Here is a 288358-nt window from a genome sequence, read left to right on the forward strand (position 1 = left end):
AAAGTCTCAAGAAAATAGAATTTCTGAATTGGAAAAAGAAAATAATTCTCAAAAAAAAAATTAGGGAAATGGAAAAAAATTCAATAGAGCAAAATAATTCATTTAAAAATGAAATTGGGCATTTACAAAAAGAACTAAAAACTGTGAAAGAAGAAAATAACTCCTTAAAAGTCAGGATGGAACAAATAGAAATGAATGATTCACAGAGAACCCAAGAATCAGTCAAACAAAACAAAAAAAATGAGAAGCTGGAGAACAACGTCAAATACTTACTGGGAAAATCTATAGACCTGGAAAATAGATCTAGGAGAGATAATCTGCGGATTATTGGACTTCCAGAAAACTATGACCAAAAAAAGAGCCTAGATTCTATTTTACAGGAAATTATCAAAGAGAACTGTCCAGAGATAATAGAAACAGAAGGGAAAGTAGATGTGGAAAGAATTCATCGAACTCCTTCTGAAATAGACCCTAAAAAAAGAACACCACGGAATATTGTGGCTAAGCTGCAGAATTACCACACAAAGGAGAAAATCCTGCAAGCAGCTAGAAAAAAACAATTTAAATACCAAGGTGCCACAATAAGGGTCACCCAAGATCTGGCTGCCTCCACATTAAAAGATAGAAGGGCCTGGAACCTGATATTCCGTAAGGCAAAAGATCAAGGACTGCAACCAAGAATGAACTACCCAGCTAAGTTTAGCATCTTTTTCCATGGAAGAAGATGGTCATTCAATGAAACAGAGGAATTCTATATGTTTCTAAGAAAAAAACCAGACTTAAACAAAAAATTTGATCTACATCCACAAGACTGAAGAGAAACAGAAAAAGGTACACAGAACCCTTGAGAACTGTAACTTTGTTGTGGGTATATAAAAAATACTCAAGGATAATTTGATTTTACTGATATAAAAGAAAAAAAGGGGGGTGTGGTAAAGGGAAGGAGGTCGGTTCAGAAAAAGGGGAAGGAGTGATAAAAAGAGGGAAACTACATCCCAGGAAGAGACATAGAAAATACACCATATCTGAGGGAACTTAGTGAGGGGGAGAATCATTGTGTGAATCTTACTCTCATCAGAAAAGGCTCAAAGAGTAAATAATTAACATATTTGTTTTTCAGAGAATTTTCTCTCACCTCATTAAAAGGGGGGAGAGGAAAAGGGGAAAGGAAAAGGAGAATAAGTGAAGGGACTTGGAGGGAGGGGGGAGGGATCCTAAAAAAAAAAAAAAAAAAAAAAAAAAGGAGGGAGGGTTGCGCGTCACAAGGGGGGTTTGTAAATTAAATATCGGGGAGGGGGATCAGGGGGGTCAAGGGAAAAAAGTATAATCTGGGGATAATACGATGGCAGGAAATACAGAATTAGTAATTTTAACTGTAAATGTAAATGGGATGAACGATCCCATCAAACGGAGACGGATAGCAGATTGGATCAAAAAGCAGAACCCTACAATATGTTGTCTACAGGAAACACACTTAAAGCAGGGAGATACATACAGAGTAAAGGTAAAAGGTTGGAACAGAGCTTATTATGCTTCAGGTAAAGCCAAAAAAGCAGGGGTAGCTATCCTTATCTCAGATCAAGCAAAAGCAGAAGTAGATCTCGTTAAAAAAGATAAGGAAGGAAACTATATCCTGCTGAAAGGTAGCATAAATAATGAAGCCATATCAATACTAAACATATATGCACCAAGTGGTATAGCATCTAACTTTCTAAAGGAAAAGTTAAGAGAACTGCAAGAAGAAATAGACAGTAAAACTATAATAGTGGGAGATCTCAACCTAGCACTCTCAGATTTAGACAAATCAAACCACAAAACAAACAAGAAAGAAATTAAAAAAGTAAATAGAACATTAGAAAAACTAGGTATGATAGACCTTTGGAGAAAACTGAATGGCAATAGGAAGGAATATACTTTCTTCTCAGCAGTTCATGGATCCTATACAAAAATTGACCATATATTAGGACATAAAGATCTCAAAATTAAATGTAGGAAGGCAGAAATAATAAATGCCTTCTTCTCAGATCACAATGCAATAAAAGCTACATTCAGTAAAAAGTTAGGGGTAAATAGACCAAAAAGTAATTGGAAACTGAATAATCTCATCTTAAAGAATGACTGGGTGAAAGAGCAAATTATAGAAACAATTAACAATTTCACCCAAGATAATGATAATGATGAGACATCATATCAAAATCTTTGGGATGCAGCTAAAGCAGTAATAAGGGGAAATTTTATATCTTTAGAGGCTTATTTGAAGAAAATTGAGAAAGAGAAGATTAACGAATTGGGCTTACAACTTAAAAGGCTAGAAAAAGACCAAATTATAAACCCCCAACCAAAAATTAAACTCGAAATACAAAAATTAAAAGGAGAAATCAATAAAATTGAAAGTAAAAAAACTATTGAATTAATAAATAAAACCAAGAGTTGGTTTTATGAAAAAGCCAATAAAATAGATAAACCTTTGGTAAATTTGATCAAAAAAAAGAAAGAGGAAAATCAAATTGATAGTCTTACAAATGAAAAGGGGGATCTTTCCACCAATGAAGAGGAAATTAGAGAAATAATAAGGAGTTACTTTGCCCAACTTTATGCCAATAAATTTGATAACTTAAGTGAAATGGATGACTTTCTCCAAAAATATAGGCTCCCTAGATTAACAGAGGAGGAGATAAATTGCTTAAATAGTCCCATTTCAGAAAAAGAAATAGAACAAGCTATTAATCAACTCCCCAGGAAAAAATCCCCAGGGCCAGATGGATTCACATGTGAATTCTACCAAACATTTAAAGAACAATTAGCCCCAATGTTATATAAATTATTTGAAAAAATAGGGGATGAAGGAGTCCTACCAAACTCCTTTTATGACACAGACATGGTACTGATACCTAAACCTGGTAGATCGAAAACTGAGAAAGAAAATTATAGACCAATCTCCTTAATGAATATTGATGCTAAAATCTTAAATAAGATATTAGCAAAAAGACTTCAGAAAATCATCTCCAAGATAATACACTATGATCAAGTAGGATTTATTCCAGGAATGCAGGGCTGGTTTAATATTAGGAAAACTATTAATATAATTGACCATATTAATAATCAAATTAATAAGAACCATATGATCATCTCAATAGATGCAGAAAAAGCATTTGACAAAATCCAACATCCATTCCTACTAAAAACTCTTGAGAGTATAGGAATAAATGGATTATTCCTTAGAATAATCAGGAGTATATATTTAAGACCGTCAGTAAGCATAATATGCAATAGAAATAAACTGCAACCTTTCCCAGTAAGATCAGGAGTGAAACAAGGTTGCCCACTATCACCATTACTATTCAGTATAGTACTAGAAACGCTAGCCTCGGCAATAAGAGCCGAGAAAGAGATTCAAGGAATTAGAGTAGGAAATGAGGAAATCAAACTATCACTTTTTGCAGATGACATGATGGTATACTTAGAGAACCCCAAAGACTCTGCTAAAAAACTACTAGAAATAATTCAAAATTTCAGCAAAGTGGCAGGATACAAAATAAATCCACATAAATCCTCGGCATTTTTATATATCACTAACAAAATGCAACAGCAAGAGATACAAAGAGAAATTCCATTCCAAACAAATGTTGAGAGTATAAAATATTTGGGAATCCATCTACCAAAGAAAAGTCAGGAATTATATGAGAAAAATTACAAAACACTTGCCACAAAAATAAAATCAGATTTAAATAATTGGAAAGACATTCAGTGCTCTTGGATAGGCCGAGCGAATATAATAAAGATGACAATACTCCCCAAACTAATCTATTTATTTAGTGCTATACCAATCAGACTCCCAAGAAACTATTTTAATGACCTAGAAAAAATAACAACAAAATTCATATGGAAGAATAAAAGGTCAAGAATTGCAAGGGAACTAATGAAAAAAAACTCAGAGGAAGGTGGTCTAAGTGTACCTGATCTAAAGCTATATTATATAGCAGCAGTCACCAAAACCATTTGGTATTGGCTACGAAATAGACCGGTAGATCAGTGGAACAGATTAGATACAAAGGACAAAAAAGGGTACATCTATAGCAATCTAATCTTTGACAAACCCAAAGATTCCAACATTAGGGATAAAAATTCATTATTCGGAAAAAACTGTTGGGAAAACTGGAAATTAGTATGGCAGAAATTAGATATGGATCCACACTTAACACCATATACCAAGATAAGATCAAAATGGGTCCATGATTTAGGCATAAAGAGGGAGATAATAAATAGATTAGAGGAACAGAGGATAATCTACCTCTCAGACTTGTGGAGGAGGAAGGAATTTATGACCAGAGGAGAACTAGAGATCATTATTGATCACAAAATAGAAGATTTTGATTACATCAAACTAAAAAGTTTCTGTACAAATAATACTAATGCAAACAAGATTAGAAGGGAAGTAACAAATTGGGAAAATATTTTTAAAAACAAAGGTTCTGACAAAGGTCTCATTTCCAAAATATATAGAGAACTGACCCAAATTTATAAGAAACCGAACCATTCTCCAATTGATAAATGGTCAAAGGATATGAACAGACAATTCTCAGAGGAAGAAATTGAAACTATATCCACTCACATGAAAGAGTGTTCCAAATCACTACTGATCAGAGAAATGCAAATTAAGACCACTCTGAGATACCACTACACACCTGTCAGATTGGCTAAGATGACAGGAACAAATAATGACAAATGTTGGAGGGGATGTGGGGAAACTGGGACACTAATACATTGCTGGTGGAGTTGTGAAAGAATCCAGCCATTCTGGAGAGCAATCTGGAATTATGCCCAAAAAGTTATCAAACTGTGCATACCCTTTGACCCAGCAGCGCTACTACTGGGATTATATCCCAAAGAAATACTAAAGAGCGGAAAGAGACATATATGTGCCAAAATGTTTGTGGCAGCTCTTTTTGTTGTAGCTAGAAACTGGAGGATGAATGGATGTCCATCAGTTGGAGAATGGTTGGGTAAATTGTGGTATATGAAGGTTATGGAATATTATTGCTCGGTAAGAAATGACCAGCAGGAGGAATATAGAGAGGCCTGGAGAGACTTAAATCAACTGATGCTGAGTGAAATGAGCAGAACCAGAAGATCACTGTACACTTCAACAACAATGCTGTATGAGGATGTATTCTGATGGAAGTGGAAATCTTCAACATAAAGAAGATCCAACTCACTTCCAGTTGATCAATGATGGACAGAGGTAGCTGCACCCAGAGAAGAAACACTGGGAGGGGAATGAAAATTGTTAGCACTAATATCTGTCTGCCCAGGTTGCATGTACCTTCGGATTCTAATGTTTATTGTGCAACAAGAAAGTGATATTCGCACACATGTATTGTACCTAGACTATATTGTAACACATGTAAAATGTATGGTATTGCCTGTCGTCGGGGGGAGGGAATAGAGGGAGGGGGGGTAAATTGGAAAAATGAATACAAGGGATAATATTATAAAATATATATATATATATATATATATATATATAATAAAAAAAAAATAAATTACATGAAATGAAAAAAAAAAAAAAAAAAAAAAAAAAAAGAGTTAAAACAGGCTGAATGTTACCATTACCTCATGGAGCCAGAGTCAGACTAAGAAACTACTTTCAATGCCTAAAAGCTCAGAAAGTAAACAAAGTTTTAATTGAATCAGATTACACTGAACATTTATTTATTTATTTATTTATTTTCCTTTTTTTTTTTTTTAATTAATTTTTATAATTATAAATTTTTGACAGTATATATGCATGAGTAATTTTTTTATAACATTATCCCTTGAATTCATTTTTCCAAATGTTCCCCTCCCTCGCTCTACTCCCTCCCCTAGATGACAGGCAATCCCATACATTTTTCATGTGTTACAGTATAACCTAGATACAATATATGTGTGTAAATCCAATTTTCTTGTTGCATGTTAAGAATTGGATTCCGAAAGTATAAGTAACCTGGGTAGATAGACAGTAGTGCTAAGTTTACATTCAATTCCCATACACTAAGCATTTATGAAAAAAAAAAAAACAACTGAAGTTTAAAGTATAAATAAATTGGTATTTAGGTGTCCTATCTCCTTAAATATTGGCCCAAATGTTATTTTTTCTTAAACATGTGAATGCAAATAATTTTTGTTTAAGTAGTATTGTTTTATTTTAATGAGTTAAAGATGTGTATAGCAAAAAAATCCTAGTCACAAACCAAAATAATTGGAGAAATGGTGGAGTGGACAAGAAGAAGAAATTTTCAACTTTCCTTCAAAACATACCCTGGAGGTTATCACCTGTTCTGCTCATATTCTAAGGCCATTCTTGCTCATATTTCTGTAAATGTGAAAAATATCACCCAAGAGATACTTTGAGCAACCTGTTCTAACATCATAATTTCTTACTATGAGGAACCAGTTATGTCCTAATTGAAGATTTCAATTCACAGTAATTAATTGAAGTCAGAATTCTTTTCATCTCTTGAAATATACAGAATTACAATAGACTCAAACAAAATTCTATAAAAGCAATCTATATTGTGGACTAAATAATCATATTCACTGGGTTTTATCTTGGCTTTACATGCCTTTCATCTGCCTTTAAAAAAAACATTAAAACTCATTTAATATACTCTAAAAATGAATAAGGCAATATAAAAGGAACACATTAATGGCTATTCAGACAACTTGCTATAATTCCAACCAGGTTTATTATTTAGTGTATTGTAAATCAACTTAAGTACAAATATTAGTACTGACAACATGTGTATAATTAGTTTTTAATCTTTACTGGCTGAATGCTATAGAGGTACAAAAAAGACTTTTAAGCCCTATCTGACTATATTAATAGCCTGTTTAGAGGTAAACTATTGTAATTCATATGCATTTTATTCATGCAGAACCCTTTGATGGCTCTCTCATGATACTTAATAATCCAACACTAACATTGCTTGCAATGATTTAGAAAAAAATATATTAGCTGCTACTAAGAGGCAAGATGGTTTTAGAGAAGTCATTTACTCAAGTTACTGGAATAAAATTAATCATTTTCAAGGGTTAAATAGACCCAAAGTCAATATTCCCTGACTCCAACATGAGTAAAAGCTGTTATCATACCATTGTGAATTCAACATAAGTCCAATATTTGTTTATCTGTTAATCTATTTATCTGTTTATTTATATCATGAATTACACTTTATATCATGGATAGCTATTTATCACATTCTTGATGCCTCTTTAAAGGCACCTAGGGAACCTTCTTTTCTAGGTAGAAGAGTTGAGAGGGTAGCACTAGATGCTAGGATCAGAAAGGGCTCCATTGCCTTTAAGGAAATTAGTAATTCTCAGGTTCTAGGAGTAATTCCCTGTGGTACAGAAGAAAAAACCCTAGATCTTGGATCAGAGAACTTGGGTTCAAATTCCTAGATCTGCTTCTTATTAACTGTGTGACCTTAACTAAATATTCTTTTTTAACTTAACTTTTTTTCCCCCCAGGGGGTTAAGTTAATTATTTAGGGTTACAGAGCTAATAAGCATTTAAGTATTTGAGGTCAGATTTGAACTCCTGTCTTCCTGATTTCCCAGCTGGTGCTTCCTGATCCTAGCATCTATGAAAATAGTATGCTTCAATCTGTATTCTTTGATGGTATGCTTCAAACTGTAACCACAGTTCTTTCTCTGTGTGTGGTCAGCATTTTCCATCACAAATCTCTTGTAATTGTCCTTGATCAGTATATTACTGAGAATAGCTAAGTCTATCATAGTTGATCCCACAATGTTATTGCTACTATGTACAATGTTTTTCTGGTTCTGTTCATTTCATTCAGCATCAATTCATGTAAGTGTTTCTAATTTTTTTTTTTCCTGAAATGTCTGTTCATCATTTCTTGAAGCATAATACTATTCTATTACATTCTTATACACAACTTGTTCAGCCAGTTCCCCAATTGATGGACATTCCTTTAATTTTCAATTCTTTGTTACCACAAAAAAGAGCTGCTATAAATATTTTTATACATATGGGTCCTTTTCTCTTTTTTATGATCTCTTTCAGATACAGACCTATAAACTAGGTTATTTCCAAAATCTGTTCCAGCACTAAATTTATGTTCTTTCAAAGTTCTATAGTTATTCCTCTTGAAGGAGGAATTCCTATTTCCTCTTGAAGAAATTGTGAAAACTATACTAATCCCTAACCAAGTATAAGGTCTCCTGTGGGATATCTATGGCTTTTCAATTAATTTATTAATTCACATCGAAACTCCAAGGATATGAAGAATGGTTATTGCCAAATAATTAAAATTGGATAGATAAATGGCCTGTGTAAAATATCTTCTCATGCAAGGGAATCAGGATATATAGGTTAATACAGATCTGATCTTACATTCTTGTATAGGCTCTAATGACCAACAACAAGCTGGGATTAGAATCAGAGAGAAAAGTGAAAATAAATTAGAGGACATTTGAGATATTATATAGAGCTGTCAAGGATTCCAAGTTGCTAACTGCTATCAAGATTTTTTCTTTTTAGCCCCAATATTGGATAGTGAACACCTGCAAGAATAGAACACTGATCAAATATGCATCCAAATCACAAATGATAAAAGGCAAAATGAAAGTCTAGCAGACTACTTTGTACTGGTAGGCATATAAGTTTGTTGAATGGGATGATGGAGCAAGAGAATATAAAAACTATGTGGTATGAGTAACCTTACATACCTTATACCCCCAAGGCATGCAAAAGAGATACTTAATAAAGGATTTGGTGAATGAATGAAGTAGTAGGAAATTCTGCTCCAACCTTCTCACCAAATGGTCACTTTCTCTCTATATGAAAGCATTGTAGAGTGACTAAGATACATCTCATCATCCTAGTAATAGTACTATTAAGCAAATGAAAGATATGGGACCTTGGCACATGTGGTCTTAGTTTCATATGTAAAATGTGGCTTTTGGCATACTATATGACAAGGCTATTATAAACTTCAAACTTATGTACATATATAGGAGTGTTATAAACTTCAAAGCTTTATTTACACACATACATATACTTTACATATGTAGATTATGTCTATGTCTATATGTTGGGGGGGATCATTATTATATTCCCATGTCCCAAAATAACTCACAGCATTTTAGCACAATTTAAGAGGGTGTGCAGTTTTTCTTTTAATTCTCTTTTAAAATTTTCTGTTTATTTTTAAAAAATAGATAAAAGATACAAAAGGAAAATACAACAAAACATAACACTGTTATGAACCCAGCAGAACATCAGAAAGGATTCAAGGACAATACATTTCCTGTTCAAGAAAGGATAGACAAGAAATTACATACATGAGTGTCTATCTTTTCTCTTGCACACTTTTAAAAACTTTATTCTTTTTCACCCTTTCATTCCTCACACCTCCCCCAAGCAGGCCATAGTTAAGCAGGTATATTTAATAGATAAATACATATACACAAACACAAATGCGCACACACACACACACATATACATTGTAGGATTTATATATATTTCTTCTTTCCTATCCTTGCTAAATCTTCTATTTACTTCTCCTTCCTAATTTGTCTTGCTATTATTTTACCTCCCCCTGCTCCATGGCTACCTCCCCTGTTTTCTTCCTTTTACTTTTTCTCTCCCTCCCCCCTTATTTCTTTATAGATTTGGGAGGGTGCCATACCCTTCACAATATATTTGGAGTGTTGCCTATTTAACTCATTCCCCATATAAGTAGGTTTTCAAAATGAAAAATCTTCCTCACCCTATAATTCTTCCTCTGCACTTCATTTGTATAAATCTTTCTTTTGAGCGACCCATTACTGATTTCAACCTTAAAAATACGATATACATATTGATATAAAAAACATAAACAATTTGTCCATGTTAATTTCCTTGGATTAATCCTGGATATTGGCTTTTATATGTTCAGATTTGGTTGAAAGTTCTGAAAACCTCCAAGTTTGTTGCATGTCTGTTTTTTTTTTTTCATTTAATATTGTGGATAATTTTGCTGTATATGATATTTTTGGCCACAGGGCCAGTTCTTTTGATTGCCAGTATATAAGATTCCAGGATGTGCTGTCTTTTATTGTGGCTGCTGCTAAGTACTGTACAATTCTAATTATAGCTCCAGCATATTTGAATGCTGGTTTTTTTGGGTTTTTTTCTTGCAAAATTTTCTCTTTGATGTGAGGTTTTGAAATTTGGCCAAAAAAAAAAAAAAAAAGTTCCTATGTGCTTTCCACAAAGGATTTGTTTGAGGTGTTGTGGTGATCAGTGGATCTTTTTTATATTTCTACTTTTACCTTATGTCCTATCACTCCATGACAATTTTCTTGGATTTCTTGAATTATTGGGTTGAGGTTTTTGTTTGTTTGTTTGTTTGTTTTTAGTCAGTGCTTTCAGGTAGTCCAATCATTTTTACATTTTCTTTTCTTGATTTGTTCTCCAGATCTATTGTTTTTCTTATAAAATCTTTCACATTCTGCTTTATATTTTCATTGTTTATATTTTGTTTTGTTATTTCTTGGTCTCTTAAAGCTTCATTGGCTTCCCCCTGCCCAATTCTATTTTTTTTTATTAAAGCTTTTTATTTACAAAACATATGCATGGATAATTTTTCAACATCAAACTTGAAAAGCCTTCTGTTCCAAATGATTCCCTCCTTCCCCCCATCTTCTCCTGTAGATGATAGGTACTCCGATATATGTTAAATATATTAAAATACATGTTAAATCCAATATATGGATTTATACAGTTATCTTGCTGCATAAGAAAAATTGGATCTAGAATGAAACAAAAAAAAACTGGGAAAGAAAACAAAATGCAAGCAAACAACAACAGAGAGAGTGAGAATGCTATGTTGTAGTCCACACTCAGCTAACACATTCCTCTCTTTGGGTGTAGATGCCTCTCTTCATCACTGAACAATTGGAATGAATTGGTTTGAATCATCTCATTGTTGAAGAAAGCCATGCTCATTAGAATTGATCATCATATAGTATTGCTGTTGCCATGTATAATGATCTCCTGGTTAAGCTCATTTCACTTAGCATCAGTTAATGTAAGTCTCTCCAGGCCTTTCTGAAATCATCCTGCTGGTCATTTCTTACAGAACAATAACATTTCATAAAATTCATATACCATAATTTATTCAGCCATTCTCCAATTGACAGGCATCCACTCAGTTTCTAGTTTCTTGCCACTACAAAGAGGGCTGCCACAAACATTTTTTGCACATGAGGGTCCCTTCCCCTCCTTTAAGATTTCTTTGGGATATAATCCCAGTAGAAACATTGCTGAGTCAAAGGGTATGCACAGTTTGATAACTTTCTGAGCATAGTTTCAAACTGTTCTCCAGAATGATTGGATCTGTTCACAATTCCACCAACAATGTATCAGTGTCCCAATTTTCCCACATCCCCTCCAAATTCTTCATTATCTTTTCCTGTCATCTTAGCCAATCTGAGAGGTATGTAGTGATATCTCAGAGTTGTCTTATTTTGAATTTCTCTGATCATTAGTGATTTGGAGCACCTTTTCATATAACTAGAAATCATTTCAATTTCTTCATCTGAAAATTGTTTGTTCATATTCTTTGACCATTTATCAACTGGAGAATGGTTTGAATTGTTATAAAGTTGAGTCAGTTCTCTATATATTTTAGAAATGAGGACTTTATAAGAATCTTTGAATGTAAAAATGTTTTCTCAGTTTCCAATTCTAATTTTCAAAAAGTTATTTTTATCTTTAAAACTCAGTATCTCCTTTTCTAATTGGATAACTAATTTTTTCAAACTCTTATTTTTCTTGGATGGTTTTTATTTTTTCCCCTCAATTTCTTTCATTTGTTTTTAAATTATCTTTTGAGTTCTTCTCCAAATTCTCTCTGGGCAAGGAGCCATTTAACATTAGTCTAGCCTAAAAGAGGCTTTATTTTTACTTCAGTGTCCTCCTCTAAAGATGAACCCTAGTCTTCCCTGTTCCCATAGTAAGTTTCTATGATTGTGTTCGTTCTTCTTTGCTAATTTATTTTTTTTAATGGAAAGTATTAATATAAGCACCTCTAATCATGGAGTGGGGGGGGATGGTGCCTCAAGTTTCTTTCAGTTCTCCACTCTGACCTGGAACCCCTACCAAGAGCTCTGCCCTCCTATAAGTTCTGGCAGCCAGCAGTGTCCCTGCCCCATTGCTTCTGTACTCCTTCTCACACAGGACTGTATCTCTGCAGCACAGCTCTGCGTGATGTTCCTAAACAGCAAAGATTCATTCCCTTTGTCTTCCTGGACCCAGACCCCTGACTCCTCATGCTGTATGGGAGGTAGAAGTTTCTCTAGTTCTTACTGAGGTTCCAGCCAAACTCAGCTAGTCTGAGGAGTCCCCACTTGGTGTTTCTGTGAAATGAGTCAGGATATGTTTGCATATCATATGGGTTAATCCCAGGCCTATGGTCTTTCTTCCAATCTTTTTGGATTGTGCCAGTAATATGGTATAGCTTCTAAGAGAAATATAGCAATAATTTTCTTTTATTTTCTTTTTCTTTCTTGCTTGCTTTTCTTTTCTTTTCTCTTCTTTTCTTTTCTTTTCTTTTCTTTTCTTTTCTTTTCTTTTCTTTTCTTTTCTTTTCTTTTCTCTTCTCTTCTTTTCTTTTCTCTTCTTTTCTTTTCTTTTCTTTTCTCTTCTCTTCTCTTCTCTTCTCTTCTCTTCTCTTCTCTTCTTTTCTCTTCTTTTCTCTTCTTTTCTCTTCTTTTCTTTTCTTTTCTTTTCTTTTCTTTTCTTTTCTTTTCTTTTCTTTTCTTTTCTTTTCTTTTCTTTTCTTTTCTTTTCTTTTCTTTTCTTTTCTTTTCTTTTTTATTTCTTTTTGCTGAGGCAATTAGGATTAAGTGACTTGCCCAGGGTCACACAGGAAGTGTTAAATGTCTGAGAGCAAATTTGAACTCAGGTCCTTCTGATTTCAGGGCTGGTGCTCTATCCACTCTGACACTTAGCTGCCCCATATAGCAATAATTTTATGGTCCCCCAACCTTAGGGGAATTCTGTTCTAACAATCTTTCAGAGATTCCTCTGGCTTTGGAATTTGTGATCCCTATGTTCCGCCTCCCCCCCCCCCCCAACCTTGGAGCACTATTGTTCAGGTAATCTGTTAATGATGGTAAAAGACTTCTGGCCTAGGAATATTTCTTCCCTTAGACTTTATGAAAGATATATTAGTGGTTCTGAGTCTCTCTAACCTTAGCATACTATTGTTCTGACAGTCTTGTCTGTCTATGATTCTAAAGTCTTCTGGTTTTAGGATAGTCCTAGGTCTGCTGGTCAGTGATAATTAAATTCCTGACACCACTCCTTAGTTCTACCTGAAGGCCATAAAATTAGCATATCGATAACATGAAGAATTAGATAAATGTGTCTCCTTGTTTCTAGTTCTTTGCTAAAAATTCCTTTAGAACTTAGCCTGCTTCAATTGGCATTACAATAAACTTTTCCCCTTGATTTGGATATGGGTTCCTGCCTGCAAATTCTTTTGAGACATCTCTTGACACCAATCTATTATCCCTAATCTTTTGGGGTCCCTTTCCAACCTCAACAGCAGGAGGATCCCTGTTCTGCCCCAAATCTTTTTGATTTTTCACCCTAAGATACAAATTTGTTCTGTTTGTGGGGGAAATTTGGAGATCTTGGCAATTTACTGACCTGTCTACCATTTTCCCAGAATCCTTTCCTTAATTCTTTATTTTCATCCTAAATTTATCTCTTAGTTAACCTTAGCAATTTGTTCTTATTATGGCAATTGAGGATAAAAAGAAAAAAATCCTCTACATGATAATCTTTCAGTTATTGCAAAACTATTTTCATTTTATCCCCAAACCTTCTCTCTTCCAGAATAGAGATCCAAAATGTTTTAATCCATTCCCCAATGGCATATCATTTAACCATCTCACCAACCTAGTAATCCTCCTCTTGATATGCTGAGGCACATCAATGCTTATGTGACCAAACTTACTCCAGAAATGATCTGATTGGGGCCAATACTGTTTATCCCCTCACTCAGCAGAAAGTTCAATGTACTCTCCCTTCTTTGAGTTCCTATTATAACTCTACTATCTCAAATTGCACTTAGGACCTGATCATTCCCTGACCACTTTTATATATGTATCTAGTATAAATATTTTTTTTTTTCCTGTACAGCAAAAGCTCCTATAGCACAGGAAAACATGGGCTAATTTTCTTGTATTCTCTATAGCACTTCAATAGTGTAGGCTTCCTCATATGCATTCAACTCATACTTTTTTATTACCAGATGGATCTCTTTCATGGCTAAGCATCATAAAACATGGCATAGGAGATGGTACAAGAGGTGAAAGAGTAGAGGTCTTAAGAGTAAAATGCTCTTTGACTTCAGAAGACAAGAATTATATCTAAAACATGCAAATCATGTACCACATGCTACTTTGACTCCCTAGCCACACCAAAGGAATTCTGTGAAATGGCATCCTTCCCCATGAAATACAATTCAATTCAGACCCCACCCCTCCCCTTCTTTCTCTCTCTCCCTCTCTTTTACCTTCAGCTGAAAATCAAATTTGAATGCTGTGTATTCTCATGCATCTTCAAGATTTATTCATGAGTCACAGCTGAATGCATTGTGTGTTGTATTTATGTGAACAAACACATATAAAAAAAAGAATCGGTTCCATTATCTAGATAGATGTGTGTTTGTCAGAATCAGAAAGGAGATCCATCCTAGAAGTTATAAGTATTCAGCTACTCTTTTAAAAACATCAGTCAGGCATTGTAAGACATATAACTACAGCATATGCAATGACCTTTAAGCATGTCTGCCTTCCTATTATCTACACACTGTGAAATAGAAACAAGTTGATATTGGAAATCTTGGTAATATCTGCATAGAAGCTATTTATTTCAAACTTATTCTGCTTAATGCTTCAGCCATAATTGTATTAACAATTGCAGCATATTGAGATGCTGTTCAGAGAATTCTATCATTTTTTCACTCTCAATTTTTTTTCAAAAGATAGATGTGATAGATTATAAATAGATAGATAGATGATAGATAGGTAGATAGCAGAGACAGGTGAGGAGAGAAAGAGAATGAGAGAGGTTGGGGAGGAGAGAGAAAGTTTAGAATGGAATTAGAAGAATTGGTCAAAGGACCATACTATATTAATTAAAACAGTATTTACACATACTAAAAATAGTTGAAAGAAAAATTTCTATTACAATTACCATACATCCTTGTAATTATTTATATTTAAAGCACACTTGGATAGATAAAAGAAATTATAATAAAATTATAAAAAAAGATTATTAAAACATTCATGTGTCAGTGACATACTGTATTCTTCTAGTTTCACTGCTTTCTATAAGTTGAACACTCAATATACAAATATAAGCCAACAAGACAGCCCTGATCTTCAAGGAGCTTATAATCAGGCAACATAGGAGAAAATGAGGAGTCACTGAGAAGTGAGCAAAAGTGTAGTCCCAGACAAGAGAAAGTCACTTGTCAAAGCCCAGGTTAGCTCCAACGACAAAGGAATAAGACACTGTTGTCTTCTAGAAAAGGATCTGTTAGTTATTTAAATTTATTATTAAAAATTTCATTTAAGTTTAGAAAATCTTACCAAATATATAACAATTTCAAGAAACATCTATTTGCATTATGATGACTCATTGTGATAAGTAGAGTCATGGAACATCAGTGTTCAAGTTTTTCAATTTCTTATAAAAGTCACTGACTTTCAGTTTCTTCATATGCAAAGTGGAGTGAAGAATTTCTACTTCATTGAGTTATTTGGTTCAAATGAAATATGTGATAGCATTTCAAAAACTGTAAGAAGCTATAAATATGTCAGTTGACATTGTCATCTTTTCAGGGACACATTTATTGTGCACCACCTATACTCCTACAACCAAGGGTAAATGACCTTGTTTTTCAAGAGTTATTATTTTAGATAGAAAATTTTCTATCACCACTGCTATTGTCAATACCAAATGATTGCTTATTTAATGAAAAAATACTTGTAGAAACATCACTAATGACATGTCATAAAGGACATCAGACAAGTAATTACCAAGAGTTCAAATTTTTGTATTTAATGGGACACTGTCAGTTGACATTGCCATATCATCTCCCTTCTTCCCTCCTTCCCTCCTTTCTTCCCTCCCTCCCCCTTCTTTCTCTTCCCCCCTTAACCTCAAGCTACTTGAATGATTATATGTCACTCACAATTGTGTGATTTGAACACTGGTTATATTAGCAATCTAAGAAGGTGGATACTCCGAGCTACCATTGATCCTCTCTAGACAGTGCCTAAAATTATAGTAATGTAAAATTGCAGAGGCATAAATAGTCATAGGAAATATAGATAAATGATGAACTTAATCCACCAGCCATTTAAGGGGCTTGTCAAATATAAAGGAAGGAGGATGCATATTTATTTTTTTTCCATTTTAATAGCATTTTACTTTCCCAAATACATGTAAAGAGAGTTTTCAACATTCATTTCATAAAACATTGTATTCTTCCCCCCCTTCTCTCCCACCTCCCCAATTCAGCAAGTAATTTAATATAGGTTAAATATGTACAATTCTTTCAAACATATTTCCATATTTGTCATGTTGTGCATGAAAAATCATTATCAAAAGGGGAAAAACCACAAAAAAGTAAAACAGCAAACAACAACAACAAAAGGTGAAAATACTATGCTCCAATCCACATTCAGTCTCCATAGTTCTCTCTCTAGTTGCAGATGGAATTTTCCATCCCAAGTCAATTGGAATTATCTTGAATTACCATTTGTTGAAACGAGTCAGGTCCATCACAGTTGGTCATTGTGTAACTTTGTTAGTGTGTACAATGTTCTTTTAGTTCTGCTCATTTCACTCAGCATCAGTTCATGCAAATCTCGCCAGGGCTCTCTGAAATCATCCTGCTGATTATTTTTTACAGAACAATAATATCCCATTATATTCTCATATTGTAACTTATTTAGCCATTCTCCAACAAATGAGCATTGACCCAGTTTCCAGTTCCTTGTCACTATAAAAAAGAGCTGCTACAAACACTTGTGCACATGTAGTTCCATCTCCATTTTTTATAATTTCTTTGGGATATAGATCCAGAGTAGAGACACTGCTAGATCAAAAGGTATACACAATTATTGTTTTGTAAGAAAAGACCAGCAGGATGATTTCAGAAAGACCTGGAGAGACTTACATGAACTGATGCTGAGTGAAATGAGCAGGACCAGGAGATCATTATATACTTCAACAACACTACAATATTGATCATCCACATCTGATGGATGTGGCCATTTTCAACAATGAGATGAACCAAATCAGTTCCAACAGAGCAGTAATGAACTGAACCAGTTACACCCAGAGAAAGAACTCTGGGAGATGACTATGAACCACTACATAGAATTCTCAATCTTTCTGTTTTTGTCCACTTGCATTTTTTATTTCCTTCACAGGTTAATTGTACAATATTTCAAAGTCCAATTCTTTTTGTACAGCAAAATAACTGCATGAACATGTATACATATATTGTATTTAACATATACTTTAACATATTTAACATGTATTGGTCTCCCTGCCATTTGGGGGAGGGGGTGGAGGAAAGGAGGAGAAAAATTGGAACAAAAGGTTTTACAATTGTTAATGCTGAAAAATTATCCATACATATATCTTGTAAATAAAAAGCTAAAATAAAAAAAAGTATACACACTTTTATAGGCTTTGGGGCATAGTTAGGTTGCATCTTTAGAGGCAGAGATGTAATGTAGTAGACAAAGGTTCTGGACTTGGGGTCAAGAAGACCTGAATTCAAGAAGACCCTAGATTAATCACCTAATTTCTGACTGTTTCCATCATCCCATCTATAAAATGAGGATAATAATAGCACCAACTTTCTAGGGTTGACAGGAGGATCAAATGAAATATTTATAATACTTTGCAAACATTAAAGCACTATATCATTTTAAATATTAGACCAAGTTAAACTTATCTGGAAAAGAATTAGCAACCTTTACTCAATCTAATAATCTCCAAATCAGTGAATACTGAGATTTGAATGTAATCTTCTATTGCTTTTTCATTTAGTCATTTTCAAGAAGTTACACTTTGCTAATCACTAGGAATCTTCTCACAAAATATAGAACATACCTGCTCTCAAAATCTTTTAGTCATTCCCCTAATTTATAAGAAATCAAACCATTCTCCAATTGATAAATGGTCAAAGGATATGAACAGACAATTCTCAGATGATGAAATTGAAACTATATCCACTCATATGAAAGAGTGTTCCAAATCACTACTGATCAGAGAAATGCAAATTAAGACAACTCTGAGATACCACTATACATAACCTGTCAGATTGGCTAAGATAACAGGAACAAATAATAATGAATGTTGGAGGGGATGTGGGAAAACTGGGACACTGATGCATTGTTGGTGGAGTTGTGAAAGAATCCAACCATTCTGGAGAGCAATCTGGAACTATGCCCAAAAAGTTATCAAATTGTGCATACCCTTTGATCCAGCATTGCTACTATTGGGATTATATCCCAAAGAAATACTAAAGAAGGGGAAGGGACCTGTATGTGCCAAAATGTTTGTGGCAGCTCTTTATGTAGTGGCTAGAAACTGGAAGATGAATAAATGCCGATCAATTGGAGAATGGTTGGGTAAATTATGGTATATGAAGGTTATGGAATATTATTGCTCTGTAAGAAATGACCAGCAGGAGGAATACAGAGGGGCTTGGAGAGACTTACATCAACTGATGCTGAGTGAAATGAATAGAACCAGAAGATCGCTGTACACTTCAATGCTGTATGAAGATGTATCCTGATGGAAGTGGATATCTTCAACATAAAGAAGATCCAACTCACTTCCAGTTGATCAATGATGGACAGAAACAACTACACCCAGAGAAGGAACACTGGGAAGTGAACGTAAATTGTTAGCACTACTGTCTATCTACCCAGCTTACTTACACCTTCGGAATCTAATACTTAATGTGCAATAAGAAAATGGTATTTACACACATGTATTGTATCTAGGTTTTATTGTAACACATGTAAAATGTATGGGATTGCCTGTCATCGGGGGGAGGTAATGGAGGGAGGGGAAGGATAATTTGAAAAAATGAATACAAGGGATAATATTATAAAAAAATACTCATGCATATATACTGTGAAAAAAAATTCTAAATAAAAAAATCTTTTAGTCATTCGCGAAAAGTAGCTGGTGGAATGGAAAGACAAGAGTTCAACTCTGCCCTCAAGCACATGCCAGCTATATGACATTAGAGAAGTGATTTACTTAATTTTTGCCTCAATTTTCTGAAGGGTGAAATGGGGATAACAGCATTTACCTTGCAGTGTTGTTGTGAGTTTCAAAGAGGCAATATTCGTATAAATACAAAGTGTCTGGCCATGTTAAGTGCTATTAAATGCTTATTTTCTTCTTTTCCTTCTGTGAGCAAAAGAAAACATCATATTACTGTTAATCTCCATTGCCTCCTCCAATACTATAGTTCTTATTGGAATATGTCATATAAACATAGTATTATTTCCTTACTAATATTAATTCATAGTTTTTTGTCTCTTACTAGTTCAATGGTGTACATTAGTATATAGAAATTGCTACAAAGAACTAAAAATTATCTCTCTGGGGAAAATGATTGCAACAGCTTTTTCTACCCTAGGTTCTGTGTTGGCTATTAAGTGTTAACTCTTTACTTCCCCACATCTCATAGGCAGGAGTTCTTAACTTGCAGCATTGACTTTTATGACAGATTGATGAATCCTACATGGAAACCCCTTCTCAGTATGCTTTTTAATGCATGAAATAAGATACATAAAATGATAAAGGAAGCTAATTATATTGAAATGAAGTTCTTTTCTCCCATACAAATTTATACATCTACCTGAAATCTGTATTTGGAAAATATTGAAGTTCATGGACTCCAGATTTAGAACTCTTGTTTTAGTCGCAGAACTGTATTAATATTTGTCACCCTGCATTTAGGACTATGAAAGATTGAGATGCAAAGATTGAGATGCCAGCATTTGCCATATTAGAGAAGACTCTTTACATGGATTGTTTCTTCTAATCGTCTTTGGTTTTCTTCTTGTGTTTCATTCTTGATTTCTATCAAAAAGGCCAAATTGTTTTGTTTTTTTTTTTCTTTCCTGTTTAATGTAAAAAAAATGAAGGTTAAAGAAAATTTCTGGATAATTCTACCATCTCCTTCAATGAGATTTTCCCTAAATTCTCTACTTATAGGTGCATTCTTGAAATTGTTATTTTTATATTGTTTACATTTATTTAAATTACTAATTGTTATATCTTACCCTCACTAGAAAGAAAGCTCTTCATATCCCAAAGAAATAATTGGTAAGAATATTCAAATATTCAAAAGTATAATAATACTTTATGTTGAAGTAAAAAATTAGAATGGTCATTAATTAGGCTTTTTAAACTTCTTCCACTTGAGACCTTTTTCACCCAAGAAATTTTTATGTGACTCCAGGGAATAAGGATATATCAAGTAGGTATATAAATCAAACATTATAATAAATCATAAAGTTATTTATTTTAAAGCAATTTATTTTAAAGCAATTCTTTGGTATACATGTAAGTTTATCATTTATTAAAGAAGAAAATTTGCATACTAATGAGATGAATTTGCTTTTTTATTTTTACATATATTTACATAAAATGTTTTTATTTTACATAAAAATTAAATCTTGGTAAATATCTTATACCTTTTACTATTACCAACGTTTGTGCAACCCTCACATTCAGTTACATATAAGCCCATATGGGATCACTACATGCTGTTTAGAAGCTTTGGATTAAAGAATAACTAAAGAAATTGTGGTCCATGAATTTACCATAAATAGAATATTGCAGTGTTGTAAGAAATGAGAAATAAGATAAATATAAGGAAGTAGGAAGATTCCATAGGGAGGAATGATTTCCAAAAATGTAAATGCAAGATTTTCAGATTGAAGAGAAAGTAATATTTTAAGAATTTCAGTACCAATAGTGCTCACATGACAAACTGAGGCAGCTAGGGAATACAATAGAATAAAACTGAGAGTCAGAAAAATTTAGCTCAAATTCAGCCTCAGATAGTAATTGGGGAAAATTACTTAACCTCTATCTCATTTTCCTCATCTACAGAATGAGGATAATAATAGTACCTATATCCCAGGGTGATTAGAAGGATCAAATAACCTAACCTACATCAATCACATTATAAACCTTGAAGCACTCTATAAAGGCTCACTATTATTATTACTAAACAAAAGACCAAACATGGGCACATTATTCATAGTCATTTGAGGTAAGGCTCATGGAAAAAAATCCAATGATTATTCATTCAGCTCAATCAATTTTTTTTTATTTTTATTATTATTATTTTTTAACCTGAAGCAATTGGGGCTAACTGACTTGCCCAGGATCACACAGCTAGGAGGTGTTAAGTGTCTGAGACCAGATTTTAACTCAGGTCCTCCTGACTTTAGGGCTGGTGCTCTAAGTGCTGCTCCACCTACCTGCCCCAACTCAATCAATTCAAACCAAAAGGTCTATTCATTCAAGAAAAAAAAAATGGTGGAAACAACAGTGAATTTGAAATCTGGTCCCAAAAGAACTACACATTTTCCTGAGTGATCTTGGGAAGAGTTCTTTTACCTTTCTAGGCCTCATTTCTCACTATTATGAAATATAGGCTTGGCCTAGGTAATTTCTAAGATCCCCTCTAGCTCAGACTCATTCTAGAGCTTGGACATTCTTACTCAATAAAATGGTGCAGATCAGAATTCGAGATAATTGCCATGACTCCCTTCCTCAAGTTATTACCTGTATAAACAGAACTAGTACAACTAGTAGTAAACTAGTAAAAACAGAACTCTGTTGCCTCAGTTGTAATATCCACTGAGCTACATGTCAAATTTTCAAAAGGACCTTTTACTATTTGCTATGTGAATATTCAATCTTAATACTTACTATCTTAAAAATAATAACACAATATGTTTTAAAGAAAGAACATTTAATAATATTCAGAAAGCCACAAAGTAGAGGGGAGAATATAATTCTTTTCAATCATTAAAAATGGAATTTAATAAAAATTGCATTAGGCTCATTGTACTTTGTCCAATGAAAACAGAAAAGTCAAACAAATATGAAAAAGACCACACAGCAAAGAAGAGGAGAAATGTTTGAATAATAAATTGTTAATTTGACATGGCCAAAGCTCTTTATTCCATTCCAATCTGAAGGGCAAAGCCTCAAGAGAAAATGTGACTTTTGCTAATGTACTGATGTAGTTACATTTTTAACCATTAATATTGTCAACTGATGCTAGTTGATAAAGAATTTTTAGCATGTCCTCATGAGCAGAAGTAAATGAAGATTTCAGTAAAGAAAAAGAAAAAAAAAACATGGTTTAAAACAACTTTTGTCACAGAGAGACAAAATTTAAATTCATAGCTAAAAGACCAAGGTTCCATTCCCAGGTTGCCTTTGAACAACCTTTCTTTAACCAATTGATTGTACTCCACTAAGTCTCTGTTTCCTCATCCATAAAATAAGTCAACCAAACTAAAGTGTGTTTGAAAGTACTTCTAACTCTAAATCTTATGACCCTAGAGGTCTAAGGGATGGAACAAAACTGTGAAATAGCAAAAATCTGCCTTTGGGCATCCACCCCCAACTATCACCTTCCTCATGCTTCACAGTTTGCTTTCTTGACAATTATCTGATAACAGTCATTGACAATAAAAGGTGAATCAAACTCTTCTTTCCTGGAAATTTGTATTTATGTTTCATTGAAGTATCAGTTAATACAAAAGAGGGAGAAAGGGAGAAAGGAAGAAAGGAAGGGAAGGAGAGAGAGAAAAAGGGAAGGAGAGAGGGAGGAAGGAAAAGAGGGAGAGAAGAAGAGAGGGAGGAAGAGAGGGAGGGAAGGAGAGAAGACAAAAGGGAAAACAGAAAGTGAACAAAAAGAGAGGCAAGGAAGGAGGAAAGAGAGCAACTGGACAGTGGATAGAGCACTGGCCCTGAAATGAGAAGGACCTGAGTTCAAATCCTGCCTCAGACACTTAATACTTCCTCAATGAATGATCCTGGACAAGTAACTTAACCCCAATTGCTTCAGTTAAAAAAAAAAAAAAAAGATAAAGGTGTAAGTTTAAAAAAAAAATGAGGGAAGGGAAGAAAATAAAGAGGAAGGGAAGGGAGAGAGGCAGGGAGGAAAGATGAAGAAATTGGTCCCTAAAGAGAGAGTGTTGCTTGGGAATCACCAAAACAAAGACAGCTTTGCTTTTACTGCTAATTTATCCTAGAAAGCTACCCCAAATTGAGTGGTCAACTATACTCTGACACAGGCAAACAACTCCCTTTCTGTCTCCATGCCAAAATCCTTCAGAGGTCCTAAGTATTTAAATGTTGCTCTCACCTAATGTATCCATGACACCAAGTGCTTGAAAACCATCTTACCTCCCAACAGAAATACCAGTGTAAATAGTAAGCTAAATTACCAATTATAAAACAAATCGTCAGTGTGCAGAGCATCCATTTTATTTAAATTCTTACATATACATATGCACTAAAAATATGTATGTGCATATGTATATATATACATGTATGTATATATGTAATATTTAGAGATATTTAGATCTTCATGCAGCAGGAAAAAAAAACCCTCTAAATATGTCACCATTTTGGGATTTGACATTTTTAAATGAACTGACATCGTACTATTATGAGTTAATGCATGTTATACTGAGGCTGGGACTACAGCATTCAGATCTTTTGTGCTTTATTTCTTTTCATAACATAGCTATTTTAATTCCTAAAAACCCTAAGCTTACTATGGAAATTTCTAGATAAGAAATTCTTTTTAGGCTTTATCTGATTAAAGCAGAATATACAAACACTAAAGAGAGTTTGGCTGCAAATCTTGCATAATGGCAAAAAATAAACACAATTCAGAATGAACAGAGATAAAGAGAAGATGGAAAATAAACTTCAAAATGTGTTATAGGAAATAAATTCCTCCTAAGAAATATGTTCTCTTCTAAACTTCATATTTATAACTTTGAGAACACACTGTATTTCAAACAGAAGCAATATAGCAACTGATTTTTTTTTTAAACAAGGAAACACATAAACTTACATCAACTTTTAAAACTTTATGGAATGGCTTTAGCAGCGTATGAGAATATTTGGCAAACTAAAGGCTTGGGAAAATAGTAATTGTCTCTTCAGGGGAAAGAAGAGTCTGTACACTGAAATATGATGAAGACTTCCTTTTCCCTTCCCCATCTCTTTAAGTTGCTTTTGATCCCTACAAGTTGATGATGACCATTCTTATTCTTAAATCCTAACTCCTAACATTTAAAATAAACACAATTTCCTCCATTATTAAGCAAAACCAAAGAAGGTAAAACAGCTCTTTCCAAATTCTTAACTTATCATTCAAGATCTTCAATAAACTAATTCCACCTTTCATATTCATCATATTTTCCACTCCTATAAAACTTTGTTTGTATTGTACCCTTCATCTTAAATTCCTTCTATATGGTGCTTCCCCTCCCCTCAACTTTTTCCTTCTTCACATAATCTATCCAAATCCTACCCATTTTTCCAGGCTTACTTCAAGCCTTCTTTTCTCTATGGTGTTCTCTCAATATTCCAGGCCACATTGTTCTCTCTCTTCTCGAACATCCACAGCTGTCAGAATCCACCTCATACAATCTAACATTTTTTGATGTCATTTTACATCATGCATTCATTTTGCATAGATGGAAATCTTTTCTTTCTATGTGATTGTAAGCTTTTGAAGCCAGGCATCATATTGTATATTAATTTAGGTAAAACCCTAGCAAAGTAATAGTTACTATATAGACACATAGCAAGTTTACTTTATTACATAATACATAAATGATGACAAGATAAAGCCATTAACAATACAGTTTGCACTGGGTATATTACACTTTTCCTAGGTGCCAGGTAATGGACAATTATCTGGAACAACACAATCATTCTGGTTTTGGACCTTATCTTCTAGGAAAGATGGTCGCAGAGAACACTTTCTCTGCCTCTCTCTGTATTTCAGTCTCAGTCACTGTCTCTCTCAGACTTTGGGTCTCTTTTGGTCTCTCTTGGGGTCTCTCAGGGTCTCTCTCTCTCTCTTTGTCTTTTTGGGTCTCTCTCAGTCTATCTATTGGTCTCAGTCTCTCTTTCCCTCTCTGACTCTGTCTCTCTGTCTTTCTCTCTCTATGTCTCTCTGTCTCTCTTTCTGTGTCTCAGTCTCTCTGTCTCAGTCTCTCTCTCTCTCTCTCTCTCTCTCTCTCTCTCTCTCTCTCTCTCTCTCTCTCAGTTTCTCTCTTTCTCTTCGGAAACACCGAAAGAAAAGGAACAAATGAAGAAGAGATATTAAGGTTGATATTATATATAACTGGTTTCTTTGAAGTTCCTGACTTTGTGTTAAATGAATTTTATTTGTTTTTCTAAGTTAATAATATAATTTGTTAGTAATTTATTTGGGATGATATTAAATAACTAGATTAGTTAGGTAAACTTGTCCTTTTAAAAGTTGCATTGGTTTTACCCACCTCTGTAGAATAAATATTACTTCAATAATTTAGATCTTAGCAATTTTGTATAAAAAGTATTTTATGTTTATATTCATATAGTTCCCGTAACTGTTTTGGCATGTATATACTTAGATATTTTTTGATATATAGATATGCTAAATGGTCTAAAACAATATTGAATGATTTTGATCAAAGTCAGGAAGGAGCTTTTCCCGTTTCCCTCTAAAACCACATGAAATCAAGCCTTTAAACAGAATCTGTCAAGATGAAACTACTCTTCAGCTCAAGATAGACTAAAAACCTTCAAGAAAGCTTAGTCTCACTGGGGTAAAGAGGGTGTTCAGCCTAAGTCAGATAGATTCTGAGAAAACTGATAAGAGGGTCTTACTCATGAAATCAGCAACTGAGACCCTCAGTCCTGGCTCAGTAGAGGAGCAAATCAGTGGGGCAGCTTCTAGTCCTAGCTCAAAATGCAAACACTGAGAAAGCAGGCTATTTCCTGAGCAGATTAGGCAAAGCTACCCCCTACAAACACAAGGGGCCTCTGTGCTCAAAGACAAGGCTCAGAGCTGCACAGGAAGATTGGGACAATGCCACATTTATCCGAGGAGTAGAACTCCACCTTAAAAGTAAAAAGCAAAAAAAAAAAAAAAAAAAAAAAGGAAACACCGAAAGAAAAGGAACCAAATGAACAAGAAACAGAAAAGAACCTTGACCATAAAAAAACTACTATGGTGAGAGTGCATACTAAAAACACAACTCAGATGAGGACAGGAATATCCATAGAAGAAATCCCAAAGAATGAGATAAATTGGTCTTATTACTTCTTGGAAATGTTTATAAAAAATTCAAAAGGCAAATAAGAGAGGCAGAAGAAAAAATGAGAAAAATAAATGAGAGATATGCGTGAGAGAGTCAACAGTTTGGAAAATGAAGGGAAAAAATGTCTGAAGAAAACAACTCCTTACACAATAGAATAAACTAAATGGAAAACAGAATACAAAGGATAACTGAAGAAAATCACACATTAAAAACTAGATCAGGGCAAATATAGTAAGTAAAACAAACTAAAAAGAATGAAAAAAATGGAAGAAAATGTGAAATACCTCATTGGCAAAACAATCAGCCTGAAAAATAGATTCAGAAGAGACAATTTAAAAATTGTGGTATTATTTGAAGACCATGAGAAAAAAAAGAGCCTGGATATAATTTTAAAGAAAACTGCCCCAATATTCTAGAAACAGAGGGGAAAAATACTCATTGAAAAAATTCATGGATCAATTCTGGAAAGAGATCCCACAAGGAAAACCCCAAGGAACATTGTTGTAAAACTCTAAAACTATAATCTCAAGGAAAAAATATTTCAGACAAAAATAATTCAAATATCAAGGAGCAACAGTCAGGATTACTCAGGATCTGGCAGCTTCTACAATAAAGGATTAGAAGGCCTAGAATGCCATATTCTGGAAGGGAAAAGACCTGGGCTTACAACCAAGAATTAACTATACAGCAAGATTCAGCATCAACTTTCAGGGGAGGAGATGGAGCTTCAATGATGTAAGAGACTTCCAATCATTTCTGTTGGGCAAAAAAAACCCCAGAAATAAACAGAAAATTTAATCTACAAACACAGGACTCAAAAAAGAACCATAAAAAGTTAAATGGGGAAATATATATTTAAAGGTTAAACTGTGTACATCCCTAGGTGGGAAAACAATATCTGTAACTCTTGAGAACTGTATCTGACACTGGGTCAGACAAAGGGGGCATCACATGGACTAAGGGTGTGGTTGTGAATGGACTCTGATGTTATGACATCAAAGAAAAAGACATTAAAGGATAAAAAAAGATCTGTACTAGCAAGAAAGGAAAGAGAAAATATAATGGGGAAATTATTTCACATGAAGATGTGCAAAAGAACTATTACAATGGAGGGAAAGAAGGGAGGAGAGATAAGCATTGTCTGAAGTTTGATCTTATCAATTTTAGCTCTAAGAAGGAATAGTTTAATCATTTAGTTGGGTATAGAAATGTATTTACTCCTATAAAGAAGTAAGAGGAGAAAGAAGAAAAGAAAATTGAGGGACAGGATAGAAGGGAAGGCAGAAACAAGAGGAAAAAAAAAAGGTAAGAGAAGCTGGGAGGGAGGGGAAGGGGAGATGCTGATAGAAGATAAAGTAGTAGGTGTAGTGAGTTAAAAACACTACTAAGAGAAAGTGAAGGGATGACAGGAAATAAGGTAGTGGGTGGGTTGAATAAAATAAGACTAAAGACAGGGAGGAAAGAGAGAACAAAAGTATACAAGGGAAGAAAATAGGATGGAGAGAAATACAGAGTTGGTAATTATAACTATTAATGTGAATGGGATGAATTCTCTCATAAAAAGATACAAATAGCAGAGTGGATTAAGAAACAGAATCCCACAATATGTTGTTTACAAGAAACACATTTGACACAGAGAGACATAAACAGAGTAAAGGTAAAAGGCTGGAACAGAATTTATTATGCTTCAGCTGAAGTAAAAAAAAAAAAGCAGAGGTAACAATTCTGATCTCATATAAAGCAAAAGTAAAAATAGATCTTATTAAAAGAGAAAAGGAGGGAAAGTATATCTTGATAAAGGGTATAGTAAATAATGAAGTAGTAACAATACTAAATGTGTATGCATCAAGTGGTAGAGCAGAGAAATTCCTAGTTGAGATTTTGAACCAGTTACAGAAAGAAATAGACAGCAAAACTATTCTTGTGGGGAACTTCAACTTTCCCTTCTAATAATCACACAAATCTAAATGCAAAACAAAGAAGACAGAAACTAGGGGAGGTCAGTAAGATCCTAGAAAACCTAGATATGATAAACCTCTGGAGAAAACCAAATAGGGAAAGAAAAAAATATCCTTTTTTTTTCAGCAGTACATGGCACCTACACAAAAATTGACCATGTGTTGGGGCATAAAAACCTCACAATCAAATGCAAAAAAGGAGAAATAGTAAATGCTTTCTTTTCAAACTACAATGCCATAAAAATTATATTCACTAAAAGGCCAGGGAAAGATTAAACTAAAGACCAGTTAGAAATTAAGTAATCTAATTCTAAAGAATGAGTGGATCAAACAACAAATCACAGAAATAATAACTTCATCCAAGAGAATGACAATAACGAGACAACATAACAAAACCTATGGGATGCAACCAAAACAGTATTTAGGGGAATTTTTCTCTCTCTAAATAGCTACATGAAAAAAATAGAGAAAGAGGAGATCAATGAATTAGGCATGCAACTAAAAAAAGAACAAGTGAAAAACTCCCAATAAAATATCAAATTAGAAATTCTGAAACTCAAAGAAGAGATTAATAAAATAGAGACTAAGAAAATTATTGAACTAATAAACAAAACTAAGATATGAAAAAACTAACAAAATAGATAAACCTTTGGTTAATTTGACTAGAAAAAAGGAAAGAAAAAAACAAATCACAAGAATCAAAAATGAAGGGGGTGAACTTGCCACCAATGAAAAAAGAAATTAAGACAATAATTAGGAACTATGTTGCCCAATTTTATGGCAGCAAGTCTGACAATTTAACTGAAATGGAGGAATATTTACCAAAAAAATTTGACCAGGTTGACAAAAGAGGGGAAAATACTTAAATAGTCCCATTTTTTAAAAATAAATTGAACAAGTCATTAATGAACTCCCTAAGGAAAAATCCCCAGGACCAGATGGATTCACAAGTGAATTCTACCAAATATTTAAAGAACCATTAATTCCAATACTATGTAAACTATTTGCAAAAATAGGTAACAAAGGAGTAGTGCCAAATTCCTCCTATGACACAAATATAGCACTGATACCTAAACTAAGAAGGGCCAAAACAGAAAAAGAAAATTACAGATCAATCTACCTAATGAATATTGGTGCAAAATTTTAAATAAAATATTAGCAAAGAGATTACAGCAAGTTATCCAAAGAATAATACACTATGACCAAGAAGGATTTATGCCAGGAATGCAGGGATGGTTTGACATCAGGAAAACTATTACCTTAATCAACCATATTATTAACAAAACTAACAGAAATCATATGATAATCTCAATAGATGCAGGAGAAAGCTTTTGACAAAATACAGCTCCATTTCTATTAAAAACACTAGAGAAGATAGGGATAAAGGAAACTTTTCTTAAAATTATGAGCTGTATCCATCTAAAACCTTACAGCAAGCATGATTTGTAATGGAGGGGTGAAACAAAATATCACCACTATTATTCAACATTGACTAGAAATGCTGGCTTTGGCAATAAGAAAAGAAAAAGAAAGTAAAGGAATTAGAGTAGGCAATGGGGAAATAAACCTATCATTCTTTGCAGATGATATGATGATATATTTAGAGAATCCTAGAAAATTATCCCAAAACCTATTAGAAACAATTCACAGCTTCAGCAAAATTGCAGGATATAAAATAATTTATTAATTCAATTAATGACGATCCCCAACAAGAGATAGAAAGAGAAATTCCATTTAAAATTACTGTAGACAAAATAAAATACTTGGAGGTCTACCTGCCAAGACAACTCCAACAACTATATGAACACAATTACAAAACACTTCACACACAAATAAAATCAGATCTAAGCAATTGGAAAAAATATCAGCTGTTCATGTCTAAGCCAAGCTAATATAATAAAAATGACAATTTTTAAGAATACAAGTCATTCCTCAACTGAAAGTCAAAAGATATGAACAATTTTCTAATGATGAAATTAAAGCCATTTACAGTTTATGAAAAAATGCTCTAAATCACTACTGATTAGAGAAATGCAAATTAAAACCACTCATATCTCTCAGATTGGCTAAAATGATAGAAAAAGAGAATGATAAACATTAGAAAAGATGTGGGAAAACTGGTACACTGATACATTATTGGTGGAGTTATGAAATGATCCAATGTGGATCTATGCCCAAGGGGCTATGAAACTGTGCATACTCTTTGACCCTGAAGTGCCAATACTGGATCTGTATTCAAAGTAAATCATAAAAAAAAGAAAAGGTCCCTCATGGGCAAAAATGTCTGTAACAGTTCTTTTTTTGTAGTAGCAAAGAATTGGAAAAGGAGTTGATGTCCATCAATTGGGGAATGGCTGAACAAGCTGTGGTATATGAAGGTAATGGAATATTATTGTTCTATAAAAAATGATGAATGATTATAGTGTTGATTATAGAAAATCCTGGAAAGATTTACATGAACTTATTCTGAGTGAAACAAGCAGAATCAGGAATACATTGTACATAATAACAGCAAGAATGTGTAATGATTAACTATGAAAGGCTTGGTTCTTCTCAGCAGTTCAGTGATCTGAAGCAATTCCCATAGACTCTGGACAGAAAAATGCCATTGCATCCAGAAAAAGATGTAAGGAGACTAATCTCTCTCATGATTTTTCTCTTTTGCTCTGATTTTTCTTTCCCAATATGATTCATAAAGCAATGTGTATTAAAAATAAATTTACTACAATAAAAAGTATAATATTGCTGACATATAGTTTCTCTATTTTTCACTTTTGATTAAATCTATTTTAATGCTAAGTTTTGCTGAGATCATGATTGCTATCCCTGCTTTTGTTTTATATTAAATTCTTCCCTGTCCTTTATTTTATCTTTGTTTGTATCTCTCATTTTTATAGGCCATTCATTTGTAATTCAGTACTCTCACCATGTGATTTTTTTCTTTTTGTTATTTTTCATGACATTCTTTCTTATTTTTCTTCAGAATTCTTCATTGATCACATGTTATAGCCTACACACCCCCCATGAACTTTTGCATTGAGCTCTGTGTGCAATTTTGTGCCAGATATCAATACATTACAGCAATGCCTGTAAAATATTTGGATTGAAAAGATAGGTTGTGGCTGTTATGGAAAACTTGGGGTCTACAAAAGTAGTTTTATGGTTTCCCAGGAGCAATCTAGCCTGCTCTCCTTCTCCTTTCCAATTCTGGATTTAGCTCACTCTCCATCTGTTTATCTGTCCTAGATATACATATTACTAGACAGCATAGATCTTTAGATGCATGTTGCAATCTGAGTAATATACCTTCTTCACCCATTTAATCTTTTTTTTGTGTGGCTGGACAAGCCCCAAGGAAAATATATTCCTTTTAATGATTACAATTCTATTCTAGAAGAATTTGTAATGCCTTGACATTTAATTATAGTCAATAAATTCTTGTTTTAAATAGAAGTGAAGTAATAGAAGTAAGTCTATTCTATTTAGAAATATTTACAGGAAGTATCTCAGGATGTTCTTGTAGTCCTAAAAATGTAAAGTAAAATTAACAATTTACTGGAGGAGTAAAACTCAGGTGTGTTTTGCTTTGTTTCTCTCCACAATGGGAAGTTTTCATACTCAAAGGGACAAAGAGGTATTATTATACATCAGTTTAATTTAGTTCTGAAACTTTAATTCTTTTCATCTTTAGATAAACTGACAGCTAGGGATTTTCAAATTCCAGCTCTTCATAATGTCAACTTCTTCTATGTTATGAAAGTCAAATTAATGAGCTTATGTGGTCAGAGAATGGTGTAAAGTTAATGAAGGCCTTCTTAATAGAGAGTTCCCAGAACAATTAACTGAAAACAAATAGAAGCACATGGATGAGGGAATGGTCAAATAATTTGTAGGACATGAATGTAATAGAATATCATAATGTCATAACAACATATAGGAAGAATTGAGATAAGGATGAAAAGACAAATACAGCTAATCCTTTATATTTGTGTGTTTAATTTTTGCAACCTCAAACATTTGCATTTTATTAGTAATCTAATTTTTACTTTCACATTTACCAAGAACATTTGGAGGTATGCATAGTAGAGAAAAAAATGATGGCCAGAGCATATGCAAATTTGTGAAACAGCTGGTATTGCATTGGGTCTTTCACTGGTCTTGTTTACCCCTGTGCTTTCATTCTTTATTTTCATTGTTTGCTTTTAAAAATCAAGTTTTGTGTTGCAATTGTGACTTAGGTGTTTTGGACCCTAAATCCAAATGTTCAAAATCAGCAATGCAACTTCATGTGAAAATGAAAGTGCTAAATAAATTTTGTGCAGGAATGTCTGTCAACCATGACTTTGGTATTAATGAAACAATTTGTTATACAGAATGACACCCTAAATGCTAGTGGGTTGATGTATCAATGTACATGGTTTTTTTTGTTTGTTTGTTTGTTTTTTAACTTTTGATCCATTTTCTAGAAATATTCTCTCTACAAAAATTGAGGACTGACAATATGAATTGAGTAAAATAAATAGGATTAGGAAAAGAATATACAATTTACATAGTATTAATAGAAATGGAAATGCAGAAAAATGGATGTTATTTAATTAGAATGAATAAGCTAATTTCTAGAGAATAGCTGAGAAAATGTGTCTATTTTGCTATTGTAGAGGTGGACAGCCAAGAGTAGGAAATATTGTGTCTGTTGTCAGATTTGAGCAATATGATGATTGTGTGTGTGTGTGTCCTATTACCTATGGTGATAAGGGAAAATATAATGAAAAGAAACAATATAAAACAAAAAGTATCTATAAAAACTTCCCTCTCCTCCCCCCCAAAAGAAAACATATGCCTTTCCTCCCTTTTTGCAGGGAAGGGTAAGGGAGGGAGAAGTATGGGTAGGAAAATTGTATATTCCTTCAATCACAGTTGACATATTGGCTAGCTCTGCTGAAATACTTTTTTGTTGTTATTGTTCTTCATATTTTCTTCTTTGTTAGAAGGGAAGGCTTACTGAATAGGGAAGGAAAGCAAAAATATTTTCAGAAATTAAAATAATGTAAAAACAAAAGATAACAATGGGAAAAGTTTGAAAAAATAAAATATTATAAGATCTAACAAAAAATTTTGATAAAGCAGAGTGAGTTAATGGATAGAATGTTAAATTTAGAGTCAAAGACTTGTGGTTGAATCTTTCCTCAGATATTAATTTTATATTTCTGGATAAATTACATAATTTCCATTTGTTCATTTATGAATGAGTAAAATAATAGCACCTACATCTGTGGGGTTTCTGTGAGGAAAAATACTTGGTTTCAAATCCCATCATTGTTGCTTACCACTGTGTAAGCTTGAAAAAAAAAGTTTTACCTTTGGGTCTTAGTGTTCTTATCTGAAAAGTTAAATTGGACTGGATGATCCCTCAAGTCCCCTTCAACTCCAAATCTATGATCTTCTGCAAAGCACTTTATAAATCTTAAAGCATAATGTAAATATGGACTTATATAGCCTACATGGATTTCCCATTTTTAAAGACAGACATAAATTGAAATAGCCAACATAAAATCTGTACAGAACATAGGATTTAGAACTAGAAAGAATCTAACTACAAAACCCTCATTTAGAGAATCTACTAAGCTCAAAAGGTAATCTGACTTGTCCAAGGTTACATGGCTTATAAGGAGCAGAGCCAAAATTTGAACTCATTTGAACTCATATCTTCTGATGTTAAATGCAAGTCATATTTCCATATCATAATCTTTTAGTAACTTAGAGTCATCCCTCTGAACATCAGGAATTATTGCATTATCAATGTATCAAAGGGATAGTATTCTATTAATTTGATCACTACCTTCCCTTTGATCCAATTTCAAGTGGAAATGACCCAGAATCCTGCACCCAAGAACCCTGACAACCAATTTCCTTCAAACCACTAGTTCTGCTTCCAGCCCAGCTCTTGTAAAAATCATCTAGGAAAACAAATTCTGTGGATAAGGGCCATTTGAGGCAGGCAAAACAACATAGCTTAAATAGCAAGGTACCCCCTTTTTAAAAAAAAAAAGGCATACCACTATTTCCACCTCAACTAACACCTTTATTCAGACCCAGAGGAGGACAATTCAGGATACTGTATCTAAGAACAAAAGGACTAGCAGTTCCCCAAGGATCATGAATACTGCTTTCAATCTGGTCCCATTGACTATCACAAAGAGGAAATGATCACTATGAAAAAAGGACTTACCTTCCTTTCCACCACCAATATCAAGTAACAACCATCTTCCACCAATAAGAAAATAGTGTCAGGAACCAGAGAAGCAACTGTGACTCTCAGACTGCAAGTCATTGCAACCCAGATGCCAAAGCCATTATTCTGAGAAATGACCTCTATGGAGATATAATTTAGCAACTGTTGTGGAGAGTGCTACAGACCATATCTTCTCAGCAACTGTAACTACTAGAGATCCAGAAAGTTTTTCCTATCAAAGTCCTTGGAACTATAAAATACTCAACATCAAAAACACATACGATTTTATTTGTGCTACTGATATTTGAAGAAGATGCATTTCCACCTGTTTGGTCATTAGATCAAAACCTTTGTCTCTCCCCATGAATGGGGTAATGTGAGTTCTCTGAGAGCAAGGACTAGCTCTGATTTTTTTATTTGTATCTCTAGTAGTTGGCATAATACTTTGTATACTGTGAGTAATAATTTCATTCACTTATTTATCCATTCATTCATTCCTAGAAGGCTGCCTTGGAATCAAGAACTGGCTGGATTCAAATGCTGCCTCTGACATATATACTTGTTTTATGATTATCACCAAATCATTTGACTTCTCAGTATCTCAAGCAACATGCTAAATTACAAACAAATTACTGGAATGTATCTGTGGAGGAACCTTTCATATTCAGAGTTTCACAACTAGATGAAATCACAAGATAGGAAGAAACAAAAATGGATATGAATGGATGCCATTTAAAAGAAATCTAGTCAAGGAGATGTTGGATAAACCAGACCTTCTTGTATCTAGAAGGTTGTTTTTTTGGAAAATAAGATATTCTCTTAAAGAATCTCTTATAAAATCTACCACACTTGTGAAATGGCTTGTTTGTCTTAGATTAAAAACATAAAGTATCAAATGAGGGCAACAAGAAAGGTTGAAGGATGCCATATATCTTCCCATAACACTTTTTTTAGATGCACTTAAAAAACACATCAAGTGAAAATGAGAGAGATTAGATTTTGGAGCTACATTTTCGGACTTAGTTTCACACCATCATGCTTCTGAACATCTTTTGTTTTCATTTTTCTCCAAAGGGTGGGGTTCATCTGTGAGTGATGATGGTGATTGGTGAGCAATCCTACTGGGTGCCTAATAAAATGTAAATGAAGAGGAGGAGGAAAGACAAGCATCACACTGTCCTTCACTTCACAAATAAAGTGTTACAGAGCTGCTCATGCTATCAGAGCACCATGCTGGCACTGCATCTGCTGTTTCTGACAGCTCCCCAAAGGAAGCTTACTTCTTTTTCTTTTTCTTTTCTTTTCTTTTTTTCTTTTTTTTGCAAGCCAGCAAGCTGTTCTTGGAAAGTACAAAAGGAAACTTGCTTTAAAAAAAAAGGAGGAAAAAACTTTGCCTGACAAGCAAGAAAAGCATCAAGTTCTCCTTTAAAATTTTTAAACTCAAAAGGCAAAATCCAAGCCCTGTGCTAGCAGAGTGTCCAACCTTCCATGAAACTGGAAGAGTGGGAGACAGTAAAGAAAGTGGGTGTTATTAGAATCCAGGCAGGCTTATAATAAGTTAGCCTAAATTTTATTTTTAAGAAATCCTGGAAAGTTGAATAAGAAAAAAAATAGAGGAATAGAAAAGAATATTAAGAAGAAAAAAAGGAGTAGTAGCAAGAACAAAGTGAAGGGGAGAGAAGACTGTCTGTATCTGACTGTCACTAATTTAGGAATGCACTCTCCCCTGTGCTAAATCTTAAATTCAGCATTCAGAAATTTATAAGATCTATTTTCTGGAACAGCGACTACTTTCAGGTTTCAAGGGATACCTTGTGAGTGTTGTTTTTGATCATTCAGTCATGTCCTACACTTCATGACCCTATGGACCACAGCATGCCAAAATTATAATGGATTTTTCTTAGCAAATATACTGGAATAGTTTGTCATTTCTTTATTCGGTGGATTAAGGCAAAAAGAGGTTAAACAACTTGCCCAGAGTCACATAGTTAATAAGTAGCTAAGATCATATTTTAACCTAGGTCTTCCTGACGTTAGGCCCAGGTTTCACTGAGCCATCTGGCTGCTTTTACCTTGTGAATATCCACTGTTAAAACTATAACTTAGGACCTTACATATGAGCTTACTTTTAATAGCCAGTGAGTAATAGCTTAGTATATGAAGTACAAATCTTTACCCAAGCAATAAACCCTGTGAAAATTAAAATGAACCAAATAAAAGATACTCCATAAGACAATAAAAGTATTAAAAACAAATTCAAAAAGACTAAAAAAGAAAAATAAAATGAAAGATATAGCAAAAGTAAATGACCTGACAAATAGAACAATGAGAGAAAAAATTTTAAATTACTGTACTGCCTGGAAATCAAAGACTAGGCCAAAAAAGACTAGACTTAAAATTTCATGAAATCATGAAAGAAAATTGGTCAGGTCTCTTAGAAACAGGAAAAGTAAAAATGGAGACAATCTACTAATAAAATCCTTAAAGAAACTCTCAAATGAAAACTCCCAGAAATATTTAGCCAAAATCTAGAGCTGCCATGTCAAAGAAAATATGGCTCAAAAAAACAGGATTCAAAAGAACTCAAGATCATACAATATTTAGCAGTCATCACTCTAAAGGAGTAGAGATCTTAGAATATAACATTGTACAAAACAAAATATCTAAGACTTCAAACAAAAATATATTACTCAGAAAAACTGAATATTACCTTATGGGGGATGAAGGAGAAGAAGGGATGGATCTTTGATGAAATAGAAGACTTCAAAGTAATTCCATATGGAAGAAGTTGTGTAGAAACTTTAAAATACAAAGACAGGAATCGAAAGAAACATTAAAATTAATTGGTTAATTGATTAATAAAAGGTAATCATGAGCAAGCCATCACAAGGGATTGACTAAACAAGGATAAAACATTTATATCCTAACATGAGGAGTTCATAATGTGTCCCCTCAAAACCTTATCATCAACCATGTCATACAATTAATAATTTAAAAAGACAAAGGGCTTTTTAAGGAATAATAATAGTTTTGTTATGTTTTGATGACCTTTAAGAAAGACTAGAAAAAATATTTTTTGAGGAAGGGAGAGAAAGTATAGGGAAGTAAAAGGCTATAGAAATAAGGCTGAAGGAGTAAAAGGAGCAAGAAACATGAATCTCATTTTCTTTTCAATTAATCAAAAGAGGGAAGAATACACATTCACAGTTGAATACATAAATGCACTTCATTCATCAGGGAAAGTGAAAGAAAGTGGAGAAGGTAGGAGAATAAAAGAAGAAAAAAGTTTAATGTTCTAAATAAATAAAAAAAAACTATAGAAGGTAGTTTTCAGAGAGGAGTTTAAGATTAAAAAGAGAAAATTAATAAGAACCTTTGAGTGTGCTTTGGGTCAATTAAAGAGAAGAGAGTCAGGGAAATAACAGCAGATTGCTTTAAATCAGAGATCTGATTAATATCTGATCACATCTTTGTTATCTTTCTCTTCTCCTTTAAAAAGAGGAGGCAAGAAACAAAAAGAAGGAAAAGCATCAGAGAACAGGATGTAAGGAAATGCATTATAAAATATCATAACTGGGAATGTGAATGGCATGAACTCACCACAAACTGAAAAAAAAAAAAAAGATATTAGAAAGCAGAACCCAACTATGTTATTTAAAAGTGTCTAGAGGAAACAAAGAATAGAAAAACATCTCACACTGTAAACCAAGATAAACTTGAAATGGATATATGATTTAAACACAGAGGATAACATCATCAACAAATTAGAGGAGCAAGGGCAAAAGATATCTGTCAAGTTGTTGACCAAACAAGATAAAGCAAGGATCATAGAAGGTAAAAATTTTGGTTATATAAAACTCAAAAAGTTTTGCAAAAAAGAGCATCAAATTTAGAAGAAAAGCAGATAAATTAAAGAAAATAAGTTTTGCAGCAATATATTATATATATGATAAATGTCTCATTTCTAAAATAGGGAACCTAAAAGTACTACTAATTCCAATATAAAGGGTAATGATTTTAACAAATCTTGTATTTCATTAGCATATTAATTCTTCATTTAAGCTGTTATCTTCTCCATTGGGTGGGACTAGGCAATGTATTGATCAGATACACCAACAGTAAATTGTTTAGGATCACTAATCTAGACCTAGAAGGATCATCTAATCCAGCTTCACTTTATAGATGAGAAAACTAAGACCAGTTACCATCACATTGCTATGTATGTAATTGGGAGATGATGATACTTGTATTGTCTATCTCTTTAAGATCTTGTATAGATCAAGATAAATAATAGATGTGTAGCCCTTCCCTTCTTTCTTTTAAGAGGTGGAGGATTATAGGTATGGAGCATTGAATATATTGTCAGAACCAGTTGATGTGTTGGTTAATTTTGTTGAAGTGCTTTTTTTCTGCTCTCTTTTTATTCTTTGCTATAAGGGATAGCTCACTTGGTAAAGGAAAGGCATATGTGGAAATGAAAGCATCGCAAATCAAAAATTATAATTTAAAATGGTGGATATAAAATACTTCTTTCTAAATTAAAAGAGACTATGAAAATAAAGTAAGATTTTTTTTGGCCTTTTCCAGTGTCCTTACCATAAGGAGAATAGCAATTTTGTTGCTAGCAGGGAAGCAGGATTTTAAAAAGCCTAGTTCTGCCCATCTTCTTCAGTTCTGATAAATAAAGTTCCTAATGACATGATTTTCATGGGCCACAAGTGACTTCATGGAAATGGAAAAGAGTTGAAATGAATTTTCTCACTATAATTCAAATAAGGGACAGAGTAGCAGCTTATATAGAATCAAAGGAGTTCAAAAAGACAGATTTAACCTAAATCTAGAGCTTCTATTGGCTGGCAGTTAAGAGTTTGGGATTATTTTTTTCTAAAAGAGAAAGATAAATTTGAGATTATGTACTAAAAAAGCTAAAACAACATCATTATCATCAACAATAAAACCTTCATTGAGAAATGGGAGGGATGAAGTTAACAAAGAAATGGCAACTCAACTAGGAGTTGAAAAACAACAAAATGGGTATAGAGAACAGCTAAAGATCTGCAGAAGTGTCTGACAAGCAGAGAGAGAAAGAATAGTCAAACGGCCCAGCATAGAAAACCAACAGAGCAAATTCCAACTATATGATATCATATACTGGCCAGATACATCAAAATATTTTAGGAGAATAGTTCTTCTCTCAAAAAAAAAAAAACTTCATTCTAACAGAGGAAACAATATGTTTAAAGATAAGTAAATGCAAAATGAGGGGCAACATGATGTTGTGGATGGCAAACTAGACTCAGAAGTAAGAAGATCTGGGTTTAGATGCTGCCTCTAACATACTGACTGTTTGAGCCTAGTTAAAGTCATAGCTTTATTACTCTATAAATTTCAGAGAAGTTGCCAATTTAAATTGGTAAAGGAAGCTCTCCCTTCTGATAGTTCCCTATACCCACAAAATGGTAAGTCCAGCCCCTGTTCCCAAATATGTTATTTTGAGAAAGCTGATAAAAGGGAAAGATTAGGAAAGACCTTATAGAGTAGATAGTCATTAAGATGAATCTTGTGAGAAATGTACTGTGCAAAATCTGCCTTCCAGATAGAAAATGTGTATTCATTATATAACAAGAAAATCAGTTTGGTTATAAAATAAAGCATATATTTGGAGATAGTGCAATTAAACCTGACAGATAGAATGGAAAAAGTTGTGGAAAATGGTAAATTACAATTTAGCCACCAGATGATGCTACTAGCCAATAACCTGATCCTATTCAACAGGAAGGGTAAGGTTTCATCTGTGAATGAAATGGAAACATATATAAAACGCTTTGGAAAACTTAAAGGAAGGGTGTGATGGTAAATGTTTAACAACTGGCTCTTCAAAAAATTGTGAGACATTTTAAAGCTTAATTTGAATTATTCATCATTATTTAGCAACTTAAGACATCAGCAAAGCAATAAATTAAGCAAATGTAGCATTTGGTGATTCCCAAGATATAAATGTCCATGCTAAAAATCTAACAACCAGCAATTCTGATCATTAGAGTTGACTCTAGTATACCCTTGCTGATATTAGCTATTATTTTTAGTCCTAGATAGGAAGGCCCTGTATCTTACTAAAGTAGACAGTAAGATGGTCATATGTGCACTTTAATAATATCAGAAGCTATGTAGAGGATGACTTGAAAAGGGAAAAGTTTGAATATGTATGTTGAAAACTATTTTTAGCAATAAAGATAAGAAATGATAAGGTTGTGAACTTAGTTCATGCTTATGTGAGTGGAGAGAAAGGAAAAGGAATGTAGTGGAGATAGAAAAAACAAGACTTGATTAAGGACAACAAGATTTGATTGAAGGAAAAGGGAAACATCAAGGAATACTTCAGTTTTGTGTACCTGAATTCCTAGAAGATAAGTGATATACTTGATAGAAATATGAACATTAGAAAGAGGTATGAATTTGAGACAGAGAAGAATGAGTTCGGTGCTGAATAAATTGAGTTTTGGATGTTTATGGAATATCTAGGTAGAGATGTATCACAAGTAGTTGGCAAAGAGGGACTGGAATTCAGAAGAGAAATTAAAAGTAGATTATATAGACATAACAGTCATCTGTTTATGATAACAGAGGTAATGAGATCACAAAGTAAAAGTAAAAAAAAAAAAAAAAAAAAAAAAAAGGAAAGATCCTAGTAGGAGAAAGTATTCAAGAAAAGAAGATAGTCAAAATGCAAAATGCTATGGAGATTTCAAAAAGGAAAAGGCTTATGCATTTAGCTAGGAAGAAAGCAGAGGTAGCCTCAGTAAGAGCAGGTTTCAAGTGATGCCAGTGAAAATCAGATTATCAGGGCTTGAAAAGGGGGAGGAAATGAGTGTATATTATGGTGGATGTGGTTGTGTGTGTGTGTGTGTGTGTGTGTGTGTGTGTGTGTGTGTGTCTGTGTCTGTGTCTGTGTCTGTGTGTCTGTGTATGTGTTTAAACTAGGAATTTGGATATAAAAGAGAAGAGAAATATAGGATGATAACAATGGAATAACTGGCAACAATACTGGATCCAGAGAGAAGTTCCAGCAGGAACTCTTCTGTACATATTAGCTCAATTGCTCACTCACATTTCTATGCTGCTATCTTTTCCCATACATGACATCTTGACCACCATGCATGTGTATTTTCTATTCAAGTTTCCTAAAAATGTTCCCTCTCACACTAGCTTATAGTAACTTATGCAAGAATGTATTTCCTGGAACTGGGAATTTTCAAGATGCATTTTGCTATGTTGTTAATTGTCTTTAGCTAATTTGTTCCCTAGTTGGTCCTGTAAACTAAGATTACCATCAGTGGGAGCTTGTCATTCTGAGTGTATATTGATTCAAAGTATGCCTTGAACCTAGGACAGCTTTCATGGAGCACCATGTGAGGACAATGATGGATGTAGTAACATTTCCATATAAAACTTTCAATAGTTCTATTCTTGAGTTTTGTAAGAACAATAGGGATTTAATTATAGATTTATTATGTTGTTTTGTTTTTGTTTTTTGTTGTTAGCCATGTTTACTCAATTTGATTTTAAGCTTCTTGAGGTAAAACATGTTACAATCATTTTCTCTTGCATTCTCTTATAGTCCCCATTACAGTACCAGGTCAATAGTAAGAAATCCATGCTGGATTTTAAAAAAATTAATATTTAGAAAAAATGACAGATTTTAGGATTATGTACTCAGTGCTCTGGGGTCATGGTAAGGAATAAGAGTGCAAAGGTAAAAAGAAAGTCAGATTGTGGAGACAGCTCAAATTCAGACTAAGGAATTTGAATTTTAATGCTTAAGTAAAGGGAGAGCCACTGAAGAATTAGAATCAGGAAGACTTGAATTTGAGTTCTAGCTTTGATCTTTACTAGCAGTATGCTACTTGGTAAATTATTTAAATTGAGCTTCAGATTATTCATCTGCAAAGTGGGAACAGTGACATTTTTATTACTGACTTACTGGACTACTTTGGGGAAAAGTTCTAAGTGGATCATCAAGTGTTACAATATATGAATGTTTTTAATTGAAAAATTACTATTATTAGGCCCTAAGCTAGGGTCTGTTATGAAAAAGAAAGGAAAGAAAAGGAAAAGATAGAAAAAAGGAAAAGAAAGGAGGAGGAAAGGAAGGGAGGAAGAAAAAAGGGGAGGAAGAAAGGGGGAGGAAGAAAGAGGAGGAAGGAAGGAGAAGAATGAAAAGGGGGAGGAAGAGGGGAAGGAAGAAAGGAGAAAGAAGAAGGAAGAAAGGAGAAGGAGGAAAAAGCAAAGGAGAAAGAGAAGGGGAAAAAGTTTACAAACCAAGAATGGGAGTAATGAGGATTACAAAAATAACTAGTATTGAGCAGAAGGAAACAAATGTCATAGGAAAAATATAAAGGCTTTTGGGGAGATGGGGCAAAGAATGAAGAGGAAGGAGGTAGCTTGTACAAGAAAGATCCAGGTACTAAAGATAAGAGAGACTGGGTGGAGATATCCTTTAACATCTTTGTGCCTCCAATTACTCTTCTGTTTTACCAAAAAAAAAAAAAAAAAAAAAAAAAAAAAAAAAACCTAGATTAGAAAATGTCTGGTTCCTACCAATTCACATTTCCAGCATTTCCAGTCCTCAAGGAATAAGATCAAAAAAATCTTTTAAAGGTAGAGGCATTATAGGATTCTCTAATGGGGGGGATAGAATAATTCCTCTTTTCAATCAAATTCAAGCTCCTCAAAGATAAGAAGTCCCTCCTCTTTTACCCTGATACTGGCCTTGTGCATATACTAAACAGAAAACTTTTTATTTATTCCGGGAAACCCTATAAATAGTAAGTTGCGAAATGTCCTTGAGGAAGAATCTCTCCTATATCTCTTAGATATTCAAGATAATCTTTTTACTCTTGATAATTATAAATCCAGAATCTCCATATTAGAACTATCTTCCATAGAATACAGAAACTAGAATAACATCACTATTATTGAGAAACTATTGGAAAGAACATGTTGGAAAGAACCCTAGTCTTGAAATCCAAACAACATTTTGATTCAAGAATTTACAAGCTTTGTAAGCCTCAGCAAATTGCTTAATCTCTCCATGCTTCAGTTTCTATACATTTTAAAAAGTATAATAATACTTAGGTTGTATTATATATTAGGATTCACAAATTACATTCATCGCAAGTTACTATCAAGAACACCTGAGTTCAAATACTACCTCAGACACTTATTAGATACATAACTGTAGATAAATGACTTAACCTTGTTTAACTTTAGTTTCTTCTTCTGTAAAATGGGGATGATATATATAACCTAACTCAAAGGTTAATATAAAAATAAAATGGGATAATATTTGAAATACTTTGAAAACATTGTGTTCATAAATGCTAGTTATCATCATCATCATCATCATCATCATTCCTATTTTACAACTGATTTAAATGAATGACAGGACCAATGTCAAAGCTGAGAATTGGACTCATACCTCTTTAATGCAGGTCAGTTGAACAAAAAATCATTGACTTCATGCTCTCTCCATACCAAGCACTGTGCTTGTTGAACCTTGAAAGTTCAACACTCTTTCCTAAGAACCCCTCAGTCTGCCTTTCCTTTTAGCACAACAACCTAATGAGTTTAGTAATGGAAGTATTATTATCACAATTTTTTTGAAGAGATTGTGTTCTGTTCTGGCACATTGCTAGTAAACATCAAAGGCATAATGTTAACGCAAATCTCTTAATTCAAAGTAGAGCATCTCAACAACATCCTACTCCTCATAAGGTCATTGTGAATTAGTCAGCAAAATTTTTTTTAAATTTACATATACCAGATATTTTTTGAGTAATAAGGAATAAATACACCAAAAAAGGGGAAAAGTTTCTTTCATCAAGGAACTTACATTCCCATTGAGGAATTTTTTTTTTTTTTTTTTTTTTTTTTTTTTTTTTTTTACCATTTGGTCATTTCAGACTGTCTCTTCATGGCCCCATTTGGGATTTTCTTGGCAAAGTTACTATTTTCTTTCTTTAGCTCATTTTACAGTTGAAGAACTGAAACAAATGGGGTTAAGTGGATTGCTCAGAATCACTTGGCTAATAAATATCTAAGAACATATTTCAACTCAGAAAGATGATTCTATTCATTGTGTCCACCTATTTGTCCATTGTGTCTCCTAACTGGTGATAGGTATCTAAAATACTTTCAGAGTAGATGGAAGATAGCTAGAGAGTTCAGGAAAGGCCTTTTTAATAAGATAGTATTGGAATTCAAGAAAGCAAGTTATTTTTTTTGTATGTATGATACTTTTTAAGCTTTTTATTTTCAAAACTATGCATGGATAATTTTTCAACATTGACCCTTGCATAGCCTTGTGTTTCAGATTTTCCCCTTTTTCTCCCCCATCCTCTTCCCTAGATGGCAAGCAATCCAATATATATTATACATGTTAAAATATGTTAAATACAACATGTGTAAATATATTTATACAATTATCTTGCTGCACAAGAAAAATCAGATAAAAAAGGAAAGAAAACGAACGAGAAAACAAAATGCAAGTGAACAACAACAAAAAGAGTGAGAATGTTATGTTGTGATCCACATTCAGTTCCCACAGTCCTCTCTCTGGGTGTAGATGGCCCTCTTCATCACAAAATTTTTGGAGCTGGCATTAATCATCACATTGTTGGAAGGAGTCATATTCATCAGAATTGATTGTCATATAATATTGATGTTGTCTTGCACAATGATCTCCTGGTTCTGCTCATTTTGCTTAACATCAGTTCTTATAAGTCTTTCTAGGTCTCTCCAAAATCATCTTGCTTATCATTTCTTATAGAACGATAAAATTCTATAACATTCTTATACCATAATTTATTCAGCCATTCTCCAACTTATGGCATCTACTCAGTTTATAATTTCTTGCAACTTTGAAAAGGGCTGCCACAAACATTTTTGCACATATGGGTCCCTTTCCCTTCTTTAAAATCTCTTTGGGATATAAGCCCAATAGAAACACTGCTGGATCAAAGGTTATATGCACAGTCTGATAACTTTTTGAGCATAGTTCCAAATTGTTCTCCAGAATGGTTGGATCTGTTCACAGTTCCACCAACAATGTATGAGTGTTCCAGTTTTCCCCCACCCCCTCCAACATTCATCATTATCTTTTCCTGTCATCTTAGCCAATCTCAGAGGTATGTTGTGGTATCTCAGAGTTATCTTAATTTGCATTTCTCTGATCAATAGTGATTTAGAGCACCTTTTCATATGATTAAAAATGGTTTTAATTTTTTCATCTGAAAATTGTCTGTTCATATCCTTTGGTCATTTATCAATCGGAGAATGACTTTAATTTTTATAAATTTGAGTCAATTCTCTATATATTTTAAAAATTAGACCTTTATCAGAACCCTTAAATATAAAAATGTTTTCCCAATTTATTGCTTCTCTTCTGATCTTGTCTGCCTTTGTTTTGTTTGTTCAAAAACTTTTAAACTTAATATAACCATAATTATCTATTTGGTGTTTAATTATGAGTTCCAATTCTTCTTTGGACACAAATTTCTTCCTCAGATCTGAGAGGTAAACTATCCTATGTTCTTCTAATTTGTAAAGACCATAATTCTAGGAAGCAGAGGCAAGAAAGGATATCATCCCATGCATAGCAGATATCCAATGTAAAATTATAGAAATGGGAAATGGAAAATTTTGTGTAAGTCAGGAAAATATAGCTGTACCATAAAATATATAAAGAGGAGTAGTGTATAAGAAGACTGGAAAGTAGAAAATGGCCAGGTAATAAAGGGCTTTATAAGTTTACTAAGGACAAGGAAAAGAGATCTATGAAAGGAGGAATGGAAATGGATAAGCATTTCTTTAATGCCTACTATGCACCAGGCACTGTATTAAGTGATTGTACATATATTATCTCATTTGATCCTCACAAAAACTCTGGGAGATAGATGCTGTTATCTTCATTTACAGTTGACTCGGGTAGCAGTTAAATGATTTAAAGGAAAGAACTATATTTTTGAAAAACCACTTTTAAGAAAGAAAACAGAAGGGAATACAAACAAGCAAGCAATGTTGTTGCTATTATGTTAAATTTAATATATAGTTTTTGCTTCAAACAAGCTTACCAAATAGATAATTTTTGTATTATAATCTTCTTTCTGTTTTTTTTTTTTTATTTGGATATGATCATATTGTGGATGTTTGTTCAGTTCATATATATATATATATATATATATATTTTTTTTTTTTTTTTTTTTTTTGAAAAAAGAAGAAAATAGGGTAAAAGGAAGCAGTTGGAATTTACTGATGAGGGTTGGGGAAGGTCACATGTTTTAATCTATATTTGTAGAAAAATCACTCTGCCCTCTCTGAAATAGCTGCATTGGAATGAGGAAAAGCTTAATGCAGAGAGACTAATTAAGAGGCCATTTCACTAACCAGAGGAGAACTGATAAGGCGAGGGTATGGCTACTAAAAGAGCATTTGGTAATGCTACATAGATAGGATTTATTCTTATTATCTGTGTTTAAATTGAAATCCTTAGCTGATTCTTTCATAAACATATCTACCAAAATGTCTGCACAGAAATACCACCAAATGTTAATGGTACATTAAGCAAAAGAAAATGAAGATGTGTCAATTTATTTTAAAAAACCCAAAGAATGCCAACTAAAATCAAATAATTTCTAGATAAATTGTTCTTTTCAATAAGCTAAAACACCTTTTGAATTAGAAAATGAGGGGATTCCCATCAACTGGGGAAGGGCTAAATAAGGTATAGTATATGAAAGTACTGGAATATTAATTGTTTTATATGAAATAATGAGCAAGCTATTTCAGAAAAGATTTGTAAGACTTACATAAACTGATGCTAAATGAAATTAGCAGAACCAGGAAAACAGTGTACATTAGCAACAGCAAGATTGCTCAATAATCAACTATAATAGATTTAGTTCTTCTCAGCAATGTAGTGATGCAAGGCAAGTGCAATAAATTTGGATGAAAACATCCAAATCCAGAGAGAAAACTATATAGACTGAATACAGATCAGAATATACTGTTTTTACCTTCCCTCTACCCTCATGGTTTTTCCTTTTGTTCTGATTATTCTCTCCCAGTATGACTCAGAAGGGGAAATCCCTCTTTTTAAAACAAGGATGGACACTTATAACTCACAATAAAATTTTAAATAAAAAATCAACTTAAAAAAATCAAACACTTTTCATCCTCAGTAATCAGAAACTGTCCATCTCTTGAATTACAATAGTACCTTCATCTCACAGAGCCCAAGTAGTATAGTTAAAAAGGACCCAATGGAATCTCGGGCAGAGGATTGAATAATGGCTATTCTTATAGACTGGAACTAGAAGACACACATAAGGGACAATCCAGTGCCATTTCTTCATTTTGCAGATAAGAAAATTGAGGTCCAGGGAGGTTAAGTGACATGTCCAAGATAATAATTATCAGAGGTCGGATTTGAACTGAGATCCAGTGACTTCTCAGATATTATCCTGTAAAAGACAAAGATCCAATATGTAGCCACCTTACTGTTGACTTTTGTACAGTTTCACAGGACCAGAGCCTCATAAATCTAAAGCTGGAAAGAACCACAAATGCCATCCCTTAAAACAAATCCCTTATTTCCCAGGCTCCATCTTTGGGCATTTAGAAGAAGAATTCTAGATGGGATTTAATTTCTTTAGCCTTCTTTTATTTTAATAACTTGAAAAGTTTACATTCAAGGTATATTTTTTCATTTGCATCAGGCATTGAGTCTTAAAAATTACTTTAGATTAGCAGAATAATCACACACCTGTGCCAAATCTTCTTATCAACTATTCTAGCCACAAAAAATCTGAGTCAGGAAAGAATTCACATCTAGAGATGATATCTAATCTCATCACGAACATTAGCAAGGAGGAAGCAGATTCCATTAAAAGAAACAAAAAAAAAATGCAAAGAGGCAATATTTATGGTTTCCCACTCTGTATCTGATTATGCAGCAGCTCTCAGATGACAAATGTATGTCAAGTTAGTGAATGAATATAAATCAAGCTCAATTCTCACCTTCCTGCATTATGCATAGTAGATGAAAATGAAAGCTTTTTTAGGCCTGTTATAATGTTCCTCTTCCTCTGTAGATAAAAACAGCTTGCATGTTCTATGGTGGGCAATACATAGGAAGTACTGTGGTAGTAAGTGGCTAGCTAGCTCCTTACATTGTTTTCACTGCCCATAACTCAGGTTTGGGAGAAGCAGCATCCTGTCCCTTACAGCTCCTTCAAAATTCCCTTGCTCTCTTTGGCAGGAGACAGCCTTACAAGATTATATACTACAACTCATCTTGATTAGGACCATCATAACTTTGTTCCAGTGTAGCTTGGGAAGGTAGGAACTATTTACAGATTCTGAGATCATAGAGCACCAACTAGATCTAGAATCTAGATTTGAGGATGATTTCCTATTGTTTTGTAGTTAGAACTTTCTATGGTCTCCTACATTTACCTTTCTCTGTCCAGGTAATTTTTGAAAGAAAGTCTCTTCCTTTCTTTATCTATAACTTGTATATTTAAGATATGTAGAAATATGGCTCCAGAGTCAACCGGACCTAAGTATAAGACTCATTCATGGTTGACATGCTGCACGTGTATACCCAGAAAAGTTATTTAACTTCTGTATCTCAAGGCAATCCTCTATAAGTTGCAAAGAAAGTGACAACCTGAATTAGAAGATGAAGTTTCTCATTTGGAAATATTTACATGTTTAAAACTATAGGTCTAATTTTATATAAAAAAGACATAAAGAATCATAAATCTTTGTATTAGAGATCTTTAGAGAAGAAAACTCTAAAATCTTAGAAATGCAAAGTGCCATATTGTTTAGCTGATTTAGTTGTGTTAGATTTTTTGTGACTTCATTTGGGGCTTTCTTGGCAAATTAATAAATACTACTACTAGAGTACTACTACAGTAGTTTGCCCTTTTCTTCTCCCAGTCAAATCCCAAATGAGGAAATAAAGGCAAACAGGATTAAGTGATCTATCCAAAACTGGAAATTACCATAGAGAACATCTAATTCACACGCACTTCTCAAATGGGAAAATTGAGACTCAGATAATACATTTAGAGCTGAAAGAGACCTCAGAAACCACCCAGTCCAACCTCTTCATTTTCTGAGGAAACTGAGGACCAAAGAAGTTAATTAGCTTCTCCAAGATCCCATAGGCAGTAATTGGCAGAAGTAAAATTGTAACACAGGCCTTGATGACTTTATATTCATTCTTTATTCTACTGTATCATATAACAACATGGAGAAGGGGAAGGATTTTGCCCAAATTTAAAGCATTTTAGTCGCAGAACTAATTTATAAACCAAGGTTTCCAACCCATTTCAATGTACTATTCTGATTTCTAATATTTTCCACAAGTCACTAACCTATTAATGCATATTTTCTAGAGGCTTCAAAAACATGGAATTTTTAAAGCTAAATTTAATCTAAGATTTAATCAAAAGAAAAACAGGGGAACTACACTATATGTCAGGCATATTAATCAATATTTAGATTTAGACTATTTAAAATAACTAGATTATATAAGGTTGGAATATTGCTGTGGTATAGAAAATGAGCTTATGGAGTTAGAAAAATATAGAAAGTCTTGAACTTAGGGAGAAAGATATATACCTTCAGAGAAACAGAGGATAAATAATCATAGTATGGTCTTAGATACACATTAATGTATATGGGTATGATTATATATAGATATATATATGCATATTTTTGTTTATATGCATATATGTATACATGTATATTTATATCAACATCATATTATATATGTATGTACATTATATATATATAGATATAGATATATAGATATAGATGTGTACACTTAATTGTAGCCTTTTTTCAGGAGAAGGGAAAGAAAGAGGGGGTAAAATAATAAAGTTAAAAAAGTACATATCAGAGAACAAAAGAAGTCTACAAGGAAGCAAAAAAAAAAGGACAGCACTGAATACAATGTATAGTATTTATTATATAAGCTTTCTTGAAATTGAAGTTTATTACTTTATATTTTGAATACTCTCATGTTCTGCTGTGCACATGGCAATGTTTTTCCTATTTTTCTTTTAAGTTATGTTTTTTAAAAAAACATAGCATTCAATTCAATACTATTACTCAACGTCATGCAGTACTTTAATATTTAAAAGATGCTTTATGCATAAGGTGCATAAGTATTACCATACTCATTTTATAGCTAAGGAAATTTCAGTTCAAAGAGGTTGTGAATTCTTCATTGTCTCAAACTACAAAGGGTTGGAAGCCTGCAATGGAACCTTGGTTTCCTGCCTCAGTCCAGTATTTTCTACAACATTATCTAGATTCTTGTGTCAACAAAGAAAGAACTTATTTGGTATGCTATTTGTATGCAGCACTAAAGAATAGTAAACTCATGGTGAATAGCAAAGAAATGCTATTTAGGGGAAAGATACAGGGCTACAATTTTAAGATTTTCAAGGAAGACTTTTATCCCCACTTATTTTATGGAAATGGGAAGTTAGGTAGCACAGTAGATAGGATACCAGGCTTAGAGTCAGGAACACTTACTCATCTTCCCAAGTTCAGTTATGGTTTCAGATGTTTTCTAGCTTCTGTTATCCTGGACAAATCATTTAACTCTGTTTGCTTCAGTTTTCTCATCTGTAAAATGAATAGTAGGACAGGGAAAACAAACCAGTTTAGTATATTTACCAAGAAAACCCCAAATGGGGTCATGAAGAATCCAACACAACTGAATAAAAACAACAAATTCTGTGGAATTAGAGGCAATACAGGAAATAGAGGGAATTACATTTTAACTCTCCTTAATTTAGTTGTGGGGAGAGAAGTATAGAATTTGGACTTCAAAACTTTTTTTTTTCCAGATCCAACATTTTTTCTATCAAATGTATTTTGTAATGCAAAAAAAAACAAAACAAAACAAAAAAAACCAACACCTGTCAATTAAAAAAACAAACAAACAAACAAACAAAAAAACCTTGCAATATTGCTCATCTCTAGCTTCCTCTGAGAAAGAAAGAGGGCAGGGTAGAGATAAATGTGGTTTGGTTGAAGTGGACTCTCCCCTTCCAGAAAGGAAGAGGAAACAAAGTATGGAATAATACCTTCTGAAGTACCATCCACTACTGATATGAGCTTTTCTCAGCAGTTGGGGGTGCCATAGTGCACAGAGTACTGGGCCTGCGGCCAGAAAGATGCATCTTCCTGAGTTCAAATCTGGATTCAATTATTTCTTAGCTCTTTAATTCTGAATAAGTCACTTACTCCCTCCTTTCCTCATTTGTATAATGAACTAGAAAAAGAAAGGGAAAACTATTCCAGCATTTTTACAAAGAAAATCCCAAATGAGATCACGAAGAGTTAGACATGACTGGAAACAACAAATTACTCTCATTTGAATACTGGTACAAAGAATGTTTTTACAACTTGAGTCCTGTCTTTATTCTTTTTTTTCCTATTTTAATTCAACGTCTTTACTGTGGTTCTTTGTGTGCCTTTTGTTTAGCCTAAAAATAAAATAAATTATTGACTTGGACATCAAGTTAAATAATTGATTATACCAAAACTGTTATACTAAACAAAAGAGTAGCTAAGAAGTCTTAAGTAAACAATGAAAATATTAAGCTTAATAGAGGAGAAAGGGAAGAAAATAAGTATGAGGAAAATGAAGTTATGTTCAAAATAATTTTAGTGTATCAAACCAAGTGCTGGAAAAGAGCATTAAATGTCAGAGTAAGCATTTCTGGATTAAAGTTGAATTTCTAATTTATTAGCTGTGTGTCCCTAAAACAAGTCATTTATTCTCTTTGAACTTCAGTTTCCTATTCTGTAAAATGGGATGATAATAGCATACCAGATGTCTTTTGTAGGAAACATCTTTGAGAAACTTTTAATCGTTCTCTATATATGAGCTCTCATTATTATTGGTTACATACATACATACAGTACATATTGCAATTTTCAAATAATCACATGCTAAGTTATGAAGAGCACTCATCCTGAAATCATTCCAGATCATAGTAGGAAGAAGTTTACTGTTTTTCTCCTGCTAAGAAGTCTTACCCATGATGCTATTGTTTCCCTAGAAAGACTCCCATGTTATATAGTATGGTACAGTACTTAATGGATCAAGAGATTTCACATAGGCTTTTAATAATAAATCCACAGTCCAAGAAAGGGGCATTTTTCTCCAATCCATTTCCCCCAAAGAGCTATTAATAAAAAATAACTCAGAGAATATATTTCTACTAAACCAAGCAGATTCCTGGACATGGACCCTTGCTCAAGTCATACTGAGACCTTTATCCCCACTGACAAAAGTTGACGATGATTGATGAATCCTGCCAGGAGACTGTCACAGTTTTTGCTTTGCACCATTATGTACATTTCATCCATAGTAAACTTTAATGTGGGTGTCTTTCTAAGCTCTACCTGGAGATGGGTGAGTTTAACAGAGGGCTCTGGATTTAATACCCTGGAATTGAAGTCTCAGTTTCAGTATTGATCAGTGAAATTGCATAGCTACAATGGTGAGAATTCTTCACATCTCATAGCATACCATAACCAAAACCAAACAAAGGAAAAACTTAAAATCAATTTCCCAAGTCAAGAAAAAGAAGAGCAAAAATACATTGAAGTTATTATTGACAGAGAGTTTCTACTTGATAATTAAATTTAGAAGCCAAATTCTAAACCCAACAAAAAATTAAAGAGGAAAAAAAAGTTGGAAATGTCCCTTATGCTAAAGGTATTTCTATCATTTTTCATATGCTACCTTTTTCCATGGCCCAATTTTTCTCCATGTCCATCATCAAATCAGAAAGGTATAATTCAGATAGGTGAAGTTTAAATTTTTTGACCCATGAATTCTCTTCAATTTTAATCTCTTGATTATACCAAATTATACCAAAACTGTTATGCTAAACAAAATATCTCTTACAAATATCTTGCTGGAAACCCTTATGCAAATAACAGCTGACTTCTCATTCTAAAAGAAAAAAAAGCTAAGGAAAAAATACCTGAGCCCTATAGTTTGTATCTTTTAAAATCCCAGATTTCAAGCAACACAACTTAGGCCAATTTTTGGCATTCTGAATAATGGTCTTAAATGGTCTTAAAATTATTGACTTTTTTATTTTTACATCACCAACATTTCCAAACATGTCCCTTCTCCTCCAACTCTTCAGAGAGACATTTCTTTAAACAAAAAATAAAATGTGAAAAAAAAAACATTCAGCAAAATTAATCAACACACTGAGTTTGACAGTTTGACAGAATATGTAATGATCCACAACCATTGGACCTCTCCAAAGGTATATCTTACTATATCTTCTTCAGGGCCAAGTTTGATCAGAAGTAATAACTTTTTAAAAAGGAATTTTTAAAAGGTCTTTTTATTCCCTTCCTCAATTACTTTTCTAGAAAATTATCTTTCAAATCTGGTCTCAGACACTTAACACTTCCTAGCTGTGTGACCCTGGGCAAGTCACTTAACCCCAGCCTCAAAAAAAAAAAAAGATAGAAAAGTATCCTTTGAGAAGGGAGAGATATAGACAGTAAATTTTTACTAATTTTGGCAAAAATACAAAATATATATCTAATATTTAATAACTGATATCATCGTCAGATGAAACTAAGAGAAGGGGAAAATAGGAAGCTGATGGTCTGTACTGGCAGCACATTTCCACATATTTGAGAAGGCACTGAGGTACTGCTGACCCAGACTCCTACCTGGCTCCCTGAAAGCTCCCCTAGAAGTCATTAATTGTTTTCACCTTGAATAATTCATCTAATGCCTGTGGGGAGAAATTTAACTTTCCCCTATGATTCCACTGAGAAACAGACCCAGGCAAGACCTGAAGATGCTAATGACTTACAGAAAAAGGGGGCAGTCACTTCTGATGGTTTCCCTTCTTCTGTGGGATTTGAATGTACCATTTTCCCTTAGGCCAAAAGAAATTGTTCCCTAGGCAAAGAGGAAACCCTTAGGAATGCTATGCCTGAGAATATCCTATCTCAAGCTAATTTTTCTCTCCTTCGAGTATGTCGATTAGTAAGAAAATAGTTTCCTTCACTATGATTATCAACCCTATAAGACGAAGAAAGTGGCTTCTAATTTCACTTTAAATGGTTAGAAAAGCTTCCTTTGGATTTTTTTTAGGACTTGGATAGTTTAGTTTAGTTTTTGTTGTTGTTGTTGTTGTTTGTTTGTTTTTTACTACTATGTATTAACTTAAAATTAATTAAAAATATTCTTTCTTATGAGCTAAATTTTGTTTCTATTCCTTATTTTCAGGTGATGCTTTCCTTTTAGTAGAAAAGATCCTTTTGACTAAAGCAGAAAACATCCCATCCTTCAAAAGAGACAGCAGAGAGGAGGTATTGGGGAAAGTAAAGCAGATGTACAAGAAGGAAAGGCCACCTGGAGACCATTCCTTTCCTTCTACCTGACTCTGCAAGCTAGATGGTTAAAGGGGCCAAAATAAACTTTTGCCCATGATAGGAGAATTCAATTCATACATTTTTAAAGAAAAGATCTGATTTGAATTGGCATTTCTGAGTTTTCTCCTGGTACCAGCTACCTTGTTAATAAGCTACAGTATTTGACATTGGTGATTCACCATTTCTGAGAAGAGGATTTGCAAATGCATTACCAACTTCCTTATTTATTAGCAAAAGCTGGTGTGTTTCTACTCTGATATATTGGGATGAAGTTTTGTTTTTTGTTTTGTTTCATTTTTTAATATCTTGAGAGTGACTAAAATTAGAGAATTAAAGAAGTACAAAATATTCTGGACCTCTATATCCTCATCTGTTAAATGATAGTATAATCCCGCAAGTGTTTGGTGATAAAGTTCAAGGCATATCTAAGTGGCCAAAACTTAGACTATATTCTGTAGGCACAGTCTCTTCATTTGTTAGTTTTAGAAAATGAGAACAATTCAAAAGTAATGACCATCAGTAACACATGGCAGAATTTTGTCAATACACTGAAATATGAGGAGTTCTATCTAAGCAGACTTTTTGGCTTTTCCCCTTAATAGACTTTCCCTTCTTCTGCCATATTTTAGGCCACTCCCAATCTTAAGTATACACCCCACATACACCTTATTTTGTTTCCACAAAAACAAAAAGGAGATAGCAAAAAAGTATTGTCTTTTTGAGACTTGTCTTTTCTATGCAACCTAATTAAGACTACACCACCTAGATTTAATCTTAATTCACATATTGCATTAATAATAGCATATAATCATAGCATTTATTTCATTCAAAATCTTTAAGTTTCATGAAATGCTTTAAAAGAATAATCTCATTTTAGCTTTATAACAACAATGGGACTTAGGTACTGTTATTATTCCTGTTTTATAGATGAGGAAAATGAGGCTGAGTGAAGTTAAGTCCCAGGGCCACATAGCTAATAAATGTCTGAGGCCACTTTTTTATTATTATTAAAGCTTTTTATTTATAAAACATATGCATGGGAATCTAGTGTTTGGCAAACCCAAAGATACCAACATTTGGGATAAGAATTCGTTAATAAAACTGTTGGGAAAACTGGAAATTAGTATGGGAGAAATTAGATATGGACCCACACTTAACACCATATACCAAGATAAGATCAAAATGGGCCCATGATTTAGGCATAAAAAATGAGATCATAAATAGACTAGAGGAACAGAGGATAGTCTACCTCTCAGACCTGTGGAGGAGGAAGGAATTTATGACCAAAGGAGAACTAGAGATCATTACTGATCACAAAATAGAAGATTTTGATTACATTAAATTAAAAAGCTTTTGTACAAACAAAACTAATGCAAACAAGATTAGAAGGGAAGTAACAAATTGGGAAAATATTTTTACAATTAAAGGTTCTGATAAAGGCCTCATTTCCAAAATATATAGAGAGTTGACTCTAATTTATAAGAAATCAGGCCATTCTCCAATTGATAAATGGTAGAAGGATATGAACAGACAATTTTCAGAGGCTGAAATTGAAACTATATCTACTCATATGAAAGAGTGTTTCAAATCACTACTGATCAGAGAAATCTGAGATACCATTACATGCCTGTCAGATTGGCTAAAATGACAGGAAAATGTTGGAGGGGATGTGGGAAAACTGGGACACTGATGCATTGTTGGTGGAGTTGTGAAAGAATCCAACCATTCTGGAGAGCAATCTGGAATTATGCCCAAAAAATTATCAAACTGTGCACACCCTTTGATCCAGCAGTGCTACTACTAGGCTTATATCCCAAAGAAATACTAAAGAGGAGAAAGGGACCTGTATGTGCCAAAATGTTTGTGGCAGCTCTTTTTGTAGTGGCTAGAAGCTGGAAAATGAACGGATGCCCATCAATTGGAGAATGGTTGGGTAAATTATGGTATATGAATGTTATGGAATATTATTGTTCTGTAAGAAATGACCAGCAGGAGGAATACAGAGAGGCTTGGAGAGACTTACATCAACTGATGCTGAGTGAAATGAATAGAACCAGAAGATCACTGTACACTGCAATACTGTATGAAGACTTATTCTGATTGAAGTGGATATCTTCAACATAAAGAAGATCCAATTCACTTCCAGTTGATCAATGATGGACAGAAACAACTATACCCAGAGAAGGAACACTGGGAATTGAATGTAAACTGTTTACACTACTGTCTTTCTACCCAGGTTACTTATGCCTTCGGAATCCAATTCTTACCGTGCAACAAGAAAATTCGATTTACACACATATATTGTATCTAGGTTATACTGTAACACATTTAATATGTATGGGACTGCCTGTCATCTAGGGGAGGGAGTAGAGGGAGGGAGGGGAAATTTTGGAAAAATGAATACAAGGGATAATGTTGTAAAAAAATTGCTCATGCATATGTACTGTCAAAAGAAAATTATAATTATGAAATTAAAAAAAAAACATATGCATGAGTAACCTTTTCAACATTGACCCTTGCAAAACCTTTTGCTCCAAACTTTCCCCTTCTTTCAATTCATGTTAAATCAAATATATGTATACATATTTATGTAGTCATCTTGCTGCATAAGAAAAATCAGAACTAGAAAAAAAAACCTAAGAAGGAAAACAAAAATGCACGCAATCAATAGAAAAAGTGAAAATGCTACATTGTGGTCCACACTCATTTTCATAGTTCTCTCTCTGGGTGTGGATGGCTCTCTTCATTACTGAACAGTTGGAACTGGTTTAAATCATCTCATTGTTGAAAAGAGCCATGTCCATCAGAATTGATCATCATACAGTCTTATTGTTGCCATGTATAATGATATCCTGGTTCTGCTCATTTCACTTAGCATCAGTTCATATAAGTCTTTCCAGAGTCTCCAAAATCATCCTATTGGTCATTTCTTACAGAACAAAATATTCTATAACATTCATATGCCACAATTTTATTGGCCATTCTCTAATTGATGGGCATCCATTCAGTTTCCAGTTTCTAGCCACTACAAAAAAGGCTGCCACAAACATTTTTGCACATGTCAGTCCCTTTCCCTCCTATAAAATATTTTTGGGATATAAGCCAATTAGAAACACTGGTGGGTCAAAGGGTATATACAGTTTGGTAATTTTTTTGAGCATAGTTCCAAATTGCTCTCCAGAATGGTTGGATTCATTCACAGTTCCACCAACAATGTATCAGTGTCCCAGTTTTCCCACATCCCTTCCAACATTCATCATTATCTTTTCCTGTCATCTTAACCAATCTGATAGGTGTATAGTGGTATCTCAGGGTTGTCTTAATTTGCATTTTTTTTCTAATCAACAGTGATTTGGATCACCTTGTCATATGACTAGAAATAGTTTCAATTTCTTTGTCTGAAGAATATCCTTTGATCATTTATCAATTGGAAAATGGCTTGAACTATTATAAATTTGAGGCAATTCTCTATATATTTTGAAAATGAAACCTTTATAAGAACCTTTGAATGTAAAATATTTTCCCAGTTTATTGCTTCCCTTCTCATTTTGCCTGCATTAGTTTTGTTTGTATGAAAACTTTTAAACTTAATATAATCAAAATTATCTATTTTGTGATCAATGATGATCTCTAGTTCTTCTTTGGTCACAAATTCCTTCCTCTTCCACAGGTCTGAGAGGTAAACTATATATGTTCTTCTACTTTATTTATTGTAGAGGACAGGAACTCTGAAAAGGTGTATACTTAAGACTCTATGTTTTATGTAATCTTAAAACTAGATATTAACTCAGTGGAATTGATGAGATAATGGTTCCTTAGTGATAAAATGATTGGCTCATACTCAATATGATGAATTTATGTAATTGTAATAGAGTATTTAAGAGGTCAGAGTCAGACATAAGTGATAGACTGAGATAGACTGCTGACTAGCTGACTTGAAGAGATGAGCGACTGTAGACTAGCTGAATGTATGAGACTGCTGGCTCAGACTGGGAGACTGAAGGAGACAATAAAGACTTTGAACTTTATTCCTGACTATTCTCATGGTGATTTTTCTGATGAGACTAAAGCCCAGTTCAGAGGACCTTCAGAAAGCTAGCCAGGACATTGCAATTTATAATAGCATTCTTTATGCCTAGATCATGAACTCATTTTGACCTTATCTTGGTATATGCTGTTAAGTGTGGATCAGTGCCTACTTTTTGCCATACTAGTTTCCAATTTTCCCAGCAGTTTTTGTCAAATAGTGAATTCTTATTCCAAAAGCTGGGGCCTTTGTGTTTGTCAAACACTAGATTGCTAAAGTTATTGACTATTTTATCCTGTGATCCTAACCTATTCCACAGATCAACTAGTCTATTTCTTAGCCAATATCAAATGGTTTTGGTGATCACTGCTTTATAATATAGTTTTAGATCTGATATAGCTAGGCCACCTTCATGTGATTTTTTGTTTTCATTAGTTTCCTTGAAATTCTTGACCTTTTAATTCTTCCAGATGAATTTTGTTGTTATTTTTTTCTAGGTCAGTAAAATAGTTTCTTGGGAGTTTGATTGGTATAGCATTAAATAAATACATTAGTTTAGGTAGTATTGTCATCTTTCTTACATTCTCTTGACCTGTCCAAGAGCACTTGATATTTTTCCAGTTGTTTAGCTCTGACTTTATTTGTGTGGAAAGTGTTTTGTAGTTTTGCTCGTATAGTTCCTGACTTTCCCTTGACAGATAGATTCCCAAATATTTTAATACTATTAAGTTATTTTAAATGGAATTTCTCTTTGTATCTCTTGCTCTTGGATTTTGTTACTGATGTAAAAAAATGCTGATGATTTATGTGGATTTATTTTGTATCTTGCAACTTTGCTAAAATTGTGGATTATTTTTATTTGATTTTTAGTTGTTTTTTTTTTTTTTTAGTTGATTCTCTGAGGTTCTCCAAGTATACCATCATATCATCTGCAAAGAGTGATAATTTGGTTTCCCTATTACCTACTCTAATTCCTTTAATTTCTTTTTCATCTCTTATTGTAAGGTCATTTTTAATTCAGGTCTTCCTGGGTCCAGAGCCAGCAAATAATAAGAATGATAACAATAACATTTATATAATGCTTTAAGGTTTATAAATGTTTTATAATACTTTATAAATATTTTATTCTATCTTTATGATAACACTGAGAAGTAGGTGCTATTATTATCCTTCTTTTGGGGATGAGGAAACTGAGGAAAATAGAGGTTGACTTACCCAATGTCCAAAATAGGATTTGAGCTCAAGTCTTGCTGACTCTTAAGTTAAGCATTCTTATCCATTGCTCCACCTAGTAGAACTATAAATAGGAAGAGCAATGGATTCAGATTCAAAGGATTTGAGTTTTATTCCCAATTTGCATTTGCTACTTTTACCTACTTGGGCAAGTATAACAGGATGACTTTTATGGCTCCATAATCTATCCTATATATGTCTGATTAACTGATTTCACATGTGTAGGATGCTTTTCAGTGGAAAAAAATTACACTTCCCCATACTGAAGAAAATAATCTCCATATGTTTCAAAAATCAGACATTATTTTAAGAGAACTAGGGTCTAAATAAAAGGACAGTGACCAAGAAAACAATTAGTGCTGATCAACAAGTCACTTTATTTTCAATTTTATCACAGAAGCATAATGGGATGGGCTAGTCATTTGGCACAGTAGAGTGCTGGACCTAGAGTTAGGAAAATGAGTTCAGATACTTACTAGGTGTGGACAAGTCATTTAGCCTTGTTTTTCTAAACTAAAAAATTTGGATAATAATAGCATCCTCCTCCCAGGATTGTTGTATCCTGAGGATAGAACAACAAGAGGGCTTGCATTACTTGGTCACAAAATAAGTGAAAGGGAATAATATGTAAAAATACTAGAAAAGCAGAGAGTGGCCAGGTTATAAATTTTTAAGTCACCAGCTGATATGGCTTTCAGAAGCTTCTACTCCAGAGATCCTAATTACAACCCTACTTCAGATTTAATTGATCCAAAAGTACCATATCCCCATAATATAGCAAAGCAACTTGCATCTTTGATTCTGAGACTCAGTTCTTATATGATTCAAATAAACAAGGAATAAAGGCTCAGAATATAGCTTCATCAGGAGCCATTCCCAGTTGTATGGGATTGCCTGTCATCTAGGGGAGGGAGTAGAGGGAGGAAGGGGAAAATTTGGAATAATGAATACAAGGGATAATGTTATAAAAAATTACTCATGCATATATACTGTCAATTTTTTTATAAGTATAAAATTTAAAAAAAATAATTAAAAAAAATAGGAGCCATTCCCAGAACTGTCAGTCTGGGCATACCAGTTAATCAATCCCTGTGGTTGGTAAGGCTTACAAGGTATGTGGATCTGCTTCTGTCCCTATCTTTCCTGAGATTCAAAGTTTTTTTTTTAAGAGCAAAAAAATAGAAATTTGAGAGAATATTTAGAAATATTCATCTCCATCCTTATATGTGGTTCTTTTCTTCCCTATTGAGACAGGTAGGTAGCACCAGGAATAGGACACTGGGCCTAGAATCAGAAAGATTCCTCTTGATGAATCTGAAGCCAGATTCAGACACTTACCAGCTTGTGATCCTGGGCAAACCACTTAATCCTGTTTGCCTCAGTTTTCTCATCTGTAAAATGATTCAGAGAAGAAAACAGAAAACCACTCCAGTATCTCTGCCAAGAAAATCCCAAATGGAGTCAGGAAGAGTTAGAGGTGACTGAACAACTTTCTCCATGGTCCCACTCAGTTTGTAAGAAGGATTAGAGACAGGCACCTGTTATACCTTCACTGTGATCAGTTTGCTTATTAGGGCAAAAAAAGCAAAACAATTGTGTCACTGGTCTTTTTTATTCTCTTTGGATCCATGGTAAAATTAACCCTGATAATTCTTTTACTCACCTCTAAAGAGAACCTATGAACCAAACTTCAATTTATGAACTATGACAACAGAAATAGAAAGGAAACATGATTGGATGTCATTATACCTTTTTTTGTTTATTGGCTTTTTCTTCGTTTATTTCTCTTTTTATTTCTCTCTTCCTTTATTTCTTTCCTTTATGTGTTTTTTTTTTTGTGTGTGATCAACAAATATATTGTTTATTAGCCAAGTCAGCTCATGATGAGATTTTCTGTATTTAGCTAGTCCATTCTTTTTTAGTTGTGGCTAAAATCATACTTGAATTTGTCTTTATAAAATCTGTCAGAAGGTTGGTGAGAGGGAAGGAGAAAAAAAACTATCTGTAGATCCTTTTTCTTTAAAAAATATTTTGACAGCATCTCCATGGAAGAAATTAGGTTATTTTCCCCTCTGATCACCAGTAATCCAATTATTTCAGCATGTTTTACTGCAGCAACCAAATGTAGCACCTAACAAGAAGAAAAGCTATGACATATACTCTGAAGAATATTACCCTGCAATGCTTTAATCAATTATAGAACTAACAGCTTGTGTATTTGGCAAGGCTATGGTACTTCTGACCCTACCAGCCCTGTGCTAAAGAATCCTGATGCTATTTTATCTTAGAATCTAATTTGGGGCTGCCACTAATTAAAATGCATGAGACTCAGTCCAGTATTAACCCTAGGTCTCTGCTTTTGGATCATAAATTTTTCCTATAAAATCTTTCAGCCTTGGAAAAAAGTGACAATTGCTATTACTAATGTACTAGTATAGCTATAGATGCAAGAGAAAGGCTGTTTATGATTCATAGTGCCATTTTACAGATTAAGAAATAGAGGCCCAAATTCAAGTAGGCAGAGTCAATATGGCAGAATAAAGGCAGGAACTTGCCCAATTTCTTCCCCAAACCATTCCAAATTCCTTCAAATAATGACTCAAACAAATTTTAAAGCATCAGAATCCAAAAGACAACTTAGAAGATTAGCAGAAAAGTTCTGTGACATCAGGATGGGAATCCAGCATGCAATTCTGTGCAGACCACACCAGGGTAGGACCAATTCCAGCCCTGATCCCAGATCCAGCAAAGCAGGACTCTGTTATTTTAGCACACTATTTCTTACAGTTACAGTGGGGCAGGGACAATCCTAACAATTCCAGAGCAGAAAAGTGCTTTTGTGGTCAGATTCCTAGAAGGATTTCTGAAAATAACAGTACAAAACCCTCCAAATTTGGGATAGTGTACCCTCTACCTTGGAAACAGAACCCTACTTTAACAAAGAGTTAAAAGCCAAGTAATAGGCCAAGAAAATGAGCAGACAAAAAATTTCTGACCTTTGAAAATTACTATGGTGACAAGGAAGTTCAAAACACACACTCAGAATAAGATAACAAAATCAAAGCTCCTACATCCAAAACCTTCAAGAGAAATAGGAATTGGTCTCAATCTGTGGAAGAGCTCGAAGAGGATTTTGAAAATCAAGTAAGAGAGATAGAGAAAAAAATTGGGAAGAGAATTCAGAATGGTGCAAAAAGAAATACAAAAAGGCTAATAAAGAGAAGAATGCCTTAAAAAGCAAAGCTGGCCAAAAAGTAAAAGATACAAAAACTCAGAGAGGAAAATAATTGCTTAAAAATCAGAATTCGACAAATGGAAGCTAATGACTTTATGAGAAATTAAAACACAATTAAAACACAAAAAAAAATTAAGAAAAATGTGAAATCTCTCATGGAAAACAATTAACCCAGAAAAATGGATTTAGGAGAGATAATTTAAAAATCATTGGTCTACCTGAAAGTCATGATCAACAAAAGAATCTGGACATCATTTTTCAAGAAATTATCAAGGAAAATTGTCTTGTTATTCTAGAATCTGAAGTTAAAGTAGAAATTGAAAGAATAGACTGATCATATCCTGAAAAAGATCCCAAAATGAAAACTCCCAGGAATATTATAGCCAAATCCTAGAATTCTCAGGTCAAGGAGGAAATATTGCAAACATCCAGAAAAAACCAATTCAAATATAATGGAGCCACACTCAGAATAACACAAAATTTAGCATTTTCAAGCATTCATGCTGAAAAATCCAGAGCTGAATAGAAATTTTTATTTTCAAATACCAGACTCAGGAGAAACATAAAGAGGTAATCAGGAAAGTGATATCATAAGGGACTTAATAAGGTTTATCTGTTTACATTCCTACATAGGAAAATGATACTTGTAACTCATTAGAATTTTCTCATTGTTGTGGCAGTGAGGAGTATATATATAGACAAAAGACACAGGTGTGAGTTGAATATGAAAGGATACTATCTTTTAAAATAAATGAAATTAAGGGGTGAGAGAGGAATGTATTGGGAGAAAGAGAAAAGCAGAAGTGGATTGGTATAAATTATCTGCCATAAAAAGAGACAAGGAAAAGCTTTTATAGTGTAGGGAAAGAGGGAAAAGAAAGGAGGAGGAAGTGAATCTTATTCTCATTGGAATTAGCTGAAATAACATACACATTCAATATAATTGTAGAAATCTATCGTGCCTTGCAGGAAAGTAGGAGGGGAATGGGATATGGGAAGGAGGAAGGGTAATAAAAAAAGAGGAAATATTGGGGGAGGGAGTAGTCAGTAGCAAAACACTTTTGAGGATGAACAGACTAAAAGGAGAAGGAAAAAAGTGGGGAGGGGAATAAGGTTAGCAATAGTAATTGTAAAAAGAATATTAAGCAAGTTTTTCTTGATAAAACATAAAGGAAAATGAGTCAAATTTATAAAAATTAGAATTACTCCTCAATTGATAAATGATCAAAAGATATGATCTCTGCCCAATGGGCTATAAATTCATGCATATACTTTGACTTAACTATACCACTACTAGGCATGAATCCCAAAAGATATTTTTTTAAAGGACCTATATATACAAAAATATTTACAGCAGCACTCAGGGAAAAAAGTTAGAAATTGAGGGGATCAATTGGGAAATGGCTGAATAAATTGTAGTGTGGGATTGTTATGGAATGTTATTATTCTATGAGAAATGACGAGCAGGATGCTTTCAGAAAAAAAAAATAAACTTGGAAAGTTCTCCATGAACTCAACAACATGTACTATATACAAAATAATAGCAATGTTTTGAAATGAGCAGCTGTAAATGACTTTGCTATTCTCAGCAATACAATGATTCATGACTTCTTTGAAGGACTTATGGTAAGAAATACTGTCCATACCCAGAGAAGGAATTGATTGTGTCTGAATTACAGAATTAAGCATTAATTTTTTTTAATAATAAAAAAGAAATGGGGGCAAGAAGCAAGGAGTTTAGAATGATGCCTTGGGGAACAACCATAGTTAGACATAGATCAACTACTCATAAATATTTTGTCTTAGAATTCCTTAATAATAATAATAATAACCTTATAATTATATGATAATTTTAATAACATTAAATTTTTTGATGACTCCTTTACATTGTTAAAATTGAGGGACTTTCAGAGCTTTGGCTTAAGCACTATTATTTATCTTATTAGAACTTAAAGCTGAAAAAAATAATTATTAATGTATTCATTTTAAAATAATAAAATAAGCCCATTGAAAATTAAAATAAGTAAAAATTTGAAGATAACTATTTTCTAAAACTAAATACATAGTGAGAAGAAAAGAATGATAATTTTATATTCTTGAAAATCTTTAATGTGTGTGTTAATAGAAGACAACATGATTTTCATATCTGTTTCTGAATTTAAACTATTGTGATATATTGTTTTGGTTGAAGCATATGAAGAAAATACTTCACCTAGATATGTTGTTAGAATAGGAAAGATAATTTTACTAAAGAATTAGTGCCAGTATTAGTATAAAAATAATTTTAAACATGTTGACTCTCTGAAAGGGTCTAAAGGCTAGTAATTGAGAACTGTTCATCTATATGATAAACCAGCAAGAGGACTGAGAAGGAACAGTCAGACATACAGGAGAACTGAGAAAGAATAGTGTCACAAAAGGCCAGAAAGAAAGAAACATCTAGAAGAAGTCAATAGTATCAAATATAGGAGTAGGTCATGAAGGATGAGAACTAAATGTCCTCCAAGATCCTTTCCAGTTGTAAATCTATGATATTATGATTAACAAGTCTATGATGAATATTCACAAGATCTCTCATGACCCTTATGATTTATCTTTTAAAAAGGAATAACATCCCATTTCTATAGATGATTCCCATCTTTATTTTTTTTCTTTCCATTCCTCTCACCAGATTTGTCTCATCACTGAGTTTTCTCATTCCTCTCACTCATTTTGCTCAACTAAATGAATTCCACTCCAATTTCTCATTTTGGCTTTGGGGGATCCTCTGTCCTTTAAGCGTATACATGCATATCACAAGGTCTGGAAGTTAAAATAAATCAGAAAGATTTGAAGTACAAGCTCAGTAATGGGCTGTCTTTCTGTCATTTGGAAGAATATTGCACTTAAAATTGGAAAAGTTCATAAATAGTTAATCATGGGGTAAATTAATTTATAGTCCCAACAATTCTTGAGGACCATCCACTACTAAATCATAAATGCTGCATCCAGCAGAATCATGGCTCTGAAGGACTGATCTATAAAAGGAGAATTTATCATTGAGCCTATCATTACTTGAAATAATCTATAACCACTGGTTAGATTCTCCTGCATGGTTTTCATATGAACATAAAGCTATTGCCCACATTGATAACTGAGCTATCTGATTAACTAACTATATTGCTTACAGCTCTTTTCTAGAGGCACTTATTGCATGAGTGATAGTCATGATGACATCCATAAATTTATATGACAAATTGAGGAAATGTTTCCTCACACAAAGATTTAAGAGGCACTATCATTTAAATATATCTTCTTATATGGGATCATATAATATCTATCACTCAAATAATTAAGACAGAAAACAAACTCATTTGACATATACTATAAGGATGGAAATGCTCAGAAAATATGTAATCATCTCTGGACATTTAGAAAAAATATAATCATACAATATGTAACATAACCAAGTTTTAAGTAGGAATAAAAATTGAGTACATATTCTATGTGAAGATTCTTTAACCAGACTCATTTTAGGAAGTCTTATCAAACTCTGGAAATTCTCTTAATTTAATAAAGCTATTTCAGATTTTAATTAAGTGACTAGACAGGACTTTGTGGTTCAACATTTAATTTCTCACAAATCTTCTTGACCCCTTTTTCCTCTGCTGTTCTTTATTTCTGAGAAGGTTTCAGTCCTATTGTTTCTAGAACTAAGCTCTTCCATCAGACCCTCAAGTAAACACAGAAGCAGACATTTTCCCCAAAGAGTTCACTGAACAGTGGTGTCAAACTTAAACAGAAATTGGGGTTACCAATTCCTATACAAGAATAAATGCAGTCGTCATTTTTTACTTAGTTTTAAAATGTGGTAACTATGTTTATTTCATTTTTATTCATTTTGTTAAGTATTTCCCAATTACATCTTAATCTGGTTCAATTACACTGGGAAGTATTGTGAGAAGTGTTTGACACTTCTATGCTGGAACCAGATTGGCTTGGGAGAGTGAATTGTCCAATTATCACTGAGAATACTAGTACCTTGTAAATAGGCAAACATTACAAATCAGGCTTTGTTTTATTGTTTTGCTGGTTTTATAGACTTAAGAAAGTAAAGCAGAGAAATTTAATAATTCAGATTAAATTTAGAAGTTTACTCTATTTATTTTCTCCTCAAGAAAGATGGTTGTTAAACATTTACCAGCATTCCTCTGCCCTACCCCCTGATCCAACATTATTCTTGACTCAACAATCTCAAGCCCAGAAAGTTCAGCAGAAAATGAAAGCAATATATGAGAATCTAAATGATCATGAGAGTCAATCAGAGGAATTGATCAGTTCCATATAAACCCTTTTATATAGGACTTTCTCTTCAATTTATCTCTCTGAAGGGCCAGGGTAAAGCATGTTGGTATACAAGAAAGTGCACTGTATTTAGAAGCAAAAAGAAAATTCAAATCCCAGCTCTGCCAATTAGTACCCATGTGATCTTAGGCAAGCCACTTAACCTTTATGGCCCTCATCTATAAAATAAGAGATTTGGGCTAAATTACATCTATGACTCCTTCTAATTCTAAACTGATGATATTCTGATACCATCAAGAACACACAATATTTGGACAAGAAGGAACTTAAATGAGTGATAATAATAACACAAACCATGCTAGTGTAACATCCCTTCCAAAGCCCTGAAACTTGTAACAATTCAAATTCAATTTCATTCAATAAGCCTATTATGTATCAGGAACTATACCAAGACTTGGGATACCAAAAACAAAAAACAAAAAAAAAAACAGCAACAACAACAACAACAACAATAGCAACAAAATCATCCTTGATACAAGGAGTTTATATTCTACGGAGGGGATATATAGGATGCAGGTACATAGAGAAGTACATTGAGTTTGGGATTCCTATCAGATACAAAAGAGAAAAAAAAGTTAGGATAAAAGAAATGAAATGTTAGAATTCAGTTCCTTATATGAAGCAGGCCATATTCAAATACAACTATTGCTACTATCAATAATCTCTTAGCAGATAGATCCATTACATAAATGCAATCTATTCACATACTGCTTTAACACTAAAAAAAAATGCCTTCTATATATAATGTGATGTAATACATTGTTTTGGACACAGTATTGAGTTGGAATCAGGAAGAACTGGGCTTGAGTCATGACTCAAACTTCGCACAAGCCACTTCATCTCCTTGAGTTTCCTCATTTATAAAATGAGAGGATTGATCTCTTCTAGCTCTAAAACTAATTGGCTAAAAACCTATATATGTATCGATTTCTAGCCAATATAGTCACATCTTATGCAACTTTTGGTCTTAATGGATTATCTAGAGCAGAGATGTCAAATACATAGTCCATGAGTGGAAGTGGGGACAATATTTTTCAGTGCATCCTGAATTAGATTAAAAGAATAGTTTGAAAATATTTTTTTTAAAAATAAAAATACAATTGAACGTAGTGTTAATATGTAGTTTTCTAAGTCATTATATGGCAACAGGAATGCTATATAGGTCAGTTTCTACTTGTGTTTGATACCACTGGTCTAGAATACTGAAAGATTAAGTGATTTATCAATATGCACACAACTGAGGCAGGATGCAAACCCAATTCTTCCTGACTGATCATCCTGTTACTCTCTTGCTCTATCCTGATATTCTATTCACATTCAGCTTCTCTTGAGACCTACCTATGGGCTCATAGAAAATCAGAGATGCTGGGAATCTTAGGGATTATCTTAGTCCAACTACCTCCCTCTTATTTTAGAGTTTTAGTAATTGGGGCTCACAAAATGGAGAAATGGCTTTTCCCAAAGGACATGCCAGTAGGTATCATATCCAGGATTTAATTCAGGTCTTGTAGCTCCAAATACAGCAGTCCCTTCACACTTTTCTAACTAACTAACTAACTATATATATATATATATATATGTATGTATATATATATATATACATTATATAGATATACATATACATATACATACATTATATAGATATAGATATAGATAGATAGATATAGATATGTCCATCTATCTATCTATATCACTATCTATCTATCTATATAAAGATAAATAGGATAAGTATGATTACACCCATTTAGGATATAAGGAAATAGAGGCTGAGAGACTATCTGATTGCACATATCATTAGGTTTAAAAGAGATTGAACTAGAATTCTTTGAAATAGTTGGCTTACCACTTACAAGTTAGGTTATTGAAGTATAAACTGTATTAATTGATTCTGATGTCATGTACTACCTTGCGAGTCTAAGACTCTCTTTTATTTTCATCTATAAATATTTCTGGGACAGTGTGACTTAGATTTCAAAACAAGGTGTCTATGGATTTGTTCATTACTTTCATTGTTTTATAAGAAATCATTGCTTTTAATTTTCTATTGCCTTAACCCCTATTATTTTATAAATTAGTCATTTCTCTAAATCAGTGTGGCCCTTTTGGCTGGCACATATTTGGCAATTACATTGGATGACTCAGATGGTTTCAGGTACTGTTTGACCTTGGGACATTTTATAATTTGTTGTTCATTTGATAAGAAATGGTCAAATGACACAGAGATGGTTAATTTAAATCAGAAATGATTCCCCTATTAACAACCAGTCATTTTATGTCTCTTTATATATAGTCAATTTCATTCTTGTGATCCCTCCTTCCATTGAAGCAAATCAATCATTCAATGGAAAAATATTTATTAAGCATCTGCTATCTCCTAGATACTCTCCTCAGTATCAGAAATAAAAAGACAAAAATGAAATCAGGCCCTAATCTCAAGGACTTTACATTCTATCAGAGGAGACTATATCTATATTGACATTTAATCTAGATCCATAATTATGTTGATAATTATTAGCTATATCTACACTTACGTGTGTGTGTGTGTGTGTGTGTGTGTGTGTGTGTGTGTGTGTATTTCTCTGGCCCTATCTTCTCATTGAAGATTCTGACTATCAAGACAGTAGTGGCCTTGATATGGAGGTAGTTAAATTGTTCATAGAACATATCCTTGTCTTCAACCACTATAATACAATATGGTCAATGACATTTAAATTGCAATTGTCTTCATGATAGTCTTTGCTCATATTAATCATAAGTAGTATAAAGCAAGATGGTCAAGTACAGAATAAAATGATATTTCCTAATGACTTTGTCCATATAACAAAATCAACTCTAAAAGCTCAATTCCTGAATCTTAAGTCATTTTCCCATTTTCTAAAATGTCTTTATGCTTGGTTTCACTTATAGGGAAAATATCAGTACTAGTGATCTTCATTTGCCCTAAAAAGAGTTTCATAAGCTGGTATCTCTGAACTTGTATAGAAGAATTACACAAGTTAAATATATAATTAATATGTTTATATTATAATATAACATATTATAATATAATTAATATATATTGAATTGCTTGCCATATAGGGGAGGGGGTGAAGGGAAGGGAGTGAAAAAATAGAACACAAGATTTTGCAAGTGCGAATGTTGAAAATTATCTATGCATATGTTTTGAAAATTAAAAAAAACTTTAATTTAAAAAAGAACATCAAATGTAAGAACTAAACAGGGCCTTAAAACATAGACCAAAGGATTTCACAAGTGAAAATGACCTCCTACATCATCTCATCCAACTTCCAGAAGAGGATACCACGCACTCCCAGCTCTGTGACCTCCATTGGATCTATCTAAGGAGACAAAATAGTACTCAGCTCAAAATTATTGACGTAAATATTTATTTTAAATAGATTCACAAAGTTGCAAAATACCCAGATGCTAAATCTGTCTGAACTTTGCTACAATTGCCTTCAAAAATGTAGAGCAATCTAATTTTTTTCTATTTTTTATTAAAGCTTTTTATTTTCAAAATATATGCATAGATAATTTTTCAACAATGACCCTTGCATAGCGTTGTGTTCCAATTGTTTCCCTCCTTCCCTCTATCTCCTCCCCTAGATGGCAAGCAATCCAATATATGTTATACACATTAAAATATATGTTAAATCCAATATGTATAAGCATATTTATCCAATTCTCTTGCTGCACAAGAAAAACCAGGTCAAAAAGGAAAGAAATTGAGCAAGAAATCAACATGTAAGCAAACAACAACAAAAAGAGTGAAAATAATCATGTTGTGATTCACACTCAGTTCTTACACTCTTCTCTCTGGATGTAGATGGCTCTTTTCATCATGAGATCATTGAAATTGGCTTCAATCATCTCATCATTTTAAAATGTCACATCCACAGAATTGATCGTTGTATAATATTGCTGTTGCTGTATATAATGATCTCCTGGTTCTGCTCATTTTACTTAACATCAGGTCATGAAATCTCTTGAGACCTCTCTGAAATCATCCTACTGATCGTTTCTTATAGAATAATAATATTCCATAACATTCATATATTATAATTTACTCAACCATTCTCCAGCTGATGGGCATCCACTCAGTTTCCAGTTTCTTTCCACTACAAAGAGGGCTGCCACAAACATTTTTGCACATGTGGGTCCCTTTCCCTCCTTTAAGATCTCTTTGGGATATAAGCCCAGTAGAAACATTGCTGGATCAAAGAGTATGTACAGTTTGATAACTTTTTGAGCACAGTTCCAAATTGCAAAGCAACCTAATTAACCTGGCAATTGCTTGGTGATAATCATGGTCTCTGTCTTCTGCAACTCATCACCAGAGCCCAGGATTAAAAAAAAAACAACAGGTAAGCAAAATACCTATGTCTAAGAAAGAAATTCCCCACCTAAATAAAACACCTCTCACAAATTAAACAAGTCTTTATCCCTTAGGTGAAGGGATCTTGAGCCTATAAACATTCATTTTGGACAAATATTAACTGTTTAATTCCAGTTTCCCTTTTAGAGGATTCCTATTGAGGCTGGACAGAATACTGATGGACAAGCCAGTGTAGAGCTGCTGTCTCTGGGTCACCGCACAGTTTTAAACACCCCTAGCAACACATGGATAAATCTTTTGATGAAATACTCTCAATTCTTTGGAGACATTTTGAGTTAATACCAGTGTTTATCCCAGAGTGGTTTCACCACTGTCAGCAGAAGCATGCAGTGTTTATAATGCAGGTGGCATCCAGCCTGCATTGGCTCCAAATCCCAAATCTGGGCAATATTCTGAGGAGGCACCCAGAGACTCTTTTGTCTGCATTATTCACAATGCTGGAAGCAAGATCAATAGTTGGAGCTCACCTGTGACTGTCCAAAGCACAGCAGGAGGAGTTTTTCGAGAACAGTGAATTTAGCAGGAATGATGTGCTCCCACCACCGTACCCAAAGTACCTACATTCTCAACCTAACAAAGAAGATAACGAAGCCAAAGCTTTGGGCTTAGAAACAAACACCTGGAAATCAGTCTCCCCATGAAGGAGACGTGATCAGAGAAGAAAAATCACAATGGGAGGAGAGCAGGGCACATTATTGCTATATTGCTGAGAAAATCTTCACATGAGTGTTTCTAGTCAAAGAAAGAAGGAAGCATCTTTCCCTCTATTACTTGAAGATCACAAAAAAAAAAAACAAACAAACAAACAATGACTGAATGCCCAAATAGTCTCCAATACAACTATCAGACAAGTATTGAATTTATCTGAATCTTCTTTGAAGAAGGAACCTGAAAAGGATTTGCCAGATAGAAGAGCTAACAATTTATATCAGAGCAAAAGACAGCCAAGGAAACTTCTTGAGCAGGGGAGTAGGACATTCTGACTTAGGCTTTTATAGCATCAATTTTTAAAATGAAAATAAAATCTGAGGCAGGACTTTTAACTAGCAAGATAAGTTACATGGAAAGGGGAAGGATTGTTATTGATAATGCTGAAAAAAGGGGTAAAATTAATTAAATATTTTAAATGAATAGAAGAAAACAGAAGGAAGTTCAGAAGGAAACACAGGAAAACAAGGCACTATTATTTTAAATGTAATGCATGTATAAAAAAAGAAAAATAAGAGCTTTTTTGAAGTGCGACCCAGAGTACAGTTTTAAACGTAAATTTCAAGCAATAATTAAATTAAAAGTAATAAGTTAAAATCTTATTGTAATTAAACAATTAGAGCTTAATATCACTGAGACTTTTGCCACTTTTGTAGGATAGATTCATAGTTTCATATATAATGTTCCTTTTGTCTTTCTTTGTCCATAGACATGTTCATTGTTGGTAGTGATTATAAAATTAGCAATATTAGTTTATAATATTAGAAAATATAGAAATATTAGCTATAATAGTGAACATCTGAGGGCACATTTGAACTTAGTAAGATGAATCCTTCTGATTTCAGGCCAAGACTTTATCCACTGTACCACCTAGATACTTATCTAATATTTATTATATGCCAGGCACTACATATTAGTATAATATTATAATAGCATTTTATGACATATAATATTATAGAAATATTATAAATTTTATAATATTAGAAAAAATTAAAAGAATCAGGTAAAGATCTTGAGGGAGACAACTAGAGTATATTTAAAGTCAAAGTGAGCTCTGTCTAGGCCTACCCAGTGAGGGTACAGATTAAATGCCCTATGTCCCAGAAATAGATGCTTAAATCTGAAGTTACAGATGCCACACAGCATGATAATTGCTTCTGTTCTGTCTCCCCAGTCTCTAGACAGGAGGAAAATTAAACCAAATTGCAAACTTCTTCCTTTCTTCCTTCCTTCTCTAAGTGGAGGGCCCCAGGACCCTTGGTTAACAGAAAAAATCTTTCCCTATGTCCAACTCCTTTCAAGTGTGAACACAGGTATTACTCACCAAGAAGGGATCCTGACATATCTAAAATACATATCCCTTGCAGAGGTTCTGGATTATGAAACCAAGTCCCTTACTTATCAAACACCACCACTGATGAGGGACCTCAACATGCCCAGCAAGCAAACCTGTAAAATGTTCAATCTTCAGACCAAGAAGGGAAATGGATCAATTTTCTAATGAAGTCCTGCTGAGTGCATCAAGTTTTTCCAAGGCAGCTTTCCCCAGCTGCTTCCTGAGCTGTAGATGACCCCTATAAAGCAGAAATGGGGATGTCTGTGCCACTGTGTTCTTCAGTATATTTTTGTCTTTGTTTTCAAATAGATTTATTTTATATTTTTATGATTGCAAATAAAGAAATAGATTTTCTTCATTAGATAATATGTTATACACATGTTCTACATATACAATAACTAATATTTATAGGTTCAATCATTTCAGTAACATCCAATGCTTTGGGTCCTCATTTGTGATTTTTCTTGGCAAAGATATTGTAGTATTTTGGCCTTTCCTTCCCAGCTCATTTTCCAGATGAGGAAACTAAGGGCATCAGAGTTAGATTAGGCAAACAGTCACACAGCTACTAAATGTCTGAGTCAGATTTGAGGTCAGGAAGGTGAATCTCTGTGTACTGTGGAACCACCTACCTTCCCAATATCTATATAATACTATATGACAGACACTATGTTAAGAGCTTTACAATTTATTAGTCATTTGATCCTCACAACTATCATGGGAAATAGGTGATATTAGAATTCCTCTTTTTACAGGAGAGGAAACTGAGACAAATAGAGGTAAACTGACTTGCCCAAGATCACATGGCTAAGTGTTTGAGGTTGGATTTTAATTCAGTTTTTCCTCAGTCCATACACAAAGCTTGACCCACTGTGCCACTCAGATGCCTAGGTTTATATTGCATTACAGTGGTTATTGTTTCTAACAGTATATCTTATATGTGGTTTTTCTTTGTTTCCTCCTGCCCATCTGCAACCACATTAATTCTAAGAAACTTGTGGAAAGAGTGTTAGGTGGAAACAGAGAATCTAGGTTCAAATCTTAACTCTGTTACTTACTGCCTTGTTACCTTGGATAAGCATTTCATAACTGGGTGCCTCCATTTCTTCATCAATGAAGGGGTTGGACTAGATGATATCTTCCAACTATCATCCTACAATTTCTTGTCAAGAAGAATTTTGTAATAATCTTCCTACTTCCCAGTTTGTTCCTTATCTTCTCTATTCTCCATATAATTTGCTGGGGGTAATCTAACAATTATCTATAAGCATATCATTCCACTTTTCTTAAACATTACATGTTCCTCTTGTCTGTTGAAAAAAGTATAATCTCTTTAGTTTGGCATTCAAGGATCTCTACAATCCATTTCTAACATGATCACCAACTTTTATCTTCTCTTCAGTGATTCCAAAATTAACTAAGGTGAACTAAATGAGAATTCCTGTTTTCATCTTGGCCCCTTTCCCTCCGTGCCTTTATGCACCCCAAAATCCATTGAAAAGAGTGCCAAATTTTGAGCCAGAGAGTCTGGATTTAAATACTTTTTCTGCCTCTTATTATTTGAGTGATCTTGGAAAAGTCAATTAGCCACACTGAGCTTCAGTTTTCCTAGGTATAAAACAAATAGATTTCCTTAAAAGTCCTTCACAGTTTTAAATCTATGGTCTTATAAGGATACCCAGAAGAGATTGCCTAATGAAGTAATTTCTCTCTTTTTTATTAAAAAATTAATTCATGGAATAAAACAAGTATTTCCATAGCATAGTATAATAAAAAAAGATGACTGCACATGAAATTGCAAATCTATTATATAACACTTGCTACTCCTTAAAATATATAATAAAGTTAACTCATAAATTTTTGGTTTGTTTTTTTTTCTCCTTCCCTCCCCTCCCCTCCCCTGTACAACAGATGGTGTGTGTGTGTGTGTATACATGCATATATATGTAAAATTGTTCTGTCCATACTTTTTATCACTTTCTATGGATTCAGATAGCATCTTTCTTCATACACAGCAAAACCACTATCAGGTCTAGTTCCAATGATGAATAGGGGAAAGAACCTATATATTCTAAAAAAAAGTTTATAGCAGTTCTCTTTGTGGGGACAAAGAATTGGACATTTCAAGGATGCCCATCAATTGAATAGCTGAACAAATTGTGGGATATGATTGTGCTAGAATATTACAGTACTATAAGAATGATTTCTAGAAAATGCTTTAGCTTATTTAATTTTGGATTTCTCCATTTATTTCAAAGAATCTTTACATTCTCAAAATGGAATTATTTGGAAATCACTATAAATTGAAAAGTAGTTTTGTATCCTCTATTTATTTAATGTAGAACAAAAGATTTTGTTATGGAATCAAATAGTGTTAGACTGTCACACTACAAAAATTACAAATCATAGCTCTAAGATACTGACTTTTCTGTTTCCCAAATCAACCTATATTTGCTGGGACTGAAAATTAAGGGAGTGTTTCTTAGATGCAGTACCTTGTTAGCTTTTTGTGGAACACATGTATAGGAGGAAAAAAAATAGTTAAGTAGATACAGACCTTGAAAATTTATCTATGGCACTTCAATTAGAATGTTAGTACCTTATAAGATAAAGTGAGTTGCTACTATCAGGAACAAACCCATAAGATCATAGATTAAGAATTGAGAAGGACCCTTCATCAAACTATGTCAAGAAAATGCTTTTAGAAAGGTATTAAAAGAACATTAATTCACACAAAGAAAATGAGTAGAAGCAAGACAACATTGTGTATATTAATGGAAATATAGTTTTAAGAATGACTTTGAGCAAATAAATTATTTTGACTATTATAAATACTTTCCTTCTTTCAAGGCTCAGCTTAGATAACATTCTCTTTTTTTTTCTTGCCCATGCTATCTCCCAGCCCGAATGGCAGTGATCTTTCCAACCTCACATTTCTTCTAATACTTTGCTTGCATCTCTACTTTACACTTGCTTCTGTTTCTCTTTTACCACAGTTATTGGTACTCACACCTTTCCCTCTTTTAGATTATATAAAGTTCTTAAGAGCAGGTGCTATATTTTATCTGCCTTTGTATCTGAACACTCTAGCATAGAACTTTGCTTACAATAGATACGTAACATATTTGTAGCAAATAAAGAAATAGATTGTCTTCATTAGACAAAAAAATAAACTGAAATTTTGGTGAACCTCCTATAAACGAATGCATCATTGAATGAAAAAAGTCATTAAGCACTCCTAATTTCTATAAAAATACTTTGTACAACATTTTCTCAAAGCAAAGATTTTAATATCAGATTCCACTTCCTGATACATTGGATCTTATATAGTAAATGTCTAACACCAAGTTTTGTAAATACCCAGCAAAAAAATAAAAAATCCTTAAGAAACTTTTCACACATTCCTTCTGAGAATCATGTGACAAATATCACAGTTAACCAAAAGGAAAAAACCACAGAATAAGAGAATTTCAGAATTGGAAGGAACCTTAAAAGCAATCTTTAAGAATTCCTCTACATGATTGACAAGTAGTCATCCAGCTTTTGATTGAAAAATTCTACTAAGGAGGAACTCATTGTCTCCCTTCTCTGGGCATCCCATTCTATTTTGGGTTAGCTTTAAATGTTAGGAAATTTTTTTCTTATGTTGGAACTAAATCAAATTTGTCTCTTTGTAGCTTCTATCTATCAACCCTAGTTTTGCCTTCTGAGGCCAGGGAGAGCAATCTAATCTCTTTTCTACATGACAGCCCTTTAGATACTCAAAGACAGTGATATGCCCACTTTATATCTTCTTTCTACCAGGCTAAAAGCCCACAATTCTTTAGCGAACCCTCACATCTTATGATCTTAAATTCTTTTACCATCCTGTAATTCATTCTTTAAAATGTAGCATGCAAAATAGAATGCTTTATCCCAGATGTTATCTGACTAGCAGTGAACCGTCACCTTCCTTGTCCCAGATTTGTTGTTTTTGTTATTGTTCAGGCATATTCAATTTTTCATGATCTGATTTGAGGTTGTTTTGGCAAGGGTATTGGGAATGGTTTGCCATTTTCTTCTCCATATCATTTTATAGAGGAAGAAACTGAGGCAAACAGGGTTAAGTGATTTGAACAGGGTCACATGGATAGTAAATGTCTAAGCCAGGCTCAGCACTCTATCCAATGCTTCTATTAATGTAGTCAATGAGGACAATAACATTTTTTCATTTTTATATTACATTTTTAAATTCATATTGATTTTATAGTCTACTAAAATACCATGATCATTTTAGATGAAATGTTAACTGGCTATACTTTGCCAATCTTATACAATTAAGTTGATATTTTGTACCCAAGACTTTACATTTCATGTTCATTAAATTTCATCTTCATATATTGGGTCCAATATTCTAGCCCATCAATATCTTTTGGAATCCTAACTGCCATTAAATTTTGTTAGCAGTACCTCCTAATCTCATGTCAATACAAGTTTGATAAGCTTATCATTTATGCTATTATAAAAATAAATATATACTGATATTCTTTGTTTACTGCTTGTTTTCCAATGTGTTCTCCCTTACTTCTTTCTAGAAAATCATCTTTATAACAAAACATTAAAACAGTGGGCAAGGAGAAAGGAAGTTCAGAAAAAATAATCAACAAATTAAAAAGTCCGACATTATAAGCAGTATTCTACATTAGTAGTCTTCCATCTCTGTAAAGAAGTAAAGGGGAGAACCTTTTCAAACCTCTTTGGGACCAAGTTTGGGTCACCTATGTTATACTTAACAATAGTAAGAATAATAGCTAGTATTTATATAATGCTTTAAGGAATACAACACTTTTCAAATAGCTCATTGATCCTCACAACAATAGTGGAATATAAGTGCTATTCTTATCCCCATTTTACAGTTGAGGAAAATGAGTCAGATGCAAGTTAAGACATTGTCCCAGGGTTATACTGTCTGAGGCCAGATTTGAACTCAGATTTTTATGACTTAACATTAGTGCTCTATCTACTTTGCTACATAGCTGTCAGACTTAGTGAATAGTCTAATTTGGCCATAATATGAAACACTTGAAATTGAATATTGTGAAATAAGACTAGAAAATGTCCCAAATCACTAATAATATGAGGAAAGCAAATTACAACAACTCTGAGGTTGTTTTACCCATCAGATCATTAAAGCTGACAAAAAATAAAATATAATTGTTGGAGGGGATGTGGAAAAAAAAGGGACACTGTTGGTGTTGTTATGAATTGATTCAACTTTTCTGATTTAGTGAGATCCCACATATAGTGAGCACCTACCTGTGGAATATGTGGTGTCACTCTGTGACTCAAAGGGAGGTAGAATAAATATATCTAACTTCTTCTACCCTTACCATTCTTCAAAGGAAACTTTTATACTTGCCAGAAAGGAAAGCAAGAAATTGGGGCCAGAGATTGTTATGCTTTCTTCAGGACTAGTGTGGGGGAGGATTCCTGGGCTATAATTATATCTAGCTACTTCCCTAAATATTCTTAATCCAGAGCAAAAAGGCTCAATCTAACCTCTGATCATTATAATTTTTATACAGGAAAAACTTTATATCCAAGGTTTATCCCTCTTCTTACTAAATACTAGTTTCACAATGAATAAATCTAGCAAATATCAAAGAAACTCATTTAACCAAAGCATAATAAAAAAATAAATAAGAGAAAATATATATGGAATAATCTGTACTAGACAATATGATGTAAAATAGTTCTCCCATTGGAAATGAGGTAACTCAGCTCAATCATAAGACCTACATTTCACTCAAAGGTAAACTAGTCAAAATCTCTAGTGTAGAAGAGTAGGGATAAGAGACATGATGAAGTTCAATTCCTCTCTTGTCTTCCCAGAATCCTTTCCTTCAGCAATCAGGTGGAGGAGTTGTCCTTGTCCATTTTCTTTATTGAATCTGGAAGACAAAAGCGGCCAAAGCAATTTGAAATTTCAGAAGACTATTGAAGCTCTCCTTCTCTTGCCAACTACCCCCTCTTCCCCATCCAGGGAAGAGCATTCATTTCCATCAATGAGGAAAGAGAGGGAGAAATCCCATATGTGCAAAAATATGTAAACAACATTTTTGTGATAGCAAGGAATTAGAAACATAGGGGAGGGGAAATTCATAAACTTAGGAATGGCTAAATTATAACCAACCACAATATTAAAGGAGTTATGATGAAGCTTATTTCCTACCTTCTTATAAAGAAATAATGGACTAGATATACAGAATGGACCATAAGCTTTCAGACATGTACAAAATATGGATTTATTTTGCTTGACTATGACTATTTATTAAAAAGGGGGGAGATTTTTATTGAAGGAGGAAATGGGAAAGAGAGCTAGCAATTGTAATGCCAAAAAAAGGAATAAAAAGAACAAGATCATAAATTAAACATTTAAAATACATAGAAGATAGTTCATAGGAAGACACGGATAATTAGAAAAACTTTAAAACCATGTATTTAATTTATGATTTTTTTTAGAAATAAGCTTTTCATAATAGAGATTCACAGTGTCACATACAAACCAACCATCTAAATTTCTTTGTATATTCTTTTTTTTTTTTTTTTTTTTTTTTTTTTTTTTTTGGTGTCAGTTTAAGAATAACAATTTTTTTCTTATGTAAATCTGGAAAGGTAGACTGAGCCCCAATTGCCCTCTACGCAACAGATATATCTTCTTTTATATTGACTTCTGTGATACTGCTATTTTTTAATTTTTATATTTTTGACTACTCTTTCTCAATGTTCTTCTCTAGGTAATCATACAGCTTCTTAACTTACCTGTTCCCCCAGGGTCCTGAGCTCTTTTTTTCTTTTTACAATCTCATAGTAATCTCATGTGATCCTATGGGATTAATTATCATGTCTACAAGGCAATTTCCAAGCCTATATATCCTATAATCTCTCATTAGCACTCCAGTCCTACATCAATAGCTTCCTGATATGTATCTCAATATGGATAGGCATCTTAAATTCAGCTAATCAATACATTAATTTTTAATCATTTATTAAGTACCTAGTATTGTGCTAAGAATAAGGATAGAAAGAAAAAAAGTGAGCTGGCCCCAGCCTTCAAAAAGTTTATGTTTTAATAAGATAGAAAAGATACACACACACACACACACACACTCACTCACTCACACACATATAAATAAATGTATTTTATACCTATTTACAAAATACATGTAGGAATTTGGACAGGAAGGCACCAGCGACTAAAGAGGAAAGAATTTAAATCTAGATTATAAGGTAACTCTTGAACTGAGTCTTGAAGAAAATCAGGGTTTCAAATAGAGAGGAGAGAGGTGAAAAGGGGAAGCAAGAATTATAACCTGTGCAAAGACATGGATATTCTACAAAGAACAGCAAGGTCAACATGGGGAGTAGAAATATACAAAAAAGGTTAACAAATAGAAATAGCCAAAAAGTAGATTATGAAGAGATTTAAATGCCAAATAGAGGAATTTATTTTATAGGCAATGGCAAGATTCTAGGATTTATTGAATATGAATTGGAGAGGTGAAATGAGAAAATAACATGATAAAATATGTGCATTAGGAAAACCACTTTGGTCATTATATGGAGAATGGATTGGATTGACAAGAGATTACAGTAAGGAAAATCAGATAGTAGGTATTGCTATAGAGAGGCCAGATGAATATTTGAACTACTGTTGGCTGTGTGAGGAAAGAAAAAGGACCATACAAAAATGTTATAGTGATAAAAAATACAAGATTTTTGCAACCTATCATACAATTATGACACAGGAAAGATAACACATATTATGTTTCTGGATAACAGAAAGAACTGCAATATCCATAATAGTAATAAGGAAATTCAGAAGAGGGGTGAGTATGTGGTAAAAGATGAGTTCTCTTTCACTTATTGACCCATTTAGATATATCCAATAAGCAGGTCATGATATGGAACTGAAGCTCAGGAGAGAGTCTATGAATCATGTGTATAGAAATGATAGTTGAATGTGTAGGAGTTAAGTGACTAAATAAGAGAACACAGACATGAAAGATAAAAACAACCTTAGGATAATTGATCTTTGATGTATACCTGCTAGCTGATAGGTGATGTAAGGAAGTAAGACTGAGAAGAGTAGACAGGTAGAAAGAGAAAAAAAAACACAAAAGATCAGAGTTATGAAAACTGAAAGAAAAGAGTCTCCTGAAGAATCGGCTGGTCAACAATGCCTAATGACACACAGAGGATGATAAGAATGGGGGTTAAGATTAGAGAATTTGAAAATTAAGCAATTATTAGAAACTTTTGAGAGAAAAGTTCCAGTTATATAGTTATAAATTTATACAAACAAAATAATTTAAAAGCTGACTGCATACAGAAGAGAAATTTGATCAATATTTGGTCTCTTGAATTCTGGGGAAGAATTCTGTAGTAAAGGCAACTATGGGAAGACAAAGAATGGTAAGAAATCACTATGCTCATGAAGGTCACTGCCTATTTGTAAAGAGAAGAAATATATTGATACACAAGCAAATAAATTGGTGAAGTGCTCCTTACTAAGGCTACTATCTCTTCTTGTTCAAATCATCCCATTCCATCCCATCTCCTCCAACAGATTGCCTCCTCTGTCATCCCCACTTAGTTTTAATATCTCCCTGTCAAATGGTTCATTTTTTTATTACCTGCAAGCATATCTGTTTCCCCTACCCTGGGAAAAGCCCTCACTTGATCTTTCCATGGCTGCTAACTTACCCTATATCACAAATTTAGCAAAAATCCTCCCTTTAAAAGCATAATTCATGATCTCTAAGTTGTCACATTCAAAGGCCTTTTTTCTATCCTCTTTGACTGCAGTCTGTGATACCGTGATTACTATCTTCTCTAAAGATTTTTTTTGAGACACTATTGTTTCCTGGTTCTCTTCCTATCAAACTGTCTTGTCCTTTCCTATTTTCAAAGTCATTCAAAACTAGCCTACTTCAACTTTTCCCATCTTTTTACACTTTGCTTCTTGACTTATTTGATCCAATGACACCAGTCTCTTGGTAGTTCCATGAATAAGACACTCCATCTCTCAGTTCCTGGGATTTTTTTCTGGATGTCTCCAATCCCTACAATTATAGATTTCTTCTTCTTTGATCACTAACCTTCAACTTCCTTTAGGTCCCAACTAAATTCCACCTTCAATAGGAAACTTTTCCTAAATCCTCTGTTAATGTCTGTTCTGTGTAAATTATTTCTTGTTTATCCTGAATATAGCTTGCTTTATATGCTATTCATTTAAATGTTGTATCCCTCATTATAATATAAGCTCCTTGAGGGCAGAGACTGTCTTTAGCCCCTTATTGCCTTCTCAGTACTTAGGACAGTGTCTAGCACATAGCAGGTGCTTAAAAATGTTTATGGATTTATTGATTGAATTTGGGCAGCCAAAAACCCTCAATATGATCTCCAATATGAAAGTGAAGGATTAGTGAAGGTAGTATCAAGAAGGTAGCAAGTAAGCTATATTTTAAAGGATTGATAAGTTTTAGATATAGAGCTAGGGTCATGTCTTTAAACCTAATTGTCACAGAATTAAGAAAGGGGCATCAAAATAGTATTTTCTGCCCATGCATAAGGGAATGGCAACATTTAACAATTTTACAGGATTGTTATGCTGAAAGACATATGTTTAGAGCAAACTCGAAGTGAGACAGGAAAACAACCAAACAATGAGGAATTGAAAGCAATGATTTCATCTAAAATGACTTTTTAAAAAGAAAATACAATTATCAATAGCATAACCTTTACTGATATCTTTTATTTTTACATTACCTTCATTCCTAAATATATACCTCATTAAGACAATCATCCTTTATAACTAAGTTTTAAAATTAAGGGAATGGAAAAAGCAGTTCAGTAAACCAATCAACATATCAACTAAGTCTGACATTTTATATGATGTTTCACACCTCTAGTGTGAAAGAAGTGAAAGAAGTACATTTTCTTATCCCTTCTCAAGGGCTAAGCTTGACCCTTTTATAATTATACTAAGTTAGTTTCAATTGTTTTTCTTTCCATTTACACTGATGCATTATTCATTATATCTATTTTCCTGATTTTGTTTTCTTTGTAATGTATCATTCCCTATAAGTTTTCTTATAGTTCTCTGAATTCTTTATGTTCATCATTTCCTTATGACACAATAATAGGTCATTACATTCAAGAAACACAATTTATTTAACCATTATCCAGGAGATTGCCATCTATTTTGTTTCCAGCTCTTGGCTACTACAAAAAAGTTTCTATGAATATTTTGTTTTATTATGCATTATTCAATTTCCTTCTGCTTTTGATTTCCTTGGACTATATATGTACTAGTTAGATCTCTATGTTAAAGAGTGTGAACAATATCATTATATATTTAATAGAGAAATTACTACCTATTCATTATATTAGTTCCTCATCAATCAGGAAAAAGTTAAGATTTCTGATTAAGGGATGTTTCATTAGAAATCACACATCTAAGAGCATGATTTGGATCATTTGTTTTTCTGTCAGACACCAGAACACAACTCTATCTTCATCCATGACTTCTCAAAATTGCCCTCAGAAATGATCTAGAAGTGTAGAGTCTTAACATCATTCAACTCCTATCAATTTGTGTTCCATTTTGTATTGTGATAAATGGGGTCTGCAGAAAAGAAAAAAGAAAGAGATAGAAACAGAGAGATTTATGGTGAAAACCCGATAGTAGAATAGGTCAGCTTTTAAGTGACTTCCTGGCAGCTCATAGTGCAGAGGATAGTGCTCCTAGCCTGGAGTCAAGAACACCTGAGTTTAAATCCAGCTTCCAATATTTGTTAGTTTTGTGATTCTGAGCAAGTCACTTTACCTGGTTTGCCTCAATTTTCTCACCTGTAAAATGAATTGGAGATGAAAATGACAAAACTATCCCAGTATCTTTTTCAAGAAAACCCCAAATGGAGTCACAAAGAGGTGGACGTGTCTGAGATGATTCAACAATGTCAACAACAAAGGGTCCTCCATTTCCAGCTCTGTAGGACTAGATTGATTATCTAATCAAACTAAATCTTGATAGATTTTGTTTTCTCCCATCAGGAAATTATATATGCACCAGCAATCTTATCATATATATATATATATATATATATATATATATATATATACACACACATATATATATGTATATATATATACATATATATGTATATATGTATACGTATATATGTATATATTTATACAGTAGATATGTATATATTTATACAGTAGATATGAAGAATAAGTATAAAATAATTTGGGTCACAAGGCACTTGAAACTGGGGACATCAAGAAAGCTCTCATGGACTTATATGAACTAATGCTAAGTGAAGTGAGTAGAACCAAGACAACATTGTAAACATCTCAAAAAGATTAAGTGATGATTAATTCAGATGGATATGGTTCAATTAGGTGATTCAGGCTAATTCCAACAGACTTGTGACTGTGAGAGTACATAGAAAGAGAATTATGGAGACTGAATATGGATCACAACATAGTATTTTTCACTTTTTTGTTATTTGCTTGGTTTTTTTCTTAGTTTTTTTCTCTTTTTGATCTAATTTTACTTGTGCAGCATGATACATGCGGAAATAAGTTTAAAAGAATTGCACATATTTAACTATATTGAATTGCTGGCTATCTAGGAGAGGAGGAAAGGAGAAGGGAGGGAGACAAATTTGGAAGACAAGATTTTGTAAGGGTGAATGTTGAAAACTATCTTTTCATGTATTTAAAAATAAAAAGTTATTAAAATTAAAAAAAAAAGAAAACTCTCATGAAGATGGGGGGGTGGAATTTGATAAGAACTTTGAAGAAAAACAGCAATTCTAAGAAAAAAAGACGAGGAAAGGAAGCCTTCTAGGCATCAGGGACATTTTTTTTACAAAGATAAAGAGTTAGGAGATGTAATGTCCTGTCTGGGCAAGTGCAAGAAGTTCAGTTTGGCTGAATCAAGAGTCTGTGAAGGGGAAGCCTAGAAAGGTGGGAAGGAGTTGGGCTGTGAAGGATTTTAAATGTGTTGTAAATGAAACATTTCATTTGGAATATAATAACACTAGCAATAAACAATATTTTTCTGGCCAAGTATTCATTATGTTGGAAACTCTCATGCTTGCTACCAAACAAATTTCTTTAGTACTTTATTGTCAAGAGGAGTGCTATCAGTTACATCATTGATTATTTTCAGAAAAAGGGCCTCATTCTTATTGAGACCTCCTGTCTGACCTCTGAGCTTCCTTTCTGATTCTGTGATTATATGAATCCAGAACAAAGAACTATGTATGGCTCTGTTCAACTTCAGGCATCTCATTTTCTGCTTCCTTTGTCTTTTGAGAGTAGAGCAGGGCACTCAGTAATGGACATTCTCACATCTGGTCATATTCTTAACAGCCCAATGAGTCCAATATCCTAAAGATCATCATCTGAATCTCATTCCTTCTGAACCCCTTAACACTCAATTTCTTGTTCCCAACTTCCTTCACACTCACACCCCAAGGTTTCACCCTAAACTCCAATTAATTTTTCCACTGTGCTCTCTGAAATGCCTGACCCATAACCAGCAAACTTCTTTTCACCTTATATCTTTTACTTTCCCATCCTTTCCATCTACTAGGTTTTACTGAAACCTGGCTTCCTCCTGGTTACCAATTCCACTACTGGCTATAGCTTCACTTATTCTTCTTGACTCACTGGTCAAGGTGGGGGAGTTGAAATACTTCTTTCTCCTCATTGCTACTTCTAGGTCCTCTATCACTGAGCAACTTCTCTTCCTTTGAGATTCCTGCTATTCATATCTACCCAGAAATAAATTTTTTCTTAATTATTGTCTACAGACCTTCCAGACCTTCCTTCTCAGTAATTATCTGGTTCACAATTTTTTCTCTCCTCCCTAATTCCTCTCCTCATGGGGCATCAACATACATGATGATTATAACTCAAATACTCTGTCTACTCAGTTCCTCAACCAACTTACCTTCCATGAGCTACTCTTTCACCCACTTATTCACACACAAAGGTACCCTTACTCTTGCCATCATTCACAAATGTACCACCACTATGTTCAAGAATTCTGAATTCCCTAGATCTGACCATAATCAATTAGCTTGTCATCTCTCCTTCCACTTTGCCTTATAAAAACCCTACTCTGTCCTTACAATGACTTCCAAGCCCTTAATTCTTCAATTGCAAGGCATCTCCCTTGCATTAGTCATTCTCAACTCTTCTTTCTCTCTTTATGGCTTGGTGAACCAATTCAACTCAACACTGTGCACTTCTTCTGAATCCCTAGATCTCTTATCATATTGCTGATTAGACCCTGCCAAGCCTCAACTCTGGATTATTTCTGTTATTCATAACTTTCACTCCTATACTGCTGAATGAAAGTGGAAAAATCATGATACCATTCTGACTAAATCCACTAAAAATTGATGGTATATTATTTCAACTGGGCCCTCCATGCTACTAATATTCCTATTATCGATTTAATATCCTATTTTCCATGGTGGCTTTTCCAATTATATTATCCCTCCTCAAACCTCCCGTGGTTCTCCTTCCCTAACTCTCTCAGTGGAGGGATTTGCTTCATATTTTACAAGGAAAACATTGAGAACATTCACCTCTTCTTCTCCCTTCTTCCTCATGTCTTATGATTCAGATACCATCTGCCATTTCCTTCTTCATCCTTTTCTCACATGATAAAGGGGCATTACTGCTTACCAAGACTAATTCCCTTAACCTTAATCACTATTCTATTCTATCCCATCTCCTTTAATTGATACATCCTTGTAACTTCTACTCTTTCAATTATTTTCAATTTTCCCCTCTCTACTAACTCCTTTCCTATTACCTATAAACATGCTGATGCCTCCTCCCATCTTAAAAAAAAGTCTCATTTGATCCTTCCACCATTACTAATTATAGTTCTACCTCTCTTCTATCCTTCATAGCTAAACTCCTAAGAAAGGTCTGCAGTAGGTGTCTCTACTTTCTCTCTCACTCCCTTACAATTTGACTTGATCATTATTCCACCAAAATTGCCTTCTCTTGGTTGTCTGATCCAATGGCGTTTTCTCAGTCCTCATTCTCCTTGACTTCTTCACAGCCTTTAACATTGTTGAATACTATTAATACTGTCTTCTCTCTGTACTTTTGAAATACCACTCTCTTCTGGGGCTCCTACTTATTTGACATCTCCTTCTTTGTCTCTTTTGCTGAATCTTCTTCCAGATCATGCCTTTTAACCTTAGGTATCCTTCAGGGTTTTGTACTAAACCTTCTTTTCTTCCTACTACTTCACTTGGTGATTTTACCAGTTCCCATGGTTTCAACTGTCATCTTTATGCTGATGATTCTCATATCTATTTATCCTGTCCTAATCTCTTTGCTGGCTGCCAATCTCACATCTCCAATTGTCTTTCAGGCATCTTAAACTGGATATCTAGTTGACATCTTCAATTCATTATGTCAAAAATGGAACTTATTATCTTTCTCCCTAAATCCTCTCCTCCCACCTTCCCTATTACTATAGAAGCCTCCAAGTCCCTCAGGCTTTCAACCAAGTAGTCATCCTGGACTATTGATTTCACTTTTGTAATATTTCTCCAATATGCCCCCTTCTCTTCTCTGACACTGCCACCATTCTAGTGCATGACCCTTGGATTATTGCAATAAACTGCTAATTGGTCTGACTGCTTCAAGATTCTACCATCCAGGCCTCATTTAAATCCACCCTCTATTAATCCATTAAAGTGATTTTCTTAAAGCATAGATCTGACATTCCCTTACTTAATGAACTCCAGTGGCTTCCTATTGCTTCCAAAATCAATACAAAATGCTCTGTTTGGCATACAAAGCCCTTCACAACCTACTCTGCTCCTATCTTTTCAGTGTTCTTACACTGCATGAGACATACTCTTGGATCCAGCAACACTGGTCTATTGACTGTTTTATGAAAAAAGACACTCCATCCCTTAGCTCCTAGAACTTTCTCTGAATGTCCCCCATACCTGGAATTATGTGTCTCATGGGATGGTGGAGGTAAGGGAAGGGGGAAAAAAAAGAAATTTATGTGATAACTTTATTATATATTTAAAAGGAATAGCACATTGTGCATAGTAGATTTGAAATTTCATGAGCAATTTTATTACAGAAATGCCTGTTTTATTCAATAAATTCAAAATAAAATAAATATTTTTAAGAAAAAAAGATTTATATGTTCCTCTGCTCTAATTAATAACCTCCCTGGCTTTTTAAGGCCTGACTAAAAGGACTCCTACAGGAAATTTTTCTCAACCCCTGCCAATTCTAATGCCTTCCCCCTATTATTTCCTATTTATCCTTTATATAGCTTGTTTTTAAGTACTTATTTGTATATTATCTCCTCTATTTAGTTGTAAACTGCTTGAAGTCAGAAACTATCTTTTATGTATTTTTGTATCCCTATTTCTTAGGACAGTTCTTAGCATATAATAGGTATTTAATGAACATTTGTTACTTGACTGAACCAGACAGTCTTTATAACATTTTATTTTTTAAATATTCTTTTGAAAGCATCATATCTTAAACTTTTCTGAATTAGGCTTCAATTAATTGACTTGTAAACTATTTTATCATCGAGTTATATCACATTTTCTCAATAGTAGCATATCAAACAGGGGATCTGAGAGCAGCATAATGAGCTTGCCTAAATAATTAAAAAGGAACATACTTTGGCACTTAGCAAGGCAAAGTTATAAATGTAACAGGAACCACAAACTGAACACAAGTCACAAGATGCACAGTTGAGAGTTGACTCAGGAATGTAGTGGGCAGAGCCCTTTGGAAGATGGAACAAAGACTTTCAAGGCATGAGCTTGGGAAGGGGGACATGGTGGGGTGGGCACACGGAGCTCACCTACCATCTGGTAACTTTCTATGTAAAATTATTCTTTCTATAACTAGGCGCTAAAATTTGCTGTTTCCATGCTATCCACACCTGTTACTGAGGTCAGAATCCTTTAAATTTGTCATTTTCTACATTTGTCACCTTTCAAATTCAACATATCATAGCATGGTACCTCCTGGTTTCATTTCTGCTGCAAGAAGTCTTTGTTTGATAATAATCTTCTTTTTACTATAGGAAGGATAAGATCCTAGCATATAGAGTGGCAGAGGCTCTCGGTGTATAATTTTCCTCCTCCTCAGTGTATTGTTCTAAGATATCCTACTAATAAGAAACGATCTCTAAATTTATTTCATTTTATTCAAAGTTCACTCAGAAGGGTATAAATGTAAGTGGTTAAAGCCAAACAATTCCTGATTTTTAAGCATATTCCCCTCTGCCTTTAGAGAATGAACAATCCTCTCATTTAACACTGATGCCCTGGATAAAGAAAAGGACTCAAACAAAGGGAACAAAATTACCTCAGCTGAGCTAGAGAGGATATGTATCACTATATCTGAAACAGAAACCAATCGCCCACCATAAAGATCACAGAGGAGGCTGAAAATAAAATTACTATAAATGTAATTAAAATAATTCAACCTATTTGATACATTTGCCATTGATTATCTAGAGCACAGTTTCAGGGAGTTAATTAATCCAGCCTCCACAAGAGCCACATACTAGAGCATACAAATGACATGACATTGGTTGTCGTAGCAACAGGTAGGAGAAAGGAGCTCACAGATTAAATTGAAAGAAAATACAGTTTTATTGAACTAGACTTAAATGAAATGATTTTAAAATATGAGGAGCCAGTCCAAAGTTCAAAAAACATTTTATGAAAATAAGTCATTGTATGTCTCTAATTGGACCAGAACAGAGTGTTTGTATTCAGACCTGGGAGTGCACAGTGTGGGAGGGTTTGATGTGTGTAATAAGAGTGGATAATAACTTTAGAGAATTCATTACGGGGAAATGTTGCTTAAGCATCTCTGGCTTTGGGCAGTCTCTCCTGCAAGATCTCATTTTTTTAAAATGACTATAATGAATAATCTCTGAGAGCCATAAGTAGGATGAGTCAATTTATTTTACTTTCTCTAGAACGGAGGTGTTCTGGGGGAAGGCACAACTTATTTTGAAGTACTAGTTAATAAGATGAGTCTCCTGGAAACCAGCTTTCTGTATATAGCACTAATAGATAAGCTTCGGGCTACCCAAAAATGTTTGCTCCCAGGCCTTGTCTCTGTATGCTCTCTCTTGATGGTGGCAGTAGAGGAAGGGAAAGGGATGCTACCAACCAATCTGGGATTTCAATAAGGAAATGTGCCAATTGCGATTCTTGTCTACAGTAAGTCTTCTGAGAAGAATCCGATGTAATTTTAGAGGTACCAGAAAAAACCCGGTTATATCCCAAATTATTTTTATCACTGATAAAAATACTGATTTTTACTGATGCTGAAAAGTCCCACCATTAGAGATCCATTCCTTCCACTAGCTAAGACTTGCTTCTCCATTATAATGAAAATACCCATGGGAGAGATACCACATTTATCATTATCAGTCAATAACGTGTTTGTAAATTTTTCAGATCCTTTCTAGAGAGCAGACTTTGGTAGGAGGCACTGATAGTTTAGGTAAGCCCATTGGGTTTGTGCTGGAGCTAGTGTGAACAAGCTCTAGAGACAATTGTCAAATTTTCAATGTGAACACAAAAATCACAAGCTACAGATCAGCTATTGATTTGTTGTTTTGCTGACTTTTGAAACATAAGAAAGTAGCAGAAAAAACATTAATAATAATAATGCATATTAAACTTAAAAGTATGACATGTGTACTTCCTCCTCACCAACCATCTAGAGCCAATTACTAAATATTTACTACATACCCCAGGGTGAAAACATATCAGAATTTCTTTATTCCTAGGTTTACACTCATAAAATGTGAGGCTTTGAATAGATGATCCCTAAGGCTCCTTTCAGCTACAGATCCTATGATCTCATTACACAAAAAAGAGAGGACAGAGACAGACAAAATTTTAACAACCTCCCAATTTTTTCCAAGAACCAGAATTAAAGAGAGGCTCTTGTCACCAGACTTACATTTTAGCACTTGGTAACTATGATGCTTAAATAAAGAAGCAATAATAGCTAATACTTATATAGTGACTTGGGGCAGCTAGGTAGCATAGTTAGGTGGATAGAGTACCTGGTCCTGAGTCAAAGAGACTCATGTTCCTCCATTCAAATTCAGCTTCAGGAAATGGCCCTTCCTCCCACTCCACCAAAAAAGTTTTTTTTTTTTTTTTTTTTAAACCTAATGGGATATTGTTTTGAATTCACTTTTATTTTGAGTTATCCATCCTCTATTAATGTCGTTAATTAAGAGTAGACTCATAGATTAGGTATTGATTTGTTGTTTTGCTGATTCTCTAAACAAGAAATTTTTGGAAATAAAAACAATAATAATGCATTGAACTTTAAAGTACATTATGAGTATGGCCTCCTCACCAACCCCCCAAAACCAATTAATAAATATTTACCAGCATACCCCTGGGTGAAAACATACCCTGAGCAAGTGACTCAAACCTATTTGCCTCAGTTTCCTCATCTGTAAAATGAGCTGGAGGAAGAAATGGCACACCATTCCATTATCTTTGCCAAGAAAACCCCAAATGGAATCATAGAATCAGATCAACTGAAAAATAATAGAACAATAAAATATATCAATTATTATATGCTAGGCATTGTACTAATAGTCACTTTACAATTCTTTTCTCATTTGATCTTCACAACAACACTAGAAGGTATGCTATTATTACTTCCATTTCACAGGTGAGAAAACTGAGACAAATAGGCTTAAGTCCCGTGTTCAGGATCACAAGGAAAACAGATTTGAAATCAAATTTTCCTTATAGTAGGTTTGGCACTCCTATCCTAAATATATTATGTTTCCCCATCTTCCTGCACATCTATCCATAGTGGGATGAGCCAAGGAGGAGAGAAATGGGATAATGGGCCATAAGGAGGAACAGGGACCAATTAGTAAAGAACACAACACCTGGCACAGAGGAGGAACTTAATGATTACAAGTTGAATGAATGAGTGAAGATCTGCTAATTGCTTTGTTAAGCATGGTAGGATTGTCACCTATATCTCACCTATAATTATCTGCATCATTAACATACTGAAAGCAAAGCTCTGAATAAAGTTAAATGGAGTCACCTCTTCCAGTGCTGAGAATCAGGCCTTTCTATTTGGGAGAGGAAAAATCATGGCAGTTTGCTCTTAATTAGACATTAATAGAGGATAGATAACACAAAATAAGAGTGAATTCAAAACAATATCCCACTGACTTTTAAAAAGTTTGTTGTGGGAGTGGGAGGAGGGGTCATTTATCTTTTTAATTTTATTTGCTAGTCAACAAGTTTGCTTTTGCTAAGATGAAATTCCCTAATTATGAAGAGGAAATTATACAGAATGTGCCAAATGACCAGTCATTTTCAGGGAAATAACAACAGCAACAATAAAAATAACTATCCTGCAAGATAATCCACTTCCATGTAGCTAGAGCTGAAAGCCTGTAAGAATAGAGCTAGTTAGTCATTTCATAGAGCAGAGCTCTTTTTAGATGAGATCAGAAACTAGAACTTTCTACTCCTCTGCAGGAAGCACATGTACTTGCTCAAATTTTATGTAAAAGATATAATGACAAATTGTTAGGGTCTTACTAAGTAGGTAATTAACAATTTTCTAGTTCACACCTTTTGGTTCTGGCCTTTAAGAAGACTTTACTCCTTTGAATTTCTGAGGAGTTTACATATGAAAAGGAGTTTACACAACCTTTAAAAGGAGCAAGTTCATTGGTTGAAGTAATTTTCCCACAAGCCCTTGAGTTCTCACACGCCCTTCTCTGGGAGGATAAAAGAGACAACATTGGGCCCGGAGGTTGAGTTTATTCTAGGTTGGAGTTGGGACGGCTCTCTGGAGGAAGAAGAATCTGGCCGGGAGACTGAGTTGAGACAGAAGATTTCCTCCCAGAAAGTGATCGGCAGTTTCTGGAGACAACAGAACTTTACAACAAATAAATAAACCAATATTTCTTTTTTTTTTTTTTTAAATAAAGGTCTTTTATTTTCAAAATACATACAAAGATAGTTTTTAACATTCACCCCTGCATTTGTGTTCAAATTTTTTCTCCCTTCCTTTCTTCCACCTCTCCTCTAGACAGCAAATAATCCAATATACCTTAAACATATATAATTTTTTCCAGACATATTTCCATATTAAAGCAAGATCATTTGTATGACAGTATGCCTGGGGGCCCTAGCTATTGCTTAAGTGTAGAGAGTTTGGGTCCTGAGATAACTTCCAGAAAATAACAGTAGGAAGAACCTGAGCCCCATACCTTAGGACTACAACTTGATTACCCAAATAGTTGTCAAAACCAAAACAACAACAAAAAATAAAAACAAGTAAGCAAAAGAGAAAGAACCCAACTATAGATAGTTACTATGGGAATAGAGAAGATCTGGGTTTGTGTTCAGAAGAAGATAATGGAGCTTTTAAAAGACACTCTTTTTATTTTTAAAAGTGATTAATTTATTTTTAATACATATTGCTTTACGAATCATGTTAGAAGAGAATAATCAGAATAAAAGGGAAAAGCCATGGGACAGGAAAAAAAAAAAAACAGAAAAAAAAGAAGCATGTGTTAATTTACATTCAATCTCCATAGGTTTTATTCTGGATGCAGATGGCACTTTCTGTCCAAAATATTGCGAGACTGCCTTGGATCACTGAACCACTGAGAACCATATCTTTTACAGTTAATCATCACCCATTCTTGCTGTTGGAATACAATGCATTCCTGGTTCTGCTTGCTTTGCTCAGCATCAGTTCATGCAAATCTTTCCAGGCCTTTCTATAATCACCTTGTTCATCATTTCATTTAGTTGAACAATAATAGTCCATTACTTTCATATACCATATCTTATTCAGCCATTCACCAATTGATGGGCATCTACACATTTTCTGATTCTTTCCCACACAAAAAGAGCTGCTACAAACATGTCATTTTTTCCCCTTCCTTTATGATTTCCTTGGAATACAGACCCAGTCATGGCACTGCTGGGTCAAAGGGTATGCACAGTTTGATAGCCCTTTGGGCATAGTTCTAAATTTTTCTCCAAATGGTTGGATCATTTCACAACTCCACCAACAATGCATTAGTGTCCCAGTTTTCTCACATCCACTCCAACATTTTTCATTGTCTTTTCCTATCATCTTAGCCAATCTGGAAGATATGAGGTGAAGTATCTCAGAGTTATTATAATTTGCCTTTCTCTAATCAATAGTAATTTAGAGCATTTTTTTCATATGATTGTAGATGGCTTTAATTTCATCATCTAAAAATTGTCTATTCATATCCTTTGACCATTTATCAGTTGGGGAATGACATATATTCTTATAAATCTGATACAGTTCTTTATACATTTTAGGAATGAGACCTTTGTCACAAACACTGGCTGTAAAAATTTTCCTCAGCTTAGTACTTCCCTTTTAATATTGTTTCTGTTGTCTTATTTGTGCAAAAGCATTTTAATTTAATAAAAGCAAAGTTGTCCATTTTGCCTTTCATAATGTTCTCTAGTTCTTCTTTGGTCACAAATCGCTCCCTTCTCCAAAGATCTCATAGGTCTCCTAATTTGCTTATGGTATCACTTATTTTTTATTATAGCTTTTATATAGCTTTTTTATAGGTCTCTTTGGGATATAAGCCCAGTAGTAACAGTGCTGGATCAAAGGGTATGCACAGTTTGATAACTTTTTGAGCATAGTTCTAAATCATTCTCCAGAATGGCTGGATGTGTTCACAATTCCATATTACTTTTTATGCTCAGATCATATACCCATTTTGACCTTATTTTGGTATGGGGTGTGAGATGTAGGTCTATGCTGATTTTCTAACATATTACTTTCCATTTTTCCAGCAAAATTTGTCAAATAGAGTATTTTTATCCAAGACAATGTAGTTTGGAGGTTTATCAAATACTAAATTACTATAGGCCTTGATTATTGTGTTGTGTTTATCTAATCTGTTCCACTCTATTTCTTAGTCAATACCAAATAATTTTGATGACTACCGCTTTATAATACAGTTTTAGTTTTGGTACTACTAAGTCATCATCCTTTGTATTTTTTTCATTAATTCCCTTGACATTCTAGATCTTTTGCTTTGCCAAATGAATTTTGTTATTATGTTTTCTAGTTCTATCAAAATAATTTTTGGCAGTTTGATTGGTATAGCACTGAACCAGTAGAACATTTTAAGCAGAATTGTCATTTTTTATTACAAACAAATATTTCTAATCTAAAAAGTAGTTGTAAACTTGTTAGTTTAAGATTCTGCTCAGTTCCTTTTCCGTCAATTTCTATATGAATTTTTGGCCTGAAATTGCCATTTATTAGTTGTGTGGCCATGAGCAAGTTAATTTTTCTCATTGGATCTGTTTTCCTATCTATATAACATGCAACCCATGGGATTTCATAAACTCTGAAGTATTCAAAATGAAGAAATTCATGGTAGGCAATACTAGGTAGCAACATGTAGCAAACAAGTCATGCAGTCGAAGAAGGATAAAGGATATCAATCCACAAATATGTGACTGGGGAGAAAACTGGCTCAATCATGCAGAGACAGCAAAGGATAAACTTGAACATGTTCCCTATACTCCATCAAAATCTAAGCAATGCCAAGAGATTTTGAGAAAATATCTCCCCAGACTCTGGATTCTCTCTGAGAAAGTTTGCAGAAACGCATAGATGACATACAGGATAGACAGCCATGAATGCATTGCTATCTGCCTCTTTGGAGAGAGAGATTACTTCAAGAGATGACAGATACATAGAATTCTATAAATTATGGATCAAATGATTAGCATCAGCATGGAGGAGGTCATTGTATGGCTTAAATAGAGCCAGAATAATAGACATCTCTAGCCTAGAGTTTTAGATCTCATACAAGGGGAAGTTCCCCAAAGTCTCTAGGAATATCTTGGAGACTGCTCATTTTTCTTATATCTGCTTCTTCTCAGAATCTTTTGCTTTGGCAACCTGAAGTTAAGACTGTTATCATCTATCCTCTTTTGAATCTAGAAAAGCCCAAAGCAATGGCAGAACCTAAAGCACCTGAGGAGAATAAAAACTTGAAGAGAATTGAAAAAAATTCTCCTCTTCCACTTTCTTCAACTCTGTCTTCTTCCTGATTCAGGCACATGATATTGATGTCCAACAATGTGGAAACAATACCATACCAATGAGCTTTAGTTGTATCTTGAATATAATATACTTAATGTATCTGCTGATTGTCTCCCTTAATTTAAAGTAAACTCCTTGATTTCAGGGACTATTTCATTTTTTATATTTGAAATTTCAGAGCCTAATATAATGAAGAACTTAGTAAAAGCTTGTTGATCCTAATTATTAAAATTTGATACCTAATATATCTAAAGGATGTGTGTGTATGTGTGTGTGTGTGTATTTAAAGGGGAGAGAAAGTCAAAAAAAGTCAACAGGCATTTCTTAAGTGCTTACAATATAAAAAAATACTAAGGTATACTCTAAATATACAAAGGAAGTCAAACTCAAGGAACTCACATTATAATAGAGGAGACAATATGCTAAACAACAACAACAAATGTACATATAAAATAAATACATGGAAAAATTGGAAGTAATAGCAGAGGGAAGCACTATCACTGAACAAGAGTGAGAAAAGGTTGTGTTGTTGTTTGTTTGTTTGTTTTTGTTTGTTTTTTTCAAAAGGTAGAATTTGAATAATCTTGACAAAAGTCAAGGAAACCAGGAAGCAAAAATGAGGAGAAAGAACATTCTAAGCATGGGCTTTAGCTAATGAAAATGCATCGTGTTGAGAGAGAAAGTATCTATATGTCTGTGAAGAACAGCAAGGAGGCCAATATGGCTGGATTAAGAAATACCTGGAAATGAATATAAGTATAAGAAGATGGAAAATAAGCAGGGAAGGACCAGACTTGTGAAGAACCTGAAAATTCAAATAAAGGATTTTATATTTGATCTTAAAGGAAATCTTAAATTTTAAATTTAAAAAAAATTTAAAATTTTAAAATTTTAATTTTATATTTGATCTTAAAGGAAAAGCTACTGAAGTTGATAGAACTGGTCAGAACTGGACTTTATGAAGATCACTTTTTTCCCTTTCTCTAATGGGACAGCATAGAGCTCTCCTAGAGCCTCCATTTTAGCTGATTACAAGCTAACTATGTCTTCCTTCCATCAATTAGTTTGGACTTCTCCATTCTGCTCCTATTCCAAATATCTTCTTCCCAACCCCCCTCTACTTTTTGGTTTCCTTTTACATATTGTCTTCCATCATTAGACTATAAGTTCCCTGAGGATAGTAATTGTCTTTCTCTTACATGTTTTTATATTCCCAATACGTAATGCCTTGCACAGAAAAGACAGCTAATATATGCTTATTGACTAACTGATCTGAGTTCAGAATTGACTGAACTTGAGATACTCTTGAAATAGGGAAAATAAGCAGAAGACTATTGAAGTATTTCAGGTATGAAATGATGAGAATCTATATCAAGGTGTCAATTAAGTCAAGGGAAAGAAGATGTGTAGGAGAGATGTCACAACAATAGAAGCAACAGGATTTAACAACAGATTATTTATAGGGAGTAGAGTTTGAATGAGGATTCAATGTTGACAACTAGTTGGGAGCCTGGGAAACTAAAAAGATGGTATTTCCCTCAATAGTAATAGGAAAGTTGAAAAAGATGGAATAATTTTAGGGGAAAGATAATGAGTTCAGTTTTGAACTTTTGATTTTAAGATATCAGGACAAGAAATTTGAGATTTTTAATAGGCAGATGAAGTTGAGAAATGAAGTTGGTGAGAGAGGTAAGGGCTGGATAAAGAGATCCATGAACCATCTTCATAGAGATTGGATATGGATTCAATCATCATTGAATCCATAAGAACTAATAAGATCCCTGACTGAAATGTTATAGAGGGAAAAGACAAGAGAAACAGCCTTGGGGGATTCTAGGATAAGTGAGTATGACCTGGATGGTGATTTAGCAAAGAAGACTGAGTTTCCATAAGATAAAATAGCATCACAGAAACTTAAAGAAAAGACACTATCAAACAGAACAGGGTAATAAACATGTCAAAGGTTGCAGAGAGGTCAAGAAAGCTGAACAGTGAGGAACAACAATTATATTTAACAATTATGAGATCACTAGTAGCTTTAGAGAGATCCATTTCAGTGGAATGATGAGGACAAAAGCCAAAATAAAGCTATTTTAGAAGGAAGTGAGAAGATATGAAGACATCCATTGTAGATGGCTTTTTCAAGGAATTTAGCCACAAAATAGAGAGATATAAACCATAACTAGAGGAGATAAATGGGTTTAAGTGAGTGGTATTTTTTAAGGACAGGTGAGACATAGTTGTTTTCATAGGGAGCAGGGAAGCAGAAAGTGGACAAGGAGAGTTTGAAGTTTAATGAAAAAAGTGAAGATGATAAAGGATGTAATCTGCTAGAGGAGATGGGAAGGACTGAGATTAAGTATGTGTATATACAGAAGGGTTAGCCTGAGACAGAAGTGAAGAAGGAGATAGTGAGGGGGCAGGGAAGATCTGAGTGATGTAAAATGAGAAACAGAGAAGAAGGAGCTCTTGGTGAATGGCCTTAAATTTTTCACTGAAATATAAGGTAAGGTTCTTGGGTGAAAAGATGAGAGGTCTGAGCAGGGATGAAAAGGTTTGGAAAAGCCTCTGTATTGAGTGTCATAGTGAATAATTTAGGGAAGTATAATAGAATTGCTTTGCTACACTGAAGGCTGAATTGATATTAGATTTTAAAATGCATATTATATATGTGTGTATGCATATATAAGCATATATGTTTATTTTACAATACAAGCCCTTTTTATATGTGTATATATATATACTATTATTATTATTATTATTATTGTCAAAGGCAGTATAGCATGAGAGGATCAGCATTGAATTCATTAAAGATGTGGGTTCTATTATTGCCTCTGACACATGCTAATTGTGTAAAGAGGTCAGTAATTAAATCTTTCAGTGTCCCATTCAATTCTCTAAGATTACAAGAAAATAACAAGAACTGTTGCTCTGCATCTGTGAATAAATTTTTCACACCAGGAAATTCTTCACATTAGTGAAATTACAGACAGACATTTTTATGTTTTATATAAATCTCAAAATAATTAACATATACAAAGGTTTACAAACTTAAAGAACCATATCAATAGTAGTAGTAATGTAGTAGTAGTAGATGAAGAACAAGAAGAAGGAGAAGGAAAACAAGAAGAAGGAAAAGGAGAAGAAGAAGGAGAAGAAGAAGAAGAAGAAGAAGAAGAAGAAGAAGAAGAAGAAGAAGAAGAAGAAGAAGAAGAAGAAGAAGAAGAAGAAGAAGAAGAAGAAGAAGAAGGAAGAGGAAGAAGAGGAGGAGGAGGAGGAGGAGGAGGAGGAGGAGGAGAGGAGGAAGAAGAAGGAGGAGGAGGAGGAGGAAGAAGAGGAGGAAGAGGAGGAGGAGGAGGAGCAGCAGCAGCAGCAGTGGACTAGTACTAGTAATAGAAGAAGAAGAAAAATAAGTGGATTAGTAGTAATAGAAGAAAAAAAAAACAAGTGAAGTAGTCACAATAAAAGTAGTAGTAATAATAGTAATAGTAGTAACAGTAGTAGTAGTAGTAGTAACACCATAAAAGTCTTACTTAAATACCTCATAGTAGTATGGAGTTGACCTTGGATTCTCAAATACTATTCCAATGGAACCTAAGCTCTGATGGCTCCTAAGTTGGAAGATCTTCAGATATTGACCTGGAGACAGATTGTATGTCTGTTTTCTAGAAAAAAGCTAAGCGAGAAAAAGTTCATCACTACAATGTTTGCCAATAGATAAACATTTTTGACCATAGAAACTTGTAAGACTATGTCTTAAGGTATAACAGGAAAGGATGCCGAAATCAAAGAAGGCACAAAAACTCAAGGCATAACCAAAATAAATACATGGACTGATAATAATAACAATAATTCACATTGGAGTCAGTATGAACGGGGTTTGAATCTTGATTTCGATGCTTCCCATTACCTGTATGACTCTGGGCAATTTTCTTGGCCTCAGTTTCCTCATCTATAAAATGAGAAGGTTGGATTTTAGGACCTCCAAATCCATTCCAGCTCTAAATCTGATTTTATGGACACTAAAATTTACAAAAAGTTTTGTTCAAAACACTTCTGTGAAGTGAGTTGTACAAATGTTATAATCTCTATTTTAGAAAAAAGAAAATTGAGGCTCAGGGACATTGATTTTTCCATGACCATAGAGTTAGTTAGTATCTGAAGCTGGATTTGAACATAGGTCCAACTAATCTCAGCTAGTTCTTTTGATAACACCATTGTCTCCTGTGATTTATTTAGCTCTCTATCTCTCTTTATATCTATAAACATCTGTTTATGTATATATATATATATATATATATATATATATATATATATATATATATATATATATATATATATATATATGTGTGTGTGTGTGTGTGTGTGTGTGTGTGTGTGTATGTATGTATGTATGTAACAGTCTATTTTCCAATATAATTTGAATAAAATTATCTATCAAATCTATGGCTTAAATCCTATTTGTGCCCTATCCTGATATCATTTCAATCAGTCAATTAAACAAATATTTATTAAACATTATTGTGTGACAAGCATTGTAAAAATAAAAAGTGAGCAAGATAAAAACAGAGAGCAAGTGGAAAAGGTCACACAGAAGGACCAGCCATGGCATATTCCAAAAGGTTGGACCTTCTCCTGCATCCAGGGGTCTAGTTTTATCATTTCTAACAAGATAACAATTAAACCAGAAATCCAACAGAGAGTTGCTTTTAAGAGAAAGAGAAGGCAAAGAGGAGTCTCCATCTCCTTTGCTATCATTCCCTGAGTCAGGGTCACTCTCTCTATCTCATTCCAGCATCTTTGGGATCCACACAATTACATAAAGTTTTGTTGGACTGCAATTAGACAAGAGTGCACAGACCTACATCTCTGTGTGCAAGCTCATTAAATGAGCGATAAAGCAAGGGCCAGCTGTCTTTATAGGAATACAGGGGAAGAACCCAATCCCTCAAAGTTTATATGCTGAGAACAAATAGGAAACACAGTCAAAGCTGTGGAATAAGAAGAGGAATTAATTCAAAGAAAGTTTAGTGAAAAGAATTTCTTTTTAAAGTTTGGAAGAAGAAAATGTGGTATGGTTAGAAACAGAATTGGCCATCTTCTAAAAGATACATAGATATCAAAAAAGATAGCCAAAATTCCAGGAGATGGTGATGAGTTAACATAGTAAATACAAAAGAATAAGAAGTCTCTTTGTATCCTAAAATATCACAGCATATAAACAGCTTCCCATGTTGGTTCTACTCTTTGATCTGTTTTTATTTCCTATTCATTCCTTTACTCAATGACTTTATTGAACACTCTATCACATGCTCAACATCCTGATCAGTGTTGCAAGGCATTCAAGCAAAGAGGAGGAATGGCCCTTGACCTTAAAGGGTCATACTCCATTTAAAGAAACAAGATTAACAAACATAAACACTTCCACAATACAAAGGAAATAATAACATATCAGGGGGAAGGGAAAAGAAAGGGGAAAAAGCTTTATATAGCAACTACTAGTGCCAGGCACTGTGCAAAACTCTTTACTAATGCACAAGATTTTAATGTGATATATAGTCATAATATTTTAAGGCATTCATAACACTTGACAGGCATCATTATATCATTTGATTCTCATAATGATTTTATGATACTCATATTATTGTTTCCATTTTACAGATGGTCAAATGGATACAAAGAAACAGAAGGTGGCTTGATCACAGCTAGTAAATGAGGGAGCCAGGCCTTTATATAGATTACAGAGGTAGAGTTTGAGTGGATCTTTGAGATTAATGAATCTTCCTCCCTTTCCCATTTTACAGATGAGGAAACTGAGAGGTTTATGAAGTTACCTCATAAAAGATTAAATGAGGTTTAACCTCATTGAAGAGAGGTTAAATTAATTGGCTGAGGTTACCAAGACAATAAGTTTATAAGACAGAATTTGAATTGTGTTCTGTCTAACCCCAATTCCTATTCCTATCCATCATACCTGCATACCACTTCTAGTCCAACCCCTTCATTTTACAAATGGAGAAGTTGGACCCAAAGAAACTACGAGCTTTCCCACTGTCATACAGATAACAAGTAACAAAGGTTTGAACATAGGTCCTATGGCTATAAATCCAGCCCTCTTTCTCTCTGCACCTTGCTTTCCATAATGTATTTTAATCCTCACAATCATCCAATGCAATAAGCAGGAATCCTATGGAAGAATATCCATATTATACAAATTGGGTAACTGAGGGAGTTCAGAGATGAAAGAAGCTACCCAGGATCATAAAAGATTTATCATTAAGAGGGGGCAAATTCATACCCATCTACTCATTCTATAGATAAAGATCTGAGGACCAGGATCACACAGTTAGTAGGTGACAGAACTAAATCTTGAATCTTCTCCTAACCCCAAGTCCAGTGTTCTTTCCACTGCACTTAAAAGCACCACAAGAGCCAGGTGGCAGGATACAGAGAGTGAAGCCTCTGTAAGCAAGGGCTTTGGGAAAGATTAATGCTTCTGAAAATATACAGTGCCTGCCATCACTTCACTTCAACATCTTCTTTTACTCTGCTTTAATCTCACTCAGTTAGGAGGATCAAGACTCCAACCCTTTAACAACATCTCAATGAGAGGTATCTGTTTGACCCTGATGCACTGATTCCAGATCAACAAATCCGTCTTTTAGATCCTTGGGACATGCTATTGGAGAAGTCGAAGCTGAAGCTTTCTCAGAAATAATTGAAGATTCCCTCCCAACTTCCTCCTCTTATCCCCAATAGCCAGACTGCATTTCTGAGTGCCCCAAGGGGCTTACAGAGAAAGAGAAACAGAGATGGAACCAATGGCTTCTGATCATGGAAGAGTTAAATGCTAGGGCAGGGGGGAAAGACAAGAATCAAAGTGTAAGCTGGCATGAATTAGAAAATATTAATGGAGTCAGACACATTCTTCAAGTCCTTTTAAGATAATCAGCCAGTTCTCATTGGCATTATCTCATTCCAGCACCACAGTGAAAGAAAATTCACTTGATGGCTCTCCTGGTCAACTCCACAGGAACCAAATAAGCTATATTAATGTGCAGAAAAGATTGAGGCCAAAAAGAGGGGGCAGAGAACTAATTCCAGCAATAAAATCCTTCCAGGACTCAGGGGTTCTCCTTGCTTTTTTGCAAAGACTAAAATTCACCATAAGCAAATTAAATAGTCATGTCGATTAATCATCTTCAATTGGCTTAATCTCTGCAAGAAGAGTCCCACATGCTGTGGGTCTCTGTCTAAGGTTTAACACTTACAGGGCCTGAGCTTGACTCACACTGATGGAATAGGACTGAACTCAAAGTAAATTGGGGCCCAAAGACTGGGGCTCACATAACATTGCTTTTTCACCAGTTGTAGATCATTATGTGGAGTTGGTAGAAGAGGATAAAGCTATCAGGTTTGAGAAAAGGAAGAAGCATAAACTATTATATTCTAATTGGGAAAGATCTTGGTGTCCTGTCACAAATTTTATTTGTCTTTCCAAAGCCATAAAGAGATAATTATGTACTTAAAACCTATATTTTGGGATATGATAAATATAGAGTCTCCATCTTTGTTTTACCATCTCCATCCTTATCCTCACCTCTTGTGATTCAGAAAATAAAAGTAAGATTATGAATTTGACTTTCGTTGAGAAAACATAAATATACCTGTTAGAACTAACATGGTCTCACTTTTTGTGGACACCTTATAAGACTTAATATGCCTCCATGATACCATATAAATATAGATAGAAGAAGTCAAAATAATAAGGGATAAGAAATCAGACATCACTAAGCTGTTCCTTTCTAGATATGTAACAATCTATATACCAAAAGAAAATAAATGTACTAGAGATTGATTTATCTGTCTACAAAAGCAAAGGTTGCCAATAATCCTTAATGGTTTTTTTCCCAAATCACTATTGATCAGAGAAATGCAAATTAAGACAACTCCCAGATACCACTACACACCTGTCAGATTGGCTAAGATTACAGGAACAGATAATGATGAGTGTTGGAGGGGATGTGGGAAAACTGGGACACTGATGCATCGTAGTGAAAAAATCCAACCATTCTGGAGAGCAATCTGGAATTATGCCCCAAAAGTTATCAAACTGTGCATACCCTTTGATCCAACAGTGGATATAAGTGGATATAAGTGGGCTTATATCCCAAGGAAATACTAAAGAAGGGAAAGGGACCTGTATGTGCCAAAATGTTTGTGGCAACTCTTTTTGTAGTGGCTAGAAACTGGAAGTTGAATGGATGTCCATCAATTGGAGAATGGTTGGGTAAATTATGGTATATGAATGTTATGGAATATTATTGTTCTGTAAGAAATGACCAGCAGGATGAATACAGAGAGGCCTGAAGAGACTTACATCAACTGATGCTAAGTGAAATGAGCAGAATCAGGAGATCATTATACACCTTCAACAACAATACTGTATGAGGATGTATTCTGATGGAAGTGGATATCTTCAACAAAGAGAAGATCTAATTCAGATCCAATTGATCAGTGATGGACAGAATTAGCTACACCCAGAGAAGGAACACTGGGAAATGAGTGTAAACTGTTTGCACTTTTGTTTTCCTCCCCAGGTTATTTTTACCTTCTGAATCCAATTTTTCCTGTGCAACAAGAAATTTGGTTCTACACACATATATTGTATCTATATCTATATATCTATAGATATCTATAGATATAATACATATATATCGATAACATATTTAACATGTATGGGACTGCCTGCCATCTAGGGGAGGGGATGGAGAGAAAGAGGGGAAAATTCGGAACAGAAGTGAGTGCAAGGGATAATGTTGTAAAAAAATTACCCATGCATATGTACTGTCAAAAAAAGTTATAATTATAAATTAATTTAAAAAATAAAGTATGAAATTAAAAAAAGAAAAAAATGTTTTTTCCTCCAATTTTCATGTTCTGTAGTCTTTGACACTGTTGGCCATCTCAATGTTCTTTAAACTTTCTCCTCCTTCAATTTCTTTATTCTTCTATATTCTCCCTACCCACCACTCCTTCATTTCCATTGATTTACTTTTTTGCCAATTTTTAAATCTATGCCCATTCCAATGGACATATCCTTTCCCCTTCAAATGTTGGCTTTCCATTCTTTCACCTCTTTATTAAATCTCTTTATAACATATCCACTCTGATACCTTCAGATGGATGACTCTCCAAATCTCTATCAACTTTCTTTTCTCTGCATTTTAGCTCTATCTCCTGCTACCTTCTGCATAATGCCATTTAGATGACATATTACCACTTCATACTCAGGTAATCCATACTAAGGTACCAGAGATAGAGATTGAACAGGTTGCTCTTCCCAAAGTATGATATAAAGGTAATCTATAATTTGCACTTAGCCAAAGAGAAAGGATGCAAATTAAGGCAAAAATGAATAGTTAATTATGAACTTTCAAACATTCATGGGAGACATATTTTGGCTTTCATAGAAGCCTTCACATTATACAGAATAGTTACAACCAATTCAACCTTGAGCATTATAAGTTCAAGTCCATCTGGAGAAGAAGGATCACCCATATTTCACATGCATGTACAATCTGTGTATCAGCTAATAGAACCCATGCCCTAAGAAACTCTTCATTTTTTCAGCATCATTTGGAGCTCACCAAATTTCCCCAGATTGACTGACATGAGCCAAGACTGATTCTTTCATCAGGCATCATGATATTTGACAAGAAACAAATTTTGATGAGTGTCAATCAACCCATATGACATCATTTTTCTTAGATGAATCTGCCAAATGCACAATACACTTAACAAAACTCATCCGCCCTAAATAACAGAAGAAGCATCAGTTTCTTGGGGTAATATGTTTGAGATGGAGTAAGGTGAGAAGTCTTGACCACTATCAAGTGCAAAACTCCAAAGGCAAAACTTAAACTATGTTGTTGTTGTTGTTGTTGTTTTCAAATGCAAGGGGGCAACATGCCAGATCATTTAACTTCTGATGGGTGCCATTGCTCTGATAAAAAATATATTCTTTGGAAATATGGCTGTGTATCAGCAGAAATGAGAAACAAGCCAAGAGTCTGCCTCTACCAGAACAGCATAGTGAGGTGGGGGTGGTGAAAAAGAAAAACAGGCATATGATTTTTTCAAAGTGTTGGCTGATTTAGGTTCATTTGCCAAAATGAAAAGTTTAGGTGAAATGGTTGCTTTTTTTACTCACTATTCTAAATGTTCTTAGAGCATGATGCAGAGAGACTTTAAGATGATACTTTATCAAGGTCACCTCTGTCCACAATTAGTCATAATTTCCTAAGCTAGCACCCCTACTATGGTACAATTTTAAAAAAAGCTAGCTCTGGAGTGGGAGGACCTGGTTTCAAATTCTCTCTCTGATTCTATGTGATCTCTTGTAAGTCTCTTTCCTGGGACTCAATTTCCTCATCAGCCAAAAAGAGGTAATAAAACCTAAAATATCTAACTCACGGGGGTATTGTGAGGTTCAAATAGTGTGATATATGTGAAGAAATTTGCAGGTTTTAAAGTAATATATAAAAGTCTATTATTATTGTTATGAAAACAAAAGGCATCAAGTAGGAGATGGAGTGCTATCTACCAAGAAGGCTGGAAGAACAAGCTCTTTTTCTGTCACATACTTTCTGTGATCCTAGGCAAATCATCTAATGTCTAATGCTCTGGGCCAGAAGTGGCAAACACACATGAACCCTCGAGTCACATTGCAGCCACTAAAATAATTCATCCTGAACAAGATTAAAATATAACTAGGAAATCTTTGGCAAATAAAAGTATAATAGAACATAAATTATGGTATTATTTGGTTTTCTAAGTCAATGTAGTCAGGAATCCCCATGTGGAAGTTAGTAGTCCTAATTTCTAATTGAGTTTGATACCACTACAAGTCTAGGCAACTCTAAGACAATGAAGTTGCTGACCTGCCTAGGCAGAGAGGGTTCCCTCATTCAGGAATTCCCTACATTAATTAGCATCAACTCTGCTTCTTTTCCCTATTATTGAAATAGCTGCTTCTAAGGTTCCTTTAAGTTCTAAAACTAGGATGCTGTGTCTTTCTAGTTCCTCTCCTATACTTATTTGTTCTGTACTTTGAAACAATGCTCTTTTTTTATCCTAGAGGGTTTACACAAGAACCCATGTGAATGTTTAATTGGTCAAGATATTATTCTGCCCAAGTAACATTTTCATAACAGTGGTTAATCTAAATGAATCAATCTGATACAGGAGTTTTCAGGCACTGGGTCAAGTCAGTGCAAAACTGTAAGTTGATAGAGGTGTGAATTCCTGTTCTTCTGTAACAATAGCAACAAGGCTGATTCTGTGTCTCTGAGCAAGAAGCTACTGAGATAATGTCCTGAGAAAGGACCAATTAAACTCAATAAAATATGCAGAACCCAAGACCAAGTATGGCAGCTATATTCTTCCCAAGGTCCTTAATCTCATAACAATGCCACAAATAAGAATATATGAGAGAAAAATCTGTTTGCTAGTTATTTTCCATAATTGATTTGTTTCCCCTCTAACTGTGTATTAAATCACTTTTCTCTTGATTGCTGACAGACTATAGGGCTAAACTCTTGGAAGGATACTATTAGCAGCACATCAGTTGTCATGTGGGGAAGGATAGAGCTCTGTGGCTATGGAGATAATGAAAAGTTTGATATATTTAGGGTTTGCTCCAGGTCACAAAATTTTCAGTTATAGCTCTGGATAAAGGTTGGTAACAGAGAGAGAGAGTTAGCTTTTCTACAGACATAGATATAGATATTGCTAGAGACATATCTATAGCTATAGATAGATATGCATATGTAAATAGATGACACATAGTCACATGCATATTTGCATGTAGATAATTATAGATATATAATTATAATTCAAAGGGGATGAGAGACACAAGTTCTAGATATATTAGATGTAGATCTGTGTCCCATTCTACCACTTTTTCCTCTTCCATTTTAAGCTATTCATGCTTTGTGCTTCTAGAGAAAGCAAACCAATTTAGAAGGGTGAAACCTAACATGAAATCCAGTGGCTTATTCCAAACTTCTTCCTTCCCCCTCTCCAACACACAAAATGAAGTCCAACCTGTGAATTCAGGAGGTAAAGTCAAGCAGATAACAAATCTTGAAATCATTTCCCATGTTTTCCAGCATCTCTGGAGATTTGAGGTGAGGTGTTTATCAACAAGGGTGTTAGTTACTAATTACTTATGGATGCTAAGGTGTTGAAAGAAGCTTCATGACATTCAAATGAACTTCAAATGAGAGAGCATCCTGATCAGTGCTATTACAACAGAATCCCGTGAAAACAATCCAGAGCCAACCATAATAAAGCTTCTCAGTCACATGTCCATGTGAGTTGGATGAGATGAGATTAATAGATAAAATACAGAAAGAAGACTATTAAGAGAAAATCATTATGAAGTCCTTAACCTTTTCCTGGTTTGCATTGTTCAGGAAAGATTTTGACTGGGTTTATTTTAAATTCACCCAGAACTAGATAGATGTGTTAAATGAGCAGTCATGACACAACTTTTACTTTCTCTTTTCACTTATTCAAAAATTAAGATTGAAGCACTGGTTGTTAGGTATTCTTCCTGTAGGAAGGAATGGAGTATTTTTAAAAATGTGTTTGCCAAAAGGCTAAATCATGATTGACAAAATGAAATTTGTTAATACAATGGTTCGAGGCAGTTGACAGAAATTTTTGTCAACAGAATAGATTAAGGGATTCAAAAAATGAAATTTGCAGATGGAATGGCTTTGATGTTTCTGATGAAAAGTATTTTGTTGACAGAACGGATCAGAGTGAAAAAATGCATTTTCTCAACACATGGGCTTTAGCTCTTTGACAAAACACATTTTATCCCTGATGTTTTGGCTGAGTTGTCAATTATTCTGTTGGCTTCACCATTAGCCAATCAAAAGGCTGCAGACTGAGAGTACACTTCATAGCAACTGGGGGAAAAAGGGAGCTGCTGAAGATCTCAGTGTAATTCAAAGATTGGTCACATCTTATCTTATGTGTGATAATCTCATTAATTTAAACATGGAAAAGCAATGCAGGCTTCTCTTCCTTTCTTTTCTTTTCACCAGTCTTTGATTCTATCATCTTGGGGCATGGGTCCTGTTTATCCTGTCAATAAACTGCAAATTAATAAAGTGATCAGGAAAACTTACCAAAATTCATAAATATCATAGCAAGACTAGACCCACAAAATCACTGCAGCAAACTCTCTGTGGAACACATGGGGTTGTTTGACATCTCCAAGACTTAGTTCCTAACAACACAAACCAAGCTGATGCTAGTTTGATTAAATGTCTAGGGACAAAGTTAATAGAATCATAGATTTAGAAATGGGAAAGGACCTTGAATTTTACAAAAGATGAAATTGAATCCCAGAGGCCTTGCCCAGGGTCTTATAGCTTAGTCAGTAGAAGAGAGAGTTTGGAAATCAGCTCTTCTGAATCAAAGTCAAGGCTTTTCTCTCTTGTACTACAGTTGTGGAAAGCCCGATATCTAGAAACAAAGTGCATACAGAGAGTGAGAGCAACAGAAAGGCAAGCCTATAATGGCTTCCCCAAAGAATTAAAAGGAGCCACAGGTGGAAATGAAGGTGTTATAGCTACTCCATTAAAGAGGCAAATGACAATTTATGGATTTTGCTATTTTATCAATTCAGTTTTTGGCTTTCCTCTGCATTTGTTTTCTAAAGGAAAAAATATTCTGCATAGGGCTTGATTTTCATATTTAAATTGAGTTTGAAATTTTAAACGAATAGACATTTACTCCTTTAGTAAGTGGGTTTCAAAAGAAGGTATACACAAAAACTTTTTAAAATTTAATAATATTTCACATTTTTTATTCATTCTCAAGTCTAGACAATGAATAGATCAATAATCAAATCTTAATATGCAGCATTTCCTAATTTCTAAGGTACATTTTACTCACACTAAATATTTAATAATCAGCCCCTATGAGCTTGTACTAGATGGCTCCCACATACTCCTAACACTACTGCGGTAACCATGGTGCTCCCATTTCAACTGCCTCAAATCAATGTTTTAAAAAAAAAAAAAAAAAGAAGGAAATAGAAGGAGGAAGGAAAGAAGGAAACAAGGGAGGGAGAAATGAAGGAAGGGAAAGGGAAATATCGAGGTAGGAAGAAAAAGAGGAAGAGAGAAGGAAGAAAAAGAGAGTAGAATGGAGGGTGGAAAAAATTTAAGGAGAGATCAGAGAGATGAAGGAAATATATACCAGTTACCTGTGCTCTAAATTCAACCCAACAATCCAATACTTTTGCTTCCCAGAAGGAAAAAATTCTCAATGAGCAATCTCTGTATTTCTATTCAATCTCCAGAGTTACTAACAGCAAACCTGTTGCCAAAATACTTGCTCTCCAGCTTCCCAATCCTTTGTATTTTCTTCCTAACTACTGGATCTCTGCTATTCCGACTCCCTGACCAGGATTGTGGGCCCATTTTAATAGGCTGACTGATTGACAATAGAAACATTTCAGAGAGCCTATCACCTCCCTCTACTCCAATTTTAATCCAGTTAAGTGTGGTTTCTTGTCTATTTATATCTATGACACCCCTCCACCATGACCACTAGAGGTCAGTGTAGCATGAGATGAAGGTATTATCCATCATTTTGCCCTGTCTTTGTCTTCTGGTGTGCAACTCACTAGATTTTTCTCTGCTTTTACCCTTTTGTTTACTTTAGTTATTTTTTTTTTATGAATTTCAGTACCGAACAGCCTGGTTTATATTAAAGCTAAAAAAAACTTTTTTTTTTTTTTAATATTTCTCCAAGGATCATCATAAGCAAATGATTCAAAGTTCAATAGATTATCTTCCTGCTAAGAATACAGCCTCCTCTTCATATTAAAAAAAAAATCTCTAGCCCATTGGCGCATATATAGATTGGAGCCTTCCGTTCTGTCCTTGTTTTGTTTAAGATATCTCAACTGAATTACCCTATAAAAGACATCTCCTCCACTCTTCATTTTTTCCCCAACCCAAGCCAGTCAGGGGCTATGCTTATGTTCTAATTTGAACTATAATTAAAGTAGATGAATGAGGTTTTTCAGGACTACCAGGGAGTCTGATTCAGCTTCCATAGATAGAAGGATAAGACTGTGAGAGCAAGTTCATTTCTCCATAGATTTCCAATCTAGACCATGAAATCACTTCACAGAAGATTGCTGTGACCAATTTTTTGTCCAAAACCCCCCACAATTTTAATGGGTCCAATAGTTGATCTTACCATACAAATCAAAAATCGCTGTCAAAAAGAAAAAAGTAACTAGAGTTCAATTCTAAAAGGTCACTGGCAAACAAGTTCCCTTCCCAAGTGTGCATAGGTATCCATATAGTACTTTGCACAATTATGCCCCAAATAGCCAACTGCAAGCATAGTTGTCTGAATATGTGATGATTCACAGGGCCTAATTTTGATTCTTTCCAGAAAGAGCTAGCATTAGAGTTTCATATCTCAAAGGGAAAGTCAATAGAGTTAGTATTTTACTCACCGAATTTTGGTGTCAAAATTCTAGTGATAATAACAAATAGATTTTAAAAAAATATGTACCATTGGAAATATTGTAATCCCTAATTGTACATAAAGAAATCTTCATAGATCTACCCACAGATAAAAATATTAGAGCTGGATGGAATCTTTGTGGTCATCTAATCCAATACCCTTATTTTATAGATGAGTGTATTTCTAACCAAACGACTTTCTATCATTTGTCTAAATTTTTTTTATAATCTTTCAGTGATAGAGCTAGTTCTAGAATTGTGGTCTTCTGATCCAGAGTTCATTCAAGATTATCACTTCCCAGGGAATCATTGTAATACAATGGAGGCTCTTATCCAAACTCTTACTCAATACAAATATTTGGGTGATGAAAACGGGAGGACATTTTTAAACATTAATATTAAATCTTCACTATCATAGATATCACCTAAATTTAAGTGATTACTTATTGGCCTATTGGAATGTTCATTAAAGTTCTATCTAGCATCCTCTTCTAAAGAAAGCCATTTACAAATCTAATAAATTAATGCATCAAACTTTTGGGAAGAAATCAGTAATAGTACTAAAACAAGAGGCATTTTCTGGTGCTTCAGCTACACCCTCTTGGTACATTCCAGGTTCACTGTAGAATAAAGAGGCTTAAATTACTTGACATTCAAAAAACATGATTCACTTACTATACACATACACACACACACACACACACACACACACACACACACACACACACTTTTCTGCAGCTCTGAAACATGAAAACTGTTGATAGGGATATTTGGAATAGCAGGAACATCTGTACCATGTCAGGAAAAGGATGAATCCACATGCTGCCAAAAGAAGGATGACAGCATATGTGGCTACTGCAGAAGTCAGTCTGTCAGCAAATCTTTGTTGGTCCCCCAGAGAGTGCTGGGCTTGGTATTAGTATTTGGAGTAAGAAATAAAGAACAAGGGCAATCCTTGCCTTCAAGGAGTTTATAATTTAACCTAAATCAATCTGTCAACATGTTTTTACAGTTCCTCATATGGTACATGGTTGGTGTAGCACTGGATTGGTATTAGTAATCCTCAAACTTTCTTCCTCTGCACTCTCACCAATCTCTCTGTCTCATCTCTGTTTACCTCATGTAGCAAGGTCTATCCAAAGCACATGGAGAGAGAAGTTCATGATTACCCTCCCCCATTATGCTAGTACCTTGGTAAAAAAAATGAAGAGCAAACAAAATCTTTGCTCTAAATGACATAGGATGTCATTTATGAAATGAAAAAGTTGTCCCAAAAAAGAGCAATGAAAGTGAAGTTGGGTTAAATTATTTTCAAAAATTAAGAAAAATAGAAATTTTGAATAGTAATATGCCCTATCTGAGCTTTGGGGCATGCAGTTTATCTGCCTTTCTTATAATATTTCAATTCAATGCAATGCAATGCAGCAGCTACTTATTAAGTGTTTTTTGTTGTTGTTGTTGTTGTTGTTGTTGTTGTTTTTAGCAATGTACTAAGCATTAGGGATATAAAGATTAAAATGACAATAATTCATTATGTAAGGACTCTACCATCTGCTGAAATAAGGCAGGAAGAAAAGTATAAGCCAAGGTTGTGATGGAGGCAAAGGAAAAATCCAGTCAGAGAACTCCAAGAGTACTTACAAATATGTATACAGAGTCCCAAAATATTAAATTTTATCAGCTTAAAATTGTATTCAAGCTTCTAGAATTTTTAGCATACCAAATAATATAGAAAAATGAGGCACATTTGAGCTTGTGTGCATATTGTCAAAGGTACAATCACATACTTATACATGTATACTCACAAAGGAAAAGCTACCTCAAATAATTTATACAGGTAGCCTGTTAGGAAACTGAGGTCATGGTACCCAGTATCTCCCAGAAGCCTCATCAGGCAGATACTTCTGGAAGTATCAAGCTCAGTTTTCACAAACTTTTAACAAATTTCTTTGTTCCAATTGAAATTATAATGGGGATTTTGTTTTTATTTAATTTGGAAAAATCATTTTATAACTGAAAATTAGCTCACACAAGTTACCAGGGCAACTTCAGCTTATAATTAAAACATGTTTTTATCTAGTCGGAGAACCCAAAACCAAAGATGATGGCTTACTAGTAATTACTAGTTTTAGGTTAGTTAGGAACTCCTCTCTTTGGCATTTTAAATTCACAATATGGCCCGCACTTTATTATTCAAGCCTCATTATTTCCTTCCACCCACTCTATGGTCTTCAAAATAAGTTGTGTCTTCCTCCAGAACACCTCCATTCCAGGGAATGTGAAATTGATTGACTCATCCTACTTAAGGCTCTCTGAGATTATTCATAGAAGGAAGGAAAGAAGGAGGAGGGAAGGAAAGAGGATGGAAAGGCAATTTTTGATCAATTATTTTCTTGCTCCAACTCCTAAGCACAATGTACAATACCTTTTCATCAATTTTATGCTAAAAATAGATAAATTCTCCTGGCTCTGAAAGATACAAATAGATCAGAGCAGTGTAGAAATGTCAGAAAGTGCACTTTGGTTTTCTCATCATATGGAAAGATATACTGTTTACTCAGGGCATAGCTCATTATCTGGCACATAGTAAATATTCAACAAATGCATGTTAACCAAGTGATTCTGATTAGTCTAAGTGGCCTAGCTATGAAGTCATAAAGAGAAGAATGATGGTTAGCTCTGTATAAAAGAGAGACTGAAGAAAACTATGGGGTGATAGTCACTTCCCAGCTATCTAGTTGTATACCTTGGACTACATGGGCTTTAATTTCCCCATCTTTACAAAAAGAGTGTCTTTGAGGTCTTTCTAACTTTGAAAGTCTATAATTCTAATCATAAAGTGATACCTGAGAGATTACTATACTAGTAGAAGTGGTCACTGAACCATTATAGGTCTTGATGAAGCTTGAAGTTATGGACAATCAATAAAGATAGGAACTAGAACTATGATTTCACTGGGATAGTGAACTCTCTGGTGAGGAAGCTCACTAGATCAGTGAATGTTAGCACATTATGGATAGTTATGGATATATCTATAACATATAGTCTTTAATAGATGCCTAAATCACAAGTGACTTGCTCAGAGTCATGATACTAGTATGTTTATTAGAGGTAGGACCAAGTTTCTAAACATGTCACCATATCATCCTGAACATGATTGATTTCAGAAAATAAGTAATTGAACCTAGTTGGTTTTTGGGTGAAATAATACCTGGGAACAGGAGGTTTTATAGGTTAGCTAGCAATAACATGCATTTATGCTCACATACTTCCTGAAAGATTTAAAATATAGTTGTAATTGTCTCATTTTCATAGATAAAGAAATGGAAGATGATAGAAATGAATTGCCCTTGGATAAGCCACTTCTCCCCATCTGTAAAAATGGGTTCCCTTCTATTTTTGACATTTTATAATTCTAATCATGAAAAGATACTTGAGGGACTACTTAGAGACAGCTAGGAAATCAACCTCCAGACTCCAAATTCAATTCAACACCATATTTTGCTGCCTTTGTTCACTTGCAGATGAACCAAGATACTAAGTTCTAAGAGTCTCAATTCTTAGATGAGGTAAAACATTATCAAACATGGCTTTAAGAGGAAGTTTAGCTTTTCTCTAACAGTTACTATCCTTCAAATAATTGAATAGCTCGACTCATTCTGGGAAACTAAAAATGATGAGAAATACCTATTTATCCTAGCACTTTGTTTTGTGCATTTAAATATAATATCAGGAATTTAAAATTTATCCAACTATGTTAACATCAAATACTATACAGAGAAAGGGCTTACCCAGAATTTGCATGAAAATGTAAAACTTCAGTCAATAATCAGCACCTCCGAACAAAATTATTCCTGTCAACTATTTCTCTTCAAGATGATATTCCAATAAATATTCAGAGCAAGTCTCTGAACACTATCCTGAATACATTCTATTCAAGGAAGGATTTTACATGGATAGAAAAGTTACTCCTGTAACAAACTAAAAAATGAATATTAACTTAACTACTGAATATAATATACGTTTTCCAGAATGGCCATTCTTTGTCCCAATAGATTTACATGGTATATATATATAGTCTATGTACCTGAAAGCTCAGAGCTGTATGACCACTTCAAATCCTATCCTGGTAGCACCAGAAATTTTACTATGTTTAAACAAGTATACTTTTTTCTCTTTTTACCCCTGTAGATACCCTTCTACCTCAAAGGAGTTAAACTCTATTCAGAGAGAAAATATGGTGAAGGACCTCCAAACTAAAGTTGGAACTAAAAACTAATCTTACTTTTTCAGCTGGCTTATAAGGCTGCCAGGTCAGAAGAAAGCTATATTTAATTCACTTGGACTTCAATGAAGCATTTGACAAAATTTCTCATGATAAAATTGTATAAAAGATAGAAAGGTAGGGGATCTTGATGGAGATAATAGTATAATTATGTGCATTGGAAACTAATTTAATGTCTGGTCCTAAGGAGAATTGATGGATTATTTTTCACCTCAAGGAAAGTTTCTAATGGAGTACCTCAGGAATCTGTTCTCAATCCAGATTTTATCAATATTTTCACCAATGAGTTGGATAAAAGTAAAGATGAAATGTCTGCTAAATGTTCATGGAGCAAAAATCTTGGCGTTAATTAACCATATAGTTAGTAACAGCTAACATAGGAGAGGGCAGAATCAACATCCAAAGGATCTCTTTAGATAAGAACAATGGGTAAAATCTAGAATGAAATTTAATAGGAATCAATGTAAAACCTATTCTTGGGCTCCAAAAAATCAATTGTACTAGGTTAGATAAGTTTAAATATAGAACAATTCCTAGAGAAAATATCTGAAAGTTTTTGTTGGACTTAAAACTCAACAAAAGTCACCAGTTTTGTTGATGTGTGATACAGTAGCCACCTAAAACAGTTAAGATATGAGAAGCAGGGAAGATGCTAAATCCTCGCATTCTCTGTTCCATTCAAACTATACCAGATGTGGCTGGCTGAAGACATTTATGTGACCTGCCAGGTTATGGCAAATGGGCTGAGGGGTGGAGACAGAGTGTAAGCTTTTGTTTTTACTATAGTCAGGCCCTCCAACACTCTTAGGGACAGTGAACTGGCCCCCTATTTAAAAAGTTTGAGGACCACTGCATATTGTATTCATAAGAAGATGAGTAAAAAAATGAGGGACTCTCACCCTAAGAGAATCAATCAAAAGAACTAAGAATGCTTATTCAAAAGAAGACTGAAGAGGATATGATAGCTGTTTTCAAGAATCTGAAACATTGACACATAAAAGAGGGCTAATACTCATTTTGTTTGCCTCTAGAGAACAGATAGGACCAAAAGGAAGATGTTTCAGAAATGCAGATTTAGATAGGAAGAAATTCTTAATTTAGACTGTCCCAAATTGAAATGAATTGCTTCAGGAAGTAAAGTTCCTTATCACTGGTCTTCATATGAAAACTAGGTGAATATTTTTAATGGAACATTGTTTATTTTATTTTATTTTTTATTGAAGCTTTTTATTTTTAAAACATATGCAAACCATTGACTCTTGCAAAACCTTGTGTTCCAATTCCCCCCCCCCTTTCCCGATCCCCTCCCCTGATGGCAAGTAATCCAACATATATTAAATATAGTAAAATATATGTAAATCCAATTTGGCAAACAAACTTACACAATTATCTTGCTGCATGAAAAATCAGATCAAAAAGGAAAAAATGAGAAAGAAAACAAAATTCAAGCAAACAACAACAAAAGAAGTGAAAATGCTATATTGTGATAGTTCCCACAGTCCTCTCTTTGGGTGTAAATGGCTCTCATCACCACAAGATCATTGGAACTGGCCTGAATTGGCTCATTGTTAAGAAGAGCCAAAACTCTCAAAATTGATCACCGTATAATGTTGCTGCTCATTTTACTTAATGTCAATTCATGTAAGTCTCCCCAGGCCTCTCTGAAATCATCCTGATGACCCGTTCTTATAAAACAATAATATTCATAACATTCATATACCATAACTTATTCAGCCATTCTCCAACTGATGGGCATCCACTCAATTTCCAGTTTCTGGCCACCACAAAGAGGGCTGCCACAAAGATTTTTGCACATGTAGGTCCCTTTCCCTCTTTTAAGATCTCTTTGGGATATAAGCCCAGTAGAAACATTGCTGGATCAAAGGGTTTGCATAGTTTAGTAACCTTTTGAGCATAGCTTCAAATTGCTCTCCAGAATGGTTGGTTCTGTTCCACCAACAATTCACAATTCCACCAACAATGTATTAGTGTCCCAATTTTTCCACATCCCCTCCAACATTTATCATTATCTTTTTCTGTCATCTTAGCCAATCTGACAGGTGTGTAGTAGTATCTCAGATTTGTTTTAATTTGCATTTCTCTGATCAATAGTGATTTGGAGCACAAATTTTCATATGACTAGAGATGGTTTCAATTTCTCTATCTGAAAATTGTCTGTTCAGATCCTTTGACCATTTATCAATTGGAGAATGGCTTAATGGAACATTGTAAAGGTGATTTCTGTTTAATAATGAGTTGGACCACATGATCTCATAGTTCTGTGTGGTATTTTTGTGTGGTATTGTGAATCCAAAACTAGTGATGAGTTCAATTTATTTTCAATGTTTTTGTGTTTGAGGAATACAAACATATTATATTTATTTTTAGGATGTATGTGTGTTAGTGGAACATAACCCTTGCTTATTTTATAAGCTGCAAATCATAGATCTGGGCTCAATAAATATATTTGGATGATGATTTTCCCCAATAAAATATGCAAATAATGATCCCCTTAATAAGAAAAGACTGTTCAATTAATTAACCCAATCAAATGACTCGTCTGATGAAGGTTTCAAATCAGTTAATAAGCATTTATTAATCACCTGCTATATGCCATAGAGTAGTTGGGATACACAGGCAAAAATGAAATGGCTGCTTCTCTCAAGAAGCCTCATATTATATGAAGAGGTCTGGGTTCTAGCCACAACTCTGCCACTAATTCACTATGTAACCACTTTGGGCTTTAGTTACCCAACTAGTAAAATTAGCATTTGATTTATATATGCTTTCTAAGGTCTTCAAATATTTGAAGAACTCTCAAGTGAAACAGAATTTAGAAATCATTTGTTTGTCCCAGAGATCAAAAGAAAGGCAATGGTATGAATTGAAAAGATGCAGATTTTAGCTTGAGAAAAGATAAAAATTTAAAACAATTATATAATGAAATGAAATATACTGCCACAGAAGGAAATGAATGCCACATGTCTGAGCATCTTTAAATAAATTCCATTTTTCAGGAATATTGTAGAAAAGACTATTTAAGTATGATTTGGATTTGATGTTTGACATTGAAGATTTTTTTTTCAAATTTTGAGGGCTGTTTCTTTGAGATCCAAATAAGCCTTAATGTTCCATTGTGCTAACTTTCTAAATTCTGTGTACTTTCCCCCAAATGAGCTCTATATAGCCCTCCAGTTATGTGTAAGGTTGATTGCAATGTGCATCCCTCCCCAAAATGCCATCACTGCCCCCTTGTGGATCTCAGAATATTAGACTATTCATCCCATACCTAAAGAAGAAACATTGCTCTGTCACCTCCTCCTTCCTAGGTACTGTGCCCAGGTACCCAGCTCCAAGAGGCCTTGCTTTGTAGTCCCCCCATCTTTTTTCTCTCAGACAAGCTGCCTCAGGCAGCATGCATTCATCCAGTCCACCTGCTCCCAGGCAGCCAGTTATCCTTGGCAAAGCCCCAACCGGGAGCCTGGGAATGCCTGACTAGGCCAGCTGTGGACTCCCAAGGCCTCCTGAAGAGGCGAGACAATGAGGCTCACTGGCCTATAAGGGGATTTATAGGAGATGCTCAGATCTCAGTAAGGATGAGGTTCCCCTAAGAGGCAGGGAAGGGGAAAGGGATACCAACTGGGGTGAACCCAATAGTATTATTTCCCACATGGCTCCCTCTCCTCTTTTCCTATATAGAAAAACGTTACAGCTGCCTAGACTCAGAAGGCCCAAAGAAAAGGAAATTTTCAAAACTTTTTTTGCAGCTGTCCAGATTCCCAGGAAACTCTCTTGGGGGGGTCCTAGAATCTCCATGTCAAACAGTTTTACCCTCTTCATGTCTAACCCCATGTATCCACTCCCCAAAAGAAGAGCATTAGCTAACAGTCAATCTCAATAAGGTTTCAAAAGAGATGCTTGACTAATACTTAACGTGCAATAAGAAAATGGTATTTACACACATATATTGTATCTAGGTTATATTGTAACACATGTAAAATGTATGGGATTACCTGTCATGGCGGGGGAGGGAGTGGAGAGAGGGAGGGGATAATTTGGAAAAATGAATACAAGGGATAATATTATTTTAAAAATAAATAAAAAGAGATGCTTGAAATAGTTAAAATAATAAAGTTTCCTACAAACATTAAGGTCCCATAAACCTGCTCTGCATTATTAAAGAGAGCTCATTCTCATTTAGGGCAATTATACTATAGAGTGATTGTTTAAGTTAACTAAGTTAGCAACAAAACCATAAGAGAATTCAGATTTTTACTCCCAATGAAAAACTCAACCTTCTTGAATGCAAATAAACATAAAGCAAGAGAGAAAGCACTAAAAAGGAAAAGAAAGGTGAGTGGAAGGTTATATTTCTTTGTGTCCCCCAACAGAGTCTTTTTCTCTTGCTATACACCATCTAAGATCATAAAATTTAGAGAAAGGAGAAAAATAAATATTATCTAATGTGGATTTATTTTTAATATTTTGATAACTATATTTCTATATGATTGGTTTCCTTTGTAATCATTTGGATTCTATTTTAGGCATTGAAAAACCCTATTTCAAAAAGAGGTACATAAGTTTCATAAGGTTGTCAAAGGTTTCCATGACTGAAGAATGTAAGAATCCCTTCATTTTAAAGATGAGAAAATTGAGATTTAAAGAAGTTAAGTGATTTATTTATGGTCACACAAATAAGCAACAGAGTCAGGCTAAAAATGTATGGCTTTTGAAAGATAATAGGCTCAAATACAGAGATAAATACACAGTGTCCCAAAAAGTGATATATTTTTGGATATGACCAATATGGCTTTTGCATAAACATACATATTTGTAATAAGAATTTTTTTTTCTTTTTTAAGGGAAAAGTAAAGTGGGGATTTAGAGAAGAAAGAGAATGTTACTTACTCCAAAGTTGGGGGAACTACAAGAAAAATCAACAAAAAGAATAAAAAGGAACTTCATAAAGAAGCAATCAGGATAGCATCTCTACATAAATGTTCCATAGGGATTTCAAATTCAGTGCAAAAATCTCTTCTTTCCCTGTAATTCATCAGTTTTCTTAAGTTCTCTTTTTGTACCACATGATCTCTCAACTCTGGACTTTTTTGGTCTTATAAATTAAAAACTAAGAAATATGTTCAATTCATTTTCAAGGGTTTTGTGTTTAAAGACCAATTTCCTATTCACCATTTTTGATGGGCCATTACCATCCTTCCAGATAGGCAATTTTGCAGACTGAGCACTATACTCCCTACCCCTTACTTCTTCCACATCACCACTTTCCAGTTAATTGTCAAGTCTTATTTAATCTACCTCAACATCTCTTATCCAATCCCTTCTCTCTACTCAAATAGTCACCATTCAAGTTCTGATTCTCATTCCTTCTCACTTAGATTATTGAAATATCCTAGCCATTGCACTCCCTGTCTCTATGTCCTCCAAACTCTATGTCTCTGTCTTGCTGTCTGTCATCTGTCTGTCTGTCTCTCATTCTCTCTGTCTCTGTTACTCTTTATCTTTGTCTCTTTTACTGTCTCTCTCTCTGTATGTCTCTCTCTGGCTTTTTCTGTCTCTCTGTCTTTTTCTTCTGTTTCTGCCTCGCTCTCTCTCTGTCTCTCTTCCTCTCTCTCTCTCTCTCTCTCTCTCTCTCTCTCTCTCTCTCTCTCTCTCTCTCTCTCTCTCTCTCTCTCTCTCTCTCTCTTCCTCATTTTTACTGCTCTGTCAAAAGAAAATGAGCAAAGAATCTTTTGGCTTGCTTTAATGATAATTTCATCCCTCACACAGATGAACCAACAGAGGGGAAATCTATTATGGAATTGAAAAGGAAGAACTGACTGCTAAAGTGGAAATCTCAGGGACCAGTGACCTATTCATTTTAAAATATGTGCAACAAGATAAGAAATCTATATACCCTTCATTTTGAGAAAGATTTCAAAGGTTTAAGAGAAATGACAGTCTGAATCACACAAAATAAAACTCTACAGAAAAAATCAACGAAGGAGGAATGAAACATTTAAGAATGAAATTCAGAAGGTACTAAGAAAAAATAAAAATCTGGAGACAGAAAAGAGGAAGCTATTTAAAAAGATGAACTAGAATGTATAGGGAACTTTCTGACCAACTTAGACTTTCTATTTTAGTCTGTTTGATGTCCTTTGCCATCACATCACAGACATTTCTGGAATATCCTCCTCCTAAATGAAATTTCTCTTAAAGGAAAGAAATAAAAAGAAAGGGAAGGAAGGAAGGAAGGAAGGAAGGAAGGAAGGAAGGAAGGAAGGAAGGAAGGAAGGAAGGAAGGAAGGAAGGAAGGAAGGAAGGAAGGAAGGAAGGAAGAAGAAAGAAAGGAAGAAATGAAGGAGGGAAGGAAGGGAGGAAGGGAGGAAGGAAGGAAGGAAGGAAGGGAGGGAGAGAGGAAGGGAGGGAGGGAGGGAGGAAGGAAGGAAGGAAGGAAGGAAGGAAGGAAGGAAGGAAGGAAGGGAGGAAAGGAGGAAGGGAGGGAGGAAGGGGGAAGAAAAAAAGCAAGGAAGGAAGGAAAGATGAAGAGTAAGCACAAATGTTCAAGGCAGTGAACAATTCTGACAGTATATAAGGCATTCCACTCTAGTAGTCACCTACCTTTCTATTATGAGAAGAAAGGTATGTCTCAATATCCCATTTTCTGAGATCACCCCTTTAAAAAAAATACTCAGTTTACATTCCACTAAGTGATCTTCTCAGTTACTCACAGAACTAAGTTTTCCTTAGTCAAGTTCTTTTAGGATTACAAGGTGAGAACTCAGGTTGTCTAAACAATTCTCTAGCTCAGAATTCACACCTTTGGTTCGGGCCTTTGAAGGGAGTTTACACCTTTGATTTTCTGAGGTAGAGTTTACATGTTTAAAAGGAGTTTACACAACCTTTAAAAGGAGCAAGTTCATTGGTTGAAGTATTTTCTCACAAACCCAGTTGAGTTCTCACTACAATCTCTGCTAGGATAAAAGAGGAGGGCAGGAGGGCAAGGAGTAGTCAAGTCTTGGACAGAGTTGGGAAGGCAGGCTGGAAGGAGGGAGTCTGGCTGGGAGATTGAGTTGAGTTTCCAAGGATAACTTAGAGACGACCAGACCTTTACAATTCCGGACCTTTACATTTTGGCGTCTACAACGTGGGGCAAGGATTTTTGCTTCTCCTGACAAGGACTTATTCTGTGCCTTTAGAGGAGCTAGCCCAGACCTTTGCAATTTGGTGCCCAAACAAGGACAGACAACCTACCTCCACTGAAGTCCTCCAGTGACCAGGAGATTAGGTGAGTAGTCTAATAGACAAATAAGGAACTTATCTTGTTAAGGGCTAAACCAGCAATCTCTTATAGTTGAAATGGGGCAGATGTTAGCTAAAGACATTTGCTCAACCTCAGCCGACTCAGCCCCAGACCCAGCGGCAGCCTCAGCTCTAGCCCCACCCAAAAGTGGTGCTATAGAGAGTATAATTAAGATAATTGAGGAGCAGAGTTTTCTTGTAACATGGGTAAAGATTGATAAACTCTTGGGCACATTAAGAACCCTTGGTTCTTAGAGGAAAAAAAACTAAATGTAGATAACTGGAAGCTAGTGGGACTTCAATTGAAAGAATTTCACACAAAAATGGGCCTTGTTCAAGATGGCGGAGAAGAAACACACTACTCAGTGAACGTCCTCACTCCCTCACAACCAATTAGATAAATTAAGTCTCAGAATTAGCTCAGGACTGATAGATACCACAAGGACTGGAAGCACGACTTACCAGCTGAAGAGAATCTGGAGTTTCAACAGGAAAGGTCAGTTCTCAGGGGAGGAATAAGAAAGACCAGCACAGATGGTGGGGTAGGGGCACACTGCGCCCATTGCGCTGGGAGGGGCTCTGGGATCAGAGAAGCCACTGAGGTAAAGGAATCTGGCACAGGCTGTTAGCTCTTCTCTGCTAATAATTTAGCAGTTCAGAAGAGAAAGCCAAAATATTTTAAAACTCAGATTAGATTTCCCCTCCCCCCCACCCTGGGGGTGACTCGGCAGACTCGGCACCAGGGGGTGTGGCCTCAGCTACCTCCTGAGAATAGTTAAGAGATTGACAAGTGGGTGGATACGGCCCAAGGCAACACACACGGCCTAGCTTAGCTGGAGGGAGTGGAACTCAGCTCCAGGAAGTCCCAGAGAAGCGGAACCTTTGAACTAGGGACCGCGGTTTCTGGCAGACACTTCCAGTTTGAGCGCAGGGGCTTCTCACGTCACCTGCTGCAGACATCCACTCCCCACCCGGACACATAGGCTGGGCTTCTTGCTGTCTTCACTATTCTACGCCCTCAAAGCACAGCAGTGCTAATCACCTCTGAGGCGCTTCCAGGGAGGGGGTGGGGAACTCTCTCCCAGAGCTCTCTCTTAGCTCAGGCTCAGGAGCCGCTGCATCCATCCGGTCTGGGAGGAAGCTGGTAAAGAAGTAAATAATTTCCTACCCCAGGGACAGACCCCAAAACATTTTTTAAGTATGAGCAAAAAAGCTAGAAAAACTATAGATTCCTTCTATACAGAGAAAGAGCGGGTACCCAACCCCGAGGAAGTTAACAGCAAAGATTCAGAAGATAACAACCTAAAGGGGAACGATTCCTGCCCCCCATCACATAACTCTCTCCTAGAAGAAGCTCTTAAGAAATTGAGGGAGATCGAAGAAAAATGGGGCAAGGAAAGGGAAGTTATGATAGAGAATAACAACGTCCTGAAATTGGAGTTGGAAAAAATAAAGAATTCACAGGAGATGCAGGGAAACAAAATTAGTGAATTAGAAAAGGTTAAAAAAACACAGGAAAGTAGGATTTCTGAATTGGAAAAGATAAAAAAGTCTCAAGAAAATAGAATTTCTGAATTGGAAAAAGAAAATAATTCTCAAAAAAAAATTAGGGAAATGGAAAAAAATTCAATAGAGCAAAATAATTCATTTAAAAATGAAATTGGGCATTTACAAAAAGAACTAAAAACTGTGAAAGAAGAAAATAACTCCTTAAAAGTCAGGATGGAACAAATAGAAATGAATGATTCACAGAGAACCCAAGAATCAGTCAAACAAAACAAAAAAAATGAGAAGCTGGAGAACAACGTCAAATACTTACTGGGAAAATCTATAGACCTGGAAAATAGATCTAGGAGAGATAATCTGCGGATTATTGGACTTCCAGAAAACTATGACCAAAAAAAGAGCCTAGATTCTATTTTACAGGAAATTATCAAAGAGAACTGTCCAGAGATAATAGAAACAGAAGGGAAAGTAGATGTGGAAAGAATTCATCGAACTCCTTCTGAAATAGACCCTAAAAAAAGAACACCACGGAATATTGTGGCTAAGCTGCAGAATTACCACACAAAGGAGAAAATCCTGCAAGCAGCTAGAAAAAAACAATTTAAATACCAAGGTGCCACAATAAGGGTCACCCAAGATCTGGCTGCCTCCACATTAAAAGATAGAAGGGCCTGGAACCTGATATTCCGTAAGGCAAAAGATCAAGGACTGCAACCAAGAATGAACTACCCAGCTAAGTTTAGCATCTTTTTCCACGGAAGAAGATGGTCATTCAATGAAACAGAGGAATTCTATATGTTTCTAAGAAAAAAACCAGACTTAAACAAAAAATTTGATCTACATCCACAAGACTGAAGAGAAACAGAAAAAGGTACACAGAACCCTTGAGAACTGTAACTCTGTTGTGGGTATATAAAAAATACTCAAGGATAATTTGATTTTACTGATATAAAAGAAAAAAAGGGGGGTGTGGTAAAGGGAAGGAGGTCGGTTCAGAAAAAGGGGAAGGAGTGATAAAAAGAGGGAAACTACATCCCAGGAAGAGACATAGAAAATACACCATATCTGAGGGAACTTAGTGAGGGGGAGAATCATTGTGTGAATCTTACTCTCATCAGAAGAGGCTCAAAGAGTAAATAATTAACATATTTGTTTTTCAGAGAATTTTCTCTCACCTCATTAAAAGGGGGGAGAGGAAAAGGGAAAAGGAAAAGGGGAATAAGTGAAGGGACTTGGAGGGAGGGGGGAGGGATCCTAAAAAAAAAAAAAAAAAAAAAAAGAGGGAGGGTTGCGCGTCACAAGGGGGGTCTGTAAATTAAATATCGGGGAGGGGGATCAGGGGGGTCAAGGGAAAAAAGCATAATCTGGGGATAATACGATGGCAGGAAATACAGAATTAGTAATTTTAACTGTAAATGTAAATGGGATGAACGATCCCATCAAACGGAGACGGATAGTAGATTGGATCAAAAAGCAGAACCCTACAATATGTTGCCTACAGGAAACACACTTAAAGCAGGGAGATACATACAGAGTAAAGGTAAAAGGTTGGAACAGAGCCTATTATGCTTCAGGTAAAGCCAAAAAAGCAGGGGTAGCTATCCTTATCTCAGATCAAGCAAAAGCAGAAGTAGATCTCGTTAAAAAAGATAAGGAAGGAAACTATATCCTGCTGAAAGGTAGCATAAATAATGAAGCCATATCAATACTAAACATATATGCACCAAGTGGTATAGCATCTAACTTTCTAAAGGAAAAGTTAAGAGAACTGCAAGAAGAAATAGACAGTAAAACTATAATAGTGGGAGATCTCAACCTTGCACTCTCAGATTTAGACAAATCAAACCACAAAACAAACAAGAAAGAAATTAAAAAAGTAAATAGAACATTAGAAAAACTAGGTATGATAGACCTTTGGAGAAAACTGAATGGCAATAGGAAGGAATATACTTTCTTCTCAGCAGTTCATGGATCCTATACAAAAATTGACCATATACTAGGACATAAAGATCTCAAAATTAAATGTAGGAAGGCAGAAATAATAAATGCCTTCTTCTCAGATCACAATGCAATAAAAGCTACATTCAGTAAAAAGTTAGGGGTAAATAGACCAAAAAGTAATTGGAAACTGAATAATCTCATCTTAAAGAATGACTGGGTGAAAGAGCAAATTATAGAAACAATTAATAATTTCACCCAAGATAATGATAATGATGAGACATCATATCAAAATCTTTGGGATGCAGCTAAAGCGGTAATAAGGGGAAATTTTATATCTTTAGAGGCTTATTTGAAGAAAATTGAGAAAGAGAAGATTAACGAATTGGGCTTACAACTTAAAAGGCTAGAAAAAGACCAAATTATAAACCCCCAACCAAAAATTAAACTCGAAATACAAAAATTAAAAGGAGAAATCAATAAAATTGAAAGTAAAAGAACTATTGAATTAATAAATAAAACCAAGAGTTGGTTTCATGAAAAAGCCAATAAAATAGATAAACCTTTGGTAAATTTGATCAAAAAAAAGAAAGAGGAAAATCAAATTGATAGTCTTACAAATGAAAAGGGGGATCTTTCCACCAATGAAGAGGAAATTAGAGAAATAATAAGGAGTTACTTTGCCCAACTTTATGCCAATAAATTTGATAACTTAAGTGAAATGGATGACTTCCTCCAAAAATATAGGCTCCCTAGATTAACAGAGGAGGAGATAAATTGCTTAAATAGTCCCATTTCAGAAAAAGAAATAGAACAAGCTATTAATCAACTCCCCAGGAAAAAATCCCCAGGGCCAGATGGATTCACATGTGAATTCTACCAAACATTTAAAGAACAATTAGCCCCAATGTTATATAAATTATTTGAAAAAATAGGGGATGAAGGAGTCCTACCAAATTCCTTTTATGACACAGACATGGTACTGATACCTAAACCTGGTAGATCGAAAACTGAGAAAGAAAATTATAGACCAATCTCCTTAATGAATATTGATGCTAAAATCTTAAATAAGATATTAGCAAAAAGACTTCAGAAAATCATCTCCAAGATAATACACTATGATCAAGTAGGATTTATTCCAGGAATGCAGGGCTGGTTTAATATTAGGAAAACTATTAATATAATTGACCATATTAATAATCAAATTAATAAGAACCATATGATCATCTCAATAGATGCAGAAAAAGCATTTGACAAAATCCAACATCCATTCCTACTAAAAACTCTTGAGAGTATAGGAATAAATGGATTATTCCTTAGAATAATCAGGAGTATATATTTAAGACCGTCAGTAAGCATAATATGCAATAGAAATAAACTGCAACCTTTCCCAGTAAGATCAGGAGTGAAACAAGGTTGCCCACTATCACCATTACTATTCAATATAGTACTAGAAACACTAGCCTCGGCAATAAGAGCCGAGAAAGAGATTCAAGGAATTAGAGTAGGAAATGAGGAAATTAAACTATCACTTTTTGCAGATGACATGATGGTATACTTAGAGAACCCCAAAGACTCTGCTAAAAAGCTACTAGAAATAATTCAAAATTTCAGCAAAGTGGCAGGATACAAAATAAATCCACATAAATCCTCGGCATTTTTATATATCACTAACAAAATGCAACAGCAAGAGATACAAAGAGAAATTCCATTCCAAACAAATGTTGATAGTATAAAATATTTGGGAATCCATCTACCAAAGAAAAGTCAGGAATTATATGAGAAAAATTACAAAACACTTGCCACAAAAATAAAATCAGATTTAAATAATTGGAAAGACATTCAGTGCTCTTGGATAGGCCGAGCGAATATAATAAAGATGACAATACTCCCCAAACTAATCTATTTATTTAGTGCTATACCAATCAGACTCCCAAGAAACTATTTTAATGACCTAGAAAAAATAACAACAAAATTCATATGGAAGAATAAAAGGTCAAGAATTGCAAGGGAACTAATGAAAAAAAACTCAGAGGAAGGTGGTCTAAGTGTACCTGATCTAAAGCTATATTATATAGCAGCAGTCACCAAAACCATTTGGTATTGGCTAAGAAATAGACCGGTAGATCAGTGGAACAGATTAGATACAAAGGACAAAAAAGGGTACATCTATAGCAATCTAATCTTTGACAAACCCAAAGATTCCAACATTAGGGATAAAAATTCATTATTCGGAAAAAACTGTTGGGAAAACTGGAAATTAGTATGGCAGAAATTAGATATGGATCCACACTTAACACCATATACCAAGATAAGATCAAAATGGATCCATGATTTAGGCATAAAGAGGGAGATAATAAATAGATTCGAGGAACAGAGGATAATCTACCTCTCAGACTTGTGGAGGAGGAAGGAATTTATGACCAGAGGAGAACTAGAGATCATTATTGATCACAAAATAGAAGATTTTGATTACATCAAACTAAAAAGTTTCTGTACAAATAATACTAATGCAAACAAGATTAGAAGGGAAGTAACAAATTGGGAAAATATTTTTAAAAACAAAGGTTCTGACAAAGGTCTCATTTCCAAAATATATAGAGAACTGACCATAATTTATAAGAAACCAAACCATTCTCCAATTGATAAATGGTCAAAGGATATGAACAGACAATTCTCAGAGGAAGAAATTGAAACTATATCCACTCACATGAAAGAGTGTTCCAAATCACTACTGATCAGAGAAATGCAAATTAAGACCACTCTGAGATACCACTACACACCTGTCAGATTGGCTAAGATGACAGGAACAAATAATGACAAATGTTGGAGGGGATGTGGGGAAATTGGGACACTAATACATTGCTGGTGGAGTTGTGAAAGAATCCAGCCATTCTGGAGAGCAATCTGGAATTATGCCCAAAAAGTTATCAAACTGTGCATACCCTTTGACCCAGCAGCGCTACTACTGGGATTATATCCCAAAGAAATACTAAAGAGTGGAAAGAGACATATATGTGCCAAAATGTTTGTGGCAGCTCTTTTTGTTGTAGCTAGAAACTGGAAGATGAATGGATGTCCATCAGTTGGAGAATGGTTGGGTAAATTGTGGTATATGAAAGTTATGGAATATTATTGCTCAGTAAGAAATGACCAGCAGGAGGAATACAGAGAGGGTTGGAGAGACTTAAATCAACTGATGCTGAGTGAAATGAGCAGAACCAGAAGATCACTGTATACTTCAACAACGATACTGTATGAGGATGTATTCTGATGGAAGTGGAAATCTTCAACATAAAGAAGATCCAACTCACTTCCAGTTGATCAATGATGGACAGAGGTAGATACACCCAGAGAAGAAACACTGGGAGGGGAATGTAAATTGTTAGCACTAATATCTGTCTGCCCAGGTTGCATGTACCTTCGGATTCTAATGTTTATTGTGCAACAAGAAAATGATATTCACACACATGTATTGTACTTAGACTATATTGTAACACATGTAAAATGTATGGTATTGCCTGTCGTCGGGGGGAGGGAATAAGGGAGGGGGGGTAATTTGGAAAAATGAATACAAGAGATAATATTATAAAATATATATATATATATAAAATAAAAAAAATTAAAAAAAAAAAAAAAAAAAAAAAGAAAAGAAAAGTAAGACAGACTCTGAAAAAAAAGGGGCAATAAATTGCTCAGAAAGGGAAAGTCACAGCCCTAAAGTAAAAGGACTTGTTACTGCCCATAGGAAGGAGAAAGAAGTAATTGTGTAAGCATATATAAGATAGGATCTGATTCAGCAGAGGAAGGACACTTCCGACTTGGTAACTTCTAAATATTACCTAAATTCTTCCCACAGATTTTTTCTACCCTAAACTCTCTTTCTTTAACATAGAACCCTAAGAATCAGTTTCCCTGAACTAAGAATGCTTGCTCTAAATCATTCTCATCCTTCTGAATGCAAAGTTTGTTTCTTTTAAAAATAAACTTCAAGTTTCTTTACAAAAAAAAAAAAGAATTGAAGGGATTGACTTTGTAGGTGGAGGTGGAGGAGCAAGTTCATTGGTTGAAGTATTTTCTCACAAGCCCCGTTGAATTCTCATTACAGTCTCTGCAGGATAAAAGAGGAGGGCAGGAGGGCAAGAAGTAGTCAAGTCTTAGACAGACTTGGGAAGGCAGGCTGGAAGGAGAGAGTCTGGCTGGGAGATTGAGTTGAGTTTCCAAGGATAACTTAGAGACGACCAGACCTTTACAATTCCGGCCCTTTACAAAGTTCAATATTTTATCTACTTCACCTTCTAACTTCCCATAATAAGTATAATTCAAACAAAGCAAGTCAATATATTGGTTATATCTGTACCTCCACCTGTTTGCCAAGTAATGGCAGATATGTTTTATCACAATTCTGGTCAAGTCATTTTTGGTCAATGTATTGACCAGAGTTCTGACATATTTCAAGATTATTTTTCTTTAAATTATATGTGGTCATAAATGCCATATATCCAATATTTTCCTGAATATTTATATTAATATCCTTGGTGATCACAAAGAATTTGAAATAATGTTAATACTCAATTAGGAAGAAAATGACATTTTAAAAATTGTACTATATAAATATAATAGATATTATTATGTCATAGTAAATGACAAATATAAGGAATTCAGATAAGTTTGGGAAGATTTATATGAATTGATTTTGAGTGAAGTAAGGAGATCTAAAATCATATACATACATATATATACATATATATATATATATATACACACACACACACACACACACACACACATAATGACTCTTGATAATGAAAAAAACAAGACACAAAAGAAGTTGAGCTCTAAGCAACTGAAAAAATAATGATGACCTTTCAGAATCGGTGATGACATACTATTGTTCCTCAAAGTATCAGGATGGGACACTACTAGGGAAGAATGATGAATACATTGCAATATAAAATTACTGAGGGCAGAGCCAAAATGCAGAGAGTAAAAAGTTCTTTATCTGAGCCTAGAGTCCCTCAGAATAACACCAGGTCATGCCTCTGAACTAGTTTTGGAGCGACATAACACAGAAATATTTGAAGTGTAACAAGTTTCCACTAAATATATTTTGGAAGACCTTCATAAAAGGTCTTTTTCAATCAGGCAGGGGTGGGGGAGAGGGAGGTAGCCAAGTGAAGGTCCAGTGTAGGGACCCAGGGTGGTGTGGTGTCCATGCACTGGGGGATCTATTGGCAAGCTCTTAACCAAGATACAGCAGCATTGGTTACTCTATCATGATTACAAGCCAGTGGACTGGCAGATTAGCTATGAAACATCTGATGCAATTACAAAACCTTTGAACCCCAGAATAATGAGGGACCTGAACATGTCCACCGAAGGAAGTCAGCAGCACTGGCCCAGGGCAGCTTAAAACTATTGTCATCCATAGAGGAAGTTTGGGACAATCTCCCCTTTGCCCTAAGAGCAGACCTAAACCTTTAAAAAATGAGCAAAAATCCAAAAAGAACTATGACCATAGATAGCTTTTATGGAGAATGAGAAGAACAGACCTCAAACCCTGAGGATACTAAAGCCAAATCATCTCCAGATGAAGCTCCAAAGTGTGATATGAGTTGATCCCCAACTCACAAGGTTCTCTTGGAAGAATTCAAAAAGGATCTTAAAAGAAAGTTAGAAGAAAAATGGGAAGAGGAAATGAGAACTTTGAAAGAGAATTTACAAAAGGAAACACATAAATTATCTGAAGAAAACTCCTTAAAAATAAATTTAGTAACATGAAAAAAGCACATAGTTTCTTACAAAATAGATTTGATGAAGTGGACAAAGCAAAAAATTCCTTATAAAATAGATTTGAAAAAGAAACCAACTCGTTGGGAAAAAAAAAAAAAAAGAATTTGAGAAATGGAAAAAAAAATCCAATGCACAAAACACCTCATTTAAAAATTCAATAAGTGAAATGCATAAGTAAAATTTAAAAATAATTGAAGAAAATAATTCACTAAAAATTAGAATTGAACAAAGGGAAGTGAATGACTCAATGAGAATTCAAGGATCAATCAAACAAAACCAAAAAAATGAAAAATTTAGAAGAAAATATAAAATACCTCACTTGAAAAACAAGTAATCTGGAAAATAGCTCTAGGAGAGACAATCTAAGAATTATTAGACTTCCTAAAAACCATGATGAAAAAAAGCCTACATATATTCTTTCAGAAAATCATCAAGGAAAACTGCCCTGGTGTTCTAGAATCAGAGGATAAAATAGCTGTTGAAAGAATTTACCAATCACTTCCTGAAAGAGACCTCAAAATGAAACCTCTAAGAAACATTGTAGATAAATTTCAGAATTATCAGGTCAAGGAGAAAATATTGCAAGCAGCCAGAAAGAAACAATTCAAATATCATGGAGCCACAATTATGATTGCCCAGGAACTAGCAGCTTCCACTTTAAAGGATCGAAGTGTATGGAATCTGATGTTCCAAAAGGCAAAAGAACTTGGATTGCAGTGAAGAATCCAGCAAAATGGAGCATTATCTTTCAGGGAAGAAGATGGACATTCAATGAAATAGGTGAATTTCATTCATTTCTGATTAAAAGACCAGGGCTAAACAGAAAATTTGATCTTCAAATACAGAACTCAAGAGAAGGGGTAAAAAGTAAAGAAAAAAAAATAACTTTCTTTTAAAAGTTATAACCCTTTTATTCCTGTATTAAAAGATGATTTGTTTAACTCTTGAGATCTATACCTCTCTTATGGATATACCTAGAAAGTATAATTTGCTTTTATTGTGATAATATAAAAAAGAAACCAGAGGGGGAAAGGGAATTCTACTGGAAAAAGAGGAAAATTGAGTTTAAATGGGGTAAATTACAACTCATGGAGAGGCAAAAAAGACCTATTGCAATTGAGGGGAAAAAGGAAGAGGGATGAGTATTGTGTGAATCTCACTCTCATCAAATTTGTCTCAGAGAGAATGTAGCTTCACAGAGAAACTTGTCTTGCCCTATATGTAAGCAAGAGGGGAAAGTGGAAAGGAAAGTGGGAGACTAATTGAGGGAGAACAAAAATAGAAGGCAAAGGTATAAGAAATGAGGAAGGGCTACAAAACGGGAGCGCTATTTGAGGGAGGTAGTATTCAGAAGCAAAGTACTAGGGAAGAGGGAAATGGGAAAAGGAATAGGAAAACTATAACTTGGGGGAAACAAGATGGCAAGAAATGCAGATTTAGACATTTTAATTGTGAATATAAATAAGATGAACTCTCCCATAAAACAGAAGTAGATAGCAAATTAGATTAAAAGCAAGAATCCTACAATATGTTGTTTACAAGAAACACATTTAAAGAAGAGTGATCCATTCAGAGTAAAGGTGAAAGTCTGGAACAGAATCTATTATGCTTCAGGTAAAGTAAAAAAAAAAAAAGTAGAGGTAGAGATCCTGACCTCAGATCAAGCAAAAACAAAAAATAGATCTAATTAAAAGAGACATGGAAGGAAACTACATCTTATAAAGGATACCATAGATAATGAAGTAATATCAATATTAAACATATATGCACTAAGTGGCATAGCATCCAAATTCCTAGAGGAGAAGTTAAGAGAGCTGCAAGAATTAGACAGTAAAACTATACTAGTGGAGGATCTTAAACTTGCTCTCTCAGAACTCGATAAATCAAACCACAAAATAAATATGAAAGAAGTTAAGGAGGTAAATAGAATTCTAGAAAAGTTAGGTATGATAGACCTTTGAGAAAATTGAATGGAGAAATAAAGGAATATACTTTTTCTTATCAATTCATGGAACCTATACAAAAATGGTCTTGCAATGAAGAGAGCCATTTGCATCCAGAGAGATGACTCTGGGGACTGAGTGTGGATCACAACATAGTATTTTCACTCTCTTTGTTGTTTGCTTCCATTTTGTTTTCTTTCTCATTATTTTCCTTTTTGACCTGATTTTTCTTGTGCAGCATGATATTTGTGGAAATCTATATAGAAGAGTTGCACATGTTTAACATAGATCACTTGCCATCTAGGGGAGGATGGGAGGGAAGAGAGGAAAAAAATTGGAACACAAGATTTTGCAAGAGTGAATGTTGAAAATTATCCATGCATATATTTTGAAAATAAAACACTTTAATTAGAAAAAGGTATAGTTACTAGGTTAGAAGTTTATGCTGTATTGTTTTCCTTTGTTATTAGGTAAAGGGAGATTAAATGTGGAGAGAAACATTTATTTGTCTGATTTTCCCAGAAATTATTATGATGTAATAATGAAACCAATAAAATTTTTTAAAATGTCATGTATCGCCAAAGTTCAATAACTTTAAATTGCACTCAAACTTTTAGAATATCCTCTATATGCAAAAAGTAGAAACAGGAATTTATTTGAGTGACTGCCAAAATATATAGCCCCCTGTAAGAATATGTTTGGGAAAATCAAAAATCATAATGAACTCAGGCTGATGGTGAAAACTGAAAAAAACAAAATGGGTTGCTGGGTAAAAGGAGATTAAAGTAGGGATAGGCCCTTTCCTAGAATGGATAGGATGATGATGATAGATGCAGGGTGAAAAATAGGGCTACTTAATTCTTATTTTCCATTTGACCTCTCAAGGAGAATGGTTTTTGGATATGAAATGACAGGAGGAAGATGGATTTGAAGTCCAAGATGCATAGAGAGAGATCTAATAGCACAACCATAAATTCAAATCTCTAAGCTCAGATGACCCGTACTTCAGAATATTGGTGAATGTGATAACTTGGTCAGTGTAAGTGATCTTTGAAAAGTAGAGTAGAAAGGATACTCTGGGACTAAAGAAGAGAAAAGGTCCAGATTTTCAAAAGAAGAAAAATTGCAAACTAAAGATTAGTCATCTGTTTCACTTCATACCCTACAAATTGAAAAAGACAAAAGATAGGCACAATAAATGTTGGAGGGGCTTGTATAAGAGAGAATGATGGGGCACTGTTAATAGAGTTATGAATATGTCCCCACCATTTGGGAAATCTATTTGTAATCATGCAAGAAAAGTTGCTCAACTATCTGAGACTTTTCACCCAATGATCCCAGTATTGGGCATATACTCCTAGAGAAGTCAAAAAAAGAAGAAATGAAGATTCTATATATGCCAAAATTCATAGCATTATTTTTTGTCATGTCAAAGAACTATTAAAAGTGAATGTCGATAAATTGAGGGGAAAAAACTTTAGTAAATGAATATTATGGAATGGTATTTTGCTCTAAGAAGTAACAAAACATGGATGGACCAATAGACTTGGGTAATCAAAATTGCACAATGCATACAAAATACAAATGGAATACTCACTTAAGAGTAAACAACTGAGTAATTGATAGTGATAGTTCAGGAAAATAAATAAATTATATATATCTCCTTCCTCATTGTAAAAGGCAGAATTTTGTAAGCATCTTCAGATAGGGTTACAATATTGGTTGTTTGGTTATTGTTGTTAGTGCAATTATTGTTTTCTGTACTGCAAAGTGGGGTTCAAAATCTGAAGGGCAGAGCATGGTTAGTTCCAGAAATGACTAAGTGATTGAGAAAGAAAAATGCTGTAAACTATAATTAGCTGGATTAAATATAGACCTATAGCTTGGATTCAGGAGTCAATTTTACAAGTACAATAAAGATGAAGTTTGGCTAAACAGATCATTTTAAAAAGTTCTGAAGGGTTTAGTGGTTTAGTTCAATATGAGATAAGAGTATGATGTGATAGGCAAGAGAGGTAATATAATGTTATTCACATTAAGAGAGACCTACTATCCAGGTAAGAAGCAATAACCTGTCTGACCTCTACCTTGTTTAGACCATCTCTTGAAGACTGTTCATTCTGGGATGCTTTTTTTTTTTCTTTTTTTCTTTTTTTTCAGGAGGGATAATTAATGGGAGAATATCTAGAGGAAGATGATTAGGATGCTAGTATTTAGTTTCCTCCCACCAGATAAGCACCTGATACCATTCTTGGTTGGTACGAGTAGGACCAGATGACTTGTGATGTCTCTTCAAGAGCTGACATTTAGTAATTTCATGAATACATATCATAAAGATGATAACTGACAGAACAAATACGAATTGTCCCCAACTCCAGTTTGAATATTTCAAGGCCCAGCAGATTCAGGTTAAGCCAGATTTAAGTGCAGAGAAGCTGTTTTTCCAAGTTAATAGCCGGGAGCCAATTTCCCAAAAGACCAGTTAGTAAATCTACCAACAACTATCTAGGGTCACTCTGTGCCATAAAGAGTACCATTCACTAACTAATCTTTTTCATAAGGGCAGGCAAGAGGCCCAGGAATAGAAATACTCCATTCAAATACACCCAAGGGCAGGGGAAAAACCCCAGACTTTTCATGTGTGATTTGACTTTGTAATTGCAATTTCAGGTAGCAATCATTAAACATACTCCCACTCCCAATTTACAGATAAACATCTATGTATACACACACACACACACACACACACACACACACACACACACAGAGCCCAACAAACAGAAAAGCTATACATTGTCAACACCATGTCCTTCAGCTAGCTGGGTCAGATATTTCACTATTTCCCCTGCATCACGATCTTAAAGAAATTATTATCATTTGCAGTTCTAAATACAACCACATTATTTTCTACAAGTGTCAATTTTCTCCTGCAATATTACATTTTCTAACATTTAGTTCCCTAGCATTTTGCCATGACTATCTGTGTAGATTAGAAAGGTTCTTAACTGTTATCTGTAATAGATTTTGCCTGTAGCAAAATTCATGCAGGCATAATAGAAGAACAAAGTGTACTCTGATGAAATTGCAACCATAATTTCCAGATGCCTGACATTTATTGCTTATTGCTATTAGAATTCAAGTGCCTATTTGTTTTGTACTTTGCTTTTATTCTTGCATCACAATATATAATGGAAAAAAGATATTTTAAATGCTGGGTTAAGTATCACAGATCAACATGAGGCACCAACATAATCAATATTACTTAAACACACTCCTAGGCAATTAATTTTTAAGGAATCAAATTGTTGTACCACATCAAAATTTATAACAATACCATAAAGGGTGTTACATTCTTTATTGTTTAATTAAAAGCAACATTTAGCACTCATGCAGCTAACTGTCGAGACATTGCAATAGAAAATGACAAGTTTATCAACGTGAAGAGTGTAACCAGCCCTTATGGTATACTTTGGATTACAGAACATTGTTATTTAGTAAATATCATGTGTTATCAAGTTATCACAGATAATCTCTTAGAGCTCAAGACATAACCAAGCACAACCTCCACCTCCTCCAAAGCTTGTATCTTTGTAATGCTTTATCATGTGAATAGACCTTTAGCATTTCCTATAGTCATAGGGCAAGGTCTTAGGGAAAATGTTTAAGAACAAAATACATGGAACAGAGTGGTATAGAAATCATAAAAAAAAAGACAGAAGATCTTGGCTGTTAGCTGGTGTTCATTAAAAATCCGCACTTCCTGTTTGGTGACTTTCAATGCAGAGGGATGAGGTCTGGAAAGTAGAATGTGGTACGATTAAGCTGGGGTCTCGATCATTGCCCAAGCTCCAAGATTGAATAGAGTGCTAGGTCTGGAATAAGAAAGATCTGAGTTCAAATGTGACCTCAGACATTTACTACCTGTGTGACACTAGGTAAGTCACTTAACCTTGTTTGCCTTTTTCTACTAGATAAGGAAATGAGAAACCACTGGAGTAGTATGGTTCACAAAGTCATGAATATTCGGACATGATTGAACTAACTGAACAACACCCACAATAGTAGCAATAGAAAAACCATTGGCCTAAGGATTGGGTTCTGGAATTTCTAAGTCATGCTGGGTTATTAATTGGCTTTGCGATCTTGGATAAGTGGCTTAACTTCTCTGGATCAGAGTTTTTTTCTTTTATAAGATCTCAGACTAGATAATTTGTAATAATCCTTCCAAGACTTTCATACATAAGATTATAGGATGAGATAGATGGAATTCAGAGGGACCCTAGAGATGGTCCTGAGGAAACAGAGTCATTCAGGTCAAAAAGTAACTAAAACAGGACTAGAACCCAGGTTCTCTGATTCCAAAGCAGTGGCTTTTTTTTCCCTCTTTCTGTTGCACTGCTTCTAAATCTACATTCTGAGTTGTGAGGTCCCTTCCAGGACTGAACTTCTGTGAATTTATGAATCTATCCTGTTTCAAACACTACAACATTTAATCAAGATTGGTCCACTTGCTAAGGTAATGGATCATAGAACCTCCAGGCATTTGTATTATTTATACTTTTCTGGGGAGATAGAGTAAAGGTAGCCAGAGCCCTTGAAAACTGCCCAGGGCTCTAACTTCCCTGGTGTTTATCAGACCTGTTTGGCAGAGGCCATTGAAATGTGCAGTGAAAGGTCATAGCTTCAAGGCTTGGTTTCCAAAGCTTGGCACACAGGGCATAGTAAACAATTATTTAACAATCATTTGTTTGAAGGCCCATTGTGCACAAAATACCATTTTGGGTGCTTTAGGGCAAATTCAAAAGAAAGAATACCTCTCCAAATAATCTGGATGTACCCTTCTGGTCACATTGTTACAGTGCTGAAAAAGCTTCCTATTACTTATCAAATGTGTGTGTATGAGAGAGAGAGAGAGAGAGAGACCTACCAGTATACCATCCATAACCTACCATTTAAGATTTTTGACACTGACTCCAGCAGACTTTTCTAATTTCATTTTACTCCCTTTTCACCTTCTATCTTCTAGTTAAACTAGATTACTTGTGATTCCCCAGTCTTGTTCTGTCCTCTCCTACTTCCTATGCCTATCCAAATATTGACCCTCTCACCTGGTGTGGATTCCTCATCCCATCCCATATCTTTCTATTGACATTTTTTCCCCAAGATTCAGTTAGAGTACTATGTCATTCATTAATCTCTTTCTGATGGCCATGGCTAGCCTTTTGTTCCTTCAGGATGTCATTCCATTCTACTTGGAAGTGTCCTGTGCACTTAAACCTTGTCCAACTTGAATTATGATCATCCATGTGCATACCTACTTTCCCCTTATGGATTGTAAACTCCTTGAAAATACTAGCTTTTGGTTCTTTTCATATTTACATTCCCAGCATCTAGCATGAAGCCTTATACAATAGAGAGCACTTAATAAATGTTTTTATTACTTTAAAAGAAGATCCAATCTCTGTGGGTTTTTTTCAGAAATTTAACAAAATACACCTTCACTGAGCAATATGAAAACAAGTATAAAACAACAAATGCAAGATGAAAAATAGAACTCATGTCAAAAAATCTGAGTGTACTTTCCTTTTTTTATTTTTTCCTTTATTTCAGTCTTACAAGGATCAAAATACAAATTCATTTTATTCATAAATGAATGGGCCCCAAAGCCTTACATCCATGCTTATAATGAATCAAGAGACACCTTCCCCTACAATTAGCAATATTCCCTCTTATAGAATTATATCATCCCATGATTTATAGTACTAGAGTGAAAACATGAAAAAAATAGGGAGTCTAGGATTTAAATACGTTTCCGATTGCAAGTTCTCTTTGCCATTGCTTTTTCCCCCCTGTAGGAACTTCCTATTAGCAATACTAGTTATTCTAATATTTTCTGTCTTTCACAGCTCTACTCTACCATCCATGTTTGCCTCCAGCAAATACAGTTTTAGCAACGCATATCTTTAACTTTTGTGGTTCTGTACCCCTCATCCCTACTGAAGTCCTGCCTCTTCACAACAAATAATGCTCATTATCTTCTACAGAGAATTCTCCAGGGACAAATATGGAATATAATCTCTCTAAGAACTCTACTTTACACTCCCTGGTTACAAATCAATCCTCCTTATAGTTACCCTCAGAATCACAGTGTATCCATTTCTTTGATCATCTTATTTACCCCTGGATTCCTCAGCCCCTCCTCTTTACACCAAATTTCTGCTAGACTTCTATGAGAATGCTTTCACTCTCTAAATGAATTGTTTTTTTCTGCTCTCAGCAACTTAGCATATGGCCCATTTGTGGGCCCCCCAGTGCCATGACAACATGTGCTTACAGTATATAACATCATCCTTATTGAGTCTTGAAGTTTAAAAGGAAAATAAGTGTATTCTCTCTACTTGTCTTTCTGACTCCTCCCTTGCTCTGTGGTAGCTATGCTCTGTTGTTCAAATTATATCAGGCTATTTCTCAAAAGATTTTCAAAAGTGGAGGAAAGGAGGAGATTAAATTGTTCTTTATGTAGACATGTTCTGTCTCAGTCTCTTTCTCCCCATCTCCTACCGCCTTTCTAAGAGTCTTCTATATAAATGATGACACTCCCTCAAAGTTTCCATTTCCTTGACCTACTCATTTCTCATGACTTACTCCTCCAACCTCCTTCAGCTACTCACAGTTAATCATATCCTTGATCTTACCATGATCCACAAAGGTTCCACTTTTATGTTTTATTTGTTCACAATCTTTTACAATCTCACCTTTCACTCTGTCTTGCAACCCATGACATCTAATCACTTTATTCTTCTTTCCCAACCTATCATCCCTGCACTGCCTATGTTCTCCTCTACCATCCTGACTACTTTGGCAGACTAGTTCAACATATCCTGCCCTTTTGTCTAGAGTCCTTTGACATGTTATTTTGTCCTGCCAACCCTCAGTCTTGGATTATTCACCACATGCACTGCTCTTCATCCTATTTATATACAAATAATAAAAGTTAGGGGAAAAAACCCACAGAGCTATGCTTTCTGTCATTTTCTCCTTTTTTATTCTCATCTCACACACCTTTGAAAGTAGTTCTTCTCTTTGCCAATATGAACTCTTTTACATGAACAATCAATCCCATTCCTGGTTTCTCCAGTAGATTGCACCCTTCCACCATCCCCATTCTATTACTGACTAAGTTTCTCCTTGTCTGCTGTCTATGAATATGTACATCTCTCCTCCATCCTTAAAAAACTTTCTCCATGTAATGATAGATCTCATTAAGGAATATTCATTATATTCCAAGGTTTTAGCAATGCATCTAAATAACCTTATCATCTAAAACAAGAGTTTTTAACTTAGGGCCCATGAGTCTGTTTGTTATAGCTGCATTTCACCACAATTGGTAATTTTGTAATATTATATATTTAATTTATACCTGCTAAAGCTTAATTATGATGCTTCACCATAAGTTTCAGTGGACTGCCAAAAGTATTCATGAGGTTTCCTTATAGCAAATATAGAAGAAAATAGCAATAAAGCACTTGGCTTATAGAGATAGCACTCCCTTTTCTCCATATAGAAATGAATCTGAAAAAAAAAAAAATGAATCTGTTCGCCAAGATATAGCATGGTATTCTGCAGGTCTTTCTGGCATTCATTAAGTCTGAAAGGTATCAACTCTATGTGGTTGTGATCTTTTATTCTCTTTGGATACCAGAAAGTCACATCAACACAATTGAGACCACCAAGAAGCTATGTAAATAGAAGCACTGTATATGAAATTCCTGCTATTACCCTCCATCCCCCGGGCCAATCAGTTCTTGGCTTTGTCACCTTTTAGGGCCTAATACTTGTTGGAGGTGGGAAGTGGGGCAGTGTGGAATAGATAACTATGGTAGATACAGTCTTATCACAAGGAACCACTATATTTGATATTTACCCAATACAGTTGTGATGTTTTGAACAGTGCCTGAGAGAGACAGTTCTTCTCAAGACAGCTAACTTCTGTCTCTGTTCCAGAGTATTATTTTTGAAATATTTAATGAGAATCGGAAAATATTAATATAATAATTATATAAATGAGAATAATTATTTTGCAAAAAACTATGTCCCAGAATCACTGATACTCTTCCTTTAGGAAAGTTATCTATTAAATAAGTCTTATATTTGTTGTTTTCTTTTTTTCTCATTCTCTGGCATATATCTGAGAACTCTGTTATCCTAGAACTGGGTTTTTTCCCCATTTTTTTTTTAAACCTGACATGTCATTGTGAAAATTTTTCTCAAAACCCTTCTTCCATTTTTTTTTTTTTACAATATTTGAAGTTTCTCATAGATCTCAAGCCCTCAGTTTTAGCATCTCAATCAAGTAAGTACTCAGCATTTCTAGGGGAGGGCAGGGGATTTGACTGGTAGGCTAGTATTTTTGTTGTCCAGGAAAACAATAAACCAGGACCAAAGACATTTATATCACATGAGGTTCATGAAACACAATAGTCGTCAGAACCATTCAAAACAAGACACATTTAGATTCCTAAAGCAGAGGTATTATCAAAGCAAGATGATTGACAGTGTAGTAGTAAGATCAATGTTATGATGCTGTCAAACCAGAATAACTGCAGAGAAGAGATGAATACTAAGAATACATTTTATCTGGGCTTTCCAGAGACTGCCAGACCACAATATCTTGAAATAGTTCATTTTCTATTCATACCAAGAGAGCAGGGTTGAGTGAATTGTAACACTGAAGTGACACCCGACAGCAAATACAAAGAAACAGACTTTCTAAGCAAGCAGGTAATGGAGCACTGACAGTAACACACGTGTTGGGAAATGGGAGTCAAATAACACTCATTGGCACTCCTCTATAATTAAAGATAGTGAACCTCAATGCTTTGAATAGCCTAGAGAATTACAAAAGTCTTTCATTGTTTCTCTCTGTGGCTTTTGAGTTAAAAGCCTATTTTACCTAAACTTTTTCAGATTTCTTTATTTTGCAATTAGAAAAGTTAATATTTATCATTAATACTATTCTGAGGAATCAATAATGTTAAAAACAAAGAAAAAATTTTGAAATAGGTCAAGAATATAAATTTTTTATACAAAACAAGTGGAACTGAATATTGCAAGCAGCTATGATAGACGTTAGTTGATTAAAGCTTATTGAGTGAATGAATGATAACATCCTTGTAAAATAGGACTACCCCACATAAAGGACAGATAGCATCTACCCAGTACCACAGAGAGGAATTTGTAACAAATACACTTTTTTTCAAGGAAGGAACATGAATGATCTGAACCTTTAGAAAATTGGTTTGTTATTTTTATCATAAAGGGATTATCTACACATTTCAAATTTTTAGGATCTCAGTTCTAATGTAGTGAGAAAAGGAAATACCCAGGTGTATAAGAAAAATGAAGTATGAAAAATATAGTTGGATATAAAAAGTGCTATTAGGAAAAATTACAAACAACATGCTGCAATGTGAGTGACCTAAGTTTTAGAGTGTTAAGACCAGGATTCAAATCTTACTTCTACTACTTTAATAAGTAAATTGTATAAGTGTATAATTTAATACCTGTAAGTAACTAATCCCAACACTTATCTCCCCATCTGTGAAAAAAAAAAAAAAAAGGGGATAATAGTCATTGGAGAATAATCACAAAAGTCTATTATAGTTCTTAATTGATTCTATGATCCATGCTATAAATCAGGTAATAACATATCAACTAAAGTCACAATAATTTTATATATTTAATTATAATTTCTATTTTTCCAGCAAGGATGATCAACAGCAATGAATACCAATGAATAGTTTTTAAAAATCTTAAGGTTCTCTTTAGAAAGTTGTAAACAACTTGAAATATTTATTTGATTAAAAAATTATATTCTTATAAAATATTAAAACTGAAGGAAATCCTAAGGACTTGTAAAATCAATTAATTTTATATTTAAGGAAATGGAGGCCCAGACAAATAAAGTGATTTGCCCAAAGCCACTAACTTAGTTGGAACTCAAACCTCTTTTAATTCACTACTTGTTTTACTAAACCATAATGCCTAGTTTTCTATTTCTTTTGTAGTCATTACTAAGAAAAGCCAATTAAGACAATTCAATGAGAAGATCAGCCTGGATTAGTGAACATTCTAGAATATTTTCTAAGAAAAAGAGTTCTGTTATTTTATTGAACAAGCAACAAAAATCTAAGGAAACAAAATTGAAGCTATTGCTTAATAAAACCTCTTAGATGGATTTATTTGATGACTAGATAAGACCAATACCAGTGATTTTCATGTCAGAAATAGAGTAAAGGACATTTGTAAAGCCATATAGGAGAAAAATATTGGTCTTTTATATAATGAGAATGAAACAAAATGGACAACTTGAATGGCACTTTTGGTATCTGAGATATTAAAAGAATAAAGTATGCTACATAAAAGTAGGTTTTCTTTTGAAGATACAGGAAAATGTAGAAAAAAATCATACAAGACATGAAAACAAGGAAAGGGTCCCAATAGACAGAAATGGAGGGAGTCCTGGCAATAGTAAAATAGTGGATCTTTCAAAGAATCAAAGAATATGTTTTATTTGCAACTAGCACTTCAATTATATGTGTGTGATTACATGCTCCTAAGTGCTTAAGGATTCCTGAAAAAAAATGTTCTCTACTATTTTAAATAAACCTCTTCTAACCTTGTTCACATTACTAATTTGTATTCTATAAAGAAAGGGATTTCCTTTCTTCCTTAGACTCCTGTTCAAATTATTGCAGATTCAATTCTAGTAGAGTCTGAATTAATAAGGTGTTATTATATCTTGCATTTCTTAGCAAGCTCAGTCAATATTTTCACACATTGTCATTTGTAATCAAGGCATATAATCTTACTTAAGCTAACAAATTACTATCCTTCACAATAACCAGAACTCTAAAATTCATGAAATTACTAATGATCCTTGCCTGCTTTGGACATTAGCCTTTCTTTGGTCTTTAGATATCACATCTATTATGCATATAATATGTGGGAATTATGCATGGAAATGCACTCAGATTATAAACATTTTTATACAGCAAAATCTAACCCTACATTACTTATTCATATTTTATAACATTTTGCCCCATTTTATTGAAGTACATAATTCACTCTTCTGAGACTTAAATTATATACTAGAGAACATTATTGTTAGTCTTCTTTACAGCAACCTTTCATATCTGCAGTATTCTCATTTATAACTCAAATTACTTTTATTTCTCTAGTCATTTCACTTAACAACTCTGAATCAAAAAGGAAAATGATAACTTCTTGCGAGTTCCTGAAATATACAGAGAAGGAAAGCCATCAAGTGTTGGCTGGGATACTGTATTTTGAATGTTCTTATGCCTGGAAAGCAGTTGGCTCTCCTAAATCTAGAAGAAAGAAATACATGATTGACAGTGACATCATAATAATAGCTAGCATTTATATAGCACTTTACAATTTGTGTAGTTCAGGAAGATGCGTTTTCTAACTCTGCCTTGGACTCTTAATAACATTCTGTTTTCTCATAAGTCAAAGAAGGGGGTTAAAATCAATGTTCTCTATGGTTCTTTCCATCTCTAAACCTATAATCCTATATCTAAGTCCAAACACACACAATTCCTGCTTTTTGATGTTTATTACACAAAAACACAAGAAGAGAGGGGGAAATGAAAAACATGTATAACAGAGAAGCATAATGAAGACTAAATTGTGAGGTAACTCTGGAATTTCAATGTTCCTTGGTGGGGGGCAGGGAGGAATAGACCTTGATGACTACCTAGTAAAAAATGTGTTTTTTAAATAGATACACTGGCCTCTCTCATTTCTTTTCCTCAATTTCAATAAGTCAGATATATTCTAAGAACCAGCAACCAAACTGAAATTCTCTAAAGCCAGCACCAGTGATGCAGATTGCACATTCTTGGAATACCTGAATTACTTCCAAACCATTGGGCCCATCTCTACTCAATGTGTGCTTTGTCTGTGCTTTTATGTAGGGCTACTAGAAGCAAGTGTCTGCTGACTTCATCAAATGGAAGTTTGGGCTGCAACCTCACAACAAATCAGAAGCCACAATTGTATCCTTCATTCCTATAATTTCCTTGTTCACAGTGATAGGGAACATTGCAGTTTTTAAATTAACTCTGAAATTGTGTGTGTGTGTGTGTGTGTGTGTGTGTGTGTGTGTGTGTGTGTGTTTGTATAATACATATTATATATGTTTAAATATGTATATATATATATATACACACACATATATATATGTACATATATATTTTTTTCTACTATTTCTCAAAGATTTGATGTTAAAAAATACTTTGAGGAAAATATTAGGAAATGAAAGAAGTCCTAATTGGACTTTTAGAGGTAGAGATACAGCCTAATGCACCAGTGATAAAGATGTGCTTCCTGGAGACTTGGGTCTAGTAGAATGTCATCTCTACCATAAGTCATTGCATCCATGTCAAAGAGGGAGAAACTTGAGAAGAGTTTGAGTATAGAGACCTAAAACACATTTTCCCATGATCCAACCAGGAGTTTGACACCCTCCCCAAAGCATTGCATAACAGAATTTCAAAGGTGAAAGAAATCTTAAAGATCATGTAGTCTAACCCTCTCATCTTATGGAGAAAGAACTCTGTGTTTCAGGAAGAGTTCATGGTATCACTGATCTCTAACAGGAAGGGACCTGAGAGATCAATGAAATCAACCCACTCAGTTTCCTACTACCTGCCTGACCATTCTGTCTTATCCTCCTTTGCTAACTCATTATCACCCATATCCCTCCTATAAACATTGGTATATACAAAAGTGTAACATGCCCTCCTGGCAGTAACTATTACTAGTCTGTCCTAGGCCCAACAGAGTACCTTTGACCACTGACCTTTGCAGTGTCAATTTTACCTGGCTCACCTCCTCTGAGGCCTTCAAAGGTCTCTGGCCACAATTTCTTGAATAGTAGTTTAATAACCGGTAGCGTGCTCAAGAACAGCCACATGTAATCTTAAAAGCCTTTATTATACCTACTCACATAATACCCTGAATTGTTAGTTCCCTAGTGAACACCTGATCTGAAGACCCATGTGTTCACTACGAAACTTCTTACCTCTCTCGGCTATCCATCTGCTTGGCTTACCTTGGCCACCCAGGCTAGGGAGCCAGGTTAAAGAGTGACAAGTTAAAGAGAGTGACTGCTGTCTGCAGTGGGCTTATAAAGGGCCTGTGAGGTCACACACACAGCCAATCAGCAAGAGAGTCATCACCCATTACAAAGCTATCTCAATATGGCCAAGATCCCACTCACAGGGCAATCCTAATATCCACAGAGAATACTTCTGGGCCATTCAAATCTCCTGATGCACTGTGCCCACCCATTTAAAGGACCCTTACAATTCCCTTCTCTTGTTTTGTGGGAACTGCATCCTTACACAAAAGCTCTATCATTTTCTCTATTCTTTTAGTTCCCTCCCTTAATTATTTCATTATTTGCCATGGATTCAGTTATCTTCTCTATGTAGATAGATCCCAGATGTATATGTATATATGCATACATATATATATATATGTATATACACATATATATTTTTTTACTATATATATATATATACATACATATATACACATATATATATGAGGAAAGTTAAAATAATGATATATTTATATGTATATGTATATATAAATACACATATGCAAACATATATTTGTAAAGAAATTTTAAAGGCAAATGGACATTTTTGGCTATATATGCTATTGCTATTATTATTGTTCAGTGTCCAATCATGTCTGAATTTTTGTGGCCATATAGACTGTATTATCCATGGGGTTTTCTTGGCAAAGATATTAGAGTGATTTGCCATTTCCTTCTCCAGTGTACTAAGACAAAGAGAGATTAAGTGACTTGTCTAGGGTCATAAAACTAGTAAATATTTGAGGCTGGATTTGAACTCTGGTCTTCCTGACTCCAGGCCAAGCACTTTACCCATTGAGCCATTTAACTGCCCCATATGTCCCATAAGCATCTCAAACTCAACATGTGTAAAACAGAACTCATGATCTTACCTACCATTTTTTGAACTTCCCTTACATACACCATTCTTCCAGGCATTGAGGTTCAGAAATTCAGTGCTATAGTGGACTTTTGCTTTCTCTCACTTCACCAACTTAGTTAAATTTTATTTAGCATTTCTTCCTTGCAAGCCCCTTCTAACTTCTTTCCCTGCACTCAGACATGCTTCACACTAGTTCAAGCCCTTATAACTTCTTCTCTGCATTATTATAACACCTCCTAATGTTCTCCCTGTCTCATTCTCTCCCCATTTCTGTCTATCCTCCATATAATTGTCACCGTATTTTTCTTTTTCTTTTGTTTCGGTTTTTAAAAACCAATAAAACATCTCTACATACAAACAGGAAAAACATTATATTTGAAAACACGAATCTCTATTTTTGATAACTTGCTTTAGAAAAGAAACTATATATTACATTTAATCTGACAATACAAATATTATTCTGCTTGTCTCTGTCACTTCCCAAACTTTCTTAAACTCACTTCTACCAAGTGGTTTTCCTAAACTACATATCTGACTATATCATACATCGCCTTAAGAAACTTCTGTGATCTAATAAAAAATACTTTTATTTAGCACTGAAATCTCTTCAAAACCTAGCTACATCTTACTTTTCCTGCCTGGTTACACATCACTCTGCTTGACACACTCTATGGTTCAGCTATAATAGCCTTCTTGCTGCTCCTTATATAGACATTCTAACTCCTGCTATCTTCCCTATACCCATGATTGGAATGCCATTGATCCTCATTTGCTTTATATAATCCCTAGACTTGCAATACCTTCAAAAATCAGATTTAGCACTACCTGATATGGTGAGTGGGCAGCCTTTTCTATACTGGCATATTCCCTTCCAAGGTTGCCATTAGTATCTGCTCAATTTGTGCTTCGTTTCTATTATGTACAATCCCTGTCATTCCTTCCCTACACAACCCACACTCAATACCCATTAGAATGTAAACTCCTTGAGGGCAGAGACTGATAGTTTTTCTTTTTGTTTTTAGCTTCTATGCTTTTATGTCCATCAGCTAACATAATGTCTAGCACATGTCAAGCACTTCATAAATACTCATTAAGGAGCAGTATGGCACAGTAGATATGGCATTGGAGATGTATACCAGGAAGACTTGCATTCAGCTCTTGCCTCAGGTATTTCCTAGCTAGTAGACTCTGGAAAAGTCATGTAACCTCTCCAAGCCTCAGATTCCTCTTCTATAAGATGAGAAAACAAATACAATAGCTTCCAAGGTCCTTTCCAGTACTAACTATGTTCTTATATTAATTGTTCAAAGTCATACAGTTAGTAAATAGCAAAGTTGAGATTTGAACCCAATGCTCTTTCCAGTATACTCAGGAGACCAGAAATGATATCAATAATCTAAGCCTTTAAGATCCACTTCCATTTCCACTACCATCCCCAGGATGCTAGCTCACAAAACAGACTTTTCTCCATAGGTTTAGGCCTTACTTCTCTTTCTCTGAAATATATTCATCCCAAGTGTAAATGAAAAATCCCATTCCTCAAAGAGTTTATAAGATTATTTGAGGGGACACAGCACATTTACAGATAAATATATTAGGAAGAATGGGATGGGATTGGAAGGTTGCCCAGGCAAAATAATCAAAGAAAATTTAACTAAGGAGAGAAAATTTTCAACTGGGAAGAGCAAGAGAAGCTTTGTAAAGAAGTTGGCACCTGATCTGGTCCTAGAAGCTAATTCTTTGTGATTTAGATTGAGACTGAGATTTATCTCAGATTGAGATAAAGAGGGAGAATATTCTACCCATGGGGGAGAGGGGGAGGGGATTTATTGATGTGTGGCTAAATGTAGTTTATTCAAATGCACAAAGGCAGAAGATTAGAGGACAAAATAGAGGAACAGTCAGTATTCTAGTTTAGCTGAGAAAAATTCATGACTGAATCTTTAAAAATATGTTCAATTGAGTTAAATTGAATCTTGGACTATATTCAAAACTATATTACATTTGGTTCATTTTCATTTTTACTAAAGGGGATAGTGGATCTTACCTCCCTTTATGAGCAAATCATAAGAAGATAATCTTTAGAAAGAGGGCCTTTTAATAAATATATAAAATAACAATATGAAAAAAATTCAGTCTTGCACTGTTTTTTTTTTTTTTTTTATATGATACTGATGGGTTGTCCTTCTAAGTGCATATTATGGTCTGTTGAATGATTACTATTTATCTGCTTAATTTTCCTTTCATAGTACACAAGAGTTAAGTACTATAGAAAAAGAGGTACTGAGTTCAAAATCTGCCATAACTTGATGAGTATAATTTGTATGACCTTGGGTAAGTCATTTACCTGGTTTGTCTCAGTTTTCCCCATCTGTAAAATGAATGGGAGAAGGAAATGGCAAACCACTCTAGTTCCTTTGCCCAAAAAAAAAAAAAAGAAAAAAAAAGAAAAAAGAAAAAAAATGGGGTTATAAAGAGTCAAGCAAGAGTAAAAACATCTGAAAACCAGTCTCTTAGCCTTTAATCTCATCTTTCTTTCACAACAGAGGACCAATCATAATTCCCCCACCTTGAAACAATCAAGCTTCCTAAACGATGTCATTACTCATCTGCAAGGATTATACCACTGTGGTTTCCATACCACTTTCTTCAGCTTAGAGAATGTTTTTTTGACATGTTAATAATTCATAGACATAGTATAGAGGAGGAGTAATATTCTAATCCCTTGGGGAAATTAAGCTGGGGTTTGATTTTTCTTTTTGTCGTTGTATTTTCTTGCAAAGATACTAAAAACATTCTCAAACTTGATTAGGTCAGGTGGCTAATGGCTTCGGCAACTGATATCACATTCAGTCCTTTGAATATAAAACACCACAAGAAGTTCAAAATGCATTCTTGATGACTGGCTGATGAGCAACTAAAATAGAGGAGTTTTGCTCAACTGAATCTACTCAGGATGTCCTCAATGCATATTTTTGTCAATATCATTCTACTCCTATGGCTAAATAGATCTTTTTACTCATTGTTGAAATATCTTCACAGTGTCTGATTTTCTACCAATATCGAACATAAACCACCGCTCTTTTCTTCTCATCAACAGGACTTCCATATATCTTATACCTCTCAAAAAAAAAAAAAAAAAAGCTTCTTTGCTCTTAAAATATTACATCTACCAACTTTACCTCTTTCCCCACTCCTATCCCTGGCCCTCCTTGCTGATTAAAGAGTCTGAAATTCCTCTCCTTAGAGTCATATCTACAAAAGGCCACTGTTCACCCACAAATATGTAATCCATTAATAGTTATTTGTATCTTTGCTGTAGTTAGTTTACCCAGTGCTGGGGAGCTGGGCCCTTAGGGGAATTGGATAAAGAACAATGAATACAAACTTTAATCTGGATAACTTGAAAAAATTTTGCTTAGGGCAACTGGTAACTCTTACCCAAGAGAACAGGATGGAGATATTTAAGGTGATTGGATCTGCACTTGTTCAAAAATAGGACATGGGTAGTCTAGTTACATACAAAGGGATGGCCATATTCAAGATAAGAAAAAATATATTATTAATATGCTAACCTATTTCTAAGAACACTGTTCACAATACTTTCCACAAATTGTTCTACACAATCCCTCATCTGCTTTTAGCCACCAAAATGTTTCTCCATTGCCCTTTGGGGAATTGTCAATTGCACTTCTTCAGAGAATGGTATTTCATGACTTGGAGCTACATAGTATTATGTGGGGAATATTAGTGTTAATAAAGATGAACCTCTGTTTAAAGGTAAAACTTAAGGTTATTTTTTTTCTTTCTTTATGACTGTAATTTTTATTGTTTTCTTTTTTTGCTACATGGCTAATGTTGAAAAAAAAAATGTTCTGCATCCCATTCGGTGATTAAAGCTAGGTAAGAATTGAGACAAAGAATGACCTCTTTTATTCAGGTTATTTTTTAACACACATTTTCATTCCTTATTTCTATGTTCAGCTCATTGTTTATGTGCAATATCTATTAAAGATGCAAGGATTGTCCTTTTAACTATATCATAGTCTGTTAAATGGTTATTATTTATTTGCTTAATTTTCCTTTTGTAAGTAATACAGTCAAGTTCTTTTGATTAACTATAGCTCTTATTTAGAAGGTTTTCCAGTGACCCTTGGGCTTAATTCAATCAGAATAATTTATCCTCAAAGACAAATATTTAGATGACCTCCCCATTTATAGGGAACCCCTTTTCCATTAAACTCTGCAAAACAACCTCCTTGATAGTGACAATCACTTCTGTCTTGTCTATATTTCCCTGTCTTATCCTCCACTTGATGTTAAAAAATTAGAGACTCAACAGAAATTATATCTGCGATTACCTCTTTCAAGGAATCTTAGATGATTTTGACAAACACATAAGCAACATCCTGCTGCAGAAAAGACTTGAAGGCATTTCACCATCATTGTCAAAAAGCAATAAGCATATAGAATGTCCACAGAAAAATGCATGACCAGTAAAAGGCAAGCAGCCAAAATGTGGGATAATCAATGTACAACCCACATGCTCTATTGTTATTCATACAATAAAACAAAACAAAACAAAAAAAAAAAAAACAGAAAGGGATATCTCTAACATATTGAGTTAGCCTATTATATCAGTTTTATAGGGTGACTTTGACAACAGCCCCACAAGATAGGCAAGCATTAATAGGTTATAATCTGCAACATGGAGAGTACCCATATTGATTAACTTGCAGATTCATAAAGAACAAGTCTATATAATTTCTAATGTTTTTCCCTTTTCCCTTCCTTGTCAAAATTTGTCTGGTCATGCAACTTTAAGGGAAAGAGGAAAAAGGAGGTTATCCTTCTCAAATCTTAATTTATAGGAAACCATGGGCCCCTCAGGATTGGAATCCTGAATTTTGCACCAAGGGACCAATTTTTGGAAAGTGTGATATCTAGGAAGATGCCAACAGACATAAGCTCCTCCTCCTATCCCCTTTGTCCAGAGAGAAAAGGGTATAGAAACTAGCCTGAAAAGATAAATTCTGGGACTCAGAAAAAACTGAAGGATAAAAGGGGAAAGATTCAAAGTTGCCCTTTCCTCAGGTTAGTCCTCTGGGATTATTTCTTTTAAGTTTCACTGAAACCATTTTCATGTAATGGATTCATATTTCACCTTAAAAAGAAAAAAAAAATAGATCTGTGAATTAATCCATGTAGGAATCTCCAGATGAGGAACTCATTCTATCTAAGAAAATCAACTATTTCTCTGAAACTTAATATCTTAGCACTGGGCAGTGGGGTCAAACTGAAAGAGTGAAAGATAAGAAAGAATCCCTATGTGTGTGTGTGTCACATACTGACTTAGTTTTTAAATGTAATGTTATCATAAATTATTGTATTTTTATTTATGTTATCAAATATTTCCCAATTTTTAAAAATCTGCTTCAAGCCCCATGTAGAAGCTTTGTGAGCCTTGTCTGACACCTCTGGCCTGGAGAGTGAGAGGGATTTGCACAGGGTGATAATACAGATATATGACAAAAATTGAAGTAGAATTCAAATACTCCTCACATTAAGGCCTGCTCTTTATTTCCTATGATGCTCCATCTTTTACCTATTTAAAAATTTAGGGGTTTTCATCTTTCCACTGTTCCAAGGAAGTCTTTGAACTTACTTTCTTAGGAGATCTTTGAAAGTAAATCCTTAGACTATCTTGACTAGTTTAAGGACAATCCTATTTCCAAATAGAGGGTTGAAATAGAGAACTTGTTTCTTCTTATAGCACAAGGGAATAATTTCCTAAAGACAGAAAGGCACTTTCCAACAATGAGAGAATTGAGACCAGTTTCAATGATCTTGTGATGAAGAGAACCATCTACATACACTCAGAGAGAGGACTGTGGGAACTGATATTGGATCACAACATATCATTCTCACTCTTTTTGTTGTGATACGTTTGCATTTTGTTTTCTTATTCATTTTCTTTCCTTTTTTGATCTGATTTTTCTTGTGCAGCAAGATAATTCTATAAATATATTTACACATATTGGATTTAACATATATTTTAACATGTATAGCATATATTGGATTGCTTGCCATTTAGGGGAGAGAGTGGGGGAAGAAGGGAAAAAATTGGAACTCAAGGCTATGCAAAGGTCAATGTTGAAAAATTATCTGTGCATATGTTTTGAAAATAAAAAGCTTTAATAATTTTTTTCTTAAATTTTTTTCTTTCCCAACTTCTCCAGAGAAATTTTTACAGACTCCACCTGGAATCTGAGGGAGGTGTTTTTTTGGGAAATAATTGTGCACGTGTAGTGCAAAGTGAGCATGTTATGTTCCAAATCTATGCCACAGTGAAGTCACAAGGTACACTGCCAGAAATACCTCAGATTCATTACTTTTGATTTTGAATTTATTTTTGATCATTGATTTAGAAACCTTTTATTGCTGCCAAATTTTCCACATTCCCCTATAATTCCTCTTATGGGATCTAGATCTACAGATTAAGAAATTTTGCTCTAGAACTCCAGATTAGAGATGAATAGTCCATGTGGCTGTGTGGAACAACAATCTGATAAACAAGGGTTTGAACAAATTTTTCTTCTCAAGTCCAGGACCTGACTTTCTTGACTCAGAAGGACTTTCACAGCTAAGCTCCTTTTCAGTCATAACCAAGTGTAAACAAAAGTAAAATAAATTCATTTCCTTTTCAATAATCATATCAAATACCTCACCACCTTTTCCTGTTCTCAACACTGGCAAAGCCTGGGACTTACCCCTGAGAAGACACAAATTTAAATATAAAACAACCCGGCCCCTGTCCATCCAGAAGTGGAAACATAATCATGCCTTCAGAAAATTAAGTTTGCTTTCCCACTTTCCAAGCCAACCCAGTGGAGTCCATTTTGCTTGCTCCATATTATCAGTAGGCACAAAAACTCCAAAGCTATGTATTTCCTGGTGACACATACCCTAAAACCCTAACAATTTCCCCTGGGGTTGAGCTGCTTTTGACTTTCCATCCTTAGGGTGATGTAGTCCTTGCTTATTGGTCCCCCTGATCCAACATCCTCCTCAGCAGCAGTCATCCAAATCCCCAAACTAAGAAAGTCAGCAGAAGTGGGGGAGAGGGGGAAAAGGGAAATCGAAGCTATGAGTCCCTGAAGGGCATGCTCCCCCTTCCTGTACTGTATGCTTGTCTCCTTAACAAGGAATGAACTGTGCTGAAGTCACTCACAAATCCTACCTGGGTTAGGCATACTTTTCTTGATAAGACCCTATCTATTGTAAAGCACCCACATCACAGGAGCAATCTCTCTTTATCTTAAGTAATAAGCATTATGCCAGTCAGTCTTTCCATGGCTGGTTGACACATCATTAAACCGAGGCATGAGGATTAAAAAAAAAAAATAGTCCCATCAAACCATCTCAACTTCCATTTCCTCTTTAGGTGACAATACAATAAAGACAGTTCTTAAAATTACAGGATACCCAGCACACAGGGAGCCAGCCCAGGCAGGAGGATTATCCCAGTTTGCCACCAAGAGAAAATATGGAATTCTGTTCTCCAAAATGAATTCTTTCCTCCCTGTGCTGAACAGGGGGGGAAGAAATCAACCAGAAATAAGCAACCACTTGTGACTCTTCTCAAGAACTGTTTAAAGTTTTGTGTGCCCAATTAGAAGTGGGAGGGGAGCAAAGGAGAGCTCTAAAATTCATGATTAGCATGTTGTTCTTTACTTTTTTCCCCCTCTTGTTCCCAATTAAAGGGAGGTTTCTTCTTTCACTAGTGAAGCACAGTTATTAAATCATGATGTTTTTCTTTAAAACCAATTTAAAGCACAGGGCTCTGTGCCGTTGCCGCTCGTGCAAGGTTGCTTGTAATTGCTCCATGCAAGGCTTTGACTAATTAAATCACACAAGAGATTGTTTCTTAGTAACACACCTGGTACACTCTTTGTTGTTGGCTTTCATTAAAACACTGTGTCTCCTGCTGTCTTGCAGCATGAAAGGATATTAATCAGCTAAATTGCCATTAAAAGTCATATCAATGTTTGCCATGCAGTGATTGTTTTCCTAAATCTTGAACAAAGAATGTTTCATTGAAATCTCAGGCTAAGAGAGAACCACATGATAGAAAAGACAAATTAAAATGTTTTATTTTCTATCTGACCAGGAAGGGGGAGGGGAGAAAGAAATAAAAGACAAGAAGAAACTGCACCCACTTTGCTCCACTGTGTTGTTTCAGGGTAGTGGGGGTGGGGATGAGGAGGAACAAATTCAGTAAACTCAAGTGAAAGTTCAGCAAGGGAGGGGAAAATATGAGAGCTGCTCATTAATGCTTCTTCCCACCATTCCCTGAACAGAAAAGGCCTCACTTTGTAATGCAATGCTGGTAATTAGGTTCAATTTCAGACCTTGAGCAGGAGGGGGAAAAAATAAGAAAAAAGATGGGGGAAAAAAGCCCATGCCTAGGGAATCAGATGTTGCTTTTCATTATCACACTGAATAGGAAAATGTTGTTAAATATTTTTTTCTAAAAAATTCTTTTTAAGATCTCCTTTTACTTGGATAAGGAAGGGAGGCCTCCTGTATTGTTTCCCTCTTTTGAAGGAATGAGCTATACTCAACTCTTTCTGCCTGCCTTTCAAGGCTTCTAATTATCTGCCCTTTAATCTCATTGTACAGTCCCTGCCTCAAGAGGTTCCTGAAGGAAGACCAGCAAGGAATCTAACCATCAGGCAGTGGATCAAGCAGGGTCAGCGCATGCAGCTTTACAAATAGATGCCATAGACTGCTTCTCAAAATGGCAATGGGGTGAAATGGGAAAAATGAGTTTAGGATTGGAGACATGGATCTGAATCAGAGATGTGCTACAAATGTTTAATAATCATCTTTCTCCAAAAATAAAAAAGTATATAGTATACACTTCAAGTTTAATTTGCATTTTGAATACTTCCTTAAGTCTAGAGAGTCAAGAGACCAATAAATCAAGTCCTTATTTGTAGCCTTTGTGAATTTCTGCAGTGTAAATGCCCAAACTGAGAATTTAATAATCCGCTCCCTGGAGCCTATTCAACTGGCTCCAGCACTAGCCTGGTCTGAATGCTGCCTCTGATTTCTTAGTCTCCTTGAGGCAGAGATGACAATGCTTGTAATAGCTGAAAGCCAGCTGGGCATAATACTAGAGACAGGGTTTTGGAGTTAGCAAGACTTGGGACTGGGTACAACCTTAACATAAACTCACTCTAGCACATTCACCATGTCATTTGACTTCTAGCTATCCCAGTCACCCTTTACAACTCAAAACAACAACCTTGTAGAAGTTCCTCACAGGGAACTTCGTGCAAAACTTCATCATCATTATCATCATCATCATCATCATCATCATCATCAAACTGATTGCAGTTTTTCCTACTTGCCTGGCACAATGGCTCTCACACTAATTCTTAGTGGATTGGTGTGAAGCTGTTTGCAAAGCTGGGATAATAAATGTCGCCTTTAAGTTGCCAGGGACCTACTACCTGAATGCTGGATGAGCCTCTCATAAGGTTATTGACATGTTCTTGCACTGGCCTATGGCTCATTTAGTGTGACTATGTGCTCTGAAATGAGTGAAATCCTTTCTTACTTCTTTTAAGTCTTCTTACTTATTTCTTCATTTAAGAACACACAACATTATAGCAGGTAATAAGAACAACGAATGTGCTTATGTTACTGTCTATTTTTTAAAAATCCAGTTACTGAATTAAACAACAAGGAAAGAGGAATGGGTCTCTAATATTTCTAATGTTTTAACTTTACTCATGCTGATTCATATAGTGCCTTTTTTTTTGGAGGGGAAAGAGGAAGGAAAGAAAAGGATGAAGTACATACTATTGTTCAATGGTGTTCAAATCTTTATGACTCCATATGGAGTTTTCTTAGCAAAGATACTGGAATTATTTGTTACCTCCTTCTCTAGGTCACCTTACAGATGAAGAAACTAAGGCAAAGTGATGTGCCCAGGGTAACAAATTAAATAAGAGCTGATTTCAGATTTGAACACATCTTCATGACTCCAAATCTATCTGCTGCACCACCTCGCTTCCCCACCTACTGTAGTGTGTAGAGACTCTGGATTCAAAAGACCTGATTTCAAATTTGACCTCTGACACTCTCTATTAATAGTTTCTTCATACCTCAATTTCTTCATTTATCACACAATGTTGGCTTAGAAAGCCTCTAATATTCCTTCTAGCTCTAGATCTCTGGTTTCTGTTTTGAAGAAAGCCTGAAATTCATGATCTAGATTCCTAAAAAGCCTATAGGGGTAAATTAGGTTTGTTTGTGAGCCTACATCTAATGCTTATTTTATTTTGTTTTTTAAAAAATAGTTTGCCAAAGTAGATGTGCATTGATAAGGGAAATGGCTAAACAAAGTAGGAAAAAAAGCAAGCCTAATATGAATATGAAATAATTAATTCAGAAAAACAGGGGAAGACTTATCTGAATTGGTGGAGAATGAAGTAAGTAGAACCAGAAAAATACTGGCTACAAAAGTGGAAATGGAAATAACAGCAACAATCAAAATGACCAAGCTTGAGTCCATGTACCCTGGAGTACTTCAAATGTAAAACACTACCTAGGTTGTCAGAGAGTTGGATGTGTTGATTGCCTTTGCTGAACTGCTGGGTTTTTTCTCCTTTCTTTCTTTCTTCCTTTTTTAAAAATTTTTCTTATTATTAAGGATGGCTACGGGGGAAGAAGGAGAAGAAAGGAATAAACTAGCAAATGGAGATGAAAAGCAAAAAACCTCAATAAAATTTCCTTTTTTCCCCCAAATAGTTTTTTCTTATATAACCTAACAATGAAACATCTTAATGCTATGAACTGTTTTTAATAGTGTTTCTCTTTAAGGTTATTTTGGCATTAACCAAAGAGTGAACTGTTGCCTTACAGATTTCAAATGCCTTACAACTAATTACACGAAGTGTCATTTTATGTGAATGACAACTAATCTACAGATTTGTATTAATGATTCCTCCACAGAGCCTATTAGCTAGGACTAGAAAACAAATGAATCTGAGAAGAGACACAAGTAGATGGTTATTTCATGGCATTGAGGGCCCAAGGTACTTTATAATCAACATTCACTTTTTGAGGGGCAGGCTCTGAAAAGGAGTCAATACTTCAATTATTAATTAAACATTTGTATTTGAAATGTCTATATTTCTGTGCTATGGGCAACTCATTGCTCTTTACCTACCTTTCAAGGCTTCTAGATATACGTTTCTATTCTACCTAACACTGACCATCCTTTCTCATCACAAGCTTCTATCATGATCAGACTGGTTTATCTGTCCTATTTCTTATCACGCCTATTCCCATATCTTTATTTTTCTGTACATATCATCTCCTACACATCATCTCTTTTCTCTCTACCAGATATATCCTGTTCTAAGGTTTAATTCCAATTTCTGCCTCTAACAGGAAGCCTTATTGACTACTCCAGGTTGCAAGGATCTTTTCAATTTCTAATGACTAGTCACATCTATATCACATAGTTTAGTCCTTTTCTAATTCTCCATTTGATGTGTGAGAGATAACAAGTATGCTGAGGGCAGGAGTAACACAACTGGACATGGTGTTTAGCATAAATTGAGAATTGTAAAGATTCTTAGATACAGATGATTAGAGCTCTTTAACATAAACACAGTCAAGTTTCTGACTCTGCTTATGTTTTAGTAATATACCAACAGTAGCAGGAGAAAAAAACTCTCAGGAAAACAGTGTATGGCTTAGCTATTTACCAAATTCAACAAAAGTCTGTTTCTTTGGACACAGCAATCATCACATGAGGCTAAATAGCTTGCTTCTTACCTAATAAATTTAGAATATAATCATCACAATTGATCTTAATCTCCATAATAGTAGTGGGTGTGATCTGGTTTTAAGCCAGACAGGCATAAGCCAGTGCTACACAGGCCTTGGTAGGGATATTGTTGCAGTGATGAATGACACAGGCAGTGTGAGAGTTGTTCCAATGTCTGCCTCAACTTTGCTCACATAGTCATATGGGATGCTGTTCATTGTGCTACACACCTTTTAGGACATAATATTAGTGAAATTTTATCCAGACACCTTTTATATATAAGGAAGCAACCCAGAACAAACTTGAACCCAGCACTTCATCATGCCAAAAATATTTTTTTAGTCACTGTCTCCTTACCTTACCAATTTTCTATCTCATGTATTTAGAGCTATATATCAGCTAGTTTAATTTTTAGAGATGAGAAACTGAGGCCCAGTGAGCTTAAATGATTTACCTAAGTCAGTCAAAGTTTGAAGAATCAAGAAGGATAATGTCTTTTCATTCATTTATCAAACATTCACTAAATACCTACTGTGTGCAGAACATTGTGCCAAATCCTAGAGGGAGGAAAAGATAAAAATTAAGATAAATATTTTTCTAGAGGTTAGAGAAATTAAACTTAGTTTAGCTGACTGGGTCCACAGCCTGTTGTTTTCAGGATTTGTGTAATTTAATTCTCTGCCTATAAATGAGAGGTATTAAGATTAAGCCAATCCAAAGAATTGGAAAATGAATAGATGCCCATCAATTGGGGAATGGCTGAATAAATTGTGGTATATGAAAGTAATGAATATTATTTATAAACAATGATAAATAAGCTGATGTTAGAAAGGCTTTGAAAAATTACATGAACTGATATTGAGGGAAATTAGTAGGACCAGAAATTCATTGTACACAATAGCAACAAGATTGTACAATTATCAACTATGAAAGACTCTAGTTCTTCTCAACATTTCAATGATCCAAGGAAATTCCAATAAAATTTGGATTGAAAACTCAAAAAAAAAAAAAAAAGACTAAGTCAATCTGAATTATTTTTATTTTTTCCTTTTGTCAGCATTTTGATTTTTCCTTCATGGGTACACTGATGCCAGCTTGTCTTTGAAGAGTTGATTGTTAAATTTTTTAGAGTGAGCATTTTACACCTCAGAAATGGGTGAGCCTACAAACTAAAGCTTGATTTATTGTTCTACTGATTTCTATACAAGGAGATAGAAAGATGATCCAGTGGATAGAGTACCATACCGGAGTCACAAAGACTCATATTCCTGAATTCAAATCTGGGCAAGTCATCTAACTCAGTTTCCTTAATTTCCTCTTCTATAAAATGAGCTTGACAATGGACACACTCCTTGAAACTATGATTGCCTGACTGCCCCTCCCCCTGTTCTTACCTTTTCCTCCTGCCTTCTCTTTTATATAATAAGAGCACAAGGCTGCATACACACACACACACACACACACACACACACACACACACACACACACACACACACATACACACACACACACACATACACACACACACACATCTCTGCTCATCAACTTCTTCATATTTTGTTAATCTCAACTGTCTTGATTTTTTCTAGGGCTGGAACTCTTACCTTTTAAAAGGCCCCTGGAATAGATCAAACTTTGGGCCAAAGGTAAGCTTTTCTTTCAATTTTATCAGAGGAAATTCATACTTTTCAAAGAGTTAACACTATCACATATTTAATATATTAAGAACCTTGTTAAATTTGTTGTTTTCCCCCTATTTTTTTACAGTTATATCAATTGTAATAAAATGGTAGAAAAACAAAAGGCACTCTGTATGTGTGTGTGTGTATGTGTGTATTCTAAAATGCTAAACCATTTATTATTAACTTTTTAAAAAAATAATAGTATTGGTGAATTAACTACTTATGTTCTTTTTACTAAAGGATTGAATAAGACTCCAACAAACAACAATATTCATTATTATATTTTAAATGTAGTAGAAAGAAGCAAAAGAAAATGCCACATGAAATCCAAGGTAAGAGATAAAATGAGAATAGTAGGAAAACATGTAGGGTTTTAGCTAGTTTGATTAAACTCTTTTCAGAAATAAATGGCTTTTGTTAACCTGATCAACCTATTCAGAACTCCATTGCCTGTGTTTAAAACAAAGACACCCCTTTCAAAATAGACCCTAATTGCAACCTTTCAGCAATTTACCAAAACATGCCTTTTAGATTCTGGTACGATTCATCACCCCCATGATGCATGACACCCAATTACATTTGTCACTGCTTTAATTGGATATTACATGTCAGTAATGACTCATCAGCTCTGGAGTTTATGAAAGATGCATTCTTTAAAACCCATGTTTTAAGAATTTGTGCTATAAATAAAGCTTGAACATAGTGTCTTTCTTACTCTAGGTTGGAATCATGTTTGGGAGAATCACTAATCCCTGTTTTAGAAAAATAACAATGTATTTCATTTATTGACAGCAAGATGATTGCCTCTAGTGTTTCTCATTACCCTTAGATCACAAATAAGTAAATCACTGTCAGACACACCAAGGTTAAAACTGAGTGTATACATTTTAACAAGGTGCAGCAAAAATTAAAAACCTTCCATCTCTGCGAGGGAATTGTTAATTCATAGAATTTCTGGATTCCATGAACTGATAAGCTCTGCAGCCCAGACATCTCTGAAATTAAATTAGGTTTCAGAAAATGAATATTTCATCTTTAAGATACTGTTGCTTGGAGACCTGGGAAAGGAAGGGTGGTTTAACATAAAGTCATGGGAGTTAGTTACAAGGGGCATCATTTTCTCCTTCATAGCTCCTAGAAACTATCCCTAGAATGCTCAAGACACAAGAATGCCAGGGAAATAAAACAATGAAGATCACACAAATGGATGTATTATGGATAACATCATGAGTATCATTCATTCCAAGCTAAACAAATCTTTCTCTGCCCTCCTACTTTTACTGTTGAAGCTTAAATCAAACATCTCAAATCAGATATCTTTTCTTGTTGGATTCAGAAAGAGACATGGCCTGACTTTGTCAAAGTATGACATGGAAAAGGTGTATATCTTTTTTCCCCTTTTCTGAGAAAAGAATGCGCTATCAATTATGGATATTTGAAAGTATACACACATACACACCTATATATACATACCACATTCACACAGTTATGAGTCACATTTAACTAACCAAAATTTTAAACAGGCTAATATTAGATCAGTAATACAAATATTAGAAAAGATTTGGTTCTCTTGTCATTTAAGTATTAAAGTACTTATATAACCCTATATGACACAAAATACCAAGCTAAAGTAATTAACTCAGATGGTATAATGGAAACAAGAATGAATTTAGAATCAGAGGAATTGTACTTAAATTCCAGTTCTCCTATTTGCTATAGATTCAAAAGATCTCAGAGTTGAAAGGGACATCAGAGATTATATAATCCAAAGTTTCTTAAAATGCAGGTTGCAACTGTAAGTGAGATGGTTTAACTGAATGTGGGGGTCACTAAATTATGACTTATCAGTAAATGTTTGATTTGTATATCTATTTTACATACTTATATGCCCCAGCGTGGCATAAAAATTTCTCAGGCGAAAAGGGATCTAGAGTACAAAATGTTTAAAAAACCTTGACCCAATCCAATCAAGGCTCTTCAATTGTATTGAAAATTGGCCAACTAGACCTTGCTTGACAATTTTCAATAAGGACAAACTTACTACTTTTCAAGCCAATACATTTCATTTTGGGATAGCTTTGATTATTAGAAAGTTTATTCTCCCCAAACATGTAGTTACTAATCCAAAAACCCACAGCAAAGGGTTGGCTGACTACAATCATCACTAAGATTTATAGTTCTTCCTAGTTTGGGAAGGGGAAAAAATATGAGATCAGCTGTATAATGGCATGACAGGCAACAGAGAGTGGTATTCCTAAATCTGCATCTCATTGTTTAATACAGAGAGATGATCTGTTTCTAAATGGACAACCTGAGAAGCATTGAGACTGGATGAGTTTTTGGGGGTGGGGGTCTTACCCCAATAGCAGAAACATTAAGAAAAACAAGTTAACCAAGTCGAATTGGTAAGTCCTGGCCTGCTCCAGTCTTAGTTCTGTTTGTATTTTTTAAATTGATTCCAATAAAAAATATATTTATCCAATTTAATATTATTTCTCATAAATAAGTACTTGTGGTCTACTCTATCTTTACTTTGCTTCGTATCCCTTTGTTTTTTGCATGAGGGAACAATGAAAGTCACACAGGAAAGAAAGAGATCTTTCTTAGAATGGGGCTGGAGATCACTCCCCTCTCCCCAACCCATTATTAGAGAATTGTACTCTCTAACTGGAGGCATAAGCATGACCCATTTCATAACTACCCTTCTAAGTGCAGAATTACAATTAATTCTTTTTAAAAAATTTTTATAATTATAATATTTTCTTTGGCAGTACATATGCATAGGTAATTTTTTTTTACAACATTATCCCTTGTACTCCCTTCTGTTTCGAGTTTTCCTTCCTTCCACTCCCTCCCCTGGATGGCGGGCATTCCCATACATATTAAATATCTTATAGTATATCCTAGGTACAATATATATGTGCAGAACCAAATGTTGTTGTTGTTGTTGTTGTTGTTGTTGCAAAGGAAGGATTCACAAGGTAAAAATAATCTGGGAAGAGAAACAAAACAAAACAAAACAAAACAAACAAACAAACAAACAAAAAAAAACAATGCTCACAGTTTACAATCATTTCCCAGCGTTCCTTCTCTCGGTGTAGCTGATTCTGTCCATCATTGATCAATTGGAATTGGATTAGCTCTTCTCTATGTTGAAGATATCCACTTCCATCAGAATACATCCTCATACAGTATCATTGTTGAAGTGTATAATGATCCCCTAGTTCTGCTCGTTTCACTCAGTATCAGTTGATGTAAGTCTCTCCAAGCCTTTCTGTATTCCTCCTGTTGGTCATGTCTTACAGAACAATAATATTCCATAACATTCATATACCATAATTTACCCAACCATTCTCCAATTGATGGATATCCATTCATTTTCCACAAGTCTGAGAGGCAAACCATGCCATGTTCCTCCAATTTATTTATGATTTCGTTCTTTATGCTTAAATCTTGGACCCATTTTGATCTAATCTTAGTATGTGGTGTTAAATGTGGGTCCATGCCTAGTTTCTGCCATACTGATTTCCAGTTTTCCCAGCAGTTTTTGTCAAATAATGAATTCTTATCCCAAAATTTGGGATCTTTGGGTTTGTCAAACACTAGATTGCTATTTTTATTCACTATCTTGCCCTGTGAACCTAACCTATGCCACTGATGAACTAGTCTATTTCTTAGCCAATACCAAATGGTTTTGGTGACTGTTGCTTTATAAGATAGTTCTAGATCAGGTACAGCTAGACCACCTTCATTTAATTTCTTTTTCATTACTTCCCTTGAAATTCTCGACCTTTTGTTGTTCCATATGAATGCTGTTGTTATTTTTTCTAGGTCATTAAAATAGTTTCTTGGGAGTCTGATTGGTATAGCACTAAATAAATGGATTAGTTTAGGGAGTATTGTCATCTTAATTATATTCGCTCGGCCTATCCAGAGCACTCAATGTCTTTCCAATTATTTAAATCTGACTTTATTTTTGTGGCAAGTGTTTTGTAATTTTGCTCATATAAGAATTACAATTAATTCAATCCCTATTTTATAAATCTACCTAATAGACAAGCATTAAGGTCACACAGGCATAAAGTCACCTATATGCAATTTCTACCCATTGATTCTAGCCCTGGTTACATTTAAGAGGCTTGATGCTTAGAGACATCTAGTATCTTTTCTCCCCAGGCTAAATATTTCTAATTTTTTAACCTTGGCTGACCTCCATGCCTGAAATAATCTCCCTCTTTTTCTCTGACTGCTGATGTCCCTCATTTCCTTTAAGTTACAGCTATAATCCTACTTTCTACAGGAAGCCATCCCCAGCCCCTCTTAATTCCATTACTTTCCTTTATTAATTCTGTATATCCATTTATCCTGTGTATAGGTTGCTTTGTATATAGTTGTATGTTGTCTCCCTCATCAGATTGTAAACTCAAGGGCAAGGACTACTTCTTTTTGTATCCCAAGAGTTTAGCACAGTTCTTGGCACATAGAAAAACTGACATTTCTATGGATCTTGACTACCCTGAGAACTGTGAACAGTAAAAGGAAACAACCTGTGCTAGCTGTACTTTAGATAAATAGAGCCCTACTTTCTATATAAATGAAAAGTATTCAATTTTTTCTAAGGGTCCTTACAGTTCAAACTCTAACTTCCTATTTTAGATTTGTATTATAAACTCTTATTTTCCTTTCTACTCTTTGTGCAATTTAAGTACATTATATATCTCTATCCTACTACTTCAACTCTGAATTTGCTGTGCTCAGATTTATTCTGCCATTTCCACAGAATCATCCCATATCAAACAAAGATTAAAAAAAAAAAAAAAAAAAAAAAAAAACAGCACCGTATAGCATATGACTTTCAATCCATAGTCAAATGAGGTGGCCAAAATTCTACTCTCCCTTGCATGGCTTCAGCTTTCCATGTTGAAAAAAATATTTTCTATGTTACCTAGGTACTTAAAATTCAGCTATGATTTTATTCTTGGTATGATGTTTAAAATGGAGCGTTCAATATAGCAGCAAGATCATATGAAAAAGTTCTTTGCTATGAATAATTTCTACTCAATGCATGACATGAAGGTTAACCACCTTGAACAAGGGAAAAAAGTCAAACCTACAGGCACATACAATGCCAGAAGAATAACTGCTCTTTGCTGTACATTTGAACATTAGAAAATGAAAGGTTGATAAGCTATCAGCTCATAAAGTGAGTGCCATCTTACAGCTCAGGTTTGATTATAGAATCAATCTCAGCCATCTAACTACATCATTTTAAAAAAGAAATTGAAGGGAAAAGAGGCAAGCACTTCTAAATTTAGAGTGGGGGCACTCTGGGAATCTCATAGAGACAGAGGTGACTAGCTGCATTAATGGTGGATCTGGTGTTTCCAAAATGCAATTGCAGTAAGCTGATCACATCAAATAAGAGACACTTTTCAAATAAGTGATAAACAGTGATTCCTTCTGACAGACAGGGACTTAATTTTTACAAAACAGCATTGTACACTGAAGAGTTTGCAGAAGACTTTTCCAAGGATATATATTTTTCTTGGACAAGAAAAATCTAACAAATGTTAATTCTATTTTCTTTCTTTTTCTTTTTCTTTCTTTTCTTTTCTTTTTCTTCCTTTCCTTTCCTTTTCTTTCTTTCCCTTCCTTTCCTTCCTTCCTTCCCTTCCTTCCTTCCTTCCTTCCTTCCTTCCTTCCTTCCTTCCTTCCTTCCTTCCTTCCTTCCTTCCTTCCTTCCTTCCTTCCTTCCTTCCTTTCTTTTTTTCTTTCTTCCTTCCTTCCTTCCTTTCTCTTTCTTTCTTTCTTTCTTTCTTTCTTTCTTTCTTTCTTTCTTTCTTTCTTTCTTTCTTTCTTTCTTTCTTTCTTTCTTTCTTTCTTTCTTTCTTTCTTTCTTTCTTTCTTTCTTTCTTTCTTTCTTTCTTTCTTTCCTTCTTTCTTTCCTTTCTTTCTTTCTTTCTTTCTTTCTTTCTTTCTTTCTTTCTTTCTTTCTTTCTTTCTTTCTTTCTTTCTTTCTTTCTTTCTTTCTTTCTTTCTTTCTTTCTTTCTTTCTTTCTTTCTTTCTTTCTTTCTTTCTTTCTTTCTTTCCCTTTTTAATGGATGAGTGTGGAGAGTGAACCCTGCTACTAAGATGGAGCTGGCTTTACTCATACATCAAAATCCTCGTTATCCCTAGCTGCCATTCACAATTGACTGGCAATATAGCTTAACCATAGCAGTAGCTCTATGAAGATGATTTTTTAAAAATCCAGCATTAAGTAGCTGTGCTTTTGTGGCATTCCCTTCACTTACAACAGAGTATGGGAAGTAACAATATTTTATCTGACAGCAGGGAGCAAGAGAAGCCTAAAGGGAAAATAGTGACAGTGGATGGACCTATAATTTATTAAAATTTTTGATTACCTGCAATCCAATTTATTTTCTGCTTTATTTCAGTAAGTGCATGACTATTTATATGGCTAGGTTAATAGGTTACAACTTAATCAATCAATATGTTTTTTTTTTTTATTTTATAAATAATTTGCTAGGTATTCTGGAAGGTGTACAAGAATGATAAGACAGAAGGATAACAAGGAGGACCTAAGGTTAAATCTGGCCTCAGACATTTGACATTAAAAAATTGTATGACCCTGGGCAAGTCACTTAATCCTGGAAGAAGGAGGAGAAGGAAGAGAAGAAGAAAAAAAAAAAGGAGGAGGAGGAAAAGGAGGACCTGGGGAAGGAAGAAAAGGAGGAGGAAAAATTATAATGTAGAATCCCTTATATATAGGAGCCCTGTGATATTTCCTGGTAAGTACAACATGCATATACATACACACAAACACAAAAACACAACAAATTGTAATCAATGTTATTTCAACAAAAGTAAATATTGAAGTCACAGGCTAGAATAGTCAAGAAGTAGATAGATCTTAAGGGGGAGACCTCAAAATATGTTTATAATTTATTTAGGCAGAGGGCAGAAGAGGGGCAGGCTTTTGTCTATGTGACATAGAATCTAATACAGTGCTGGAAACATGGCAAACATTTCTAAAATGCTTATTTTTTGGTAAAGACAGTAATGAACATAGTGTTTATATGATCTTAGGATGTAGAACTAGAAAGGACTAGAGACACCATTTGATATAACCTCTTCATTTTATTTTTTAAAATTTATTTTTTACAAAATAAAACAAGCATTTCCATAACAAAATAGAAGTTTTTTAAAAAGATGATTGCACATGAAACTATAAATCTATTATATACATTTAGCTCTCTGTCTCTGTCTCTCTCTCTCTCTCTCTCTCTCTCTCTCTCTCTCTCTCTCTCTCTCTCTCTCTCCATATATATCTTTTTTGATAGAAACCCAGTAGTGACACTGCTGGATCAAAAGATGTGCATAGTTTTATATTCTTTTGAGCGTAGTTCCAAATTGAGCTCTAGAATGGTTGGATCAGTTCACAACTCCACCAACAACGCATTAGTACTCCAGGTTTCCCACATCCCGTTGAACATTTATCACGATCTTTTGGGTCATCTTAGCCAATCTGAAAGTTGTGAGGTTGTACCTCAGCATTGTTTTAATTTGCATTTCTCTAATAATTAATGTTTTGGGCACTTTTTCAAATCACTAACAGTGACTAATTTCTTCCTTTGAAAACTGCCTGTTCATATCCTTTACCCATTTAACAATTAGGGAATGACTTGTAGTCTTATAAATTTGATTCACCTCTTTACATATTTTAGAAATGAAGCCTCCATCACAAACACTGAACATAAAAAAGGTTTCCCACCTTTCTGCTTCACTTCTAATTTTGATTGCATTGTTTTGTTTTGTTTTTTAAGTGCAAAACCTTTTAAATTTAATGTAATCAAAATTATACATTTTGCATTTCATAATGTTCTCTAGTTCTTGTTTGGTCATAAATTCCTCCCTTCCCCAAAGATCTGACAGATAAACTATCCCTTGTTCTAATTTGCCTATGGCAACACCCTTTACACTTAAATTATATATCCAATATGATCTTATCTTAGAGTAAGGTTTGAGATATTGGTCTATGCCTAGCTCCTACTGTTCTATTTTCCACTTTTCCAACATTTCTTTTCAAATATTGAGTTCTAATCCCAGAAGCAGGATTCATTGGGTTTATGAAATAGTAGATTACTATAATCATTGACTTTTGTGTCTTGTGCACACAACTTGTTCTACTGATCCACCAGTCTATTTCTTAGCCAGTACCAAATCATTTTGATGACTGTTGCTTTATAATATAGTTTTAGGCCTGGTACTGCTAGGTCATCATCCTTTGTATTTTTTTTAAATTAATTCCCTTCATATTCTTGAAATGTTGTTCTTCCAGATGAATTTTGTTATTATTTTTCTAGCTCTATAAAATAATTTTTGTGGTTTGATTGTATTGCAATGAACAAGTAAACCAATTTAGGCAGAATTGTCATTTTTACTATATAAGCTCAACCTATCCATGAGAAATTGATATTTTTCCAATTTTTTAGATCTAGTTTTATGTGTGTGAGAACTTCTTTGTAATTATTTTCATGTAGTTCCTGGGTTTGTCTTGGCAGATAAATACCTAAATATTTTATTTTGTCTATAGTTGTTTTAAATCAGATTTCTTTTTCTATCTCTTGCTGATGGTCTTTATCAATAATATATAGAAATGCTAATGGTTTATGTGGGTTTATTTTATATAAATCCTGCAATTTTGTTAAGCTGTTCACCTTTTTCCTGTAGGTTTTTGGATGATTCTCTAGGATCCTCTTAGTATATCATCATGTCATCTGCAAAGAGTGATAGTTTTATTTCCTCATTTCCTTTAATTTATTTTTCTCTTCTAAAGCCAACAAAGCTAGCACAATGCTGAAAAATAGTGGTAATAATGAGCATCCAGCAAAAGATTTTTCTTCATCTTTTGGGATTGTAGAGACCAATTCATATCACTTTTTGATATTTCCATGACTTTGTTCTCATGTGAGTTGGTGTTTTGGTCTTCCCTGTCATTATAGTAGCTTTCTATAGTTAAGATGCTTTTTTGTTTCTTGCTCATTTATTTTCCTTTTCTTTTGGTATTTCCTCCTTTTTTTTTTTTTTTTTTTTTTTTTAAATACTTTTATGATCGAGCTGTGCTTCTGGAGTAAAGAGCATGCTGTCCCAAGCTTCCTATGGGGTTCTGAGCCTTAGCTTTCAGCTTTATTTGTGAGAAAAGTGCTTTGTAGTTGTGTTCTGATAATTCCTACATTTGCCTTGGCAGGTAGATTCAAAGATATTTTATGTTGTTTATAGTTATTTTTAAAGGGATTTCTCTTTTTATTTCTTCTTGCTGGGCTTTGTTGGTCATATATAAAAAAGCTGATGATTTATTTTGAATCTTGCAACTTTGCTAATGGTCATTATTTTATAATTTTTATCTGATTCTCTAAATATATCATCATATCATTAGAAAAGAAGTGATCATTTTATTTCTTTCTTGTCTCCTCTAATTCCTTTGATTTTTTTCCCTCTTTTTGCTAAAGGTAACAATTTGAGTACAATATTGGATAAAAGTGGTGACAGTGGGCATGCTTGTGTCACCCCTAATCTTACTAGAAATACATCTAACTTATTTCCATTAAATATAATGCTTGCTGATGGTTTTAGATAGGAGTTGTTTATTATTTTAAAGGAAAACTTCATTTATTCTTGTGTTTTCTAGTATTCTTAATATAAATATATGCTATGTTTTGTCAAAAGCTTTTTCTGCATCTAAAAAAAATCACATTTTCTGTTAGTTTTGTTACTGATATTGTCAATTATGCTGATACTTTTCTTAATATTGAACGATCCCCACAATCCTGGTATAACTCCCACTTGATCATCATGTATTATCCTGGTAATAAACTGCTATAATCTCTTTACTAACATTTTATTTAAAGTTTTTGCATTAATATTCATTAAGGAAATTAGTCTATACTGTTCTTTCTCTATTTCCTGGCTTAGCTATCAGCACCATATTTATAGCAAAAATGGAATTTGGCAGGAATCCCTCTTTGTCTATTTCTCCAAATACTTTATTTAGTTTTGTAATAAATTGTTCTTTAAAGGTTTGATAGAAATCATTTGTAAATCTATATGGCCCTAGAGATTTTTTTCTTGGGGAGTTCACTTATAGTTTGTTCAATTTCTTTTTCTAAAAATATTTTATTTTCTTCTCTATTAATCTGGGCAGTTTATAATTTTGTAAATATTTGTAAATATATTTTTGGATTTGTTAGCATAACTCTTAATTATTGCTTTAATTTCTTCATAGGTGGCTCATTTTTTATACTGGTAATCTGGTTTTCTTATTTTTCTAATCAAATTAACCAACAATTTATCAATTTTATATTCTTTTTCATAAAACCAACTCAGTTTTATTTATTAGTTAAGTAGGTTTTTTACTTTCAATTTTATTAATTTCTTTTATTTTCAGTATTTCTAATTTAGTATTTAATTGGGGATTTGAATTCGTTCTTTTCATAGGTTTTTTTAGTTTGGACTCAATTTATTGATCTTATTGATTATTTCTATGATTTGTTGTTTGACCCACCCATTGTTTAAGATAGATCATCTGATTTCCTATTAGCTTTTAGTCTATCCTTCTATGGCTCATCATTACATGTGATTTTTGTTATTATGTGATCTGAAAGGGATGAATTTAATATTTCTACCTTTTTGCATTTGATTATGAGGTTTTTATGCCCTAATACATGTTTACTTTTTGGCTAGGTGCCATGTACCACTGTAAAAGGTGTGTGACTTTCTATTCTCATTCAATTTTCTCCAGATATCTATCATACATATCTAAGTTTTACAAGATTCCATTCAGCTCCTTAACTTTCACATTTATTTTTGTGGACAGTTTTATCTAATTCTGAGACAGGGATGTTAAGGTAAGGTTTCTACTAGTATGGAATAGAATTTATTATTCTTCATCTGATACAAAAAATGCAGGCAGAGCAATCCGCATCTCAGACATAATTAGGGCTAAAATAGATTTAATTATAAGTTGTAAACAGGGGGATGGAGCCAAGATAGTGGCAAGGACACACGTTTCTTTCTGACCTCCTATTAATTAGCAAATTCAGCCTCTGATTTAGCTCTGGACTGGCAGAATCCACAAATGTTGGAAGTACAACAAATTGCCAGCCAAAGATAATTTCAAAGATCACCAGAAAAGGTCTGTTTCAATTGGAAATGGGAGGGAGACAGCCAAGCACAAGCAGGCTGAGCACAGATGCCAGGGCAGACAGCATAGAGTCCTGGGCTGGTGCAGACTCCACGTGGTGGAGAATCTTCAGGGAGGAATCTACAGGAATCTACAGCAATGCTGGCCACTCTGCCTTGGTTGCAAGCCAATAGATCAGCAGAGAAGTTATAAAACATCCAACACAAACACAAAAGGTCAATAGTGAACCCTGAAATGTCAGAATCTCAGGGGACCTTGCCAAGCCCATCTACCACAGGATGTGAGTCAGCACTGACCCAGCACTGCTTAAAGAGAAAGTTCCTGCTTGTAGAGGAAGCTTGGAAAACCTTCCCTGCCCTAAAAGCAGACCTTAACATTTTATTTATTTTTTTTAATTCATTTTTTAAATTTTATAATTATAAATTTTTTGACAGTATATATGCATGAGTAACTTTTTTTATAACATTATCCCTTGTATTCATTTTTTACAAATTATCCCTTCCCTCCCTCTATTCCCTCCCCTAGATGACAGGCAATCCCATACATTTTACATGTGTTACAATATAACCTGGATACAATATATGTGTGTAAATCCAATTTTCTTGTTGCACGTTAAGTATTAGATTCCGAAGGTATAAGTAACCTGGGTATTGACATTCACTTCCCAGTGTTCCTTTTCTGGTATAGTTGTTTCTGTCCATCATTGATCAACTGGAAGTGAGTTGGATCTTCTTTATGTTGAAGATATCCACTTCCATCAGAATACATCTTCACACAGCATTGAAGTGTACAGCGATCTTCTGGTTCTATTCATATCATTCAGTATCAGTTGATGTAAGTCTTTCCAAACCTCTCTGTATTTGTCCTGCTGGTCATTTCTTACAGAGCAATAATATTCCATAACCTTCATATACCATAATTTACCCAACCATTCTCCAATTGATGGACATCCATTCATCTTCCAGTTTCTAGCCAAGAGCACTGAATGTCTTTCCAATTATTTAAATTTGACTTTATTTTTGTGGCAAGTGTTTCATAATTTTGCTCATATAATTCCTGACTTTTCTTTGGTAGATGGATTCCCAAATATTTTATACTCTCAACATTTGTTTGGAATGGGATTTCTCTTTGTATCTCTTGCTGTTGCATTTTGTTAGTGATATATAAAAATGCTGAGGATTTATGTGGATTTATTTTGTATCCTGCAACTTTGCTAAAATTCTGAATTATTTCTAATAGCTTTTTAGCAGAGTCTTTGGGGTTCTCTAAGCATACCATCATGTCATCTGCAAAGAGTGATAGTTTGATTTCCTCATTTCCTACTCTAATTCCTTGAATCACTTTCTCGGCTCTTATTGCCGAAGCTAGTGTTTCTAGTACAATATTGAATAGTAATGGTGATAGTGGGCAACCTTGTTTCACTCCTGATCTTACTGGGAAAGGTTCCAGTTTATCTCCATTGCATATTATGCTTACTGACAGTCGTAAATATATGCTCCTGATTATTCTAAGGAATAGTCCATTTATTCCTATACTCTCAAGCGTTTTTAGTAGGAATGGATGTTGGATTTTATCAAATGCTTTTTCTGCATCTATTAAGATGATCATATGGTTTTTATTAATTTGATTATTAATATGGTCAATTATACTAATAGTTTTCCTAATATTAAACCAGCCCTGCATTCCTACTTGATCATAGTATATTATCCTGGGGATGATTTTCTGAAATCTTTTTGCTAATATCTTAGTTAAGATTTTAGCATCAATATTCATTAAGGAAATTGGTCTATAGTTTTCTTTCTCAATTTTTGATCTACCTGGTTTAGGTATCAGTACCATGTCTGTGTCATAAAAGGAGTTCTTTCTCAGTTTTCGATCTACCTGGTTTAGGTATCAGTACCATGTCTATGTCATAAAAGGAGTTTGGTAGGACTCTTTCATCCCCTATTTTTTCAAATATTTTATATAACATTGGGGCTAATTGTTCTTTAAATGTTGGTAGAATTCACATGTAAATCCATCTGGTCCTGGGGATTTTTTCCTGGGGAGTTGATTAATAGCTTGTTCTATTTCTTTTTCTGAAATGGGACTATTTAAGCAATTTATCTCCTCCTCTGTTAATCTAGGAAGCCTATATTTTTGGAGGAAGTCATCCATTTCACTTAAGTTATCAAATTTATTGGAATAAAGTTAGGTAAAGTAATTCCTGATTATTTCTCTAATTTCCTCTTCATTGTTGGAGAGATCCCCCATTTCATTTGTAAGACTAACAATTTGATTTCCTCTTTCCTTTTTCTGATCAGATTTACCAAAGGTTTATCTATTTTATTGGCATTTTCATAAAACCAACTCTTAGTTTTATTTATTAATTCAATAGTTTTTTACTTTCAATATTACTGATTTCTCCTTTTAATTTTTGTATTTTAAGTTTGATTTTTGGTTGGGGGGGTTTTAATTTGGTCTTTTTTCTAGCTTTTTAAGTTGCAGGACCAATTCATTAATCTTCTCTTTCTATATTTTGTTCAAATAAGCCTCTAAAGATATAAAATTTCCCCTTATTACCACTTTAGCTGCATCCCACAGATTTTGGTATGATGTCTCATCATTGTCATTATCTTGGGTGAAATTATCAATTGTTTCTATAATTTGCTGTTTCACCCAGTCATTCTTTAAGATGAGATTATTCAGTTTCCAATTACTTTTTGGTCTATTTACCCCTAACTTCTTATTGAATGTAGTTTTTATTGCATTGTGATCTGAGAAAAAGGCATTTATTATTTCTTCCTTCCTGTATTTAATTTTGAGATCTTTATGTCCTAATATATGGTCAATTCTTGTATAAGTTCCATGGACTGCTAAGAAGAAAGTATATTCCTTTCTATCACCATTAAGTTTTCTCCAAAGTTTTCTCTATCATACCTAGTTTTTCTAATGTTCTATTTACTTTTTAAAATTTCTTTCTTATTTGTTTTATGGTTTGATTTGTCTAAATCTGAGAGTGCAAGGTTGAGATCTCCCACTATTATAGTTTTATTGTCTATTTCTTCTTGCAACTCTGTTAACTTTTCCTTTAGAAAGTTAGATGCTATACCACTTGGTGCATATATGTTTAGTATTGATATGGCTTCATTGTTTATGCTACCTTTTAGCAGGTTATAGTTTCCTTCCTTATCTCTTTTAATTAGATCAACTTCTGCTTTTGCTTGATCTGAAATAAGGAGGGCTACCCCTACTTTTTTGGCTTTACCTGAAGCATAATAGATTCTGCTCCAACCTTTTACCTTCACTTTGTATGTATCTCCCTACTTTAATTGTGTTTCCTGTAAACAACATATTGTAGGGTTCTGACTTTTGATCCAGTCTGCTATCCATCTCCCTTTGATGAGAGAGTTCATCCCATTCACATTTACAGTTAAAATTACTAATTTTGTATTTCCTGCCATCATATTATCCCCAGATTATGCTTTATTCCCTTGACCCCCCCTTAACCCCTTCCCCAATATTTAATTTATGGACCCCACTTGTGACGCGCAGCCCTCCCTTTTTAGTATCCCTCTCCCCTCCTTCCAAATCCCTTCTCTTTTCTTGTACCCTTCCCTTATTCTCCTTTTCCTTTTTCCTTTTCCTCTCCCCCCTTTTAATGAGGTGAGAGAGCAGCCAGAAAGAAACAATTCAAATGCCAAGGAGCCACAATAAGGATTACTCATGATCTAGCAGCTCCCACTTTAAAGGATTGAAGGGCTTGGAATCTGATATTCTGAAAGGTGGAGGAACTTGGAATGCAGCCAAGAATAAATTACCCTATAAAACTGAGCATTTTTTTTTCCAGGGAAGAAGATAGACATTCAATGAAACTGGTGAATTCCATTTATTTTTGATGAAAAGACCAAAGCTAAAAAATTTGACCTCCAAATATAGAACTCAAGAGAAGCATATGAGAACTGTATTTCTGTTATGGGTATACATAGAAAGTACATGTATAATCTGATTTTATTGTTATAATATAAAAAAGGAACTAGAGGTGGAAAGGGGATTGTAACAGAAAAAAAGGGGAAAGTGGAGGTAAAATGAGGGAAATTGCATCTCAGGAGGAGGCAAAGAAACCTTATTATAATTAAGGGAAAGAAGGGAGAGTGATGAATATTGTGTGAATTGAATCTTACTCTCATCATATTTGGTTCAAAGAAAGAATATTAGATATATTTGGTTTCACTGAGAAACTTCTCTCACCTTATAGAAAAGTGGGAGGGGAAAGGAGAAAAGTGAAGGGGTAAGCTAAATAGAAGGGAAAACAAATAATTGTGGAAGAGTGCAAGAAAGGGGGAGGGTATCAAAAGGGGGAAGACTGCTTGAGGCAAGTAGTGCTCATAAGTAAAATACTGAGGAGGAAGGAAAGGGGAAAATGAAAGAGAAAAGTATAATTTGGGGTTAATGGCAGGAAATACAGAATTAGTAGTTTTAACTGTAAATGTAAATGGGGTGAAATTTCCCATAAAGTGTAAACAGATAGAAGACTGGATTAAAAGTCAGAATCCTAAAATAAGTTGTTTACAAGAAACACATTTAAAGCAGAGTGGGACATACTAAATAAAGATAAAAGGCTGGAGCAGAAGCTATTATCCTTCAGGTGAAGTAAAAAAATAAAACCAGGGGTAGCCATCCTGATCTCAGATCAAGCAAAAGCAAAACTTGATCTAATTAAGAGAGATAAGGAAGGAAAGTATAACTTGCTAAAGGGTACCATAGATAATGAAGCAATATCAATATTAAACACATATGCACCAAGTGGTGAAGCAGCTAAATTCCTAAAGGAGAAATTAAGAGCATTGCAAGAAGAAATAGACAGCAAATAGTAAGAGATCTCAACCTTGCTCTGTCAGAACTTGAGAAATCAAACCACAAAATAAATAAGAAAGAAGTTAAAGAGATAAATAGAATCCTATAAAAGCTAGATATGATAGATCTTTGGAGAAAATTGAATGTAGACAGAAAGGAGTACACTTTCTTCTCTGCAGTTCATGGAACCTATATAAAAATTGACCATGTATTAGGACATAAAGACCTCAAAATCAAATGCAGAAAGGCAGAGATAATAAATGCATTTGTTTCAGATCACAATGCAAACAACTTTACATTCAATAAAAGGCCAGGGGAAAATAGACCAAAAAGTCACTGGAAACTATATAATCTCATCCTAAAGAATGAATGGGTGAAACAGCAAATCTTAGACACAATTAATAATTTCATCCAAGAGAATGGCAATAATGACACAGCATACCAAATTTTGTGGGATGCAGCCAAAGCAGTAATAAAGGGGAGTTTTATCTCTAGATGCTTACGTGCATAAAATAGAGAAAGAGAAATCAGTGAATTGAAATTGCAAGTAAAAAAGCTAGAAAAAGAACAAATTAAAACCCCTCAATCAAATACCAAACTTGAAATTCTAAAAATAAAAGGAGAGATCAATAAAATTAAAACTAAAAAACAAACAAAAAAACTATTGAATTATTAAATAAAACTAAGAGTTGTTTTTATGAAAAAAAAAACAAAATAGATAAAACCTTTAGTTAATTTGATTAGAAAAAGGAAAGAGGAAAATAAAATTGTTAATCTCAAAAAATGAAAAGCAAGAATTATCCACCAATGAAGAAGAAATTAGAGAAATAATTAGCAGTTATTTTGCCCAACTTTATGCCAATAAAATTGATAACCTAAGAGAAACGGAGGAATACCTACAAAAATATAGATTGCCCAGATTAACAGAAGAGGAATTACTTAAATAGTCCCATTTCAGAAAAAGAAATAAAACAAGCTATTAATCAACTCCCCAAGAAAAAATCCCTAGGACTAGATGGATTTATATGTAAATTCTACCAAACATTTAAAGAAAAATTAACTCCAATACTATATAAACTATTTGAAGAAATAGAGAAAGAAGGACCTCTACCAAATTCCTTTTATGACACAGACAGGGTGCTGATGCCTAAATCAGGTAGGTTGAAAACAGAGAAAAAAATTATAGACCAATCTCCCTAATGAATATTGATGCAAAAATCTTAAATAAACTATTAGGAAAGAGATTACAGAAAATTATTCCCAGGATAAAACACCATGACTAAGTAGGATTTATACCAGAAATATAGGGTTGGTTATGTTAGGAAAACTATTAGCATAATTGACTATATCAATAACCAAATTAACAAAAACTATATGATTATCTCAGTAGATGCAGAAAAAGCATTTGATAAAATCAACACTCATTCCTATTAAAACACTAGAAAGTATAGGAATAAATGGACTTTTCCTTAAAATAGTCAGTAGCATATATTTAAAACCATCAGCAAGCATCATATGGAATGGGGATAAACTGGAATCATTTCCAATAAGATCAAAGGTGAAACAAATTTGCCCACTATAACCATTACTATTCAGTATTGTATTAGAAATGCTAGCTTTGTCAATAAGAGAAAAAAAGGAGATTAAAGGAATTAGAGTAGATAATGAGGAAACCAAATTATCACTCTATGCAGATGATATGATGGTATACTTAGAGAACCCTAGGAAATCAACTAAAAAACTATTAGAAGCAATCCACAACTTTAGCAAAGTTACAGGATACAAAATAAATTTACATAAATCATCAGCATTCTAATACATCACTAACAAAAATCCAACAGCAAGAGATACAAAGAGAAATTCCATTTAAAATAATTGTCAATAGTATAAAATATTTGGGAATCGCTCTGCCAAGGGAAAGTCAGGAACTATATAAGCAAAACTACAAAACACTTTCCACACAAATAAAGTAAGATCTAAGCAACTGAAAAAATATCAAGTGCTCTTGGATAGTTCGAGTGAATATAATATAGATGACAATACTCCCTAAACAAATCTATTTATTTAGTGTTATACCAATCAAACTTCCAAGAAACTATATTACTGACCTAGAAAAAATAACAACAAAATTCATCTGGAAGAATTAAAGGTCAAGAATTTCAAAGGAATTGATGAAGAGAAAAGCAAATGAAGCCACCTAGCTGTACCAAATCTAAAACTATATTACAAAGCAGTGGTCATCAAAATTATTTGGTACTGGATAAGAAATAGAGAAGTTGATCAATGGAATAGTTAGAACAAAATAGTCAATGCCTATAGCAATCTAGTATTTGACAAACCCAAAGAATCCAGTTTTTAAAATAAGAATTCACTATTTGACTGGGAAAATTGGAAACCAGTATGGCAGAAGGTGGGCATAGACCCATACCTAATACTGTATATCAAGATAAGGTTGAAATATTTTCATGATCTAGACATAAAAAATAATATTATAAGCAAATTTTTAAAATATCAGATAGTTTATCTCTCAGATTTGTGAAGGAAGTAGGAATTTGTGACCAAAGGAGAACCAGAGATCATAATTGATTACAAAATAGATATTTTTAATTATATTGTTAAAAAGTTTTTGTACAAACAAAACTAATGCAGACAAGATTAGAAGGGAAGCAATAAATTGGGAAACCATTTTTTTCATCCAAAGGATCTGATAAAGGCCTCATTTCTAAAATATTTAGAGAATTGCCTCAAATTTATAATAGTTCATGCCATTTTCTAATTGATAAATGGTCAAAGGATATGAATAGACAATTTTCAGATGAAGAAATTGAAACTATTTGTAGTCACATGAAAAGGTGCTCCAAATCACTATTGATCAGAGAAATGCAAATTAGGGCAACTCTGAGATACCACTACACACCTGTCAGATTGGATAAAATGATAGGAAACAATAATGACCAATGTTGGAAGGTATGTTGGAAAATAGATACTGATACATTGTTGGTGGTACTGTGAACGGATCCAACCATTCTGTAGAGCAGTTTGGAACTATGCTCAAAAAGTTATCAAACTGTGCATACCCTTTGATCCAGCAGTGTTTCTACTGTAACTATATCCCAAAGAGATCTTAAAAAAGGGAAAGGGACACACATGGGTAAACATATTTGTGGCAGCCCTCTTTGTAGTGGCAAGGAATTGGAAACTGAGTGGATGCCCATCAACTGGAGAATGCCTAAGTAATTCACGGTATTATTGAATATTATTATTCTGTAAGAAATGACCAACAGGATGAATACAGAGAGGCTTGGAGAAATTTACATCAACTGATGCTAAGTGAAACAAGCAGAACTAGGAGATCATTATACACTTCAACAATGATACTGTATGAGGATGTATACTGATGGAAGTGGATATCTTCAACATAGAGAAGAACAAATCCAATTCCAATTGATCAATGATGATAGAATCAGCTACACCCAGAAAAGGAACACTGGGAAAAGAGTGTAAACTATTAGTATTTTTTGTTTTTTCCCCCAAGATTATTTTTACCTTCAAAATCCAATTCTTCCTTTGCAACAACAACAACAACAAAATTCGGTTCTGCACATTTATATTGTACCTAGGATATACTATAACACATTTAATATGTATAGGAATGCCTGCCATCTAGGGGAGGGGCAGAGGGAAGGAGGGGACAAATTCAGAACAGAAGGGAGTACAAGGGATAATGTTGTAAAAAATTACCTATGCATATGTACTGTCAAAAATGTTATAATTATAAAATTAATAAAAGAAAATGAGCAGCAGGATGGATACAGAAAGGTTTGGAGAGACTTACATGAACTGATGCTCAGTGAAATGAGCAGAACCAGGAGATCATTATACATGGCAACAACAAGAATATGTGACAATTCTGATGGACGTGACTCAATTCAACAATGAGATGATTAAAACCAGTTCCACTTGTTCAGTGAAGAAGAGAGCCATCTACACTCAGAGAGAGAACTGTGGGAACAGAGAGTGAAACAACATAGCATAATTATTAATTAACAGTTCATCTCCAAAGTCCATGATTTTTTCATTGGTTGTCTTTAATGTCTAGAATGTTTTCCCTTCTAAATTCTACCTTGTGGCTTCCCCCGCTTCCTTAAAACTTAGTTCAAAACTTACTTCCTGTAAAAAAACTTTTTCCACATCCTAATCCTCACAACCCAGTGTTAAACTTTCCCTCTGATATTTTCTCCAGTTTAATCTTTATATATCTCCTATATAATCAGTTGTTTATATATTCTTTCTCCACAAGACAATATATGTAATTACAATAATATGGTTTCTTGAGAGTATAAACTATTTTTGCCTTTTTTTCATTTCACTGTATGTATAGTTCCTGGCATACAGTAAGCACTTGATTAATATAAATTTATTTGATTTAATTTGACTACAATAAAAAAGAAACTAGGTCAAATGATTAAAATCTTTGCATCAAATATCTCTGGTAAAAAAATGCTATCTAAGATATATGGGGAATTTTTGCAAGAGCCACTTCCCAAGAGATGAGAAGTCAAAGGATGTGAAGTTTTCTAAAGAGGAAAGGTAAACAAACCATCAGCAACCATATGGAAAATGCTTCAAATCATTGATAAAAAGAGAAATGCAAATTAAAACAGCTCAGATTTCAACTAACAGCCATCAAATTTACAGAGATCACAAAAGATTAGAATTAGAAAGATTAAAGATTAAAAGGCTAGTCATTGAAGAAGGTTCTGTGAAAAGGTGGTTAATTAATACATTATTTCTAGAGAGCTGTGAATTGCTTAAAACTTTCTGGAAAATAACTTGGAATTGATATTTTTAAATTTTTTTAAAAGATCACTGAATTGTTCATACCTTTTCACTCAATGTTTTTGCTACCAAGCACATACCCCAAGGAGATGAAAGCCAGATAGATATGTTTCATATAGTAAAAATATTCATAGTAACTTTTGTGGTTGCAAACAAAAGTTAGGTAGAGGGCAGGAGGGAGGGAGAAGGTGCACACCAATAGGTGCATGAACAAATTGTGGCAAAGGAATACTATCATGCCATAAGGAATTATTAATATAAGGAATTCAAAGTAACATAAAAAGATTTTAAAATTTCTATACTGAAGCACTATATAAAAGAAACATTTCCATATACACAAAAGAGTCAAGAAGATTCTATATAAAATGTAGATCTCTATTATGTATATGCTTGTTTTTCTTTTAAAATATATAGTAAGTTCAACTTGTAGCTTTCAAAGCTGTCCTCTGTGCTTCTGTGTGGATTTTCTTCTGTTCTCTACATTTAAAAAGTCTCAATGACCCACTTTTTTAAGGTTAAAAAAAAAGTATGCTTCATCTGCATTCAGAGTTCATCAGTTCTCTCTCTGAAGGTGGATAGCATTTTGAAACATGAGTTTTTTGCAACTGTCTTGGATTGTTGTCTTGATCACAGTAAAATCTTTCACAATTAATCATCATTACAATAATGCTATTACTGTGTACAATGTCGTACCTGGTCCAGTTGTCTTTAGTTTGCGTGAATTCATTTATGTCTTTCTAGGTTTTTCTGAAAACATCCTGTTTATCATTTTAAAAAAACAGAATAGTAGTATTCCATGAAAATAACATACCTCATTTTGTTCAGCCATTCCCAAATTGATGGGCATTTTCTTGATTTTTCAATTTTTTGTCACCACAGAAAGAATTGCTATAAATATATTTGTACAAATAGTTCCTTTTCCATTTACTTTGGTCTCTCTGGGATACAGACCTAACAGTGATATTTTTGGATAAAAGGGTATGCACAGCTTTATACTCTTTATGGTGTAGTTCCAAATTGTTCTTAATATTTTAATTAATTCACAACTCCAACAATAATGCATTAAAATATTGTTCCCTTATTCTTTCCCTACTTATCCTATCATAAGCCTCCACTAAAAATAAAGAAAAAAAGATCCTGTAACAAATATGTACAGTCAAGCAAAATAAATGTCAAAGGAAGATGTACATAAATTGACATAGAAGGAAATTAGTAGAGTCACAAAACAACATATGCAACCACAATAATGTTAATGCAACATCATTTGGTAGCCAAACTCAGCTCAGTGGTTCTATGGTTCTAGATAACAGGTCATGAAGATGACTTTTATTCTCTCAACAGAAAGGAAAAGGAAAGGTAAGCCTTGGGAGTAGGATGCCACCATATACTATCAGAAATTGTTTTTTTTTTTTTTTAATCATCTTATTTAACTGTTTTTCTTTAAGAGTGACCCCATTCAGTTAGAAATGATAAGTGTAGAAATTAAAAGATATTGACGCTTTTTAAAATAGAGCAAATGTTATTATTGTATATAATAACACCAGCACTATAGAAAAAGCTTTGATTGCAATAAGTACTATAATCAATACAATGACCATTCAAAATTCCAAAGGACTAATGATAAAAAACATATTAGAAACAGGACAGATATGATTAATTTAGGGTACAGAACAATACTATATAATAAATATATATACATATACATATATATCATACACATTTATACTCACACATGTAATAATATAATATACATATGGATATGTATATAAACATATAAGATATATACATATAACATGCATGTACACATTATATACAGTATTTACATAGATAGAAAACTTGTTTTGCTTGATGATTTATTTGTTTAAGAAATTTGTTTTTTTCTTAGTGGGATGGAATTAGGAGGGAGAGAAAATAAATTTTTTTAGATATGCAGGTATGATATGGATAAGAAATGTTACATACACTTTAAGTCACTATATTATTATTTTTATTTAACTGCTTTACTTAACTATAAGAGATTTCTTACAAAGTAGGAATGTTCTATAAATCTGTAATAGTAAAATACATAATTTTTAAAAGAAAAACTGAGGATGTCAACTAATAGAGAAATATAATTTCTTAGTTCCTAAGCCAAAAGTCACAGAAAGATCCTTAGGAATGACTCATCCTTATACTTGAATATCTTGTAGAAAATACACATATGTCCAAGTATTTGACTTCTACTCTTTTCTACTTATTAGACTAAAGAATCATTGTTTTTCTTGAGCAAATGATTCAAAGACCCATTTGGGACACCCCACTATATAATTGGAAAACATCAATAACTGAGTATCAGCATCAATAGTCACCACATATTGACCTTGCCAAGTTAATGAGTAAAGTAATTGGTTGAAAAAACACAAATTTGTTTTCAACTCATACCTAGAAACTTATTACTCCAGTTACTTCTTTTTTATATATATTTAAGTGGTGACTTTATTTGTTTATTTTCAAAGCTTTTTATTTTTAAAACAAGTGCATGGATAATTTTTCAAAATTGACCCTTGCATAGCCCTGTGTTACAGATTTTTCCCTACTTCTCCCCACCCCCTCCTCTAGATGGCCAGCAATCCAATATGTTATACATGTAAACTATATGTTAAATGCAATATGTGTAAACATATTTATACAATTCTCTTGCTACACAAGAAAAATCAGATCAGAAAGGAAAAAAAATGAGAAAGAAAACAAAATGCAAGCAAACCACAACAAAAGAGTGAGAATGTTATGTTGTAATTCACACTCAGCTCTGTCTCTGCGTGTATATGGCTCTCTTTATTACAAGATCATTGGAACTGGCCTGAATCATCTCATTGCTAAGAGCTACATCCATCAGAATTGATCATCATATAGTCTTGTTGTTGCTGTGCAAAATGATCTCCTAGTTCTGTTCACTTCACTCAGCATCAGTTCTTGTAAGTCTCTCCAGGCCTTTATGAAAGAAATCATCCTGCTGGTCATTTCTTACAGAACAATAATATTCCATAACATTCATATATCAAACTTATTAGGCCATCCTCCAAATGATGGGCATCCACTCAGTTTCCAGTTTTTTGCCACTACAAAGAGGGTTACCACAAACATTTTTGCACATGAGGGTCCCTTTCCCTCATATAAGATCTTTTTGAGATATAAGCCCAATAATAACATTGCTGGGTCAAAGGATATGCACAGTTTGATAACTTTTTGAGCATAATTCCAAATTGCTCTCCAGAATGGTTGATCCATTCCCAGTTCCAACAACAATGTATCAGTGTCCCAGTTTTCCCATATCCCTTCCAACATTCATTATCATCTTTTCCTGTCATCTTAGCCAATCTGAGAGGTATGTAGTGGTGTCTCAGAGTTATTTTAATTTGTATTTCTTTGATCAATAGTGATTTAGATCACCTCATATGACTAGAAATGGTTTCAATTTCTTTATCTGAAAAATTGTCTGCTCATATCCTTTGGCCATTTATCAATTGGAGAATGGCTTGAATTCTTATAAATTTGAGTCCATTCTTTATAAATTTTACTTCAGTTACTTCTTAAAGTAAGAACAGGATTATGGCTGATAATCTGGGCTAGATAAGGAGAGGCACTATTGCCATATATACTCACCCTAATTCATGAGAAACAGAACATGTCCCAGGAAAACAATAACTAGCACGATAATATTAGCATGTTAATTTTAAACATAATTTGAATATAAAGCTGTTAAAATTCAGTATAAACATAGCTTACTAAATCTTCACTAGTCAACTTTATCTGAATTGAACTATATTTGGATGCCATCTTTTTCAATGGATGAGTATTCCTTCATGATAACATGGGGCCAGTAGTTTCCACTTGTGCCAAGAGATTGACTGTCAACCATTAAGATATTTTTTTAAATTTCAAAACAAAATAGATGACTGTTGGAATGAATTACTTGGATTATGACATTCTGAAGCTACATAGTACATGGGACCAGACAGTCACATAAGTAAATGTTTCTTAAACTGTGGATCACAACCCCAAAGGGGATCACATAACTGAATGCAGGGGGTGACAAAAAATTTGACAATAGTAAAATATTGCATCAACATTTAATTCTTTATGTAAAAATAAATTTGATCCATTTCAGTATACAAATTTGCTTTTGTCTTTAATAAACAATAAGATTATATTAGACCAAAGAATTATTTTAAAATAATTTTTTATAATTTATTTTCAGTAAATGTTTGATTTGTATTCCTACTTTATGTACCTATATATATATCTGAGGCCACATAAAAATGAAAAGGGGTCACAAGTAGAAAAAGTTTAAGAAACCCTGACATAGATCACTGCCTCACTCCATAGATCCCTGGTTTAGAGAAATCAAACTGGAGTTTTGAAAAATGCTAATGTGAAATTGATCAATAATCACCATCTTTTCCTCTTTTTTTCTTTTCTTTAAGTGGTCATCCTTCTAATCCTTCACTATTGACTATTCCTTCCATATGGATTTAAATTTATCCCTAATGTACCATTGACAAACAAGGGAATTGATTTTCTGTTATATTGGTACCACGCTAAAGTCACCGTTGAAAAAGAAATGTTCAAAAAATTGTATCACAAAGTCAACACTTTAATGAACTGCACTAGATAGCAAAGTAGCAGACTTGATAGAGTTCTGGACCTATAGGCAGAAAGAACTAAGTTCAAATTCCCAATCACTTACTTATGACCAACTTATGACTTACAAATGACCAAGATCAAGTCACTCAAGCCTCAGTTTTCTCAACTACAAATGGTGGTAATAATAGCATTCATCTCTCAAAGTTGTTATGAGGACCAAATGAAATACTAGTTGTAAAGTTTTTAGCACAATGCCTGGTATATAATAAGAACTTAAGAAATAATTGCTTACTTCCTTATTTTCTTCCAACTCATATATTGAATATTTTTGATACCCATGTACTGTCTTAGGGCATGGATTTATCATCCATAATTGATTTCATTTTCATAAATATTTAAAAGCTAAAACCATGTACCAATTTTATCTACATGATCCACTTAAAACAACCATAGGGTGTTTCTTCTTCTATTAACACCAAAAATTATTACTTACAAAGATAAAAGAATATTCATTCTTACAAAGGTAGAGAACAGTACAGTGGCAAACTCTCAGCTACAGTACTGTGATCCCAGTTAGAAGTTACCTCAAATAATGTATGATCTGACCTGAAGCTGAACCCTTCCATCCCATTAATAATATACTCAACAAGTGCTCATCCAGTCTCTACCTAAGGATCTCTCCCGATGGGCAATTAATCATCCTACTTCCTAACGTAGCCCATGATACTTTTTAATAGTTTTAATTTTTAAGAAGTTTTTCCTTAAACTCAAAACTAAATTTACTTGTTTTCCCATTTTATTTCTCTATCCTCATTCTCCCCTTTGGGATTAAATAAAACAAGCTCTATCACTCTTCCAAGCAATAGTCTAATAATTATTTTTTATTATTATAATAGCTTTTTATTTACCAGATATATGCATGAATAATTTTTCAGCACTGACAATTGCCAAGCCTTTTGTTCCAATTTTTCCCTTCCTTCCTCCCACCCCCCTCCCCAGATGGCAGGTTGATCAATACATGTTACATATGTTAAAGTATAAATTAAATACAATATATGTATACATGTCCAAACAGTTATTTTGCTGTACAAAAAGAATCAGACTTTGAAATAGTGTACAATTAGCTTGTGAAGGAAATAAAAAATTCAGGCGGACAAAAATAGGGGTATTTCACTGGGCGTAACTGGTTCAGTTCATTATTACTGAATAGTCTAATAATTCTTAAAACATTTGAAAACAATTATTATGTTCCTTAAATCTCCCAACTATCTCTTTTCCAAACTAAGTATCTTTAGTTTCTTCAAACAAACTTTCAATAGAATCACCTTTAGGCCTCTCAACAATCCTTAGTAACACTCCTTTGAATGTACTCCAGTTTTCAATGTCCATCCATCCTAAAACATAGCTCCCAGAACCAAACATAACATTCAGATGTGATCTGGCCAAGGAAGAATGAAATAGTCATTTTTACTACTACTTTATTCTAAATATTGGAATAAATGTTAATTAGGGATGTTGGTCTATAGTTTTCTTTCTCTTTTTTGCTTCTTCCTGCTTCATATATCAAAATAACATTTCCATCACAGAAATAATTTATTAGGATCCCTTCTGTTTCTTAAAATTTTTTTGTAATATTGGAATTGATTACTCTTTGAATAATGGATAGAATTAGTCTTGTTTTTCCCCCCTTTCCTTAGAGAGTTTATTTATGGCTGTTCAACTTTTGTTTTTTACTGAAATGGAGTTGTTTAAATTATTTATTTCCTATTCTCTTAATCTATGTACTTCATATTTTTGAAAATATCCATATCTTTCATTTAAAATTTTAGTTTTGTTGGTATAATATAGGGTAAAACAATTTTAATAACATCCTTTCTTCTCCATCATATATTGTAATTTTAAAAAATTAATACAAATAATTTGATTTTCTTCTATGTACTTTCATCAACAAAAGAAAAAACAAAATAGTTCAATGAATTGGGTATATAACTAAAAGATTAGAACAAACTTTTAAAATCAGATTAAGTAATCTACTAGAAATGTGGGATATGGAATAAATAATTAACAAAAGCAATAGTAAAAGATTAATTTAACAAACAAAATTAAAATAATTTTTGGAACATTGTATTATTTCTGTAATTCATTGTTATGAAAATTTTTAGCATTTTTAGTCCTAAATTAGTTTTTAATCCTTTCTTCAACAGTCCCACACCAATGGGCTTTGCTTCTGGGGTTACATTAGTAATAGCAAAGAACAGGAAACAGTCCTTATGTCCAATGATTAGAGAATGACTGAACAAATTGTGTTATATGGTTATGTGAAAATAATGGAATATTACTGCGCCATAAGAAATGACAAATATGAAGAATGAAAAGAAATATAGAAAAACATGAAATGATGTGTGAAGAAAGAAAAATCAGAATAATCACAGTGATTGCTAAATGTACCAAAAAAAAAAAAGATAACAACCAAAAAAATCTGAAAAAAAAATTTCACAGAATGAAAAGAGATCAGAATGGGACATAGAAGCTAATAAAATATTTGTCACTATTATTTTCTAAATTAATATTTTGTAATTATAACAATTTTGTATGTATTTTTTTCATTTTGAATTTTATTTTTGTTGATGGTTGCTAAGTGTAGAATGAAAACACGTCATTTCTTAATTGAGTTTTTCCTTTAACTTGATATTACAACATTTAAAAAAAATTAAACCATTTTCATGGAAATTTTAATGAAATGTATAATAGAATTTAGTTCCTTACAGTATTCTCCACAAAATTAAACTTGTGACCATGCAAGTCATTGTTCTCTAATACTTAAGAATTTATCAAATGAGGGATGATACAATCTGAACTATCTACCTCATAATTTAGCTACAGAAAAAAGTTTTTTTTAATAAAACTTAAAATACTAGGCTAATAAGATTTATTGTTATTTTCATTGACTCCCTCAATCTTAGGTGCAGTGAAAATGGCCGTTGTTCCTCATGTGCAGTTATTCATATTTTGTCTTTGTGTCTGCATAGAATATCCTTCATACTTGGAAGGGATATAATTTCTCCTCACCTCTTCATTAGAATCCCTAAGCTCCTTCAAGAATCATCTCAAATGCTACCTACAACATGAAGCTTTTCCTTACCCCCTAGCTCCTATTAATTCCCTATAACAACTAAGATTTAGTATATTTATGTGTGTACATGTAATTTGACTCCCCCCCCAAATATAAATTTCTTGAGGATTGGGATTATTTGGTTTATGCTTTTATATGACCAGGGAATAAAAGGTGCTTAAAAATGTTTGATCATTGCTAAGAATATTAATTGCTATACTATATAATATACAGAGCATGTGAGATGTTCAAAGAAAACTAATGCCTCTGCTATGAGGGTTTGCTAAATCTTTTTTTTGGATTTGCCCATCCACTTTTGGTATCTATCTGACACTCAACTCTCACCTGTAGCTCCAAGAAGCTGTAGCATGTGCAGTAGCCATACCCCACTAAACCATCCTGGCAGATGAGCTGAACTGAGGGTAACCAATAGGTCATAAAGCAGTCAGTGAATTAAGGAGGTATTTACCTCAAGAATGTGAAAACTTCTTCTAGCAAAATGGCAGATGATCAGACATCAAAGTCATCCACTGCAACTCAGTCCTTTGCTAGTCATCTTGTTTTATTTTTCTTGCCACTGAGTCATCTGAAAGAGGAGGCTGATGATTATGCAATTCTACCTTATTAAAATTCAATCCATTCAGTCAAGACATCACCCATGATGTCATTGGTCCTTCTTGTATCAATTCAGAAATTCATCTCAATGTCCATCTCATGCAAGTCACTGGGCTCGGCATAGAAAAAGATTTAAAAATGAACAAATTTTTGTTGTGTTGGGAGAGATAAGATATACATGAAGCTAACTATAGTACAAAGTCAAATATGATAAATACATAAGGGAGGCATAGTTTGCTATACATATTCAGAGATAGAAGAGAACATGGTGGAGGAATTGGAGAAAACTTCTTGGTGGAGGCAGTGTTTGAATTAGACTTTGAAAGGGGAGAGAGATTGGACAGATAATAATGGGAGTGAAAGAGGGGGAAGAAGAAAATAACAGGCATAGAAAATAGATTGGACAAAATACTCCACTACAGATTGATTTAGAGTGTTCAGTCCACCATCTCTCATTGCCTCTAGTGTGCCTGGAGCAACCTCTCTCTTTCCTTCTAATATACCATCTAGTCAGCAGTTGACTTGAAATTCAGATAGACACATTTATCAGACTATGCATATAGTGGTAAAGGGTAATTATAATGACCAAGTCTGATCCTAAAGAAGAAATGAAAAAGTTTGTTTTCCTCTCTTCTTTGAAAAGGTGGAGATTTACAGGTTTGGAGCAAGGCCCACATTCTCAATTTCATTTGATATTCTGGTTTATTCTGCTGAGCTACCTTTTATTTTTCTCTCCCCCGCCCTCTTTATTGTTATAGGATTTGCCTTTCCAGGGAGAGGGTGTGGAGATATACAAAAACCAAATGAATTCTGAGTGAAGATCTTAGTATGGAAAACTACATGAGTGCTCATGAACAAACTTTGTGTGGTCATTTCAGATAATTCAAAGGCCTTTTAAACTTCATTTTCAGTTCACCCCTGTTCTAGTTAAATGAGACTTCCAGATAACTTAGTTGCAGATAGATAAGACAGCAGTGTATTTAGAGACTTTCAATTACTTCTTTCTTGAGCTAATTTTAATCATTCTCAGGGATCTTATTTTGAGTTCCCTTTTTCCTAACAGTTTCAACCAAATAGGCTTTATTTTTAATAATCATTGACAGCGTGACCAGATTTATGCTAGATCATCAATGAGCATGGAGCCCATAGAAACACTAAAATCCAAGAGCTATTTAAAGTGAGCTAACTAAAGTTTTCTTGAATAATAAATTGGTGCTGAGATTTTTCTTTTTTTAACCTGACTTAAGCAGTGCTACCTAGAATCAAAGTTGGAAGTCTTGAACAATGAAAATTCCAAAATCAGCCTTCTGTCTTTGAGTTCTTTTATTCCTCTAGGTTATACTTTCACTTGGTTTTTTTTTTTTTTTTTTTAAATTCTTAAGAGGGTAAGAGGGAGGGAGAAAAAGCACATGCTTCTTGCATCTGGTGAAAGGGGACTGTCCCTAACGGTCTCTTTGCCTGAGTTCATAAATGGATTTGTGCCTCATCTTGCAGTAAATCTGAGACCAAAAGAATTCATAGGAGCACCTAATGTAGCCTAATGCAGCATGACTGATGAAATGTGGCAGGCACAACCCAATATCTAGTTTTCTGAAAACTGCATTGAAATGAACCATCCTGGCCCGAAAGTTAAAACAATACAGACTTTAAAAACCACAGAAAGTTATTTTCTTTTATTCAGTTGTGTTCTTGGGCACTTTGCAATTTGGATTACAAAGTGCTATCTGTGTATCTTCTGATGGTGACTGACAGCTATTGTTTATTTGCAGAAACTCAAATTAATGGTTTTGTTAAATTGACTTTCACTATAGGCCAGACATCATCCTTCTAGGATCCTGTCTGAAGGTACAGACTAGTCTTATGCTCTTGAAAGTAATAGGCTTTTAAGCAGACAGTAAGAAATCAGCTACTCTAAACTTCTAAAGGTTCATTGAAGTGCTAGCAACATTGACAGAAAGGGTCATCAGGTATTGTTCTGCAGTGGGTATTTCTATGTCAAGTTCTAAAGCCTTGAGCCTAATATTGGCTCATTGTGCTGGCTCTAGATATTCATGGTCATAAAGGAGAATGGGTTGGTCATATGATAACTGATGGAAAGCCCAAGTGTTCTACTTATCCTCATGATAACAAGTAGAGGAAAAGACAATCCCTGATAGAGTGAATATAGACAAAAATGACATAGGATGGTCATATATGGATGCATTATGATATGTATCATCAAATGAGACATCCCCATTGGTGAAATCACAGGTTTATTTTAACAGTTGAGTATTTTAAATGTTGGCTCTTCTCATGAGAATTATAGCAACAGGCCATGGTTCTTTAGGGCCATCTACTTCCAGATGAAGTGTAGCATAATGAAGAGTTTTGATCTGGGAGCCAAGTCACCTGGATTCTAGTTTTAGTTTTGTCACTAACTAATTGTGCTACTATTTAGATAGGTCATTATATAGCTGTGTTCTAATTTCTCCATTGTCAAAATGGAATAATACCTCAAAGGATTATTGTAAAGGTCAAATGAGATGATAGTTATGAACTCATCTTGCATATGAAAACATTACTTAACATAGGACATCATCATCATTAGGAAGCTTAGTATAGAGAGTGCTAGTCTTAGAGTCAGGATGACCCAAGTTCACATTTTTCAGACTTACTTGCTGTGTGACCCTAAGCAAATCACTTTAACTCTTTTAGCCTCAGTTTTCCCATCTATGAAATGAGAATAATAATAATATCTACCCCACAAGATTGTTATAAGAATCAAATTAGATAACACATATAAAGCACCTTGTACTCTTATAGTACTCTATGAATATTAGTTATAGCTAAATATTATTGATCTTATTTTTTATTCTTCATAAAGAAGTTGACAAATTGCTACTTAGTACTAGCTCTGAAGTGTTTCAACATTATTAGGATGCACACAATGGGAAAAATAACTGGATTTGGGGTCAGGAACAAGTTTTAATTTTAGTCCTTCTAACTGATGCCTGTAGGAATTCTTTAAAATAATAATAATAATAATAATAATAAATAATAATATCTTTTGTGGGGGGAGAGGTACTCTCCTACCTCATCTACAAAAAGTGAGGACAATGCAAAAAGTTGTTAAGACATAAATTCTCTTTGACCTAGCAATACACTATTATTTAACTGGGGTTTCTATATTCCAAATAGAATAAAGAAAAAAGAAAGGGACCCATATTTACACAAAAATATTTCTAACAGCTCTTTTTCTGGTGGCAAAGCAGTAGAACTGAAAGGAGTATCTCAGCTGTAGAATTGCACTGTACAAATTATTACATATTAATATATTGAGACATTCTTATGCCCCCTACAATGCAATTGACAAAAGAAATGTTTTCAAAGAAATCTGGAAGGACATATGAACTGCTGAAAAATAAGTGAGCAAAATCAAGAGAACTATTTATACTATAACAATAAAATTATTAAAGTGAAAAACTCTGAAATACTTCGAAACCCTGATCAGGACTAACTAACTGTGTTTCTGGGGGATCAATGAACAAGAATGCCACATGCATCCCTCTGCTTCCTAATAGAAAGGTGATAGATAAAACATGTAGAAAGAGATAAATTTGTAGCCAATGTGAGGATTTGTTTTTGCTGAATATATATATATATATATATATATATATATATATATATATATATATATATATATATATATATACACACACACACACACACACACACACACACACATATGTATTACAATGGTACGAGTTTTCTTTTTCTCCTTGAACTAAATGTTCATCATGGGGAAAATTAAATGAAACCTAAGAAATGAATTTGATGTGCCCTAAAGTCTTTTTAAATCCTATCTACAAGCAGAATAGTATAGAACTTGAAGCAACTTTAAAGCAAATTTAATATTGTACCTTCATCTTATGGATGTCAATATAGTGAGTGAAAGATTTAAATGACTTGACCAACACCACACAGATAATAAAGAAACAGAGCTAGGATTAAAATTCAGTTTCTTCAACTCTGGAAATATTTTATTTTATTTTTCTCTGTTATATGAGATTGCCATTTGGGGCAGCTAGATTTTATAGATACCTATAGTGGGGTAGATAGTGGAAAGAGTGTCAGAACTGAAGTCAAGAAGACAAATCTCCCTCAGTTCAAAACTGACTTCAGATACTCAGTAATTATGTGATCCTAAACAAGTCATGTAACCATCTCTGCCTCACTTTCCTCATCTTTAAAATTATTTGGAGAAATAAATAGCAAACTATTCCTGTATCTTTGCCACAAAAACCCCAAATAGTCACAGAGTCAGAAATAACTGAAATAATCAAATAACAATAGCAGGCTGCCTGAAATACATATAAACATGTGCCTCAATTATCTAGACAGTACAAAAACGAATAGGTTCTTTTTTCTTTCTTTCCTGAGTCATCCAGACAATTTTTTTTCCCATCTCCTACCTCAGTTTTCAGGCATAGATATAGTTCAGGATGTAGAGGATTTTGAAAGACAATGACTATTACAACATTGTGTTGTACAACTGTTACTGCAAGAATCTCAGGCCTCCTTCTACATAATTTCATACTGAAACAAGATGAATTGCTGGTTTTGAGGGTTTGTAAGTAATGGAAGCTTCAGAATGGAACTAATATCAAACATCTCATTTCAGTGTTTCAGCCCAGGAGATGCGTTTTGGTTTTTTTGTTTTGTTTTGTTTTGTTTTTGGCAACTTTTAATTCCCTCTAAACTAAAATGTCTAAGTTACCTAACAAAAATTGATGCTATCATCAACTTACAGATGCCATGAAAAAGCACAAGTGGGTTATTTCAAAGTATAGTCAAACTTTTAAATGGAATAGAAATCTGGAAAGAAAACTGAAGTTTGAAAAATATTCAATTCAATTTAAAACAAAAAGCTTGCCATGTGGGACCTAATGGGATATGGCATAGAGATCCGCTGTTATTTCTTACTCTGTTTTTGAAAAGTAGCTCTTGAACAAATTTTTATGCCAGTTTTAATATATTCTATAAAATGGGGTGAATAGTATGTTCTATGGTAAGATCAATACCCAATACTTCATATTCATGAGTTAGTCCAGTTTTGAAAATATTCTTAAGACTTGGTTGGCTAAGGACTCCGAGTCTTGATAAAATGTCTTAGTTGTCTGAGTACAAAACAGTCACAAGGAGCTCTGGTAATTCATGATGCTTATCTATCAGACCATGACAGACAATTTTCCATTCAGATAAATCAACTTGGGGTTTGCCCACTTTGTTTGAGTAAGCAATAGTACTTCTCTTTCTCCTTCTGTAGCATGGTGAATCTACTTTTGCTTACTGATGAAAGATTGCAAAATGTCCCATCTTATTCCAATACTGAATTTTTTGTTGTTTCTGTTTGTCCTTCATTCTTGAAGAGGACCGTGATATCAGGGAATTGATGTCATGACATGCAAGTGAATTGGATTTAAGTGAGAGAGGGGTGTGCAAGGTCATCTGCCTCACTTTCCCCTTCAGAGCCATTTGAGTCCAGTTTCCAGATATAGATCAAAGATGACAGTAGATAGTCCTGAATGCAATGAGAGACCTTGGCCCTTTAAAGCTAAGATCTTTAACAAGTCTCAGTTTGACTGAGGCTGTACCTAATCAGGAAATAAGCTAGGTAGCATTTGAGGCAAAGAATCTCCTCTTTCCTCTAATGAAAAAAAAAATCTAAATAAATAAATCTGGGAGGATTTAATTCTAATGAATGAGTGGGTCAAACAATAAATCACAAAAATTATCAATAATGTTATCCAAGAAAATGACAATAATAACAACACACCAAAATTTATATAATGCAGTCAAAGCAGTTATTAGGAAATATTTTATGTCTCTAAACAGTTAAGTGAATAAAACAGAAAAAGAGGAGATTGATTAATTGGGAATGTAACTGAAAGAGCTAGAAAAGAACAAATTTTAAAACCCCAGTTAAATACCAAATTAGAAATTCTGAAAATCAAAGCAGAGATTAATAAAATTGAAAATAACAAAACCATTGAACTAAAACTAAGAGTAAATTTTATGAGAAAAACCAACAAAACAAATAAACCTTTTGTTAATTTGATTAGAAAAAAAGGAAAGAAAAAAATTACCAGCATCAAAAATGAAAAAGGCAAACTTACCACTAAAGAAGAAGAAATTAAAGCAATAATTAGAAGTTATTTTGCCCAATTGCATACTAACAAATCTGAAAATCTAATTGAAATGGATGAATATTTACTAAAATATTAATTGATCAGATTAACAGAAGAATTACTTAAGTAACCCCAACTTAGAAAAAGAAATTGAACAAGCCATCATTGAACTCCCTGGAGAAAAAAAATCTTCAGGACCAGGTGCATTTAAAAGTGAATTCTACCAAACATTTAAAGAAATATTGATTCCAATACAATGTGAACTATTTAGAAAAACAGGCATAAAAAGTCATACCAAATGCCTTCTATGACATAAATATGGTGCTGATAACTAAACCAGGAAGAGCCAAAACAGAGAAAGAAAATTACATTACAATCTCCATAATTAATATTGATGCAAAAATTTTAAAATATTAGCAAAGATATTATGACAACTTGTCAGCAAGATAATATGCTATATATAATATACAATGATGAAGGACTAGGAATGCAAGACATAATTGATCACATCAATAAGAAAACTAACAAAAATAATATGATAATCTCGATAGGTTCAAAAAAAACTTTGACAAAATATAGCACCCATTCCCATTAAAAACACTAGAGAGCAGAGGGGTAAATGGAGTTTTCCTTAAAATTATAAGTAGAATCTATCTAAAATTATCAGCAAGAATTAATTATTTGTAATGAGGAGAAGATAGATGCATTCCAAAAAAAAATCAGGGGTGAAACAAGATATCCTTTATCACCATTATTTTTTGATTGTACTAGAAATGTTGACTTTAGCAATAAGAAAAAAGAAATTTTAAAAATTAGAGTAGGCAATAAGGATAGAACACTATCATTCTTTGCTGATGATAAGATGGTATACTCAGAATCTACTTGAAACAATTAACAGCTTAAACAAAGTTGCAAAATAGAAAATAAACCCACACAAGTCATCAGTATGCCTAACAGCATGAGATAGAAAGAGAAATTCTATTTAAAATAATTGTAGATACAATAAAATATTTATGTGTCTACTACCAAAACAAACCCAGGGACTATATGAACACATTTACAAAACATTTTTCACACAAATAAAGTCAAATCTAAAAATTGGAAAAATATCAATTGCTCATGAATAGGCCGAGCTAATACAAAGATAACTCTATCTAAATTAGTCTACTAATGCCATGCCAATCTCACTGCAAAAAAAATTATTTTGTAGAATTAGAAAAAAATAACAAACTTAATCTGAAAGAACAAAAGATCAAGAACATCAAGGAATTAGTGACAAAAAAAAATGCAGAGAAGAGTGGCCTACAAGTACCAGAGCTAAAAGTATTAAATAGCAGCAGTCAATAAAACCATATGGTACTGGCTAAGAAATAGTGTTGGATCAGTAGAATAGGTTAGATATATATGACACAGTAATCAATGACTATAATGATCTAGTATCAAACTCCACTTTCTGGGATAAGAACTCACTATTTCATAAAAAAGTCTGGGAAAATGGAAAATAATATGTTAGAAACTCAGTATAGACCTATCTCTTACAACCCACACTGAAATAAGATCAGAATGGGTACATCACTTAGGCATAAAGGGTGATACCGTAAGCAAATTAGAAGGCATGGAAAAGTACTAGAGAACATTATAAAATGCAAAATGGACAACTTTGATTATATTAAATTGAAAAATTTTTGCAAAAACAAAACCAATGCAACCAAGATTAGAAGGAAAACAGAGAGCTGGGAAAAATTTTATAGTCAGTGTTTCTGATAAAAATCTCATTTCTAAAATACATAAATAACAGTCAAATTTATAAAAAAAAAGTCATTCCTCATTTGATAAATGGTCAAAGGATATGATTAAGCAGTTTTCAGCTAAAGAAATTAAAGCCATCTATAGTCATATAAATAAAGTGCTCTAGATCATTATTAATTAGAGAAATGAAAATTAAAACACTCTGAGGTACCACTTCCCATCTTTCATTATTGGCTATGATGAAAGTAAAAGATAATGATAAAAGTTGGAAGGAATGTGAGAAAACAAGGACACTAATCTTAGTAGAATTTTAAAAGAATAAAGATAAATTAGATCCAAATGACTTAATATTTTGTAAGATAAATTAGTTCAAGAGAGATGGACAACTCTAGAAAACAAAATTCTAAAAACACAAGCAGAAGTTTTTCCATTAAAAAGAAAAAGAATAGTTACCTAAGGAGATAAATATGGATATACAGGAAATTCACTGACAAATTCATATTGTAAAAAAAGAATAAAAATATACAAATTGGTAATAAAATATGGAATACTTTTGATTACATTAGATTGAAAAGCTTTTGCACAAATTCATACTTACAGGATAAGAAAGGAAGAGATTGACTGAGGAGAAAAATCTTTGCATTTCATTTCTTCCCCCCCTCCCCCCACTGAGGGTGGGGTTAAGTGACTTGCCCAGGGTCACACAGCTAGGAAGTGTTAAGTGTCTGAGACCAGATTTGAACTCTGGTCCTCCCGAATTCAGGGCTGGTGCTCTATCCACTGCACCACCTAGCAGCCCCTGTATTTAATTTCTAAGAAAAGCAATTGACATCCAAGAAAAATAGTCAGATAGCAAAAATACATAAGACATAAAGTTATTCCTTGATAAATATTTGGTCAAGGGATATGAATAAATGGTTATCAAAGGAAGAACTGTAAATTACTAATGATCATATGGAAGAGTGCTCCATACCAGCAAAAAATCAAAACAACCTTGAAGTTTCTTCTCATGTTTTGCAATTTTTTTTAAATGACCAAAAATGGGAATAGTCAATGTTGGAGAAGTTATGGAAATAAAGTTTCACTAATGTATTTTTTATTATAGTAAGTTTATTTATTTTTATTACACATTGCTTTGTGAATCATGTTGGGAGAGAAAAATCAGAGCAAAAGGGAAAAATCTTTTTGAAGTTTTGTGGATTAAAAAAAAACAAAATAAAAATGAAGTGAACATAGCATGTGTTGACTTATATTCAGTTTCCTTAGTTCTTTTTCTGGATGCAGATGGCATCTTCTGTCCAAAGTTTATTGGGATTCACAGAACTACTAAGAAGAATCAAGCCTTTCATAGTTGATCATTATACATTCTTGCTGTTATTGTGTACAATGTATTCCTGCTGATGCTTGTTTCACTCAGCATCAGTTCATGCAAATCTTTCCAGGCCTATCTTAAATTAGCTTGTTAATAATTTTTAATAGAACAATAATATTCCATTACCTTCAAAGTGGTCAGCCATTCCCCAACTGATGGGCATCTACTCATTTTCCAATATTTTGCTACCACAAAAAAAGCTGTGACAAACATTTTTGCACATAGGTCTTTTTCCCTTCTTTATGATTTCCTTTTTATTATCCTTTGGATACCCAGTAATGATACTGCTAGATCAAAGACTATGCAGTTTCACAGCCCTTGGGGAATAGTTCCAGATTGTTCTCCAGAATGGCTGAATGATTTCACAATTCCACCAACAATGCATTAGTGTTCCAGTTTTCCCACATCCCCTCCAACATTTCTCATTAGCTTTTACTGTCATCTTAGCCAATCTGAGAGGTGTGAGGTGGTTCAACAGTCACTGATGTATTTTTGTTGGAACAATATTGAATTGGTAGAATTTGGGAAAGCAGTTTGAAATTATGCAAATAAAGTGACTAAAGTATCCACATCCTTAGGTCAGAAATTCCACTGTTAAAATGCATAAACCTCAAATAGGCTATTATCTAAAAAAAAATAAAGTCCCCATATAAATTAAAATATTTATGGCAGCACTTTTTGTGATAAGAATTGAAAACAGATTAGATGTCCACTGACTAGAGAATATATAAACTACAAAATAGTTCATAAATGTAGCGGATTTCTATTCTGTAAGAAACAACATATATGATGACTATGGAAAACCATAAAAAAGACTTACACAAACTATTTAGAATAAGAAAGTAGGGAGCAAGAAAATAATATACACAGTGATTCCAACAATGCAAATGAAAAGGAGAAAAAACAACTGAAAATGAACATTTCAAAACTATTAAGAATAAATGTGTCCCAAAAGAAGAGGTATAAGAAAATATTTCCCCAAACTCCTTTGCAGAAGTGGGGCAAACAGTCTATGACTATAGAACATTGTATATTTTTCAGGGTTTTCCAATATATTGATTTTTTTTCTATTTTCCCTTCTCTTTAAAAAATTAAACTATCAAAAGGACTGGTTTTTGGAATAGAGTAGAATATTAAAAAAAAAACAAAAGATAGCAATAAAAATTTAATAAAACCTGTTTGGAAGAGGAAAGGCACAAATAAGGAACTGATGAATACACAAGGATTATTAACTCTACCCTGTAAAGATTGTGTGAGGATTTTTAAAACTTAAAATGGGTTATGTTGGGAGTAAGTAAGAAAAGGATCAATACAAACTCAAAAACCAAAACTTGTAGCAGATGGGTTGATGACAATGAACTATCATGAAGAGGCTGAATTATTCATCTGTTATTTTGCTTTAGTTTAACTCTTCAAAGTAGACTAGTATTTAGATAGGAAAGGACCTTTATGGAAATGGGCAATGGAAACCCAGGATAAATGATGAGATGGTGAAGTACCATGTAGCTGCCCTCACAGAGTTTAAAATCACTAAGCCTAGATGTGGAAAGAATTGGTATGTGTGATTATTAATCTACAGTCAGAGGTCTTTGTAAGACCATGGAGAATGTAATAGGTATTTTAGGACTGAAGAATGGTAAATTCCTGATTATCAAAATAGGGGAAAGTGGGAAGTTTCCCAGATAAAGATCAAAGAATTTGATGCTTACATATGGTAAGATTCTAGAATACATTATTAAGGAAATGATTTGTGAGCACTGAGTAAGGCAAATCATCATAGAAAGCCCACAAGACTGCCAAGAATAGGTCATGCCAGAGTAACTTCATTTCCCTTTTTGACAAGCTAATTACACTGCTAGATGAGGGAAATGCAATAGACACAGTCCACTTAGATTTAAACAAAATATTTAGCAAAATCTTTCATGCTATGCTTTTGAGCAAGATGTGGAAATATAGGTTAATCCTAACATAGTTATCCATATTTGGAACCAGTTAAATGAATACACTCAATAAGTAGTCCTTAATAAAACCATATAAATTAAAGGGAGGTTGCTAATGAAGTGTTCCAAACATGCCCTCATGTTCTGCCTTATAATCAGAAATTTGGATACAAGCTTCAATGGCATATTTTAGGTAGCAAATGAGAAGAATCTGAGAGATATAACGAACAAGTTGGATAGCAGAATCAGCAACTAAAACATTCTAGCAGAATAGAAGAATGATCTGATTCTAATAAAATGAATAATGACAGAAATACATGATCATATATTTAAAAGTGGAAATGACCTCAGACATCATCTAGTTCAAATGTTTCATTTTCTATATGAGGATACTGAAATCTAAAAAAGAGGAATATCAATGATAGGCTTTGAAGGTGGCCACAATAGTAACTTTAGGATCTCTCAGTGCAATGACAGGAAGGGGGTCAGAAAACTGATAAGAAACAGATTATAAAGGACCTTTTCTTAGAATTGGTTGTGGGTGATCTTGATTAGCAAATCTCTTGCTCATAAACAATTCTGGATCATAGGTCCAGGACGGAAAAGTATGCATTTATGGTTGGTCACAGGGGAACAGGAACCCTTGTTATAGTTCCAAGGGCCCAAGAAGAACACTAGAAGGGGACCTTTCCTAGAGAAAAAAAGGAGAATAGTGATTAGGCATATCACAGGGTAACACCACCTTGTAAGCCCCCAAAATTTGTAGTCCCATAGAACTAGTTCTAAAAGCAGAAATGTGAAAAAGTCTAAAGCTTAGCACAAGGTAAGCAAAGTTCTATTTTAATGTAAAAGTCAATGTGAAGAAATAATGTTGGACAATAAGAAAACAAACAAAAAGTATTTGGCCATAAAAAGGCTTTATGGTGATAGGGAAAATTAACACAAAAATCTCAGAGATAACAATGTAAAAGCAGTCATAGGCAAAGTTACAGGCTACAAAGAAAACTGCTAATTAGACAGAAAACCAAAAAGAATTTCTAGAAGCATTAAAGAAAGAGATGAGTAGTACAGGGAAATGAGGGGAAAAAATAGAGCAATCCAAGAAAATTCTGAAAAGAGAATTAACAGTTTAGTAAAAGAATCACAAAACACACTGAAGAAAATAACATTTTATTTCTAGTCCTGATATTTTAGATCCAGAGGGTAAATTAGAAATTGAAAGAATTATCCATATATGATCTAAAAAGACTCTAAAATGAAAATTCTTAGGAATATTATAGCTAAATTTAAAAGTTCCCAGATCAAGGGGAAAATATTTTAAGCATCCAGACAGAAATAATTCAAATATCCTGTGGTAGTTAGATTAATGTAAAATTTATCACTTTCCATGTTACAGAAATAGAGAACTTAAAATGAGATATTACAAAAGACAAAGGATCTAAAATTGCAACCAAAATTAACCTATCCAGAAAAACTGAGTACAATCCTTCAAGGGAGAAAATAGCTATTTAATGAAATAGAGGCCATTCAAGAATTCCTGATGAAAAGACCAACATTGAATAGAAAATGTAACATTAAAAAAAGACTAAACGAAACATAAAAAAGTAAACATGAAAGAGTAATCATAAGGATCTTAATAAAGTTAAACTGTTACATTCCTATATGGGGAGATAATGCATGTAACTCCTGAGAACTATCATTATTAAGACAATGAAAAGGAGTGTACAGAAAGGCATTGTATGAGCTGATTAGGTTGTGATAATCTCAAAAAATATAGGAGCAAGGAAAACTGAAAGATGGAGCAATGGAGAGGTAGGTAAAGAAAAATTTCTCACATAAAAGGGGAATGTAAGAAAGAGCTTTTACAGTGGAGAATAAAATAGTGGGGAAATGGCAGGAAATACTTGAACATCCCTCTCATTGGAATTGTGTATGTGTGTATTTATATATACATGTATAAATACACACATGTGTAAATATACATGTATACATTCATGCCTGCATATATGTTTAGCTTTGTATGGAATTCTATCTCACTCAATAGGGAAATAGGAAGGCAAAAGGATAAAAGATATAGAGGACAGCAGATTAAGGGAGGCATTGGTCAGAAACAAAACACAGTCCTGAGGAGGAAAAGGATAAAAAGAGAAAGACAAATAGAATAAAATGGGATGGAAGGAAATATAAAATTATTAATCATAACTTTGTGAATGGAAAGAGTCCACAAAACAGAAACAGATGGCAGAATGGATTAAAAAGGAGAATGTAATATTATTTTATGTACAAATGATATATTTGAAAGAGACACACATAGAGTTAAAATTAAGGACTGGAGTAGATTCTATTATATTTCAGCTGAAATGAAAAAGACAGGGGTACGTATCATGGTCCCAGATAAAGCTAAAGAAAAATAAAATTAATTTAAAAATAATTGGAGAAAACCCATTAATTTGTTATTAAATTATTATGGTATAATTAATGTATTAATATTTTAATAATAATTTTTAATTTTCAAAATTAAAGATAGTTTTCAACTTTCCCTCTTACAAAACCCTGTGTTCCAAGTTTTTTTTTTTCCTTCCTTTCCCCTCTCCTCCCCTATACAGCAAACTACATAACTCTCAAACCACTTCTTTGAGGTCATCTTTAAAATAAGTTATTATTTGCATATAATATTTAATAGTTTAGAGTGAATGAATAGTTAGTTCAGTCAATGAAAGCAATCACAACCTTTTCTTCATAATCCATTCTAGATTGTTCCTAGGAACTGAAAGAAAACTCACTGACTATAGTTTTCATACTCTATCCTCTTCCATTGTTGAAAATCAGGAATTTGTACTAATGGAGAAGTAATAGAGGTGATGCTTAAAGGTTGCTAAGCAGCAAATTTTGACTTGATGTCAGAAAAACAAAAAACCCAAAACTTTCCCCTAGTTTTTGTTGTTCATTTGGTCAGTTTTGTCTGACACTATATGAACCTATGGAAAGGTCTCATTTCTAATTGAGTCAAATTCATAAAAATAAGAGCCATGCCAAATTGACAAATTGTCAAAGAATACGACAGTTTTCAGAAGAAGAAATCACAACTATGCTGGAACTCTGTCTTCCCAGAAATCAGCTAGAGTGAGGATCACTAAACGTCTTTATTTTTGCTCTTTTATGGTCACCCTCCAAAGTCAGGTCACAAGTTTGAGAGAGCTTGAGTTCCTTGACCCAAGTTTCTTCTCCTCCTCCTACTCCTCCCACACAAGTCACTTCCCCTTCTTTGTCCCACCAATCAAGTCAGCACCGAACAGCTGGGGAGGGTCAACCCTCAAACAAGTTAATAGGACACTGTCCAATTGGCAATTAGTCTCACGGGCTTCATTATCCAAGTGCATTGCTCAATTCTAGCCCTTTACACAACTATAAAGAAAAAACTTTTTTCTGAATCACTGTTGATTAGAGAAAGGCAAATTAAATCAATTCTGAGGTACTAATTCACATTTATCAGAATTGGCAGTGCTGGAAGGAATGAGGAAAATAGGTGCATTGATGAATTGTTGCTGGAGTAGTAAACTGGTCCAACTATACTGGGGACCATCTGACACCATGCTTAAAGAGATCTAATGACATTCCTATTCTTTGATCCATCAATACCACTACTAGGTTTATACCCTAATGAGATAAAAAGAAAAAAAGAGGACTTATTATATACAAAAATATTTACAGCAAATCTTTTAGTGAAAGCAAAGAATTAGAAACAGAGAAAATGCTTGAATAAATTATGGCATATGATTGCAATAGAGTTATACTGTATCATAAGAAGTGATGAGGGATTTGCCTTCAGAAAAAATTATAATAAAGCTTTTAAAAAAGAGAAAACTTGGGGACTTCCTGCCAGGATGGTGGTGTAGAGGCAGACAGCTGTTTGAGCTCCACGTTTTCTCTCAGGACTTACTTCATGACAAGCCTTGGAGTTAATGCTTGACCGGAAAAGAAACCCACAAATAATCACCAACAGAAGACATCATTGAAATTCACCAGAAAAGGTCTGTGTTTGCTCGGGGGAGGGGATGAACAGACTGGGCGCAGACTGAGGGCGGGCAGCCAGAGTGAGACAGACAGCTCACTCAGCACAGACCTGAGTGGGGAGAGGTATGATCTCTGCCTTTTCTGTGGAAAGACTTTTACCCCAGTGTGGATACTCAATCTTGGCAGCAAACCAGGAGTATAGAGAAAGTGTAAACACTGGAGGTAAAGAATAAAACCTCAGAAAGCTAGCATCTATCGGGACTGGCCACCCCCACCCACACCCAGAGTGACTCAGCTCATTCTCAGAGCCTCAGAGCACAGACACAGCACATCCATCGCTGTCCTATTAGTGCCAAGCTACTGTCTCCCTCAGTCTATAGAGGAAGCTTTTTAACACCATCCAGCCCCATCCCTCCCAAAACAGACCAATTGTTTCTCTTGTCAATTTCTTTTTTTCCATTCCCGCTCTGACAAATGAACAAAAAATGCAAAAGGGCTCTAACCATTGACAGTTTCTGTGTGGAGAGAGAGCAGACTTCAAACCCTGAGGAGACTAAAAACAGACTGTCCCCAGAGGAATCCCCTAAGGGGGATATGATCTGCTCCTCAATACAAAAGAATCTCATAGAGGAAATCAAAAAGGATCTCCCAAGAGAGCTAGAAGAGAAACGGGAAAAAGAAAAGGAAGCTTGGCAAGAGAGCCTGGAGAAGTCATTCTACATAGAGTGGATAAAGAAATCAAATCACTGACAAATAAAATTAGTGAATTAGAAAAGGTAAACAACTCCAAGGAAAATAGGATTAGTGAGCTGGAAAAATAAAACAGCTCTCTAAAAAATAAAATGGAAAAAATGGAAAAAAAATTCCATAGAAGATAAAAACTCAATTGGACAATTACAAAAAAGATTTAAAAAGAGTGAGTGAAGAAAACACATCATTGAAAATTAGACTCGAACAAGTAGAAATGAATGGCCCAAGGAGAAACCAAGAAGTAGTCAAGCAAAACCAGAAAAACAAAACAATTGAAAAGAATGTCAAGTACCTTTTTGGAAAGACAACAGACCTGGAAAACAGATCCAGGAGAGACAATTTGAGAATAATCGGACTCCCTGAAAAATGTGAGGAAAAAAAGAGCCTTGACATTATTTTCCAAGAAATTATCAAAGACAACTGCCCAGACGTTTTGGAAACAGAGGGTACAATAGACATTGAAAAAATTCATTGACCACCTACCGAAAAAGACCCTAAAATCAAAACACCAAGAAATATAGTGGCCAAGTTCAAGAATCATCAGACTAAGGAAAAAAATACTGGAAGCTATTAGAAAAAAACAATTCAGATATGGAGGAGCCACAATAAGGATAACCCAGGATCTAGCAGTGTCCACATTAAAAGAATGAAGGGCCTGGAACATGATATTCCGAAAAGCTAAGGAACTTGGTATGCAGCCAAGAATAACTTACCCAGCAAAAATGAGCATCGTTTTCCAGGGAAGAAGATGGACATTTAACAAAATAAATGAATTGCATCTATTCTTGATGAAAAAACCAGACCTACATAAAATGTTTGATCTTCAAATACAGAACTCAGGAGATTTTTAAAAAGGTAAAAACAAATCTTGAGAACTATATTTCTGCCATAAAGATATGTACAGAACACATGTATAATTTGTCCTAGAAACTAGAGGTAGAAAGGAAATTATATCATAAAAAAGGGGAAAGTGGTGGTACTACATCTCATGAAGAGGCAAAGGTAACCTATTATATCTGAGAGAAAGAAAGGAGGGGAATGAACATAGCGTGTATCAATAGACATATTTGATTTATGGTGAAACTTCTTCCACTTCATTGAAAAGTGAGAGAGAAAGAGTAAGCTAAAGGGAAGGGAATACAGAAATTGTGAGGAAAAGGGGTAAAATAGGGGGAGGAACTTTAAGATGGGGGAGGGATACTAAAAAGGGAGAGCTGTGAAAAGCAAGTGGTGTTCACAAGTTTAATACTGGGTAGGAGGGTAAGAGGGAAGGAAAGGAGAAAAGCATAAGCAGAGGTTAACAAGATGGCAAGCAATATAGAATTAGTCATTCTAACCATAAATGTGAATGGGGTAAACTCCCTCATAAAGAGGAAGCAGTTAGCAGACTGGATTAAAAGCCAGAATCCTACTATATGTTGTTTATAGGAAACACACCTGAAACAGGGTGATACATTCAAAATAAAAGTAAAAGGGTGGTGCAGAATCTATTATGCTTCAGGTGAAGCCAAAAAAGCAGGGATAGCCATCCTCATCTCAGATCAAGCAAAAACAAAAATTGATCTAATTAAAAGAGATAAGGAAGGGCATTATATCCTGCTAAAGGGTAGCATCAATAATGAAGCAGTATCAATATTAAACATATACACACCAAGTGGTGCAGCATCTAAATTCTTAAAAGAGAAATTAAGAGATCTGCAAAAAGAAATAGACAGCAAAACTATAATAGTGGGAGATCTCAACCTTGCACTCTCAGAATTAGATAAATCAAACCACAAAATAAAAAAGAAAGAAGTCAAAGAGGTAAATAGAATGCTAGAAAAGTTTGATATGATAGATCTTTGGAGAAAGCTAAATGGAGACAGAAAGGAGTACACTTTCTTCTCAGCAGTTCATGGAACCTATAAAAAATTGATCATATACTAGGACATAAAAACCTCAAAATCAAATGCAGTAAGGCAGAAATAGTAAATGCATCCTTTTCAGACCATAGTGCAATGAAAACATTCAATAAAAACCCAGGGGAAAATAGACCAAAAATAATTGGAAACTAAAGAATCTTATACTAAAGAATGATTGGGCAAAACAGCAAATCATAGACATAATTAATAACTTCACCCAAGAAAATGACAATAATGAGACATCATACCAAAATGTGTGGGATACAGCCAAAGCAGTAATAAGGGGAAGTTTTATATTTCTTGCATAAAATAGAGAAAGAGAAAGACAATGAATTGGGCTTACAACTAAAAATGCTAGAAAAGGAACAATTTAAACCCCCCAGACAAACACGACACTTGAAATTCTAAAAATAAAAGATGAGATTAATAAAATTGAAAATAAATTATTGAATTAATTAATAAAACTAAGAGTTGGTTCTATGAAAAAACCAACAAAATAGAAAAACCCTTAGTAAATCTGATTAAAAAAAGGAAAGAGAAAAAGCAAATTGTTAGTCTTGAAAATAAAAAGGGAGAACTCACCACTAATGAAAAGGAAATTAGAACAATAGTTAGGAGCTACTTTGCTCAACTTTATGCCAATAAATTCGATAACTTAAATGAAATGGAAGAATACCTTCAAAAATATAGCTTGCCCAGATAAACAGAGGAAGAAGTAAATAGTCTAAACAGTCCAAAAAATAAAAGGTCTAGAATTTCAAGGGAAGTAATGAAAAAAAAATTAAATGAAAGTGGTCTAGCTATACCTGATCTAGAATTATATTATAAAGCAACAGTCACCAAAACCATTTGGTATTGGCTAAGAAATAGACTAATTGATCAGTGGAATAGGTTAGGTTCACAGGGCAAGATAGAGAATAAAAATAGCAATCTAGTATTTGACAAACCCAAAGATCCCAACTTTTGGCATAAGAATTCATTATTTGACAAAAATTGCTGGGAAAACTGGAAATTAGTATGGCAGAAACTAGGCATGGACCCATATTTAACACCACATACTAAGATTAGATCAAAATGGGTCCAAGATTTAGGCATAAAGAATGAGACCATAAATAAATTAGAGGAACATAGGATAGTTTACCTCTCAGACTTGTGGAGAAGGAAGGAATGTATGTCCAAAGGAGAACTAGAGATCATTATTGATCACAAAATAGAAAATTTTGATTACATCAAATTAAAAAGTTTTTGCACAAACAAAACTAATGCAAACAAGATTAGAAGGGAAGTAACAAATTGGGAAAACATTTTTACAGTTAAAGGTTCTGATAAAGGTCTCATCTCCAAAATATACAGAGAATTGACTTTAATTTATAAGAAATCAAGACATTTTCCAATTGATAAATGGTCAAAGGATATGGACAGACAATTTTCAGATGATGAAATTAAAACTATTTCCACTCATATAAAAGAGTGTTCCAAATCACTATTGATCAGAGAAATGCAAATTAAGACAACTCTGAGATATCACTACACACCTGTAAGATTGGCTAAGATGATAGGAACAAATAATGATGAATGTTGGAGGGGATGTGGGGAAACTGGGACACTGATACATTGTAGGTGCAGTTGTGAAAAATCCAACCATTCTGGAGAGCAATCTGGAATTATGCCCAAAAAGTTATCAAAATGTGCATACCCTTTGACCCAGCAGTGCTACTCCTGGGCTTATATCCCAAGTAATACTAAAGAAGGGAAAGGGACCTGTATGTGCCAAAATGTTTGTGGCAGCCCTTTTTGTAGTGGCTAGAAATTGGAAAATGAATGGATGCCCATTAATTGGAGAATGGTTGGGTAAATTATGGTATATGAATGTTATGGAATATTATTGTTCTGTAAGAAATGACCAACAGGAGGAATACAGAGAGTATTGGAGAGATTTACCTCAACTGATGCTGAATGAAATGAGCAGAACTAGGAGATCATTATTCACTTCAACAATGAGACTGTATGAGGATGTACTCTATTGGAAGTGGATATCTTCAACATAGAGAAGATCTAATTCAATTCCAATTGATCAATGATGGACAGAATCAGCTACACCCAGAAAAGGAACATTGGGAAATGGGTGCAAACTCTAAGCTTTTTGTTTTGTTTTGTTTTGTTTTGTTTTGTTTTGTTTTGTTTTGTTGTTTTTCTTCCCAGATTATTTTTACCTTCCGAATACAATTCTTCCTTTGCCACAACCACCACAACAAAATTCGGTTCTGCACATATATTGTACCAAGCATATACTATAAGATATTTAATGTGTATGGGAATGCCTGCCATCTAGGGGAGGGCGTGGAGGGAAGGAGGGGAAAAATTCGGAACAGAAGGGAGTATAAAGGATAATGCTGTAAAAAAAAATACTTACGCATATGTACTGTAAAAAAAAAGTTATAATTATAAAATTAATAAAAAAAGAGAAAACTTGTTTACAAAGCAAAATAGATATGTTAAAAAACTAGGTTTTTGTTGATTAAAAACTTGATATGAATCAGCAACATGAAGTGACAGCCAAAAGAGATACATTACCCAGAATGAGAGAAATGAGCATTAATATTGCAATATTCTGATTTAGTCAGGCCATATAATGGAATACTATGCTCAATTTTAGGAACAATATTTTAGAAAATATCCAGATGATCTGGGCCATGTGTAAAAGATAAAGACCAGGATCCTAAGAAAACTGGAGAATATCATATAAGACTTATATGAAGGAAAAAGGTATTTTGAGTTTGCAGAAGGATTTAGGGAAACTCAATAATTGTCTTCAAGTATTGAAAGGTTTAGAAGTAATTAATAGACATAAGGGACATAAGACATAGACGTTAGGAACCTCAGAGGTGATCTAACCAAACCCCTTTATTATACAAATGAGGGAACAAAGATACAGAGAGGATAAATGACTTGGCCAGTGTTGAGAGAATTAGAGGTATCCAGAAATTCAAAATATTTCTTATTGGAAATGTTATTCCCACTTCTTAGGAAAAGGGTAGGTTTAGATGTGTTCTGAAATCCCATCTAGCTCTTGTATCCTGTCCTTCTATTTTAAAGAGAATTTGTGTGTGGAAGATAGGGAGAAGAGGAATGATATATTTTTAAAAATTTGTCTGCTAAGCTCCAGTGGAAAAACAACAGGTTTTAGTCATCATAGAAAAGTAATATGGTCAAAATTTATAAAAGAGCCACAGTTTTAAAAGGACAAAGCATTCACCCATTTGCATCCACTATTATAAAGGCAATTTGCCTTTTAGAAAGGCGATTTTAAAAGAAAATAGTTATTAGAAGATTCAGAATTCTCTGGGGTTTAGTAGATATTAGTTCTTCTTTGCCTCCATTGAACATTTTAAAAGTCCTTATTTTGAGCAAAAATCACTAATCAAGACAGTAGAATAGATACAAAGATTAAATAGCTCCTCATCTTTATATTCATGGAATTCAAATCTTAAATGGAAGAGAAGACACATGTGCAAAAAAAAATCAGTAACATAATGAATGATTAGGTTATAAGAGGTACAAAGTCATTGCTAAGCAAAATGCAGTGGTTTGGGGAGGAGAAATCAGGGAAGCCTTTAAGGAGAATATGGCATCCAAGGTGACCATTAAAGGACTGGCAGTATTTCAAGAAGCTCAGTGAATCACATGAGCAAAAGCATGGAGGTGGAACAATACAAGACATGTACAGTGTAGAGAATAATAAGCCTTTGACCACAGAATAGAAAGTATTTAGGGAACCAGTGTAAGATGTGTCTTGAAAAGGAGGATGGTATCAAATTGTGAAGAGTTTTGGATACTAGGCTAAGGAGTTCCAATTGTATTCCCTAGGCAGCAGGTAATCATTGAAAGGTATTAACAGTGGAGTGACATATTTGGATAGATTTGTGCCTCTGGAAGGTTAATCTGGTGGTAAAGATGGATTACAGAAAGGAGAAAGTAGAAGGGAAAGGATCTGGATTGCTTTGCAGGTGATTATGAGGGACTGGATGAGGCTAGCAGATATGAGACTAAAGGAGGGAAAGAATGCAGGAAATTGAAGAGGAGGAAATGGCAGGGCTTGTCAGTTCATTGAATAAAGGCAGGAGACACAGAGAGCTAGAGGAAAAATCAAAGATAAAACTAAAGTTTGGTATTGAGTAACAGGCTAAATTTAAGTATCTTTGACAGACATGGAGGGGGGGCAAGTTTGGTAGGAACATTCAATCCTGTAAGATTCAATTGATTGTCTATCAGTTGTGGCCTATTATAGTAATTCTAGGGAAAGATGGTGTCAGTTGTTACAAAGAAAATTTAAATCAATATTGGTACAAAAAGTTCATCTCTTATTCATCCTGCAGATGACTATCAAAAGAACAAAAGATATTCCTTGCAATCATTCTTTTTGGGGGCCTGAATTCCTTCCACAGCCTCTTGGGACATGTCAGCAATTGGGGGGTTTTAGTTAGTGGATTTTTCCCTCAATCCACAGCTGTTTGCATTTAATAACATGCAGCCCTTTCCCCTCCATAAGCTTCCTCTATCTGATGTATAATCCAGCTTACTTATAAGGATAGGAAGGATAAGTCCACCAAAGGGATGATATTTCTTGCCTCTCCATTGTGGAATGGATAGCTCAATGTGGATTCCACCTAACAAGGGAGACACACATTATTTCTCCCCAATACTAGTTTTTCTTTTCTTTCCCACCATACTGATACCTTCTTCTATTATCCAGGGCTGGTGGGTTGATTATATAAGACAATAAGCTGTCCATCTGCTCAACATCTACTTGAGCTTTAAAAAAAAGAAAGAAAAAATGAAAAAAATGATGCCTCTTAACCTCATTCAGTTACTGGTAGAATGAGAAAAAAGAATAGCGATAAATAATTTATTCTCTGTTTATTCCTAGTTGAATGGACCCCATATCAAATCCCACTGAATAAATGAGCACCCAACTTTAAAAAAGAAAACTATCTCCTAGAAAAGCAAACAAGACCTTATATTGACATAGCAATTGAATAGAAGACAGCCTAGTAAATCTGTTTATTGATCCTGTGTTCCCTAAATCCCACCATGTATGTATGTATCTATGTGTACATATCCTGCTATCTATCTATTTAATGCAAAAATAACACATAGGTTGGTTTTGGATTTCTAGGGTCAAATCAACAGCACAGAACAAACTCCTATTCTAACATGTTCCTGGATCTTAAATTTCATTTTTATTAATTTCAAAACATAGTGCATATATCTTAGTAATGAACCTCCTTAATCTTTTCATTTGAAAGGGAAATTTTTAACATTTCTAGTTTAAATGTTGGATTTATGTACCCAGGATGTAAACAGTGAATAAACTGTTTTGTTTGCAACAAAGTAGCAAAGTGTTACTTCTACATGCATTTACCACCAAAAAAAAAAAAATACATCTTATCCAGCTCTAGCTCCATTGGCTGATTCCCTTCTCACACACATTGTACTTAATTTGGTGTGTCACCTGTCTCTTGTTTGTCTATAGATTAGCACAAAAATGTCATTGCAAACTAAGTGAATAGGGCACAGACTAAGCACCTGCCACTTTCAAAACTCTTTAGAAGATCCCCTTGTTTATTTTGTAGGCACCCAGGGGGGTAGTTAAATAACTGCATTGAGACAAACAATACTGGTGATGATTAAGGAGGCTTTTCACATGAAAATTCACTTCAGAAAAATGTTTTGCAGATGTACTGAAGAAAACTGTATCACTAAGAACCACTCAAAATACTTTGGTGGACCAAAACACCTTTCTTTTTCTTCTGGCTGCCTGCCAAGTTCACTGCCAGCTTGAAAAGAATTCTATAGCTGGAGGCTAAAGCAGAAACTGCAATGATTTAAAAGAGAATTGCCTACAGTCAGAACGATAATGCCCCTATATCGTTAAAATGCAACTGGCATCTTAGCCTCCCTACAGCTCTTGAAAATGTGCTTACTCTTCAACTATTTACAAGGAAAGATGCAGAGACAATTGAAATCACAGGAAATAAAAATTATTTAAAGGACTGAGAAGTATTTGCCAAATGATTTATCAGTGGTGCTTTCAAAATCATGATGCATTGGCAAATGCTAGATTGGTAAGAAATCCAACATAGGAATTTACTTACTAAACCTAAACCAGGCTAGTAATTAAATATGTGCCAGATCAATTAATGCAGATGGGAAATATTCTCCCCCCCCCAAAAAAAGGTTGCCCTTTTTTTTTTTTAAACATTTTGCATTGCAAGTAGATAATTTCCTAAGGCACTTGGGTGATCTCCTGGGTCAGTTTTCAGTTTAGCTTTCTAGAATTTGTGATTTTGAATTGGTTCAGTTCTACAAAAAAGTTATAAAAGCTCCATAGATCTGGTGTGGTTTCCCTAAGAACTCAAGAGGACATTAAGGTAATGTTGGCATTGTAAGCATTCCTCCACTATTCTGGTGCTTTAACCTGAAAAGGAAGAGTGTGGGGTTTGTATGTGACTTATTGTACAAATTACTCATTTCTCCCTTCTTCATGACTCAGTGAAATTCCTCTTTAGCCTACGCAGCTGGAAATATACCACCATCTTGAGCCTTTTCTAGGGTGAGATGTACAGGTATGGAGCAAACCTCAGATGTTAACAAATCCCATTGCAGAACATTCCTTGCAAAATCAGGAATACCTGATTGGGTTGCCATATTTCTCAGCCACATTTCTACCTTTGATTTCAGATACTCTACATTATCAATGAACACAGCCACCTTTATAGCCTACAGAGAATAATAATCCCTGACTCCAATCACTATCTTATTTATGTGTGGGACAGTGAACCCAAATTAAAATCAGAGTCTCTCATTGTAAGAAAAGCAAAAAGGGATTTATTATGATCTCTGGAGAAAGGACAACTCCCAACAGACAAGGTGTCAGTAAAGGAGTGCAAAGGGCAAAATGCAAACACAAGATTATATAAACCCTAACAAGAAGTCCTCACCCTACCCTCTGACCTTTCCTCCCATTGGCTAGAGAGTTCTAATTTGCCCAGATACTAAATATGGACCCCAGAACTCACTTTACCATATTAGGTACTTAAATGCTAATGAAAAAGGGGGAAAGAGGAGAGACAGTAGGGGATGTTTGTTTATGTAAGATAATGGAACACCTGCAGCTTTTAGCTATAGCTCAACTTGTTATTGCAGTCTCAAGTCACAAGTAGGACATAAGTTGAAGTTGTCTCCTTATGAAAGGTCTTCACTCACTTTATCCCATACATTTCTTTAATGGAAGAGTTAAAAGTCTATTTAATCCCTAAAGGGACTAAAAAAAAAAAATGTAAGGACTATGGAAGTTACAGTCTCCTATCCACATTCCTTTTTTATTCATTCATCCATTCAACATGCATTTATTTAAAAATCTGTGTGCCAACCACTATACTGAGCATACAGATCCAAAAACAGAACTAAGACAGCCCTCAAGGACCTTAAATTCTTTTGAAGGAAAACAATAAATATAATGCACATTAGTATATACAAAGTAATGGTGATGGGAGGCACTAACAGTCTGGGATATAGGGATAAGCTAAAGAATTCTAATTAATTGAAGAGAGTAGGATTCATGCTGGTCACAGGAGTCAGTCCCTAAAAAAGTCAAAGAGCTAGAAATAAAATATCTTATTTGGGAAACAACAAATGGATCAATTTAGTTGTAAAGTAGAGAATATAAAGGAGAATAACATTCAATAAATCTGCAAAAATAATCTGGAGTCAGAGTTTGGCTTTAAATATCAAAAAAAGAAATTTGCCAAAATTAATAGGGAGCCACTGAGGTTTCTCAATTGGCAGAGCGCCATGATTAAACCTATGATATAGAAATATCAATCTAGAGGACATTGAGTAGAAGATGAATAGCAAAAAGGAGAGGTGAGGCAAAGTAAGTAATTAAAGTCCTTTGGGATAGTCTAGGCTAGAAGTAAATCATGACTAGAAGATAAGAGATGAAAAGAATCTTAAGGTAAGGATAAAGGAGAGGAAAGAAGTGGTGAAAGAGCTTTATAAATAAGGTTTACAATAATATAACTTGCTTTGTATATATTTGTCTGCATGTTGTCTGACCCCATTCTCCCATTAGAATCAATAAATTGAAAACAGTTTACAGAGGGAAGGCACTGGAAAAAAAGAGTTGGGGAAGGGTTTGTGTAGGAGGGAGTATTTTAGTTGGAACTTAAAGGAAGCCAAAGAAGTCAGGACTTAGAATGGAGGAGGGAGACAGCTAGAGTGAATCCCAGGGGGCTCAGAGATAGAATGTGTTATTTATAGAATAGCCAGGAGGTCAATATCATGGGACTGAAGAGTATGTCTTGGAGTAAGATGTTGGAAGGCTAGAAAGACAGGAGAGGAGTACGTTATAAAGAGCTCTGAATGCCAGAGTACTTTGTGAATAATTCCCTTATTGTCAGAGGAGTCTATCCTGAATGTGGAATATATTTGGTAAGATTTGAAGAGCCATGATAAAATACCTTAACTTTTAAATACCTGCAACATATGGATATCATGTGGCATGAAGTATAACTATTAGAAATTGATTCCACTGAGTTCTCTCTCTCTCTCTCTCTCTCTCTCTCTCTCTCTCTCTCTCTCTCTCTCTCTCTCTCTCTGTGTGTGTGTGTGTGTCTCTGTCTCTCTCCCCTTGTCTCCCTCTCTGCCTTGTTCTTTTTTTTTTAATGTAATAGCCTATATCTCACCCATATGGAGCATTAAGAAACAAAAAGCTAAAAAAGAGGAAGATAAAGCAAAAACAAAACAAAACAACAACAACAACAAAAAAAAAAAACATCCCTGAGTGGGTAAAGTATGTATTATATCATCATATTCTGTATTTTACCTATAGAAAAGCTCCTTAAGCCATCATTCAGGGTCTTTAATTTTTTTATATACAATTCTAATAAAAATAGTTTTGTAGTTTCTAAGTACACAGCAGATTAGCAACAGCAAAATAGAAATACAGCTGAGGCACTCATGGTGTGACATGGCAAAACATGGTGACGACAGAAAAGCTAGAAAAAAACAAACAAAAAAAGCAGAAATAAGAATTCAGAGGAGATCAGTTCAGCATGTTAATTAGCTTACCATATTCTATTGACCCTTAAAACTCACTGTACATTCATGATTCTCTTGAAGATGAGCCTAAGTCATTAGGAAAAATTCAAATGCATTTAATAACGATTTCCTTCTTAGACGATTAATTTTTTAGAAAATGTTTTGATGCTTTAAAGGAGGCAAACCCTGGCCATTAAAAAAAAAACAACACTTCCTATATAAAACAAGCCCCAATGTCATGGCAAAATAACAGAGAACACATTTCAGGGAGATCCAAAATGGAGAAGAGGATCAGAAGGAAGTAGGATATATTAGAAAGAACATTAGATATGGAGTTCAAAGACCTGCGGGCTCCTATACCTACCACTTGAGATTTCTGTGCCTTTGGCCAATCTACTTTATTTTTCTGGGCCTCAATTTTATCACCTGAAAAGAGGGAGGCTTGGAGCAAATGGCCTTGTAGCTCTAAAGTCTAGGATCTTAAAATCCTGCCTCTCTTGTTTATTGGTTGTGGGATTGTGGACAAGCCACTTGCCCATCTGAACATGAATTCCATCATCTGTGAAGAACAAAGAATGATATTAATCATGCCCACTTCATCCAATTCCTTGTAGCCTCTGATGCTATGAATCCTAGTTAGCTCTGCTGTTTAATACCTCTGTGGTCTCATAGATTTAGACCTGAAAGAGACCTTTTGGGACATTTAAACAAATCCCCTCATTTTACAGATGAGGAAATTGAGTTAAATGACTTGACCAAGATTATATAGGTATCAGATATCTCAGTTTCCTCAAACTATAAATTGAATTCTTAGGTTTGTTTATCAAAAGGTTTCTTTCAACTTGATACCTCATGAGGTTCTAGGGCAAAATTCTCCCAATTGTATTTCTTTCTAAAGCCAATTTCAGCCTCAGAAACAAGGCCACCATGATATATTTTATCTAACTAGCCCTAACCCCTGCCTTGACTGATATATAATGCATCTTGAGTTTCTGTTATCTGGGGAGAAGATAATAAGTAAAAAATCAAACAGTAATAATCAACCCCCCCAAAAAAAAACCACCCAAGTCAAATATTCAATCCACCAACTCTTCACCTTGGAGGCAGTCTCGCCTAACCTGAAGAACATAGCTTTTCCTAGCACAAAGCCCCAACATCTCCCGGGCCCCTCCCCTTCTTTTACAACCAGCCCAGGAGGGAGAAAAGCAGCTTCTTCAGGAGGTCTGTTTCCATGGTAACCAGCTGGCAATTGAGATGGTGCAGCAGCAGTCAGGCCTGGAGAAGAGAGCCTTAAACTGAAACTAGGAGTCTGGGGCAAAGAGACAGCATCCTAACAACCCAGGGGCACTGGTGGGCACCCCTCCTCCCTCATTGAGGGAAATCCAGGCCAAGATAAAAAGTAGCCATTCTCAGGGTTACTTTCGTTTTTATATGCCAAGGCACACATACCACCCCTAATATAATCTTCCTTAATCTAAGCCTAAAGATAGAAAAAGCGATTTAAACCCGAATCCAGTTCTCAAAGTGTAATTTGGGGACCCTGAGAATCCTTGAGATTCTTTGAAAGAATCAAAACTATTTTACAATAATGGTAAGACATTTTAATTTCTAATGTGGCAAATATCAATGAATATACCACCAACAATAACTTTTGGATGGGGCTGCAAGTTGTAAATAGTGATAGATATAACCCCTACCAAAAATAGCTTTGTTGTGTAAAGAGATCTTGAGACCAAAAAATGTGAGAATTTCTACCCTGGTATTTTAGTGGAGAGAAGCATTAATGGAATAGAAACTCCAGTGAATCTTCAGAGATAAATAAATATTAAAATATTTTAACGACCTGTTTAGTCTTTCAGCTTTCTTTTAAACAAATACGGCATGCTTAAGGCAAATAAGTAGGGGCAGGAGTTTTGAAAGACAAGGCTAAATGGACTTCCCAGGATTTTTCAACCCATAAAAGTTCCTCAGGCTGCATATTATATGTCAGGCTTCATTCCTCTGAAACTGCAGAACTACTGTTCTTTGTAGAACTGTAATGTAAAGGAGAGGTGTCTTAAGACTAAAGGCAGATAAATAGTGACAGAAACAATCAAATTAACCACAAAAATTTTTTAAATTAAATATTCCCCAATTTCGTGGAACTTATACTCTATATTTTCAAAAAAACGAACTCTTCAGGAATTCAAATATCTCCCTAGGTCTCCTTTTCATAGTGTTTAGCACAGTTCCAGGCACATAGTAGGCATATAACAAATGTTTATTGGATTACAGTGGAAACAATACAGAATATTTACTAATCTATCCCAATTGTCTCTACCTTTCTACTTAGAAAAACGAAGTGTATCATCTGCTTGTTATATTATTTCCACACTTGCATTTTAAATAGGATCCTTTTGAATATACATTCTATACCATTGTCTTTTGTTGTTTAGATGCAAAAGCGATACACTAATGAAGGAAATTTTTAGGCCGGGTAGGAGATGATAGCAAAGAAATTATTTAGGACAGCTGTAACCAATCTGATTTAATAAACATTTATTGGTAGTCTCAAAGTAGTGGCCTGGTTACTTATGTGTTTAAGAGTTGTCAGAGGAAGGTAATGTAGACTTTCCAAATTTTATACCACGTTCTGCAAAATGTCCCACTTCTTTGTCATCATTGGGTATAAGTGGTGTGGAGTGATGATACTCAGGTGTGGGTTGGATTTGGATAGGTTGGCAAGATGAGAAAAGGATTACTCAGGGTCATTGCCAAACTAAATCATTTGCTCAAATTGCCCTTGGGAATAGTAAAGGGAAGGGATCTCCAATTGTTGAAGCAGTCCCATTTTAAATGCCAACAGATTATTTGAGATCTGAAAGGTGTTGTTAAAAATTTCCTATTTCTTTTTGAGCCAAGTTATCTTTTTGATTTCACTTTAAAATGCAGCAAGGATAGTACCAGTTAGATCATTTCCACTGGGAGACAGGTACTGAGGTATCTTAAAGCTTCCAGAAACAATCAAGGAAGTCCAAGATCATGATAAGTAGAATGACTGACTGAAAAACTGGAAGGGGGAGGGGCTCAATTTAGCCATGGGGTTCAGTGATAACAAAACTTTTTCACCAAGTGAAGGTGAACACATAAAGATTGCCTCTGGTTTCAGGAACTGTATATTTCTGGCTTGAATATAGGAGAAATCAGCAATCCCCAGAGGTACCTAAGTTGTTCCATGGGCAGAGTCACCAGAAATAAGGCTATTAGGTCAGCTAAGTCTTCCAAATTTCCTAGGAAGATGTCACTTACTAATTTAATTCATTTTCACATTGACAGACCCAAGAGAACAAACTAATCATCAAAAGTGAGTTATTTCTCCATTATAATCCTCAGTTTCCTCCTCTGAAAAAAAATAACAGAGTTAGACTAGATGGCTTATACCAGTTCTTAAATCTTATGATGGCCTGTTTCAGAGTATATGTCCTTTTGACATTTTTCTTGTTCAGTCATTTTTCAGTTACATCCAACTGCTTATGTTTCCATTTAGGAATACTGGAGCAGTTTGCCATTTCCTTCTTCAATTTCTTTTACAGATGAGGAAACTGAGGCACAGTTAAATGACTTGCCCAGGGTCACTCAGGTAGAAAGTATACAAGTTAGGGTTCAAACTCATGAAAATGAGAATTCCTGATTCTAAGTCTAGTGCTCTACCCACTGTGCCATTTTTATAAAAGAAAAAGCATTTGACCTGATCCTTAAAGGGTAAATAGAATGACCTGACCCTGTCACTGAGCTAGTGCAAAATGAACTTTCTATTCAGGAATACCATGAGTACAAGTTAAGAATGTTTGCAAGTCTTCGTCCAGCTCTTAAAAACAAACAAACCCAAACTGCAGAAACATTTCTCTGGCATATTCTTACTGCTGTAGTAAATTCTTGCTTCACTTATCTATTCAACTTCTTTCTCCCTTTCAGTTACTTCTCACCCAAGCTTTGTTTTCATTTCACAAGGTTTCATTTTGCCTGACACAAAGCTTTGTCACCAATGGCAACACTCCCACCGTGGCCCTAGAACTGAAATGAACTCCATGCCTCCTTTCCCTTCACTTTAACACAAGACATTTGGAAAATCATCCAAACATGAAGCAGGCGCCTCTGCAGCCCAGACAGAGCCGTCTGTTGCAACATGGAATTAGAAATGGGATGAATTCACCAGTAACTCATTGTCCATACTAGAGGCTGCAAACATGAAAATCATTTCCAAAAGAGAAAATAAGTTCGGGGATATTGTGCCTCTTTAGATGTCTAAAGGGAACTTGCCTAAGATAAATCTAACTCAATCTCACTTCAGTTCTTCTGTGTGTGCCTGAATTACTGTTACCATAATAAAGCGCAGACATGCACATGCACATACGTATACACACACACACACACACACACATACACACACACTTTACAAAGACAGTTTAACTATGAACATATTGGCTAGTATAACACATCTCTGATCTAAATGTGTCATAGATGAAATAATTTTATATCTCCACATGCAGAAGGTGTTTAAAACACACACATTCACACACACACACACACACACAGACTGAGAGAGAGAGAGAGAGAGAGAGAGAGAGACAAAGACAGAGAGAGACAGAGAGAGAGAGAGCAGAGACAGAGACAGAGAGAGCGAGAGTGAGAGAGAGACAGAGACAGAGAGAGACAGAGAGACAGAGACAGAGAGAGAGAGAGAGAGAGACAGAGAGAGAGCGAGAGCGAGAGAGAAACAGAGACAGAGACAGAGAGACAGAGACAGAGAGAGAGAGAGAGAGAGAGAGAGAGAGAGAGAGAGAGAGAGAGAGAAAGAGAGAGAGACAGAGAGACAGAGAGAGACAGAGAGAGAGAGAGAGACAGAGAGAGAGACAGAGAGAGAGACAGAGAGAGAGAGACAGAGAGAGAGAGAGAGGGAGGAAGGGAGAGAGAAAAGGAGGAAGAAGGGGAAGGAAAGAAGGAAAGAAGGAAAGAAGGGAGGGAGGAAGGGAGGGAGAGAAGAAAGGAGGGAGAGGGAAGAGAGAGAGAAACTATGGGAACAGAATAGAAGAAAGAATCAGTATGCTCAAGTCAGGCTAGAATGACTTAACAGCAGATCCTGACTTCCATTCCCATTTTTCTATGATAGATTTATATGGAGGCAGAACCATAAGCATAGAATGAACAGCTCTTTGCATCTAGGTGCTGGTATGGTAATAGTAGTGGGGAGTTTCCTGTGTGAATGTTTTTCCTCTTTTGGGAAGCGTGATTTCCCCATTCCTTTAACTCATAGTCTCTAGGGTCAAGGATATCAGCTCTAACCCATCAATCCCCTTGAAAACCTTCAAACATGATCTGAAGTAGCTTAAAATTTAATTGGAATATATTAAAAATACAACACAAATCACATACATTTGTAGTTTTCTCAGTCAATATGCAGTCTGAAAGGATTTATTTGAATCTGATACCACTATCTACCCCTGGTTCTATGTCAAGCTTGGCACCCATTTCCTCATCCTCAGAATGTTAATTAAAGGGACAACCAGATTATTCAAGGAACAGGCTGCCTCCCTTTCTTGGCATCACTGCACCTACTCTCAAACTAGTCTCTGTCCATCATTGTTGAATCTCCCATTCCACAAAAAATGAATTTACTCCAGGTACAGTCACTAGGATCATAGGATCCAGGATTGAACAGGAAGAGATGTTAGAAATAAGAAAACTCAGGTTCAGAGCGTGACTTTTTAGTGACTTTTAGTGTTATTACATTTAAGTTCCTACATGATCTAGGTTTAGGCATATTAAGCTTCCTGTTTCATGTCTGAAACATTGTCTCCCTACTCAATGTTTTTTTTTTTCACTAGTAGTGACCCCATTGCTAGAATGTTTTATCTCTTCACTCTTGCCTCCTATTTTTTCTGGCTTCTTTAAATTCCACTTTTTCGAGAGGCTTCTTCATTCTCCCTCTCTCCCTATCAAATTCCTTCCTCTCTGAGATTCTCTTCCATTTATATTGCATATATCCTTATATTACCTAATTATTTATCTATTGCCTCCCCCATTCAAATGTAAACTCCATGAGAGGAGGAATTATATTTTTGCTTTTATATTTTCCCCCATCCATCATCACTGTTTTTAGCCTATTAATTGACCAACTAATGAGTTTACCCAGGTCACATATGTGGTTAAGTAAGAGATCCAGAATTCAAAATCAGGGCATTTTTATGGCTTGACTAGTTTTTCATCTTCCTGGTAAACAAATGCCACATGCTTCATTTGCATCATATGATCCAATCTGTGTCACAGGTGCTAAAGAGCCAAGGCAGATGTACTGTGGTTATGGTTGTACAGTGGAAGGGGCTTAGGCTGGGGAAGGAAGATTATTGAAGACTTTAAGACTGAATGGTCTTCTCAGGAGCTTTAAGCCCCAAAATATTCCTCAGTCTCTGTGTTATATGTTTGATCCCACTCTATGTTATATGTAATTCCACAATCTTAAATTTACTTGTTCTATGGTTCCAAAGTAATCTTTTTTACCCATGTTTTCTCTGTTCTCCCAAATATCATCATTTATCACCAGCAACAAAACATTTCTTCAATTCAGGACCAAATCCAGAACATTGTATGCAATAGATATTTATGAAACCATGTATGTGATTCTCCACTAAGGAGATACTTTGACACTCATGACCTTGAGGATTCAAAGACGACATAAGTGAAATGAAAAGTTCCAGCGGGTGGGTTAACTTGAAGAAGCCTTGATAATAAGCCCAACAACAGCCTGATATTTGAGTACCTTCCTAGCTAAGTTCAGAAATGCCATGGGATTGACCACCAGGTAACAACTTTTTTCATTTATTTATTAGACCCTGCTAGAAGCAGCTCTGTCTCAGTAATGGCTGATTGTTAAATTTTTAGTTCAAGTATTTACACTTTGGAATCAGCAAATACTATATGTCAGTACTTGGCTTATTTTTGTTGTTTGTCTAGACTGAAGAAAGTGATGGAAAAGTATTAGTACCTCAGATTAAAATCAAAAGGAAGAATCATGTAATTATTATTTTCTGCAGAGCTAGTTGTTAAACATTTATTTTCACTCAGTTAACTATAAACCATCGAATTAAAATATTGAGATGTCCTAGTATGTTGACAAATGGGAAGGAGTTGGGGGGTGATACCAAAGAAACTTCACCTTCTTCAAAGGTTTCCAACAGTCTTTCTGGGACAGATCTTTGTATTTAGTCTTAAGAGAAAAAATATATCTGAGAGTTTTTTAAAAATTTCCAAAATCCATTTTTATAAGACTTTGTGTTCCAATTTTTCTCCATCTCTTCATTACTTTCCCCCTTCTCCAAGAGAGAAAGCAATCTGATATAGGTTAAATCTGTGAAATTCTTTTAAACTTATTTCCATATTTGTCATGTTGTGTAAGAAAAATCAGAGCAAAAGAGAAAAAGCCATGAGAGAAAAAAAAACAAACAAAAAAGGTGAAAATACTATGCTCCAATCCACATCGAGTCTCCTTAATTCTTTCTCTGGATGCAGATGGCATTTTCCATTCCACATCCATTATAATAGTCTTAAATTACTGCATTGTTCAGAAGAGCCAAGTCCATCACAATTGATCATCACACAATTTTGTTGTTACTATATACAGTGTTCTTTTGGTTCTGCTCACTTCATTTAGCATCAGTTCATGTAAATCTTTCCAGGTTTTCTGAAATCAGCCTGCTCATCATTTTTTATAGGACAATAATATTCCATTACCTTCATAACTTCATAACTCATTCAGCAATTTCTCAACTGATAGGCATCTACTCAATTTCCAATTCCTTATCACTATAAAAAGGATTGCAACAAGCCTTTTTTGCACATGTGGGCCTTTTCCCCTCTTTTATGATCTTTTTGGGACACAGACTTTAATTTCTGGATTAAAAGATACAAACTCTCTATGAGCTTTTAACATGTCTTTTAGAGAAAAACTTTAGTAAAAAGAAGTATCTCAGTTACCAATCTTTGTGACTTTCACTAAAAATGTATTAAGATTTTAAAGGAATTTACCCTGAAAGTCATTCATCAAAACTTCCTCTCTGGAGATTCATAGGTTCAAACTGAAAGAAAATTTAAGAGATCAGCTAGTCTACTTATTTCATTTTTAGATGTAAAAACTGAGGCTTGGGAAAAAAAGTACTTGCTAAAATAAAGGGCTCATGATTGATAGAGTCAAGACTAAGGTACAAGCTTTTTTATTCCTAAGCCAGGGGTCTTTTCATTATTGAATGTACCTTTCTTTTAAATACAACACAAATTTAGTTCAACTTAATCCAGTATTTATTTAATGACTGGTATGCATAAGATTCTATAATATAATATGAAAAGGTGAGGATGGAACTGGATCTGTAATCTTCTCGAGGAACCAGCAAGAAGGGAATTTCCTCTACCATATCAGATTACTACCTGCTTTGCCACTTAGGAAGTTGTCTAGGACATTGAGAGACTAAGTAATTTATTTACACAAGCTTGCATATTCATTATATATCAGAAGCTGAATTTGAACTCTGGTCTTGCTGTCTCTGATGATGGTTTTCTTAAACACTTGGCCAATCTGCCTCCCCTGAGAAATGATAGGATAAATCATACTACATCCTTCCACACATGTGGCATGTAATCAAATTGAAATTAGACAGATAAAATACATACAGAAATGGTGATAATATGAAATAAAGCCGGAAATAAGCATGAGAGACACACATTGCTCTGAGGATTCCTAGGATCATAGTTCCAGAGATGAAAAATAGGTATTTCAGAGACCCCTTTATATGACACAGCTAGATAGCCCAGGGAATGAAACTCTGGATCCAAAATCAGAAAGATTTGAGTGCAAGTCTGAACTCAGACTATTACCAGCTGTATAACCCTAAGAAAATCACTTAACTTGCTGGCCTCAGTTTTCTCATTTATAAAATGGGGATAATAATAACACCAACTCCCAATGTTGTTATAAGAAGCAAATGAATATTAATTCATTGAATGAATAATATATATATATATATACACACATATATATACCCACCCCCCCATAGATAGAGAGATAGTGCATTTTAAGGCTTGCAAAGCACTTTACAAATATTAATTTGCTTCTGGGCATAATATGTCTGAGCTAGTTACTTTTGAACAAAAGAGAAGACTTTTCTACATCTTCAGATAGCACCTCTATCTTCTGCCAGGTATATTGAGAATACAGATCACTTGTCACAAAGGGGACCTGAGGAGTCTCTGCCAGATTTTTTAATTCAGTAGATAGTATTAAAATAGGAACCAGAAGACCTGAGTTCCAATTCAGCCTCAAATACTTCCCAAGTGTGTGAACCCTGGCAAGCCATTTAATTTTTTTTTCATCAGTAAAATCAAGATAGTAATAGCAATATTGTTGCTAGTAGCAATAGCAAAAATAATAATTTAACAGGGTTGTTGTAAAGATCAAATGAACATCAAAAGTGTTTAGTATAGTATGGCACCTAGTAGGCAGTATATCAATGCTATTCTGACTACTGGAAGGAAATTATAAGGTGTATATTTCAATTTGGGTAAATTACCTATTTGTATGAGCAAAATCATGCATTGTAATTTTTGTTGTTTAAGAAAGAATTATAGAACTTCCTCTAAAGTAATAGATAGCAATTCACTAGAGTGGGAAGATAAGTTATTATGTAAACTCAGGAAAACCCCAAATTGAGAGAGGTATTAGGAGATAATTCCTTGAGAGCCAAGCAAGTATTACATATTCTCTCCCCATGAAACTGATCTATTAAAATTTATAATCATTCTTACTGTGTGTATTGTTTCTCCCAATCACAGTTAAAAAAGCCTCAATACAATATGGACTAAAGAAGTACTTCAATCTCCATAAGAACTCATAAATCCAGAACAAGTTGAAAATTTGATTTGGCTTTAACAAGAGCTTCAGGAAGGGAAATAATAATGTCCCTAATGGAAAGAAACTTTAGATGTGCATCATGTTTACCACTACAAGTAAGGTCACATAAATAACAAGCAAGCAAGTAATGAAGTACTGTGATCATTGATGAATGGCCTCAAATTTAATTAGGGTCTCAAAGCCAGCCATTTCTCCATTTTCTGAAAGCTACACTCCTCTGGCTTTCTCTTTCAGGTCCTTAGATTCTTCAGTTAGGGGACTTCTGGCCAAGATGGTGGCATGGAGGCACACAGCTGCTTGAGCTCTGCATTTTCTCTCAGAATTTACTTTATTACAAGCTTCAGAATTAATGCTTGACTGGAAAAGAAACCCACAAATAATCACCAACAGAAGACATCCTTGAAATTCACCAGAAAAGGTCTGTGTTTGCTCGGAGGAGGGGATGAACAGATTGGGCAAGGACTGAGGGCAAGCAGCCAGAGGGAGACAGGCAGCTCACACTGTGTAGACCCTGGGGGGAGGATTGCAAGCTCTTCCACGAAACAACCTTTAACCCAGTGTGGATATTCCATCTTGGCAGCAATTCAGGATCAGCAGAGAAGGTGTAAACACCGGAGGTAAAGAATAAAACCCCAGAAAGCTAGCTTCTCTCAGACCAGCCACCCCCCCCTCCCACCCAGAGTGACTCAGTGCGTTCTTAGAGCCTCAGAGCACAGATGCAGCATAGCCATTGCTGTCCTGTTAGTGCCTTGCTGCTGTCTCCCCCAGTCTGTAGAGGAAGCCTGGTTATACCATCCAGCCCTATTCCCCCCAAAAAAAACAGACCAATTGTTTCTTGTCAATTTGTTTTCTTCAATTCTCACTCTGACAAAATGAACAAAACATTTAATAGGGCTCTAACCATTGACAGCTTCTGTATGGAGAGAGAGCAGAATTCAAACCCTGAGAAGACTAAAAACAGATTGTCTCCAGAGGTATCCCCTAAGGGAGATATGATCTGCTCCTCAATACATAAGACTGTCACAGAGGAAATCAAAAAGGCTCTCAAAAGAGAGCTAGAAGAGAAATGGGAAAAGGTAAGAGAAGCTTGGCAAGAGAGTCTGGAGAAGTTGTCCCACACAAGTTATCCCACAGAGTGGATAAAAAAAAATCATTGAGAAATAAAATTAGTGAGTTGAAAAAAGAAAACAGTTCTCTAAAAAATAAAATTGATGAAATGCAAAAAAAAATTCCATAGAAGATAAAAACTCAATGGGACAATTACAAAAAGATATTTAAAAAGTGAGTGAAGAAAATACATCATTGAAAATTAGAATCAAATAAGTAGAAATAATGACTCAAGGAGAAACTAAGAAGAAGTGAAGCAAAACCAGAAAAATGAAAACAATTAAAAAGAATGTCAAGTAACTTATTGGAAAGACAACAGACAAGGAAAACAGATCCAGGAGAGACAGTTTGAGAATAATTGGACTCTCCGAAAAATGGAAGAAAAGAACCTAATCACTATTTTCTAGGAAATTATCAAAGAGAATTGCCCAGGCGTTTTGGAAACAGAGGGTAAAATAGATATTGAAAAAATTCATTGATCACCTACTGAAAGGGACCCTAAAATCAAAACACCAAGAAATATAGTGGCCAAGTTCAAGAACCATCAGACGAAGGAAAAAATATTGGAGGCTGCTAGAAAAAAGCAACTCAGATATGGAGGAGCTACAATAAGGATAGCCAAGGATCTAGCAGCATCTACATTAAAAGAACGAAGGGCCTGGAATATGATATTCCAAAAGGCTAAGGAACTTGGTATACAGCCAAGAATAACTTACCCAGCAAAAATGAGCATTGTTTTATAGGGAAGAAGATATACAGAGAATTGACTTGAATTTATAAGAAATCAAGCCATTCTCCAATTGATAAATGGTCAAATGATATGAACAGGCAATTTTCAGATGATGAAATTAAAACTATTTCCACTCATATGAAAGAGTGTTCCAAATCACTATTGATCAGAGAAATGCAAATTAAGACAACTGTACTATATCACTACACAACTGTCAGATTGGCTAAGATGACAGGAATAAATAATGATGAATGTTGGAGGGGATGTGGGAAAACTGGGACCCTGATGCATTGTTGGTGGAGTTGTGAAAGAATCCAACCATTCTGGAGAGCGATCTGGAATTATGCCCAAAATGTTATCAAACTATGCATGCCCTTTGATCCAGCAGTGCTACTACTGGACTTATATCCCAAGGAAATACTAAAGAAGGGAAAGGGACCTGTATGTGCCAAAATGTTTGTGGCAGCCCTTTTTATAGTGGCTAGAAATTGGAAAATGAATGGATGCCCATTAATTGGAGAATGGTTGGATAAATTATGGTATATGAATGTTATGGAATATTATTGTTCTGTAAGAAATGACCAACAGGATAAATACAAAGAGTATTGGAGAGATTTATCTCAACTGATGCTGAATGAAATGAGCAGAACTAGGAGATCATTAAACACTTCAACAATGATACTGTATGAGGATGTATTCTGATGGAAGTGGATATCTTCAACATAGAGAAGAGCTAATACAATTCCAATTAATCAATAAGGGACAGAATCAGCTACATCCAGAAAAGGAATACAGGGAAATGAGTGTAAACTGTTAGCATTTTTTGGTTTTCTCCCGAGATTATTTTTACCTTCCAAATCCAATTCTTCCTTTGCAACAACAATAACAACAAAATTCGGTTCTGCACATATATACTGTACCTAGGATATATTATAACATATTTAATATGTATGGGAATGTCTGCCATCTAGGGGAGAGGGTAGAGGGAAGGAGGGGAAAAATTTGAACAGAAGGAGTGCAAGGGATAATGTTGTAAAAATTACCTATGCATATGTATGATCAAAAAAATCTTTTAATTATAAAATTAATAAAAAAGAGAAAAAAAAAAGATTCTTCAGTTAGCAAGATTCCATCATCTCTGTAATTCGTACCTCAATACCACCCAGAACCCTTGTGTACTTTCCCTCTAAATAGAAAATGGAGAGTTACTCCCAGAACCTTCATTTATGGAGGATGCTCAGGTTAAACACCTCTTTATTTTATAACTGGCTATACTGTTCTGGATTTCTCTACCATACTCCCATGCCAGAGTCACTTTTCCTTTCCCAACCTCCTTTCCAGTTTTCTTTTGTGTATTGTCTTCCTTTAATAGATTGTAAGCTTCTTGAGCAGGGATTGTCTCCTATTTTTCATACTTGTATTCCTGGCTTTTACCACAGTGCCTGATCCATAGTTGACACTTAAGTATTTATTGGCTGATTAACTGACTCATGTCATAATAGTAGACAATATTCAATGGACAGCCCAGATTTTTCACTGGTAATCACATAGTTTCAGTTGAATGAAAAGAAGCTCCCTTGGATCTTGAATGAACATGCTATAGCATAATTATGGAAAACTGTGCACAAAAAAAACACATAGGCAAGGAGGGGTTGTCACATACATCTTTGAGGGGACTTCCACCTCATAAGATTGCAAATCCATTTCAGTATCACTGTATAAATATTAGCTCTAGGAAAGAGACATATATGTGCCAAAATGTTTGTGGCAGCTCTTTTTGTTGTAGCTAGAAACTGGAAGATGAATGGATGTCCATCAGTTGGAGAATGGTTGGGTAAATTGTGGTATATGAAGGTTATGGAATATTATTGCTCTGTAAGAAATGACCAGCAGGAGGAATACAGAGAGGCCTGGAGAGACTTAAATCAACTGATGCTGAGTGAAATGAGCAGAACCAGAAGATCACTGTACACTTCAACAACAATACTGTATGAGGATGTATTCTGATGGAAGTGGAAATCTTCAACATAAAGAAGATCCAACTCACTTCCAGCTGATCAATGATGGACAGAGGTAGCTACACCCAGAGAAGGAACACTGGGAAGTGAATGTAAATTGTTAGCACTAATATCTGTCTGCCCAGGTTGCATGTACCTTCGGATTCTAATGTTTATTGTGCAACAAGAAAATGATATTCACACACATGTATTGTACCTAGACTATATTGTAACACATGTAAAATGTATGGGATTGCCTGTCATCGGGGGGAGGGAATAGAGGGAGGGGGGGTAATTTGGAAAAATGAATACAAGGGATAATATTATAAAAAATATATATATATATAATAAAAAAATTAAAAAAAAATAAAAAATAAATATTAGCTCTAACACTGAAAAAAATCTTTCCCAGCTACTTATTCTTATGACTAATTCACGAAACAATCACCAAGTCACAGAATTTCAGGTTGGAAGAGATCCTACAGATCATCCAATCCAAACTATGCCTGATCAAGAATCTCTTCTATGATGTACATACTGAGATGTGACTACCCAGCCTTTGCTTGAAGATGCCCAGTTAGAGAGGAGCCCATTGTCTTCATTGACAATCCACTCTTATTGGGGACAGCTCTCCTTGTTTAGGCGAGTTCTTCTGACATCAAGCCTAAAATTGCTTCAATCAATCAAACTATCAATAAAACTTAATAAGTTTCTGCTATGTACCTGGCATTGTGCTGTGTTTCTTCCTAACTTGTACCTTGTTCCTACTAGTTCTGCCCTTTTGAACTAAGGAGAGCAAGATTCTTCTCTATGAGTCTTTCAAATACTTTAAGATCTTAAAAGGACATATATGTACAACACACATATATGTATATGTATATATATATTAACACTGAAATGGACAAAAGACTGGCCCCCTCATCCCTGGGTCAAGGGGCCTCAGGCTTATAGGAAAATGTTGTTTAAACTAAATTAAGGGAAGTGTTAAGTCCAGGCTGTGCCCCATCCCCCGGTTCATGAGACCTTAGATTTCCAAGAAGTGTATATTTAACAGAGTCAGGACAACATTGCAAAACATGCCGACAGGTTCCATTGTGTGCTCACTCTAGTCCAGACACTTACCCATTGTAAATGAGAAACTGTGTCAGTGATTCCCAAATTTTGTAACTGCAAGGCTGTAGCAGGATGTGGCAAATGGGTTTAAAAGTGTACCTCACTAAAGTTTTGGGGCTGATCTCTACTAGCCTGTCTAGTGGGGTCAGTCGCCAGCCAGCTAATAAATGATGTTTTAAATTGAATAATCCAGTCATAGCTGTCTATTTCATGTCAGTCCATTTGAAACACATATAGCTATACATATATAGGTATATACATGTGTATATGTGGATGTGTATATTGATACATATATGTGTGTGTATATATACATACATACACATACATATGAATGCTGGTTTACACAGGTAAAATGGTGCCACAATTTTGTTAGATTATATAGAACTTCATTTAAGATTTCTAATTCATTAAAAATTTCTGATAAATATATTTATTTTCCATCTTTATCTATTAATATATTTTCAGTAGTTGAATAGACTTGTACTATTGATGTACCACAGAAGCCAAAAGTTAAATGCTCAAACTTCTAATTTTCTGCTAACAAACAATAATTTTTTTTAATTTTAAGAAAAATTAGGTAATATAATTGTTCACATTATTATTTTACAAATTTAAAAGAGTGCTATTAGATCAGATTTCACCTCAAGATAGAGAAAAGAGAAAGAATCTATAATGTGGGTGAACAGAAATCACAGCACATCAAGAAACATCTTGTCTATCCTCTACATAGCTGGTACTCTTCCTATCTGAGGAGTGTGGAAAGTGAAGAAAGTTGATAGTGTTCAAAAGAAGCCCAGGAAAGAGAAACCTTTTAATTTACTATTGTCTCCTTCTTTAGCCTTAAGAATTTTCACTTAATAGATACATGAAATGTAAAGAAATGAATAGAGAGCTATTAAAGATTAGAGGAATACTTAACCAAATGGGTATTAAGATTATAGGATAGTGATTGTACTTCATTTCTGGAAATTTCAGAAAGACAGTCAAAACTGACTTCTCAAATTCTTGTACAGAATCTATCTTAACTTTACCAAGAGAATTTCTCTAATAAAATGTTTTTTTTTTTTTTTTGTCCTACTACACCAAGGACATATCATCCAGATATACTGACTTTTCTATTTTGGTTAACAGAAAAAAGAAGGGGGAAGAAAAGTACTATCAGATAAGATATAGTGATGAATGTTCTCAGGAATCAAGGAAGTGGCAGGCCCTGATTTCTTTAACAAAGCTTTACTGACTTCATTGAAGTTACAATTCAAGTCACATTTAAGATTTGTTTAAAACTGGTAATGTCCCTCCTCCAAATTTCCTTATAATTCATTTTTATTTAAATATAGTTTGATGTATTAATTACTAATAAGATTAGGTCTCCCTGTTTTGCAAGATTCATAACACACATGTGTATATATATGTGTGTGTGTGTATTTTGGAGACACATATTTTAAATATATATATATATATATATATATATATATATATATATATATATATATGTATATATATTCTAGAGCTCTACAAACATGTACATATGCATATATATGCATTCTTGTGTGTGTATATGTATTTGTGTATGTACTTGGAATTATACCAGATGGAGTCAGAGGAAACCTGTGTTTGAATATCACCTTCAAGAAGTCTGGGCCGGCGGAGCCAAGATGGCGGAGAAGAAACACACGACTCAGTGAACGTCCTCACTCCCTCACAACCAATTAGATGAATTAAGCCTCAAAATAAGCCCAGGACTGATATATACCACAAGGACTGGAAGCACGACTTACCAGCTGAAGAGAATCTGGAGTTTCAACAGAAAAGGTCAGTCCCCAGGGGAGGAAGAAGAGAGGCCAGCACAGACGGCTGGGTGCTAGCATACTCTGCCGATCGCGCTGGGAAGGGCTCTGGGATCAGAGAAGCCACTGAGGTAAAGGAATCTGTTACAGGCTGTTAGCTCTTCTCTGCTAATTATTTAGCAGCTCAGAAGAGAAAGCAAAAATACTTTAAAAACTCAGATTAGATTTTCCCCGGATCCTGGAGGTGACTCAGCAGAGACTCGGCACCAGGGGGTGTGGCCTCAGCTACCACCTGAGAATAGTTAAGAGATTGAAAAGTGGGCAGATACGGCCCAAGGCAACACACACTGCCTAGCTTAGCTGGAGGGAGTGGAACTCAGCTCCAGGAAGTCCCAGAGAAGCGGAACCTTTGAACTAGGGACCACGGTTTCTGGCAGACACTTCCAGTTTGAGCACAGGGGCTTTTCACGTCACCTGCTGCAGACATCCATGCCCCACCGGGACACATAGGCTGGGCTTTGTGCTGTATTTACTGTTCAGTCTCAAACCTCAGGGAAGCCGCTAAAACACAGCGCCCTCGGGGCACAGCAGCACTAATCACTTCTGAGGCACTTCCAGGGAGGGGGTGGGGAACTCTCTCCCAGAGCTCTATCTTAGCTCAGGCACAGGAGCCGCTGCATCCATCCAGTCTGGGAGGAAGCTGGTAAAGAAGTAAATAAATAATTTCCTACCCCAGGGACAGACCCCAAAAGATTTTTTAATCATGAGCAAAAAAGCCAAAAAAACCATAGATTCCTACTACACAGAGAAAGAGCGGGTATCCAACCCCGAGGAAGTTAACAGCAGAGAGACAGCAGATAACAACCTAAAGGGGAACCATTCCTGCCCCCCATCACATAACTCTCTCCTAGAAGAGACTCTTAAAAAATTAAGGGAGTTTGAAGAAAAATGGGGAAAGGAAAGGGAAGCTATGATAGAGAATAACAACGTCCTGAAATTGGAGTTGGAAAAAATAAAGAATTCACAGGAGATGGAGGGAAACAAAATTTATGAATTAGAAAAGGTTAAAAAAACATAGGAAAGTAGGATTTCTGAATTGGAAAAAGAAAATAATTCTCAAAAAAAAATTAGGGAAATGGAAAAAAATTCAATAGAGCAAAATAATTCATTTAAAAACAAAATTGGGCATTTACAAAAAGAACTAAAAACTGTGAAAGAAGAAAATAACTCCTTAAAAGTCAGGATGGAACAAATAGAAATGAATGATTCACAGAGAACCCAAGAATCAGTCAAACAAAACAAAAAAAAAAAAAAAATGAGAATCTGGAGAACAATGTCAAATACTTACTGGGAAAATCTATAGACCTGGAAAATAGATCTAGGAGAGATAATCTGCGGATCATTGGACTTCCAGAAAACTATGACCAAAAAAAGAGCCTAGATTCTATTTTACAGGAAATTATCAAAGAGAACTGTCCAGAGATAATAGAAACAGAAGGGAAAGTAGATGTGGAAAGAATTCATCGAACTCCTTCTGAAATAGACCCTAAAAAAAGAACACCATGGAATATAGTGGCTAAGCTGCAGAATTACCACACAAAGGAGAAAATCCTGCAAGCAGCTAGAAAAAAACAATTTAAAAACCAAGGTGCCACAATAAGGGTCACCCAAGATCTGGCTGCCTCCACATTAAAAGATAGAAGGGCCTGGAACCTGATATTCCGTAAGGCAAAAGATCAAGGACTGCAACCAAGAATGAACTACCTAGCTAAGTTTAGCATCTTTTTCCATGGAAGAAGATAGTCATTCAATGAAACAGAGGAATTCTATATGTTTCTAAGAAAAAAACCAGACTTAAACAAAAAATTTGATCTACATCCACAAGACTGAAGAGAAACAGAAAAAGGTACACAGAACCCTTGAGAACTGTAACTCTGTTGTGGGTATATAAAAAGTACTCAAGGATAATTTGATTTTACTGATATAAAAGAAAAAAGGGGGGTGTAGTAAAGGGAAGGGGGTCGGTTCAGAAAAAGGGGAAGGAATGATAAAAAGAGGGAAACTACATCCCAGGAAGAGGCATAGAAAATACACCATATCTGAGGGAACTTAGTGAGGGGGAGAATCATTGTGTGAAACTTACTCTCATCAGGAGAGGCTCAAAGAGTAAATAATTAACATATTTGTTTTTCAGAGAATTTTCTCTCACCTCATTAAAAGGGGGGAGAGGAAAAGGGAAAAGGAAAAGGAGAATAAGTGAAGGGACTTGGAGGGAGGGGGGAGGGATACTAAAAAAAAAAAAGAGGGAGGGTTGCGAGTCACAAGGGGGGTCTGTAAATTAAATATCGGGGAGGGGGATCAGGGGGGTCAAGGGAAAAAAGCATAATCTGGGGATAATATGATGGCAGGAAATACAGAATTAGTAATTTTAACTGTAAATGTAAATGGGATGAACGATCCCATCAAACAGAGACGGATAGCAGATTGGATCAAAAAGCAGAACCCTACAATATGTTGTCTACAGGAAACACACTTAAAGCAGGGAGATATATACAGAGTAAAGGTAAAAGGTTGGAACAGAGTCTATTATGCTTCAGGTAAAGCCAAAAAAGCAGGGGTGGCTATCCTTATCTCAGATCAAGCAAAAGCAGAAGTAGATCTCGTTAAAAAAGATAAGGAAGGAAACTATATCCTGCTGAAAGGTAGCATAAATAATGAAGCCATATCAATACTAAACATATATGCACCAAGTGGTATAGCATCTAACTTTCTAAAGGAAAAGTTAAGAGAACTGCAAGAAGAAATAGACAGTAAAACTATAATAGTGGGAGATCTCAACCTTGCACTCTCAGATTTAGACAAATCAAACCACAAAACAAACAAGAAAGAAATTAAAAAAGCAAATAGAACATTAGAAAAACTAGGTATGATAGACCTTTGGAGAAAGCTGAATGGCAATAGAAAGGAATATACTTTCTTCTCAGCAGTTCATGGATCCTATACAAAAATAGACCATATATTAGGACATAAAGATCTCAAAATTAAATGTAGGAAGGCAGAAATAATAAATGCCTTCTTCTCAGATCACAATGCAATAAAAGCTACATTCAGTAAAAAGTTAGGGGCAAATAGACCAAAAAGTAATTGGAAACTGAATAATCTCATTTTAAAGAATGACTGGGTGAAAGAGCAAATTATAGAAACAATTAACAATTTCACCCAAGATAATGACAATGATGAGACATCATACCAAAATCTTTGGGATGCAGCTAAAGCAGTAATAAGGGGAAATTTTATATCTTTAGAGGCTTATTTGAAGAAAATAGAGAAAGAGAAGATTAACGAATTGGGCTTACAACTTAAAAGGCTAGAAAAAGACCAAATTATAAACCCCCAACCAATAATTAAACTGGAAATACAAAAATTAAAAGGAGAAATCAATAATATTGAAAGTAAAAAAACTATTGAATTAATAAATAAAACCAAGAGTTGGTTTTATGAAAAAGCCAATAAAATAGATAAACCTTTGGTAAATTTGATCAAAAAAAAGAAAGAGGAAAATCAAATTGATAGTCTTACAAATGAAAAGGGAGATCTTTCCACCAATGAAGAGGAAATTAGAGAAATAATAAGGAGTTACTTTGCCCAACTTTATGCCAATAAATTTGATAACTTAAGTGAAATGGATGACTTCCTCCAAAAATATAGGCTCCCTAGATTAACAGAGGAGGAGATAAATTGCTTAAATAGTCCCATTTCAGAAAAAGAAATAGAACAAGCTATTAATCAACTCCCCAGGAAAAAATCCCCAGGGCCAGATGGATTCACATGTGAATTCTACCAAACATTTAAAGAACAATTAGCCCCAATGTTATATAAATTATTTGAAAAAATAGGGGATGAAGGAGTCCTACCAAACTCCTTTTATGACACAGACATGGTACTGATACCTAAACCAGGTAGATCGAAAACTGAGAAAGAAAATTATAGACCAATCTCCTTAATGAATATTGATGCTAAAATCTTAAATAAGATATTAGCAAAAAGACTTCAGAAAATCATCTCCAGGATAATACACTATGATCAAGTAGGATTTATTCCAGGAATGCAGGGCTGGTTTAATATTAGGAAAACTATTAATATAACTGACCATATTAATAATCAAATTAATAAGAACCATATGATCATCTCAATAGATGCAGAAAAAGCATTTGACAAAATCCAACATCCATTCCTACTAAAAACTCTTGAGAGTATAGGAATAAATGGACTATTCCTTAGAATAATCAGGAGCATATATTTAAGACCTTCAGTAAGCATAATATGCAATAGAAATAAACTGCAACCTTTCCCATTAAGATCAGGAGTGAAACAAGGTTGCCCACTATCCCCATTACTATTCAATATAGTACTAGAAACGCTAGCCTCGGCAATAAGAGCCGAGAAGGAGATTCAAGGAATTAGAGTAGGAAATGAGGAAATTAAACTATCACTTTTTGCAGATGACATGATGGTATACTTAGAGAACCCCAAAGACTCTCCTAAAAAGCTACTAGAAATAATTCAAAATTTCAGCAAAGTGGCAGGATACAAAATAAATCCACATAAATCCTCGGCATTTTTATATATCACTAACAAAATGCAACAGCAAGAGATACAAAGAGAAATCCCATTCCAAACAAATGTTGAGAGTATAAAGTATCCATCTACCAAAGAAAAGTCAGGAATTATATGAGAAAAATTACAAAACACTTGCCACAAAAATAAAATCAGATTTAAATAATTGGAAAGACATTCAGTGCTCTTGGATAGGCCGAGCGAATATAATAAAGATGACAATACTCCCCAAACTAATCTATTTATTTAGTGCTATACCAATCAGACTCCCAAGAAACTATTTCAATGACCTAGAAAAAATAACAACAAAATTCATATGGAAGAATAAAAGGTCGAGAATTGCAAGGGAACTAATGAAAAAAAACTCAGAGGAAGGTGGTCTAAGTGTACCTGATCTAAAGCTATATTATATATCAGCAATCACCAAAACCATTTGGTACTGGCTAAGAAATAGACCGGTAGATCAGTGGAACAGATTAGATACAAAGGACAAAAAAGGGTACATATATAGCAACCTAATCTTTGACAAACCCAAAGATACCAACATTAGGGATAAAAATTCATTATTCGGAAAAAACTGTTGGGAAAACTGGACATTAGTATGGCCGAAATTAGATATGGATCCACACTTAACACCATATACCAAGATAAGATCAAAATGGGTCCATGATTTAGGCATAAAGAGGGAGATAATAAATAGATTAGAGGAACAGAGGATAATCTACCTCTCAGACCTGTGGAGGAGGAAGGAATTTATGACCAGAGGAGAACTAGAGATCATTATTGATCACAAAATAGAAGATTTTGATTACACCAAACTAAAAAGTTTCTGTACAAATAATACTAATGCAAACAAGATTAGAAGGGAAGTAACAAATTGGGAAAATATTTTTAAAAACAAAGGTTCTGACAAAGGTCTCATTTCCAAAATATATAGAGAACTGACCCTAATTTATAAGAAACCGAACCATTCTCCAATTGATAAATGGACAAAGGATATGAACAGACAATTCTCAGAGGAAGAAATTGAAACTATATCCACTCACATGAAAGAGTGTTCCAAATCACTATTGATCAGAGAAATGCAAATTAAGACAACTCTGAGATACCACTACACACCTGTCAGATTGGCTAAGATGACAGGAACAAATAATGATGAATGTTGGAGGGGATGTGGGGAAACTGGGACACTAATACATTGCTGGTGGAGTTGCGAAAGAATCCAGCCATTCTGGAGAGCAATATGGAATTATGCCCAAAAAGTTATCAAACTGTGCATACCCTTTGACCCAGCAGCGCTACTACTGGGCTTATATCCCAAAGAAATACTAAAGAGCGGAAAGAGACATATATGTGCCAAAATGTTTGTGGCAGCTCTTTTTGTTGTAGCTAGAAACTGGAAGATGAATGGATGTCCATCAGTTGGAGAATGGTTGGGTAAATTATGGTATATGAAGGTTATGGAATATTATTGCTCTGTAAGAAATGACCAGCAGGAGGAATACAGAGAGGCCTGGAGAGACTTAAATCAACTGATGCTGAGTGAAATGAGCAGAACCAGAAGATCACTGTACACTTCAACAACAATACTGTATGAGGATGTATTCTGATGGAAGTGGAAATCTTCAACATAAAGAAAAACCAACTCACTTCCAGTTGATCAATGATGGACAGAGGTAGCTACACCCAGAGAAGAAACACTGGGAAGTGAATGTAAATTGTTAGCACTAATATCTGTCTGCCCAGGTTGCATGTACCTTCGGAATCTAATGTTTATTGTGCAACAAGAAAATGATATTCACACACATGTATTGTATCTAGACTATATTGTAACACATGTAAAATGTATGGGATTGCCTGTCATCGGGGGGAGGGAATAGAGGGCGGGGGGATAATTTGGAAAAATGAATACAAGGGATAATATTTTAAAAAATATATATATAATAAAAAATTTAAAAAAAAAGAAGTCTGGGCCAATCATCTTCCATTTCTAGCCCCAATTTCCTCACTATGAGCATAATAATACCTATAATCCCTAATTTGCTGGGTTATTATAAGGGTAACATAAGATCTTCCATGTTCTTCCCATCTCTATCCCCTAGAAATCACTTTGTGTGTATTTTGTATTACTTATTTCCTTCTTTGATAGAATGATCCATGAACTATTTTTTGTATAATTTAATTAGATTTTAGCAAAGGGCTTAATAAAGTATGTCTTATTATTCTTGTGGATGAAGTAGAAAGATATGAGCTGGATTACAGTATAATTTGATGAATTAAGTAAAATAGCCAGATTCAAAAAATAGTGGTATTAAATAATTTTATGTCATCTTGGGAAAAGGTCTCTACCAGATTGGCTTAGAAATCCATGATAGCCCTATGATATTTATTGATGAATGAATAAAAGTATTAACAACATGATAATACAATTTGCACTTACATACGTTTTGGAAGATTACCTAATAGATGACAGAATCAGAATTCTACAAGTTCTTCAAAGGCTCAACACTTGACTAGATCTAAGAAAGTGAAATTCACTAAGGATAAATATAAAGTCTTATATGTGAATTTAAAAAATACTAGTTAGCAATTTGTCTGAAAATGATCTGAGGATTTTAATGGAATACAAGGTCAATATGAGTCAATAGTGCCATATGGCTGACATAAAAATCCAATGCTATCATAAGGAATTCATGGTATACGGGAATAAGGAGGTGATAATTCAAATATTCTTTCCCACTAAGAATACATCTAGAGGACAATGTTCAGTACTAGGCACCACAGAATAAGAAACATGTTGATGAATAGTAATAGGGTCTATAGGAAAGCAAATGGAAATTTAAAAAGCTTTGATTCCACATCATATGAGGATTACTTAAAAAGAAAGGGGATTGAAATTTAACCTAGAGAAGAGAAAACAGTCAGGGTCAGTGGGATGTGCTTGCTTATGTTCAAGAATTTAAAAAGTATAATGTGAAAGATTGGATTTATTCTATTTGGCTCCAGAAGGCAAAAGCAGAAGTAGTGAGGAAAAGTTACAAAGATGAAAATTTAACTTGATTTTAGGAAAAATACATCTTGACAATTAGAGCCATAATGTAGTGGAATGCATTTGGAGGAAATGGGGTCCTCCTCAAGGGAAGTCTTCAAACAGAATCTGAATAAATCTGGGCATTCTTTCTCAGGGATTTCATTCTGAGAACTTGTAAATTGACCCTAAAATTCTAGTATCTGCATATGTTATTTTTCTCCATGTTAGGCTATAAGTTTTCAAGGTCAAGGATTCTTCCTTTTTATCTATATATTTTTAGTACTTCTCACAATGTCCGATAATTTAAAAATACTTATTAAATTGAAATATTGAGGTGAGATAGGGTATGTAAAGTATTTTGCAAATCTTAAGGCACCATATGAATATCAACTTCATGATTCTTTTAGATTTCAAAGATGTCTATCAACAAGAAACATCAACCCAGAATCATGAACACTGTTTCATTAAGCACACCATCCCCAGAAGTGGCGTGGGTTGGCTACAGCTGCAGTTTTGAAAATAAGTACAAAAGAGTAGGACAAACAGAGAGGAGAAAATAGAAAGAAACAGTTGGGGGATGGGAAAGAAGGATAATGTGAAGATACTAGGAGAAGTTTTACAAGTCATATAATGCTGTTTTCATAACTCAAGTAATGATTCATTCCAGACTGGAAATCATTGTACTTAAATCTTAGGATAAGGGTCAGGTCTGAAAATGGCTAGAAACAAATTACATTCCAAGAGGAAGATTGGGGTAGAGGGGGTTGGGGGAAAAGGCAGATTTGAAATAGGAAACCAGCATCCATTAGATGGAGAGTTCCCCATATACAAAGCCTAAATCAGATAGGAAATGTGCTCGGCCTTCTCCATATGCTTACTGAAGTCTGAAAAAAGCATTACATAAAAAGGCAGTACTAGAGAACCCATTGTAACTTCATTGTGAACAGAAGGGGAGTTTGGTGGTAAAGTATGATTATTTTCTACCCTGATGTGTGCCACAATTCTCTCTCATCTGGCTCCCTGAGAAAAGACCCAGAGTCTCCTGAAAACTGGTTTTGTCACCTGCTTACTAGATCACATATTAAAACCCAGCAGGCATTTCCAAATACACATTTTAATTTCCATTTTAGTGAGTACTCCAAACATTATGTAATTGCCTGGCAGTACTGCAGTAAGGAACTAGGTTACTCTGGAATTATGACCCCAAAGACCTTTAGCAAATATTCTGAGCAAAGGAAGACCTTCATTGCCACTTTGGCTATTGAGCCTCTTAGAAAAGCAGAGGACTCAGCTACTTTCAGAATGATCAAAACCTTCACAGTAGCTATTCTAAGTGGCAACCCCTTGTGTTCATTTAAAATAAACTTCCACTTCAAAATATGAAAGCTCCATTGAGGATTTTTGAAGGCATTGGCAGGTAGACTTTTAAACATGAAGAGATACTATTTAATGTGCAGTTTCCAAAAGTTATCTGTGAAAGAAAAATTACAAATTCATAGCTCAACCAGAAAGACCCTCCTAAACAAGCCAAGATTTACTTTTGTGCCAATGGGCCTCACTAAGGAGACAAAAACATAATCCAATTAGGAGATAAAGGGAGATTCTATCCTCTGTATTCCTACCTTAAACAAATATTGTCATTCACTTTTCAATTAATATATATATAAAATCCATGACTTTAAAACCTGGCTACAAACTATCTTTCCAGCCTTTTTTAAAAACTGCATATTTTACACAATCCAGTCAAACTGGGCTTTCATTTTCATTTCTGTGCCTTTGCACCAGGAATTTTCCAGGCCTGGATGTACTCCTTTTTCATCTCCTCTTTAAAGAATTTTTCTCTACTTTCAGGATTCAGCTAAGGGACCATCTTCTATATCTTTTTATAATCCCAAATGCTAACACCCTTCCTCCCTTATTATCTCATAATTATATATATACTTGTCTCTCCAAAAAGATGGCAAGCTCTTTGAAAAAAGCATTGTTTCTCCTTTTTTAGAAACTGCTTTAGAAACCCTAGCCAAGAAACCTACAGAAGTGGAGTAAAGAAGGCAGAGCAAAGTCAGAAAGCTGCTTGAGCTCTCCTAGTTTTCCTCAAAAACCCATGAAACCAAACCTCTGAACCTGAGTCTGATGGAATGAAATTGCTCTATATCCAGCTCAAGATAAATAGGATGGAGGGAAATACAGGGCTGGTAATTATAACTGTGAATATGAATGGGTTGAACTCTCCCCTAAAATAAAGCAAAAAGCAGTATGGATTAAAAATAGAATCTTACAATATGTTATTTGCAAGAAACACATTTAATACAGAGAGATATATACACAGTAAAGGTAAAATTCTGAAACAGAATTTATTACACTTTAGTTGAAGTAAAAAAAAAACAGCAGTAGCAATTCTGATCTTAGATAAAACAAAAGTAAAATTAGATCTTATTAAAAGAGATAAGGAAGGAAAGTACATCTAGATAAAGGGTATCATAAACAATGAAGTAGTAAGGACTCTAAATGTGTATGCCCCAAGTGGTAGAGCAGCCAAATTCCTAGAGAAGATTTTAAGACAGTTACAGGAAGAAATAGATAGCAAAACTATTCTAGTAGGGCACCACAACCTTCCCCTCTCAGAATCAGACAAATCTAACCATAAAATAAACAAGAAAGAAATTAGAGAGGTTTATAGAATCCTAGAAAACCTAGATATGATAGATCTTTGCTGAAAATTGAATTGGGATAGAAAGGAATATACCTTTTTCCTTGACACTTCACAGCACCTTCACAAAAATTGACCATGTATTACGGCATAAAAAACTTCACAATCAAATACAGAAAGGCAGAAGTAGTAAATGCTTCCTTTTGAAATCACAATGCAAAAAACATTACATTCAATAAATAAGCAGGGAAAGATTGAATAAAAAACAGTCAGAAATTAAATAATCTAATTCTAAAAAATGAATGAGTCAAACAACAAATAACAGAAACAATCCATAATTTCATCCAAGAAAATGACAATAACAAGACAATATTCCAAAACCTATGAAATACAGCCAAAACATTTCTTAGGGGAAATTTTATATCTCTAAATACCAAGATGAATAGAATAGAGAAATAAGAAATCAGTGAATTGGGCCTGCAACTAAAAAACAACAACAACAACAACAACAACAACAACAACTAGAAAAAGCACAAATTAAACCCCCAATTAAATACCAAATTAGAAATTGTGAAACTCAAAGGAGAGATTAGCAAAATTGAAAATAAGAAAACTATAGAACTAACAAATGAATCTAAGTCGGTTTTATGAAAAATCAACAAAATAGATAAAACTTTAATTAATTTGATTAGAAAAAAGAAAGAAAAAACCCAAATCACCAGTACCACAAATGAAAAGGGTGAACTTGCCAAAAACCACCAAGAAATTAAAGCAATAATTAAGAGTTATTTTGCCCAACACTATGGCAGCAAATCTGATAATTTAACAGAAATGGATGAATATGTACAAAAATATAAATTGCCCAGATTCACAGAAGAGAAAATAAATTACTTAAATACTTCCATTTTAGAAAAAAAGAAATTGAATAAGTCATTAATGAACTTCCTAAGAAAAATATTTCCACATTTAGATTGATTCACAAGTGAATTCTACCAAACATTTAAAGAACAATTAATTCCAATACTATATTAAGTATTTGGAAAAATAGGTCAAGAAAGAGTACTGCCAAATTTATTCTATGACACAATATGGTACTAATAACTAAACCAGGAATAACTAAAACAGAGGAAAAAACTACAGATCCGATGAATATTAATGCAAAAATTTTAAATAAAAATAAAGAGGTTATAGCAACTTACCAGAAAGATAATATATGTGACCAAGAAGATTAGATATTTAAGTAATTTTCTTTAATAATTCCAAGTTGCTTTCTAGATTAATGAGCCCAAATCACATCTTCACCAACAACTCATCAGTAAGCCCAACTTATCACAATCTCTAAAAAATGAATTAGGCTTGTTTTCTATTATCTATCCGAATTTGCTAGCATGAATTTTATTTTCATTTCTCTTATTATTAGTGATTTGGAGCATTCATTCATGAAACTGTCAATAGTTGGTAATTCTTTGTGAGGAGTTTTTGTTCATATCTTTTCACTGCCTATTGGGGAATGTCTTTTGATCTTATATATTTCTGTTAGTTACCTATATATATTGAAGATCAGGCTGTTATCAGAGATACTTATACAAATATTTTATTTCCACTTGACTACTTCTCTCCTTATCCTAGCTACCCCCAATTTAAACAGCTCTGATTGTCATGAAATTTTACTTAAATTAAATAAAAAATTCCTCTGCATGCTCCATCCATTATTGCCATTTTTGTATTTAGAGGCTAGGTCATAATAAGGCCAATACATTTTTCCCTCAAATACTTGAAGATGGGCACAGTGTCCTCCATGACTTTTTCTTTCTCTAGGTTAAACATTTCTAATTCTTTCAACTATCCTTTTTGTTTGCTTGTTTTATTGTAGTAAGTTTATTTTAATACACATTGCTTTATGAATCATATTGGAGAGAAAAAATCAGAACAAAATGGAAAAACCATGGGAGAACTAAAAAACAGAAAAAAAAGAAGTGAACATATCATGTGTTGATTTATATTATCTCCTTAGATATTTGTCTAGATGCAGAAGGCATTTTCTGTCCAGAATCTGTTGGGATTGGTTTGAATCACTGAACCACTGAGAACAACCATAGTTGATAATCTCACATTCTTGCTGTTGTTTTGTACAATATATTCCTGGTTCTTTTTGTTTCCCTCAGCATCATTTTATGTACATCTTTCCAAGCCTTTCTATAATTAGTTTTTTCATCATTTTTATAGAACAATAATATTCCATTACCTTCATGTACCACAGCTTGTTCAGCCATTACCTAACTGATGGGCATCCACTCCTTTTTCAGTTCTTTGCCATTACAAAAAGAGCTGATACAAACAGTTTTGCAAATGTGGGTCCTTTTCTCCCTTTAAGATTTCCTTGGGATATAAACCTAGTAATGGCACTGCTGAGTCAAAGCGCATACACAGTTTTATAACCCTGTGGAGATAGTTCCAGATTGCTCTCCAGAATGGTTGGATCGTTTCACAACTCCACCAACAATGAATTAGTATCCCAGTATTCCCACATTCTCTCCAATATTTATCATTATCTTTTCTTGTCCCCTTAGCCCATCTGAAAGGTGTGAGATGGTATCTCAGAGTTGTTATTCTTTGTATTTTCTTAATGATTTAGAACATTTTTTTCATATGATTGTTGATGACTTTAATTTTGTCATCTGAAAACTGTTCATATCTTTTAACCAATTATCAATTGGGGAATGATTTATATTCTTATAAATTTGACATAGTTCTTTATATATTTTAGAAATGAAACCTTTGTCAAAAATACTGGCTTTAAAGATTTTTCCTAGCTTTGTATTTCCCTTTTAATCTTGTTTCTGTTGCTATTGTTTGTGCAAAGCCTTTTTAATTTAATGTAATCAAAGTTGTCTATTTTGCCTTTCATAAGGTTCTCTAGTTCTTTTTTGGTCATAAATTCCTCCCTTTTTCAAATATCTGATAGGTAGATTATCCCTTGTATTCATAATATGTTTATGGTATCATAATTTATGCCCAAATGAGATACCCGTTTTTACTTTATTTTAGTATGGAGTGTGAGATGCAGGTCTATGATGAGTTTCATTATTTTCCAGTTTTCCCAGTTCCTTGCCACTACAAAAAGGACTGCCACAAACATTTTTGTGCCTGTGGGTCTTTTGGCTTTTTTATAACATATTTGGGATATAGTCCCAGTAGAGATACTACTGGATTGAAGGGTATGCATACTTTGATAGCTCTTAGGGCATAAGAATCAAGATTTTTCTAAAGATTAGTGTGTGATATTCCAATAATACCTCTCTGGTAGAAGCTTGGCCTAGTACTTTGACCTTGGTCTAGTACTTCTGCCTTGACACCCTTTGATTGGAGAAGTATTTTGATAGTTTCTAAAGGTTCAGAGACTTTTTGGATTTCCTATCTTCCCATCATTACCTAAGTACCATCAGGTCAGTTGACAGCAGTATATATATTAAGAGCCAAGGACAGACTAGGCATAGATTCATAGTTCCATGAGGAACTTAGTAAAGAAATTATATCATGCCTAAGGGCAATTTCTTGAGCATAAATAAAAGTTTTTCCAGAAATTAGGAGTTGTTAGTTACCTCTGCCACATGCTTTCTCTAAGCTTGAGCTCACTTTCTCTCTCTGGAGGTACTCATGGAAAATGAGAGTACCATACTCTGTAGGTATTCATGGAAAAATGTATCACAGATGTTTGGAGGAATGTTTTTTTTTATCACCTGCACTTACTATATCATCTTAGTAAATATCTTTTTCACCTTGAAAACAATTTAAGGCTGTCCAATTAAATTTATTCTCAGCTGATAATCTTGATGATCAGAGGCTGGAGCTTTGGTGGGGAATGGGCCATACCTGTAGATGCTTGTGAATGATAGAACATTAAAAAAAAAAAAAAAAACTAATTTCCCAGAGGTACATTTGGAGTCCTGAGGGTAGGAGTCTGGACCCTCAACATATCAGTGTGAGTGTGAGTCAGGATATTTATCTTGAAACACATTATGGAAACATACAGAATTCATTTTTAGCAAATTTCTAGGCAATGGAGAGAAAACTCTTTGATGATATTATCAAATTTTGAAACTAAGGTACCCTCTAGAATATATTCTTTCTTATTCCAGGGTTAATGGCTATCTACTTCAGTAATAAATCATGGCTCAGTCATGTAGCTAACCTTTTTTCCCTCCCTTCCACGCAGAAAGCAGAAAGCTAGAGCCAAATTCCATTTGACTGTGACAAGCAATAGCACTAGTTCATCAACTAGTTCAAACAAAATGAAAAGCAAGAAAAACACATTTACCCATACAAAGCTATAGCTTTAGAGAACTATTGTAAAATGTGGGTCAGCTTAAATTCCTAACAGCCCTCTTAGTTCTGGGCCTTATCTTCTATGTGTACAGATTTGCACATAGTAAAAAGAGATGATTCAACTCTGATGTCTCTTTCCAGCACTTATTTCCCATTTTCTAATCAAATCTCTCATTCTCTTAAACTGTGGAAAAAGAATCAATTCAAATTCATTGTATCTCATAAAGTAAGTATTAAAATAATGTCTTCTCGAATGAGGATTGGAAGGTTTTTGGATAGATAAAAAAATGTTGCTGGGGAGATGCTTCACTAATCCTTTTATGAATTTATTTTTCCTGTCATTATAGTATTCTCCCAAAGGAACTAAGGTTCTGCACATTGGCAAACAAAGAAAGTGAGAAATAGATGAAAAATTTGAAAAGTAATCTGAGCTCTGTTTTACGATGGTAATGGAAAGTTCAGCAATTCTAATGATGTCACAAAGCCCCATACACATATACAATCAATCCACAAGAATTGATTGTGTATCATATAAATGTCAGGTACTGAGGATATAAAAACAAAAGTGGAATAGTCCCTGCCCTCAAGTTTTAAGAGATAGAAAGCTAGATATCAATATAGATATAATTACCCATTAGATAATATTATCTATTTCTTGTTAATGTTATAATATTATGTTAATAGATAATATTATATATACACATACATATTTATAAGTACATATGCAAATACAAAATTATATACCTCTATTTAATATTTATTATTTAATTAATAATTTTAGTATAGCTTAATATATAAAGCCATTTATAACATACAAATATATGTATGTTATAAATATGTTTATAATATTATATTTTAAAACTTAGTATAGAATATATTAAAATATGCTATATGTTAAATATATTATAAATAATATTTTATAATTTGTTATATAGTAAACATAATATAATATAAAATATAGTATGTTACAAAGCAATGCAATATGTTATAAAATGATACATTGTATATTATATTGAAAAATGTATTTCAAGATAAATTTAGGGAGCTCAAGAAAGACATTAGGTAGAAAGTAAGCTTAGGGGCAGGTAGGTGGCACAGTGGATAGAGCACCAGCCTTGATTTCAGGAGGACTCGAGTTCAAATCTGGTCTCAGACACTTAACACTTCCTAGCTGTGTGACCCTGGGCAAGTCACTTAACCCCAGCCTCAGGGGAAAAAAAAAGAAGAAAGAAAGAAAGTAAGCTTAAAACAGAATCTTGAGGGAAAGAAAAGAGTTTGAGTAGTGGAGATAAGAAAATAATACATTGTAGGCATAGAGAGACAATCAGTCTTTAAATGACAAGAAAGCTTATATTTGATCCTTAAAGTGATAGAGAACCACTAGAGATTATGCTACTACTACTACTAATAATAATAATGTAGCATTTCTATAGCACTTTAAATATTACAAAGTTCACACTATCACATTTGATGCTAACAGGGATCCTATGAGATAAGTGCTCTGATTAACACTATTTTAACAGAGAAAGATGAGGATTGGAGATGAAATACCTTGTTCATGACTACCGAGAACTGATAGCAGAGCCAGGGTTCCAAACCAGGCCCTCTGGCTGTTAATCCATTGTACAGTAAATGGGTAACTCTCCAGAGATTGGCACTGGTAGAAACAGCAGCAACACAAGCATCTTTCAATGATGAAGGCAAGCTCTATAGTAAAACCTTTATGTCTATTCATTGAAAGATGCAGAGATGGAAAAACTCTTTTTGAAGCAAGCTTTAAAGTATTCTATGGCTTTAGGGTTTTCTTTGTATTTCTGTAGCACAGCCCTGTGGGACTCATTTTTTAGTTATGATAGGGAATTCAGAATGCCTTGTTAGGAAGTGTTGGTCTGAAGAACTATAAGATATTGAAAACAGCCATGATGTAGTGAGGCTGGAGGGAGGGGGAAAGTGAGAGAGGAGAGGAAACTCTAGTCTTAGAATCAGGAAACCTGCACTACAACTCTGGTTCTGCTACTTATAACTCAGCTGAAATTAAACAATTTATTTCATCTCTCTGGATCGGTCTGCTAATCTATAAAATGAGATGAACAGACAAAATTATCTCTATCATGCCTTTTGGCTCCAGCAACCTATAAGCACTTACCCATTTATAGAGGAGGATTCTCAGATGAACCAAACTGCTTTGAACACCTTTTTTCTTTAAGCATACCAATAAAAAGTGCTCTGTATATCAAAAGGTATCTATATATCCATGTATATCTATATCTATATATATAAAATATCTATATATAGGCACACCTGTGTATATATATGTGTGTGTATGTAAATATATATGTTATGATCTCTTATGTATTATTTACAATGGATCATATATCATAACATATGCTAATGTATAATATATACTATTTTGTAGCATTACATATGGCAATATGAATTTGAATAATTCTTTTAAAGCTAATTGAACTACTTGACAACTTTAGAAACCTAAACTTATGGCTGAAAATAAATCACTGAATAAACATTTCTCCAGGTCTTTCTCAATATCCTTAAAAATGGAGTTCATATTTTTTGAACATATTTATTCTGTATATGTTTTGTATATATTTACATATGTGTTTCACTTTTCCTTAGAAAATGTAAGCTTCATAAGAACAGCAACTATTTTATGTAAATTTAAAAAAAAAACTAGTATATAGCACAGTGCCTAAGAAATAGTAGGTATTTGTATAATTACTTTAATTGATTCATTAAATGATATTTCAAATACAGTGGTATTTTCCATAAAGTTGAAGCAAGGGTTCATACCAGGAGAATACATTATGAAGAAGTCATTTGATTACTTTCTTAAATGCACCTTTTATGATAAAATCCAAGATAAACTTCTTGCTCATACCACAATGTATTCTATAATATAAGAAAAAGAAAATAATTATAACATCATCTTGCCAATTAGTAATCATCAATACTCAATGACAAATGTTCCTTAAAGAAAGAAAAATTTATATACCAGAAGCAACATTCAGAATTCATACCTGAGCTGTACCAAGACAATAAAAGAGATAATAGTATTAAAATTAATTCCTATGCAATTTCTATACAATTTAAGCCACCAAATTACAAAATTGTATAAAAATAATTTAAAAATTCATTTGAAAGGAACAAAGAGAAATAATGCAAAGAGATAGTAATGAAAGATTAATCACACTTATACTTTATCAGTGATATCTACTCTTCATGGACCAATTTGGAGTTTTCTTGGCAAAGATACTGAAGAGGTTTACCATTTCCTTCTCCAGCTCATTTGATAGATGAGGAAACAAAGGCAAACAGAATTAAAGGACTTGCCCACAGTCATACAGCTAGTAAATGTCTGAGGCCAGATTTGAACTCAGGAAAATAACTCTTTCTGACACCAGGGTCTACCCAACAGTTGTATGCTTAATACTATATTAATAATAAAAAATAATTTAAAAAATAATTTTTCTTATTAATTTTTTAAAACATAGAAGTATATCAATGGAGCAAATTAGGCTATACAGACTAGGCAAAGGAGAATCACAAATGCTGTGTTTGATAATGTGGACAACACATTGTAGGAAATAATATTCCATTTGATAAGAACTAATGGAAAACCTGTACAGCACTCTGGCAGAAATTAGGCTTATACCAATATCTTATTCTATTATTCTATCTTATATCATATTCTACCATAAATTCAAAACAGATATGTCACCTATTAAAGATTATACCTAAAAAATTAGAAAACAGAAAAAATATTTCAAAAAGCTGCTTGTAGAAAATGAATTCTTAACCAAATAAGAGAGACAATCACAAAAGATATAGTAAATAGTTTTGATATTACATAGAAAAACTTTTAGACAAAAAAAATTAATGAATTTAGGATAAAAAAGGGAAATGATTGAAAAAGAAAAAAAATCTTTGTATCAAATATCTCTGATATCATCAAGGATTTGCTATTCCAGATGTATAAACTAGCAAATGCATAATATAAAAAATCATTCTCCAACAAATTAGTATTGATTTGGGTATAATATTGATTGATTAGGGTATAATGCATTCTGTTTTGTCTGATATTTTCCCTCTATACTTTTTATACTTCCTTCTCATTTTATGATTTAATCCTACTGAAAACATTGCTTTGTTTATTAGAAGAAGTATAGGGGTTATAAAGTTTAAGACATGGTATTTTAAGATCACACCTCTACAACCATCACTTAGTTAGTTCCTCTTCCATATTTTTTTCCTTGAATAACTTTAGAAAGAAATCTCTTAATTATCTCTGTTGCTATTTTGTTGCTGTTTTTCAACTTTTACAAGTTTTTTTCTTTTTTAATAGTTTCTTGAAATGATTTTTTAATTTATTTTTTTATTTTTATTCATGCTTTCCTTATAACTACATTAATTTACCTTTTATGTTTCTGTTATCCGGGGTATTTGCAAAGTAAATAACCTACTCAACTATTTTGAGTTTTTGCAATTTTTTTTGGAGGGGAGGGGGAAATGTTCAAATGCCTCTCTTTTACTAAACATATATTGCCTTTTATTGTGGAATAAGCTCAAGTTTTAAGGGTATATCAGTTTGGATTGCATCTTGAGCACCTCTGTTCATTGGAACACATTATTCCATTCTCTCCTATGATTTGTGGTAGGTATATTTTCTTTCTTTTATAGTTCAAGATTTTTCTCCTGGTCCCTCATAAAATTTGTTGTTAGTCATTAGAATTTTTCAATTTAAATATTATTTGATCTGAAGTTTGCAACATAATGTTTTTGTATGTTTTCTAGAATTGATCTGTAGATTCAGTTGACAGTTTTCTGTGTTCAAAAGTTCCAGGCAAGTTTCTTTTATTGTTTCTTGCATAATTATGGTGTTCTCTGGTTTTTTCCTCTTGTCAAATATTTTTAGAAGACCTATGATCTCTAAATTTTCTCTGTACGTCATGTCTACAAGATCAATGTGTTTTACTTGTATTGACACCATGTGTTCTTTTAAAGTTATTTTTTTTTTTTTGCTTCCTCCAGAGTGTTCTTCACTTCTATAAATTTTCATTTCGAGGACTACTGGCCAAGATGGCAGAGAGGAGGCATATAGCTGCTCAAGCTCCATGTTTTCTCTCAGAATTTATTTCATGAAAAGCCTCAGAATTAATGCTTGACTGGAAAAAAAAACCCACAAATAATTACCAACAGAAGACATCTTTGAAATTCACCAGAAAAGTTCTGTTTTTGCTTAGGGGAGGGATGAACAGATCAGGCACAGGCTGAGGGCAAGCAAGAGAGCTTGGAAGGCAACTCACATTGTGAAGACCAGAGGGAAGAGGTGTGGGATCTCTACCTTTCTGTGGAATGACTTTTACCCCAGTTGGATATTCTGTCTAGGCAGCAAGTCAGAGAAGCTGTAAACACCAGAGGTAAAGAATAAAACCCCCGAAAAGCTATTGTCTCTCTGGACCTGGCCACCCTCACCCCCACACGGAGTGACTCAGCATATTCTTAGAGCCTCAGAGCCTCAGAGCCTCAGAGCTCAGAAGCAGCACAGCCATTGCAGTCCTGTTAGTGCCTTGCTGCTGTCTCCCACAGACTGTGGAGAAAACCTGGTAATACCATCCAGCCCCAGCTCCACCCAAAAGCAGACCATTTATTTATTTATTAATTTGTTTTCTTTCATTCTTCTCTGACAAAATGAACAAAAAATTTAAAAGTACTCTAACCACTGATTGACACCTTCTATATGGATAGAGAGCAGACTTCAAACCCTGAGGACACTAAAAACAGACTCTCTCAAGAGGAATCCCCAAAGGGGGATATGATCTGCTCCTCAATACACAAAACAGTCATAGAAGAAATACAAAAGGCTGTCACAAGAGAGCTAGAAGAGAAATAGGAAAAGGAAAGAAATCAAATCATTGAAAAAAAATTAGTGAATTGGAAAAGGTAAACAACTCTAAGGAAAACTGAATTAGTGAGTTGGAAAAAGAAAATAGCTCTCTAAAAATTAAAATTGGTGAATTGGAAAAAAAATTCCATAGAACAAAAAATCACACTTAAAAACTCAATTGAACAATTACAAAAAGATATAAAAAAGTGAGTGAGGAAAATACATCATTGAAAATCAAAATTGGGACTTCTGGCCAAGATGGCGGCGTGGAGGCAGACAGCTGCTTAAGTTTTGCGTTTTCTCTCAGAACTTACTTCATGACAAGCCTCAGAGTTAATGCTTGCCCAGAAAAGAAACCACAAATAATAACCAAGAGATGACATCCTTGAAATTCGCCAGAGAAGGTCTGTGTTTGCTCCGGGGAGGGTCGAACAGACTGGGCGCAGATTGAGGGCAGGCAGCCAGACAGACACAGGCAGCTCACAAAGCTCAGACCAGAGGGGGTAGGGGTAGGATCTCTGCCATTTCTGTGAAAAGACTTTTACCCCAGTGTGGATACTCCATCTTGGCAGCAAGCCAGGAGCATCTGAGAGGGTATAAACACCAGAGGTAAGGATTAAAACCCTTGAAAGCTAGCGTCTCTCTGGACCCGGCCACCCCCAAACCCCACCTGGAGTGACCCAGCATGTTCTCAGAGCCTCAGAGCACAGACCCAGTGCAGCCATCGCTGTTCTGTTAGTGGCTCTCTACTGCCCTACTCCCAGTCTGTAGAGGAAGCCCATTAACAACATCCAGCCCCAGCCCCCCCAAAACAGACCAATTGTTTCTCTTGTCAATTTGTTTTCTTCCATTCCGCTCTTGACAAAATGAACAAAAAATTCAAAAGGGCTCTAACCATTGACAGCTTCTGTATGGAGAGAGAGCAGACTTTAAATACTGAGGAGACTAAAAACAGACTGTCCCCAGAGGAATCCCCTAAGGGGGATATGATCTGCTCCTCAATACAAAAGAACCTCATAGAGGAAATCAAAAAGGATCTCCCAAGAGAGCTAGAAGAGAAATGGGAAAAGGAATGGGAAGCTTGGAAAGAGAGCCTGGAGAAGTCATCCAGAATGGATAAAGAGATCAAATAATGGAGAAACAAAATTAGTGAATTAGAAAAGGCAAACAACTCCAAAGAAAACAGGATTAGTGAGCTGGATAAAGAAATCAGCTCTCTAAAAAATAAAATTGATAAAATGGAAAAAAATTCCATAGAAGATAAAAACACAATTGGACAATTACAAAAAGATATAAAAAAAAAGTGAGTGAAGAAAATACACCTTTGAAAATTAGACTCGAACAAGTAGAAATGAATGACTCAAGGAGAAACCAAGAGGTAGTCAAGCAAAACCAGAGAAATGAAACAATTGAAAAGAATGTCAAGTACCTTATTAGAAAGACAACAGACCTGGAAAACAGATCCAGGAGAGACAATTTGAAAATAATCGGGCTCCCTGAAAAATGTGAGGAAAAAAAGAGCTTGGACACCATTTTCGAGGAAATTATAAAAGAGAACTGCCCGGACGTTTTGGAAACAGAGGGTACAATAGACATTGAAAAAATTCATCGATCACCTACTGAAAGGGACCCTAAAATCAAAACGCCAAGAAATATAGTGGCCAAGTTCAAGAACCATCAGACAAAGGAAAAGATGTTGGAAGCTACTAGAAAAAACCCATTCAGATATGGAGGAGCCACAATAAGGATAACCCAGGATCTAGCAGCGTCCACATTAAAAGAACGAAGGGCCTGGAACATGATATTCTGAAAGGCTAAGGAACTTGGTATGCAGCCAAGAATAACTTACCCAGCAAAAATGAGCATTGTTTTCCAGGGAAGAAGATGGACATTTAACAAAATAAATGAATTGCATCTATTCTTGATGAAAAAACCAGACCTACATAAAATGTTTGATCTTCAAATACAGAACTCAAGAGATTTCTAAAAAGGTAAAAACAAATCTTGAGAACTATACTTCTGCCATAAAAATATGTAAAGAACATATGTATAATTTGTCCTAGAAACTAGAGGTGGAAAGGAAATTATATCATAAAAAAGGGGAAAGTTGTGGTACTACATCTCATGAAGAGGCAAAGGTAACCTATTATATCTGAGAGAAAGAAAGGAGGGAGATGAACATAGTGTGTATCAATAAACATATTCGATTTATGGTAAAACTTCTTCCACTTCATTGAAAAGTGAAAGCGAAGGAGTAAGCTAAGGGGAAGGGAATACAGAAACTGTGAGGAAAAGGGGCAAAATAAGGGGAGGAACTTTAAGGTGGGGGGAGGGATAGTAAAAAGGGAGGGCTGTGAAAAGCAAGTGGTATTCACAAGTTTAATACTGGGTAGGGGGGTAAGAGGGAAGGAAAGGGGAAAAGCCTAAGCAGAGGTTAATAGGATGGCAAACAATATAGAATTAGTCATTTTAACCATAAATGTGAATGGGACAAACTGCCTCATAAAGAAAAAGAAGTTAGCAGACTGGATTAAAAGTCAGAATCCTACTATATGTTCTTTATAGGAAACACACCTGAAACAGGGTGATAGATTCAAACTAAAAGTAAAAGGGTTGAGCAGAATCTACTATGATTCAGGTGAAGCCAAAAAAGCAGGGGTAGCCATCCTCATCTCAGATCAAGCAAAAACAAAAATTGATCTAATTAAAAGAGATAAGGAAGGGCATTATATCCTGCTAAAAGGTAGCATAGATAATGAAGCAATATCAATATTAAACTTATACACATCAAGTGATGCAGCATCTAAATTCTTAAAAGAGAAATTAAGAGAGCTGCAAGAAGAAATCAACAGCAAAACTATAATAGTGGGAGATCTCAACCTTGCACTCTCAGAATTAGATAAGTCAAACCACAAAATAAATAAGAAAGAATTCAAAGGGGTAAATAGAATACTAGAAAAGTTTGATATGATAGATCTTTGGAGAAAACTAAATGGAGACAGAAAGGAGTACACTTTCTTCTCAGCAGTTCATGGAAGCTATATAAAAATTGATCATATACTAGGGCATAAAAAACCTGAAAATCAAATGCAGTAAGGCAGAAATAGTAAATGCATCCTTTTCCGACCATAGTGCAATGAAAATTATATTCAATTAAAAGTCAGGGGAAAATAGACAAAAAAATAATTGGAAACTAAAGAATCTTATACTAAAGAATGATTAGGTGAAACAGCAAATCATAGACATAATTAATAACTTCACCTGTAAAGGGCTAGAACTGAGCAATGCACTTGGATGATGAAGCACGTGAGACTAATTGCCAATTGGACGGTTCCCTATTAACTTGTTTAAGGTTGACCCTCCCCAGCTGTTCTGTGCTGACTTGATTGGTGAGACAAAGAGAGGGAAGTGACTTGTGTGGGAGGAGCAAGAGAAACTTGAGTGGTGGAACTCACGCTCACTTGCACTCGTGATCTGGCGTTGGAGGCGACGGTAAAGATCTAGAATAAAGACGTTTAGTGATCCTGACTCCTGCTGATTTCTGGAAAGATAGAGTTCCAGCATTCACCCAAGAAAATGACAATAATGAGACATCATACCAAAATGTGTAGGATACAGCCAAAACAGTAATGAGGGGAAGTTTTATGTCTCTAGAGACCTACTTGCAAAAAATAGAGAAAGAGAAGGTCAATGAATTGGGCTTACAAATAAAAATGCAAGAAATGGAATAAGTTAAAAACCCTAAGACAAACATGAAACTTGAAATTCTAAAAATAAAAGGAGAGAGTAATAAATTGAAAGTTAAAAAAAACTATTGAATAAATTAATTAAACTAAGAGTTGGTTTTATGAAAAAACTAACAAAATATACAAACCCTTAGTAAATCTGATTTAAAAAAAGGAAAGAGGAAAAGCAATCGTTATTCTTAAAAATGAAAAGGGAGAACTTGCCACTAATTAAGAGGAAATTAGAACCATATTTAGGAGTTACTTTGCCCAACTTAATGCCAATAAATTCAATAATTTAAATGAAATGGAAAAATTCCTTCAAAAATATAGCTTGCCCAGATTAACAGAGGAAGAAATATATAGTCTAAATAGTCCCGTTTCAGAAAGAGAAATAGAACAAGTTATTAACCAATTCCCTAAGAAAAAATCCCCAGGACCAGATGGATTTACATGTGAATTCTACCAAACTTTTAAGGAACAATTAACTCCAATGCTATATAAACTATTTGAAAAAAAATAGGGATTGAAGGATTCCTACCAAATTCTTTATATGACACAGACATGATACTTATACCTAAACCAGGTAGGTTGAAAACAGAGAAAGAAAATTATAGACCAATCTCCCTAATGAATATTGATGCTAAAATCTTAAATAAAATATTAGCGAAAAGACTACAGAAAATCATCCCCAGGATAATACACTATGACCAAGTGGGATTTATACCAGGAATGCAGGGCTGGTTCAATATTAGCAAAACTATTAGCATAATCGACTATATCAATAACCAAATTAACAAAAACATATGATCATCTCAATAGATGCAGAAAAAGCATTTGATAAAATCCAACATGCATTCCTACTAAAAACACTTGAGAGTATAGGAATAAATGGACTATTCCTTAAAATAGTCAGGAGCATATATTTAAAACCATCAGTAAGCATCATATGTAATGGGGATAAACTGGAACTTTTCCCAGTAAGATCAGGAGTGAAACAAGGTTGCCCACTATCACCATTACTATTCAATATAGTACTAGAAATGCTACTATATTGCTAGCCTCGGCAATAAGAGCTGAGAAAGAGATTCAAAGAATTAGAGTAGGTAACGAGGAAATCAAAGTATCACTCTTTGCAGATGACATGATTGTATACTTAGAGAACCCCAAAGACTCTGCTAAAAAGCTATTAGAAATAATTCAGAATTTTAGCAAAGTTGCAGGATACAAAATAAATCCACATACATCCTCAGCATTTTTATACATTACCAACACAATCCAACAGCAAGAGATACAAAGAGAAATTCCATTCAAAATAATGGTCGATAGTATGAAATATTTGGAAATATATCTACCAAAGGAGAGTCAGGAATTATATGAGCAAAATTACAAAACACTTGCCACAAAAATAAAGTCAGATTTAAATCATTGGAAAGACATTAAGTGCTCTTGGATAGGCCAAGCGAATATAATCAAGATGGCAATACTCCCTAAATTAATCTATTTATTTAGTGCTATACCAATCAGACTCCCAAGAAACTATTTTAATGACCTTGAAAAAATAACAACAAAATTCATATGGAAGAACAAAAGGTTGAGAATTTCAACGGAAGTAATGAAAAAAAAATCACATGAAGGTGGCCTAGCTGTACTTGATCTAAAACTATATTATAAAGCAGCAGTCACCAAAATCTTTTGGTATTGGCTAAGAAATAGACTAGTTGATCAGTGGAATAGGTTAGGTTCACAGGACAAGATAGTGAATAAATAAACCAATCTAGTGTTTGACAAACCCCCAAATCCCAACTTTTGGGATAAGAATTCATTATTTGACAAAAACTGCTGGGAAAACTGGAAATTAGTATGGCAGAAACTAGGCATGGACCCACACTTAACACCACATATTAAGATAAGATCAAAATGGGTCCATGATTTAGGCATAAATAATGAGATCATAAATAAATTAGAGGAACATAGGATAGTTTACCTCTCAGACTTGTGGAAGAGGAAGGAATTTGTGACCAAAGGAGAACTAGAGATCATTATTGATCACAAAATAGAAAATTTTGATTACATCAAATTAAAAAGCTTTTGTACAAACAAACTAATGCAAACAAGATTAGAATGGAAGTAACAAATTGGAAAAATGTTAAAGGTTCTGACAAAGCCCTCATCTCCAAAATATACAGAGAATTGACTCTAATGTATAAGAAATCAAGCCATTCTCCAATTGATAAATGGTCAAAGAATGATGAATTTGAATTTTCAGATGATGAAATTGAAACTATTTCCACTCAAATGAGTGTTCCAAATCACTATTGATCAGACAAATGCAAATTAAGACAACTCTGGGATACCACTACACACCTGTCAGATTGGCTAAGATGATGAGAACAAATAATGATGAATGTTGGAGGGGATGTGGGGAAAGTGGGACACTGATGCATTGTTGGTGGAGTTGTGAAAGAATCCAACCATTCTGGAGAGCAATCTGTAATTATGCCCAATAAGTTATCAAACTATGCATACCGTTTGATCCAGAAGTTCTACTACTGGGCTTATATCCCAAAGAAGTGTTAAAGAAGGGAAAGGGACCTGTATTTGGCAAAATGTTTGGGGCAGCCCTTCTAAAAACTGGAAAATGAATGGATGCTCATCAACTGGAGGATGATTAGATAAATTATGGTATATGAATGTTGTGGAATATTATTGTTCTGTAAGAAATGACCAACAGGATGAATGATGAATACAGAGAGGCTTGGAGACACTTACATGAACTGATGCTGAGTGAAATGAGCAGAAACAGGAAATCATTATACAGCTCAACAACAATACTGTATGAGTATGTATTCTGATGGAAGTGGATATCTTCAACAAAGAGAAGATCCAATTGATCAATGATGGACAAAATCAGCTATACCCAGAGAAGGGAAATTATTGTAAATTGTTTTCATTTTTGTTTTTCTTCCCAGGTTATTTTTACCTTCTGAATCCAATTCTTCTTTTGCAACAAAAACAACAAAAAATTCAATTCTTGCACACATATATTGTATCTAGGATATACTATAACATATTTAATATGTATGGGAATGCCTGCCATCTAGGGGAGGGAGTGGAGGGAAGGAGGGGAAAATTCGGAACAGAAGATAGTTCAAGGGATAATGTTGTAATATTACCCATGCATATGTACTGTCAAAAAAAAAAAGTTATAATTATAAAAATAATTTTAAAATTTCATTTCCAGTTTTTCTCTTGTTTCTTTAGAACGCCACTAAAAATTCAAGGTTTTTTTTTTCTATTTTGCTGATTATTTCAGCTTTCCAAGTTATGTTATAATTTCACAATTCTTAGTCTTTCTTGGCCTTTTCAAGAATATCCTATTGTGGTTCCATACTCTCTTAAGAATCCATAGAGTCTTCTGCCTCATCAAGTTTATTACTTTTATTTTGTCTTGCAATATGTAGTTGTAGGTGTTTGGATTCATTTAGCTATCCAAGAAGCCATCTTGCCTTCCGTTATTTATTTTTTGTATGTTGATTTATCTGTTGTGCTCAAGATTTTTACTTGAGTTTTATGTCTCCTGAGATCTTTGGTAATTTTATTCTTCTCATATCTTTCCCTTTTACTTTCTGACCATTCCTATTTTATTAGTGAATCTACTAAAGTCTAGACTTCAAATCTATCTCAGCATTTAGAGTAGTGGAAAATTTATTTTCCATCAACTTCAGTCTGTGTTTCAAGTAATTACTGCGGGGGGAAAGAAGCGGGGGAGAAAAAGGCTTGTCCTGGATAGATGACAGTCCCTTTCCCTTAAGTTTGTTGCTGATATATGTGTATATGCAGGTGGACACTCTTCCTTAGTTACATTTTTCTTTAGTTCTTTTGTTGAGAACAAAAGAGTTCTGCTATAGAACAGCATGTTGTTGCCACACATATTGCATGCTTCCACTTTTCTATGTTTTCTTTTCTTCTTTTGGAGAAAAAGATGTTAGGATTACTAGATGAGAACTCAGGTTGTCTGGACAGTGACAAGGTGAGAACTCAGGTTGACTTGACAGTTCTCTGGCTCAGACCTTTGGCTTGGGCCTTTAAAGGAGTTTACACCTTAGGAATTCTAAGAGGAGCAAGCTCATTGGTTGGAGTACTTCTTCCCAGAAGCCCTTGAATTATTCCACGCCCATTCTCTGGGAGGATAAAAGAGGACACCACTCCAGAGATAGGAGAAGTCTCTGCACTACATCAGGCTTGACGGGGCTCTCTGCAGGAAGGGAAGTCACTTTTCTGGACAAGAATTAACGGCAACTGCCTGGAGACAACGGTTCTCTACAGGAAGAAGAATCTGTCCGAGAGATTTGAGTTGACACAGCAGATCGCTTCCCAGAGAGCGATCCGGCAGCTTCTGGAGACGACAGCTCGCTACAAAAAGACTGGCAGAGTTGAGATTTAATACTAGTTTTCACAGAATGCTGGGATAAGGGATAGTTATGGATGCTTAGTATAAATTAAAACACATATTAATGTATTTTGTTGAATTTTTCTGATCTTTATCTTTGAAAAGATTATTTGTTAGATGGGATGACTCTATGTGAAGGGGATGGGGGAATATAGGCAAAAAGTTATCAGTAATAATCTATTTAAAAATAATCATTGGACATATCAGAAAGAAATGGGAAGGCTTATCAGATCATAATACTGAACCCTAGAGAAGATAACAAAATGATAAAAACACATTTCTTGTCCTTCCAGAGTGTATAGTCTATTAAGGGATACGGACAGAGCTAACTATAACAATACATTAGAATATTGTGAAACAAAGAGCTGTGTTAGAGAAAAGAAGAGAAGATCTGGCTTTCTGAGGAGGTAATAGTTGAGGTGGAATAAAAAAAATTGGGAAAAAATTAACATTTGGGAAAAAGGGAAAAAAAGTATGTCAACAGAGGAGCATTTTTTCTCCTTTTTTGTTGTTGTTCAGTCATGTCAGGTTTGTCTGACCTATTGTTCTTTGTTTCCTGATTGCATTTGGGTCCTAAGAAGGGGCATAATGGAGCAACTAGGAAACACAATGGTTAGAGTTCCTGGGCTGGTGTCAGAAAGACTAATCTTCCTGAGTTCAAATCTGTTCTTAGACATTTCCTAGCTCTCTGATCCTGTGTAAGTCACGTAACCCTGTTTGCTTCAGTTTTCTTATCTGTCAAATGAACTGGAGAAAGAAATGGAAAATTACCCAATATCTTTGCCAAGAAAATTCCAATTGGGGTCATGAAGAGTTGGATATGACTGAATAACAGCAAGGGACAAAATAAGGCTTTTCTCTTGTATACACCTGAGGGAATGTTTCTTCTCAAATATAACTACAATTCTAGTCTCACCTGGTGATCCTTCACCAGCTCATACCTCTTTATGTAAGTACTGCTGTCCTCCAGTCTAAGTCACCATCCACATGGTACTTTAGCCACAGTCTTCTTTCTTCTGAGCAGGTGCACTCAGAGGCAGCTGGGAGCTCAGTGAATACAGCAGTGGCCTTGGAGTTAGGAAGATAAGAGCTTAAACCTTCCTTCAGATACTTACTAGTTACGTCTGACCAAGTTTATTAACTTTTGTTTACCTCAGTTTTCTCAACTGTTAAATGAGAGCATTAATAAGCAAAGTGTTTAACAGAATGCCTGGCACATAATAGATACCATATAAAATTTTATTACCTTCCCTCTTCTCTCCTTTTTCCTCAATCCTTTTTCCTTTTTTTTTAAAAGCAGGAGCTGCAAGCTACTGCTTCAGGGTCAAATTCAGTTTGCCACCTGTTTTGTAGATCAGCAAGATAAGAATGGTCAGATTTGGCCCTCAAACCATTGTGTTCCAACCACATACTCCTTTACCATGTAAGAGATAAGTATATCTCTTCCTGAGCATGATTATTCATATGGCAAGACTGACTTGAGATATAGCTGTCTTATTCCATCTTTTTTGCCTTTTTTTCTCATTATTGGATTTCATTCAGGTAAAAAATACAAAATATGGCTCTATTTTTTAAAATTAATTTTATAATTATACATTTTTGACAGTATATATGCATGAGTAATTTTTTTTATAACATTATCCCTTGTATTCATTTTTCCAGATTTTCTACTCCCTCCCCTAGATGACAGGCAATCTCATACATTTTACATGTGTTACAGTATAATCTAGATATAATATATGTGTGTAAATACAATTTTCTTGTTGCACATTAAGTATTGGATTCCGAAGGTATAAGTAACCTGGGTAGATAGACAGTAGTGCTAATATTTTACATTCAAATCCCAGTGTTCCTTCTCTGGATGTAGTTGTTTCTGTCCATCATTGATCAGCTGGAAGTGAGTTGGATCTTCTTTATATTGAAGATATCCACTTCCATCAGAATACATCTTCATACAGTATTGTTGTTGAAGTGTATAGTGATCTTCTGGTTCTGCTCATTTCATTCACCATCAGTTCATGCAAGTCTCTCCAAGCCTTTCTGAATTCATCCTGCTGTTCATTTTTTACAGAGCAATAATATTCCATAGCCTTCATATACCATAATTTACCCAACCATTCTCCAATTGATGGACATCCATTCATCTTCCAGTTTCTAGCCACTAAGAAAAGAGCTGCTATAAACATTTTGGCACACACAGGTCCCTTTCCCCTCTTTAGTATTTCTTTGGGATATAATCCCAGTAGTAGCACTGCTGGATCAAAGGATATGCACAGTTTGATAACTTTTTGGGCATAGTTCCAGATTGCTCTCCAGAATGGCTAGATTCTTTCACAACTCCACCAACAATGTATTAGTGTCCCAGTTTTCCCACATCCCCTCCAACATTCATCATTATTTGTTCCTGTCATCTTAGCCAATCTGACAGGTGTGTAGTGATATCTCAGAGTTGTCTTAATTTGCATTTCTCTGATCAGTAGTGATTTGGAACACTTTCATATGAGTGGATATAGTTTCAATTTCATTATCTGCGAATTGTCTGTTCATAAACTTTGACCATTTATCAATTGGAGAATGGTTTGATTTCTTATAAATTAGGATCAATTCTCTATATATTTTGGAAATGAGACCTTTAACTATAAAAATATTTTCCCAAAATTACGGCTCTAAATATAAAACATTAAATATCAGATCCTTCCAATTCTAAGACTCTGCAACATAGAAGTTGGGATTTATTTTTGTTTTTGTTTTTTTTTTCCTAGTAAAGTATGCCTCCTGCAACCTTGACCCCACTACTCAATAAAGCAGACAGAACATGCTTTGCTTTGGTTTATAGTAATGGTCTTGGTGACCTAATTATCTTTAATCTCTGTGACTAACAGTTAACCATCATACAGAGGAAATAGAGAAGTACATGGTGGGTATAAACAGGATATAATATATAACAATGAAGAGCATCATAGCAAAAGGAGAGTAAAAGATGTTGTCAAGAAATTACATGATAGGAACCGAGTGTGGGCTGGTCATGTGATGAGGGCAGGGCAGTAACAGGCCAAATGCTCCCCTGATACAATGACAATATTATAAAGGCCCATCAGAAAGGTGTTCTGTTCATTAGTTGGAAACCTTGTGATGAAGTTTTAGAAGTTGAGAAACATGAATCATACAACATAGTTCAGCATATTTGGGTTGTGACCAATACCATTGAAGCCAGCTTTCATATCCATGAAGTAAGTTATTCATTTAAGACCTATATAAGAGTAGGATTTTACTTTTAGTGATTTCACATTATTCAACTGACAAAAGAAGCATACAGGGGCTTCAATCTGCAACACTGTAAGGAATTTCTTCATCAATAAGATTACAGAATAACACTAGGAAAGTTCTCATTCATTTCTGCCTGCCTAACTTTGGTTTCTGGTGAAAGTAATCATATATCTTAGAAGCATGAGACTTGCTTGATACTTTGAGTAAGACAGTAAAGGACTCTTATTTTACTTTCTTTAAAATACAGTCAAGGTTCCCTTCACTTTCTCCCTACTCCTGTCCCAAACCAGATGGGTAGAATTTGGACCAAGACCATGAAGAAGGCAGTGAAGATCAACATCAAAAAATGCTACACTCTTCTGAGCAATGGTATTCATACTAACAAATGCAAGTATAAGATTGCCATCAGCTCCAGCAAGAATTTCTGCAACAAGATATTACTCCTATGATAAAGCAGATCTAGAGAGGCCCTAGGAAAAGTTTCTCATCAAACTGCAGGAAGAAGAAAGATGAAGAAGGGATAACTATGATTCAATACAGAGATCTCTGTAGTAGATCAGGAGATCATTGAAGTAGACCCTGATACCAAAGAAATGTTGAAATTCCTGGATTTTGGCAACTTGTCCTATCTACAAGTTACCAGCCCACAATTGGGATAAACTTTAGAACACTAAGAGAAACTGGTTAATATTTAATTTTGGTTTCTTTCCAATAAATTTGGAACCCCCTCCAAAAAAATAGTGAAGTAACCTGATGGATGAATGGACCAGGAAAAGATTGGCACAGAAATCACCATGGTAAGAAAATCTTCTCAGGGTGTAAGAGGCAGTACATATATATGGTAAAACACTGGACTATTGGATTGGAAACCAGAAGAATTAGGGGTAAATCCTACTTCTGCTATTGGATGATTGTAGGTAAAAATAACTCTAATTGATAGTCTGCAAAGTGCTTTGTGTATAGTAGATCATAATCATCTTCACAACTACCCATTGAAATAGGTGCTATTACCATCCTGATTTTATAGATGAGCAAACTGAGGTTCAAAGAGAGAAAGTGATTTGCTGCTCACAAAGCTGGCAGGAGTCTAAGGTAAAGGTTTTCCTGACTCCAAGCATAGTATTCTATCCACTCTACCATTCTTCTTCATCTAAGCAAGATCTTTAATCTCTCAGGGCCATGGTGCTCTCATTTGCAAAATGAGGGCATGAATTACTTGGCAGTTGTTTCACTTATACTCCATGGTTTTATAGTTCTGGGAAAATATTTCAAAATACTAACACAAACTGGATATATTTCCCAAGTGCCTGTCTCATTCTTGTAAAGAGTGGAATTTACTAGGGCCAGGTTTTTTTGTTTTTTAATAATATCATATCCAGTCATCCTCCCAGTTCAGATTCTTTCCTTGTTGCTCTAGTTGCATTATCTTGCAGCTTTGTCAAATTATTTTTTCTGATTTGGATTGTTTCCATCTTGTCCATTAGGTTTATTTACATAATAGCACCTTAGCAGATTGCCACACAAATGCAAGGCACCACAAGGCAACAGTATGCTATCCAAATTTGATTGTTGGTCGCCATCCAAATTTCTTGGTTTCTCTAAAAACACCAAGCTGTAGTCATCTGCTTTCTTCAACATACTAGAACAAGACAAAAAAAGAAAACATGGCTGACTTGGGTCAGCTAATGATGTGTTTGAGGTTCAGCACCAAATGATGAGATTCAGGAGAGCAATTTACATCAACTGATGAGATTGGTATGGGCACCAAATATTGGGGTTCAGTCATGTGATGAATTCCCAATGGCTTTTCTCTTTGGTAAAAAAGTAGTTTTTGTGAGAAGGGACTTAGACAAAATGAAGAAGTAAAATAGACACCAGGAGTGGTAAATATGAAAGAAATTTGGGAGAGCATACAAGTTTCTTAGTAGACTTCACAATTAACTAGGAGAAAGGGAATACACCAAGAAGTGGCCATTAGCTAGCAGGCAAAATCCATAAGGAGTTTAGCACTCTAAAAGAGTTAGTTAGCTATAAGAAGGAGAAAGACACCATGAGGCATGGACAGGGTAGGAGGATGGGAAGAAATGCACCATGAGACAGAATGCCACACTGGGCTAACCCAAAAGTGATTCAGCAAAGATGTATGAGCCATGGGCAGATTTATAGGGGAAATTGAACTCCAGAGGTTTGATATCTGATTGGATACAGTAAGATGTAGTGCTTTACTGTGGCTCTTGTGTACAAGACCTCCACATGGGATGGACCTGTAAGGTTGAGTTATCTCCACCAGTACCCTTCCCTGCTTGCCTCAGGGAGTAAACTTATCAGTACTTCAGTCTTTCTTTGCCAACCTCAACTAGTTATCCAAGACCTCATCATTATGGAGTTAGGTCTCTTGAGGCAACTTCCTCTGACTTTAAAGGAAAAAAAAAGTTGGAAAATCTTATGAGAGAAAGGTTTCGTGTTTACAGAAATTAGAACAGTAGAAAAGGAAAGTGCTACTATAGTAAATACAATGATATCAGAAGAATTGGGTTCCAGACTCATCTGTTCTTCCAAGAAGTCATGGAATTTTAGACAATTCTTTCCATTAATCTCTTAATCTAGATCTAACATTTGTTGATTCTATAATTCTAATGGATAAAGGAGAAATCTGGCCCCTGTCAAACTATACTAATCTGAGGTCTCTGCAATAACTATCATTATCCCATTTCCATACCAAACCAGTCCTCATACCTCAATTACTTTTTCCCTCTCTGTATCAACACAATCTTCTACCATCATTGTCTGCTAAAACCCTGCCTATCATCTCAACTCAGGATATCTACTCCATGAAACCTTTCCTGATTTCCCCAATCAGAAATGAATTTTCCTTTCCTGGAAATTCACATGATACTTCCTTTATGGAGTTCATTTTCTTATCATATATCTTATAATTATGTAGTTATTTATTTAGCATATTATCATAGTAGGAGTCAAATTTCACAATAGTATTTTAATTATCTTTGTAATTCCTTCTGTAATATTCTCTCTAAAATGTAATGTTCTCTGGGAGCAGATTTCTTGGAGGGCTCTGGAGGCAGCCTTCATTTCAGTTCAATAATCACCTCAAATGCAGCCAGGTATTAAAGTCCAAATCCTTTATTGTCTCTTTCCAAGTCTCGTCTCCTTTCCTGTAGCCCAGTTAGCTTTCTTAGAGGCCTTCTGTAGTCTTGGTTCCAAGAGTTTGCGCTCCCGCCTGCTTACTCTGGCTTCTGAATCTCCCTGATTGAATCGTTGAGGCTTCTAGCTTATATATGCTCTCTTAAAGGTATGAATCTTGTGAAATTACAGTAAGTACTAAGTACATGTACTGAACTAGAGAACTGTTAAGCACCATGCTAAATTAGATATTGTCTCTATCAATTCCACTGACTTAGCACCTTGTTTCAAGTTTTGGCCCATAACATCCTTCAGTGAAAACAATATGGTTTATGAATTAATTAATCCCAAACTGTGCTTCAAGCTCTCTAAATGCCTTTAGGGAAGCCATTAATCTTTATGGAAAAGTTATAAGGCCCAGTTGAATAAAGTGCTTTGAATACTTAAGAAAAATTAAAAAGTCTTTCTAACTGACTCAAAAATATAAATTGCTCTATGTAAACTGGCAGGGGGGGGGGGAGGGAGGGGAAGGGGTTTGGGGCTAGTGCAGAAGAGATTGTTAATGGTGTCATATGCCAAGTATAAAAAAAATGCTGCAGTAAGAGAGGACTTGCATTTAAAATGAGAGCGATAATAGTTCCTCATCCCTATTCATTTCACTGTATTTTAGTTCTAATTGAGGCAGATGGGTGGCAAATTAGCTGTATTACTAGATTTATCAGAAGTCAGAAAGACATGGATTCAAATTTTGGGCCAGACTCTTCCCAAAAATATAGCTCTATGCAAGTCATTTAAGTTCTTTACATCTCAGTTTCTTTACTTGAACTAAAAAATGGGAATAATAATAACATCCTCACAGTGATGTTGTGAGCCTACACACAGTTTTGTGCAAGTTTTAAAGCCCTATATAAATGCTAGTTTTTTGCTTTTGCTTATCCTCCTTCTTCTCTAATTATTATTTTCAGAAATATATTTTAGCAAAAACATTAACAACTTTGGATATTTGATAACTCATTAGGTTGAAGGAATTCCAGATGAAACCATAGGAAGTGCAGTAGAAAAAGCCCAGCATTAGCTAAGAGAAGAGATTTGGGGTGGGAGATGTAAGGAGAGAAAAATTATCCAGCCAATGAATGTCAAATAGGAAAGGGATTAGAATTGGTTTACTTGGCCCTAAAGGGCTCCTCACAGCATTCATTTTAGATTTCTTGAGCTTCTTTACCACGCTCCTACTAAATTTATCATTGAGAAAATCTCATTATCATGTATGATCCAATTAGTCTTGTTACTCACATCTCATTATCACCCTCTATCCCTCTGATTGGAGGATGGAGCCACAGATTCCTCCATTTTAGGAAAGGAAACAGGACTGGCATCTGCTCAAACATTCACTCATTTCCAACCCAGTTGCACTCATTTTGGATTTCTTTTGCTTCTCCACTATGCCCCATTGCTGAGTTCCTTCCTGCCCTTTTCCATACTCCCCCATTCAATTGGCTTTTGTGTGTGTCTTCCCCCATTAGATTGTGAGCTTTACAGGGCAGGACTGTCTTTCTTTTTTGGATCTGGAACTCCAGTTACTTAGCTCAGTCCCTAATGTGTTTTTTTTGATTATTTATTAACTATTGACTAAGCTCCAAAAATGCTGGTTTTAAGCTGTGTGACATTTCAATATTTATTAGGCCTCTACCATGTACCCCTACAAGTTAGTAGGGATACAAATACAAAAATAAAATAAAATAAAAACAAGATTTTGGGAGTTCACAAAATACCAAGTATATATAAAGTAGTTTTGGAAGGAAAGATAATAGCAACTGGGAAAATCTGGACAGACTTCCTATAGGAGTTGACATATATTGAGCTTATAATAAAGCTAGTGAATTTATGAGACAGAAGTAAGGCTATAGGCATGTATCTTTTATCATATGTGTATATATACATATGTAAGCATATTTATGTCTGTATTTATACATGATATTTTATGTTCCATATACATGTGTATTTATATTTATATGTGTATATTATTGTTTACTCATTTCAGTCAGGTCTGACTTCATACTCCATTTAATGTTGTTTTGAAAATGATTCTGGAGTGCTTTGCCATTTCCTTCTCCAGGTCATTTAACAGATAAGGAAACTGTGGCATTCATTGTCCAGTGACTTATCCAGAGTCACTCAACTAACAAGTATTTGAGTCCAGATTCGAATTTACAAAAATGAGTTTTCCCAAGTCCAAGTTTGACATTCTAATCATTGCATCACTTAGCTGCCTTATACTTGTGTATATACTTATACATGTGGTATATGGTATATTTATTCATATTCATAGAAATACATAGACAATAAACTGACCAGTTAGTTGAAACATAGAGTTAAGGCTAGTTCAATGGACTGGAGAGGTAGGCTAGACCTAAGTTGTGAAGGAATGGAAGAACCCACTTCCGTACAATGAGAGCTGTTCCAAAGTTGGATGGGCAATATCAGAAATGATGAAATTTCCCTCTACTAGAAGTCTTTAAACAGAGGTTAGAGAAATGAGGGAGAAGGTTTTTATTCAGAAAGTCATTGGGTTTGATGACTTTCAATGGTGTTCTAACTCATATTCTATGATTCTATAAGATGCTTTTCCTGTGAAATATAAGATACTGTTATGTGGTTTACTACTTTCTAATCATATAGTCTGCATAATTTATCTTTTTTTAAATGAGCCATGATCCCAAAAGAGTGCTTCACTATTGATATCAAATGGAAGAGGATATTTTTAAGGATGTGACATTACCATTGCTATACATTAATGTACACAAAATCAATCCATCCTTAAGTTCAGCTCAGCCCTAAAAAATCACTAATGGAGTAGAGTACATCTTGTTCATGCCATGTGTAGTCAAGAATCATGCATAATGTAATAGTGCAAATGCTAAAAGCAGCTCACACAAACTAATTTAATCTTACGTTAATGGACACAAGGAACTGATCTTTAAAGACATCCCCAGTGAGAATCAGTGAGTCTACCAGTATTCTGAGCCTGGGCTCCAAGATTATCCTTCTAAACAGGACATATTAAAGGCAATTCAGTACAAAGAGTTATTGAAGTTATACATAAATCATGTGATTTTTAGTACACTCAAATGGAACTGTAATTTTGTTGAGATGGATGTTCCTTCTGATAATGCAGAAGAATGACCCATCTAGCTTATGGGACTCTCATCCATGTCCTCCCAAAAGTTTGCTACAAAAGGCTCACATAATATGCTTAGAGTCTTCTCTTAATTTTTCCTTCTGTCACTAGGATATTAATGGAGCATTAATCCATTTTCTTTTTCACTTACATGTTCCTAATGACTTCTTTTACTCAAGTTTTTCTTTTAAATTCTTTATTTTTAAAATATATTTTCTTTCTTTTATATATAACCTATATTCCCCGGTGTATTCTCTATCTCTCCTTCTCAGAAAACTTCCTTCCTTCAAATTTTATAATAAGAGATGGATTCCTTATAATAAAATATGAAGGAAGGAAGTTCTTTTATAGCTGAATGTTACAACCTGCTTGCACCCACCGGTCATCTGTAAAAAAAAAAAAAAAAAAAATTCCACCCAGTTATATATACAACTGTTGCTTAAATTCAGGTATCCATGCCTTTTATTCAGAATACATGCTACCTCTGTTGCAGAAATCTTACCCTCAAAGAACAGAATAACAAAGGAGAACAACAAAGTCAGCCCTCAGGCCATGCCAGAGCCAGATACTGTGTGAAGTAAGATCTGTGACATGGCATATGTGTGAAATCATAGTGATCAGCATGACACTGCCACTCGTTCTTCTTCTGGGGGGCTCAAAATGTCCTCTATGAGCACACACCCCTCTGACCTCCACACTGCAGAGAAGGAAAGGCAGCAACTAATCTGGACTTCTGTTCAGCGTTATGATAGAGATTCCAATGCTTGGTCTCACTGTAACAGGATAAAGCCAACAATTCCATGTTGAAGAGGATACTGAGAGAAAAGGTTGGGGACTCAGGATCAGCTCTAGGTCTTAGCCTCCCAGCTCATTGACTAAATAACCTTCATTTCATTAAGTCCTGCCCTTTTCTCTATTTCTATTTTTAAAAATGACAGTCATAGATTTAGAAGAAACTATCTAATTCAACCATATCTGAATTGATAAAATATCTCTAGAATACTACAAATCAACTAACTTTGGAATTAGGAGATCTGGATTCCAATTCCACCTCTGATGATTATTATGAATAATAACAAGTCATTCTAATCTCCTAGTCTTCAGCTTCCTCATCTATAGAATAAGAACAATCTGGGTGACCCCTTTCTCTAGATCTTTGAACATATGATCATGCAAGGTCTAATTGAGGATCTTTGATGGTAGAAAATTTCTGAACTTCAAAGGCAGCCCATTTCACTTTTTTCTTTTTTCTTTTTCAAGAAAATCCAGGTTTGTAAGTGTTTTGAACTCAGTTCCTCAGTCCTGATTGGTACTCTATCCACTGCATCACCTAGTTACCTTTAGCCCATCTCACTGGGCTTCTTAGAATGATAGGAAGTTTTTCTTTCCTTGGAAACCTCAGTGGATCTGTGGCCCATAAATGTGAGGACTCCCTTTAAAAGTACAGATCCCAAACCATTCACCTCTTTTCATTCTATGTATGTTTTTTCCATGTTCCTCCATGAATCCTCTATAGTTCTACTGATCCTACTGAGGGCCAGAGAGGACCTGAATTGCTCATCTCTTACTCATTATGTGAGTAACCACCTCATTTTTTTTGTTTTACTTCACAGACAAAATATAGATATTTGCAAATAAAAGGGATGTTGTCAATAACATAATTAAAACCATGTCTGAAAGGAATCTCCAATATAACATACATTTCCCTCATGATAGCTTTTTGACAATTTCTTCTGTATAATTCTTGCTGTTAACACAGTATAATCAATTTTTCATTGAAAATTTACATTTTAAGCTAGAATTTAAATAGCACTTGATGTTTGCAATTTTACCTCATTTGATCCTCACAACAACCTTGTAAAGCAGGTGCTATTATTAATCTCAATTTTACAAATGAGGAAACTGAGGCAAATAGTGACAAGGTGACTTGTCCAGGGTCACAAAGCCAGTAAGTGTCTGAGAGCCAGGATATTAATTCAAATCTTCTTGATTTACAATGTTCTATACGCTGTTTCACCTTAATGAGTCATTTTAGTCATATTTTTGGTTCTATCTAGAGGCTTTAGCAAAAACAAAACAAAACAAAACAACAAAAAGCTTTAAATTCTTCAGAGAGCATGACTAAGTGTTACACTCATATAGAAGTTTGTTTTAGAGACAAGTTTAGGGTTATGAAAAGCACTGAGCAATTTTCCAAATGAAATTCAGAAACCAACTGTTTCCTATTTAACAAAGCATCAAAAATAATAATGCTGATGCATTCATAGGATTTAGTTCTTCTAATAGTATATCCATATACTGGTCACTGGAAAAGAATCTTAAATTTTGAGTACAAAGAATTAAATTGCTGTTTATAAAATGAATTTTCCTACCTGATGTCATTATTATTATTATTATTATTATTATTAGTTCCTAGCTATTAACCTTTGAGGGGTGAAAAAAGAAAGAAGATATGAAATGTTTTCAGAACCAGAACCTTTGTATCATGATAAAATCTACCTTAAACATCAACTTTAATAACCCCCAGTCACTTATCTTCTATGAGAAGGTATCAGAGGGACCAGACCCAAGATGGCAGAGAGGAGACACATCTTTATCTGAACTCCCCCTAATATCGCTCAGATCAACACCAAATCAAGTCTCTGAACTGTTTTTGGAGTGACAGAACCCACAAATATTTGCAGTGTAACAAATTTCAAGCAGAAGATAATTTGGAAAAACTTCAGAAAAGCTATATTTCAATAAGGCATAAAGGGAGGAGCCAAGCTCATGCAGAGATTCAGGGATGTGTGGACCCCATACATGGGGGAATATAATTGGAGGAAAGTATAGAAATATTGGCTACTCTATCGTGGTTGTAAGCAAGTTGATCAGCTGATTAGCTGTAAGATATCCAATTCAAATACAAAAGGAAAATAGTGAGCCCCGGAACGCCAGAATAATGTGGGATCTGGCCACAATCATCTGGCACTGGAAGTTAGTCAGCACCTACACAGTGCAGCCACTGTTGCCTGTAGAGGAAGTTTGGACAGTCTCTCCTTTCTCCTAAAGGCAGACTTCAACTTTTTTTTTTAAATGAGCAAAAAAGCAAGAAGAACTCTTGACTATAGGTAGTTTTTAAAGAGTAAGAGAAGAACAGATTTCAAATTCTGGGGACACTAAAAGCAGATTGTCTCCAGATGAAGTTGCTAAGGGTAATGTGAATTAGTCCCCATCTCACAAGGCTCTCTTGAAAAAAATCAAAAAGAATCTTAAAAGTGTGTTAGAAGAAAGAAAATGAGAACTTTGCAAGAGAGTTTGGAAAAGGAAACAGAAATTATCTGAAGAAAATTTCTTTAAAATAGATTTACTGAAATAGGAAAAGCAAATGATTCCTTAAAAATAGAGTTGATGAGGGGGGCGGAGCCAAGATGGCAGAGAAGATACACGCGAATCTGTAAGCTCTCTTCTTCTCTCATTACCAATTAGTTAAATCAGCCTCAAAAATAACGCTGGACTGACAGAAACCACAAGGATTGGAAGCACAATGTACCAGCTGAAGAGAATCTGAAGTTTCAACAGAAAAGTCAATTCCAAGGGGAGGAAGAAAAAAGGCCAGAACAGACAGTTAGGTGCTAGCACACTGTGCCAATCAGGCTGGGGAGAACTCTGGGATCAGAGAAGCCACTGGGATAGAGGAATCTGGCACAGGCTGTTAGCTCTTCTCTGCTTATAAAACAGCAGTTCAGAAGAGAAATCAAGCCACTTTAAAATATAAAGCCAGATACTAGAACCACCCTAATCCAGAAGTGACCTAACAGATCTTGGCATGGCTGTGAAGCCACTTTCTGTTGTCCAGGCTTCACTTTGGGGCAGTTAAGAGCCTGAACAGAGGGGACACAGCCTGAGGCAACATCTAATCCACATAGTGCCAGGCTTGGCTAGAGGCTGTGGAACTCAGCCGTGGAAGTCCCAGAGAAGCAGAACCTTTGAAATAGGGACCACGGTTTCTAGGCATACACTTCCAATCTGAGTGCAGGGGCTTTTCACGTCAGCTGCTGATATCCACGCCCCATGGGACGCATTAGGTGGGCTTTGTGTCACCTTTACTGTTCAGTTTTAAACCTCAGGGAAGTCGCTAGCACACATAGCAGGGTCCTTCACTGGGCAACCCTCACAGCACAGTCATACTAATCACCTCTGAGGCACTTCCAGGGAGGGGAAGGGGAACTCTCTCCCAGAGCTATCTCTTAGCTCAGACACAGGAGCTGCTGCATCCATTCAGTCTGGGAGGAATCTGGTAAAGAAATAAATAAATAAACTTCTTACCCCAAGGACAGACCCCAAAAGATTTTTTTAACCATGAGTAAAAAGCTGAAGAGAACTACTGATTCCTTCTACACAGAGAAAGAGCAAGTATCTAACCCCAAGGAAGTTAACAGCAGAGAGCCAGCAGATAACACTCTAAAGGGGAACTATGCCTGCCCCCCATCACATAACTCTCTCCTAGAAGAGACTATTAAAAAGTTAAGAGAGTTTGAAGAAAAATTGGGAAAGGAAAGAGAAACTATGATAGAGAATAACAATGTTCTGAAATTTGAGTTGGAAAAAATAAAGAATTCACAGGAGATGCAGGGAAACAAAATTTGTGAATTAGAAAAGGTTAAAAAATCACAAGAAAAGTAGGATTTCTGAAATTGAAAAGATAAAAAAATTCTCAAGAAAGTAGGATTTCTGAATTGGAAAAAGAAAATAACTTTCTAAAAAAATTAGGGAAATGGAAAAAATTCAATAGAGCAAAATAATTCATTTAAAAATTCAATTGGGCATATACAAAAAAAAAACTAAAAAAAGTGAATGAAGAAAATAACTCATTAAAAATCAGGACGGAACAAATAGAAATGAATGATTCATTGAGAACCCAAGAATCAGTAAAAAAAAAAAAAAAATGAAAAGCTGGAGAATAACGTCAAATACTTACTGGGAAAATCTATAGACCTGGAAAATAGATCTAGGAGAGATAATCTTGAGGATCATTGGACTTCCCGAAAACTATGACCAAAAAAAAGAGTCTAGATTCTATTTTACATGAAATCATCAAAGAGAACTGTCCAGGGATAATAGAAACAGAAGGGAAAATAGGCATTGAAAGAATTCATCAAACACCTTCTGAAAAAAACCCTAAAAAAAGAACTCCACGGAATATTGTGGCGAATCTGCAGAACTACCAAACAAAGGAAAAAGTATTGCAAGCAGCTAGAAAAAAGCAATTCAAATATCAAGGTGTCACAAAAAAGGTCACTCAAGATCTGGCTGCCTCCACTTTAAAAGAACAAAGGGCCTGGAACCTGATATTCCGAAAGGCAAAAGATCAAGGATTGCAACCAAGAATAAACTATCCAGCTAAGTTTAGCATTTTCTTCTGGAAGAAGATGGTCATTTAATGAAACAGAGGAATTCCATTTGTTTCTAAGAAAAAACCAGACTTAAAACAAAAAATTTGATCTACATCCACAAGACTGAAGAGAAACAGAAAAAGGTAAAAAGAACTGTTGGGAACTGTATTTCTGTTGTGGATATATAGAAAGTCCGCATGGATAATTTGATTTTACTGATATAAAAAGGGGGGGAAGTAGTAAAGGGAAGGGGGTAGTATCAGAAAAAGGGGAAGGAATAATAAAAAGAGGGAAACTAACATCCCCAGAAAGAGGCATACAAAAATATACCACATCTGAGGGAATTTAGAGAGAGGGTAAAACATCGTGTGAATCTTACTCTCATCAGGATAGGCTCAAAGAGTAAATAATTGATATATTTGTTTTTCAGAGAATTCTCTCTCACTTCATTAAAAGGGGGGAGAAGAAAAGGAAAAAGGAAAAGGGGAACAAGGGAAGGGTACAAGAAAAGGGAAGGGATTTGGAAGGAGAGGGGAGGGATACTAAAAAGAGAGGGCTAGGTGTCACAAGTGGTGTCTATAAATTAAATATAGGGGAAGGGATTCAGGGGGGTCAAGGGAAAAAAAGAATAATTTGGGGATAATATGATGGCAGGAAATACAGAATTAGTAATTTTAACTGTAAATGTGAATGGGATGAACTCTCCCATCAAACGGAGACGGATAGCAGACTGGATCAAAAGTCAGAACCCTACAATATGTTGTTTACAGGAAACACACTTAAAGCAGGGAGATACATACAGAGTAAAGGTAAAATATATGGTACAAAAATTGACCATATATTAGGACATAAAGATCTTAAAATTAAATGCTGGAAGGCAGAAATAACAAATGCCTTCGTCTCAGACCACAATGCAATAAAAACTTCATTCAATAAGAAGTTAGGGGCAAATAGACCAAAAAGTAAGTGAAACTGAATAATCTCATCTTAAAGAATGACTGGGTAAAACAGCAAATTATAGAAACAATTGATAATTTCACCAAAGATAATGACAATGATAAGACATCATTCCAAAATCTGTGGGATGCAGCTAAAGTGGTGATAAGGGGAAATTTATATCTTTAGAGGCTTATTTGAACAAAATAGAGAAACAGAAGATTAATGAATTGGGCCTGCAACTTAAAAAGCTAGAAAAAGACCAAATCAAAAACCCCCAACCAAAAATCAAATTTGAAATACAAAACTTAAAAGGAGAAATCAATAATATCGAAAGTTAAAAAAAAAAAAAAAAAAAACTAGTGAATTAATAAATAAAACCAAGTGTTGGTTTTATGAAAAAGCCAAAAAAATAGATAAACCTTTGGTGAATAGGATCAGAAAAAGGAAAGAGTAAAATCAAATTGTTACTCTTACAAATAAAAAGGGGGATCTTTCCACCAATGAAGAGGAAATTAGAGAAATAATCAGGAATTACTTTGCCCAACTTTATGCCAATATATTTGATAACTTAAGTGAAATGGATGACTTCCTCCAAAAATATAGGCTTCCTAGATTAACAGAGGAGATAAATTGCTTAAATAGTCGCATTTCAGAAAAAGAAATAGAACAAACTATTAATCAACTCCCCAGGAAAAAATCCCTAGTATCAGATAGATTTACATGTGAATTCTACCAAACATGTAAAGAACAATTAGCCCCAATGTTATATAAAGTATTTGAAAAAATAGGGGATGAAGGAGTCCTACCAAACTCCTTTTATGACACAGACATGGTACTGATACCTAAACCAGGTAGATTGAAAACTGAGAAAGAAAACTATAGACCAATTTCCTTAATGAATATTGATGCTAAAATCTTAAATAAGATATTAGCAAAAAGAATTCAGAAAAGCATCCCCAGGATAATACACTATGATCAAGTAGGATTTATACCAGGAATGCAGGGCTGGTTTAATATTAGGAAAACAATTAGTATAATTGACCATATTAATAATCAAATTAATAAAAATCATATGATCATCTCAATAGATGCAGAAAAAGCATTTGATAAAATCCAACATCCATTCCTACTAAAAACACTTGAGAATATAGGAATAAATGGACTATTCCTTAGAATAATCAGGAGCATATATTTACGACCATCAGTAAGCATAATATGCAATGGAGATAAACTGCAACCTTTCCCAGTAAGATCAGGAGTGAAACAAGGTTGCCCACTATCACCATTACTATTCAATATAGTACTAGAAACGCTAGCCTTGGCAATAAGAGCCGAGAAAGTGATTCAAGGAATTAGAGTAGGAAATGAGGAAATCAAACTATCACTCTTTGCAGATGACATGATGGTATACTTAGAGAACCCCAAAGACTGCTAAAAAGCTATTAGAAATAATTCAGAATTTTAGCAAAGTTGCAGGATACAAAATAAATCCACATAAATCCTCAGCATTTTTATATATCACCAACAAAATGCAACAGCAAGAGATACAAAGAGAAATTCCATTCCAAACAAATGTTGAGAGTATAAAATATTTGGGAATCCATCTACCAAAGAAAAGTCAGGAATTATATGAGCAAAATTACGAAATACTTGCCACAAAAATTAAGTCAGATTTAAATCATTGGAAAGACATTCAGTGCTTTTGGATAGGCCGAGAAAATATAATCAAGATGACAATACTTCCTAAACTAATCTATTTATTTAGTGCTATACCAATCAGACTCCCAAGAAACTATTTCAATGACCTAGAAAAAAATAACAACAAAATTCATATGGAAGAATAAAAGGTCGAGAATTGCAAGGGAACTAATGAAAAAAAAGTCAGAGGAAGGTGGTCTAAGTGTACCTGATCTAAAGCTATATTATATAGCAGCAGTCACCAAAACCATTTGGTATTGGCTAAGAAATAGACAAGTTGATCAGTGGAACAGATTAGGTACAAAGGACAAAAAAAAGGGTACGTCTATCACAATCTAGTCTTTGACAAACCCAAAGATACCAACATTTGGGATAAAAATTCATTATTTGAAAAAAATCTGTTGGGAAAACTGGAAATTAGTATGGCAGAAATTAGATATGGATCCACACTTAACACCATATACCAAGATAAGATCAAAATGGGTCCATGATTTAGGCATAAAGAATGAGATCATGAATAGATTAGAGAAACAGAGAATAGTCTACCTCTCAGACCTGTGGAGGAGGAAGGAATTTATGACCAGAGGAGAACTAGAGATCATTATTGATCACAAAATAGAAGATTTTGATTACACCAAACTAAAAAGTTTCTGTACAAACAATACTAATGCAAACAAGATTAGAAGGGAAGTAACAAATTGGGAAAATATTTTTACAGTTAAAGGTTCTGATAAAGGTCTCATTTCCAAAATATATAGAGAACTGACCCTAATTTATAATAAATCAAACCATTCTCCAAATGATAAATGGTCAAAGGATATGAACAGACAATTCTCAGATGATGAAATTGAAATTATATCCACTCATATGAAAGAGTGTTCCAAATCACTACTGATCAGAGAAATGCAAATTAAGACAACTCTGAGATACCACTACACACCTGTCAGATTGGCTAAGATGACAGGAACAAATAAAGATGAATGTTGGAGGGGATGTGGGAAAACTGGGACACTAATACATTGTTGGTGGAGTTGTGAAAGAATCCAACCATTCTGGAGAGGAATTTGGAACTATGTCCAAAAAGTAATCAAACTATGCATACCCTTTGATCCAGCATTGCTGCTATTGGGCTTATATCCCAAAGAAATATTAAAGAGGGGAAAGGGACTGTATGTGCCAAAATGTTTGTGGCAGCTCTTTTTGTAGTGGCTAGAAACTGGAAGATGAATGAATGTCCATCAATTGGAGAATGGTTGGGTAAATTATGGTATATGAAGGTTATGGAATATTATTGCTCTGTAAGAAATGACCAGCAGGACGAATACAGAGAGGTTTGGAAAGACTTACATCAACTGATACTGAGTGAATGAATAGAACCAGAAGATCACTATACACTTCAACAACAATACTGTATGAAGATGTATTCTGATGGAAGTGGATATCTTCAACATAAAGAAGATCCAACTCACTTCCAATTGATCAATGATGGACAGAAACAACTACACCCAGAGAAGAAACACTGGGATTTGAATGTAAAATATTAGCACTACTGTCTATCTATCCAGGTTACTTATATCTTCGGAATCTAATACTTAATGTGCAACAAGAAAATTGGATTTACACACATATATTGTATCTAGGTTATACTGTAACACATGTAAAATGTATGGGATTACTTGTCATTTAGGGGAGGGAGTAGAGGGAGAGTGGGGATAATTTGGAAAAAAGGTTACAAGGGATAATGTTATGAAAAAAATTTACTCATGCATATATACTGTCAAAAAATGTATAATTATAAAATAAAAAAATAATAATACCAAAAAATAGAGTTGATGAAATGGAAAAAAATATAACTCCTTACACAATAGACTTGACAAAATGGAAAAATAAAATAACTCCTTGAAAAACAGAATTGGAGAAATGGGGAAAAAATCCATTGAACAACTCATTTAAAAATTCAATTGGCCAAATACAAAAGAAGCTAAAAAAGGTATTGAAGAAAATAATTCAATAAAAATTAGAACTGAACAAATGTAAATGAATTACTCAATAAGACATCAAGAATCAGTCAAAGACACTCTTTGCAGATGATATGATGGTATACTTAGAGAACCCCAAAGACTCTGCTAAAAAGCTATTAGAAATAATTCAGAACTTTAGCAAAGTTGCAGGATACAAAATAAATCCACATACATCCTCAGCATTTTTATACATTACCAACACAATCCAACAGCAAGAGATACAAAGAGAAATTCCATTCAAAATAATGGTCGATAGTATAAAATATTTGGGAATATATCTACCAAAGGAAAGTCAGGAATTATATGAACAAAATTACAAAACACTTGCCACAAAAATAAAGTCAGATTTAAATAATTGGAAAGACATTAAGTGCTCTTGGATAGGCCGAGCGAATATAATCAAGATGGTAATACTCCCTAAACTAATCTATTTATTTAGTGCTATACCAATCAGACTCCCAAGAAACTTTTAATGACCTAGAAAAAAAAACAACAAAATTCATATGGAAGAACAAAAGGTCGAGAATTTCAAGGAAAGTAATGAAAAAAAAATCAAATGAAGGTGGCCTAGCTGTACCTGATTTAGAACTATATTATAAAGCAGCAGTCACCAAAACCATTTGGTATTGGCTAAGAAATGGACTAGTTGATCAGTGGAATAGGTTAGGTTCACAGGGCAAGATAGTGAATAAATATAGCAATCTAATGTTTGACAAACCCAAAAATCCCAACTTTTTGGATAAGAATTCATTATTTGACAAAAACTGCTGGGAAAACTGGAAATTAGTATGGCAGAAACTAGGCATAGACTCCCACTGGATAGTTTACCACTCAGACTTGTGGAGGAGGAAGGCATTTGTGACCAAAGGAGAACTAGAGATCATTATTGATCACAAAATAGAAAATTTTGATTACACCAAATTAAAAAGCTTTTGTACAAACAAAACTAATGCAAACAAGATTAGAAGGGAAGTAACAAATTGGGAAAACATTTTTACAGTTAAAGGTTCTGATAATGGCCTCATCTCCAAAATATACAGAGAATTGACTCTAATTTATAAGAAATCAAACCATTCTTCAATTGATAAATGGTCAAAGGATATGAACAGACAATTTTCAGATGATGAAATTGAAACTATTTCCACTCATATGAAAGTATTCCAAATCACTACTGATCAGAGAAATGCAAATTAAGACAACTCTGGGATACCACTACACACCTGTCAGATTGGCTAAGATGACAGGAAAAGATAATGATGAATGTTGGAGGGGATGTGGAAAAACTGGGACACTGATGCATTGTTGGTGAAAGATTGTTGTGAAAGATTCTAACCATTCTGGAGAGCAATCTGGACTTATGCCCAAAAAGTAATCAAACTATGCATACCCTTTGATCCAACCATACTACTACTGGGCTTATATCCCAAGGAAATACTAAAGAAGGGAAAGGGAGCTGTATGTGCCAAAATGTTTATGGCCGCTCTTTTTGTAATGGCTAGAAACTGGAAAATGAACGGATGCCCATCAATAGGACAATGGTTGGATAAATTATGGTATATTAATGTTATGGAATATTATTGTTCTGTAAGAAATGACCAACAGGATGAATACAGAGAGGCTTGGAGATATTTACATCAACTGATGCTGAGTGAAAGGAGCAGAACTAGGAGATCATTATATACTTCAACAATGATACTGTATGAGGATGTATTCTGATGGAAGTGGATATCTTCAACATAGAGAAGAGCTAATCCAATTCCAATTGATCAATGATGGACAGAATCAGCTACATCCAGAAAAGGAACACTGGGAAATGAGTGTAAACTATTAGTATTTTTTGGTTTTCTCCCCAGATTCTTTTTACCTTCCGAATCCAATTCTTCCTTTGCAACAACAACAACAAGAAAATTTGGTTCTGCACATATATATTGTATGTAGTATATACTATAACATATTTAATATGTATGGGAATTCCTGCCATCTAGGGGAGGGAGTGGAGGGAAGGAGGGGAAAAATTCGGAACAGAAGAGAGTACAAGGTTTAATGTTGTAAAAAAAATTACCTATGCATATATACTGTCAAAAATGTTATAATTATAACATTAATAATATTTTTTAAAAAATCAGTCAAAGAAACACCCTCCCAAGAAAGAAAGAAAGAAAGAAAGAAAGAAAGAAAGGAAAGAAAGAAAGAAAGAAAGAAAGAAAGAAAAATAGAAGAAAATGTGAAATACCTCATTGGAAAAACAAATGACCTGAAAAATAGATTTAGGAGAGACAATATAAGAATTATTAGGCTTCCTGAAAACCATGATGGAAAAAAAATGAGTCTAGACATTATAATTCAGGAAATCATCAAGGAAAACTTCCCTGATATCCTAGAACCAGAAGGAAAAATAGTCATTGAAAGAATTCACTAATCCCTTTCTGAAAGAGACTCAAAGATGAAAACTCCAAGGAATATCATAGTTAAATTTCAGAATTATCAGATCAAAGAAAAAATATTGCAAGCAGCCAGAAAGAAACAATTCAAACATCAAGGAGCTATAATCAGTATTAACCAGAACCTAGCAGCTTCCACCTTAAATGATTGAAGAGTCTGGAATCTGATATTCCAAAAAGCAAAAGTTGATTCCAAAAATCAACTATCCAGATAAAATGAGCATTATCTTTTAGGGAAGATCATGATATAGGTGAATTTTATTTATTTTTGATGAAAAGACCAGAGCTGAAAAAGAAATTTGATGTCCAAATACAGAACTCAACAGAAGCATAAAAAGAAAGAAAGAAAGAAAGAAAGAAAGAAAGAAAGAAAGAAAGAAAGAAAGAAAGAAAGAAAGAAAGAAAGAAAGAAAGAAAGAAAGAAAGAAAGAAAGAAAGAAAGAAAGAACACTTGAGAACTATATCCCTGTTATGGGTATACTTAGAGAATGCAGGTATAATTGGATTTTGTGATATTATGAAAAAGAAACTAGAGGTAGAAAGGGGATTGTACTGGAAAAAGAGGAAAATGGAGGGGAAATGAGGGAAATTATATCTTATGAAGAGGCAAAGAAGAGCTATTATAATTGAGGGGAAAAAGGGAGGGGAATGAACATAGTGTGAATTTTACTCTCATCAGATTTGGTTCAAAGAGAGACTATCAGGTACATTTCCTTTCACAGAGAAACTTGTCTTACCCTAAAGGGAAGTGGGAGGGTAAAGGGGAAAGGAAAGGGGGAGGCTAATAGAAGGGAAAAGAGATGTATGGGAATGATATAAAAAAATAGGGAGGACCTCTTAAGGGGGAGGGCTGCTGGAAGGAGGGTGGTCAGAAGCAAAATACTGGGGAGGAAGGGAAGGTGGAAAGGAAAGAGAAAAGCATAACTTGAGGTAAATAACATGGAGGAAATACAGAATTAGTCATTTTAACTATGAATATGAATGATATGAACTCTCCCATAAAATGGAATTAGATAGCAGACTGGATTCAAATCAAGAATCCTACAATGGTTGTTTAACAAGAAACATATTTAAAATAGGATAATGCATATAAAGAAAAAGTAAAAAAGCTGAAGCAGAATC

General features: G+C 34.4%; 1 long non-coding RNA gene and 1 pseudogene across 1 annotated transcript; one reads left to right on the forward strand and one right to left on the reverse strand.

The window, feature by feature from the left end:
• Nucleotides 1–78651: 78651 nt before the first annotated feature.
• LOC141557559 (uncharacterized) lies at nucleotides 78652–236712 on the reverse strand. Its single transcript, XR_012486827.1, has 3 exons — nucleotides 236464–236712; nucleotides 101205–101339; nucleotides 78652–80379 (listed from the first exon to the last, which is right to left on the reverse strand). It is a non-coding gene; the product is annotated as an uncharacterized LOC141557559 (long non-coding RNA).
• A 32021-nt stretch (nucleotides 236713–268733) lies between these two features.
• Nucleotides 268734–269131, forward strand: LOC141552935 (small ribosomal subunit protein eS17 pseudogene; annotated as a pseudogene).
• The last annotated feature ends 19227 nt before the right edge of the window (nucleotides 269132–288358 follow it).

Source organism: Sminthopsis crassicaudata, chromosome 2 (assembly GCF_048593235.1).
Source record: "Sminthopsis crassicaudata isolate SCR6 chromosome 2, ASM4859323v1, whole genome shotgun sequence".
NCBI lineage: Eukaryota > Metazoa > Chordata > Mammalia > Dasyuromorphia > Dasyuridae > Sminthopsis > Sminthopsis crassicaudata.